This window comes from Mobula birostris, chromosome 25 (genome assembly GCF_030028105.1).
Source record: "Mobula birostris isolate sMobBir1 chromosome 25, sMobBir1.hap1, whole genome shotgun sequence".
Lineage (NCBI taxonomy): Eukaryota > Metazoa > Chordata > Chondrichthyes > Myliobatiformes > Myliobatidae > Mobula > Mobula birostris.
In genome coordinates this window covers 7,421,209-7,627,510 of record NC_092394.1, presented here as the reverse complement: position 1 = coordinate 7,627,510, position 206,302 = coordinate 7,421,209, and the positions used below count along the sequence as shown (strand labels likewise).

General features: G+C 40.9%; 4 protein-coding genes and 1 long non-coding RNA gene across 7 annotated transcripts; 3 read left to right on the top strand and 2 right to left on the bottom strand.

Annotated features, from left to right (window-relative positions):
* Positions 1-5,102: 5,102 nt before the first annotated feature.
* On the bottom strand, positions 5,103-41,026 carry rnft1 (ring finger protein, transmembrane 1). 2 transcript variants are annotated; one of them, XM_072242903.1, is made up of 9 exons: positions 40,909-41,026; positions 37,646-38,133; positions 29,050-29,126; positions 28,717-28,817; positions 26,264-26,417; positions 13,153-13,311; positions 10,850-10,915; positions 7,836-7,937; positions 5,103-7,748 (listed from the first exon to the last, which is right to left on the bottom strand). In XM_072242903.1, the coding sequence occupies exons 1-9, from the start codon at positions 40,932-40,934 to the stop codon at positions 7,614-7,616; spliced, it is 1,308 nt and encodes a 435-aa protein (XP_072099004.1). In that variant the 5' UTR covers positions 40,935-41,026; the 3' UTR covers positions 5,103-7,613. The 2 variants fall into 2 exon arrangements, with proteins under 2 accessions (XP_072099004.1, XP_072099005.1); XM_072242904.1 differs by lacking the exon at positions 40,909-41,026 and adding an exon at positions 40,379-40,889.
* Positions 41,027-41,220: 194 nt separating this feature from the next.
* LOC140187630 (uncharacterized) lies at positions 41,221-111,545 on the top strand. 2 transcript variants are annotated; one of them, XM_072243150.1, is made up of 17 exons: positions 41,221-41,238; positions 44,798-44,954; positions 52,202-52,348; positions 56,269-56,383; positions 59,093-59,205; positions 65,332-65,476; positions 66,684-66,909; positions 71,607-71,727; positions 72,077-72,245; positions 82,638-82,816; positions 87,305-87,421; positions 88,575-88,736; positions 91,672-91,787; positions 98,760-98,802; positions 107,577-107,677; positions 110,406-110,577; positions 111,475-111,545. In XM_072243150.1, the coding sequence occupies exons 2-10, from the start codon at positions 44,832-44,834 to the stop codon at positions 82,700-82,702; spliced, it is 1,224 nt and encodes a 407-aa protein (XP_072099251.1). In that variant the 5' UTR covers positions 41,221-41,238; positions 44,798-44,831; the 3' UTR covers positions 82,703-82,816; positions 87,305-87,421; positions 88,575-88,736; positions 91,672-91,787; positions 98,760-98,802; positions 107,577-107,677; positions 110,406-110,577; positions 111,475-111,545. The 2 variants fall into 2 exon arrangements, with proteins under 2 accessions (XP_072099251.1, XP_072099250.1); XM_072243149.1 differs by lacking the exon at positions 41,221-41,238 and adding an exon at positions 42,486-42,565.
* Positions 87,263-159,213, top strand: LOC140187844 (uncharacterized). The gene is made up of 10 exons (XM_072243639.1): positions 87,263-87,421; positions 88,575-88,736; positions 91,672-91,787; positions 125,010-125,072; positions 128,955-129,105; positions 130,352-130,556; positions 139,462-139,640; positions 141,585-141,750; positions 151,426-151,587; positions 159,130-159,213. Exons 1-9 carry the CDS (start codon positions 87,263-87,265, stop codon positions 151,560-151,562), a joined length of 1,338 nt encoding a protein of 445 aa, XP_072099740.1. The 3' UTR covers positions 151,563-151,587; positions 159,130-159,213.
* LOC140187843 (uncharacterized) lies at positions 152,903-186,259 on the top strand. Its single transcript, XM_072243638.1, has 7 exons — positions 152,903-152,954; positions 159,130-159,293; positions 162,762-162,943; positions 167,837-167,894; positions 174,887-175,039; positions 180,737-180,937; positions 185,066-186,259. Exons 1-7 carry the CDS (start codon positions 152,903-152,905, stop codon positions 185,102-185,104), a joined length of 849 nt encoding a protein of 282 aa, XP_072099739.1. The 3' UTR covers positions 185,105-186,259.
* On the bottom strand, positions 164,685-167,038 carry LOC140187719 (uncharacterized). The gene is made up of 3 exons (XR_011883141.1): positions 166,955-167,038; positions 166,516-166,625; positions 164,685-165,240 (listed from the first exon to the last, which is right to left on the bottom strand). It is a non-coding gene; the product is annotated as an uncharacterized lncRNA (long non-coding RNA).
* Positions 186,260-206,302: the final 20,043 nt, after the last annotated feature.

The following is a 206,302-nucleotide window of genomic DNA, read 5'->3' as shown; positions in this document are numbered from 1 at the left end:
AATAAATGAATTGAACTGGAGCTATTTGGTGCGGTAATCTCTACTGCTCGACCTACAGTGTGCATTATCTATAACCTGGATGAGATCTCACTGCTACTCTAATGAATGGTGCTTGATTGAGGTGACCATTTGGAACTTCCTATAATGTTCAGTTGGAGTTTCAAGCATCTGATTAGATCCATCTTTATTTGCATGGACAATCCTGGGTAGAATAAGTAACAAGGCTCCCTTTGCCCTAGTCCTTCATTCCAACAGGAGCCAAACAGCACAAGTATCTCACCTTAAGACTTGAAAGATGTGTGAATATTCTACATGATCCTGGGTAAAGTTTCCCTCTGAATCCAAGATCAGTATTTTGGCATGGTGCTTTTACTGCGGAGAATTTTGCCTCATTATGTTGAGAGAACTACACCGTTGCCTGAGTAAAAATGGTGTGAAGCTACAATTCCTTTTGTCCTTGCTAATCATCTTGTACTTAATCAGCTTTTATTATTGAAATCAAATCTGGTCAATGAATGAACAGCTGTAAAATCCCATTAAAAGGCAAATTTGAATGAATACTGATGTCTGCTTGGAATTCATGTAATGAGCAAGGGTGATGACATTCACGGGATATGACAATACATATCATTAGTTGAATTCTTTTCATATTTGTACCATTCACAGTGATACGCACGTTAGGAATGCACACCTACAAGTACAAGCAGCGTGAACCGATTTGAAGTACCTAACATTACATGTCTAAGATTTTTTTTGAGATATGGCTCCTGACGAGATCGCACCGCCCATTTATACCCATATGAGCAATTAACCAAGCGGCACATCTTTGAAATATGAGAGGAAATGGGGAGTATATACAAACTCTTCGCAGAGCGCGGCAGAATTGAACCCGGGTCGCTGGCTAGCCGCTCCTCTACCGTGTAAATACGTGCTTTGATCCATTCAGAAGATTTAATTTACCTTGCATGTTTTCTGTCTTTAACTTGGTGTTTAAAGCTGGAGTAGAGATGTGAAGGGAGCTGGTTTTGTGAATGCAAAACCTGTAAATCTGGAAGGACAATAGGAAGTGATACCTCTTTGTTGCCAGTTTGATCTGTGTCATCTAGTCACGGTATGGAGGGACTGATGGAAGGAAAGCATGTCTAATGAACAGTTTGTTGAAGACATCCCTTGGTAGAGACCTCGGAGCAGTAGTGATCTAGTGGAAGCAGCTCAAAGGAAAGACAGCACTCCAGAGGGCATTTAATGCAGACAAGTGTACCTCGGTAGGACCAAACACAGTAGGTCTTACACAGTGAACGGTAGGGCACTGGAGTTCTGTAGAAAGGGGATCTGGAAATACAGGTCCATAATTCATTCAAAGTAGCGGCACAGGGTCGTAAGACTTGGCACATTGGCCTTCATAAATCAAAGTACTGTAATGAGTACAGGAGACGAAATGTTATACTGAAGTTGTATAAGATGGTGAAGCCTAATTTGGAGTATTGTGTGCAGTTTTGGTCAACTACCTACAGGAAAGGTATAAAATTTACAAAGATGTTCCCGTGGCTGGAGGACCTGCTTTATAAGGAAAGATTGAATAGGTTAGGACTTTATTCTTTGGAATATAGGAGAATGAGGGCAGATTTAATTTAAGTATACAACATTATGATAGGGTAAATGCAAGTAGGTTATTTTTTCCACTTAGGCTGGGTGAGACGGGAAGTCATGGCTTAAGAGTGAAAGGAACATAGAAAACCTACAGCACAGTACTGGCCTTTCAGCCCACAAAGATGTGCTAAACATGTCCTTACCTTAGAAATTACCTAGGGTTACCCATAGCCCTCTATTTTTCTGAGCTCCATGTACTGGTCCAGAAGTCTCTTAAAAGACCTTATCGTATCTGCCTTCACCACCATTGCTGGCAGCCCATTCTATGCACTCACCACTCTCTGTGTAAAAAAAAAAACTTATCCCTGACATCTCTGTACCTACTTCCAAGCATTTTAAACCTGTGCCCTCTCGTGCTAGCCATTTCAGCCCTGGGAAAAAGCTTCTGATTATCCACACGATCAATGCCTCTCATCATCTTATATACTTCTATCAGGTCACCTCCTATCCTCTGTCGCTCCAAGGAAAAAAGGCCGAGTTCCCTCAACCTATTCTCATAAGCCATGCTCCCCAATCCAGGCAACATCCTTGTAAATCTCCTCTGCACCCTTGCTTTCCAAATCCTTCCTGTAGTGAGGCGACCAGAACTGAGCACAATACTCCAAGTGGGGTCTGACCAGGGTCCTAAATAGCTGCAACGTTACCTCTCGGCTCATAAGCTCAATCCCATGATTGATGAAGGCCAATGCACCGTATGCCTTTTTAACCACAGAGTTAACCTGCACAACAGCTTTGAGTGTTCTATGGACTCGGACCCCAAGATCCCTCTGATCCTCCACACTGCCAAGAGTCTTGCCATTAATACTATATTCTGCCATCATGTTTGACCTACCAAAATGAACCACCTCACACTGATCTGGGTTGAACTCCATCTGGCACTTAGCCCAGTTTTGCATCCTATTGATGTCCTGCTGTAACCTCTAACAGCTCTGCACACTATCCACAACACTCCCAACCTTTGTGTCATCAGCAAATTTACTAACCCATCCCTCCGCTTCCTCATATAGGTCATTTATAAAAATCATGAAAAGTAGGGGTCCCAGACCAGATCCCTGAGGCACACCACTAGTCACCGACTCCATGCAGAACATGACCCATCTACAACTAATCTTTGTCTTCTGTGGGCGAGCCAGTTCTGGATCCACAAAGCAATGTCCCTTGGATCCCATGCCTCCTTACTTCCTCAATAAGCCTTGCATAGAGTATCTCGTCAAATGCCTTGCTGAAATTCATTTACACTACATCTACTGCTCTACCTTTATCAATGTGTTTAGTCATATGCTCAAAAAATACAATGAGGCTCGTAAGGCACGACCTGCCTTTCACAAAGCTATGCTGACTACTCCTAACAATATTATGCCTCTCCAAATGTTCATAAATCCTGCCTCTCAGGATCTTCTCCATCAACTTACCAGCCACTGAAATAGGACTCACCGGTCTATAATTTCCAGGGCTATCTCTACTCCCTTTCTTGAATAATGGAACAACATCCGCAACCCTCCAATCCTCCGGAACCTCTCCCATCCCCATTGATGATGAAAAGAACATTGCCAGAAGCTCAGTAATCTCCTCCCTGGGATTGCCAAGATCTTTTTCCGTAGTGAATACTGAAGCAAAAGTACTCATTAAGTACCTCTGCTATCTCCTCCGGTTCCATACACACTTTTCCACTGTCACACTTGATTGGTCCTATTCTCTCACATCTTATCCTCTTGCTTTTCACATACTTGTAGAATACCTTGGGGTTTTTCTTAATCCTGTCTGCCAAGGCCTTCTCATGGCCCCTTCTGGCTCTCCTAATTTCTTTCTTGAGCTCCTTTCTGCTAGCCTTATAATCTTCCAGATCTCTATCATTAACTAGTTTTTTGAACTTTTCGTAAGCTCTTCTCTTCTTGACTAGATTTATAACAGCCTTTGTACACCACGGTTCCTGTACCCTACCATCCTTTCCCTGTCTCATCGGAATGAACCTGTGCAGAACTCCACGCAAATATCTCCTGAACATTTGCCATATTTCTTCCGTACATTTCCCTGAGAACATCTGTTCCCAATTTATGCTTCCAAGTTCCTGCCTGATGGCCTCATATTTCCCCTTACTCCAATTAAACATTTTCCTAACTTGTCTGTTCCTATCCATTTCCAATGCTATGGTAAAGCTCTCTCCCACTGAGAGATCTAACACCTGACTAGGTCCATTTCCCAATACCAGATCAAATACAGCCTCTCCTCTTGTAGGCTTATCTATATAGTGTGTCAAGAAACCTTCCTGAATATATCTAACAAACTACACCCCATCTAAACCCCTCACTATAGGGACATGCCAATCGATAGTTGGGTAATTAATAGCTCCCACACCAACCCTGTTATTATTACACCTTTCCAGAATCTGTCTCCCTGTTTGCTCCTCAATGTCCCTGGTGGTCTAAAAAAAAAACCCACCCAGTCCTGTTCCTAACTTACAGCCACAGAGACCCGTAGATAATCCCTCCATGACTTCCTCCTTTTCTGCAGCCATGACACTATCTCTGATTAACAGTGCCAGTCCCCCTAACCTGTTTTGCCTCCCTCCCTGCCCTGAAATGCTAGTGAAACCATTCAAAGGACTGTTGGGTTTGAGCTCAGACCAGTTCTAAAACTTTTCCTTTGGTGAGGCCATTACTTATATTCGAGAATACAGGCCCATTATAAATCACAATAATGCCAGTTTTCCATTATGTTCCTACAAGTCAGTATTTAAGGCAGTACTTTTGGTTCTAAAGATTATGAAAATAAAAATCATTTAACTGCAGCTTCATTCTATGTAAAACTAGGGAATCTACTGACAATAGTTTAATTTTTAAAAACTCAAACTTTTGTGATACTTGCAGTAAGAAGTGGTGGGTTTGAAGGTTATCAAAAAGCATGAGATGTGCCAAGTAGATCTGAAATACACTAATCTGACTGGAGTTTTGAAAGAGAACGTTTAATCTTAAGGTTCTAAAGAATGCCAAGACGAGCCAGAATTGAATTCTGCCAGAATTTGGAGATTTCCTATTCTAATAATAGTGAATTTTCAAAAGGTAATGATTGGTAAAATTTATTTTTAAGAGTTAATTTTCTGCACACTGAACTTTAAATCAATGAGACATTTATTTGTAATCTTTAAAATTAATGCAATTTGCAACTGTATATTGTATCAAATAGTAAAATCATAAACTGGACATGATGGTGTAATTAGAGCTGGTCCTTTCAGATGGATCTGTTCTATTGTACTGAAGCATTGTCACACTTCTCCTAAATAAGTGACTACAAATAATGAAGGGTTTAAGGTTGTATTGTAGGTCGATACCCAAGACAGAACCTCCATGGGTTTACATTTTGATGAACAATTTGTGTTTTCGATTTTAACATCAACTGTAAAATATCAGATAGATGCTTATTAATAACAAGCTGAAGCAAGAAGCATATGAGTGTGGGATAAATCACTTTATTTAGAATTAATCCAGATGGAAGTTGGAAAGAGAGGAGTATTGTACATTTCTTACACCATGTACTTTCCCTAGCAAAGCAAAAAGCACAAATAATAAATGTAAATTCAGAAGAGAAATCGCTTTATATCCAGAATGTCTACATAACCAACATAATTAAAAGTACACATTTTGGGCAAGTGTTTTGATTTAATTTCAGTGAAATTGAAACCTGTCTCCCCCTGAAACGAGCAACTAACTTTTACTGAGAGCAATACTGAGCAATCAATGTTCACAGCTGATTTTGCTCCTCAACAGAATGAAGTACTATTTGATTGTGTAGCTTAAAGCATCCATTTTAATTATGATACTGTCATAAGCATATATCTAAGTGTGAAAACTCAGTAACTCTTAAAATTCTCAGCCTTGCAATGGTCTGCCCATTGCTTCCAAGGATTTTGCAACTGAACACTTGTATAACAATCATATATAACATTATTTTTTTTAAAAATGTCACATTTCCTATTTCTTTTAAATAAAAGTAATCCAGCAACAAGTAGTAATCTGTACTATTCCCTCCTATGTTCTACAGTGTTTATGATCAGTAGAGCTGGTTTAAAGCTGAAAGGGTGAATTCCCTGTTACTGTACATTCTTTGTGACCAACTTGGATAATTGCTTCCTTTGAGAACGATCACATCCTTTGTATAAATGTGGCGATTATAGTACAAGTGAGCTGAATCACAAACTAGTGAAAATTCGCAGATGTTGGAAATCAAAGTAATACACACACAAAATGCTGGAGGAACTCCACAGGCCAGGCAGCATCTATGGAAAAGAGTAAACAATCGCCATTTTGGACCGAGACCCTTCATCAGGTACAAGTGAAAGTTCCTTTTTAAATAAAAACGAAAGCATAAAATGCTTAAAGTAAAATTTAAGAAAGCAAATCAGGAATTTCTATACTTTTAACATAAAATTTTATCTCAGAGTATTGTAAGGCAGCATGGTGTTCAGTTTTTTTTAAAACTGTGAGATTTATTGTGACCTCTTTCCCAGCACCAATCTCAATTTCCCTGAGTGTTACCATTGGACAGGTGAGGTGGGATCAAAATAATCAGCTGGTTAATCCAGTCCAACAGTGCTGGTTTCCAAACTAATAATACTGTTGCCTGCCTGCCTAGCATTGAGTAATGTGCTGCATGGCCAAAAGACATAAAAGAATTTATCTTGGTGGTCTGTAGTGAAACTGTCATAAATGTGGGATCAACTCAGTTGATTGAGGTAAGTGATACTTGATGTTCCCCCTGAAAGAGGAAGTAAAAGAGACAAATTGAATTGTGGAGAAGGCCCAGCCTAGTTAGAAATATGATCTTCACCAATATACATAAATGTATGGGGAAGTTACTGGGGAATACACCATTATCCTAGCATTGCCTTTTGAGTAATTCTCTATTAGTTTAATTTGTTTTAACATCTTCTGAAAGTAGACAGTACATGTCCTTGATACAGACTAAAAACTTTACTTCTAATTAACTAATATAGTACAATATTCCTGAGAGGGATTCAAAGCTAAGTTTTGATTTAAATTAACTCAGTTGAGCTGGACTGTCTTTTTGCTGCCTTATCCTAGTCCTATCCCGAACAAAACGATTGCTGTTATAGACAGATCAAATGATTTTTGATGGTGGGGGAAGGGGATTGTTATCACTTACCTCAGTAATGTCTACCTTGGCAATCTGAGTGTAACACAGCACTGTACCGACATTGAAGATTTGACAGAACTCATTCAGCGTCCATGTACTGCCTCTCTCTAACATGCTAACTTCATTACACTTTTGAAATTCTAGCACTTGCTTTTTGAAGAAGGTTTTAAATACCATCTGGTCTGTCAGTTTATACAACTTTGGCAGCTTTAAGGTAGCAGCCTTTGACTTATGTATCTAACACCAGTTACTACAATAAAAATCACATCAACACACTGTCCAAAGTATCAGCTGTAACCAAATGTAATAGTCTTGGAGGCCAGACTACTGCGTAATTATTGTGCTTAAAATAATGCCCAAGATGGAATTGGTAATTTTATTAAGTTGCTAATTGCACCACCTTAGCAATCCTGTGCCCTTGGATTTCTGATGAGTCTACCACAATTAATTAGGAATTCATCACAAGAAAATGCACCAAAAATGTGTGGGCATAACAAAATTACAAAGAGGAGAAGACTTTGGAATAGATGGACAATGGTTCTCAGGAATTTCTGTGAATTTCAGAAATACTTAAAAATAGCAGCTACAGATAATGCCTGTAGGTAATACTATTTCCGGATTGGTAGGGGTTACGCAATATTAAAGAATACATTTAATATACAAGTTTCAACAATCAAAATATTCCTGTTTACAAAATAAAGCATTTCTTTATTTATCACTTGTTTTTATTACCAAAATCATTTTAACAAAAATCTTCCCAAGAGTTGATAAGTTTTGGTTGCACATACAAGCTGCTGTTGGTCATCAGCAGGTCAGTAAAACTGGAGGTGGGTGGAGGTTGCTCCATTTCGCCAGGGCTGAACATAGTCTAGGATGACAGTCCGGCAGAGGGGGCACGTTTTCTCTTGATTAAACCAGAGGGAAATACACTCCTCGCAGAAAATGTGCTGCAGCATAAAAATAGAGAGAGTTCAAAGGTCTAGGTAATTAATCCCTCAAAATTCAAACTTTTTTTTAAAAAAAAATCCTTTTACCTGACAAACAAGGAGAATTGGCTCTCTAAATTCTGTCTGGCAGATGGGACAAACATCTCCTGCTTCACTGCATTGATGCTTGGTGGCTACAATCCCACAGTGCTTCAACAGAAAAGGTTTTGGTTAATGCATACATGCCTACCTGCCAATTTACCCAAATTAAACAACCATTTAAAATAGTTCAGGAAACAGTTTCAGTGATGTGGCTGGATGTTCTGGCTATTCGCTCACATGGAAGAGTACATTTCTAGGGAACAGACTAAGTGGCCTGCTCTGACAGGCATTGGCATCAGCAACATTACAGCATACCACCCAATTTGCCTAAACCATCCAGTATTTCAGCTAGTCCCAACAACCTGCTCTTTTCTTATTCCATACAAACTTTCAAGTTCCCATCCAATTTCTTCCTGAAAGCAAACAGAACTGCAACTCCACAACTTCATAAAGCGTTACAATTTTTAAAAAAAAAGTTGGTCATGAATCTGGATTGCTGGCCAATCATTTTAAATTTGAATCCAGTGCTGAAAGTTCAGATAATTTGAAAGATCATTGCTGTTCAAAATGTTAGGTCCTAATTTAATTATTTTTCAAGCTCCAAAAAGAACTGTAGATTCTTGTAACTGAAATATTACTGGAACTGTTACTGTAAACCTAACCAAAAGGCTTGTGGGTGGTCAGTTGCTGAGTATATAGAGATCATAAGATCTTCACCCATTAAGGAAATCAGGGTTAGTACAAAGTAGCAGAGGTGTAACAGATCTGTCATCATCTTATTGAGTGGAAACCTAAGCACCACATGGCAAATGGCCAATTTTGTGTTTCTCACTGCGGGCTTTCCATCCATCCTAAAAGTGTGCTGAGTATAACTGAATGCAAGTGTCTTGTTGTGGCCCAACTACTGTTTAAGAAGTTACAATATAACCTTATTATTATTTTTTTTACTCCATGCCGCTGTTTATGATATCCAGCATCCCTTCTGTATTTTATTTCTCAGCTTGCTCAGCTGCCGTCCATAATAATCAACCACGCAGCTCCATTTGGTCCACATTGCCCCTCATTTTTGTGAATGATGAGGTGTAAAAGGCATTAGACTTGACAGAGCAAACATCCTTCTCTGCAATTAAGCTAATAACCAGATCCCAAGATGCTGTTAAGACAGACTTTGAGATTCAGGCAAAATGTGAACATCTCTTCCACAACAAACCTGACTGTTTAGTTTTGTCGGTTCCATGTATAAGCTGAGCTTCTCATCGGCTTTGATAAACACAAGAGATTTTTGTCCTGTAGAATGGTCTCGGCCTGACTGTTCATTCCTCTCCACGGTTGCTGCCTGATCTGTTGAGTTCCTCCAGCATTTTCTGTTTGTTCCTCTGCTTTGATTTATGGCATTTTTAACAAGATGGGTTGCAGTTCTCTAAGTGGCCACAAGATGGCAGCTAGCCAGCACTATAGCAATATCTATAATCACTGCATAACTGGATAAATGTAACATTTCAGTACTCTGAGGCAAGTTGTCATGCCTAGTTTAGTGTTGGTCAGTATACTCTTCATTCTCGTAAAGGTGTCTTTTACCATACCTATTCTTCTTTTGATGTCCATGTTGCACCTGCCATCTGATGTCACCCAACATCCTAAGTAGCAAAAATTCTGTACTTGTTTCATGTCTTCCCTGTTTATTTTCAGCCTGCAGATAGGATTCTCCTTCTTTTTGGATAGCACCATACATTCTGCCTTTTTGCAAATGATAGATAGACCCATTTTTGCACTTTCTTGAACAACTATATCAATTAAGTTTTGTAGTTCTTCCTCCGTACTTGCAATTAACACAGTGTCATCTGCATATCTGAAATTATTGAATTTTTCACTGCCAACTTTGATTCCCAAGATGTCTCTTATTTTTTGTAATATTGTTTCACTGTACGCATTAAATAAATCAGGGGAGAAAACACACCCTTGTCTAACGCCTCTCTTGATTTTCGTAAACTGACTCACTTCTCCATCTATTCTTACAGCAGCAGTTTATTCCCAGTACAGATTCCTGATTAGGCGGAGGTCTTTCAAATCTAGATCTAGAGTTTCCTGTAACATTTCAAATGACTTATTGCGCTTCACTTTATCATATGCTTTTGTGTAGTCGATAAAACAAACAAATCTTTTTGCACTTGAATAGCTCGTTCTGATAGTATCTTTACCATCAATATCGCGTTTCTTGTACCTTTGTCTTTCACAAAACCACATTGTTCTTTACCTATTTCAGCTTGTATCTTACTTTTAGCTCTTGTCGTCAAAATTGTTAGAAGTATCTTGACTCATTAAACTTATGGTCCTATGTAATTCACATTCTATTACTCCAGCTTTCTTAGGAAGAGTGATGAATACTGATTTTTTCATCTCTTCTGGCAAGAATAGGGATGGCAAAAGACACCTTTATGAGGATGAAGAGTATACTGACCAATACTAAACTAGGCATGACAACCTGCCTCGGATACTGAAATGTTACGTTTATCCAGTTATGTTACATGGATCAGAATGTTGGACAATATCTAGTAACATGAGGAAATGAATTGAAGCAGCAAAGATGTGGTTTTTGAGGAGGATGCAAAGAACATCATGGCCAAAACGAATATCTAATGAGGATGTCATGAACAGAGCAAACACAAAAAGAGAAATAATGTATGAGATCATGAAAAGGCAACGTAACTTCATTGGACATGTGATTAGGAAAGAGGAGTTAGAATGCACGGTAATTATGGGAAAGATCGAAGGGAAGAAAGCAAGAGGAAGGCAAAGACAAATGATGATGGAGACAGCAGCCAGAGAACTGGAAATGAATACCAATGAATTGATCCACTTGACCCGAAACAGGAGTGTGTGGGCCATGGGAGTCAAAGCTCAAACTGGACACGGCACCTGATGATGATGATGATGACGATGGTGATGATCGCTGCCCGAAATATAATAAAAGGGATAAGAGCGAGTGTGTTTCCGGTCAGGAAACAATCATATTTACCTACCTGTTTACGGAAAAAACTCTGCAAAGCCTTCCTGAAACTACTCCACCAATTGTAGATTCCAAGGAGCTGCGAATCAAACACAAAGAGGCCAAAAACTATGTTTAAAACTATTTCTTTCCTTCAAATCCCATCTCATCCCAAACTTATATTGGTATATTTCAAGTGGTTCCTGGCAATGGCATTTAGGAGATTGAAGTGGTGGGGAACTGGTTGTTACCTAGTCACAGAATTAGACACACTTTGTGTTGAAAAAGCAAGACAGATGGCAACAAATCTTCCCCTCTGATTAAACTACTCTGCTACTGTGAGAGATCAGTGCAGAGAATGTGTCAAATACACTTCATTCCTGTCAGCAGAACTGTCAGGCCATCATCCTAATTGCTGAACTGCTGAGTCACTGAATCAACACTCAATAGTTTCATTAGAACAAACTACTTTCGCTCTGCTCTGTCAACACCTGGTGACAAACATTTTGATATAGCTATTTGTCTTTAGATTCTTCTATCTTCTTGTTTTTAAAAAAAAACTTTCCCAGAAATTTACACTGTAGATGGATCAGGTAAGTATCAGATTCTGCACTTTACCTACTCTGATAAGCTACTGAGTAGCAGGAATACAGACACCCACTGGGAACGAAAACCAAAGCTATGAGTAACACACACAAAATGCTGGAGGAACTCAGCAGGTCAGGAAGCATCAATAGAGAGGAATAAACAGTTGACATTTCAAGCTGAGACCCTTCATCAGGACTGGAAAGGAATAGAGCAGAAGCCAGAATAAGATGGTGCAGAGACACCCATATCGAGAGATGCAAGATATTGGGGCAACTTCAAGTGGGGGACAGACGGATAAGGAAGTTCACAGGAGGTTTTTATTTAAATTCTCTCAATATTTTCACTGTCTCATTTCTGAATGATAGGCAGATGGATGAAAGCCAAATGGCGGGCTATGTAGGAGGGAAGGGTTAGATTGACCTCAGAGTAGTTAAATGGTCGGTGCAACTTCGTGGGCTGAAGGGTCTGTACTTTGCTGTAATGCTCTACAGAAATTGGGAACTTAGGACAGCAACAGCCGCATAAATGAGGAGGGTCCAGGCAATTGGAAATACAGTAAATTAACAAGGAAGGCCAAAGCAATTAAGCAGGGTGGCAACGTAGTTAATAATAACTGGCGTGCGAGAGGAAAGAGCAGAGATATGGTGGGTATACAGGACTGTAACACTAAACAGCAACAGTGGGGGAAAATGGTAATGAAACAAAATTAAAGGCTCTTCATCCGAATGCAAACATAATTCATAAATAGATAAATAAATGGACATCTGTATATAGGACTAGTGTGGATGGGCCCCTTGGTCAGCAGCAGCCAGCTGGGCCGAAAGGCTGGTATGGAAACACCAAAGGCCTTGAATGGAAAAATCCTACAAGTTAGTGGACACAGCCCAGTCCATCACGGGTAAAGCCCTCCCCACTATTGAGCACATCTACATGAAACACTGTCATATGAAAGCAGTTATCTTCAGGGACCCCCACCACCCTGTTTACACTCCTATTTCTTACGTGCCTTTTCCATTCTTAAATCCACAAATCTGGCATATATCCTCATATTGTAGTCAGTGTTGAAGAACCATTGAACAGTCAAAACTACTAACTCCAAGAAGAGGTGCCTAACCAAGGCACTGTTTGGAAAGGGTAAAAGATGCCAAGGCCACTGAGGGAGAGCAAGCCTGTGTCCTGCCCTATTGTTATCCCTCAACCCTCAACCAACAGAGGAATCTGTAGGAGCTTCCTGCATTCAAACTGGCTGTCACATCTTTAACATTTGAACAGTGGCTACATTTCATTGACTGAAAGCATCTAGAATTAGCAAAGGTCACCATAAAAAGGGCTTCACTGGTATAAGGGAATGTTTAAAATTCTATATTCTATCTGAAAAATTAAAAAGGAGAGTCAATGTCTGACTTTCAGTCAAATAACAGATTAAACTGGTATTTACATTAATCACTATCCAGAATATTTTCATTTTGAAATCTTCTAAATTATATGGTTTTCAAAGATTTATATTCTACATTATAGTATTATATTGCACGACTTGTCCCCTTTTGCACATTGTCTGTCTTTAAGTACATTAATAAATTCTATTTTATTTCTTTATTTTCCTGTAAATGCCTGCAAGAAATGAATCTCAGGGTAGTACATGGTGACACACCTGCGTTGATAATAAACTTACTTTGAACTTTGGAAGATTTACTTTGTAAAAGTTTATCTTCCCTTTACACAAGAAAGTAAGCAAGTATTTCCCCTTACCTTGAGTATGAGGTAGAACGAACTTAGCAGAATACCCAGAGTCCAGATCAGGGAACCATCTATTTCGTTTTTTCCAATCAGATACCAAGACCAAACGGGCATGGGCACCAGGGAGCGGTGAAATTGGTTCACTTCTTCAATTACCATGTACCACTGACCCTTATGGGAGGAAGAATTTAAAAAACAAAATCAAATCCTGATACCATCACAGTCAGCAACACACACACACTGCTACTGGAACTCAGCAAGTCGGGCAGCATCTAAAAAGTCGACGTTTCATGCCGAGACCCTTTATCAGGTCTGAAACGTAAGCTGTTTGTTTCTCTCCACAGATGAAGCCCCAGCCGAGGCAGCATGTTGTGTCCTTGAGCAGGGCACTTAACCACACATTGCTCTGTGACGACACTGGTGCCAAGCTGTATGGGTCCTAATGCCCTTCCCTTGGACAACATTGGTGTCGTGGAGAGGAGAGACTTGCAGCATGGGCAACTTGCCAGTCTTCCATACAACCTTGTCCAGGCCCGCGCCCTGCAGAGTGAAGACCTTCCAGGCGCAGATCCATGGTCCCGCAAGACTAACGGATGCCAAATAGATGATGCCTGGCTTGCGGGGTTCCTCTAATAGTTTGTGTGTTGCTCCAGATTTCCAGCACCTGCAGAATCTCTTGTATTTATGATCTGACACTCTCCCATTGCAGCCTTTCTGTAGTTACTTCTCCGTGTTATGTATTGAGCAGTTTGGAGGACTTTTTAAACTTGTTGCTAAAACAAAGGTAATTAAGAGATGCTAATCCTCACCATTCTAGAGTCTGAAACATACTGCTTCCCAAAGCTGATCAAAAAAACTACAATAAAACAATATGGACACATACGATATTATTTTACAAGATGCTCCAGCACTTGACATTTCATGCAGTTTGCAGTGAACAGTGTTAAATGTTTAAGCACGCGTCGCATCTTGCCCATTACAATATATTTTTATTATGACAAGCTGCAGTAGTCCTTTAAGGCACAGAATATTGTAGGTTGAAATCCACTTGTCACTTACAGAGTATAACTGGGAAGCTTGAAACATTTAATATTGTGCACAGATGAGAGATACTTTATTGTTTATGGTAAGTAAATCATTACTTATTATTACTTAAAACCTACCAAGACAGCTTTATATAGTTTTATTTTGTTTTTAAGCAGCCAATTGTGATATTAGTGACAATAAACGTTTAACAGGAAACTCATTCAATAATTTAGCTGTTAATCGTATTTGGAATGTTACATGGGTCAAGGTTTTCTAACAGTCTCCATCAGTCTTCCTTTGAGTTACCATTTACTCAAGATTTGAGATGTTCCAGTACATTTCTGCAATACATCCCTAAAATCAATCAATAAATACTTTGATTTTACAAAAGGAACTTCCCAGCATTCAATACTGTCATCAGTTGTGGTTAAGTGTGTCAATCACGTCAGGGTTTTCTGAACTCCCATGAGAAAGCTGAGCACGTTATTTACTTTTAGGTAGGTACATCACCAAAGATACTTAGGAAATTTCTAAAGATATAGAGGCAGCTACATTAGGGTCATTTAAGAGACTCTTTGATAGGCACATGGATGAAAGAAAAATGGAGGACAATGTAGGGAGGGCAGATTTAAATTGATCTCAGAGTAGGTTAAAGCATTGACACAACACCTTGAGCCGAAGGACCTGTACAATGCTGTATTGTTCTATGCTTTCTGTTCTACATACAGTAGAGAGCATTCTAACTGGTAATGGAGGCTCCAATTCACAGGATCACAAGAGGCTCAAATTAAAGTTTATAGTCATTCAACCATATACAAGTATACTGCCAAATGAAACAATGTTCCTCTGGTCCAAGGTGCACCACAGTAGACGTAAACTCACACAATGTATAAAGTAATATTACCACAAAAAAAAATATTCCGGACTATGAGATTTAGTATATGGTGCATTACGACACAAGTTAAAAAGTAAACATTCTAACGCACTAACCTGTCATACATGATGGGATCTGGGTGTGGTACAGAAGGTTGTAGACTTACCCAGCTCCACCATGGACATAACCCTCCCAACCACTGAGGGCATTTTCAATTAGGCAGCGTCCATTACCAAAGATAGTCCCCATCTGAGACACAACAGCTAAATGATGTGGTAGCCCAGCAATCATGCAATTGCTTTACAGCACCAGCTGTAAGATCAGGGTTCAATTCCTGACACCCCCTGTGAGGGATTAGTATGTTCTCCTTATAACTGCATGGGTTGCCTCAGTTTCCTGCCACATTCCAAAGATGTATGGTTAGGGTTAGTGAGTTGTGGGCATTCCAAAAAAAAAACACGGCAACACTTACTTTTTCAAGGTATTGAATATATTTCTTATTTTAAGATTAAGTTATTTGTCACATGTATATTGAAACTTTGAAACCTACAGTGAAATGTGTTGTTTCCATCAATTACTAAGATGTCCGAGGAAATGCTGGGGAGAGCCAGCAAGTGTTGCTATGCTTCTGGTGCTAACAAAGCATGCCCACAATTCATTAACTACAGCCCTATCCCGTACATCTTAGGAGCATCCGTAGGAAATCATGCGGTCACGGGGAGAACGTATAAACTCCGTACAGACTGCAGCGGAATTGAACTCTAATCACTGGTGCTGTAAAACTTTGAGCTGACCATAACTAATTGTAATTCACAATAATTTTTAAAGTTTACTGCACTGAACTGCTGCTGCACATAACAAGTTTCACATTATACGTTAGTGATAATAAAACCTGATTCTGATTCAATGGAAGTCATTGAAGTAGACATATAAAGAGACACCATCTGCTGTGAATTTTGTGAACAAATAAACATCAAAGTTTGTGAACATCAAGTTTTCAGGAAAAGGAAAAAAGATTCCAAAGCAGTTCACAAACAATTGTTGCAGCACAAATTTTATGAATAATAATTCATAGCTGGACATGCACACAAAATAATCAAAGCTTATTGAATATAAATTCTTAAATTTCTAATTCCAAAATGTCTTGTGTCTTCATTACAGCACATTTATCAGGAAATCTCACCCTAAACTAGAGCACAACAGTCATCAAGTCTTAGACCTGGTCCCTGTTGACTGTGTTACCCAGTGACTTAGTCCCATCTCCAGCACCCTAAACCTTTTCTATCCATGTACTTATCTAGACAGCTTTTAAATGTTGCTAATGTGCCAATCTCTACCATTGTTTCTGCAGTTTACACACTACCCTTCACATGACGAAGCTGCCCCTGATGCCCCTTTTAAATCTCTCACCTCTAATCTTAAAGCTTTATGCCCTCTCATTTTTAACACCTCTTCCCTTGGAAATGATTATGTGCCTGCACCTTGTCTATACCCTTCTTGAATGTTTATACCTTTTCAAAATCACTCTTCAATCTTCTACATTCCAGGGAATAAAAACCTAATCTGTGCAATTTCTCCTTGTAACTCAGGCCCCTAATCCATGAAATATCCTAGTAATTCTTCTCTGCATTCTTTCTAGTTACTAACATCTTTCCTATAATAGCAGAATTAAAACTGTAGACAATAATCTGAGTGTGGCCTCACCAGCATCTTATATAACTGCACAAATTCTCAACTCCTGTATTCGGTGTCCTGACTGATGATGGCTAGTGTGCCAAATACATTCTTCACCATCCCACCTCCCTGTGACGCTGCTTCCAGCCCGGTCCATCACCTCCCCATCATTGACCACATCTACATAGAGCGCTGTCGCAGGAAAGCAGCATCCAATCTCACAGTCCCCACCATCCAGGCTATCAGCGAGGTGGTACAGGAACCTCAGGACCCACATCAACGATGAACTGTTCCCACAACCTACAGACTCACTTTCAAGGACTCTCATAGTCTCAATATTTATTATTATTATTTTGTTTGTCCTTTTTTTGTTTCTTTGCACTCACTGTGAATACCCCCAAAAACGTATCTTGGGGCTGCATACAGTAACATCTGTACTTTGATATAAATGCACTTTGAACTCCCAAGTCCTTCTGTTCTATAACGCTCCTGAGGGCCCTAACATTCACTGTTTAAGTCGTACCCTGGTTTGATCCCCCAAAATGTCTCACATTTATCTGGATTGAAAGCCATGTAATTTTTCATAACCTTCTACAATGTGAACAGCACCAACTGTTTTAGTATCATCCACAAACTCACTAACCACATCCAAATCAAACAAATAATGTCCCAGCACTGACTCCTGTGGCACACCACTAGACACAAGCCTCCAGCCCGAGAAAAACCCTCAACCATCACCCTCTGCTCCGACTACTGAACCAATTATGAATCAAAACCATTCTAAAACAAAAATTCAGAATGTGGAGCATATCTGTGACAAGTACAAATGTATTGTTTGCACAATAGATCAGCAACCAAGAATAATTCTTTCTTTTCAAATCTTTTTAATATAGATATATATTATATATATAGATCGAAGTAACAACACTTACAATGCCTCAAAAAAAAATCATCTTAAAGATTGAAAACAAAATTTTGTGATAACAAAAAAAAAACCTACTGAGCAGAAAAGTGAGAAAAAAAAGAGAACCCATTAGGTGTACAACCCTGGAGCCATGCGTCATACAAAAAGCTTCTAAAAATAAACATCAAACCGCCAGCAAGAAAAGAAAATATACTAAAAGAATTTACAATTAGATTGTGGAAAAATTATATCAATTATCTCAAATGATAATAACGAGCAAATGAGCCCCATCTTTTCTCAAAATCAAATGAAGGTTCAAAGGTTCGACTTCTAATTTTCTCCAAACTAAGACATAGCATCACTTGAGAGAACCATTGTGACAAAGTGGGAGCTGATGTATCCTTCCACTTCAACAAAATGGCCCTCCTAGCTATCAGTGTAACAAATGCAATAACATGTTGGTCAGACACAGAAATACCATGAATATTTTGAGGAACTGTTCCAAAAAGCACAGTTAATTTATTAGGTTGTAAATTAATTTTAAGTGCTTTAGAAATTGTTGAGAAAACCGACTTCCAGAACTGTTCCAATATAGAACAAGACCAAAACATATGTGTCAGTGTAGCTATCTCAGTTTTACATCTATCACAATGACTATCAACATTAGGAAAGATTTTAGAAAGTCTCTCCTTTGTCAAATGATAACGATGTACAATTTTAAATTGAATCAATGAATGGCTAGCACAAATTGAAGAAGAGTTAACCAACTTCAATATCTGCATCCAATCCTCCGTCATAAAAGTCAAATTAAGTTCCTTTTCCCAATCCTGTTTAATCTTAGACAAAGGACGCTTATCCCATTGTAATAATAAATTATAAATTCTTCCAATAGAACCCTTAATCAAAGGATTCATACTCATAATAGTATCTAACAAGTCAGCCTCCAATATGTAAGGGAAATTACTTAAATATTTTTGTATGAAAGAGAATATTTATCAGTTAATTGTTCAAAGGGCATCAATCTATCTTCTTTAAATAAATCCAAAAAAGAATTAATACCTTTATTTTTCCAAAGTAGAAAAATTGGATCACTCAAAGAAGGATTAAAAAAGTAATTTCGGTAAATTAAACTACAAAGTTTAAATTTTTTAAGATTAAAAGAATTACGAAACTGGAGCCAAATTTGTAAAGAATACTTAATCACAGGATACAAGTTTAAATTAACAACTTTACCTAATTGCATAGGTAAAGGAGCCTCCAATAACGAAGTTAAATAAAACTGTTTTACAACTTTTAGTTCCAGATCTACCCAAATTGGCCGATCACTCTTTATCAACCCAGTATAACCAAAGAGACATATATCGCAGATTAACAGCCCAATAATACATTCTAAAATTAGGCAAAGCAAGACCTCCATCCTTTTTCAATTTTTGTAAATGACATTTACTAATTCTTGGTCTTTTATTATTCCAAATAAAAGATAAAATAATAGAATCAATCCGATCAAAAAACTTCCTAGTCAAAAAAACAGGAATATTCTGAAATAAATATAAAAATTTTGGTAAAATCATCATTTTAACTATATGAATATAATCAACAAGTGAAAATGTAAGTGGACTCCATCTACTAAATAAATACTTCATAGAGTCTACTAATGGAACAAAATTGGCTTTATAAAGATCCTTATATTTTTTAGTAATTACGATACCTAAATATCTAAAAGAGTCTAAAGCTTTAAAAAGGAGTATTATCATATATAGAAACACAATCATTTAAAGGAAATAATTCACTTTTACTAAAATTAATTTTATATCCTGAAAAACCTCCAAACTCATTAAATAATTTTAACAGGGCAGGAATGGATTCGTCAGGGTTAGACATATAAATCAATAAATCATCAGTATAAAGAGAGACCTTATGCATGGTCTCATTCACAAAGATCCCATGGATATTTTTAGCCTCACGAAGAGCAATAGCAAGGGGTTCTAATATTAAATTAAACAACAAAGGACTTAATGGACAGCGTTGCCTTGTCCCCGTGAAAGCTGAAAAAAAGGAGACCTACGATTGTTAGTGACAACAGTAGCAATAGGGGCTTTAAATATCATTTTAATCCAATTATTAAAATTAACACCAAAGCCAAATTTCTCTAAAACATTGAATAAATATTTCCATTCCACTCGGTTGAACGCTTTTTCAGCATCCAAAGATACAACACATTGTGGAATTTTAGAAGAGGATGAATATATAATATTAAGTAGTCTCCGGACATTTGAAAAGGAATAGCGACCCTTTATAAAGCCTGTTTGATCTTTACAAATAATTTTACCCGAAATATTCTCCAACTGATTAGCCATTATCTTTGACAAAATCTTAGCGTCAACATTCAGTAATGAAAGAGGTCTATATGAAGCACAGTCAGTGGGATCTTTATCTTTTTTAAGAATTAAAGAAATAGAGGCCTCTTAAAAAGTAGAGGGTAAGTCACCTTTCACAAAAGAATCCTTAAACATTTCCAACATATACGGAGAAAGCAACTTTCCAAATTTTTTATAAAATTCTACGGGATAGCCACCAAGTCCTGGGGACTTACCAGATTGCATTGAAAAAATAGCTTTATGAATTTCGGCTTCAGTAATTTGAGCATCGAGAATCTTTTGATCCTCAGCTGAGATTTTAGGAAAAACATTCTTTCGTAAAAAAGCATTCAGTTTAGAGGAATCTAACGGACATTGAGATTTATATAGCTCAGCATAAAAGTCTTGAAAAATCTTATTGATTTCCTCATATTCCTGAGCTAAGGTACCATCTTTCCTATGAATTTTCATGATTTGCCTTTTGGCTGCAGCCATCTTTAATTGAGATGCAAGCAGTTTATTATTTTTATCTCCAGACATATAAAATTAGCTCTTTAACTTAAGCAAATAAGCTTCAATGGGATGAGTTAATAACAGGTTATATTGTGATTGAAGTTCCACCCTTTGTTTAAATAAATCAGTATTGGGGGAAATAGCATAAATATTATCTAAATCTTTAACTTGTTTTGAAATTCTATCTAATTCTGCTTTAGTTTGTTTTTTAAGTTTAGCTGAATAAGAAATAATCTGACTGCGTAAAAATGCTTCAAATGCATCACATATAACTAATTTAGGCATACTCCCTATATCATTAAAAAGAAAAAATTCTTTTATCTGGGTTTCAATGAAAGTGACAAAGTCAGAGTTTTGCAATAATGTCTGAGACATGCGCCAAGGTGGGCGGACAAGAATGACATCATCAAATTCAAAAGACAAACTCAGAGGCGCATGATCAGATATAGCAATAGCGTCATATTTGCAGGTTTTAACACTAGGCGAAAAGCGGGAATTGATTATAATATAATCGATCCTCGAATATTTTTTATAAACATGTGAGAAGAAAGAATATTCTCTATTGTCGGGATGAAGATACCTCCACAAATCAATCAACCCAAAATCAATCAAAAAAGAATTAATAAATGACACAGATCGATTTGGAAGTCGCTGATTGGTTGAGCTCTTATCAATCATAGGATTTAAACAGCAATTAAAATCCCCACCCATTATGAGCAAATATTCATTTAAGTCAGGCAGTAAAGCAAATACCTTTTTAAATAAAGGAAAGGATCATCTAAGTTAGGAACATACAAATTAACCAAAACAACTTTCCTATTACAGATTGTTCCTTTAACAATTAAAAATCTACCATTAGAATCTGATTCAATATCCTCTGGAATAAATATATTAGGTTTAATGAAAATAGACACGCCTTTTGTTTTACTCTGAGAGGTAGAAACCATTGCAAACCATTCCACCATCTAAAAAATCTATTTTGACCTCCCGCCCTGATATGTGTCTCTTGAGCAAAAGTTATATCAGGTTGGAATCGGTTAATAACTTTAAAAGTCTTCTTTCGTTTAATAGGATGATTCTAACCATGTACATTCCAACTTATTATATTAATCCGTTTGAACAGCATACTATAATTTCATTCTACTTTATACATGCATAGAGCACATACCAATACAGGATGATCAAAGATGGCGGTGATGAAGAATACAACCAAATAAAAAACACGCATGCTCCGGAACCACCCAATGGGAAAAAACTCCTGACTCTAAACCCACCCACCCACACCCCGAAACCCGAAAGAGGCAAGCGATCTGCGATAGAATTCAAAGCTGCTGACTGCTCCGTCTGTGTTTTCTTTCCCTCCCCCCAGTTAGTAAAAAAGTAGTGACCTTGTGAAAAAGACAAAGTCTCAGCAAAAAAAGGTATTTACATTCCATCAACTAATAAACAAGAAAGAACCAAAATAATATTATCTCTTAGAGAGAAAAACCAGCGCCATGTTTAAGTTTAATATTAATTCCCTAAAAAAGCTTTAAATTCAGTTATAAAATGTTACAATTAAACAGAAAAATATATAAAAAGCCCTATTAGTAGGAAAAACACCAATTAGCTACGAAGTATTAAATTAAATGAACAAATCGCCTTATCTTCTTCCCTCAGTCATAGAATGTCCAGAGATCATTTGTGCAGAGATACTTAAACTGTAAATCTTTCCAAAGGAAAACCAATAATATGCAATAAAGAACAACTCCCCGTGTTCTTTAATTAGTCTCTCGATGAAATATACAAGACACCTTCATAAATCTTCTTTCCAAAATGCGAATAATATACAAATAGCCAAACAGCCTTTCAGATGGATCATTCAATAGCGATGTCGGTGACAGCGGCAGGTAAAGCCTGAACAAAATCCAGTGCAGCTTTTGGATCAAAAAAAGTACCAGGAAGAGAATTAGGAGGGAAAATTTTAAGTTTTCTCGGATACCTCAGAGACGGGAAAAAATTCTTATCATATGCTTGTTTCATTACCAGGGCAAATTTTGATCTTTGTTCCATTATCTCTCTTGGATAATCTTCATAGAAGCAGAGCTCAGATTCCATAAATCTAAAAACTCTGTTTTCTTGCCTGTCGCATTATTTGATCTTTAATTTTAAAGTGATGAAAGCAAACCAGAACAGATCTTGGTTTACTAGAGTCCTTCGATTTCGAGATAAACGCCCTGTGTGCCCTTTCTATAGCAGGCGGCTTTGATAGAATGGTAGGAAATAGTGTGGAAAAGCTTACCAAAGTAAGCCATTAGATCTCCATCTTCAGTTCCTTCCTGCAGCCCAACAATTCTTATATTCCTTCGTTGAGACTTAGTTTCCAGGTCTATAATCTTATTTTGATATCTTTCCAAATGAGTTGTAGCTTCAGACAGCTTTTGCTTAGTTATCTTCAATTCCTCTTCGTGTGAAATAACTTGACACCAGGTCTTTAAGTTTTCCCAGAAATGACTTCATTTCATTACTATTCTTTTCCAGTTGGTCTTTAATTGATCCATTCTGATCCTTAATTGAATTCAGTGTCCGAACGATATCTTCAGCCCACGATGGCATTTCATCAGATCTTTCCTTTTGCACCTTTCCTTTCCCATTACCTTTATCACTAGGTTCAGGTAAATTCTTCCCACTTCTTGTAGACATAGACATATTGACCCCCCTCAAGAATCAACAGATAAAAATTTTAAATTCAAAGCTTAAACTAGGGGGAAAGGAAGAAAACTAAGAGCAGCAGAAAAATACTGCTACTCCATTAGCAGACAGGGCGGTCCCCAATAATAATTAGAGAGATAAAGGAATTCTTAAAATGGACTAAACTTACGGACATGATACTGGAAACATCTTGGTAACAATCATCCATTATAGCAGAGCGTGGCTCTTATGGTTTCTTATTTTTTTTATTTCTGCTATGAACTGAAGGACATAACAGATATTTTATAAACTGTTGTAAACATAGAACAATACAGCACAGACCCTTCGGCCCACGATATTGTGCTGACCTTTTAACCTACCCCAAGATCCCTCCTAAGTTACCCTCCATTTTTCTTTCATTTATGAGCCTATCAGGATCAAATTTAATATCACTGGCATATGTTGTGAAATTTGTCGTCTTTTGGCAACAGTACAATACATAGTAATATGTACTGAAAAATTGAAAGTAAAATAGTTAATTAAATTAGTATAAAAATAAAAATGAAAAAGCAGTGAGGTAGTGTTTTATGGGCTCAATGTCCATTCAGAAAGTTAGCAGAGGGGAAGAAGCTGGTCCTGAATCATTGAGTGTGTGCCTTCACACTTCTGTACCTCCTTCCTGAGGACAGCAATGAGAACAAGGCATGACCTGGGCGATGGGAATCCTTAATGAAGGATGTCACCTTTTCAAGCAGCTAGTACCCATGATTGAGCTGACTAAGTTTACAACTCTGCAACTTATTTTGACTCCCCCCTCCCCATACCACAGTGATGCAGCCCATTAGAATGCTATCCACATTACATCTGTAGAAATTTATGAACCTAAGAGTCTCTTACAAGTCCCTAATGTATTGGCCTCGACTACTACACCTGGCAGGGTGTTCTATGCACTTACCACTCTAAAAAACACTTATTTCTTATTTCTGAGACGCCGCCCCCCACAATAGTCCAATCACCTTAAAATTATGCCCCTTTGTATTAGCCAATTCCATCCTGGGAAAAAAGTTTGTCCGCTTTATCTATACCTGATATTTACATGGTCTTTTTTCTATAAGTTACCTGTATAAAGGTGGAAACATTTAAAAGCCAACTGCTCCCTAAATTGCCACATGCCAGAGGTTGCCAAGCGATTTTCTCACTCTTGCACGATAAGGCTAAACAGTGGAACATAAATATCAGACTCAGCTGTAGCACAAACAGTGTCACAAATAAGCCGACAAAGTCTTTGGGAAACATTGTGGTAGCTGCGGTGTGAACACTTGAGACTTAGCACCAGCTTCTGTCCTATAGCCTCACTTGTGACATAACAATCCAAACAAATTCACATTTGAAGGCTTGCATTGTGAAGTCACTGAGTACCTTTGAGCACAAGTAGAGATCCAGAGAATCAGAATCAGGTTTATTATCACGGACATATGCCGTGAAATTTATTGTTTTGTGGCAGCAGCACATTCCAATACATTAAAAAATTACTATAAGTTACAATAGGACAAAAATGTAGTGCAAAAAGACAGCAAAATAGTGAAATAGCAGTCATTTGCTTATGGACTGTACAGGGATCTGAGGGCATAGGGGAAGAAGCTGGTCTTAAAAAGTTGCGAAACACACACAAAGTGGTGTAGGAACTTAGGAAGCCAGGGAGCATCTAAGGAAAAGAGTGAACAGTCAACATTTCAGGCCGATACCCCCTTCATTAAGGCCTGACGAAGAGTCTTGGCCCAAAGTGTAAACTGTTTACTCTTTTCCCATAGATGCTACCTGGCCTGCTGAGTTCCTCCACCATTTTGTGTGTTGCTTTGATTTTCCAACATCTGCAGATTTTCTTGTACTTGTGTTCCTAAAACATTGAGTGTGGGTCTTCAGGCTCCTGTACCTCATCCTTTATGACAGTAATGAGAAGAGGGCATTTCCTGGATGGCAAGAGCCCCTAATGATGGATGCCAGCTTCCTGAGGGATCACCTTTTGAATACATCCTCAATGGTGGGTAGGCTAGTGCCAGGCTACAATTCACTGTAGTTATGAGGACCAGCCAAAGTTTAGGACTGTTCACCCTAGACTAGTTAAGGTGGTCAAGGGATATTTCATAAGAGGCCATCAATACGATGAAAGATTTTGATTGAATAAGGAGTGAAAACTTATTCCCTGTGACAAGTGGATCAATCACTAGTGGAGTGAGCTTGAATTTCAGTGGTGAATGATCTAGCCAAAGTTTTTTTTTCACTTGACTTTCAGGATAAAATTGTAAAGTTGGCAGAAAGATATAGAAGAAAGTGAATGATCTGATAAGGCCTGTTGGAAGTGAGCCTGAGATGGCAGAGAACAGAGCCAGGAATAAGTCTGATGCAATGCAGTAAACAGCCTATCACCTCCACATCATTCCCTTGCAATCACAGCAGATGTAACCTATCCTGCTACCTGGAAAAATAAAGTTACACAGCACAGAAATAGGACCCTCGTTCTCCTGCATTTATGCTATTCACCATACCTACTTTTAATAATCCCACATCTCCCAATGCTTTGCAATACACACAAGATGCAGAAAGAACTCAGCAGGCCAGGCAGCATCTTATGGAAAAAAGTAAACAGTTGACATTTTGGGTCGAGACCCTTCTTCAGGACTGGAAAGGAAAGGGAGAGGTCAGACAGGAGGATTTAAACTTCTTCAGGGTAGACTTCCCTTGAAGAGACTTCACAGTATAGTAGTAGAATAACAATCACAAGAAAATCTGCAGATACTAGAGATCCAAAGCAACACACACGAAAAGCTGGAGGAACTCAGCAGGCAGCATCTACAGACCTGAATAGATAGTCCACATTCTTAAGGGTTGGAAAGGAAGGGGAGAAGTCCCTATGCTTTGACCGAATACTCCTCCCGATACCTCTTAAACGATGTTACTGTGCCTGCCACCATCACCTCCTCCAACCATCTTTGCATGAAAAATTTAAATGGAAGAATTTAAAACTTACACAGAGAAGTTGCCGACTTTAAAACTGGAATTCTGTTAGGATTCAAACTCTGAACTACCTCAAACTAGTACACCTACCCTCAATTTGAATGACATCAGCGATGAAGGCATTAATAGGACAAGGCACTTGAATCCCATAGAAAGAAACTTCAATATGAAGTCTGCAGTTCCCACGATCCACAATGCATCCCAGAATCCAATAGGATCAACAGAGGGATGAACAAAGATTAAACTGCAAAAGGAAAGAGAAATAAGTTTAAAATTTCTCAAATACCATTCACACCGAACTCAAAGGAATAACTAAAATAGTCAAAAGAATAATTTAGTTGTTTGTAACAGGAATGAATCCAATCAGATCATCAATTCAGTATGTCAAAGTTCTTGCAATCTATTGCCTTTGGGTTGTTCTTCTTTTAAATTAATTAAATATTATATTAGGTTCCCTCTAAGCATGAAGTAGTTATTATCAGCAACCTTGGCTAATATTCTCATAGCTAACCCCCAAGCAATTTTATTTTGATGACACATCTGGTGCCCTGGGACAGTTTTCAATGCTACATACTGTCAGTGTAACTTTATGCAGTACAGCTGTGGTCTTTGCTGCTGTAGCACTGCCACTTCAAGATTTAACGTGTCATGTATTCAGAGATGCTCTTCTGCACATCACTGTTGTAATACGTGATTATTTGGGCTACTGTAGCCTTCCTGTCAGGAACTAGTCTGGCCATTCTCCTCCGACCTCTCTCATTAACAAGGCATCTTCACCCACAGAACTGCCACTCACTGGATTTTTTTTTTGTTTCTCACACTATTCCCAGTGAACTGCAGAGACTACTGTGTGTGAAAATCCCAGATCAGCAGTTTCTGAGGTATTCAAACCACCCTGTCAGGCACCAACAATTATTACACAGGTGAAAGTCAGTTCGATCTCATTTCTTCCCCATTCTGATGTTTGGTCTGAACAACAATGGAAGATGCTTCTGTGCATGGAGTTGCTGGCACATGGTTGGCTGATTAAATATTTGCATGAAGAGCATGTCATATGTGATCTGATAACATATCACACCTAGCCTGAGGGCTGAATGGCCTAGTCCTGTTCCTGTACTCAGAAAGTGATATTATATTTGGCAAAGGTTATGAATAGATATTGTTTAGATATGAATCATAAATTAGTTTCCTTTAATTGAAAGGAACAAAATTCTCTATGTCCCATTCATTAGCATGGTGAAGATCAAAAACCTGTGATTCATCCATTGTGACTGATATCGGTGGGAGGTCACGAACACTGCAGAGCTGCAGTTGAACGGTGTTAATGGATGTGAAATGACATCATCAGCAAAAGTTTGGGTTTGAATCATGACTGTAAGAGCTCATTGATTGGAAATAGGAACAGAAATAACCAGGAGAAGATAGAGCAGTGCTGATCTCTGAATTGTTTGAAACTGTTAGCTAAGTTAGTTACTTAAACCACCCTGTCCGGCAGCAACAATCATTCCATGGTCATATTCATTTGGATCACATTTCTTCCCCGTTCTGATATTTTGTCTGAGCAACCACCAAACCTCTTGACCAGTCTGTGTGCTTTTATATATTCATCTACTACCACATAATTGTCTGATTAGATATTTACATTAACAAGGTGTACACATGTAATAAAGATAGATACTTTAATGATCCCAAAGGAAATTACAGTGTCACAGTAGCATTATTATACATGTCACAGTAGTATATTGAGGAAGTAAGACACATTGGTGAGCTTTCTTGGCCATGACATCTACGTGGTTGGACCAGGAGTGGCTTCTGGTGATGTTTACTTCCAGGAACTTTCAAGCTCTCACCCTGCTCAAGCTCAACACCATTGGTGTAGACAGGAGCATGTGTAACGCCACACCCCCCCACCCCTGCTTCATGAAGTAAATAACCAACTCTTCTGTTTTGCTGACATAGCGGGAAAAGCTGGTATCATGACACCATGTTACTGAGCTCTCCATCTCCTTCTTATACCCCAATTCATCATTATTAGAGTGGTCGGCCCACGATGGTAGTATCATCTGCAAACTTGTACATGGAGTTAGAGCAGGATCTGGCCATGCTGTCATGAGTGTATAGGGAGAAGAGTAGGGGTCTGAGCACTTGGAGCAGCAATGTTTAGAATAATTATGGGGAAGGTGTTGCTGTTGCCTAACACGGAGGTGGCCTGTCCTGGAGCTGGTGGCGTTTTGGTTTGAAGAAGTGGGAAACTTGTCTTGTTCAGTTCTGTTGCTGTTGTTTTTGCTGCTTGTGTTGTGTTGTTGTGTTGAACATTGTGGGCATGCAACGATGGCACCAGAATGTGGTGTGTTGGTTGTTAAAACACATCCTTGGGTGTGTTGGTATTGATGCAAACGACTCATTTCACTGTATGTTTCGATGTGCATGTGATAAATAAATCTGAATCTGAAATGCAAACAAGCAAATTGCTTTGTGTCTGCTACCCCATAAGTGCAAAGACGTCCCCAGCCCCTTTCTTGTTCTCATTTTTATAAACATACCAGTAGAAGAGTGACTGGGACTGGAAAGTGTCGTAGAGGAGAAGGGTAGAGGCTGTTAGAAATCCAAGCAACCAGCCACACTGTAATATAGAGCGGCGCTCCTGAAATAAAACACGCAGAATAGTCACATTCAGTTTGAAGGGGCACAGTTCAAGAATATCATCAGTCACCAATATCTCTGAAATTTGAGTGTATTTACTAGGTAACTCAGAAGGGAATTAGGGATAAATGAATAATGACAACTTATGCAGATTAACTTTGGAATACGTTGATACATTTAGAGGCAAAAGTAAGTTAAAAGGTAGAAACAATTTCAAATATAAAGCAACCTACCTGCAGGAAGACTTGATTTATAATTATCCTGTTTGCATACAGGAAAGTGATCCACAATCCAACACCAACTGCAATACCTAACAGAACAAATAACAGTAAATAAATGAAGTATAATTTTTTTTGTGTTATTTATTTAATTGGGTTCTCTTCATCTATTTTTAGGACTTGTGTGAAGATCTGATCACATTTTAAGTCATATTTATGCAGAAATAGAGAAAAGCAACAGGGTTCACAAACTTTCTAGCACCACTGTATGGAGATGAATGGCCGAAACCCTTCTTCGGGACCCAGTGGCCACTTTATGAGGCACCCCTGTACCTAATAAAGTGGCCACTGAGTGTACGGTAGTGGCTTTCTACTGCTGTAACCCATCCAATTCATGGTTTGACGTGTTGTTCATTCAGAGATGCTCTTTGCACACCACTGTTCCAACATGTGGTTATTTGAGTTCCTGTCAGCCTGAACCTGACTGGCCATTCTCGCTGACCTCTCTCATGAACAAGGCGTTTTCACCTACACAACTCCTACTCACTGTGTCTTTTGTTTTTCGCCCCATTCTCTGTACATTCTAGAGACTGTTGTGTGTGAAAATCCCACGAGATCCTCAGTTTCTGGGATCACTCCGTCTGGCACCAACAACCATTCCACAGTCAAAGTCACTTAGATCACACTTCTTCCCCATTCTGATGTTTGGTCTGAACAACAACTGAATCTCTTGATGACGTCTGCATGCTTTTAAGCACTGTGTTGCTACCACATGATTGGCTGATTAGATATTTGCATTAACAAGCTGGTGTACAGGTACCAAATGAAGTGGCCACCGAGTATACGTATTTATAATAAAGCACTGCCCTGTGTAGCACAGGTGGATATATGCGACACTATTCAAGGCAAATACTTCCAAGTGACCTGTCCAATATTTATTTTTCATATCAACAACCTTAATCAGTCCTGCTGAGTTCCAGCAGCATTTTCTGCCTTTGCTCTGGTCATCAAACTGTTATGTTCATACATAGGGGCCAAAAAAACGTGCTTCTACAACTGAAAGACTCATTAACTACAAGTTAAAATGGTAGCCCCGAGAACATAGCGGTTTTATGCTTAATACAAAAATATATAGAATGCTGTGAGCAGCCAGCCAACTGATATAAATTGCACTTTCTACTAAATACGCCCAGTCCTGGCTGTCAATAACTGATGGTTACAAACAATCAAACTCAAGCAGTTAAAGTCACCAAGCAGGGAGATCCTCAAGGGTGGCTTGGACTTGGATGCCACAACCAGCAGGATTTCACAGCGCCACCCATTTTAATTCGACTTCCCACTCCCATTCCGACATGTCAGCCCATGGCTTCCTCTACCACAACAGTAAGGCCACACTCAGGTAGGAACTACATCTCATATTCTGTCTGGATAGCCTCCCACCTGACGGCATGAACATTGATTTCTCTAGCTTCTGGTAATTTCTCCCCCTCCTCCTTACCTTTCTTTTCTACTTCCCCATTCTGTTTCACACTTACCACTTCTTTCCTCCTCACCTGCCTATCACCTCCTTCTGATGTCTCCCCCCCACCCTTTCCCTTTCTCCCACATCCACCCTTTTCTCCTATCAGATTCCTTCTTCTTTAGTCCTTTACCTTTTCTACCCATCACCTCCCAGCTTCTTACTTCATCCCTTCTCCTTCACCCGGTTTCACCTAGAACCTGCCAGCCCGCACTCCTTCCCCTCTGCCTAACTTCTAAATCCTTTTCCAGTCTCAGCCCGAAATGTCGGCTGTTTATTCCCCTCCATAGCTGCTGCCTGATCTATTGAATTCACCCAGCATTTTGTGTATGGCATTGCACTCGTCAAGTTCGTGATAATACTATACAGAATGAATTCCTGGAGTGCAAATAGGATAGTTTTCTTGACTAATAGACCAGTTCTCTAGCGGTGGGACCAATTAGGGAATAGATCCTCTTAGATTCAGTATTGTCTAATGAGAAGGGATTAATTAGCAGTTGTGTTGTTCAAATCCTCTTGGGAAAGAGCAACCATAATGAGGGAATTCTTCATTTGGACAGAAAGTGACAGCGAGGATTCTGAAATAGATGGCATAGACAGTCACAGTATTTTTCACTGTGTAGCAGGATCTAACACTAGACAATATAGGTTTACGGCGAGGGGAAACATTTAAAGGGATTCTGAGAAGTAAGTTTGTCCCCTACACAACGAGCTGCCAAAAGAAGTGGTACAGGTGCATTCAATTCGAAGTTTTAAAAGACGTTTGGACATGTTCATACAGAGAAAGTGGTTAGGAAGATACAAGCCAAATGAAGGTTAAAAAGGAGCAACTTAGATAGGCGCCTTGGCCAACATGGACACTTCGGGCTAAAGGGCCTACTTCTGTGTTGCATAAGAACCTAAGAACTAGGAGCAGGAGACAACTATCTGACCAATCGAGTCTGCTCTTCCACTCAATAAGATCATGGCTGATCTAGCCATGGACTCAGCTCTACCTACCTGCCTTTTCCCAGTAACCCTTAATTCCCCTGCTAAAGCAAAAAAAAAACCTCTTCAATTGTCTTAAATTTATTTAATAAGGTGGCCCCTACCGCTTCCCTGAGCAGAGAACAACACTTTGACCAGGACTCTGAATATAAGGGTTCTGGTCATGGAGATTGCCGGATACAGCCCAGTCCATCACGAATGAGGCCTCCCCAACATCGAGCACGTTTAAAAGGAAAGCTGCCTAAAGAAAGCAGTGTCCATCACAATGACCCCCACCACCCAGGCCATGCTTTCTTCTCGCTGCCACCATTGGCAAGAAGCCACAGCAACTTCAGGTCCCACAACACCAGGTTCAGGAACAGTTATGACCCTTCAACCATCAGGTTCCTGAACCAGAGTGGATAACTTCACTCGAGGTTACACTTAAGGTTAACCTTCAGGTTGAGTCGGTGATGAAGAAGGCGAATGCAATGCTGGCATTCATTTCTAGAGGAATAGAGTATAGCAGCAAGGATGTGATGTTGAGGCTCTATAAGGTGCTGATGAGACCTCACTTGGAGTACTGTGGGCAGTTTTGGTCTCCTTATTTAAGAAAGGATGTGCTGGTGTTGGAGACGGTACAGAGAAGATTCACGGGAATGAGAGGGTTAACATATGAGGAACGTTTGTCTGCTCTTGGACTGTATTCCTTGGAGTTTAGAAGAATGAGGGGAGACCTCATAGAAACATTTCGAATGTTGAAAGGCATGGACAGACTGGATGTGGCAAAGTTGTTTCCCATGATGGGGGAGTCTAGTACGAGAGGGCATGACTTAAGGATTGAAGGGCGCCCATTCAGAACAGAAACGCCAAGAAATTTTTTTAGCCAGAGAGTGGTGAATCTATGGAATTTGTTGCCACGGGCAGCAGTGGAGGCCAAGTCATTGGGTGTATTTAAGGCAGAGATTGATAGGTATCTGAGTAGCCAGGGCATCAAAGGTTATGGTGAGAAGGCGGGAGAGTGGGACTAAATGGGAGAATGGATCAGCTCATGATAAAATGGTGGAGCAGACTCGATGGGCTGAATGGCCAACTTCTACTCCTTTGTCTTATGGACACTGGACTGATTCTGCAACACGTAGAGTTATTTTCAAGGCCTCTACAACTCACGTTCTCAGTATTTTTACATAGAACATAGAAATCTATAGCAGATTACAGGCCCTTCAGCCCACAATGTTGTGCTGACTATGTAACCTCTAGAAACTGCCTAGAATTTCCCTCCAGCATAGCTCTCTACTTTTCCAAGCTCCATGTACCTACCTAAGAGTCTCTTGAAAGAACCTATTGTATCCGTCTCCACCACCCATCACTTTGTGTGAAAAACTTAACCTCTGACATCCCCCTTGTACCTACTTGTAAGCACCTTAAAACTATGCCCCCTTGTGTTAGCCATTTCAGCCCTGGGAAAAAGCCTCTGGCTATCCACATGATCAGTGCCTCTCATCACTCGCATCAAGTTACACACCTCTGTCAGGTCACCTCGCATCATCCGTCGCTCCAAAGAGAAAAGGCCAAGCTCACTCAACCTATTCTCATAAGGCATGCTCCCCAGTCCAGGCAACATCCTTGTAAATCTTCTCAGAACCCTTTCTATGGTTTCCACATCCTTCCTGTAGTGAGGCAACCAGAACCGAGCACAGTACTCCAAGTGGGGTCTGACCAAGGTCCTATATAGCTGTAACATTACCTCTCAGCTCCTAAACTCAATCTCACGACTGATGAAGGCCAATGAACCATATGCCGTCTTAACCACAGAGTCAACTTGCACAGCAGCTTTGACTGTCCTATGGACTCGGGCCACAAGATCCCTCCAACCCTCCACACTGCCAAGAGTCTTTCCATTAATACTACATTCTGCCATCATATTTGACCTATCAAAATGAAACACCTCACACTTACCTGGGTTGAACGCCATCTGCCACTTCTCAGCCCAGTTTTGCATCCTATTGATGTCCCGCTGTAACCTCTGACAGCCCTCCACACTACCCACAACACCCCCAGCCTTTGTGTCATTAGCAAATTTACTAACCCATCCTTCCAGTTCCTCATCCAGGTCATTTATAAAAATCAGGAAGAGAAGGTGTCCAGAACAGATCCCTGAGGCACACCACTGGTCACCAACCTCCATGCAGAATATGAACCATCTATAACCACTCTTTGCCTTCTGTGGGCAAGCCAGTTCTGGATCTACAAAGCAACGTTCCCTTGGATCCCATGCCTCCTTACTTTCTCAATAAGCCTCGCATGGGGTACCTTATCAAATGCCTTGCTGAAATCCATATACACTATATCTACTGCTCTACCTGCATCAATGTGTTTAGTCACATCCTCAAAAAATTCAATCAGGCTCATAAGACACAACCTCCCTTTGACAAGGCCATGCTGACTACTCCTAATCATATTATGCCTCTCCAAATATTCATAAATCCTGCCTCTTAGGATCTTCTCCATCAATTTACCAACCACTGAAGTAAGATCTCACTGGTCTATAATTTCCAGGGCTATCTCTACTCCCTTTCTTGAATAAGGGAAAAACATCTGCGACCCTCCAATCCTCTGGAACCTCTCCCGTCCCCATTGATGGTGCAAAGATCATTGCCAGTGGCTCAGCAATCTCCTCCCTCGCCTCCCACAGTAGCCTGGGGTACATCTTGTCCGGTCCCGGCAACTTATCCAACTTGATGCTTGATGAATCCTCCAGTTTCATACACACTTTTCCACTGTCACACTTGATAAGACTCACGTCTTATCCTCCTGCTCGTCACATAAGGTTTTCCTTAATCCTGGCCGCCAAGGCCTTCTCATGGCCCCTTCTTCCTTAAGCTCTTTCCTGCTAGCCTTATAAACTTCCAGATCTCTATCATTACCTAGTGTTTTGAACCTTTAGTAAGCTCTTCTTTTCTTCTTGACTAGATTTACAACAGCCTTTGTTCACCACGGTTCCTGTACCCTACCATCCTTTCCCTGTCTCATTGGGACGAATCTATGCAGAGCTCCATGCAAATATTCCCTGAACATTTGCCACATTTCTTCCGTACATTTCCCTGAGAACAACTGTTCCCAATTTATGCTTCCAAGTTCCTGCCTCATATTTCCCCTTACTCCAATTAAACACTTTCATAACTTGTCTGTTTCTATCCCTCTTCAATGCTGTGGTAAAGAAGATGAATTGTGATCACTATCTCCAAATGCTCTCCCACTGAGAGACCTGACACCTGACCAGGTTCATTTTCCAATTCCAGATCAAGTACAGCTTCTCTTCTTGTAGGCTTATCTACATATCGTGTCAAGAAACCTTCCTGAACACAACTAACAAACTCCACCCCATCTAAACCTCTCGCTCTGGGGAGATGCCAATTGATATTTGGGAAATTAAAATCCCCCACCACGACAATCCTGGTATTATTACATTTTTCCAGAATCCATCTCCCTATCTGCTCCTCTATGTCCCTGTTACTATTGGGTGGTCTATAAAAACACCCAATAGAGTTATTGACCCTTTCCTGTTGCTAACTTCCAGCCACAGAGACTCAGTAGACAATCCCTCCATGACATCCACCTTTTCTGCAGTTGTGACACTGACAGTGCCACATCCCCACCTCTTTTGCCTCCCTTCCTGTCTCAGCTGGCACTGGCACTCTAAGTAACCATTCCTGTCCCTGAGCCATCCAAGTCTCTGTAATAGCCACAACATCATAGCTCCAAGTGCTGATCCACGCTCTAAGCTCATCCGCTTTGTTCATAATACTCCTTGCATTAAAATAGACACATCTCAAACCATCAGTGTGAGTGTATCCCTTCTCTATCACCTGCCTATCCTCCCTCTCGCACTGTCTCCAAGCTTTCTCTATTTGTGAGCCAACCGCTCTTCCCCAGTCTGTTCAGTTCTGTTCCCAACCCCCAACAATTCTAGTTTAAACTCTCCCCAAAAGCCCTAGCAAACCTCCCCGCCAGAATATTGGTCCCCCGGGATTCAAGTGCAACCCGTCCTTTTTATACAGGTCACACCTGCCCCAAAAGAGGTCCCAATGACCCAGAAATCTCAATCCCTGCCCCCTGCTCCAAAGGGACAACATTTGCAACCCAATTTCCCCCGGGATCAATAAAGTATGACTATGACTTTGACCCTCCAGTACTTCTTGCATCCCTAGCTCAGCAATCTACTCCCTCGCTTCCCACAAGCTCAGGGTATGTCTCATTCAGTCCTGGCAACTTATCTATCAATACTTTTCAAAAGCTCCATCACCTCCTCTTTCTTAATGTCTCTATACTCCAGCATTTCAGTCTGCTGCAAGTCATCCCCACAATTGCCAAGGTGCTTTTCCCTGGTGAACACTGAAGGAAAGTACTCATTAAGTACCTCCGCTACCTCCTCCAACTCCATGCACACATTTTCACTATCGCACCTGATTGGTCCTTTGTCACACGGCTGATCCTCTTGCTCTTCACATACTTGTAGAATACCTTGGGGTTTTCCTTAATCCTGCTGCCAAGACCTTCTCATGACCCCTTCAAGCTCTCCTAATTTCATTCTTAAGCTCCTTCCTGGAAACCTTGTAATTTTCTAGAACTCCATTAGTTCCTAGACCCTTGAATCTTTCATAAACTTTTCTTTTCTTCTAAACTAGATTTTTCACATCCTTTGTACACCATGGTTCTTTTACCCTACCATCCTTTTCCTGCCTCAATGGAACACCCCTGAACATTTGCTACATTTCTGCTGTGCATTTCCCCGAGAACATCTGCTCCCAATTTCTCCTCCCAAGTTCCTGCCTAATTGCATATTTCCCCCTACCCCAATTAAATGTTTTCCCAAATTGTCTGCTCCTATCCCTCTCCAGCACTATGGTAAAGGAGATAGAGTTGCGATCACTTGTTTGCAACATCTGCCTTCTTCTGCACACCGGTTATATGTCAGCCTTTATGTAGTTTTCCATAAATTCTACTGTTTTTTTCTGTACATGCCTACAAGAAAATGAATCTCACGGAAGTATATGGTGAGATATACCTACTGTGATATTAAATTTACTTTGACTTTGGATACAAATATAGTATGAGGGAAGAGTTGTGCAAGACGGAGTGAGGAATATTCGATTAGCAAATAGCAAAACATTTAAAGCAAGCACGGATGAACTCAAGTGGTTATGCAAGGCTGGCTTGTAACTGAACACTAATAAACTTCTACAGATATACCGTTGAAAATATCTTGACTGGGTGCATCACAATCTGGTATGACAATTTAATGCACAAAACTGCAAAGAGTAGTAGACTCTGCCCAATATATCTCAGCCACACCTCACCTCCTCTAATAGTAATTACAAGAGGTGCTGCCTCAAGAAGGCAAAGATCCCTGCAATCTGGGCCATGCCATCTTCTCGCAGCCACCATTAGGCAGGAGATACTGAAGCATTAAGTCCCACACCACCAGGTTTAAGAACAGCTACTTCCCTTCAACCACTGGTACTAAACTGTAGAGTTTAGTAACACCTTTTCACTGACACTAGAGAGACTGCCAGTGAAATAAGGAGGCACACTCACTGGATGCAGGCAAAGTGAAAACTGACAGGTGTTCAAACTAGAAGGGAGTCACACATCAATACAGGAAGCAGAGTTGGATAATTGGTATTGAAGACATGATGGGATCGGACACTATGTTATTGAATGACATGCAGACTCAAGGAGCCAACTGGCCAACTCCTGCCTCTTAACTTCTTATCCACCACAAACTGTTTACAGTCCTATACTCAGTGACCACTTCATTAAGTACTCTGGATCAGCAGCTGTCCTTTCCCCTCAGAGATGTTGTTCAACCTGCTGTTCCTCCAATGGAACTTTCCTCTGATAGTCTAGAAGGCTCAATTTAATCATTAGTTATAACTGTGGACATAAAAAAATTAATTAAACAAAAACTGAAACCTGTCGGAGTCCCTACAAAAATTACCACCCACCAGAGGAGATATGAGACAATATTTAGAATCTCAGGGCTGCAAAACTTTTTAAAAAATGAATGTTACATTCATTTTTTTCTAAAAAAATAGTTAAGAGCTCATGAAATATTTCTCATACCTAAAGCATGTTGAAAAATCAGTTTGGCACAAATGATGGTAATATATGGGATACTCTTCTGAAGCCAAAGAAGGATGTAGCGAAGTTCTGAGATTGAGCTTGAGCTGGCTTCCCTTTCATCCAGTTCAGATCTCTCTCCCGCAGGCCTCTCCGCCCTAGCATGAGAATGCAGGTCTGAGTGCACATGTGAATGGGAAGTTCTGGCATTCTGGGATCCCGTTCCAAGTCGCCTGCCCAGTTCTTCCGGCGCATCCATCTGAACTTCAACAAATTCCTTGGAAGGATGCGACCCGCTCTCCGGAGTCCCAACAAACAATTCAGGATGCGAAACTGCACTCTCCCCTGCTGTTCCAGTCTGTGGCTGCATGTGGGGTTGGCTGATACCAGTGTGCACAGTGACAAATTCCTTCTGCATCTCAGATCCTACTGACAGGCTGCTCTGGAACCCCGGCCTGTGCAAAGTTTCAAAGTTCTTGCTTGAGCGTCTCCTATAAAATTAAAATCAAGTCACTGATGAAATTAATGCAACAGGAAACTCGACAATTTAACTGGGGAGAGAAAAAGAACTCTGGATATGCTCACAAGATTCTGCAGATGCTAGACAAAAAAGTCATGGCCCAAAACATTGACTTTTTATTCCCCTCCATAGATGCTACCTGACTTTGAGCTCCTCCAGCATTTTGCCTGTGTTACTCTAGATAAGCTACTTCCTTTCATGTCTTTACTGCTGCCTAGAAGGCAGCTACCTGGCATCCTCCCACACTTTCAAACAGTTTCTAGGGAGCACGAATGACACTCCAGGGCATGGCTTCTCCTTTCACAGAGGGGACAAGTCATCTAATTAGTATGTCTGTCACAAGGTTGATACAAAATTAAATGTTGTATTTATTATTGTTATCCATATTCTAGTCAGACCCTAAATGGCAGAGATCTTAGGATCACTGACGTGCAGAGGGGCCTTGTGGTGCGTATCCACAGTGGCATTTAGCATGCTTGCCTTCGTAGGCCAAGGAACTGAGAGTTGGAACACGATGCTGTAGTTGACCAAAAAAAATACGTTAGTTAGACCAGATGGGGAGTATTGTGTATAATTCTGGTTGCCAACCTACAGAAAGGACACGGTAGCAATGGAAAGTACAGAAAAGATTCACTAATTATGTGTTGCCAGGAATAGGGAGCTGTAGTTATAAGGACATTTATTCTCAATGGATTTTGAGAGACTGAACTGTGACATTATAGAAGATTATAAAATAAGGGGCAAGGAGTATAGATAACGGGAGACCTTTTCTCCCAGTGTGCAGGGAATCTGTAGCAGCACCTGTGTGGAAAAAAAGGCCTGGCAATCTACTTCTGTAACTTGCCACAAAAACCCTATGGACAACCACACTATCCGTAGGTTCACCATGATTTGACGACGACTCGACAGCACTCAATAACAGCATAAGGGAATCTAGAATTAGACGGTACAGGTTTAAGGCAAGAAGGAAGGTATTTAAAAGATATCTGAGGGGTAATTCCACACCCCAACCTCCCCCACACAGGGTGGTGAATGTCTGAAAAAACTGCCAGGAGGTGGTAGAAGCAGAGGCAATTACAACACGTAGACAGATAATTAGAAGAAATGGCATAAATGGCCAGGAACCTAATGCAGAAAAATGAGACGACCTGTAGACAGGCAACATGGCTGGTATGAACAAGGTAGGCAAAAAGGGGGCATTTCTGCACTTTACAATTCTATGACTCTCCAATTATAGATGTCCTATCAAAGTAAAACTGTGCCCTCATGTACAATATTAAACCATTTAATTACTTTTAATAAAACCATAAAGCATTTTTATGCTTTGGCTCAAAACAGACAATTTTACCTCACTCAAGTGGAGTAGAAGACCAATAATTATCAAAAATAGATTAAGTGCTTGCTTCAAAATCATTTTGTTACTTATAGACGGAGGGAGCCCGCTATGGTCACTTCAATTTTCTGTGGAACAGTGTTCACCAATCAAACTAGTTCACCAGCTACACAGCATATTGTAGCTGAGTTCCTTTGTTTATTTATTATTTTATTTGGAGATATAGTTCAGAAGGAACCACATCTCCCAGCAATACCCAATTTAAACCTAACCTAATCACAGGACCAATTAACTTACTAACCAGTACGTTTTTGGACTGTGGGAAGAAATCAGAATACCCGGAGAAAACCCATGTATTTCACAGGGAGAACACACAAAATTCTTAGAAGATGCCAGCATTGAACTCAGTACTCTGACGCCCTGAGCTGCAACATTATAAAAACTGGTTTAAAGTGTTAACAGTACAGTGACTGAGGTAATAGATAGTGGGTTGATCAGGTTAACTGTCTGGAGGAAGAAATTTAAGATATATTTTGTTTTAATAGCACTTTCCAAAGGGGAGCATTTAGAAAAGGCAGTTAGCAGGATGGGTAGCTCCATAATGATTTTTCCTGTCTACTTCTTTGTCTTCACAAGTCCTGCAGTGATGGTAAACTCCAGCCAATGATTTTTTTTTCTGCCGACCTGACAGTTCACTGTAGTTTTCGTATATTGTGAGGGTATGCTACTCGAATGATTCTTGGATGAGGCAAATTTCAGGTACACAGTTACAATGGAAAACATAGTCTGGTCCCCCTTGGAGCAAAGGCAGGTGACAGAAGCTGCAACAGGATGTTCAACTTATAACAAGTTTAAATAAGTACATAAAGGCATTTCCACTTACAGATATTGAGCCAGGGCGACGAATTCAAAGAGATCGATAACAGAGTAAAGGTATTTTTGACAGGCCGAGGAACCGAGTATAAGAGATGGGACATCATGCTATAGATGTATACAACAGATTAGACCACGCTTGTAGTAGTGAGTACAGTTCACAGGTGCAGGGAAGGGGAGGAAGAAAATGAATTTTCAAACATATGAAACTGGTTATGATCTGGAGTTCACTGCCTACAGAAACACTGGAAACAAACTGGAAAGTTGCAAAGGCGGTTTTCTTCGGACTTTGAAGGAAAGTGCAAGGCTGTGAAACAGCGTGTGGGGTAGGGCGTGAAAACAAGGCTCACGGCTCTGCTTTTGCAAATTGCGGCCACGGACAGCCAGCCTCTGATATCCAAGTCTTCCGTTAAACATCTTCAACCACCACAACACCTAACCTGGATGATCCCCGAAACATAGCAAACGGAAAAAAAAAGTGTGTGCAAAGTGCCGACCGGTTGCTTCCCCCCCGCCCGAAAGATTTGTCCCCGGTAATACCTGTCATTGTGAGGCCGGAGTTTCATGCTGGAAAGAGCCCAACGCCCACTCCCCGCCTACCTCAGCCCCCAGCAGCCATTTCCTCGGCCACGGTCACAAACCCGTCTCGGAGGAAGTCAAGGGTTAAAGGTTACACCTAAAATCGCAACTATTTAAATGTACGTATTTAAAAAACACAACGAGACTCAGGATAATCAACTCATTTTAATTCCGTGGTGATAATATCGTCCTCTTTATATTTGAACTATTAAAATATTTTACTTTTAATCGAATCTGACGTAATGACGTCTGACGTCGTTTCGTTACTACAGCAACGGGAGCTGCGAGCAGGTAAACGCTGGAAATTTTATTAGATGAAAACACTTCGTTCATACGACTTCCAAAGTCTACTTTCCTGTTGTTTTTTTGGCTTAAGGTGTTAAAGTGCTGGTTTCATCGAGAGACCAGAATTTTAAAAGCTCGCTTGTGCGATCTAATAGGGAAGATTTGTATTTTTGTAGACAATTTAACGTGGTCAGGCTGTCATCAGGTACTTAAACAAGCTGTGAAGTTTTCGCTGAAGTGTGGTCGCGGTTAGAGTTTAGGAAACGCATGAAGAACCGACAAGCAATGTTATAATGAGTAGATAATCTGAGGATTGATGGAATAACATTAGCCCCAGGTCGCCTTTTGGAATCTTGTACACCTGGTAGTATTGATACAGTTTCTGGAGTTGTAATGTAGCTAACCCTCAAACCTGCAATGGAGAGCTATGCTGTATTTTTGTGGTCAGCACTGCGTAATGGAGCTTAAACCCACAACCTTCTTACTTGGAGACATCAGAGCCACTGAACCACAGCTGACAATAATTACAGCAATAAACTGAGAGAGTGTTGTGGTTTCAGAAGTTTCTGATGAAAGAACTACACGCCAGAAAATGGCATAACCTGTCATTTCACTCCTTACAGCCATTGTCTTACTTATTCTTCACAAGCCCTGATTTTCAAATTTTTATTTTTGTATTTAAATGCTTCTCCCCTCATCTTGCCCACTCTCCCTGCTTCTGCAAATTCAACATTCAAGATTGTTTAAAGTCATTTCCAGTTCACAAGTGTAAAAGAGAACAAAATAATTGTTACTCCAGATCCAGTGCAGCACAAGAAAACACAGTACTAACAAAAACACAAATATAAATACTTATATCAGATACCTTACATACGTTGAGCAACACTGGGTCCAGAAATGTGGTGGGGTGGGTTATACTTTATTGTCGCCAAACAATTGATACTAGAACGTACAATCATCACAGCGATATTTGATTTTGCGCTTCCCACTCCCTGGATTACAAATATTAAATATTAAAAATAGTAAAAAATTAGTAAATATTAAAACTTTAAATTATAAATCATAAATAGAAAATAGAAAAATGGAAAGTAAGGTAGTGCAAAAAAAACTGAGCGGCAGGTCCGGATATTTGGAGGGTACGGCCCAGATCCGGGTCAGGATCCGTTCAGCAGGCTTAACACAGTTGGAAAGAAGCTGTTCCCAAATCTGGCTGTATGAGTCTTCAAGCTCCTGAGCCTTCTCCCGGAGGGAAGAGGGACGAAAAGTGTGTTGGCTGGCTGGGTCGTGTCCTTAATTATCCTGGCAACATTGCTCCGACAGCGTGCGGTGTAAAGTGAGTCCAAGGATGGAAGATTGGTTTGTGTGATGTGCTGTGCCGTGTTCACGATCTTCTGCAGCTAGTGGGTTAGTGTGTGGAGGCGTTGATCAGCCTTGCTGCTTTGGGAATGTCACTGTTTTTGAGTCTGATAGTCTGCTGGTTCTAGGTCCCCTAGATCTTTGTGCCCTACCCTGTGTTCCTTTACTGTCATTGGCTGCCATGCCTTCAACTAATTGAGCAATGAACTCTGGAATTCTCTCCTTAAGACTGTCCACTTTGTCCACCTCATTCCAACTGTTCCTTAAAATCAGTAGACCTGTTTTCTTAGAGACAAATGAGACTGCAGATGCCGGAAATCTAGTGCAAACAAGTGTAATAAGTAACCCCAATGGAATCACATGTGAAAGACTGCTTCACATGGAACGTCTATTTAGGACTCTGAACAGTAGTGAGAATAGCACTGTAGGATCAGGTGTGCCTATGTTCTACCACCCTCCCTCCACCCCAACAACAGAGTGCTGCTACTTCTCACCTATCATCCTATGAGCCTATGCATTCAACATATTCTCCACAACCTCCATAATCTCCATGGGATCCCACTGCTAGGCACATATCTCCTTGCCTCCTAAATATGCAAATCTCTCAGCCAGGGTCAATGTCCCCTCTAATTTGTAATGACCGGTGTGCACAAAAATCTTGTGCTGTGCAATTTTTTGCCCAGTGACAGCAACACGTGTGCACTGAATTTTTAAGTAGAAGTAAATCTTCCACTTCATTAAGTCATTCTGCTTTAAATGATCTAGCAGTTCTTTAGCACCTCACGCCCTTTGCTTCTTTGGAACTTGACATATTGAATCAGTAATTTCTTCAATTAAAAACAGTATAACTACGCCAGGTCTAAAATGTACAGACAAATCATCAGAAACTCCATGTTATCAACACTCTCTGAATCAGAAACCAGAAAAGGAAATGTGATTGTGTACGATCATGAAAAATACTTAACATGCCAGTGAGGTAGAAGGTGACAACCTTTTGTGTGCAGTTTAAATTCTTCTGTGCGCTAGTAGCAAAAGATGAGTGCGTGTGCAAATGTGTGCACCTTAGGGGGAACATTGGCCAGGGTTCCTGCAATTTCTTCCCTAGACTCCCAGAGTGTTCTCGGATAAGCCTATGGTCCACCTTCATACCTTTTAAGGCGTCCATCATCTCCTTTAAAGGAATACAGACTATCCTCAAGACCTCCCTATCTATTTCAAAGTCTTCATATTTTTCTCCACAGTAAATCAATGGATAAATCTGAAGTCTCCATCTCTTTTCCCATGGTGTCAATGGAACAGTTTGTAAGTGTGTAACATAATTATGTTATGGCACCAGAAGGAAGAAAACTGTGGCAACTATGGTATACCAGTGACTCTCTGAATGGTCTCACACATAAATACTGTAATAACCAAACAATAAAAGCACATTAAATACCAGATTACTAAGTATTAGATCACTAAGTATCACAATAAATATGCTTAATACTGAAAACAATTATAATATTTAATCACTTATGAATTATTCATCTGAAGTATTATTTTCCTTTTATTCATAAATTGGTGATCCACCAAATTTTGAATTTCCTTAAGGCTGTCATAGCTGAGAGCAGTAGTGGGGATAAGCTCCCACTACCTGTTAAAAGCTCCCACTGGTGTGTGTCTCAAATAGCCTCTGACGACCGAGTCCAGCTCTTGGCCTTCACATGTGGTTTAGCTAATAAACCTGGCGGAACCATTTCTACTGACAGGAACAGGGGTAAAGGCGGGTTACTGGTGCCTTAAAACCAGTTGCTTCGGGTAGATGGCTGGCAGCTCCCCTAGAAGAAGAAAAACTCTGATCTCAAACGTCCACTGCCTTGCGGCTATACCCACTCAAGGGGAGGGCTTCCAAAGTAAACCCGGAGGAAAAATCCGGAACTGGAGTCCCTATGTTGAGTTCAATGCTGACTGGCAACTCCTGTGACACCACTGGTGCCAAACTGTATCGGTCTCTGCCGTCCATTTGAATTCGTTGGCTGCATGGAGGGGAGGGGTCTTCTAAATGGGCAACGGCTTGCTCTCCATATTGTACTGCCCATAGCTAATGTATCACATAGACAGCTGGGACACAACATTCACGGTCAACCCTGACTGACGGAGGGCTCAGTCAGGTGGCCCACCATACAGCATTCCTTAAATCACCGCTAATTTGTTCCTGTTGATATTCCAGTTCATGTCGAAATCTCAGAGGTTGTTGCTGACAGATGAGTACCTCAAGAAGCACTGAGGATCACCTGGGGACTAGCATGAATTACTGTCCTTTCAAGATGGATTGGCTGGACTCCAGCTTCCAGGAAACATTATTCCCTGGTAAACCATGGCACAAGGTGAAGACGTCACAGAATTCTTTTTCAGAATATCATTCTAGTATTTGGAGCTAATTGAAAAAGTTTCTTAGAATTTCAGAATGCATTTTATCATGTAGAATGTAAATGTAATTTAGAGCATTCAGGTCAACATTTTCATATGTTATAACATTAGCACATCTTCACTTTTCAACCTTAAGGCAAATAGTTCACAGGATTGTAACACAAATCTCAGCTAATTACAGGACAATAGCAGGAAGCCCTAAAGAGTGGCTCTTCCGCATGGAGCCCTTTGTGGTGGCTGTGCCCAGCTACAGCAGGTAATGTTACAGCTACATCAGACCCACGTGGAGTACTGTGTTCAGCTCTGGTCACCTCCTTACAGGAAGGAGGTGGATACTATGGAGAGTGCAGAGGAGATTTACAAGGATGTTGCCTGGATTGGAGAGCATGCCTTATGAGAATAGGTTGAGCGAACTTGGCCTTTTCTCCTTGGGGCGACGGAGGATGAGAGGTGACCTGATAGAGGTGTATAAGATGATGAGAGGCATTGATCTTGTGGATAGCCAGAGGCTTTTTCTCAGAGCTGAAATGGCTAATATGAGGGAGCATAGTTTTAAGGAGCTTGCAAGTAGGTACGAGGGGGATGTCAGAGGTATGTTTTTCACATGGAAAGTGGTGGGTGCGTGGAATGCATTGCTAGTGAAGGTGGTAGAGGCCGGTACAATCGGGTCTTTTAAGAGGCTCTTAGATAAGTACATGGAGCTTAGAAAAATAGAGAGCTATGCGGTATAAAATTCTAGGCAGCTTCTAGAGTAGGTTACATCAGGGATCCCCAACCCTTTTTGCACCGCGGACCAGTTTGATATTGACAATATTTTTGCGGACAGGCTGGGGGGCGGTGCTCAAGTAGGGTTGCCAAATTTCTCACTCCCAAATAAGGGACAAAAGTAGCAGTCAAATACGGCACACTTGTGATTACCCCGAGAAAGACTACCATGACCACGAAGCCTTGTGCGGACACCTGTGTGAGCATACGTGACGTGCGCATACGTGACATGTGCATGCGTGTACGTGCTGATTTTTTTCCTATAAATCGGTTTTGGCTTAATTTTCCGGATCCTGTTAAGTGAAACTACACAGTACATACATTATTTCTACCTTACCTTATATAGGCTGTGTATTTATCATATCATTCCTGTTTTTACTATATGTTAGTGTTACTTCAGTTTCAGTTTTCGTTTATTGTCATTTAGAAATGTATGCATTAAAGAATGAAACAACATCCCTCCAGAATGATATCACAAGAAAACACAGGACAAACCAAGACTAAAACTGACAAAACCACATAATTATAACATATAGTTACAACAGTGCAAAGCAATACCGTAATTTGATAAAGAGCAGAACATGGGCACAGTAAAAAAAAGTCTCAAAGTTCCGATAGACTCATCATCTCACGCAGGCGGCAGAAAGGAGAAACTCTCCCTGCCATGAACCTCTAAGCGCCGCCAACTAGCTGACACAGCACCATTGGAAGCACCCGACCGCAGCGGACTCTGAGTCCGTCCGAAAACTTCGAGCCTCTGACCAGCCTCTCCGAGCACCATCCTCTGCCGAGTGCTTTGACCCCGCCCCGGCCGCCAAGCAACAAGCAAAGCCGAGGACTCGGGGCCTTCTCCTCCGGAGATTCTGGACCACACAGTAGCAGCAGCAGCAAAGCAGGCATTTCAGAAGTTTCACTAGATGTTCCTCTGTGCTCTCACGTCCATCTCCATCAAATCAGGACAAATAACAGACATCACCACCGGAGTGGCCGCTGCGAGCTGGTTTTAGGTTTTATGTGTCATTTGATATGATTTGGTAGGTTATTTCCAAGTTCAACAGTGCGTAACAGAGAATGAGGAAAGGTGCAGCTGACTCATATCGTTTCATATCGCCAAATCATATTGTTCCCTCGCGGCCCAGTAGCATATGCTTTGCAGCCCGGTGGTTGGGGACCGCTGGGTTACATGGACGGCACAACATTGTGGGCTGAAGGGCCTATAATGTGCTGTAGATTTCTATGTTTCTATGTCTATGTAAGTTCACAGAAAGATGTGGATTTTTGAATGTGGTTGTTTGCAGCATTAAGTTGAGGACAGTACTTTGCACCAGAGGATATCTTTCACTGTGTGAATGCCTTTCCCGCAGCAGTTGATAGTTGTCTCTGTGTACACCCTGGGAACAGCCCATACAGCACACGGTACCTTGAGATCAACTGTTCAGGACAAGCCTCAACGAATACCCATGCATCTTTTCCCAGACATTCTTAGAAAAGGCCCATTGTCTAAGGAGTTGGACAACTGTCTTGTTTCTAATCTAATTGTCATGAAGGCAGCTTGCAGTGAGGTCAATATGCTCATGATTCACAAAAAAATGTGATGGAAGTGCATGAGTCACCACACACAAAAATGTGATGAAAAGGATATTATCATAGGCTGTTCCCTGGGTTATACACTGAGACAGATATCAACTGCTGCCAGAAAGCCATTAACATAGTGAAAGATAGCCTCTGGTGCAAAGTGTTGTGCTCAACTTAATACAGCACTGCAAACAACTACATTCAAACGTCCACAACTACTGTATGTGTCAAGCGACATGCTAAAGCTGAGTGCAGCTACGTATGCACCATCCTTTTGCTTGTTTTAAATGTTTTGTTGATGAGGCATAATGCTCACTGACTTTGACCATCTGCTTGCAAACCAACCCACGTAATCCATCGTCTTTTCCTGTGGGACCCTGATGACAGACAACAACCTCACTGATAGGTGATTCTTTTATCACCAACCACATCCTTTCTGATGGCAAAGGCCTCTATGCAGCTCACGTGACAGAGGACGAAGGTCCACCTTATCTCTATAGAGCCGTCTGTATTTCCTGAGGAGACTGAGGTCCTTTAACATCTGTCGGACAATGCTGAGGATGTTCTACGAGTCTGTGGTGGCCAGTGCGATCATGTTTGCTGTTGTGTGCTGGGGCAGCAGGCTGAGGGTAGCAGACACCAACAGAATCAACAAACTCATTCGTAAGGCCAGTGATGTTGTGGGGATGGAACTGGACTCTCTGACGGTGGTGTCTGAAAAGAGGATGCTGTCCAAGTTGCATGCCATCTTGGACAATGTCTCCCATCCACTACATAACGGACTGGGTGGGCACAGGAGTGCATTCAGCCAGAGACTCATTCCACCAGAGACTCATTCCACCGAGATGCAACACAGAGCGTCATAGGAAGTCATTCCTGCCTGTGGCCATCAAACTTTACAACTCCTTCCTTGGAGGGTCAGACACCCTGAGCCGATAGGCTGGTCCTAGACTTATTTCCTGGCATAATTTACATATTATTATTTAATTATTTATGGTTTTACTACTATTTAATTACTTATGGTGCAACTGTAAAAAAAACAATTTCCCCTGGGATCAATAAAGTATCGCTATGACTATGACTACTATCTAATTCCATTTTGGATGAAGATGTTTTCTTTTTCCCTCACATTGATTAGAACTGTGGAGCAGATGTTGTGTTTAGCAGTCATACCCACTTATGGATTCCTTTCGCACATCCCATTTCTGAGAATATGTCCGTATATGTGTGCAAAATTCTCTCGAAGGCATTCACCTAGTATAAGATGACGAGAAATGTCAAGGCTTCTGTACTGTATGTAAATAATCATACCCCTAAGAGATCTTTCTGTCTGGTATGGCTCAGGTCTGGTCTAGGTAAATTACCAAGCCAAGAATAGACTGAATTCAATTCAATACAATCTTTGATAGAACATGCAATTGATATTTAACAGTGAAATGGGTCACTATTTTCTGATTTCCTCCCTCTTCCCCCTCCCCATTTTCTGCTTGTAGGTAAGTGGAATGATATTCTTTCTTATGAATTCTGAAATGTCATCTAGAGGTGTAGCATTGTGTAAAATTAGTATTTATTGTCCATCCCGTTTCTCTTGAATTGAATCATCTGCTCATGATATTCATATGGCAGTTAAAAATCAAATCATCGTGCTGATGGTATGGGCTCATACATAAGCTACACTGAGCAATGTCCCTGAAGGACATTCTGGCCTTAGGCAAGAGTTTGTACATTCATGCTCACTACTAATTATACCAGCATTTTATTCAGATTTAACTAAATACTTAAATTTAAGATTTTCAATGCCATTTGGGATTTGAACTCGTAACTGTACATCAATAGTTCAGATTTCTAGATAATAATCTTATAAATTAACTGCAAAATTACTATTCCCTTACTATTTCAAAGATTTCTATAGCATTAAATGAACACCCAACTAAGAATATTATTCATTAAGTAAAGCTTTATGTCCAAGATTATAATCAGTAATCTTAAGTAATCAGTAATTTTGTACAATAGTACTTTGAGAGATTATGTAATATCTGTTGGTTTAACAGAAGTATTCAAAATTTGATAAGGTAAGAAGAAACTGGTGGAAAGGTTGTTAACCAAAGAACAGAGATTTAAAATAATTGGCAAAAGAATAAAAGTGGAGTTTTGTGAAATGCACTATCTGAAAAATGATGTAAATAAATTTAGTAATAACTTTCAAAAGGTCAGGAGTATATATGTATACATTTAAATTTGCTGGTATTTAGATGGGCAGGAGTCTGTAATGCCATGGGGTGAATATGTGAGTTTGAATCTTGAGGTCCCTGATAGAAACTTCAGTCTCCTGCCACCCACCCCCACCTATTTCTATCACTTATTGTGAAACTGGACCCCTTCTGTAAAACTTGGCTGATCATCTTCCTGATCTTAGGATCTTCTCCACAACACTACTAGCCTTATAGTCCTCATGGTAGGGTGGGGATACCATGTCAGCGTTCATTCTTTCTATCACCCATCAAACAATGCCAGATAAGATGAGGACAGGATGAGGTATATGTATGGTCCCATGCCTGAATGAAATTGCCAACACACACTATCCAGTCTCATTTATAAATAAACTTGGATGGGGAAATCACATTTCAGCAGTGTTTGGTCGATAAAAGTCAGTGTCATATCACTTATTTATCAAACCATTTGGGTACACCATATGTCTCAACAATTGCTGCTATCAGAATAGTCCTGTAAGTACTTTCCTCAACCGTTGAAAACAGTAGGATCTCTGCCAGCCTAGAAAGCTCATAGGCTTCATCAAAGCTGGAGACCAACCACAGCTTCAGCCCAGATCACCAGCAGGCTTGCTCACCACGGTGCCTGACTGGCAACTGAAAGTCGGTCTTGGCATGCAATTAAAGTTCCCTGATGTTATCTTATCATCATCCCCGAGACCTGAATTGGTCATTCTGTCAGAAACTTGGAGAACTGACAGTTTCTTGGGAAGGCCGGATTGAGGAGGCGTTTGAGCATAAGAAAGCCAAATACCCTGGAGCTGGTAGAACAGTGCCGGAGACAGGGGTGGAGGGTATGATGCCAGCCTTTAGAGGTGTGCTGTAGAGATTTTGCTGGCTGCTTGCTGAGCAGAACCTACCCTCTCCTTGGCATTACAGAAAAGGGCCATCAGGACCGTCACAGAGGCAGCTGAGCGAGTCTCCAGATGACTACAGATCAGGAGGCGTGACTCATGGACCAGTGCTGCTGGGACATGATCAAGCCTGGCTGGGTCACGTGGGTGAGGGTGTCTGATTTTGAAAGATCTGAAACACCCGATTACTCCACTTTACATCTCTGATGGTGGGTCTCGGTGCATCCTAGGATGTATCTCAGCATCACAGTGAGGTACTAAGTCCACATCCACCATCAACCACTCATCTACACTAAACCCTTATTCATCTCATTTTTATTCTCCCCATTATCTTATCAGTCTCCCCCAAATTCTACCACTCACATGCGCACAAAGGGCAACTTACCTTGATCTTTTAAACTACAACTCTTATATCTTGGGGACGTGGGAGAAATCGGGAGCACCTGGACGAACCATGTGTGGTCACAGGGAAAACTTGCAAAATCCACACAGCATTTGGGTGATGCAGAATTATTTAATAAGGTCAAACATGGACTCGTGTGCATGTTCCTCTAATTTCAGTATCATAGCTTGGCAAAATCGAATTGTCTGACTAGGGAATTGTAGAGATGGGACAAAAATTAAACACATTTCAGTCTTTACAATCACATCAAATTGGTAACTTTATTTTCTATTTGAATATTTTTTTGCATCCTCGACCAAAGTTGATTTCTGGCCTATGATTTCTTGATATACTGAACTAAATTAAAGCATTTGAATGAACACTCAAAACCCTAAACAGTACAGTTTAGCAACACTATGACCACTTTACATTAAAATGGACCTTATGTGTTTTTGTTCTAATTATGTTCTTTCTCGTAAATCTTGTGTATAGTTTGTTGAATTTTTATTTTTCTTGTGAATTCTGCTTATATGATGTTAAGTGTCTGTGATGCTGCTGCAAATTTTTCATTGCACCTGTGGGTCAATGTACTTGTGCGTCTGACAATACACTTGACTTTAACTTTTACTTTAAATTTAAATATCTTGATATAGGTTCTTTACTCTCAACAAGCATCTAGGTTTCTTTGTGTTTTAATATTTTGGTTTCTTCTCATTTGCAAAGACAGTTATTTATTCAAATTCAAGGTTAAATATTGAAAACGTAAGAACAAATAGAAGAGTTTTCAGATGACAGAGCTGACGCCTCACTGCTCTATCAACCCAGATTCAGTGCTTGCCTCAGGTACTGTCCCTGTAGAGTTTGCATGCTGCCCCTGTCACCATATGTTTCCTGGGTTGCTCTGGGTTTCTCCCTCATCCCAACTATGTAAGGGTTGGATAAGTAGCACTGTAAATTACTCTGAAAGTATAGGTAAGTGGTAGAACTTTTTACTGTGCTCATGGACTTCTTCATCAAGTTATGGTATTGTTCCACTGTTGTAACTATATGTTATAATTATGTAGTTTTGTTAGTTTTTTCAGTCTTGGTCTGTCCTATGTTTTGTGATATCACACTGGAGGAAATATTGTATTATTTCTTAATGCATGCATTACTAAATGACAATAAAAGAGGACTGCGTGTCTTCATAATCATAAACTAGGTGAGTTGTTGGAATTGTGGAGAGAATCGATTACAGGGAAAATTTAAAGGGGAATGGGGTTGCTCCGTGAGAGTGGCATGGGCTTTCTATGTTGTAGAACAGTAGATTCTTTGTAAATAAGTTTCATTGCTCATGTATTTTGTCTTCTTTAACTCAGGTTTATGAAAAATTAGATTCTGCCCTTGCTTGTGAAATCAAGAATCAATTGAAGAATCCTGAAAGAAGACAGATAATTCTTCAACTTTTGGGGCATCCTTTTGTACAGAAGCACCTCATCAGCCATCTGGAGCAGTCTGACCCTCTGGTGAGTTCCAGATAGCTTCCATGTGTGCACAGAGGACACCTAACTTTAATTCAACACTGTCTAAATTGTCAAATGGTTTGATTCACATCCACTACTGGTTGAGTAGTAATTACTTCCAAGGAAGCTTGAAGTATTTTTCTGATGGAAACTCTAGTTCATGACCCTCAGTTGCCTGAAACTGAATCAGACCATTTTTGAGTTTGATTTTAATTTTGGCCCAGTGTTGAGCTTTGAACCTCACCTTTGCCATCGCTAATTCCAACTAAAATTAACCGTTGAAATGCTTTCCTCTTTTGTATAGTTATTCCAATGTATCCCTGCCCATCTCCTTTGTTCTAGTTTTGTATGTGCTTGAGATTACTCAAATCTTTATTGCCAGTGTCTTAATGTACAGCATATCCCTTTACCCATCCTTCATGCTTGTTAATGAACATTGCCTTCTGGTTAGATAGATAGATAGATACTTTTTAGATTAGATTAGATTATGAGGACACGCAGTCCTCTTTTATTGTCATTCAGTAATGCATGCATTAAGAAATGATACAATGTTCCTCCAGAATGATATCACAGAAACACAAGACAAACCAAGACTAAAAAAACTGACAAAAATCACATAATTATAACATACAGTTACAACAGTGCAAAGCAATACCATAATTTGATAAGAACAGACCATGGGCATGGTAAAAAAAAAAAAGTCTCAAAGTCTCTCGAAAGTCCCATCATCTCACGCAGATGGTTGAAGGGAGAAACTCTCCCTGCCATGAGCTTCAGCGCTGCAAACTTGTCTATGCAGCACCCTGGAAGCACCCGACCACAGCCGACTCTTGAGTCCGTCCAAAAACTTCGAGCCTCTGACCAGCCCTCCGACACCGAGCACCGAGCACGATCTCTGCCGAGCGCTTCGACCCTGGCCCCGGCAACAGATAATAGGCAAAGCTGAGGATTCGGGGCCTTCCCCTCCGGAGATTTTCGATCGCACAGTAGCAGCGACAGTGAAGCAGGCATTTCAGAAGTTTCTCCAGATGTTCCTCCATGCTTCTCACGTCTGTCTCCATCAAATCAGGATTGTGCACGGCCCCTATTTAACTAATACAATATCATTTCGGAGCAGCCGCGCACGCTGCGTCGCGCCACCATCTTTCTCCTCCCCTTTATTGATCCCAAAGGAAATTACAAGTGTCACAGTAACATTATAAGTGCACAGGTATTCAAATATTAGAAGAGAAGTAAGAAAGATTAAAAATTAAGTTACCTCAAACAGTCTAATAGGAGGGGGTCATCACTTCCCCAGCTAGAGGTTGGCTCATTATAGAGCCTAATGGCCAAGGGTAAGAATAACCTCATATAGCGCTGTTTGGAGCAGCACAGTTGTCGCAGTCTGTTACTGAAAGTGCTCCTTCATTCAACCAAAGTGGCACGCAGAGGGTGAGAAATATTGTCCAGAATTGTCAGGATTTTCCGTAGGATCCTCTGTTATACCAAGGCCTCCACTGTGTCCAGTTTGACTCTTCCAACAGAACCAACCCTTCTTATCAGTTTATTGAGCCTGTTGGCATCACCTGTATTGATGTCATTGCCCCAGCACACCACCACATAGAAGATTATACTGGCGACAACAGACTGGTAGAACATATGAAGGAGAGGCCTGCATTTGCCAAAGGACCTCAGTCTCCTCAGGAAGTAGAGGCAACCCTGGCTTTTCTTGTACACAGCCTCTATGTTGGTGCTTAAGTCTGTCATCCAGGTGCACCCCCAGGTACTTGTAGGTCCTCACCACATGCATGTCCTCACCAACAATAGTAATAGTCTTCCAAAAGTCCATCACTATCTCCTTCGTCTTACTGATATTGGGATGCAGATGATTCAGCCTGCACCATTTGACAAAGTCCTCCATCTGGGCCCTGTATTCATCTTCCCGTTCCCCCCTTTATACACCCAACTATTGCTGAGTCATCAGAGAATTTCTGCAGATGACATGACTCGGTATTGTATCTAGAGTCCAATGTATACAGGGTAAACAGGAAGGGGGCCAATAAAATCCCCTGTGGGGCCCCAGTGCTGCTCATAGCCATGTCTGGCACACAGCTCTGAAGCCGCACAAACTGGTCTGCAGTCAGGTAGTCCATTATCCAGGATACAATGATTTAAGGTTTTTGTATTCTTTTCAGATTCCTCAATAGCAGGGGTTCCCAACCTTTTTTTATGCCATGGACCTCTACCATTAACTGAGAGGTCCATGGACCCCAGGTTGGAACCCTGCTCTATAGTTTCACATTCCATAAAATCTGTCTTCTTACACCTTATCAGTTATAATTACTCTACCATTGGCTGCTTGCTTTCAGATGCATAAATCCTAAGTTTTGGAATTCCCTGTGAAGCGATCTAAATTTTCCTGCTCCAGGTGTCAACAACACCTAGTTTACAGAGTAGGGTTTAGAGTGCCACAGCTGCTGCTGTGTGTATACATCTGATGTAAGCAATCGATGATTGCTTTTTATTTCCCTGGCCTATGTCCACAAGAGTTGTGTAAAGCTCATCAACTGTAGTACTGATCTAGAGAAATCTGTCTGTGAATGTTATGTTGCTAAGAACAAAGTAAAGTAGGTTATTTTGAGTGTAACAAAACATATTCAGTATATCTAACTGAACTATAGTGAGATAGATAGTGTGTGTGAGAGAGATGAACAGAGAGAGAGAGAGAGAGAGTGTTAACATTTCAGGTCGATGACAAGAGGTTACTGAAACATTAATTCTGTTTCTGCTTCCACAGATGCTGCCTGACCTGTTGAATTTTTCCAGCATTTTCAGTTTATACATTTCTGTCATCTGTACTTTTTCTTTACTTTTCCAATATTTCCTTTTATTATTCTTTACCAACTGATAATGATCCAATTTGACAGCAATATTTTTTAAACATTTGGCTGGCTTGGTAAGATTTCAAGCTTGCAGGCACTATTTGTAATCTCTCTGAATTAGCTGGCAGTGGTTAGCATATAATGATTAGTTTTGGCATCTGTCAACACAAGGAAGAATATTAGCTAGACTTCCTTCTTTATTCTGTGGCACCTGCTGAAAAACAGGTGCATCTGAATATTAGGTAGGACAGGGCCAGTCTTAGTTGTTAGTTCCTCATGGTACAATGTTCACAAACTAAATTTGCATTTGAATCAATCACTTAGCTATTGTACTGGACACCAAATCAATGAAACAGCAGATTCATTGTCTTCAGAAGAACTTCATTCCTTGTAAAATGCCTTCCCATGACGTGTTCTTAATTTATACAGTGCTAGATAACAGTAAAACTGTAACTCTTCCTCTTCACAGTTTTGTCAATTTTAATTAAGTATTTAATTTGAGAGTGTGGATAACATGTTTGGTGATGTGTCTTGAAACTGGCAAAAGAATATAACGTAATATTTTGTAGTTAAGAATAATGAAAACTGATGAAGATCCATTAATATTAAAGAGAAAATCTATCGTCTATGTATATAATCTATGTATTTAAGATACAATATATTTATGTTTATTGTGATTTTTTAATTGTTTGTTTTTTTAATCTTATTGATCTTTTCTGTGCTGCGTCAGATCCAGAGTAACAATTATTTTGTTCTCCTTTACGCTTGAGTACTGGAAATGACAATAAACAATCTTGAATCTTGAATCTTGAAAAAAGGAACTGAAGCGTTTAGTAGATGCTTCATACTCATAATGTGCTGCATTAAAAGCAATGTAAAAAAATAAACCAGAGATCACCACATATTACCTGTTGGTATTATCCCACTATAACCTTTTATTCTCAGAAATATGTTATAGAATATAATGCACCAATGCTCTGCAGGTGTGGGTTAGTGGAATTGCTCCACCCCACAAATTAGTACTGTACTGCTCTTTTATCTTTGTGTCTTTCCTTGGAATAGCAGCCACCCAACATTACTGTTGGACACCCTGAACATCTACTTCAGGATACACGAGTGTGGTTACAAGAAATTGTGTTGAAGGCAGCTGAGAAGTGTGGTTGCCAAAGGAGACTGGGTAAGCTTTTGTTTTAAGTATCCTACAATAGTAATTTAGTAACTAATGGAGTTGATTCTGTCGGTAGAATCATCAGACTCTCTATCTGCATTGTTTGACTCATGGAGGGTGAATAAGGCACTTAGTGGGTAAGAAGGACATAATTTTCTTCGCAGAGAGATCAGTTATTGTAGTTAATATAATTGGCGGAGGATCAGAGGGGACATAGTGGTTTGGAGTTAAGCACACTTGGTTTTGGATAGAGTCCCTGTAGAGGAAATCGTCAAAGTGTAACTTCCAGCAGGCAATGACCACCTTTCTGTTCTTGGTAAGTTTTTCTCCATTGTTGATTCATTGTGTTTAGGCTGTAGATGTTCTTGACAAGGTTGCCCGGAATTTGCACGTCTTAGTTATCAGAGAGTTACTGGATCTTGTGTGCTTTATGCATCTTCTACCTGTTCTTTAGATCTCAGGCTTTCTATTCAAGCTGAGCCTTTAAGTGCCGGTAGAACAGTTTGTTTTACCTTCTTTCAAGTGTGGTGAAGTTTCTGATCCAAAAATGTTTCTGACTTATCAGCTCCTGGATCTTCTGGTTATTCTTATCAACTGATCCTTGTAATGAAAACTACTTTTTTCCACATAAATGGCAATATAATTATTAGAAAGCAGTTGGAACAGTAAGTGTTAATGGGATGAGTAGCAGCTGGATGTACATTTAAGGAAAATTTGGAATTGGAATAAATTCATTATGTCCCATATACTGAGATAAGTGAAAAGACTTCTGTTTTTGTGCTTTCCAGGCAGATCGCACCACACATACACTTAGCAGCCATTTTATTATGTACCTCCTATACCTAGTAAAGTGGCCATTGAGTATATGTTCATGGTCTTCTGAGGCTGTAGCCTGTCCACTTCAAGGTGTAATATGCTGTTTATTGAGAGATGCCTTCCTGTTAGCTTGAACCAATTCTCCCCTGACCGCTTTCGTTAAAAAGGTGTTTTTACCCATAGAAATGCTGCTCATTGGATGTCTTTTGTTTTCTGCACCATTCTCTGTAAACTTTAGAGATTGTTGTGCGTGAAAATCCCAGGAGATCAACAGTTTCTGAGACACTCAAACCTCACTATCTGGCACCAACAATCATTCCGCAGTCAAAGTCCCTTGGATCACATTTCTTCCCCATTCTGATGTTTGGTCTGATCAACATTTGAACCTCTTGACCATGAGAGCATGCCTTTATGCATTGAGTTGCTGCCATGTCATTGGTTGATATTTGCACAGTGTACTGAATAAAGAGGCCACTGAGTGTAAGTAACAGGTTTAGATCTAGATCAATGAAGTAAGCTTGTTTGACCTGATAGCTTGTTGTTGCTTTTTCCTCAGAATTATAAACTATTTTCAGGTTTCCAGCCGGGTATAGGTATTGATTATAACCATCTTCATTAGGGACGATGCCTGGGCATGTCTAGTCCAGTGTTATGTCTACCCCATAGTCCGTCCCTCCTGATTGGTTAGTCCTCATCCAATCAGGTTTCCACTCTCCCACCTTGTTTATAATCGAATTCCAGTTCTTACTTAGAGTGTGACCTTCGTCTTTGTTAAAATTCCTTTCCTCTAGTTTTATTTCAATGACTTCCTGTACTAGGCAGTCCCAAAAGCCATTGGCACAGCTCAGTAGTTTTGTGCCGTCAAGGTCAATTCCACGGCCATTGCGAATGCAGTGTTCTGCTACCACCGATTTCTCCGAGTAACCCAAAAGGATACGCCTCCTGTGCTCCTTGATACGGATTTCCACCAAGCATCCCATCTGGCTGATATACACTGCTCCGCGTTCACAGGGAATCCTGTAAGTGCCAGCTGTCCTGAGTCCCTGGTCATCTTTGACCTGCATAAGCTGTGAATTGAGCTTCCTTATGGGTTTGTGGATGGTATTAATCCGATATTTCTTCACGATCCTGGCTATCCTTCCAGAAACTGTGGAAGTATAGGGGAGGCAGGCATTGGCAGTGGGTTCCTCCTCATTGTTAGGTTTCCTGGTTTAACCATCTGCCCTTTTAAGGGCCTGATTGATTTTCTTCACCTTGTAGCCATTCTGTAAGAACGTCATTTATTTCCTCAGGGAGACTATCCAGGTCAGAAATATTTTTTGCATGGTTAATTGAAGTAGAAAGAACCACTCCACATTGTGAGGCATAATGGTGGCTGTTATTGTTGAGGTACAAGTCTGCGTGAGTGGGTTTCCGATAGACGCCATGTCCGAGGCTACCTTCCGGATTCCGTCATTTTAGAATGTCAAGGAACAGGAGGCAACCATTCTTCTCTGTCTCCATCGTAAATTGGATGTTTGGATGTATGCTGTTCAGATGGTCGTGGAACTGTTGGAGAGCCTGGAGTCCATGAGGCCACACACTTCGTCATATACACTAGGAAAGCACTAGATCCTTTTTCCTCAGAATTGTTTGTCTGCTTATAATTTTCAATATGTTAATTAGCAAAGTATATATAATGTGCAGACTTTTAAAATCACGCTCTTAAGCTTGCTGGATTGCCTTGGGTTTATTCTAGTATTTTCAAAGTTTTGTAGTACTATCAGGAATTTGCTTTCAAATCTTGATTTTGTGAGTTATGGTTCACCATTTGCACTCATACCTCTGTTTATAGTTAAGCTTTTTAAAATATTAGAGAGAGAATTGAAATCTGATACTTCATTAATTCTATCTGTAACACAGCTGGTGATTATTCTGACCTATCATCGGAGATGATCAATTTCATTGATGACACCAAAAATCTGATTTTCACGGAAATGGAACAGCTACTGGCAAGACATGAGGCAAAGCAAAATGTAATATGAATTTCTCTTAACATCTTGAGCTTATCTATTATGTAAACTATGAATTTCTCCCTTTCCTGGTGCTTTACTATATTGTGATTCTTGAACACAGGAGCAAAATTCTTCCAGCAGGTAGAGCCAATAAATGAGAAATGCATATTTTTGCTTCTTTTCCCATTGTGTCCAGCGTAGTATTCTTTCCACATAACGCATTTTCCTTATACTTTTCCTTGTGCCTTTGGAAGTTGGATGTAGCTCATTATACAGCATACAACAGTCATTTCTGAAGAGCATGCCAGCCAGTGGGTTTGTCGCAGGAGGTCCCCAGTCAGTTTGCCAACTGTGTGGTAAGGCAAACATTCCTGACAGTGTGCTTTCCCTGTGGAAATGGGCAGAAGTTACAGACAGTATGTTATCCCCACAGGAGTGGGCGGGGATTCCCAAACATGTGTTAGTCTTGTTGGAGTGGGTGGGGGCTCCCACTAGCCATGTTGGGCTGATCAGAGATTCCCTACAGTGTGCAGGCCTTGCGAGGGAGGGATGGAAACATAGAAACATAGAAATTTGGTGCAGGAGTAGGCCATTCGGCCCTTCGAGCCTGCACCGCCATTTATTATGATCATGGCTGATCATCCAACTCAGAACCCTGCACCAGCCTTCCCTCCATACCCCCTGATCCCCATAGCCACAAGGGCCATATCTAACTCCCTCTTACTCGCTCAACTGTTTCCTGTGGCAGAGAATTCCACAGATTCACCACTCTCTGTGTGAAGAAGTTTTTCCTAATCTCGGTCCTAAAAGGCTTCCGCTTTATCCTCAAACTGTGACCCCTCGTTCTGGACTTCCCCAACATCGAGAACAATCTTCCTGCATCTAGCCTGTCCAATTCCTTTAGGATTTTATACGTTTCAATCAGATCCCCCCCTCAATCTTCTAAATTCCAATGAGTACAAGCCCAGTTCATCCAGTCTTTCTTCATATGGAAGTCCTGCCATCCCAGGAATCAATCTGGTGAACCTTCTTTGTACTCCCTCTATGGCAAGGATGTCTTTCCTCAGATTAGGGGACCAAAACTGCACACAATACTCCAGGTGTGGTCTCACCAAGGCCTTGTACAACTGCAGTAGTACCTCCCTGCTCCTGTACTCGAATCCTCTCGCTATAAATGCCAGCATACCATTTGCCTTTTTCACCGCCTGCTGTACCTGCATGCCCACTTTCAATGACTGGTGTATAATGACACCCAGGTCTCGTTGCACCTCCCCTTTTCCTAATCGGCCACCATTCAGATAATAATCTGTTTTCCTATTTTTGCCACCAAAGTGGATAACTTCACATTTATCCACATTAAATTGCATCTGCCATGAATTTGTCCACTCACCCAACCTATCCAAGTCACCTTGCCATGTCCTTGCTCCCCATAATCAATTCACCTGTTTCTGTCTGTAGGGGACCTACATTTGTCTTTACCAGTCTTTTCCTTTTTACATATCTATAAAAGCTTTTACAGTCAGTTTTTATGTTCCCTGCCAGTTTTCTCTCATAATCTTTTTTCCCTTTCCTAATTAAGCCCTTTGTCCTCCTCTGCTGAACTCTGAATTTCTCCCAGTCCTCAGGTGAGCCACTTTTTCTGGCTAATTTGTATGCTTCTTCTTTGGAATTGATACTATCCCTAATTTCTCTTGTCAGCCACGGGTGCACTACCTTCCTTGATTTATTCTTTTGCCAAACTGGGATGAACAATTGTTGTAGTTCATCCATGCAATCTTTAAATGCTTGCCATTGCATATCCACCGTCAATCCTTTAAGTGGCTCAGTCAGCTGAAATTGGGAAAAAATCAATGGCTGGTTATAGTTGTGGTTTCTTCTTTGTGTAGGCAATTGTCTAATTTTAAAATTCAAGACAGTAAATCTTTAAATATAAAGCAATTAGCATAAAATATTATTTAACAAACATTTTTAGATGTTTCTAGTTGATATTAATATTATTAATTGGCTTCCCTTTTCCCTTCAGTATCATGATGGTAAGCTGCCTTTGACATTACATTTAAAAAATCTATTTGCATGATAAATACATCTTCATTTTCATTTTTCTGAAAACCGGGATAAAACTCTGGTTAGACTACATTTGTTTTCGGTTCTGGTCATCTCACTGGCGGAAGGATGTACAAGCACTAGCGAGGGTGCAGATGAGATTTACCAGGATGTTGCTTGGATTAGAGAGCACGTCTTATGTGGAAAGCCTGAGCAAGAAAGAGTGAAGGAGGATGAGGGGGTGACCTGATAGAGGTGTATAAGATTATAAGAGGCACAGATAGAGTGTGCCTTTATCCCAGGATGATACTGCCTAAAGTTTAGAGAAGATATCAGAGGTGAGTTTTTACAGAGAGAGAGAGAAGTATACAGTGGATTCCAGTTAATTGGGACACATTGGGACAGGTACATTTTGATCCAATTAAGCGGCTGCCTTAATTAGCCAAAGTTATCACAGAAATAGTTAAAAAGGTATAAAAACGACAAAATACCAGTTAACTGAGTAACAAATTATGTATTTATATAAAATACAGAAACACTCTCAATACTCCTACAGTACTGTAACACTGTGTATTAGTTCCTAATAGTTATCGATGGAAGAATTCATCATGTGTATGTTGTGTGTTCTTTAGATTAAGTGTAAATGAACAAAATCAACGCTGACAGTGCAGATAATGCCATGTCTTCATACAATGCTTTCGATGATTGCATCCTCCAAATCTTCATTTTCATTGTAACATTCAAGATGATTGTTGATACCTTCAAATTTTTCGTAGTTTTTAACTTGTTGAACTAATGAAATCAATTCATTTTCACTCCTGGCTGTTTCTGGCATCTCCAAGTCTGAATGTTTGAAACCACAGTAATTCAAACAGTTCTGAATTGTCTTACTGCTTATTTTTTGCTAACTCTCTGTGTAAAAACAAATCACTGTTTTTGAATACAAACTCACGCAACTGATGCTACTTAAAAACTGTTCACTCAAGCACGGTGTAATGTTGCAAGTTAGGAACTGTTTGGCAACAGTCTTCTGTCCCAATTAAGCGGAATAGTGTCCCAAATAAACGGTCAATCCCAGCTATTTTCTTGATTAGTTTTTGTTCTTTCAGAATTGTCCCAAATAAGTGGCTGTCTGATTAACTGATGGCCTAATTAACTGGATTCCACTGTACTTTACTAGAAAATTTACAGTGTATCTTCCATTCAGTTCTCTATCTCATTCACCTAAAATGCTCCCCCTGAAGAGGTTGAGGCTGCCTCTGTAGATGGACAATGGAATACAGCCTCTTTTGAAACTTCATTCATCGACATTCTTAACTCTACTATGTCTGTTTAGATGAATGGGGATTAAGTTACTTTGGATCTTTCTGAGATTTGTAAATCACAGTTTTAACATCTAAAGCCTGGCTTAGCTCGATCCATCAGCCCTTCTTTCCAAAATCACCACCAATAGTTATTCTATCATGCTACATAATGACTTTTAATAAAGTAACTGAAAAGAGTAAAATGTTACCACCTCAAAATGTGGCTTGTGTATATCAAAGCACAATCCATTGTGATATGAAATATCTAGACATTTCATTTCTGGAGAATGAATATTTTCCTTCTTGAATTCAGATGTTAAGCAGTTAGTTTCAGAAGCATCACTTTTTTTTGTAATTTATTTTTTATTGAAGTCCATCATCAAACATTTCCATAAGATGTATTTCAGATACTGTACATATATATATTTGTCACAAATCTCCACATAATATTTATCTGAGGTATACACTTCTAGGAAGGAGAGGAAAGAAAGAACAATCGAACGAAGAAAACTGTACAAAGTAGTCTCACAAGTCAATGAATATGTTGTAAAAAACGGATCACAGCAGCATCACTTTTTAATGAAAAAGATAACATTAATGACTTGGGTTGAAGCGCCCTTCTCATTAACTTGTTAACATGAATAAACATTCAAGCAGTACACATCGTATTTATTGTAGTGGTAGAAAGGTGCTGAAAGTCATTCAAGCAATCCAAATTTATGTTGATTTAAAAATGAAATCTACTCAGACCCATCTCAATCATAAAATTGCCCAATTACTTAAATGAGTGTGGTGATGTTTCTTATAAATCTCAATCTAACTTTTTCAGAGTTTGAATACTTTGTTAATCCTTTAATTTGCACAAAATCTATGATGTGTTAGGTGATATTTCTAAGCTTCCAATCCAGAGTAGGTGATATGTTTGCTTGAAGAGCTTTTGTTAAGTTGTTTAAGAAATTTAAGTTGAATGGACATAACAGCAATGGTTACAAGCCATACTCTGCTTAGGTCTCAATCAGCTTCAAGCCTGGAAAGTGACAGAAAGATTGAGGTGGGTCTAAGTTGATTTCATTTTTATATCGGGTGGCATGCTAGTATAGCAGTTACTTTACAATACCAGCTGTAAGATCAGGATTAGCTCCTGCTGCTGTCCATAAGGAATTTTTATATTCTCCCCATGACCACTTGGTTTCCTCCCACATTCTAACGACGTCGGGTTAGGGTTAGTAAGTTGTTGGGGCGAGGGGGGGGGTAACATGGCGACACATGATTGGACTGTGTTGTTGTTGACATAAAACATGGGTCTCGGCCTGAAATGTCGACCGTACCTCTTCCTAGAGATGCTGCCTGGCCTGCTGCGTTCACCAGAAACTTTGATGTGTGTTGCAAAGCATTTCACAGTATGTTTCAATATACCTATCACAAAATAAAGCTAATCTCTAATCTCTTTTGAAACCTTTCAAAGTATCATCAAATGGTTGCAGGATGGAAGAAGGCTACTGGTTCTCTGTAAGAGCAGATCAACCAGTCCCACTGCCACGTTCTGCATGCACAACTTTCCAGCATTTTGTGTATGATCCTTGGATTTCTAGCATCTACAGATTTTCTTTTGTTTGTGATTGCATATCCTATGAAACTTCCATTTGAATACCTTGATTGAGTCCCATAGATGCTGCCTGACTTGCTGTTTTTCCAGCATTTTGTGTGCATTGCTTGAGATCTCCAGCATCTGAAGAACCTCTTATGTTAATGATTGAATCTGTTTCCATTGCTTCAGCTTGCGATGTATTCCAAATTCTAATCACCCACTGCATAAATAAGTGTTTTTCCTTGTGTCTCTTCTGAATCTTTTATAAGAAGTTCTTGTCCTTTGTTGTTGATCACTTTGCCAATGAGAACAATTTCTCTTTATGTGCACAGTCTAGATCCTTCATGATTTTAGATCCCCTATATAGCTTGTTCACTCAGATGAGAAGAACCTAGGTTTTCTTGAATGTCCACAACCCCCATTCTCCTCTGAGCCCTCAGGACATTCCAAAGTTCGTTTCAATCAGTTGTGTACAGGAGGTACAGGAGCCTAAGGTCCCATACCACCAGGTTCAGGAACAGTTATCACCCTTCAACCATCAGGCTCCTGAACCAGCATGGATAACCTCACTCACCTCAACAATGAACTGATTTCATAACCTAAGGCCTCACTTTCAAGGACTCTACAAATCATGTTCTCAGTAATATCTGTTTATTTATTTATTTACTACTATTATTATCAGCAACACACAGAAAATGCTGGAGGAACTCAACAGGTCATGCAGCATCTATGGAAAAGAGTAAACAGTTGACGTTTTGGGTTGAGGCCCTTCATCAGGACTGAAAGGGAAGGGGAAGGATGCCTGAATTAAAAGTGGGGAGGAGAGGGAGGATAGTTGGAAGGTGATAGGTGAAGCCTGGTGGGTGGGAAAGATCAAGGGCTGGAGAAGAAAGGATCTGACAGGAGAGGAGAGTGGACAATGGGAGGCCGTGGATTGACATGGAATGGAAATGGGAATTAAACTGTTTGGCCACCAAGAAGTCCTGCTTGTGGCAGATGGTGCGGATGTGTTTCTCAGAACTATGAACCAAAGACTTCATAGCAACTGCTCAACATGGAATGTCATCGGCCTCAATAGTGACAGATTATAACCCAGTTGTAAGTGCTGCACAGAGATGGGATAAGGTCACATTACATTTCACTATCTCTATCAAATGGATGCTGCACTAGCTTACTTTCTTTGTCATAGCTTCTCTTTGTTTATTCCTACAGGATTATGATTCTGATTTGGCACAGAAATCGGTTACAGAACAGTATCTGTGGGCAGAATTGGCTGGAAGACGCCCAAAGTCAGTTGAGAGTAAAGATCTGCACCTGACAATGCGGAGAGGATCTGAATTTCAATTAAATTCAAATGGTATTACACAAACAGCAGTAATAGTCCTTAGCCATAACTCATGGTTAACCATAAATAATGGGTGTTGAGAGAAGCCAACCATAATTACGAACAAGTGATTTTCAGAATTCAGTAGAGTGAAACAGATTAGAACTGCCCATTGTTTGCATTTGTCTCATTCACATGAGTGGCTTCTTTGTTCAATACCCCGTTCAAGGAAGCTAGGATATCACACAGTATTTGAGGGTTTGTCTCATTGCCTATTCTTGACTCTCATAAGGTGTTGGCAGTGGTGTATACCGCCAACCCAAAATTGGTAGATTAATTTTCTACCCTGGCATGTTATGAATTTAATATATCAGCCCACTTTTGAACAAGCACTAAAAGGTAATTCCGACTTTGCTGAATTATATGAAGCATCCAACTAGTTTACCGGTATCTTATTTTTTGCCCGTTGACTATCAATGGATAGGATTCTGCCCATGATTTGGGAATGGTGTTTTTGTAGAATTGATATTTTTGTAGAATTAGCTAATTCATGTACTTTATGGAGTTTTAGTTTGAATATCATTATCAACAACAAATATTCTTTAACCTAACTTGGTCAGTTATGTACTTGAGTGAAAGTACTTAAAAAACAAGAGAAACCAATAGACAAATTTAGAATTGCCCTCAAATTGATACACATTGGTCAAATGATAAAGAATACAAAAGTCAACCACACAGAAAGTAATATTTCTAGGAACTGTTAACAAAATATTAGTTTACAAAATATCTCAAACTCACTTTCCACTTTTCTGAATATACCTCAGTATGATAAGATGGTAACTTGACCTTGCAATCTATCTTGCTGTGACCCTGCACCTCATTGTCTACCAGCACTGTACTTTCTATAACACTAAGATTTTATTCAGCGCTCTGCTATTGTCTTACCAGTACACTGTTGTAATGAATTGATCTGTATGAATGGTATGCAAGACAAATTTTTCACTGTACAGGTACCTCAATACATTTGGCAATAATGAACCAATTAACAAATGTACCTTGAAAGCCATTTCTTCTGCACCATTGAGTTATCTTAGAGGTGTACAATCTTTAATATTTAAACCACCACATACAGATTCTGCTTCTTACTTGATTAAGTATATTTTAACCACATAATTATATATTACAGAGTCATACTCAGTGAAAAATTTTCTTGAGGGTAATATCTTAAGTGGTTCTGCAGGTGACAACAACCTGAAGCCCAAGTTGAATCCTCTACCGCTAAACTGCGTGCAGAGTGAGGCACTTGGAAGCTCCGTCTGTGCCATCCTCGAGTCAGATCGGCAACAGATGCTTGCCATTTGTGAACGGCTGAAAGGAAGGTTGCTTCCATCGACACTCAGAAGTTTCACTTGGTTGGATAAGCTACTGAAAATGAATGAAAACTACCAGACCAGAGTCTCCGTAGAGTAAGAATAATACATTTGTCATCCCATTTTATTATTTTAAGTAGATGGTTTTAAATGTAGGTTATGTTGTCCAGGAATTATTTATTGATCTTAGCCTTGAATGTTTCTTTAATATTCTTTTCTCCCTATTGATCAATGTAAAGCTAGCATTTATTGTATAACCCTAATGGTGGTGAGACACATTTTAGAAGCAATTCCTATTTCCCTCAGTAAATGGTGGTGAGACACATTTTAGAAGCATTTCCTACTTCCTTCAGTAAATGGTGGTGAGACACATTTTAGAAGCATTTCCTACTTCCTTCAGTAAATGGTGGTGAGGCATATTTTAGAAGCACAGCAATCCTTCTGGTTGAGGTACTCACATTCTACTCAATATAACGTTTGAGCATCTAGAAATTTCCAGAGTTAAAACCCTTTGTTCAAAGTTCAAATTTCAAAGTACATTTATTAACAAGTACGTCTACCGTATGCAAACACGAGAAAATTTGCAGATTCCAGAATTCCAAAGCAACACACACAAAATGCTGGAGGAACTCAGCAGGCCAGGCAGCATCTATGGAAAAGAGTAAGCAGTTGACGTTTCAGGCCAAGACCCTTCATCAGGTCCTAGCCTGCTAAGTTACTCCAGCATTTTGTATGTGTTGTCTTCCATACAGTATACAACCTTGAGATTCATCTTTAGCAGAGAAATTTCCTTAAATTTCTTCTTGAATAGCTTGCTCTTTAAACATGGTCAGAGAACAAAAGTCAAATAATCAAATGGGTAGGTCAAATATGTCAAGATGCCTTTCCTCACAGAAAAATATGTCAACAGCAAATAAAATGAATAAACTAACAGGGCAATCAAATCTTCAGTGTATTTAGGAAACAACTCAATAATGAATTAAAGGAAAACTGAGCATCATGATGAACTGAGTTAATTCAATTGTTAATTCAATTAATTCATTGTTAATTATCCTTTGAGAAAGCTGTAAAATGTGTAAGGATCAGAGAATCTAAACACAGTAATATAACCACTGCAGTGCAATACAGGTGTGAAGCCTCTCAAGCAGTTTATAAACCTAGGTAATAAACAGAAAATGCTGGAGGAACTCAGCAGGCCAGGCAGCATCTATGGAAAAGAGTAAACAGTCTACGTTTTGGGCCGAGACCCTTCATTAGGGTCCTGTTTACTCTTTTCCAGAGATGCTGCCTGGCCTGCTGCGTTCCTCCAGCATTTTGTGTGTATAAATTTGATTTCCAGCATTTGCAGATTTTCTCTGAGTCCCAATATCATTCCTCGAGTTTTAAAAACCAACAGAAGGCAACTAAAAAACTACAAGGAGAGAAGAGATGAAATATGAATGTAAGCTGGTCAATAATATAAAAGAGGATATCAAAAGTTTTTTTTCAGATATATTAAGAGTAAAAGAGAGACGACAGTCAATATTGGACCACTGGAAAAAGACACTGGAGAGGTAGTAATGAGGAACAGAGAAGTGGCGGATGAACTTAATAAATATTTTGTGTCAGTCTTCAATATGGAAGACACTAGCAGTATGTCAGATATTTGATAGTGTCAGGGGCAGAAGTGAATGTAGTTGTTCTTAGTAAGGACAAGGTGCTTGGAAAGCTGAAAAGTGATGGATAAGTCAGTTGGACCAGTTGGACTACACCCAATCTTCTGAAAGAGGTAGCTGAAGAGATTATAGATGCATTAGTAATCATCTTTCAAGAATTATTAGATTCTGGAATAGTTATGAAGGACTGGAAAATTGCAAATGTCATTCCACTCTTTAAGAAGGAAGGGGTGCAGAAGAAAGTAAGTTTCACCAGTTAGCTTGACCTCAGTGGTTGGGAAGATGTTGGAGTCTATTATTAAGGATGTGGTTTCAGGGTACTTGGAGGCACATGATAAAGTAGGCCAAAGTCAGCATTGTTTTTCTTAAGGGGAAATCTTGCCTGACATATTTGTTGAAGTTCTTTGAGGAAACAACAGGCAGGATAGACAAAGGAGAGTCAGTCGATGTTGTTTATTTGGATTTTCAGAAGGCCTTTGACAGGTTACCGCACATGAGGCTGCTTAACAAGTTAAGTATTACAGAAAATATACTTGCATGGATAGAGGATTGGCTGACTGGCAGGAGGCAGAAAGTGGGATTAAGGGAGGATTAATCTGGTTGGGTGGCAGGATGGAAATACATCACTACTAAAGGAGGTATAAGGCACTCCCTCCCTCTGCTAGTCTGCAGGCCATCCTTGGGCAAGGTGTAACACCTGCTTAGCAACCCCCCCCCCCCACCCTGATCAGAGTCACATGAACCCATGGGAGTAGGTGGTGGGTTTTCGTATGAGCAGCTGGGGCATATCACAAGCCCTGGTTATTTGACCACTGACACCAGGCAGACAATCTCCGAAGAGTATTGTTAATGCTGGTGTCACCTGTCTTGTAAAGGCACTGCCCAGAAGAAGGCATTCACAAACCACTTCTGTGGAAAATTTGCCAAGGCCAATCATGAATGATAAACTTGACTGGCTGCCAGAGACTTTTGGTGTTCCACAGGGGTCGGTATTGGGACCACTTTTTTTCACTTTCTTTGTCAATGGTTTGGATGAAGGATTTGAAGGTTTTGTGGCCAAGCTTCCAGATGATACAAAGTAGGATCAACAGGCAGGTAGAGGTGATGAAGCAGGGAGCCTGCAGAAGGGCTTAGACAGATTGGGAGAATCGGAAAAGAACTGGCATTTGGAGTATAGTGTAGGGAAGTGTATGGTCATGCACTTTGGTAGAAGAACAAAAGCATAGACTATTTTCTAAATGGAAAGAACATTCAAAGATCTGTGTATGCAAATGGACTTTGGAGTCCTTGTGCAAGATTCCCTCAAGGTTCATTTGCAGGTGGTAAGAAAGGCAAATGCAATGTTTGCATACACTTTGAGAGAACTAGAATATAAGAGCAACAATGTAATGGTAAGGCATTATAAGACATTGGTCAGACCGCACTTGGACTATTGTGGGCAGTTCTGGGCCCCTTATTTAAGAAAAGAAGTGCTAGTATTGGAGAGGCTCCAGAGGAGGTTCACAAGAATGCAGACATCCCACCTCTCCCGGAAGTTCCGGGAGTCTCCCGCATACGAATAGTGGCTCCCTGATGCCTGCAAATTATATACAATATCACGGAAATCTACTTTTTTGAGAGCGAGCGGGCGAGAGAAAGCAAAAGAGCGAGAGAGAAAGCAAGCAAGAGTGTGAGAGAGAAAGCAAGCGAGAGAGAGAAAGCAAGAGAGAGGGAGAAAGCAAGAGAGAGCGCAAGAGAGAAAGCAAGCGAGAGGGAGAAAGCAAGCGAGAGCACGCGAGAAAGAAAGCAAGCGAGAGCGCGAGCAACCACGAGAGAGAGAGCACGCGAGCGAGAGAGAGAGAGAGAGAGCGAGCGTGCCATGGCAGAGTGTTCCAAAAAAAAAAGAAAATATAAAACGTACGTCACACCAGACTACACTAAAGTGTACCCCTGCCTAATAGGGGTCAAAAATAATGACAGTGTTGCTCGCTGCACTGTTTGCAACAGTGACTTTTCTATTGCCCATGGTGGGTTAAGACTGTAAAAGACATGTTAAGGTGAGTTTAACAGGTGTCATTTGTTCATTAGCATAGCTAACGTTATTTAAACTAGCTGGCTGGCTGCTAAGGAGCTACTCTATTGCAGACATCCCACCTCTCCCGGAAGTTCCGGGAGTCTCCCACAAATTGATGGTGCTACCTCCCTGAAATGAGTTTTTGCAGGGTGGGATGTCTGAGAATGATTCCAGGAATGAAAGGGTTAACATATAAGGAGCATTTGATGGCTCTGGGCCTGTACTCACTGGAGCTTAGAAGGTGGACGGGAGATCTCATTGAAACCTATTGAATATAGAATGGCCTAGAGTGGATGTGAAGAGGATGTTTCCTATGGTGGTTGAGTCTAGGACCAGAGGGCACAGCCTCAGAATAGAGGGATGCCCATTTAGAACAGAGATGAAGAGGAATTTCTTTAGCCAGGGGGTGGTGAATCTGTGGAATTCATTGCCATGGAGGCATGTTGTTGAGTATATTTAAAGCGGAGGTTGATAGGTCCTTGATGAGTCAGGGCATCAAAGGTTGTGAGGAGAAGGCAGAATAATGGGGTTGAGAGGCATAATAAATCAGCCGTGATGGAATGCAGAACAGACTTGATGGGCCACATGGCCTAATTCTGCTTTTATGCCTTATGTCTTATGGAATAGATATTATTTTTAAAAGATTAAAATATTCTTAGGATGACAAACAAAATTCATCCTCCAGTCACTATTTCTAAATCACATTATAGAATCACAGTGTGGTTACAGCAGGGAAGGCCATTCAGCCTGTCAGTTCCATGCCTGCTTTAAGCAAGAGCTGTTATGATAAACACACTACCCTGCAGTTTCTTCATTGCCTTGCAGCTTTGATTCATTTTAAACTCTTAGCCAATTCAGTTGGTTACTGTTATGTAGATATTTGTAGGGGTTTGCTGTGCACAGAATAGCTGCCCTACTATCAATGTCTGTATTTCAAAGCTCCTGTGATGTAAGATGCTTTAAATAATCTTGAAAGCTGACATGGGAATATATACATTTTAAGAAGACTTTGTATTCTGTATTTCCTCATTTTTTAAATGTTTCTTTTCCCATGAACGCATGTGCTTTTCCTCTTCTTTCAAAAGTGTTGAGAAAAGTCTCAGGGAGAAATTTGGATGGGTACTTCAACGCAGAGTAGCTGAGCTGAAACTGAGAAGTGCAACACGATCTCCTATTTCAGGACTAGTGGAAAATGCTGTCGTTGAGGTGAGACTTACATTTTATTTTTAATTCTGCATCGATCCTTCTTACTAAAATGGAAGTCTCCCTCTATAATCAGATGTAAGAGATACTAAATGAAAAATATGTTGGATCAGATTCAATTCATTTCCTTTTGAGTATGCTGCATGCTACTATCAGTTCACATTATTAGACACAATTAGTATCTCATACATTACTGAATTCAAGGACAATGAAATACTTATTTTCCTGAACTTAATTATATTTTGGACTTCATTATAATTAAGTGCAAACAGCCTGATAGAAATGTCTGAAAAATGATTTCAACTAGCTGATTATCATTAACGGTTCATGTGGACATTTCCCATTGAGACAGAAATTTGAGAAGACACCCTGCATGCAGCCCTTTGCCACAAATGAGCGGATGCTTTTGGAAGCTAGCAAGGCACTCAATGTCCTGTATGTTTATGATGGAACATTCCAACCGTACCTAATATACTGGCTCTTTCCTCTTCAAGTTGCTTTTAAACATTCATCATCTAAGTGTGAGTAACTAAGAAGTTGCAATATAAAAGAACTTTTAAAAATTAAATTAGCGAAACTCTGAGTTGATTAAATATAATGTGTAATTTGCTCAAACATATCAAATGGCTTCAGCTTGACTCCTGTTAGTACTGAGCTCAGCTCTATGTTGTAGAAAGTACACTGGAATTGGTCTTAGGACCTGGTCAAACAACACCATTATTGATTGCTTTGCAATAGCATCAACTTTCTTATGTAATGACTTTCACATAACATGATCTGCATTACTGTATGGAGGAGATTCTAAATTAGATAACCCAAATTTTGATGAAAGGAGTAGATTTTAAAAAGTCTTAAGATGCAAAAGGAAGATGGAAAGAAGGCAAGGCTTAAGGAAATAATTCCTGACCCAGGGTTTCAGATTCAGATTAATTTAATTATCACACATACGTTGAAAATATACAGTGAAATATTTCGTTTGCTTTAACAACCAGCACAACCTAAGGACGTGCTCGGGCAGCCTGCAAGTGTGGCCACATATCCTGGTACCATCAAAACATGCCCACGATGTTCAACAGAACAGTAGCAAAACAAGCCACATTCTTCCCTCCCATCCACTGCCCTACCTACACCGATCCAGGCCTCCAGCCTCCATCGGACCCACAGACTCATAGATATCAGCCTACTGTTTCCCTACTGGACTCACAGACTTGACTACTGATGAGAAAGCACTTAAATTTGGAGATGCTCAGAAGGCCAGAATTGTCCATATATATCTTACATAGAGTGCTATAGGTTGGTAGGAGATTATAGATAGATATTGTATCTGCTGGAAGGTGCCCATATTGTCAAAATCAAATCTAATTATGATGTCTCTCATGATCTATGCTTATCTGAATATTCCCTTTGCAATACTTAGGCTATACTTATTTGAATAAACATGTGAATAGGAGGAGTTTAACAGGATATGAGACAAACATGAGCAATATATTACCATCGCTCAATGGTTCAGCAAACCTATGAAGAATGATTACTTCAGGGAAGCAGGAATCAGATGTAAGAGGAAGAGGTGAAAAATCATGAAAAAAATGTCATCAATGTGTAACTTTTGTTTTCTGCCTACATTAGAAATGACAGAATAGCAAATTGAATTCCAGCAGGAGGAAGATTAGGAGTGTAGAATCATAGAGTAATAAACAGGCCATTTGGCCCATTTTCTCCATGCCTATCATGATGTCCACCAAGCTACTCCCATTTATCCACATTTATTTCGTATCCCTATGAGTCCCTTCAATCTATGTACTTATTCAAATAAGTTCAGCTCGAGTATTGCAAAGGGATCATGTTCAGAGAAGCATAGATCATGAGCGATGACAATAAGAGAGATCAAAATAAGAAAAGGTATAACAGAAAGGAAGATTTGGAAGCCAAAGGCAAGAAATTTAATTACCTTATTTAAAACGTAATTTTATGTACATGTATTATATATTGCAATATAATAACTATATTATAAACTATATAATGTATTACATGTTATATGGTATTTATTGTATTAATATATATATTATGACACGTAAAGTTATGTTTCTTAACCAACACACTCAAAGTTCTGGAGGAACTCTCTTAAGTCAGGCAGCATCTATGGAGGTGAATAAACAGATGATGTTTTGGGCTGAAACCTCTCAATAGGACTGGAAAGGAAGGGGGGAAAGAGCCAGAAAAAGGTGGTATGAAAGAGCCTCGTCAGATATTGTAACAAAATGCTTTAGCTTTACTCTATACTGTACATAAAAAGCAACATTTAGGAAAAAGATTCAACAATGGAAGAAATAGGTTGGCACTCCGTTACAGGGTTGAGGGAGAGCTGGAATTTCAAAGGAGCTTATTTTCAGGTGGATTGTTAGCCAATAATTGAGGTGCTGTGTTTTTTTTCTTGGTGCTGTGTTTTTTCTCTCTTGGGTGGATTTAAGAAATCTTTGAAGAACAGGGCAACACTCCTTCTTGATATTTGTCCTTAACTTAAGCCTGCCTAAATGGATTATCATTTCACTTTCATTCTTCTTTGACTCTAGTTTCTGCTTCTCTTCCCAACCCTTCATCAGTGAGCATATTCAAAATTCTAAACTCCACAAGACCATATGACTATAAGATATAGGAGCAGAATTAGGCCATTTGGCCCATCAATTCTGCTCCGCCATTTCCTCCTGGCTGATCCAATTTTTCTCTCAGCCTCAATCTCTTGCCTTCTCCCTTATTCCTAGAGGTTCCCAAGGGAGGAGGGAGGAGAAGATGGCGGCACGATGCAGCGCACGCGGCTGTTCTGAATGATATTGTATGTGTTAACTAGGGGCCGTTCACAATCCTGATTTTGATGGAGACAGCCGTGAGAAGCACGGAGGAACACCTGGAGAAACTTCTGAAATGCCTGCTTCGCTGCCACTGCTACTGTGTGATCAAGAATCTCCAGAGGGGAAGGCCCCAAATCCTCGGCTTTGCCTATTGCCTGTTGCCGGGGCCAGGGTCGAAGCGCTGGGCAGAGATGGTGCTCAGTGCTCGGTGTCGGAGAGCTGGTTGAAGGCTTGGAGTTTTCAGACAGACTCGGAGCGGACTGTGGTCGGATGCTTCCAGGATGCTGCATCGGCAAGTTTACGACACTGGAGGTTCACCGTCTGCGTGAGATGATGGGAGTTTCGAGAGACTTTGAGACTTTTTACCGTGCCCATGGTCTGTTCTTTATCATTAGTCACTGGCAGCCAAACGGAAAAGGCTTCCTTTATTCCCAATCTTTGCCTGCTACCAATCAGCCCCTGCTTTATCCATGCAAGAATCTTTCCTGTAATACCATGGACTGGTAGCTTTTTAAGCAGCCTCAAGTGTGGCACTTTGTCAAAGGCCTTCTGAAAATCCAAGTACACAACATCAACCAATTCTCCTTTGTCTATTCTGCTTGTTATTTCTTCAAAGAATTCCAACAAATTTGTCAGGCAAGATTTTCTCTTGAGGAAACCATGCTGATTATGGCCTATTTTATCATGTGCCTCCAAGTACCCTAACACCTCATCCTTAATAATCGACTCCAACATCGTCCCAACCACTGAGATCAGACTAACTGGCCTATAGTTTCCTTTCTTCTGCCTCTCTCTCTTCTTGAAGAGTGGAGTGACATTTGCAATTTTCCAGTCTTACGGAACCATTTCAGAATCTAGTGATTTTTGAAAGCACGTTACTAATGCATTCTCGATCTCTTTAGCCTTCTCTTTCAGAACCTTGGGTGTATAGCATATTGTCCAGGTGACTTATCTACCTTCAGAACTTCAGTTACCCAAGAAGCTTCTCTTGAGTTATGGTAACCACACACTTCATGACCCCTGACACCTGGAACTTTCACCATACTGCTTCTGTGGTAGTGAAGACTGACCCAAATACTTATTCAGTTCACCTACCTTTTTGTTGTCCCCTATTACTCAGTGAGTTTCTATCTCCTGTTCTCCTCCTCAGCACAGGACATCAATTTTCAGAGCCTCACTAACTCTAATCATCTCAGGTAAAAGGAAGAAACTTGTTTTCAATATCCTGACAACAGGAATTCTGCAGATGCTGGAAATTCAAGCAACACACATCAAAGTTGCTGGTGAACGCAGCAGGCCAGGCAGCATCGCTAATTAGAGGTACAGTCGACGTTTCAGGTTGAGACCCTTCGTCAGGACTTCGAAGTCCTGACGAAGGGTCTCGGCCTGAAACATCAACTGTACCTCTTCCTAGAGATGCTGCCTGGCCTGCTGCGTTCACCAGCAACTTTGATGTGTGTTGCTTTCAATATCCTGAGTCCTTTTCAGAATATCCCAAGCGACTTTACAGCTAAAGAAACTTAAGGGGTCTCTGTTTCCATGCTCCATTTGTAGAACCCATATTCATGGGCTGCTCTTAAATCTAGGGATCTCTATTCATGCCCACCTCCAAAATGCTTGGTGTGCTGCTCTTAAAGCAAAAAAGCTTCTAGTCATGTGTTGTTCTTAATAGAATTGAGCCCCCACGCCCCCGACTATAAAGATGAGTGCAGAAACAGAGTATTTAAGAGGTTCCCTAGGTTTAAGAGGAGCAGGTGAATTTGAAGATTTGAAGATGCTGGAGTTTGAGAGTAGTTTGAGAAAGACAACATGTTGAGTTTGAAAGGAACACAGAAACAGAAGTCTCTTCAGTTTGGGAGGACCATTGGAATAGAGACTCATTGAGTTTCTTTAAGCTAATAAAGCTATTTGGGATAACCTTTTTATACTTCATACTTTATTGTCGCCAAACAATTGGTACTAGAACGTACAATCATCACAGCGATATTTGATTCTGCGCTTCACACTCCCTGGATTACAAATACTAAATACTAAAGATATTAAAAATAGTTAAAATTAGTAAATATTAAAAATTTAAATTATAAATCATAAATAGAAAATAGAAAAATGGGAAGTAAGGAAGTGCAAAAAAACTGAGAGGCAGGTCCGGATATTTGGAGGGTACGGCCCAGATCTGGGTCAGGATTCGTTCAGCAGTCTTATCACAGCTGGAAGGAAGCTGTTCCCAAATCTGGCCATACGAGTCTTCAAGCTGCTGAACCTTCTCTTGGAGGGAACAGGGACGAAAAGTCTGTTGGCTGCGTGGGTCGTGTCCTTGATTATCCTGGCAGCACCGCTCCGACAGCGTGCGGTGTAAAGTGAGTCCAAGAACGGAAGATTGGTTTGTGTGATGTGCTGTGCCGTGTTCACGATCTTCTGCAGCTTCTTCCGGTCTTGGACAGGACAACTTCCATACCAGGTTGTGATGCACCCTAGAAGAATGCTTTCTACAGTGCATCTATAAAAATTAGTGAGGGTTTTAGGGGACAGGCCAAATTTCTTTAGTTTTCTCAGGAAGTAAAGACGCTGGTGGGCCTTCTTGGCAGTGGACTCTGCTTGGTTGGACCAAGTCAGGTCATTTGCGATATTGACCCCGAGGAACTTAAAGCTTTTGACCTGTTCCACTTGCGCACCACCGATGTAAATTGGGTCGTGCAGTCCGCTGCTCCTTCTGAAGTCAACAACCAATTCCTTCGTTTTGCTGACGTTGAGGGATAGGTTATTGTCTTGAAAAGGATCGAGATACAGTACAAATACAAGTTACAAACACAATAGTTTCTGTAGATGCTGGAAATCCCGAGCAATACATATAAAATGTTGGATGAACTCAGCAGATAAGACAATATCTTTGGAAATGAATAAACAGTTGATGTTTTGAGCCAAGACCCTTTGTCAGCACAGGAAAGGAAGGGGGAAGTCATCAGAATAAAACGGTGGGGAAAGGAAAAGGAGGACAAGCTAGAAGGTGATGGGTGAAGACAGGTGGGTGGGAAAGGTAAAGGGCTGAAGAAGAAGGAACATGATAGGAAAATAGAGCGATCCATGAGAGAAATGGAAGAAGGAGCAGCTCCAGGGGAAGGCAATAGGTAGGGGAGGAGAGGAGAGGAGATAAGAGGTCAGAGTCGGGATTAGAAGTAAAGGGAAAGGAAAGGGAAAAAATACCGCAAGCAAAAATCAATGTACATGCCATCAGGTTGGAGCCTAACTAGATGGAATAAGAGGAGGCCATGGACCGACATGTTGCTACGGAAATGGGAATCAAAATTAAAATGTTTGGCCACCAGGAAATTCTGCTTTTGGCAGACGGGTGGAGTGGAGGAGCTCAATAAAGCAGTCCCCTAATTTATGTATGGTCTCACTAATGTAGAGGAGGCCGCATCAGGAGCACCGGATATAATAAATACAGTATCCCCAACAGATTTGTAGGTGAAGTGTTGCCTCTATTGGAAGTATTATTTTGGGCTCTGAATGGAGGTAAGGGAGAAAATGAATGGGCAAATGCAGCACTTCTGTAGCTTGCAGGGTTATGTGCCAGGAGGGAGATTAGTGGGGAGAGACAAATGGACAAGGGAAACACAGAGAGAGCGATCCTTGAAGAAAGCAGAGGGTGGGGGGAGGGAGGTAAGTGGTTAACAGATGTGGTGGGGATGAAGGAACTGAGAAAAGGGAATAGTATTTTTACAGGAGTCAGGGTGGGAAGAGGTATTGTCAAGATAGTTGTGGGAATCAGTAGGTTTGTAAAAGGTGTTGGTAGACATTTTCCAGAAATGGAGTCAGAGAGCTTAAGAAACGGGTGAGAGGTGTCAGAAATGGACCAAGTGAATTTAAGGGCAGGGTGGAAGTTGGAGATAAAGTTGATAAATACAAGTACCTTCCTTTTACTTGAGGTTTGTGGTACTATACGTGGATAGAAGGGGTTTGTATGGATATGAGACAAATATGGACAAATGGGAGTAGATTGGTGGACACCATGGTTGGTGTGGAAGAATTGGGCTGAGGGACGGGTTTCCATGCTGTATTACTTCATGCTTCTATGATTCCAAACCTTCCTCCTACATATTGTGCTAGATTTCAGATTGCTACATGTAGGCAAAAAACAAATTTAGAAGATCCGTGACATTGTTTTCATGATTTGTCACCTCTTCCTCTAAAGTCTGATAGTCAGATTCTGTTCATTTGTTTGTTACCTGCCGTGTCATATGATGTGGGCGATCATGGTCTTTCCATGACCATGATTGTTTTTGGGAATTTTTTTCTACAGAAGTGGTTTGTTTCTTCTGGGCAGTGTCTTTATAAGATGGCTGACCCCAGCCATTATCTATACTCTTCAGAGATTGTCTGCCTGGCGTCAGTGGTCGCACAACCAGGATTTGTGATATGCACCGGCTGCTCATACGACCATCCGCCACCTGCTCCCATGGCTACACATGACCCTGATCGGGGGGGCTAAGCAGGTGCCACACTTTGCCCAAGGATGACCTGCAGGCTAACAGAGGGAAGGAGGGCTTTAGACCTCCTTTGATGGAGATGTATCTCCACATCACTACCCATGAGATTCTGTATATTGTGTTAATCTGTTGAGAATATAGAGGAGGGAATGAGTAAATTGAGTTGAGGTACTGTATATGTGGTATAAGATCTGATTGTAGCCGGAGGACTGAATAGCATACTCCTGTTCCTGTACTCAGGAAGTGAAATTATATTTGGATCCATCAAAGATTGTGAATAGATATTGTTTAGATATGAATCATAAATTAGTTTGCTTTAATAGAAAGGAACAAAATTCTCTATGTCCCATTCATTAGCATGGTGAAGACCAAAAAACCTGTGATTCATCCATTGTGACTGATATCGGTGGGAGGTCACGAACACTGCAGAGCTGCAGTTGAACGGTGTTAATGGATGTGAAATGACATCATCAGCAAAAGTTTGGGTTTGAATCATGACTGTAAGAGCTCATTGATTGGAAATAGGAACAGAATTAACTAGGAGAGGACTGAGCAGTGCTGATCTCTTAAATTGTTTGAAACAGTTAGCCAATGAACCACTAGCTCCAGCACAGATAAAATGATGTGACAAGATTGGATGGCAATGAACATAGCCTTGGTCGAAAATGATAGGCATTTTGATGATCTGGATGTACACAGCTTTAATGTTCTAACCCTGAAGGTTTTAAAGATAACCAAGTCAAGGACTGATGATTCACCAAAGTGTTCAAAAATAGAGTATGACAAATTGGAGTCCTATCATAAGTAATTTGATATATTTTTCTAGATGTTAGTAATGCATGCTCCAGAAGAAACTACATGCTGTCCATACATATGACTTGTTTTGTACAAACCAGGGCACTACTCGTGACTATTTCATCTGCAAAATGGCATTTCAAAGGCATTATTCCTACCTATTTAATTTCCAAATCTGTATAGCTACTTTTTTCATGTCATGAATCAGTTGTGTCCACCTTGTGGGGGAGCATCACTGTTTAACAAAGCAGGAACAAATCAGACAAATCAAAATGTAATGGTTGGTCAGTAACTAGCATTGATTTTAAAAACATATCAGTCGATGTTTCCTCTGGCTGCATTGTCTAGAACAATGGGTCACATTCTCAAAAGAGGCAAAGCTGAGTAAGATAAACAGTTTCATAGACACAAAAAAGTCTGCAGATGCTGGAAATCCAAAGCAACACAGGATCCTGAATCAGGGTCTTAACCCAAAATGTTAATTGTTTATTTATTTCCGTAGATGCTGCCTGATTTGCTGAATTTCTCCAGCATTTTATGTGTGTTGCTTAAGACAGACAATTTCATACTTTGCTTGGAAAAGCTGGGAAAATAAAATTGGATGTTGTCTATCCGCATGCTTGTTTTCCTTGAGGCATTTTCCTTAGAAGCTAACAAAATCTCTCTCGTCCGAGTCCATCTCTCCTTGCAGCGTCAGACTGGATCTTTGGAACAGAAACCCCAACTTCGGCCTCCTGCTCAGGGAAGAGTGGCAGAGAATACCCAAATTGGCATTTGAAAGGGGGACGTCCTGTGCTCCGAATGCTGTAAAGTGTTGTGTAGGACCTCTACCCACATCAAGTGGTTGCAACACTCAGCTGGTTTTTCAGAGGCCAGGCACTTTAGGGTTCATTCCAAATCTTGGTTCACCTGCTCTGTCTAGCTGTTGGGCTACAGGTGAAACCCAGAGGAAAGCGTTGCTGTTGCCCCAATCAGCTTATAGAATACCCTCCAAAAACATTACGTGAATCACAGACCACGATCCAACACAATGTCCACCAGAAAACCATGGATCCTCAAGATCTGGTGCAGGACAATTTTGGTCATCTGCACTGCAGATGGTAGTCTGTCCAAGGCAATGAATTTGCAGGCTTTCAAAACATAATCTACATTTACCATGATAATGATCATCCCCTTGGAAGGAGGCAGGCCTGTGACAAAGTCCATGGAGATGTGCGCCCATGCTCTTTGTGGAACAGGCTGAGGGTGAAGGAGCCCTTGAGATTGGGTGCAGGGTTCCTTGTTCTAGGTGCACACCGCCCATGCCTGCATATATTGACAGACCTCCCTCACCATTCTAGGCCAGCAATATCTTCTCTTAATGAACTCGAAGATCCTGGAAATCCCTGGGTAAGAGGTCATTCTCGATGCATTTCTCCATTGAAGAACCTGAGACCGGACAGAACTGGGAACGAACAGTTGACCTGGAGGGCCATTCTGAGGGATCTCCCCTTGTGCCTAGGTCTTCTGAACAAGTGTGTCGATTCCCCACTGAATTGGCACTATCACCTTGGGGCAAAATGGTGGTAGGCTGCTCCTCTCATTTGGGTTCGTCAAACTGATGGGACAAGGCATCTGGCTGTTCTACGGGTCTGTGGTGGCCAGTGCGATCATGTTTGCTGTTGTGTGCTGGGGCAGCAGGCTGAGGGTAGCAGACACCAACAGAATCAACAAACTCATTCGTAAGGCCAGTGATGTTGTGGGGATGGAACTGGACTCTCTGATGGTGGTGTCTGAAAAGAGGATGCTGTCCAAGTTCCATGCCATCTTGGACAATGTCTCCCATCCACTACATAATGGACTGGTTGGGCACAGGAGTACATTCAGCCAGAGACTCATTCCACCGAGATGCAACACAGAGCATCATAGGAAGTCATTCCTGCCTGTGGCCATCAAACTTTACAACTCCTCCCTTGGAGGGTCAGACAGCCTGAGCCAATAGGCTGGTCCTGGACTTATTTCCTGGCATAATTTACATATTACTATTTAATTATTTATGGTTTTATTACTATTTAATTATTTATGGTGCAACTGTAACAAAAACCAATTTCCCCTGGGATCAATAAAGTATCACTATGACTATGACTATTCTGGTTCTTAGATCCTTGTCGATAGGTAAGGATGAAATTAAAACAGTTAAAGAGAAAAGACCACCTGGCCTGCCTGGAATTCAGTCTCTTGGCCTCCTGAATATAAGTCAGGATCTTGTGGTCTGCCCATACGATAAAGGGGCTGTTGGCTCCCTCAAGCTAGCATTCATCCAGAGCCAACTTGACTGTGAGCAGCTCTCTATTTCCAATGTCGTAGTTCACCTATGCCAAGGTTAGCCACCCAGAAAAGAACACACTCTGATGTCCTATACATCTATTCCAGCCCTGTAGCATTTGAGATACTAATGTTCTTCTGGCATTTTGGTCATACACAGATTTAATCACAACTGCACAATGGTCTCAAAGCACTGAAATTCCCTCAGAAAGCTCTCCACCTCTAGACGTCATTTGTCCTATTGTGACCTATGTGATGTAGTTTGATAATGTCCTTTTTCTTTACAAATGGTATATAATTAGAAATAGAATATTGTGACAGGGAGAAGAGTAAGCATAGAAGGAATAAGAAAGAAAAGGTAATAAATGCCCTAAGCCAGTAGAAACAATTTAGAAGCAAGGAAAATTTATTATGTAGAATGAGCTTGGAAGACACCTACAAATCTACCCAGTCACACACATTTCCTTTTCTTGTTCAACAGCTGAACATCCATATGAGCTAGCCATGTATCTGCATCTGCTCATTCATAATCTATTGCCAACGTAGCCTGAAATTTTTGGAATGGCAGAAAGAGTGATGATTCGTCTAGAAAATGAAGACCCAGAACTCTTTGCTCACCTTCATTCTTCATTCACCAAAAATGCCTTGCTTGATTCCATGGTAAGAATTAATTGACAGTGAAGACCTGAATATTAGAGAAAGGCATTATAACTGTGTACAAACAGAGGAATGAGGTGGGACCAAACCATTTAGTTCATGGACGGATGGTTTCTGCCACTGTCTGTAAGGAGTTTGTATGTTCTCTCCATGACCGCATGGGTTTCCTCCGGGTGCTCTGGTTTCCTCCCAATGCCCTAGTTGGTAGGTTAATTGGTCATTGTAAATTGTTCTGTGATTAGGCTGGGGTTAAGTCAGGGTCGTTGGCTTTTGCGGCTCAAAGGGTTGGAAGGGCCTAGTCTGCACTTTATCGCTATAAATAAATAAAATAAAATAAAAATCATAATATTGGGTAGCATTTATCCATGCTAAGTGGCTTCCTAAAGGCATGACACATTTTGGAGACACTTTCCTGATGTCATGGATTCTTGATTACCTGACTGGCGAACCACGGTACGTGTGCTTGCAACACTGTGTGTCCGACAGAATGATCAGCAGCACTGGGGCTCCACAGGGGACTGTCTTGTTTCCCTTTCTCTTCACCATTTACAACTCGGACTTCAACTACTGCACAGAGTCTTGTCATCCTCAGAAGTTTTTGGATGACTCTGCCATAGTTGGATGCATCAGCAAGGGAGATGAGGCTGAGTACAGGGCTACAGTAGGAAACTTTGTCACATGGTGTGAGCACAATTATCTGCAGCTTAATGTGAAAAAGACTAAGGAGCTGGTGGTAGACCTGAGGAGGGCTAAGGCACCAGTGACTCCTGTTTCCATTCAGGGGGTCAGTGTGGACATGGTGGAGGATTACAAATACCTGGGGATACGAATTGACAATAAACTGGACTGGTCAAAGAACACTGAGGCTGTCTACAAGAAGGGTCAGAGCCGTCTCTATTTCCTGAGGAGACTGAGGTCCTTTAACATCTGTCGGACGATGCTGAGGATGTTCTACGAGTCTGTGGTGGCCAGTGCGATCATGTTTGCTGTTGTGTGCTGGGGCAGCAGGCTGAGGGTAGCAAACACCAACAGAATCAACAAACTCATTCGTAAGGCCAGTGATGTTGTGGGGATGGAACTGGACTCTCTGACGGTGGTGTCTAAAAAGAGGATGCTGTCCAAGTTGCATGCCATCTTGGACAATGTCTCCCATCCACTACATAATGGACTGGTTGGGCACAGGAGTACATTCAGCCAGAGACTCATTCCACCGAGATGCAACACTGAGCATCATAGGAAGTCATTCCTGCCTGTGGCCATCAAACTTTACAACTCCTCCCTTGGAGGGTCAGACACCCTGAGCCAATAGGCTGGTCCTGGACTTATTTCCTGGCATAATTCACATATTACTATTTAATTATTTATGGTTTTATTACTATTTAATTGTTTATGGTGCAACTGTAATGAAAACCAATTTCCCTCGGGATCAATAAAGTATGACTATGACTATGACTATGAGTCTGCTATGACCACTGGGGAGTGCAGATATTCCCAGAACCAGTCATAGCTCAGGGATATTGGAAGTAAGGTAAATATCAACATAGCTACAGAGCTGTGGAGGTGAGGGGCTACTCAAAGTCCAGGAGGACCTTCTAATTATGTAGAAATGGACTTTGTAGTTTTAACGGCCACAGATTAGGAAAGAGTTGGCATTTCAGGGTGCAGGGTGTAAGATTAAATCAGGTCTTGAAAGCAAAAGGCCAAGAATGGGGGCCAGAATCAGAACCAGTTTTATTATCACTGGTATGTCATGAGGTTTTTAGATGTGGATTTTATGGCAGCAATGCAGTGCAAGACATTAAAATACTATAAGTTACAAAAGTAAAATAAACGTATAGTGCAAAAGAGGAATAGTGAGGTAGTGTTCATGGACCATTCAGAAATCTGATGGCAGAGAGGACGAAGCTGTTGCTAAAACATAAAAACATAGAAACATAGAAAAACTACAGCACAATACAGGCCCTTCGGCCCACAATGCTGTGCTGAACATGTACTTACTTTAGAAATTATCTAGGGTCACCCATAGCCCTCTATTTTTGTAAGCTCCATGTACCTATCCAAGAGTCTCTTAAAAGACTGTATCATATCTGCCTCCACCACCATTGCTGGCAGCCTATTGCATGCATTCACCATTCTCTGCATAAAAAACTTACCCCTGACATCTCCTCTGTACCTACTTCCAAGCACCTTAAAACTGTGCCCTCTCATGATAGCCATTTCAGCCCTGGGAAAAAGCCTCTGACTATCCACATGATCAATGCCTCTCATCATCTTATTCACCTGTATCAGTTCACCTCTCATCCTCCATCACTCCAAGGAGAAAAGGCCAAGTTCACTCAACCTATTCTCATAAGGCACGCTCTCCAATCCAGGCAACATCCTTGTAAATCTCCTGCGCACCCTTTCTATAGTTTCCACATCCTTCCTGCAATGAGGTGACCAGAACTGAGCACAGTACTCCAAGAGGGGTCTGACCAGGGTCCCTTATAGCTGTAACATTACCTCTCGGCTCTTAAACTCAATCCCACGGTTGATGAAGGCCAATGCACTGTATGCCTTCTTAACTAATAGCTAAACCAAAACATTGAGTGTGTGTCTTCAGGCTCCTGTCCTATATCCCTGATGGGAGAGGTAACAAGACTAGGGTATGTCTTGGATGGTGAGGGTCCTTTTGGATGCTGCCTTCTTGAGACACTTGTTTTGAAAACTTCCTCGATGGTGGGGAGCATTGTGCCCGTGATGAACAGAGTGATGATGGTGAATCTGGTGTGAAGTGGTTGGAAGTTGGGGTTTAGCAGATCAGCAGTATGAAAACAACTTCGCTGGATGGAACCAAAGATAGATTTCAGTGTATCCTGCTGAAGGCATACTCAATTGTGAAAACAAATCTGAAGCTCTCCAAATTAGGGTTGCTGATTCCGCCTATACTATTGCTAATGTTGTTCATGGAACTGGAATTAGAATTGGTTTATTATTGACACGTACCAAGATAAAGGGAAAAGTGTAGTTTTGCTGTTATCCATGCAAGGCATAAGTACATTGAGGTAGTACAAGGGAAATGCAGAAGATAGTGTTACAGTGACATATATAAGGACTGGAGGTATTGAGAATACAGTTAGACAATAAGATACAAGGGCCACGACAAGGCATATTGTGAGGTCAAGAGTTCACCTTTACCATACATGAGGTCCATTCAAGGTTCTTGTAATAACAGGGTAGAAGCTATCCTTGAGTCTGCTAGTGTGTGTTTCCAAGCTTTTATATCTCCTGCCCAATGGAAATAGATAGAAGAGAGAATATCCAGAGTGGGAAGTGTCTTTGATTTATTCCGGTTGTTTTTTTTGAAGTTGCAAGAAGCTCAGACAGAACCCGTGGAGGGGAGGCTGGTTTTCATAATAGACTGGGGTGTGTCCACAACTCCCTGCAGTTTTTTGTAGTCTTGAGCAGACCGTTGTCATACCTAGCTTTGAAGCATCTGGATAGGATGCTTTTTATAATGCTCTATAAACAGGAACATGCTGCTGAATTTCCTTAGCCATTTGAGGAAGTTGAGGTGTTGGTGTGCTTTCTACGTGATTGCATCAGGATAAGCTATTGATGAAATGGAAGTGCTGATGTGCTTGACTGATCCGGACAAACTTTTGATGAAGTTAAGGTTTTGGTGTGCTTCCTACGGATTGGATCAGGACAAGCAATTGGTGAAGTTGAGACACTGGTGAGCTTCCTGTGTGACTGGATCAGGACAAGCTATTGATGATGTTTACACAGCTGGCTTAATTTCTATCAGTCTAATAAATCTGTATCTTCAAAATGCTTATTACATTTCAAAATATTTCTTTTTCTTTTTCAATATTTTAATTAATTAATTACTTGCATAGAGGAATACAAAATACATTATGATATTATGGAATCAGAAACAAGATTGAATTGCCCCATAACTACGTATAGTAAATTAACCATAATATTGCAAAGGTATATTTTATTCTAATTACATTTCAAAATATTTCAAGTTACCAGAACACATAAATCAGAAAAAGTCACCAAATAATCAAGTAAATTTTGCACAACTGTGCTTGCAGGGAATGAAGCCTTATCAGAAAACACAGAAAATTTGAAAACTAAGATCTGTGGTCATTCCAATTATCCAACTGTTAACTGGTGAGACTTCAGCAGGGCATGCTGTCGTCTGTATTTGTAAGCATTCACTGAGCTGCATACTGTACAAGGAATATAAACTTCCAGATCACCTTCCTTACCTGTGCAAGAGTAGGCAATTAAAACAGAAAATATTGGAAACACTTAACATCAAAATCAGCTAACTTTTCAGCAGTGGGACCCTTTGTCAGAACTTAACACTGAGCCTTCATTGCTGACATTTCATCAGGAACTTATTTTAGGAAGTAAAGTTCTAAGCTACTGCATTCCACACTATCCATTCTAAAGTTAATGATGTCTTCAATTCTCTTTTGGTATCCTGAATTTCTTCCGGAGCAATTTGTCCGGGAAAAGATACAAACTCAGAAGTTCAACAACTCTGAAGATTGGCATCACAACAGCAAAGAGTGTTTGGAAAACCCAATTATACTCCTCAGGAAATGGACGGGAGAGGTAAGAGCAATGAAGAAAATTGCATAATATTCAATAGGCTCTGAGAAATCTTTTATTCTTTTGTTTTCTCTCTTCAAGGGGTACATGATGGATAGTTTAACAAGTACTTTGCACTCTTTAGGTATCTTACAACAATAAATGCCTTTCAGAGATAGATGGATAGACAGGTACTTTATTGATCCCAAAGGAAATTGCAGTGTCACAGTAGCATTACGAGTGCACAGATATTCAAATATTAGAAGAGAAGTAAGAAAGAATAAAAGTAAGTTACCTTAAAAATAAGATATACAAGATTTTCAAGTCAAAGATTACAAGATCACTTCCCTGGCTATAGGTTGACTCATTATAGAGTCTGATGGCTGAGGGTAAGAATGACCTCATATAGAGCTCTTCGGAGCAGCGCAGTTGTCTTAGTCTATTACCGAAAGTGCTCCTCTGTTCAGCCAATGTGGGTGAGAAACATTGTCCAGAATTGCCAGGATTTTTTGGAGGGTCCCTTGTTCTACCATAAGCTGCACTATGTCCAGTTTGACTCCTATAACAGAACCAGCCTTTCTAATCAGTTTATTGAGCCTGTTGGCATCACCCGTGTTGATGCCATTGTCCCAGCACACCACTGCATAGAAATTGTCCTGTTAACAACAGACTGGTAGAACATGTGAAGGAGAGGCCTTCATACTCTGGCCCTTCTTGTACACAAACTCTATGCTGGTGCTCCACTCAAGTTCTCAAGGATCAACCGAACCACTGAGCCATTTCACTACAAGTAGCATCACAGGTCTTTCACAACAGCCTCAAACTATATGCACATTACTTGGGAATGCCGTAACAAACATGAATCACTGCATTTAAAATCCCTTTCCTTCCTGTGAACATTGAGACTGATTGAGAACGGTGTTGTTCTGCCGAGCGTTGTGAACATGCCAAATTGGCGCTGGAATGTGTGGCGACACACAGCCCCCTCAAGCTTGTCTTGGTTGTTAATGCAAAAATATATTTCACTGTGTGTTTTGATGTACATGTGACAAATAAATTAGAATCCGAAACTGAATTTGAATTGTATTGCTGAAACAAGCACAGGTATCACACCAAATTAATTTACACCATCTATTGAGCTACATAACTTCTTTGTGCAATTGTTTGTGTCTCATAGGGTTTTGTGGGCATTTTGGATCTGCCAGCTGTGCTGCTGACCTGGGACCAGCTCTTTATGCAAGACTGGAAAGCTCAGGTGATGGAGGATTTCTGCCTGACAATCCTCCTGTTATTGAGGGAGCCTTTAATGGAGGTTAATGATCAACACAGTCTGAAATGGGTGAGAGCGAAATATAGTTTGTACTACCAACACCTTTCATGATTTACAGTAATTGGAGATGATTCCAAAAAGGAATCCGAATTCACAGATGAAGGTTGCCGCTCAGCACTGTAAAACCTTTCTGAACTGTTGCCAAAGCAGAATGTTTAAAATAAAAACAAAAATAAAACTAAAAATACTCAGCAGAGCAGGAGGCAGCTTTCTAAAAATTTAATAGCATTGAGAAACATGAATTTTTGAACCTAACAAAAAAAAACTAAAAACTCAGAATTTATCTCTGTAATAAAAAATTAAGACAATCTAGAACCATCTACTTTAACTGAAAAGAGTGGGGTTTAAGCAATCTAAGCACCAGTCTGATTTGGAAAGGTCAGGTAAGAGTCGAAATGTAGGGTGGGATGGGGTCCAGGCCCAGAGCATATCGCTGCCACACGGCCTGGGTCTTACAGCAAGGAATGACCCAATGTTTGGACGATTTAAATGCGGGGCTAGATAGATTGAAAAGGCAGGGTGCCGGGGCCAGAGGCAAGGGCTGGTTTTGCTCACTGCTCCATGATGTTTACTCTGCTCTACATTGCATTGAGGCTGAAGTTGTGGCCCGCTTTGGCTGCTCCAGACTCGGTGCCTGCAGGTTCCACCACATTTACTCCACTATGCCATGAACTGAGGCTGTGGCTGCGGCTTGCTCTGGTCTTCGTGTCTGAGGACTCACTTTCATTCTAAATGTTATTTGCTTGCTTTTATTGTTTGAATAATTTGTTTCTTTCTCTCTCTACACATTGGGTGTTTGATGGTTTTTTATGGGTTCTTTTGGGTTTCTTTGTTTTGTGGCTGCCTGTAAGGAGATGAATCTCAAAGTTGTAAAATGTATACGTACTTTGATAATACATGTACGTTGAACTTTGAAAAAAGCTGCAGATACTGTTACTCTGCAATAAAAACAGAAATTGCTGGAAATATTCAGCAGGTCAAGCAGCATCAGTGAAGCAAGAAGCTGAGTCAGCATTTCAGGTTGATGACATTATGCATCTTTATATTATTAATTTTTTTAAAACAGAGCCACCTCCTTTTACCTAGTTCTTTGGTACAGGAATTATCACTAGTGCACCTTGCATTTGGGGTGGAGATACAAAGGCAGCAAACCCAAATGAGCTTGTTCTTTTTATGTCTTTGAAGTAACATTACTTTCTGTTATGTATGGGAGCATTTATTATTTCATTAGAAATACAGACTGACAGAAATGATCAACTTTTGTTTTTGATGATGCTTTATTACGAGGTAAATGAGAAACATCAATATTGGTTGTCATTGTCTCAACTGGTAGTACTCTCAGATATAACCAGATTTAATGGTTACTTGGACTAGTGAAGACCCAAGATGTTTCCATGCAACCTTACGCCTTGGAGAATTTATGGAGAATTTAACAAAATATTTCAAGGGACTGTGCCTAATCAATAACTTCCATATGGAGATCAACATAAGAGCTATTGTGCATGTTTGTGTTTGAACAACAAAATTATCGGAGTGAGAGATGACATTTAGATTATGAACATCAGCATGGACACTTCAGGCTCAGTACTTTCTTCTTATTTTGCAGTATTTGGTACTTACTGTGGAATGGCATACTATTTATATACCCAACTTGTAAATGGTAAATGGTACCAGTTGAAGGTGGCTAATTGTCAGAAATGAGGGGATCCACTTCAAAATGATGTGAGATAGAAAGTATTGCATCCCGTTAGTCCACTGGGGAAGTTGGAGGCCCAGTGTCTACGAGTCCGTGAGCCCAATGGAAGCTGGAGGCCGGAGGACCAGAGGCAGCTTGTGCTGTTTTCGGAGGACTGGCTCTTCTATGTGTGAGGGGTGGGTGTAAGGGATGTGAGGGGCTTGTTTTGCTGCTGTTGTTTTGTTGCTTTTGTTGGGTTGTTGTTTTTGTTGCTTGTATTGATCTGCCGGACATGGTGGGCGTGCAGTGTTGGCACTGGAACATGTGGTGACACTTGCGGGCTGCCCCCAGCAATCCTTACATTGTGTTGGTTGTTAATACAAATGTTTCAATGTACACGTGATAAATAAATCTGTTTTGCTTTAGGTTTGTCAAGAGAGAACCTTTGAGCAGCTACATTATCCACCTGCACTGACACAGATAGACAAGATGGTATTTGGCATGCTTGGCTTCATTGGTCAGAGCATTGAGTACAAGGTTGAGATGTCATGTTACACCAGTATATGATGTCAGTGTGACCATACCTGTAGTATTGCGTGCAGGCCTGATCACCTAGCTATAGATAAAATGTCATTAAGCTGGAAAGGGTGCAGAACAGATTCTCAAGGATATTGCCTGGACTGGAGGACATAAGTTATAAAGAAAGACTAGATAGGCTGTGGCTCTTTTTTCCCAGTAGTTGGGGGAGATGGAAGAGCAGCCCAAGGAGTTGCAAAGGTGATACTGTCTTTAAAATGCTGAAAGGAGAGGGAAGGGAAGGACAAGGGGTACCTAATAGAGGTATTATGAAATCCTGAGGGTTGTAGATTATATAAATGATCACAGCCTTTACCCAGGGTAGGGGAGCCTACAACTGGAGAGGACAGATTTATAAAGGTGACCTGAGGGTAATGTTTTCACCCAGAGGGTGGCAGGTATTTGGAGAAAGCTACCAGAGGATATAGTGCAGGCAGTATAGTCACAATGTGCAAAAGACATTTGGACAAATAAATGGAGAGAAAAGGCACAGACAGATATGAACCAAACAAAGATGGATTGTTCAGACAGGCAACTTGGTTGGTATGGAGAGGTTAGGCCAAAGGGCCTGTTTCTATGCTATTTAACTTTATGAGTTGAGAGTCAAAGGTCATAACAAGCAAATGTTCAAAAAGGAGGAGGGTCTTAGTCTCCAAGTCAATCATTATGCACTTACTATATCTTTTTCCAAAGGTTTTCTTTTCTTATGCCAACCACCTGTACACAGTGGATATTCAAAGATCTTGGATCCATTTACAACAAGGTGGCCTACCATCTGATATTCCTGAGTTGAACCAACTTAAATTAAGGTATGGATTTTCTGGTATTTGTTTGGATAATGGCTAACCAGAATCATTTTTGTTAGAGATTTCTTGCCTCAAGACCAGCCCTGAGTCACTGAATCAAATTTGTGGTCTTACATTGAAATTGGTGGTGTTGCACACACTGCCTCATTAATCTTACCTCAGAACTTCAGTCTCCACATGGTGAAAAACGATGTCAATACAAATAATTACTCAAACAATTCATAAGCCCCGTACAAAATTTTTGGTTTCATTTGGAGTGTATGGGCAGAAATTGGAGATAAAGATAAGATACTTGATATTATAAATCTGAACCTGCTTTTAATTCCCATTGGCCCAGGGAAGTTTTTTTTTTGCCCCTAAGATATCTTCATTTCATCCTGAACTGTGGCTTCCCCTTTACCATAGTTGAAAGATCCCTCAGTTACATCTAATCTAATTCCTGCAACTCTGCTCTCACTTCTCTAATGCTAGCCAAAGTTAAGGATAGAGTTCTCCTGATCCAGATCTAACCCCTGCAGTCAATGGATCATCCTTTGGGATTTCCACTACCTTCAATGAAATTCACCACTAGACATATTTTCCCCTTCCCTCTCCTTTCAGCATTTCAAAGAGATTATTCCCTTCTCAACTCCCTCGGCTGCTTTTTCATCTCCACCAACTACTTCACTCTTCATGGCACTTTCCCATCCAAAGTTCAAACTTCAAAGTAAACCTTATTATTAAAGTATGTATATGTTATCATATACTACCTTGAGATTTTTGCAGGTATTTACAAGAAAATAAAGAAATAAATAATTTACAAAAAAAAACTATACATAAACAAATACTGGCAAACAACCAAATGTGCAAAAGAAAACAAATATTGCAAATAAATAAGAATCCAATTGCAAAGGATCAACACAACACTTCTCAACATTCAGGGACCCAAAAGTAGCAATTCACCATTTTACCATGCAAATGACCATACCTGTAGTATTGCGTGCAGGCCTGATCACCATGCAAAGTAGCAAATACTAATTACTTCAGTATTCGTCGACCATTCCCTGACCTTAACTGTTCTCCACATTTGAGATTCTCCCACTGTTGGAAATATTGAAGTTAATACATCAGGTGACTGGAAATCATCCATCTACAACATTCTCTCTCTCTCCATTATCATGACATGACATTTCAATTTTATTTAGAGATGAGCACAGTAACAGGTTGTCTTGGTCCAATGAGCCTGTGCCACCCAATTACACCCACGTAACCAATTAACTATTAACCAAATAACCCAAATGTATTTGGAATGTGGGAAGAAACTGGAGCACCAGGAGGAAACCCATGCAGTCATGGGGAGAACATACAAACTATCTACAAACAGCAGTGGAATTAAACCCGGCTTACTAGTGCTGGAATAGCCTTACACTAACCAGTACAGTATGTTATTGTTTCTTTCCTTGTATTCTCATTCCCCCTAATTGCACTCATTTCACAGTTTCCACATTCTCTTGTTTACATTCTTACTGCCTAACTTCATTAATTCATTAACTTATTATCTGCATCAGTAATTTACTCCAGTGCAACTCAGGCCCCATCATTATCAGAAATATTTCCATTGTTCTATCTATCCCTTCCACCACCATCTCTGCAATTTAAAACTAAATTGTTTTCTCTGATTCCTAGTATTGATGAATAGAAGCTGGCAAACAATCAATGGAAAAGGATGCAGTGCTTTCCCAGCGTATGACGCATAAACTCTTCTCAGGTTTCCGTCCAGGTACAGGCATCAATTTTAACTGATGAAGATGGCAGAGTTTGTCATCGCAATGTTGATTAAATCGATACCTGTACCCACTGGAAGCCCAATGAAACATTAACTCCATAGTTCTTTCAATAGTCACTGCTTGACTTGCAGAGCGTTTCCTACAATTTTTGCTTTTACAAGAAATCTCCTTTGGTTGAATGTTGTGAATGTTTATAACAAAATCACACAGAATTTTTCTTTAACTTCCCATACAAAGGAAATTATAGCTCAAATGGTGATCACCACTGGATGAAGTTAGAATAATTCTGTCACAAACTTATGTCAAAGGGGCAATGTTACAATAGTTATGGGGGATTTCAATATGCAGGTAGATTGGGAAAATCAGGTTGGTGCTGGATCCCAAGAGGGGGAAATGTCTAGGATGCCTATGAAATGTCGTTTCAGAGCAGCTTGTGGTTGAGCCCACTACAGGATCAGCTATTCTGGACTGGGTGTTGTGCAATGAGCCAGAATTGATTAGAGAGCTTAAGTTAAAGGAACCCTTGGGGCCCAGTGATCGTAATATGATAGAATTCACTCTGAAATTTGAGAAGCAGAGGCTAAAGTCAGGTGTAGCATCATTGGAGTAAAGGTAAATGCAGAGGCATGAAAGAGGAGCTGGCCAAAATTGATTGGAAAGGAACACTAGCAGGGGTGATGGCAGAGCAGCAATGGCTGGAATTTCTGGGAGTAACTTGGAAGGCACAGGATATATACATCCCAAAGAAGAAGAATATTCTAAAGGCAAGATGACACAACCATGGCTGACGAGAAGTCAAAGCTACCATAAAAGCCAAAGAGGGGGCTTATAATAGAGTAAAAATCAATGGGAAGTTAGAGGATTGGGAAGTTTTTAAAAACCAACAGAAGGCAACTAAAAATGTCATAATGGAGGAAAAGACGGAAAACGAAGTTAAGCTAGCCAATAATGTTAAGGAGGATACCATAAGTTTCTTCAGAGATATAAAGTGTAAAAGAGAGGCAAGAGTAGATATCAGACCACTGGAAAGTAATGCTAGAGAGGTAGTAATGAGGAAAAGGAAATGACAGATGAACTGAGTAAGTATTTTACATCAGTCTTCACTGAGGAAGACACTAGCAGTATGCCGGAAATTGGAGAGTATCAGGGGGCAGAAGTGTGTGAAGTTGCCCTTACTATGGAGAAGATGCTTGGGAAACTGAAAGGTCTGAAGGTAGATAAGTCGCCTGGACCATTTTTGAAAGAGATGGCTAAAGAGATTGTGGGGCACTAGTAATGACTTTTCAAGAATTAATAGATTCTGGCATGGTTATGGAGGACTGGAAGATTGCAAATGTAACTCCACTCTTTAAGGAGGGAGAGAGGCAAAAGAAAGGAAGTTATTGACCAGTTAGCCTGAGCTCAGTGATTGGGAAGATGTTGGTGTCGATTCTTAAGGATGTGGCTTTGGGATACTTTGAGGCACATGATAAAATAGGCCATAGTCAGCATGGTTTCTTTAAGGGAAAATCTTGCCTGACAAATTTGTTGAAATTCTTTGAAGAAATAACATGCAGGATAGACAAAGGAGAATTGGGGGATGTTGGATTTTCAGGAGCTCTTTGACAAGATGCTACACATGAGGGTACTTAACAAGTTAAGAACCCATAGTATTACAGGAAAGATACAATCATGGATAGAGCATTGGCTGATTAGCAGGATGCAAAGAGTGGGAATAAAGTGAGCCTTTTCTAGCTGGCTGACAGTGTCTAGTAGTTTTCCACAGGGGTCTATGTTGGGACTGCTTCTTTTTACGTTATATATTAATGATTTGGATGGGGGAATTGATGGCTTTGTAGCTAAATTTGTGAATGATACAGAGATAGGTGGCGGGGCAGATAGTTTTTTGGAAGCAAAGAGGCTATAGAAGAACATTAGGAGAGTGGACAAAGAAGTGGCAGATGAAATACAGCATTGGGAAATGTATGGTCATGCAGTTTGGTAGAAGAAATAAAAGTGTTGACTATTTTCTAAATGGAGAGAAAATTCAAAACTCAGAGGTGCAAAGGGACTTAGGAGTCCTCATGCAGAATTCCCTGAAGGTTAATTTGCAGGTTGAGTTGATGGTGCCCTAAAGGTTAATTTGCAGGTTGAGTCAGTGGTGAGGAAGGCAAATGCAAATTCATTTCAAAGAGACTATAATATAAAAGCAAGGATGCTTTATAAAGCACTGGTGAAGCCTCACTTAGAGTATTGTGAATAGTTTTTGGCCCCTTATCTAAGAAAAGATGTGCTGACATTGGAGAGCGTTGATAGGAGGTTTATGAAAATGATTCTGGGATTGAAAGGCTTGTCATATCAGAAGCGTTTGGTAGCTCTGGACTGCTGTTCACTAGAATTAAGAAGAATGGGGGGTGACCTTATTGAAACCTATCAATTGTCAAAAGGCCTCGATAGAGTGAATGTGGGGAGGTGTTTTCTATGGTGGGGAAGTCTAATATCAGAGGACACAGCCTCAGAATAGAAGGGTGTCCTTTTAGAACGGAGATAGGGAGGATGTTCTTCAGCTAGAGAGTGATGAACCTGTTGAATTCGTTGCCATAGGCGGCTGTGGAGTCCAAGTATTTGGGTATATTTAAGGTAGAGGTTGATAGATTATTGATTAGTCAGGCATGAAGAGATATGGGGAGAAGACAATAGATTGGGTCTGAGAGGGAAAATGGATCAGCCATGATGAAATGGCATAGCAGACTAAATGGGTCAAATGGCCTAATTCTGCTTCTATGTCTTATGATCTTATGGTCTTATAATTATCTACTTTCATTGTGGAAATTAATTGGCTGCTTATACTCAAGATGGCAATATTATCCTCAAGATAACAAAATATGACCTTGACTAAACAAGTTGATTAAAAACGACTCACATTCAAAAATTAATCAGCTTGGCTTCTTGCTTTTGATGTAGCAAGGGAGTTGTTGCAGCACCAGACTGGATATGTCAAGAGACCAATCGTGGGAATATGGGAGGAGTATATTTGAAGATGGCAGGTTATATGATTAAAATCAACAGTAATTCACCTAATCAGTGTAACGTCAGGTTGTACCCAGTTGACCCTAAAGGGAATAAGTTGATCTTCTGTTCTGTTGATGTTAATGCCTTTAGAAAGACACACTATGTTAGGATTCATTCAGGAAAGTGTACAGTGAAATTGCAGGCGCAAACACGAGGAATTCTGACTGAGTTGATAGGGATAATGTTCACTCCCAGTCTTCCACTTGAACTTGGAAGGTGCCATTATCAGTGCTTTGATTACCAGCGATTATTTCCGCAGTATGCAAGCACAGCTGTTGCTTTTTTAAAGTATTAAAATTAATAATAATGCTCTACTCTGAATTACCAACTGCTATGGTAATAATGGAGTTCGGTGCCCTGAGGCATGATGAAAGCAAGTACTTACACCTGGTAAGTGGTAAGCACTTGCCGTTCACTCATGTTTATAATTCCTCTTTCCTCACTATCTACTGATTCAGAACTTGATGAACAACAATGGAACAATTGGTCCTTGCTGGAGATTTGTTCCTCAGAGTCCCTTAAGTACTTTACAAGTATCGTCATTCCGCACATGAGAGCCAGCATAGTAAGTTTTGTGAGTCTTATTTGTTGTGAGTGGCTTTGCAAATGTTCATTAACCATCCAAAGGATGTTTTTAACCTTCCTCCTGCTCAGATGAGAAAACCTGCAAGATATTGCTGCTCTCCTGAGTGTGTGCCTTTAGACTCCTCCCCAATGATAACAATGAGAAGAGACATGTCTAGGATGGTTAGGGTCCCTAATGATGGATGCTGCCTTCGCGAGGCGTTGCCTTTTGAGGATGGCCTCGAAGGTGGGGAGGTAGTGCCCATGATGGAGTTGGTTCAGCCTCCAACCCTCTGCAGGAGTTTCTCCTCCATGAACACTACCTCACTATTTTGCTTGCTTTTTGCACTACATTTTTAAAAAATATATTCCTTATTGTAACTTATAGAATTTTTTAAGTGTTGCACTGTACTGCTTCTGCAAAGCAACAGATTTCTCATTGATAATAAACCTGATTCTGAGAACCAGATTACAGAAAAAGCATATATATTTCTCTTTTTCACATTACTTGTGAGCCAAAAAGTGCTGAAATACTCCTTCAGATCCCAACAGGGGAATTAGGTGTCACATACACTGAGCTTCCTTCCCTGACCCCCTTCTCTGCCCTCCCTCGTAAACCAGTTCCTTCCCTTCCATGAAACACCTCAGGCCCTGCTAGCCACACACCCACAAATTAGCTAAATGCTGCTGAACTTCCAGTTGCCCAAAGACCCATTCTTACCCTCCAAATTCCCAGCCAATGGCATGTATGTGAAGCCTAGAAGATCACATTGCCCGCACTCCATTGATAAAGATAGAACAGTGATGGGGTGGAATGGTATTCAGCATTTGTTGTGTTCCCTGTCAGCCCAAAACTCACTCCAAGATAAATTTGGTGTTTTCCAAACATTGTGTTTCTAGCATGGAGCCTAGATAATGATCAATAACATTGCCCATATGTGATATTTTATCTCTTTCTACTCTAGTCCAGCTGGCTGGTGGTGTAGTGGCATCAGCGCTGGACTTCGAAGCGAAGGCTCCGGAGTTTGAATCCAGCCAGCTCCCTTGCACACTTTCCATCTGTGTTGGGTTGAGCGTCGAGCTAGCAACTCGGTCTCGTAAAAATAAGAAAGCCTGCTAAAAAAACACCGTCATGACGGTGCCCCGATGACTCCACTCAGAGTTAAGGGCTTTCTTCTTCTACTCTAGTCCAGAGACACTAACAACAACTAGATTTTCTGGTTTGCATAGTTTAGTTCCATGCTGAGCTTTGAAATAACTTTTAATGTCCAGGAACATGATAATTTCTTTCCATGGTAGAGACTAAATAGAGCTGATGCCTTTTCATTCGTGTAATCCTGCAATATCGAGTTTGAAAGTGTGTCATACCATACAGATCCCCTTTCAGAGATTGGCACTTTAATTAGTTTTCAGGTTTACTTTGAATTTTCACTGTTTGAAATATATCCTCATGCTCCTTAATCTTTGAACACATGCAATTTCTTAACATTGACAGATTTAATAATCAATCAAACTCTTATAACTTTATTTAAAGAGATATGGCCCTTTTTGATGGTGAATTTTAAATACAGTTATTGATCTATTTACCCCACAGAAATCTGTATGACCAAACCCAAAGAAGAAAAGAGCTTTGACAGGTATAGTCACAGATTGTTGGAGTAATATGGAAATGGTATGGAATGTATTATTTATAATTTTTTTTAAGGCACAGTGGCAATTCTCTTTTGAAAAGTCACTTCCTAAAAGCTGACATCTCCCTCATTCAATATATAGTATTTAAAGACTAGGTGAACAGACTTAGACTTTCCCAGCATTTTTGTGCCATTTTTCAAGGAGGTGTAATAGCATGGGTGGATAGGATCCTCTTGTTGTTTACTTCACTTCCACTTCCATGTGAAGCCACTTGCTTGACTCTAAAAATGTATAAAAGTTACAACGCACACAGAATGCTGGAGGAACTCGTCAGGTCGGGCAGCATCTGTGGAGGGAGGTAAACAGCAACTACAGAATCTCATGTGTCTATAAAATTTAGAGGCCTGGAAGAACCATCTGGTTCCTGTGTCCTATATAATTTGATGCCTACTTACCCTACTCATCCATGCGTAATGAGAAAGAGGGGCATTAGACCCCTCTGTGTTGGATATTGTTGGGAGGGATGACTTACCTGGGACAAGCTGCAGTAGCCGGATCTCTGGCACTGAGTCTGGCTCTGCAGTGCAGAAGGGAGGGGGGAGAAAGAGGAGAGCGGTAGTGATAGGGGACTCGATAGAGGTGCAGATAGGAGGTTCTGTGGTCGTGACAGAGAATCCAGGATGGTTTGTTGCCTCCCGGGTGCCAGGGTCAAGGATGTCTTTGACTGATTGCATGACATTCTGAAGTGGGAGGGTGATCAGCCAGATGTCATGATGCACATCGGTACCAATGACATAGCAAGGAAGAATGAGGAGGTCCTGGAGAGTGAGTATAGAGAACTTGGTAGGAAGTTGAAAAGCAGGACCTCGAGGGTGGTAATCTCAGGATTGCTACCTGTGCTACGTGCCAGTGAGGGTAGGAATAGGATGCTCTGGAGGATGAACAAGTGGCTGAGGAACTGGTGTAGGGGGCAGGGTTTCAGATTTCAGGATAATTGGGACCTCTTCTGGGGCAGGTGGGACCTGTACAAGAGAGACGGGTTACACTTGAACTACAGGGGGACCAATATCCTTTCAGGGAGGTTTGTTAATACTATTGGGGAGGCTTTAAACTGGATTTGCAGGGGGATGGGAACCAGAGTGCCAGAGCTGACAGTGTGGCTGGGGTGAAAATAAATGATGTTAAAAGTTCAAGCAAATCCGCTAATAGAAAGGTTGTGAGTGGTGGTAAAAATCTTCTGAGGTGTATATATTTCAATGCTAGGAGTATTGTGGGGAAGGCGGATGAGTTGAGGGTGTGGATTGACACATGGAATTATGACGTTATAGCAATTAGTGGAACTTGGCTACAGGAGGGGCAGGACTGGCAGCTAAATATTCCAGGGTTCCGATGTTTCAGATGTGATCGAGGCAGAGGAATGAAAGGTGGGGGAGTAGCATTGCTTGTTAGGGAAAATATTACAGCAGTGCTCAGGCCAGACAGATTAGAGGGCTTGTCTATTGAGTCCTTATGGGTGGAGCTGAGAAACAGGAAAGGTATGGCCACATTAGTGGGATTATATTACAGACCACCCAATAGTCAACGAGAATTGGAAGAGCAAATCTGCAGAGAGATAGCAGGCAACTGCAGGAAACATAAAGTTGTGGTGGTAGGGGATTTTAATTTTCCATATATTGATTGGGTCTCCCATACTGTTAGGGGTCTAGATGGTTTAGAGTTTGTAAAATGTGTTCAGGAAAGTTTTCTAAATCAATATATAGAGGGACCAACTAGAGGGGATGCAATATTGGATCTCCTGTTAGGAAACGAGTTAGGACAAGTGACAGGAGTCTGTGTAGGGGAGCACTTTGGTTCCAGTGTCATAACACCATTAGTTTCAACTTGATCATGGACAAGGATGGATCTGGTCCTAGGGTTGAGGTTCTTAACTGGAAGAAGGCCAAATTTGAAGAAATGAGAAAGGATCTAAAAAGCGTGGATTGGGACAGGTTGTTCTCTGGCAAAGATGTGATCGGTAGGTGGGAAGCCTTCAAAGGAGAAACTTTGAGAGTGCAGAATTTGTATGTTCCTGTCAGGATTAAAGGCAAAGTGAATAGGAATAAGGAACCTTGGTTTTCAAGGGATATTGCAACTCTGATAAAGAAGAAGAGGGAGTTGTATGACATGTATAGGAAGCAGGGAGTAAATAAGGTGCTTGAGGAGTATAAGAAGTGCAAGAAAATACTTAAGAAAGAAATCAGGAGGGCTAAAAGAAGACATGAGGTTGCCTTGGCAGTCAAAGTGAAGGATAATCCAAAGAGCTTTTACGAGTATATTAAGAGCAAAAGGATCGTAAGGGATAAAATTGGTCCTCTTGAAGATCAGAGTGGTTGGCTATGTGCGGAAACAAAGGAAATGGGGGAGATCTTAAATAGGTTTTTTGTGTCTGTATTTACTAAGGAAACTGGCATGAAGTCTATGGAATTAAGGGAAACAAGTAGTGAGATCATGGAAACTGTACAGATCGAAAAGGAAGAGGTCCTTGCTGTCTTGAGGAAAATTAAAGTGGATAAATCCCCGGGACCTGACAGAGTGTTCCCTCGGACCTTGAAGGAGACTAGTGTTGAAATTGCGGGGGCCCTGGCAGAAATATTTAAAATGTCGCTGTCTACAGGTGAGATGCCGGGGGATTGAAGAGTGGCTCATGTTGTTCCGTTGTTTAAAAAGGGATTGAAAAGTAATCCGGGAAATTATAGGCCAGTAAGTTTAACGTCGGTAGTAGGTAAGTTATTGGAGGGAGTACTAAGAGACAGAATCTACAAGCAGTTGGATAGACAGGGACTTATTAGGGAGAGTCAACATGGCTTTGTGCGTGGTAGGTCATGTTTGACCAATTTATTGGAGTTTTTCGAGGAGGTTACCAGGAAAGTGGATGAAGGGAAGGCAGTGGATATTGTCTACATGGACTTCAGTAAGGCCTTTGACAAGGTCCTGCATGGGAGGTTAGTTAGGAAAATTCAGTGGCTAGGTATACATGGAGAGGTGGTAAATTGGATTAGACATTGGCTCAATGGAAGAAGCCAAAGAGTGGTAGTAGAGAATTGCTTCTCCGAGTGGAGGCCTGTGACTAGTGGTGTGCCGCAGGGATCAGTGCTGGGTCCATTGTTATTTGTCATCTATATCAATGATCTGGATGATAATGTGGTTAATTACTTCAGTAAATTTGCTGATGATACAAAGATTGGAGGTGTAGTAGACAGTGAGGAAGGTTTTCAGAGCCTGCAGAGGGACTTGGGCCAGCTGGAAAAATGGGCTGAAAAATGGCAGATGGAGTTTAATACAGACAAGTGTGAGGTATTGCATGTTGGAAGGACAAACCAAGATAGAACATACAGGGTTAATGGTAAGGCACTGAGGAGTGCAGTGGAACAGAGGGATCTGGGAATACAGATACAAAATTCCCTAAAAGTGTCGTCACAGGTAGATAGGGTCGTAAAGAGAGCTTTTGGTACATTGGCCTTTATTAATCAAAGTATTGAGTATAAGAGCTGGAGTGTTATGATGAGGTTGTATAAGACATTGGTGAGGCCGAATCTGGAGTATTGTGTTCAGTTTTGGTCACCAAATTACAGGAAGGATATAAATAAGGTTGAAAGAGTGCAGAGAAGGTTTACAAGGATGTTGCCGGGACTTGAGAAACTCAGTTACAGAGAAAGGTTGAATAGGTTAGGATTTTATTCCCTGGAGCGTAGAAGAATGAGGGGAGATTTGATAGAGGTATATAAAATTATGATGGGTATTTATAGAGTGAATGCAAGCAGGCTTTTTCCACTGGGGCAAGGGGAGAAAAAAACCAGAGGACATAGGTTAAGGGTGAGGGGGGAAAAATTTAAAGGGAACATTGGGGGGGGGGCTTCTTCACACAGAGAGTGGTGGGAGTATGGAATGAACTGCCAGACGAGGTGGTAAATGCGGGTTCTTTTTTAACATTTAAGAATAAATTGGACAGATACATGGATGGGAGGTGTATGGAGGGATATGGTCCGTGTGCAGGTCAGTGGGACTAGGCAGAAAATGGTTCGGCACAGCCAAGAAGGGCCAAAAGGCCTGTTTCTGTGCTGTAGTTTCTATGGTTCTGTGGTTCTATGTTTCTATGGTAGACCAGAAAAAATCTGCAGCCAATAAGAAAAGGATTCTCTAGAGACGGACTCTGAATTCTTTTAGAGTCATAGGGCAGAGAGCATTATTCTACAGAAACATGCCTTTTGGCCCATCTAGTCTGTGCTGAGCAGTTGTGTTGCATAGTCCCATAGTTCCCCATGCCCATCCCACCCATGTACCTATCTAAACTTATAAGAGTCATAGGTGATTAAAATCATTCTAGGTGATCATACGGTAATGAAGTTATCTGTAAGAACAATATCTGTATCCCAATCAAGAACTGGTTCTCATGAATTCTATGGCAGCACCCATGACAGTGGCTGTCATTGTACTCCCGAGGCTCACTACTCTCTTGAGAACAGAAACCAAAGGTAATATTTAACCTATTGCAGATAAGAATAAGGAAGTCAACTACTTAGGGCTGTCATAAGCAACTTTTTGACTGAAAACACTAAGGATCTTTGAAATTATGTACTCCAGACAAATACAATAGACAATAGACAATAGGTGCCGGAGTAGGCCATTCGGCCCTTCGAGTCAGCACCGCCGTTCACTGTGATCATGGCTGATCATCCACTATCAGTATCCGGTTCCTGCCTTATCCCCATAACCTTTGATTCCACTATCTTTAAGAGTTCTATCCATCTCTTTCTTGAAAGCATCCAGAGACTTGGCCTCCATGGCCTTCTGGGGCAGAGCATTCCATATATCCACCACTCTCTGGGTGAAAAAGTTTTTCCTCAACTCCGTTCTAAATGGCTTACCCCTTATTCTTAAACTGTGGCCTCTGGTTCTGGACTCACCCATCAGCGGGAACATGCTTCCTGCCTTCAGCGTGTCCAATCCCTTAATAATCTTATATGTTTCAATAAGATCCCCTCTCAGCCTTCTAAATTCCAGAGTATAGAAGCCCAGTCGCTCCAATCTTTCGACATATGACAGTCCCGCCATCCTGGGAATTAACCTTGTGAACTTACACTGCACTCCTTCAATAGCAAGAATGTCCTTCCTCAAATTTGGAGACCAAAACTGCACACAGTACTCCAGGTGTGGTCTCACCTGGGCCCTGTACAGCTGCAGAAGGACCTCTTTGCTCTTATACTCAATTCCCCTTGTTATGAAGGCCAGCATGCCATTAGCTTTCTTCACTGCCTGCAGTACTTGCATGCTTGCTTTCAGTGACTGATGTACAAGAACACCTAGATCTCGTTGTACTTCCCTTTTCCTAACTTGACTCCATTTAGATAATAATCTGCCTTCCTGTTCTTACCACCAAAGTGGATAAACTCACATTTATCCACATTAAACTGCATCTGCCCACTCATCCAGTCTGTCCAAGTCACCCTGCAATGTCATTACATCCTCCTCACATTTCACACTGCCACCCAGCTTTGTGTCATCGGCAAATTTGCTAATGTTACTTTTAATTCCCTCATCTAAATCATTAATATATATTGTAAACAGCAGCGGTCCCAGCACTGAACCCTGCGGTACCCCACTGGTCACCGCCTGCCATTCCGAAAGGGACCCGTTAATCGCTACTCTTCGTTTTCTGTCAGCCAACCAATTTTCAATCCATGTCAGTACTCTGCCCCCAATACCACGTGCCCTAATTTTGCCCACTAATCTCCTATGTGGGACTTTATCAAAGGCTTTCTGAAAGTCCAGGTACACTACATCCGCTGGCTCTCCCTTGTCCACTTTCATAGTTACATCCTCAAAAAATTCCAGAAGATTAGTCAAGCACGATTTCCCCTTCGTAAATCCATGCTGACTCGGACCAGTCCTGTTACTGCTATCCAGATGTGTCGTAATTTCATCTTTTATAATTGACTCCAGCATCTTTCCCACCACCAACTTCAGGCTAATCGGTCTATAATTCCCTGTTTTCTCTCTTCCTCCCTTCTTGAAGAGAGGGACAACGTTAGCCACCTTCCAATCCACAGGATCTGATCCTGAATCTATAGAACATTGGAAAATGATTACCAATGCATCCACGATTTCTAAAGCCACCTCCTTAAGTACCCTGGGATGTAGACCAACAGGTCCCGGGGACTTATCAGCCTTCAGACCCAACAGCCTATCCAATACCATTTCCTGCCTAATATAAATTTCCTTCAGTTCATCCATTACCCTAGGTCCTTTGGCCACTATTATATCTGGGAGATTGTTTGTGTCTTCCCTAGTGAAGATCCAAAGTACCTGTTCAACTCATCTGCCATTTCCTTGTTCCCCATAATAAATTCACCCGCTTCTGTCTTCAAGGGCCCAAATTTTGGTCTTAACTTTTTTTTTCCTTTTCACATACCTATAGAAGCTTTTACTATCCTCCTATATATTCTTGGCTAGTTTACCTTCGTACCTCATTCTTTCTCCACGTATTGCCTTTTTAGTTACCTTCTGTTGCTCTTTAAAAGTTACCCAATCCTCTGGCTTCCCACTCATCTTTGCTATGTTATACTTCTCTTTTATTTTTATACTGTTCATTACTTCCCTTGTCAGCCACGGCCTCCCCTTACTCCCCTTAGGATCTTTCTTCCTCTTTGGAATGAACTGATCCTGCACCTTCCGCATTATTCCCAGAAACACTTGCCATTGCTGTTCCAATGTCATCCCTGCGACCACTCAGAGTCATAGAGTTTTACAAATAGTAACAAGCCCAACTTGTCAATGCCTTCCTGAGCTTGTTTCATTTGCCCACATTTGGCCTATATCCCTCTAAATCTTCCTTATCTATAAATTTGTTCAAATGTCTTTTAAATGTGATGTACCTGCCTCTACCACTTTCTCTGGCAGCTTTTTCCCACATATCCACCACTATATGTGTGATAAACCTGCCTTTCAGGTCCCCTTTCTATCTTAGGCCAGAAGGCCATTGGACATTGGAGCAGAATTAGCCATTCGGTCCATTGAGTCTATCCTGCCATTTGATTTTGGCTGATTTATTTTCCCTCTCGGCCCCATTCTCTTGTCTTCTCCCCATAACCTTTGACACCTTTACTAATTAAGAATCTATCAACCTCCACTTTAAATATACCTAGTAACTTGTCCTCCACTGCTGTCGGCGGCAATGAATTCCACAGATTACCTTCTTCTGGCTAAAGAAATTTCTACTCATCGCAATTCTAAAGGGATGTCCGTTTATTTTGAAGCTGTGTTCTCTAGTCCTAGACTCTCCCTCCGATGAAAACATGTCCTTCACATCCACTCTATCTATCCTCTCTTCATAAACCTATCCCATCCAGCTGTAGACTCCTCTACCCTGGGAAAAAGACTGTGACCAGTGACCTTATAATTTGCATACCTCTTTAAGGTCAACCTAAAGCTTCCTTCAGTCCAGGGAAAATAGTTCTATCCTCTGCAGTCTCCTTCTGTAAACTTCAAGCCCTTCCCCCGCCCCCAGTCTTGTCAACATCCATGTGAATCTTTTACTTCACCCTCTTTAGCTTAATCACATCCTTCCAATAGTATGGCAGCACACAATATTCCAAACTCAGTCTCACCAACATCCTATATAGCTGTAACATAATGTCCTAACTCTTGTACTCAGTGCCCCATCCAATGGAGGTAAGCATGCCTTTTTCACCAATTTACCCAGCTATGCCACCACTTTTTGGAATTGTACTTGTATATAGACACAAGAAATTCTGCAGATGCTTAAACCTAAAGCAATCGTGGGTGAACAAGAGGATATGCACAGAATGCTGGAGGAACTCAGCAGCTCAGGCAACATCCATGGAAATGAGCAAACATTCGATGTTTCGACCCAAGGCCCTTCTTGGAGTACTTGTGTGTAGTTGACCTGTACCCTAGTTTCTCTGTTCTACAAGACTTGTATTTAATGAGTATTTTTAAGACTGAGATTCGCTAAGAACAAGATCCAGGTGAATCTGAGATAGAGAAACATGGATTTGAGAGGGAAGGTCTTTTATGAATATACGGTATAAGCAGGCTCAAAGCGTTAATCCTGCTCCTTTTTCACATATTCTTACAGTCTTAGATGATTTGAACATGCTCATGCTACACACCAATCTGTTAAATATCCTTACACCAACGGGTCTGGGATTAGCAGATCATTAGATTGGAGACCTTGTGGGGCCGGCTGGTGGCACAATGACATCGGCGCGAACCCGGGAGCAGAGGTTCCCAGGTTCGAAACCAGTCAGGTCCGCTCCCAAGTACGCTTTCCATCCGTGCTGGGTTGAGTGTCAAGATTGCAACTCGACCTCGTAAAATAAAGGGAAAAATATTGTGAAAATGTCTGTGTGAAGGAGTGGCGCGCCACACAGTCTCGCTCTCGCTCTGCGCCTTGTAAAAGCCATGAAAAAATACATGATCACAGACATATGCACACACACGCAGACGCTCACGCACAGACTCGCACACATGCAGGCACACGGCAAAAAAAAAGATTGGAGACCTTGTGAACATGAGCTTCTGTCCTAGCATTCTAAGAGGATTTGCTTTAGGTTACACAATTAATTTTCCAAAATTTTATAAGTGGCATTGTTATTTTGTATTGGCCATCTCTTAATATTTTATCTTTTGTCCACATTTTAGTGGTATTAACTACTGTTTTTATTGAAATTACTTCAAATTTGAAGGAATTATTAGCTCATTTACTATTATTTGTACTTAGGTACCAATGACCCTGATACTAAAGACATATTGGGTGAGATCCGACCTATTGGAGTAAAGAATATATCCGTGAAACTATATTTACTGAAATCCAAATCAGAGGTAAATAATTCATTTGGATAATATGATGATATTGCATACTGTACTGTATTGGGGTACCCCGGTAATGTAGTGGTTAGCACAATGCTACTACAGCTTGGGCATCGGAGTTCAGAGTTCAATCCCAACGTCCTCCGTAAGAATTCTCTGTACGTCCTCGCTGTGGAACACTTGAGTTTTCTCTGGGGCCTCTGGTTCCCCCCCCCGCCCCTACCATCCAAAGACATACGAGTTAGGTTCATTGGTCATTGTACTGTAAAATTGTCCCATGATTAGGTTAGGATTAAATCAGAGTTGTCAGGGGTTGCTGGGTGTTGTGGCTCAAAGGGCAGGAAGGGACTACCCTGCACTGTATCTCAAATAAATAAATAAAATGTTCTGATGATGGGTCAGACGGGAAAAGTATATATTTATGACTTGCTACAGTTGTGACTGAATTGAGTCTCTGAAATTGTTAGGTATAGAGGTCTTTATTCATCATGACAAGCAGGCATTCTCTTGGAAACCTTCTCAGTCTAGTCTCACCAGATTCAAAGCACATCAAGTTTTTATACTCTCGGGGGAAAAAGATAACAGAAGGTGATTCAATACGACTTCAGTAGCTGCAATGATATTGTCTACTTTGATATCTTGAGTCTGACAAATGGTTCCTTTGAATGACATACTTTAAATGGGCTCCCACTGAAACTGATAAGATGCTTCACGACGTTGAAACAGATTTGCAGGGACAAAGTAACTCACATGGATATGCTGCTGAGGACAATGAACCCAGGCACCCAAAATTAGGGCTGTGACAGCTGACACTCTGCACAAATACCCAACTATTGATAGACAGAACAAATCTGCCTATTGCTGTATTTGATATAGTAAGTAACAAAATAACTTAGCTGATGTTTGATGCCTAGTTTGATAACAACCAATTAATATAGCCCCATTGTCTTATGTTTGGCTGATGCATAGGAGAGTGTCTTCTAGTCAATCAGTTTACAACCCTTATCTCTTGATTAGCCTTCTGCTGTGGGCTACTGCTCTGTTTGTTTACAAGCTTTCCTTTTAATATCAAATTGATTACTGCTTGCAATTTACATTAGAATGTTTTGTTTCATGACAGGTTCTCATAAGAATGAATGCAAGCTATCTCCACATACAGGGCAGCATGGTAGTACAGCTATTAGTGTAACGCTTTACAGTACCTGTGGCTGCAGTCGAGGTTTAATTCCCACTGCTGTCTGTTAGGAGTTTGTACATTCTCCCCATGTCTGTGTGGGTTATCTCTGGATGTTCCTGTTTCCTCCCATATTTTAAACACATAAGGGTTAGGGTTAGTGGGTTGTAGGCATGCTTTGTTGCCGCCAGAAGCATGGTGACACTTTCGGGCTGACCCCAGCACATCCTCAGACTATGTTGCTCGTTGACGCAAATGACACATTTCACTGTGTGCTTCAATGTACATGTGACAAATAAAGCTATTCTTTAATTCCATCACTCCTGAATCCTTAATAGCCGTGTTTTCGTATTGTCGTGTATCTGGAGGGGTGAGTACTCCATTTGAAAAGTTGGAACTTGGCGATAATTGGAGCTAAATTCATAAAATATTAATAAACAGATCATTGAAAGTAAGAAAAGGACAATAGGTGCTGGACATACGACAAAAAAATGGAAATTGCAGAAATTACTCTGCAGGTCAGGCAGCATTTCTAGAAAGAGAAACAGAGTTAACAAACTCTTTATCGAAACCTGTGAATCATCAACCTGAAATATTAATTCTGTTTTTCCTTTCATAGATGCTGTGTTCATCGCTGAATGTTTTTGGAATTTCTAGGAAGAGGTGCAGTCGACGTTTCATGCCGAGACCCTTCGTCGGGACTAACTGAAGGAAGAGTGAGTAAGGGATTTGAAAGTGGGAGGGGGAGGGGGAGATCCAAAATGATAGGAGAAGACAGGAGGGGGAGGAATGGAGCCACCCCTCCCCCTCCAACGTTCAAATCCCTTACTCACTCTTCCTTCAGTTAGTCCTGACGAAGGGTCTCGGCCTGAAACGTCGACTGCACCTCTTCCTAGAGATGCTGCCTGGCCTGCTGCGTTCACCAGCAACTTTTATGTGTGTTGCTTGAATTTCCAGCATCTGCAGAATTCCTGTCGTTTGCGTTTTTGGAATTTGTTGTTTTTATATTAGTATTGATTAACCAGTTTTTTAGTTTTCCATTTCAATGCATTCCTCTTTTCTAGCTTGGTATTTTTACTGTTTGCTTCTGTATTTGTGAAAGTGCATGAAACATAAAAAAATGTAGTGGAGAAGGAAACGGTGATTGAGTAATATGTGGATACTTCAATCATCCAGTACTCCAGAAAATCCTAAAGTTAGAGCTATCTTTCTAAGTTTGTATTACCTGTGTGAAGTTTTGTACATTGGACATCTGTGTTGTTAAGTCAGTGTGAGCTAGCCACAACTTCCCATTTATTTTAAATAATCACATTTCTACACTTTTTTAATCTGCCTAGTTATTGAGCAAGGTTACACTGAGAGATATACAAAGTTGAAGTAGTAATTGGCTATCTGTCTCTTCAAGCTTGCACCACCATTTAACATCATGGTTGACCTTGGCCTCAAGTGCAATTTCCCATTCCTGCAAATTCAGCAGTCTTGCATCGATGCTTTATTAATGCTAAATATTCTCATGTGCAGAATACCATAGACGGCTTCTTACTCTGTATCTCTGCTTTTTCTCAGGAGTGGTTAAAGGATTTTAATCCACTTGCTGTAAAGTTAACTGTTTCTGTATTCTATGGAAACTCGAAATTGTGCTCAAAATTGGCTATATCTAAGCCAATCCTTTTGAAATTGACTGAAGAAGGAACATCCAGTGAGGCAGCAATGACCAAAGTAACTCTCAAGTTTGATGGTATGGATAAGATATGAATGTTTCTCTGGTGATATGGAAAAAACATATTACTTATTGAAAACTTGATGTATCACTTTCAACATTTCTCACATATCCTTAACTTTTCAACTTGGAAAAAGTTGAAAGTACATCTCCTGAATATGTTTAGTCTGGAATGTTTAGGCGCGATTCTGATTTGGAAGCATTTAGTCATAATTTTGCAGATGGTGAAGTCCAAAAGTTAATTAGAATTCCCTAATTTTTACCATTTGATACATAATTATACTCTTTTGAGTCATTTACAATATGTGGCCCTTTGACTGATGCAGAGAACAACACTAATGCAACTATTTTAGAAAATGCTTTATTATCCTAACTTTCTATTTAAATGATCCTTTGTAATATTACATCAAATTATCTGTGAGATTCATATGGCACAAGAACTCTGGACAATGACTACATTACAAATTGTGAAAAGCTTAGGAAAGTATCTGACAAGTTGGATAGGTGAATTAATCTTATTTTGTCTTTTCATTGGATTGTGTCTGCATCTTAGTTTGATCCTGCGTCATAATTCGATAACCACAGATACCATTGCTTAACAAAATCTATCAAACTCAGTATTGTAGTTTGCATTTGATTGCCAACATTTATCTCCTCTTGTTTGGAAGAGAATTGCTGATTGCCTTTATCTTTTGTGTGAAACAGTATATTCTACATTATCTTGAATGGCCTAACTCTAATTTTAATGTTAAACACCTCTGTTCATGATAAGGCCACTCTATAAATAGAAGTATTTACTTAATTATTTATTCAAATCAAAATTTAAAAGGTGAATTTAAAACTGATTGTTAGCACAATAATTTTTTTAATTTCTGCTTAACTACCAGCTAAATGTTGTTGAAATTCTTCTTTCAGATATATTTGAGTTTGAGTCACTCATTCTATCTAAGCTCAAAGTCACAAATTCAACTGGCCAACCATATGTCTTTATCAAACTGCTGTATTGTCCCACTATGGAAGGTGTGTATATTAAAAAGAACCAATTTTTGAAAATAAATATATTGTTTTGATTCACTTAAGTTGTTGTAGAAACTATGCATCGTATGTTAAATAATCAAGTTCTGAAAAATATCAAACACTACATTATCTAAAAGAAATATTATAAGATAGTCATGCTTTTTTCTAACTTGGAAACTTTCAAACATCTTCAAATTTGCAAACTTATCTTACCTAGTCAAACAAAAATTACATTCTGCTGTTCTCATTAACAGAAATGGATCTACGAAGGGACAGCACAGCTTAAACACACTTAACTCTGAACAGTAGAATATTATGTTGTACATTATAAAATATAAAGTTTATATTCTTTCACTTAGCTTGAGCATTATCATTGGTGATTTTCTGATCTTTTGATATAAGTTCTATTTTCCAATTGGTATTCAAAAGATCATGAATAAACCAAATTTTTTAAAAGCATATACCCTGTATATATATTCTTATTCTCTTTGCTAGCCTGATGTGACAACTTAACTGTGTGTTTGGAATGATAATTATATTTAATCTAAAAATCTCATGGTTAACTTTGAACTCTTGATGGTGTGTAAATAGATTACTTCCCAAATCATTGCTCATAACTATCAAAGTGTATCATCTCTGTCAAATAATTTGTCGAAAATGTGTCACATAAAAAACCATGCTGTAGGCAAGGCTTTACATGCATGATATTAAGAACCAGACTACCTTGGCAGATCAATAGGCTGCTGTTCCAACAGTGTTTTGGAATTTCACCTCTTAATTATTACCACAGCCCTTTCTCCCACTTAGGAACCTGCTCACCATTTTATTTGGCCTTTTTATCAAGTTTTTCCACCATGCACTTTCTTTCTCGTGCTTGGTGGAAAAACATGGCTTCTACAGAATCACAAGTTTGTTGTCATGTCTGCTACTGGTTCTGAAAGACCTCTTTGAATTCTTTGTGGTGTCAAGCATTGATTTACTTGGCAACATGAAGACAAGGAAATGCATTAAAACCTGACTCCCATGGCCAACTCTTATAAAAACAGAAGTGGGAACGTGAATTGACCATATGCCCACCGAGCTTGCTTGACCATTCAACATTTTGGCTGTCCTACTTCAGATACCCTTTTCCATCTCATACCCAAATTCCTCGATCCATTTAGTCTGAACATCTATCATTTCAGCTTAATATGTTTCTACTCAGGGACCGAGACCATGTAGCACTTTTCTGTAGAAAACTCTATAGATTCACTTCCACTTTCCCATTCAAATGTACAGCTATGTTTTAATGTCCATTCCTTGCCTCTGTTATTCTGCATGAGATATAATTATGTTTTGAGTAAAGAGGTTCTTCCAAATGCCTGGTTTAAATTTATTTTTCATTTAAAAATAACTCTTTTCTTTTAAATAATATCTATATCCTTAACTTCTGTGTTCTTTTGTAATGTAATATCTTTATAATTTAGGCTTGTTTGATTCTCTGCACAAGCTCTAATTAGTGAATATCCACCGTGGCAAACAAAACTGAACATAATGTTCCAAATGTAGTTCAATTTCCACATCCTGTATCTTACAATGAAACCTCCTTAGGGAGTACCATATTGATTTTATATGTGAGTTTTACAACAGTGGTTGCACATCAAATTACATGCAAAGCACAATGGAATGTTCTGAGGTCATGAAAGCTACTATATAAATGTACGTCCTTGAGGGAGTGTCTATTGAAGTACAATACAATTACATAGAAATTAGAACCCTTTTGCATCACTATTTTACTTTGTCCTTTGCTTGAGAAGACTTTAATTTGATATTTACATTTCTTGAGTTAAAGGCCAATCCTTGAAATAGTGCTGATCAGTGAGGGTGTGCATCAACCAAAGCTAGAAAATCTGATACTTGTGCTGAAATACTTTAAAAATATCACTTTCTATGTGTAAATGAATGTAAGTCTGATCTAATTTTAATTTTGCAATTACCTCTTGTGCATTATCTTGTTCATTTATTAAAATACTCAAAATAAAATTATAACCTATAGATTTTGGAACAATACCCATGGGCTGGATTAAGAAAGACCTATTTCATCAAGAAACCACAGTATCTGGGTTTGTATGGGTACCTCAACCACAATTTCTGGACATTATACTGCATCCAGGAAAACTCCCTGACAACATTATTGATGAAGCTCCATCTTACTGCAATTCAGGTAATCAAATAAAACAAAAGAAAACATAACTCAAACTAAGTATTTAATGATCAAAATAAACTAATACCTCTTTAAATTGTTTTTATGTATTAAACAAATAAAAATCCTATTAATTCCAGACCCCATGCCCTGTTACTGTCAAACTGGACAAGAATTTACAATGTGCCAAGACAATTCATGCTAGCCGGTGGTGTAGAGGCAACAGCACCAGACTTTGAGGCAAATAGTCCCAAGTTCAAATCTGGCCGGCTCCTTGCACACTTCCCATCCATGTTGAATGCTACAGAAATAGAAAAAATGCCGCCCGAAAGCAGGAGGCATGAAAATGAACAAGAAGATGATTCGTGATGAGTTCTGGGTAGTCTGGTAGGAGACCAATTGAAGAACTACCATGAAACAAGATAATTAGCAAACTTGACTGGACCTCTCTGAGTCTTGTATGGAGGGGAGTGGTTCCATCTGCCACAAAACTAATGAATGATGGGAACAAGGATGAGGATTTCATATCCTGGTGGCTCTCATTTCCTTGGCCTCAAAAGGGCTCTAGCAACACTCTCTTAGTATAATAAAGGTTTATTGTGAGATTCTAGAAAACACAGGTCACTTCTCACACCTCAGGAGCCATCCCTTAGTAAAACGCAAAACTTAACGATAAAATGCACCATCAAACTCAATGTGCCAGCTGAACTTTTGATTAAGGAAAAAAATGTTTTCAAAAGACTTCAGACCTGGTACAAAATTCATAGTCATTGGGGTAACAACAGTTCCTGTCCTCCTATGATGTTTTTACCCTTGAACTACCAACAACAGGAACCTCAAGGCATTTGAATGATATCACCAATGCTATCTCCCCTAAGTCCTCCAAATCACATGAACGGATAAGTAAACCAATATCAGTGTCCTTTTGCAGGCCAACATGTCCAATATTTAGACCTGGTTACACTTGGATATTGTTTGGATGTCCAACAAATTACCCCACTAAACTATCACCTGTTCCAAGTTTTGTTATCAGGTAGCCACGTTGAATGAACTGAAGCATTGTTCCTTGGTAACATAAATTGGGCTCTTGACCTCACAATCTACCTCGTTGTGATCTCGCACTTTATTGTTTACAAGGACTGCTATTTCTTTGTAGCTGTTACACTTTATTCTGCATTATGTTATTTTACCTTGTTCTACCTCAGTGCACTGTGTAAGGATCTGATCTGTATGCAAGGCAAGCTTTTTTACTGTATCTCAGTACTGGTGACATTAATAAACCAATTCCAATTTCAAAAGGGTAGAAATGGGTTCTAGCTGAAATCATAGCTAAATTCAGGACTAAATTAATAGACTGAAGGCAGAGAGGGGGTGAGAATATTTTTTTAAATTGCAAGACATCCTCTACCATAAAAGACCAACTCATGTTCCAGCTTGCATAACTTTATAACTTTTGAGGTGTGGGGGGAGGGCTAACCTGGATTTACAGATCTCAACTTACATTGCCAAGGGTCTGCTTTTAGAGCCACCTGCTTGACCTGAAATCTATAACAGTTTTGTACCAGGTATGATCCCGGCAGACGTTCCGGATTATGCTGTTGTAGCTTTCTAATTATATCAGGACATATTTCATATTGTAACAGTAGCTTGGAACTCAGTGATAATCAAACCATCTGAAAATAGCTGCTACAGATAAAGTGGCCACTGAGTGTATTTCTGTATGTTCATGGTCTTACACTGCTACAAACCATCCACTTCAAGGTTCGAAGTGTTGTGTGTGCAGAGATGCTCTTCTGCACATCACTTTTGTAACAAAGTTCAAAGTAAAATTTATTATCAGAGTACATACATGTCACCATATACAACCCTGTGGTTATTTGAGTTACTGTCACTTTCCTTGAATCAGTCTGGCCATTCTCCTCTGACCTCTTTCATTAACAAGGTGTTTTCAACCACAGAACTCCTGCTCACTGGATCTTTTTGTTTTGTTTTTTGCACCATTCTCTATAAACTCTAGAGACTGTTGTGTATGGAAACCCCAGGAGATCAGCAGATTCTGAGATATTCGAACTCCCCGTCTGGCACCAACAATCATTATACAAAGTCACTTACATTACATTTCTTCCTCACTTTGATGTTTGATCTAATCAACATTTGAACCTCTTGAGCATGTCTACATGCTTTTATGCAATGAGTTGCTGCCAGATGATTGGCTGATTAGATATTTGCATTAATGAGCAGGTGTACAGGTGTACCTAATGAAGTGGCCACTGGGTATATTTCTAGCCCAGTGCCTTTAGTGAGATACATTGCCCAAAACTGAATGCAGAATGGGATCTTGCCATATAACTGAAACATCCTTTATTAGCTTTCAAATTCCAATCACTCTGAGATAAAGTCCAACATTCCATTAACCTTTCTGATTGTATATTGTGCATGTGGGTTTCATTTAGGTGATTTTTTTATGTACTTAGAGATTTAAATTTCTTTGCTGTTCCACAGGACCTAATCTCCTTCCATAAATAAAATATTCTGAAATGACCTTCTCTGCTCCAAAATGCATGACATTACATTTCCCCAGGCCAAGCTCCATTTGCTATAGATTGGCCCACTCATTTAGACTGCCTGAGTCTTTACTGTCACCTTCTACCCAGATAACATCTGCAGAATAGAATGTATTCTAAATTGTTTCATCTCATTTATTAACCTGTAGCACGAAAAGCAAAGGCCCCAGTATAGATCCATCAAAATCAGAACACTGAAAGTTCTAGAGAACTCAACAGGTCAGGCAGGATCTATGGAGGGAAACAAACAGTCGATATTTCAGGCTGAGACCTTCATCGGGACTGGAAAAGGAGAGGGCAGAAGCCACAAGACTATAAAGGCTTTCATTCCCCTCATAAATGCAGCCTAACCTGCTGAGTTCCTCCAGCATATTCTGTGTGTTACTCAAGATACCCAGCATCTGGAGAATCTCTTGCATTTAGAATCAGAATATGTTCCTTTTATCTTTGCTCTTTGTTTCCAGCCTTAGAATCAATGACCAGCCCATGTCATGGCCTTATGTTTTCAATGTTTTTGGTTTAAGTGGGAAGTGGGGTGGGGATGAAGCACACCAAATATTGGAAGAATTTGATTTCATCTCATCATATATCTGATATTTCGACAGAACTCATCCAGCAAGGGTCTAGGATCACACTAACTGTTTATGATCCATTCCTGGAAACGCAGAGGCATCAAGACCAGCAAGTAGAAGGAAACAAGTAAATTGCAAATATTTTTATTACTAAACTTTAAATGTTACCTGTTTTACCTTATCTCAGGGCGGTGCTACAGTATTGAGTGAGAACAGTATCACCGAGTCAAGTTTTAGGGTTCATTATTGACTATAGCTGCAGAGCAGCAAGTGGAACAATTGAATTTTGAAACATTCTTCAAATTCAGAAGTGAACTCCACAGCCAATACTGTTATATAACCTGCCATTGTGACATGTGCACAGCAATCATTTAATGGTTTCTCCTATAATTCTTCGCTTTCTGCAGAGGAAAGACCAAGCCACTACTCCCCTCAGCACTATTCCCGAAATGACGAATGAAGTGCAGATTGTGCTAGTGATTAAGCAGCACATTAAATTGTTTCAGATCATGAGCGGTTGTGGGGGAAATGGCAAAAAAAACTGCAAGCTGTCAAAAGTGAAACTTTTCTCCTGGGCACTGGTCCAAATTAGAGAGCCGATGGGAAAATTGGGGCGTTTGTTGGAACAACTTAGATTGTGCACAGCTAGCCACACAATTGGCAAGTGCACAAATATGTAATTCTAACCGTGACTTCAAACAGTACTGGTGTGAAGAGCTGAGAGCCTCCTAGTCTCCATCAGGAATGGTGAGATATTCTAATGAAAGGACAATAACCTCAAATGTTAACTCTCCCACTCCATCGATATTACCAGTTCTGCTGAATATTTCCAGTATTTCCTGCTTTTACTTCAAGGTGATATACTATGGCAGCCCTTTAAATTGAGTTGCTGATTAAAAGTAACATGTCAGTGCAAAGGGAAACTGTCTGGGGAATTTATCCAGTCTGGCAAACATCATGGGATTTATTTCAGAATGTTGCCCATAACAAATCACTTCCCCTGAATGAAGACTTGCAGTCATTTAAAAATATATTTCATATATATGTTAATCCAACAGGAATGATAAAATTCCCAATCCAGACTTTAATTAGTGAGATCGTTTCCCACCAGAAGACTGCATCTGTCATTACTTCTGCTGTTCCTGTCATTTTATTGTTCCCTTGCTGGATGGCATGACAGCAAATGTTCACCAGCTAAGTGTGCAAAATATGACTATAAATTCATACCTGTTTATCAACTTGGCTGGCTGCCTAACTTAAAAGATCGTGTCAATTAAGGCACTCACTTGAAATCACATTTCATATTGCTAGTGCAATAAGAGTGCTGTCAATTAGACATCAGAGACCTGTGGCTCATTAACTCTGCAGGGACAATAACTCTGAAGCATTTCCTCACCTGGGGTGATGTGTTGAATTGGCAGAGCTAAGCCCAGATCTCAAACCTTCCTGTCAGGATGTATTTTTAACTAATTCTAACATACAGACCTATACAGAACCCTCTACTGAAGATGAATACATTTTGTATTTTGAAAATCTGAGAAGTACCTATAAAATCAATTAATATGTCGCAGTCACAAGTGAATTCACAAACTTGTGAATGCTGGGGGAGGGACAAGAGATTTAAAGTCTTGAGATATAATTTTGAATTACTTTAGACAAGACACTGAAGATAATTTTAAAATGTGGTAACTTTAGTTATATTGTTATCATTATCATTAATACAAAAATAGAATTGTGATTCAAGTGTTTGTCCAATTAATAGATAGTCATTAATCATCTATTCAGTAGGGGGAAGGAACTGAGAAGGAAGACAGTCTGTCCATTGGGAGCTTATGATAAATTGAGGCTTGGGGGACTGCAGATATTGGAATCTGGAGCAACAAGGGCTGAGGATGGACAGGTCATTGTGGTAATGGGAAGAGGAATTCAATTCAATTCAATTCCCCTTCCTATTCTCACACTGCCCTTGCCTTCTTTACTGCTAGGATGGGCCCCAACACAAACTGGAGGAACAACGCCTCATATTCTGCCTGAGCACTCTGCAAAGCCAGTAGCCTTGTCCCTTCCCACTTCTTCTGATCCTCTTCCAGTCCTCCGTTTTTGAACCCTTTGCACCCAGCTCCCTTTACTCAGTTCCATTGCTCCTCCCTCCAGGTTCAGTCCTCTTACTGAACGCGCATGCAGTTCACTTACAGGTCCCCCTCTCTGCTGCCCCTCCCACTTTTTAACCTGTTTCTGATTCCAGCTGCCATTTTCCTCTCCTCTAATGGTTCTCTTTATCACTTTCAATACTTATGAGGTTTCAGCACTGGTAACCTTTTGTGTTCCTGCTTATCTCCCTCCAGTAACTCTCTCCAATCTTCACACACCCTTCCTCCCATCTTGCCCCACTTGCCTCTACATGTTCATTCTCATTCTCTCTCTCTCTGTCTCCCTCCTTCCCTCTATCTATCTATCATTCACCTACCACTGTCTCCTAATTTCTCCATGCTTCTCTCCTCTACCTGGCACAACCTGCCTGTTACCTCACATCCCTCCTCAGTCCACAAATAACCTTGCACTCCTTTTTCATCACCCCCCTCCCCTCTTTTATTTGATTTAGAGATACAACAGAGTATCAGGCCCTTCTGACCCAATGAACCCGCAACACCCAGTTACACCCATCTGACAGATTAATCTACTAGGTCTCTGGAACATAGGAGGAAAGCGGATCACTCGGAGGAGTATGCAAATGCCTTACAGACAGCACTGGAACAGAACTGTGTTGCTCCCAAATGCTGGCCGCCTCGCCTCTCCACTCTCAGTCTCAACCTGAACCACCGATGATTCCTTCCCTGCCATAGATCAGAAACAGAATCAGGTTTATTATCACCAGCATGTGACACGAAATTTGTTAACTTAGCAGCAGCAGTTCAATGCAATACATAATCTAGCAGAGAAAAAAATAAAAATAATAATAATAAATAAACAATTATGTATATCGAATAGATTTTTTAAAAGTGCAAAAACAGAAATACTGTATTTTTTTTAAAGAGCGAGGTAGTGTCCAAAGATTCAATGTCCATTTAGGAATCAGGTGGCAGAGGGGAAGAAGTTACATAGAAACATACATAGAAAATAGGTGCAGGAGTAGGCCATTCGGCCCTTCGAGCCTGCACCGCCATTTATTATGATCATGGCTGATATCCAACTCAGAACCCCGCCCCAGCCTTCCCTCCATACCCCCTGACCCCCGTAGCCACAAGGGCCATATCTAACTCCCTCTTAAATATAGCCAATGAACTGACCTCAACTGTTTCCTGTGGCAGAGAATTCCACAGATTCACCACTCTCTGTGTGAAGAAGCTTTTCCCTAATCTCGGTCCTAAAAGGCTTCCCCTCTATCCTCAAACTGTGGACCCTCGTTCTGGACTTCCCCAACATCGGGAACAATCTTCCTGCATCTAGCCTGTCCAATCCCTTTAGGATCTTATACGTTTCAATCAGATCCCCCCTCAATCTTCTAAATTCCAACGAGTACAAGCCCAGTTCATCCAATCTTTCTTCATATGAAAGTCCTGCCATCCCAGGAATCAATCTGGTGAACCTTCTTTGTACTCCCTCTATGGCAAGTATGTCTTTCCTCAGATTAGAGGACCAAAACTGCACACAATACTCCAGGTGTGGTCTCACCAAGGCCTTGTACAACTGCAGTAGTACCTCCCTGCTCCTGTACTCGAATCCTCTTGCTATAAATGCCAGCATACCATTCGCCTTTTTCACCGCCTGCTGTACCTGCATGCCCACTTTCAATGACTGGTGTATAATGACACCCAGGTCTCGTTGCACCTCCCCTTTTCCTAATCGGCCACCATTCAGATAATAATCTGTTTTCCTATTTTTGCCACCAAAGTGGATAACTTCACATTTATCCACATTAAATTGCATCTGCCATGAATTTGTCCACTCACCCAACCTATCCAAGTCACCCTGCATCCTCTTAGCATCCTCCTCACAGCTAACACTGCCACCCAGCTTCGTGTCATCCGCAAACTTGGAGATGCTGCATTTAATTCCCTCATCCAAGTCATTAATATATATTGTAAACAACTGAGGTCCCAGCACTGAGCCTTGCGGTACCCCACTAGTCACCGCCTGCCATTCTGAAAAGGTCCCGTTTATTCCCACTCTTTGCTTCCTGTCTGCTAACCAACTCTCCACCCACACCAATACCTTACCCGCAATACCGTGTGCTTTAAGTTTGCACACTAATCTCCTGTGTGGGACCTTGTCAAAAGCCTTCTGAAAATCCAAATATACCACATCCACTGGTTCTCCCCTATCCACTCTACTAGTTACATCCTCAAAAAATTCTATGAGATTCGTCAGACATGATTTTCCTTTCACAAATCCATGCTGACTTTGTCCGATCATTTCACCGCTTTCCAAATGTGCTGTTATCACATCCTTGATAACTGACTCCAGCAGTTTCCCCACCACCGACGTTAGGCTAACCGGTCTATAATTCCCCGGTTTCTCTCTCCCTCCTTTTTTAAAAAGTGGAGTTACATTAGCCACCCTCCAATCCTCAGGAACTAGTCCAGAATCTAACGAGTTTTGAAAAATATCACTAATGCATCCACTATTTCTTGGGCTACTTCCTTAAGCACCCTGGGATGCAGACCATCTGGCCCTGGGGATTTATCTGCCTTCAATCCCTTCAATTTACCTAACACCACTTCCCTACTAACATGTATTTCGCTCAGTTCCTCCATCTCACTGGACCCTCTGTCCCCTACTATTTCTGGAAGATTATTTATGTCCTCCTTAGTGAAGACAGAACCAAAGTAATTATTCAATTGGTCTGCCATGTCCTTGCTCCCCATAATCAATTCACCTGTTTCTGTCTGTAGGGGACCTACATTTGTCTTTACCAGTCTTTTCCTTTTCACATATCTATAAAAGCTTTAACAGTCCGTTTTTATGTTTTCTGCCAGTTTTCTCTCATAATCTTTTTTCCCCTTCCTAATTAAGCCCTTTGTCCTTCTCTGCTGAACTCTGAATTTCTCCCAGTCCTCAGGTGATCCACTTTCTCTGGCTAATTTGTATGCTTCTTCTTTGGAATTGATACTATCCCTAATTTCTCTTGTCAGCCACGGGTGCACTACCTTCCTTAATTTATTCTTTTGCCAAACTGGGATGAACAATTGTTGTAGTTCATCCATGCAACCTTTAAATGCTTGCCATTGCATATCCACCGTCAATCCTTTAAGTGTCATTTGCCAGTCTATCTTAGCTAATTCACGTCTCATACCTTCAAAGTTACCCCTCTTTAAGTTCAGAACCTTTGTTTCTGAATTAACTATGTCACTCTCCATCTTAATGAAGAATTCCACCATATTATGGTCACTCTTACCCAAGGGGCCTCTCACGACAAGATCGCTAATTAACCCTTCCTCATTGCTCAAAACCCAGTCCAGAATAGCCTGCTCTCTAGTTGGTTCCTCGACATGTTGGTTCAAAAAACCATCCCTCATACATTCCAAGAAATCCTCTTCCTCAGCACCTTTACCAATTTGGTTCACCCAATCTACATGTAGATTGAAGTCACCTTATAACTGCTGTTCCTTTATTGCACACATTTCTAATTTCCTGTTTAATACCATCTCCGACCTCACTAGTACTGTTAGGTGGCCTGTACACAACTCCCACCAGCGTCTTCTGCCCCTTAGTGTTACGCAGCTCTACCCATATCGATTCCACATCTTCCTGGCTTATGTCCTTCCTTTCTATTGCGTTAATCTCTTCTTTAACCAGCAACGCCACCCCACCTCCCCTTCCTTCATGTCTATCCCTCCTGAATATTGAATATCCCTGAACGTTGAGCTCCCATCCCTGGTCACCCTGGAGCCATGTCTCTGTGATCCCAACTATATCATAATCATTAATAACAATCTGCACTTTCAATTCATCCACCTTATTACGAATGCTCCTTGCATTGACACACAAAGCCTTCAGGTGCTCTTTTACAACTCTCTTAGTCCTTTTACAATTATGCTGTAAAGTGGCCCTCTTTAATGCTTGCCCTGGATTTGTCGGCCTGCCACTTTTACTTTTCTCCATAGTACTTTTTGTTTCTACCCTCACTTTACACCCCTCTGTCTCTCTGCACTGGTTCCCATCCCCCTGTAGTGAACTAACCTCCTCACGCCTAGCCTCTTTAATTTGATTCCCACCCCCCAACCATTCTAGTTTAAAGTCACCACAGTAGCCCCCGCTAATCTCCCTGCCAGGATATTGGTCCCCCTAGGATTCAGGTGCAACCCGTCCTTTTTGTACAGGTCACGCCTGCACCAAAAGAGGTCCCAATGATCCAAAAACTTGAATCTCTGCCCCCTGCTCCAATCCCTCAGCCACGCATTTATCCTCCACCTCATCGCATTCCTACTCTCACTGTCGCGTGGCACAGGCAGTAATCCCGAGATTACTACCTTTGCGATCCTTTTTCTCAACTCCCTTCCTAGCTCCCTATATTCTCCTTTCAGGACCTCATCCCTTTTCCTACCTATGTCATTGGTACCTATATGTACCACGACCTCTGGCTCCTCGCCCTCCCACTTCAGAATATCTTGTTCCTGAATCGCTGAGTGTGTGCCTTCAGGCTTCTGTACCTCCTACCTGATGGTACCAGTGAGAAAAGGGCATGCCCTGGGTGCTGGAGGCCCTTAATAATGGACGATGCCTTTCTGAGACACTGCTCACTGAAGATGTCCTGGGTACTTTGTAGACTAGTGCCCAAGATGGAGCTGACTAGATTTACAACCTTCTGCAGCTTCTTTTGGTCCTGTGCAGAAGCCTCTCCATACCAGACAGTGATGCATCCTGTCAGAATGCTCTCCATGGCAAAACTATAGAAGTTTTTGAGTGTATTTGTTGACATGCCAAATCTTTTCAAACTCCTAAAAAAGTATAGCCGCTGTTTTGCCTTCTTTATTACTGCATCGATATGTTGGGACCAGGTTAGATCCTCAGAGATCTTGACACCCAGGAACTTGAAGCTGCTCACTCTCTCCACTTCTGATCCCTCTATGAGGATCGGTATGTGTTCCTTCGTCTTACCCTTCCTGAAGTCCACAATCAGCTCCTTCATCTTACTGACATTGAGTGCCAGGTTGTTACTGCGGCACCACTCCACTAGTTGGCATCTCACTCCTGTACGCTCTCTCGTCACCATGAGATTCTACCAACAATGGTTGTATTGTTAGCAAATTTATAGATGGTATTTGAGCTATGCCTAACCACACAATCATGTGTATATAGAGAGTAGAGCAGTGGGCTGAGCACACACCCCTGAGGTGTGCCAGTGTTGATCATCAGCGAGGAGGATGTGTTATCACCAATCCACAAAGGTTGTGGTCTTCTGGTTAGGAAGTCGAGGATCCAATTGCAGAGGGAGGTACAGAGGCCCAGGTTCTGAATTTCTCAATCAGGATTGTGGGAATGATGGTATTAAATGCTGAGCTATAGTCGATGAACGGCATCCTGACGTAGGTGTTTGTGTTGTCCAGGTGGTCTAAAGCCATACAGAGAGCCATTGAGATTGCATCTGCCATGGACCTATTGTGATGATAGGCAAATTGCAATGGGTCCTGGTCCTTGCTGAGGCAGGAGTTCAGTCTAATCATGACCAACCTCTCAAAGCATTTCATCACTGCTGACCAGCAGACTGATTGTTCCTTATTATAAATTCATTGGTTTTCTGTTTCCAAGCTGGGGAGTCTATCTCATAGAGCCTTACAGTATGGGTAAAGGCCTTTCAGATCAACCAGTCCATACTAACCATAATACCCATCAAAAGTCATCCTTCAAGCTGGAATCTGGAATAAGGTTTTCAGAGCTCTGCCGCCGTAGTTCTCTGCTTCAAAGGAACATACCTAATTAATCTTTCTAAATAATAAAAAGAAAGAGCTTGCATTGACATCAGGACATCTCAAAGATTCCACAGACAGCGAATGTAAAAAATAAGTTCTCTGGTACTGTCCCCTCTTACAATCATTATAGCAACATTTTTGTAAGAATAGTTTGACACTATTTTGGCAAATTTTATTCTGAACTTTGGTGGTTTTGTTTCGACAGTGACTCTTTGCACTACAACAAGGAGGAGGAGGAGCGTGGGAGATTTGAAAAGGGATCATTAAGGTAAGCAACAGGAATTCTGCAGATGCTGGAAATTCAAGCAACACACATCAAAGTTGCTGGTGAACGCAGCAGGCCAGGCAGCATCTTTACGAAGAGGTGCTGTCGACATTTCAGGCCGAGACCCTTCGTCAGGACTAACTGAAGGAAGAGTGAGTAAGAGATTTGAAAGTTGGAGGGGGAGGGGGAGATCCAAAATGATAGGAGAAGACAGGAGGGGGAGGGATGGAGCCAAGAGCTGGACAGGTGATTGGCAAAAGGGATATGAGAGGATCATGGGACAGGAGGTCCGGGAAGAAAGACAAGGCGGGAGGGGGGAACCAGAGGATGGGCAAGGGGTATATTCAGAGGGACAGAGGGAGAAAAAGGAGAGTGAGAGAAAGAATGTGTGTATAAAAATAAGTAACGGATGGGGTACGAGGGGGAGGTGGGGCATTAGCGGAAGTTAGAGAAGTCGATGTTCATGCCATCAGGTTGGCGGCTACCCAGATGGAATATAAGGTGTTGTTCCTCCAAACTGAGTGTGGCTTCATCTTTACAGTAGAGGAGGCCGTGGATAGACATGTCAGAATGGGAATGGGACATGGAATTAAAATGTGTGGCCACTGGGAGATCCTGCTTTCTCTGGCGGACAGAGCGTAGGTGTTCAGCAAAGTAGTCTCCCAGTCTGCGTCGGGTCTCGTCAATATATAGAAGGCCACATCGGGAGCACCGGACGCAGTATATCACCTGTCCAGCTCTTGGTTCCATCCCTCCCCCTCCTGTCTTCTCCTATCATTTTGGATCTCCCCCTCCCCCTCCCACTTTCAAATCTCTTACAAGCTCTTCCTTCAGTTAGTCCTGATGAAGGGTCTTGGCCTGAAACGTCGACTGCACCTCTTCCTAGAGATGCTGCCTGGCCTGCTGCGTTCACCAGCAACTTTGATGTGTGTTGTTCATTAAGGTAAGATTTTCTTGGTTTCAGTAGAGACTGTGTGAAGCTGTAACAAGCAGGAGTACGGAAGGGACCATTAAGGCAAAGCTCCCAGAAGCTAATGAAAGGAAGTTGGGCTGTAGCATAGTGAAGGTTTTGGCTGCGCCCATGTCTGCAAAGTAAGTGCTGTTGTTTGTTTTGAATCTTTGGCTCATGAGGTTCCTACGAAGATGCTGAGCAGAGGTAGAGGTAAGGGCCGATGAGGTCACTTAACTTTATTGTTCACATTTATTCTGGCTTCTTCTCCCTTCCTTTCCAGTCCTGAAGGGTCTTGGCCCAAAATGTTGACTGTTTATTCCTCCCCATAGATGTTGCCTGATTTACTGAGTTCCTCCAGCATTTTGTGTGTATTGCTTAGAATTTACAGCATCTGCGGAATCTCTTGTGCTTGTTATTCACACTTAGTATAGTTGGGCCAATGAGCTTCTTGTGCAGGACGTAGTAAGCTAGAGAAACTTCCAGTGTCCCTAATGACCACATACACCTGTAGGAAGTGCAGCTCCCAGCTGGCCACCTCAAGAAAATAGATCTGGGCACACTTAAGATAATTCGGGATGTTAAGAATATCATAGATGAGAATTTTAGTGAGGTGGTCACATCTAAGGTGCAGCAAATCATAAACATAAGAGGTTCTGCGGATGCTGGAAATACATACAAAATTTACGGTGCAGGCTGTCGGTGGATGCGGGGTGACCACCAGGAAAGGCAAAGGTAGTGAGAGGATAATGTGCCCCTTATATCCATTCCATTTAGCAACAATACAGCTATTTGGATACTCCTGGGGGGGGAGGGGGTGGAACTAACTTTCAAACAAGGTAGCAGCAGCAACCTCGTCAGCTGTACTGTGCCCAGGTCTGAGGCCAGCATGGAAGGGCAAGGTCAAACAGAGAGGTAGAGATAGGGTACTCAGTAGTTGGTGCCACAGATGTCTGTAGCCACAAGCGAAATGACTTAATAGTGTATTCCCAGGTGCCAGGTCAAGACTGTCTCCAAGCAGTTGCAGAGCACTTTCAAGGAGGACGGTGAGCAGGTTGTTGTGCATATTGGTACAAACGGCATGGAGATGAGGTCCTGCAGAGTGAACGGAGTTAAGAGAGAGGTTATAAAGTAGGCCATCAAGGGTAATTGATGTCTGGATTTTTTCCCTTGCGGGACAAATGTGGATTGCTCCCAGTGCAGCAGAGGAGTGAGGCCAGAGATAAGAAGAAAGACCAGATGAATGCATTGTTAAGGAGTTGGTGCAAGAGGCAAGGAATTCAGTTCTTAGGTCATTAGGATTTCTTCTGAGGCAGAGGTAACTTATATGAGGACAGGATGCACCTGAACTGGAGGGGGAACCAATAACCTAGTTAGGAGATTTACTAATGCTACTCAGGAGGATTTAAACTAGATTGATGGGGGGAGTGTTGTGGGAGGGATCCTGAGCAGTGTTGAAGCAGATGTGGAATTGGAGGGAAATACTGCAGTCAAAGACAGCAAGATTCGTAAATGGCAAAGACAGAGGAAAAACCTCTGGTTTTACTGCATTTATTTCAATGCTAGAGGCTCAACAGGTAAGGTGGACAAACTGAGGGTGTGGATTGGCTTTGTGGATTGGCTTTGAGGACTGGGATAATACAGCCATATCAGAAACATGACTGAGAGAAGGGCAAGACTGGCAGCTCAGTGTTCCAGGATACAGATGCTACAGGAGTGACAGATAAGGGAGGAGGGGGAGAAGGATATTCTTGGGGGATCATCCAAGATTCATGATACAAGGTTATCTGTACATCGAAACATACAATGAAATGCATTGTTTCCACTCACAACCAACACACCCTAGGGTGTGCTGGGGGCAGCATGCAAGTGTCGCCCATGCATTCCCGTGCCAGCATAGCATGCCCACAATGTTTGTGTCGCCCATGCATTCCCATGCCAGCATAGCATGCCCACAATGTTTGTGTCGCCCATGCATTCCCATGCCAGCATAGCATGCCCACAATGTTTGTGTCGCCCATGCATTCCCATGCCAGCATAGCATGCCCACAATGTTTGTGTCGCCCATGCATTCCCATGCCAGCATAGCATGCCCACAATGTTTGTGTCGCCCATGCATTCCCATGCCAGCATAGCATGCCCACAATGTTTGGCAAAAACGACACAGAACACAACAAACAACAACATTAAAAACAGTCCAGAGAGGCTAAGTAGGTAGAACTTAGAAACAAGAAGGGGACGATCATTCTGATAGGACTGTATCATATGCCCTCCAAATCTTTAGGTTGTGTTGGTTTCACTGCACGTTTCAATGTACAAGTGATAAATAAGTTAATCTGAATCTGAATAGTCATTGGGAGTTAGAGGACGAAATGTGCTGGATAATCACAGATTGTTGTAAGAATAATAAGAGTAGTGTTACTAGGAGATCTTAACTTCCTAAAAATGGGAAAAGTGTAGAAAAGATACACAAGGATGTTGCCCAGACCTGAGAGACTGAATTCTAAGGAGAGGTTGGACAGGCTAGGACTACGTTCCTTGGAGCTTAGTAAACTGAGGGGTGACCTCATAGAGGTGTGTAAAATCACGAGAGGTATAGATAGCGTGAATACACATAGTCTTTTTCCCAGGGAAAGGAAACCAAAAGCTAAAGGACAAAGCTTATAGGTGATATGGAAGATAGGGCAAATTCTTCATACAGGGGTGGTGTGTATATGGAAAGAGACGCCAGAGAAAGCAGTTGAGGCAGGTATAATAACGACATCTAAGAGACATTTGGATAAGTATATGGAAAGGATAGGTTTTATGGGATACGGGACAAATGTAGAAAAGTGTGACTAGTTTAGGTGGGCACCTTGGTTGGCATGGATGAATTGGGCTGAAAGGCCCATTTCCATGCTGGATTAGTCTATGACTCTATGGTTTGATTTTGCCAGATCTTCGTCCTCTGATGACCACATTCTAACCGTACCATGGGTTGCCCATAATCCGTCTGTGGCGTTACCAGATCCAGCTAGGGTAAATGAGCCTTTTGATCTGTATATTGATGCAATACGTTATATTCCAGACAATGCAACCATCACCAAGGTAAGAAATGAAGTACATGTGGTGACAACTTGTGTCATGGGGAAGGAACTAATTTTTTAAAAAATTTTCTTCTTTAGTGGGTGAAGGGTACAACCATTACAACATATACCAATTTTTTTACACAAAAAACCTTCACTCTAAAGGTGGTACAAGTCTGGTGTGAATATTATTTTGTGACTATATGTGTTATCTTAACATGTATGTACTATGTGTGACTGTATGTATTGTGTTTTACAATGGAATGCTGTTTGAATGACAATTAAACATGAACTTGAACGAGCTGCCAATGGAAGTGGAGGATGTGAGTTCAATTGCCACATTTAAGAGATGTTTGCATAGGTACGAGGGGTAATTGATAGGTTCGTGGCCTAAGGTAGAAGGAGTCAATTTTAGAAAACCTAGCACATTTATTTTTCAACTTCGGCCCCTCCTACATGTACACACTTAGTCCAGCGGTCGTGGAGCATACGGATCCCTTCTTTGTAGAAGTGGTCCACAGCAGGGGTGATTGATAAGTTCGTGGCCTAAGGTAGAAGGAGATGAGTTATACAGCTCTCATTACATGCACGTGCAGTTCAACTCTGAGTGAAAATGCAGAAAGTTTGAAGTTAATAACTCATCTTCTTCTACCTTAGGCCACGAACTTATCAATCACCCCTGCTGTGGGCTACTTTCTGGAAGTCCAAGACGCCGACTTCTACAAAGATGGGATCCGTATGCTCCACGACCGCTGGACTAAGTGTGTAAATGTAGGAAAAATAAATGTGCTAGGTTTTCTAAATTTGACTGCTCCTACCTTAGGCCACAAACCTATCAATCACCCCTCGTATATGAACAAGAGAAAATCTGCAGGTAAGTACATGGATGGGAGGGATATGGAGGGTTATGCTCCAGTCACAGGTCAATGGGACTAGGCAGAGTAACAGTTTGGCACAGATTAGATGGGCTGAAGGGCCTGTTTCTGTGATGTAGCACTCTATGATTCTATGAGCAAATCATTCTGATGTTTAGTCTCCTTTGCATCCAAGCAATGTCTATTAATAATTTGGATCACTGATGGGCAGCTTGCTATTTTGAGAGCGGAGCTGGAAACGTGGCGGACCATACACAGGCCTGATGGAAGGGAATAAGGGGCGGTATAGGACTAACTGCAAAAACAATAAAAAGTATTATTGAAATGTAAGGATGAGCAGCAAGTAGCAATTTTACTCAACTCCTTTTTTCTATTCTTCCTAATATATTAAAGGTGACTGGACGGCTAATACATTCCGGCAGGGATGATATTCCTGACGTTTTGGCTTTTCCAGTAATCACCAGCCGAGCAAGGTGCCCAGAGTTCCGCTACCGTATGACTGTAAACGTGAAAGGCAAAGCGACTCTAGATCCCAATGCACTTGTTTTACTTAGAGTGAACACAGTTGATTCTGACACTGGCAAACTGTCTGTTATAGGTAAGTAACTATTATCTGAGTGAATCAAACATAGGAATTTTTTTAAATGAAGCATGATGATGTAATAAAGTGTTCAATTTCCTATGGTCATATCAAACTCATCTCTGGGATCTTGGTGTGGCAATGCACTTTGGGATATCAAATACTAACAGAACATATACCATAAATTGCAGGGACTTCTGGGGTATTGATGTGCAAAGTAACCTTGGGGTGCAAGTTCACAGCTCCCTGAAAATGCTGACACATGTGGATAAAGTAGTGAAGAAAGCTGAGATATCGAGTATACAATTTAGGATGTCATGTTGCAGCTGTACAAATCATTCAGTAGGCTGGACTTGGAGTATTGTTAGTGCAAGAAATTCACCAGGATATTGCCTGGATTGGAAGACTTTAGTTATGGGGAAAGATTCTCTGAAACACTGGGCGATTTCACAGAGGCTCATAATTAGAGTTTCTTCTCCTAGCAGGCAGGGGTATCTAGTTACAGAGAGCATAGCACACCAGATTTAAGGTGAGAGGAGAAAAATATAAAGAATATCCAAAAGGCAAGGTTTCAAGTGGATATATGGAATGAGCCACCAGAGAAAGTGATGGAGGCAGATGTAGTTATAATGTTTAATATTCATTTGGACAATTCTTGAGTAGGAAGAGATTTGAGGGATACAGGCCTAATGTGGGCAAATACAATTGGTGTATACAAGCATTCAAGCCCAATTTATATAACCATATAACCATATAACAATTACAGCACGGAAACAGGCTATCTCTCAGTGCCGTACAACTCTAATATTCCGTATCAACAGATAATTACTTATTAAGGAATATGTTAACATCAAGAATTTTGTTTGCCCATCTAATGAATTAGTGCAATAGCATGAGTGACAATAAGCTTCGATAAATAAGGCAAATAAATAAATTTCTAAAGTTCTGTTATTAAGAATCAGATCCAAGACCACAATTACGACAGATACAGTCTCCAAAATGCCAAGCAATTGAATTCTAAAATACAAAGATTAAAGAGGTCCCAGTTAAAACTATAATTATTCCTTAATCATAGATTTTTTTGTTTTAGGGGATTAGGATTGTCACATGAACATTGAAACATACAGTGAAATATGTTGTTTTTTGCATCAACAACCAACGCAGTCCGAGGATGTGCAAGGGCCAGCCTACAAGTGTCATCATGCTTCCGGTGCTAACATAGCATGCCACAACTTATAACCCTAACCCCTACACCTTTTGGAATGTTGGAGGAAACTGGAGCATCTAAAGGAAACCCACTCAGTCATGGGGAGAACATACAAACACCTAACAGACAGTAGTGAGAATTCAGTCCCAATCTTACAGCTGGCATTACACTGACCACTACACTGCTGTGCTGCCTGTACCAGGAAAGAACACTTAGAAGAACAAGAAAGAAACTAGGAAGGGTTGTTTAAGTTCCTAGTTTAATCTGCATGTTTTTCAATTATTATTTAATTGGTGAACTACAATTGTTCAGTCAGTGAATCTCGTCCTCTCAACCATTTACATCCCGGCTAAGTATTGAGTATCCCCAGAGCCAAGGATATTGAAATTCCAGACACAGAGAACATCTCTGGCTCCAGTGAGGACCACTTTTCAGCAGCCAATTGATCCCAGACTTGACCTACTTTCTATTTGTTTATTTTCATCATAGTTATGGCCAGAAATTCTAAGGATCTTCGGGCTCCAAACCAGCCAATGTTGAAATTGTAAAAGAAAACAGGAAGTATGATGGAAAGAGCAAACATCCTTCTTTTTCTTTCTAGATGGTTATGTTAGTTTTCTGATGTATTTTCTGACCTAACAGAGGAAAGTCCCAGTGGTCGGGTCTCTGGCACCGAGTCTGCCTTCTCTGACTCAGAGGAGAAGGGGAAGAGGAGGCACGGTTTGGTTATGGGGGATACATTAGTTAGGGGAATGGACAGGAGGTTCTGTGGGCAAGAATGAGATTGCCTCCCGCATGCCGGGGTCCAAGATATCTTGGATCGAGTCTTAAGCATTGTTAATTGGGAGGGTGAGCAGCCAGAAGTCGTGGTCCATGTAGGTACCAATGACATGGTTAGAATGAGTGACGAGGGTCTGCATAGGAAGTTCAGGGAGTTAGGTGCTAAGTTAAAGAGCAGGGCCAACATGGTTGTGAGTTCAGAATTGCTACCCATGCCACATGCTAGTGAATCTAGAACTTGGAAGATTATACAGTTTAATACGTGGCTAAGGAGTTGGTGGAGGAGGGAGGGCATAAGATTTTTTGATCATTAGGCTCTTTTCCAGGGAAGGTGGGACCAGTACAGAAGAGACGGTTTGCATCTAAACTAAAGGGAGACTAATGTCCTAGTGGGAAGGTGTGTTAATGCTTCACAGTGGAATTTAAATTAGAGTTTGTAGGGGATGGGAACCAGAGTGCCAGAACAGTTAGTGGAGAGGTTGTGGAGGCAGATGTTAGTAAGACCTCAGATGAAGTTAGGAATCAAAAGGCTGAGCATGGTGAATACAGGATTGAATGCACCTCTGTGAATACACGCAGTATAGGGAATAAGGTGGATGAACTTGCAGCACAGTTGCAGATTGGCAGATATATGTTGTAGGCATCGCTGAATCATGGCTGAAAGATTATAGCTGGGAGCTTAATGTCCAAGGATACACATTGTATCGAAAGGATAGGCAGGAAGGCAGAGGGGACGGCATTGCTCTGTTGGTAAGAAATTAAATCAAATCATTTGATAGAGGTAACATAGGGTCGGAAGGTGTTGAATCATTATGCATAGAGCTAAGGAACTGCAAGGGTAAAAAGACCCTGAATGGAGTTGTATACAGACCCCCAAACGGTAGTAATGATGTGGCCTTCAAATTACAATAGGAGATAGAAAATGCATGCCAAAAAGGCGATGTTACAATAGTCATGGAGGACTTCAATATACAAGTAGAAGGAAAATCAGGTTGGTGCTGGGTTCCAGGAGGGGGTATTTCTCGCAAGCCTACAAGATGGCTTTTTAGAGCAGCTCGTGGTTGAGCCCATTAAAGGATCAGCTGTTCTGGATTGGGACGTTGTGCAATGAACCAGAATTGATTAGTGAGCTTAAGGTAAAAAAACTCTTAGCTTCAAGTCAAGTCAAGTCAAGATTATCATCATTTCAACCATAAGCTGCTGGTACAGTACACAGTAAAAACGAAACAACACAAAACTACATTACACTATATGAGACAGCACAAAGCTACACTAGACTACGTAAAACAACATAATAACTGCACTAGACCATAGACCTGCACAGGACTACATAAAGTGCACAAAACAGTGCAGGGCAGTACAATAATTAATAAACAAGACAATAGGCACAGTAGAGGACAAATTACAATATTATAATAAATGATGTAGATGTCAGTCTAGACTCTGAGTATTGAGGAGTCTGATGGCTTGGGGGAAGAAACTGTTGCACAATTTGGTCATGAGAGCCCGAATGCTTCGGTACCTTTTGCCAGATGGCAGGAGGGAGAAGAGATTGTGTGAGGGGTGCGTGGGGTCCTTCACAATGCTGTTAGATTTGTGGGTGCAGCATGTGGTGTAAATGTCTGTAATAGTGGAAGAGAGACCCCGATGATCTTCTCAGCTGACCTCACCATCCGCTGCAGGGTCTTGTGATCCGAGACGGTGCAATTCCTGAACCAGGCAGTGATGCAGTTGCTCAGGATGCTCTCGATACATCCTCTGTAGAATATAGTGAGGATGGGGGGGGTGGGAGGTGGACTTTTCTCAGCCTTCGCAGAAAGTAGAGACGCTGCTGGGCTTTCTTGTCTATGGAGCTTGTGTTGAGGGACCAGGTGAGATTCTCCAACAGGTGAACACCAAGAAATTTGGTGCTCCTAACGATCTGTACAGAGGAGTCGTCAATGTTCAGTGGAGAGTGGTCGCTCCGTACTCTCCTGAAGTCAACAACCATCTCTTTTGTTTTGTTCACATTCAGAGACAGGTTGTTGGCTCTGCACCAGTCCGTTAGCCGCTGCACATCCTCTCTGTATGCTGACTCATCGTTCTTGCTGATGAGACCCACCACGGTCGTGTCATCGGCGAACTTGATGATGTGGTTCGAGCTGTGTGTTGCAGCACAGTCATGGGTCAGCAGAGTGAACAGCAGTGGACTGAGCACACAGCCCTGGGGGACCCCTGTGCTGAGTGTGATGGTGTTGGAGACGCTGCTCCCAATCCGGACTGACTGAGGTCTCCCAGTCAGGAAGTCTAGGATCCAGTTGCAGAGGGAGGTGTTCAGGCCCAGCAGTTTCAGCTTTCCAATCAGGTGCTAAGGAATGATTGTGTTGAATGCTGAACTGAAGTCTATGAACAGCATTCAAACGTAGGTGCCTTTTTTGTCCAGGTGGGTGAGGACCAGGTGGAGGGTGGTGGCGATGGCGTCGTCTGTTGAGCGATTGGGACGATACTGGAACTGCAGGGGGTCCAGTGAGGGGGGCAGTAGGGTAAAGCACCCTTAGGGAAAGTGATCATAATATAATCGAATTCACCCTGAAATTTGAGACGAAGCTAAGGTCAGATATATCAGTATTACAGTGGAGTAAAGGGAATTACAGAGGCTTGAGGGAGGAGTTGACCAGAATTGATTGGAAAACTACACTGGCAGGGGTGATGGCAGACTAGCAAAGGCTGGGATTTCTGGAAGCAATTTGGAAAGTATGGGATATATACATCCCAAAGAGGAAGATGTATTCTAAAGGAAAGATGACACAACTATGGCAAACAAAAGAAGTCAAAGCCAACATAAAAACCAAAGAGGCGGACATATAATAGAGCAAAAATTAGTGGGCAGTTAGAGGATTGGGAAGCTATTAAAAATGAACAGAAGGCAACTAAAAAAGTCATTAAGAAGGTAAAGATGGAATAAGAAAGAAGATTGGCCAATAATATCAAAGAAGATGCTAAAAGTTTCTTTAGATACATAAAGTGTAAAAGAGAGGTGAGAGTGGATATCAGACCGCTGGGAAATAATGCTGGAGAGTTAGTAATGGAGGACAAGGATATGTCAGACAAACTGAAGGTGTATTTTGCATCAGTCTTCACAGTGGAAGACACCAGCAGTAAGGTGGAAGTTCCAGGTGTCATGAAGTGCATGAAGCTACCATAGCTAGAGAGAAGGTTCTTAGGAAACTGAAAGGTCTGAAGATAGATAAGTTACCTGGACCAGATAGTGTACACCCCAGAGTTCTGAAAGAGGTGGCTGATGAGATTGTGGAGGCATTAGTAATGATCTTTCAAGAATCACTGGATTCTAGAATGGTTCCAGAAGACTGGAAAATTGCAAATATCACTTCTCTCTTCAAGAAGGGAGAGAGGTAGAAGAAAGGAAACTATAGGCCAGTTAGTCTGACATCAGCAGTTTGGAAGATGTTGGAGTAAATTATTAAAGATGAGGCTTCAAGAAACTTAGAGGCACATGATAAAATAGGCCGTAGTCAACATGGTTTCCTCAAGGGAAAACCTTGCCTGACAAATTTGTTGGAATTCTTTGAAGAAATAACAAGCAGGATAGACAAAGGAGAATTGGTTGATGTTGTGTACCTGGATTTTCAGAAAGCCTTTGACAAGGTTTCACACATGAGGCACTTAATGTGTTATGAGCCCATGGTATTACAGGAAAGATTCTAGCATGGATAAAGCAGGATCCGATTGGCAGGAAGCAAAGAGTGGGAATAAAGGGAACTTTTCTGGCTAGCTGCCGGTGACTAGTGGCGTTCCACAGGGGTCTGGTTGGGACCAATTCTTTTTACATTATATGTCAATGATTTGGATGATGAAATTAATGGTTTTGTTGTGAAGTTTGCAGATGATATGAAGATAGGTGGAGGGACAGGTAGTTTTGAGGAAGTAGAGAGGCTACAGAAGGACTTAGACAGATTGGGAGAATGGGCAAACAAATGGCAGATGGAATATAATGTTGGGAAATATGTGGTCATGCTCTTTGACAGAAGAAATGAAAAGGTTGACTGTTTTCTAAATGGAGAGAAAATACAAAAATTTGAGATGCAACAGGTCTTCGGAGTCCTTGTGCAAGATTCCCTAAAGGTTAATTTCCAGGATGAGTCTGTGGTAAGGAAGGCAAATGCAATGTTAGCATTCATTTCAAGAGGATTTGAATATAAAAGCAAGGATGTAATGTTGAGACTTTATAAAGCACTGGTGAGGCCTCACTTGGAGTATTGTGAGCTGTTTTGGGCCCTTTATCTTAGAAAGGATCTGCTGAAACTGGAGAGAGTTCAAAGGAGGTTTATGAAACTGCTTCCAGGATTGAATGGCTTGCCATATGAAGAGCATTTGATGGGCCTGAGCCTGTATTCACTGGAATTCAGAAGAATGAGGGGTGACCTCACTGAAAGCTATGGAATGGTGAAAGGCCTTGATAGAGTGGATGTGGAGAGGATGTTTCCTATGTTGGGAGAGTCTTAAGACCAGAGGACACAGCCTCAGAATAGAGGGGCATCCTTTTAGAATGGAGATGAGGAGGATTTTCTTTAGCCAGAGTAGTGAATCTGTGGAATTCTTTGCTACAGGCAGCTGTGGAGGCCAAGTCTTTATGTATATTTAAGGCAGAGGTTGATAGATTCTTGATTGGTCAGGGCATGAAGGGAAATGGGAAGAAGGCAGGAGATTGGGGCTGAGTGGAAAATTGGATCGGCCATGATGAAACAGTGGAGCAGACGTAACAGGCCAAATGGCCTAATTCTGTTCCTATATCTTATGGTCTTATGGTATATACTATACAACTTTGAGATTCATCTCCTTATAGGCAGGCACAAAACAAAAAAATCCAATAGAACCCATTAAAAATGAAGACCATCAAGCAACCAATATGCAGAAAAAAACAAATTGTGCAAATAATAAAAGTAAGATTTCCAGCGACTGCAGAATCTCTTGTGTTTATGCTCCTTCCTTTCCAGTCCTAATGAAGGGTCTCAGCCTGAAACGTCAACTGTTATTCTTTTCCATAGATGTGCCTGACCTGCTGATTTCCTCCAGCAGTCTGTATGTGTTATTCTGAATATACTTAAACTGTGTAAAAGTCTGAGAGGTGACCATTCGTTCTAAACATAACCACCACTGTAACCTTGCAGCTCTTTGTACTGAGAGTGAGGGTGGTCTTCTCATGTAAACTGAAAAAAAAAATTGTTTCTAAGCTTCTGCTAAATACCATTAGCTAAAGCTATTTGAACTACTGCATGAAAATCCTATTCCTTAATAAAGCTGTTAAATATTGGTAGATAAAATTACAAGAGATAGATGAATGCTTAGTTGCTGCTCTATGTTGTGTGGTAACTACTTATCAATAGATGTCAGATCTTTCCTGCATCATAGTATTTTCTCCTGGTACCTATTAAATATGAACATTGTATTACAGCTACAATATTCAGTGCTACATGGCAACATGACTCAGTTTCATGTCATGTTTACTCATAGGAAATGTTACCAAACTCAGCTGTTGCTATACTGGAATGACAATGTTGTGAAGAATTGTTTGGAACAGGCTAAGTGCTTCATCGTAAAAGAGAGACAGAGGAAGAGTAGTGGAGAGAGACAGAGACTTGAAAACAGACACAAGGAGAAAATCGTATGCAGTGATGAGAGGCACCAAGAATCACTCCTTCTCTGCAGCTGCGAATGGTTTCATACCAAGTGGTATTGCCTCAGTCCAAAGAGAGATCGGCCAGTTTTCTTGACTGAGTAGTGCATGGTACAAGGGCTATAAAAAGGAATAAAACAATTTTAAAATGTCTTCTTCTTAGGCATTTCTTTGGAAACAATGGTGACTTGCTTCTGCTCCAGTTCTCTAGGTTCTGAGGTGATTAATGATGTGGCTTCAACAGACTCTTCTACAGGTGGGAGAGATGTTGCTTGATGGTGTTAGCCACTGGATAGTTAGGGATGTTGAGCACTCCTTCCAGTGTTGGTGCACCATTGTAGAGACTTCGTGCTCAGTACATGCCCAACTGCTGGTTCTCCATTTTGAGTAGTCACAAGATAAGAACTTCCGTGAGTTAAAGAAGACTATAACAGTGTTCTTCAAGTGTTTGCTCTGTCTTCCTCATGGAGCTCAGAGTCTTTGTTTTGGGAGTCAAATGTCAGGCATGCTGTTATTAGTACAAGAACAAAGATTCTTGCTACAATTTCTAGAGCACTGAGTGCAGTTTAGATCTTCTGGATCTCCTTTTCCAAGGAAAGATATGCTATCTAGAAAAGGATTGCAGCAAAGATTAACCATATTGACACTTGGAAAGTGAGACATTGGTGTAAGGAGAGTTTAGATCAACTCAATTCAAAGCAATGAAAGGAGATTGTATTGAAACTTGTGGATTTCTCACTGAGCTGGACTAAAAGCACTTGACTGGGATTTCAGGATGATGAAGGGTCTTGGCCCAAAACATCGATCGGTTATTCCTCTCCATAGATGCTGTCTGACCTTCTGAGTTCCTCCAACGTTTTGTGTGTGTTACTCTGGATTTCCAGCATCTGCAGAAACTCTTGTATTCACAATTTTATGACATAGGGTAAGCTGTTTAGGATGGAGATTAGAAATTTCTTCACTTAAAGGAGGACAACCCTGTAGAGTTTGCAATCATAAAGTGCTGTAGAGTCATTGAATATGTTTAAAGAGATACATTTCTGGGCACTAAAGGTATCAATGGCAATGGGAAAATGCAGGAATGTGGTATTGAGACAGAAATCAGCCAAGAATAATTCTGCTTCTGCTCCTGTGTTGCTGTTTCTGTGTAACTATGAGGGAAATACAGCACTTATAAACTGATTATTGGCACTCTAGGATTACTGTGTCTAATATTGACATATTCCCTGTTTATACAACTGTTTATCTGTTTGATCTTCTAGGGAATACTGTGGTTTCCTTGTTCAATAAACATGGAGGTTTAAATGTTGGAGGATTCCAGCTCAAACTGAGAAGAGGGATGCCATCAAAAGGTCAGACTCTTCTCACTGCATCATCTCTAAATCATCATCCTATGATTCCCTGCTGCAGTTTATTAATCCGACTTTTACCACACACCCAGGTAATTTAGCTCAATTATCTCAGTTCAGTATTTATATAGCTCTTGTGATGATGTACTGCTTGTTTTAATATGAAGTGGTTATATGAGGAATAAATGGAGCCTGTCCTATGACATCTATTGGAAAGTGCTTTCAGAACAATGAATTATTTTGAAATGCAGCTGCTATAATTGGCGGGGTGCACATAGTGTCCATTCTGCATATCACAAGAACTGCTAAGATGGAATATGATCTAAATTGGATAAAGTTGACTGAGCACAGGATATAAACTTGGTTGTTAAAAGTTCTTGATCCTTACTGCAATACAGTGGATTCTGATTAATTGGGAAACATCAGGACCACTACATTTTGGCCCAAATAAGTGGCTGCCCCACTTAGCCAAAGATTCATGGAAATAGTTTAAAAGATATAAAAAAGACAAACTACTGTTTAACTGAGTAAAAAGTTATATATTTAAATGAAATACAAAACAAATTAGAACACCATCAATACTACTACAGTACTATAAAACTGTGTATTAGTTCCTAATGGTTATCGATGGAGAACTAAATTCATTGTACGCTGCTGTGTTCTTTTGATTAACTGTAAATGAGCAAAATCAGCTTAGGTGCCTAATGCAGATAATGGACTACCTTCATACAATCCTTTTGACAATTGCATACTCCAAATCTTCATTTTCATTGTAACATTCAAGATGATTGTCAATTCCTTTAAACACTTCAGAATTCCTAACTTGTTGATGTAGTGAAATCATTTCATTATCACTCCCGGCTGTTTCAGGGTTCTCCAAACCTGTATGCTTGAAACTACAGTGAGCGAAACAGTTCAGGATCATCTTACCAACTATCAGTAACAAAAATCATTCCTTTTTGAACACAAACACATGTAACTGATGCTACTTTAAAACCATTCGCTCTAAGCAGAGCGTAGTGTCTAACAGCCGCACAAGTGCATTTGATTGACACTAGTTAGACACTATTTGGCAACAGTCTCCTGCCCCAATTAAGCAGCATAGTGTCACAAATAAATGAAGGGAATCACAGCTATTTTCTCAATGAGTTTTTGTTCTTCAAGAGTAGTCTCAAATAAGTGGGTGCCCTAGTTAACCGGAATCTACTGCACTTCTGATGTAAATGGAGCAGCACAGTAGCGTAGCAGTTATCTAACACTGCAGAGCACCGACCTTTATATGGCCTTCTCCTGTCTTGATGAAGGATCTCAACCTGAAACATCAGCTGTTTATTCCTCTCCAGAGGTGCTGCCTGGTCTGCTCAGTTCATCCAGCATTTAGTGTGTGTTGCTATGGATTTCCAGCATCTGTAGAATCTCTTGTGTTTACGTACAGGCTATGACCCTCCATTTTTCTTTCATCCATGTGCCTATCTAGGAGCCTCTGAAATGTACCTAATGGCTTCTACCACCACCTTGGCAGTGCATTCCATTCCCTGTGTAAACAATCTAGCCTTGACATTTCCCATAAACTTTTCTCCACTCACTTTTAAAAGATTGAAATTAGAATTTGTGAGATGACTCCCTTTATTGTCCCCTAACTCAAACAGAGCTGATCATGAGTGCTTTGGTATCATATTGACTGGAAAATCTGAATGGGTGGAATTCTGTCTCCTGTACCTTGTGGCTGAATCTGACTTCGATGTATCATGGGAAGCTTTTGCTGAGGCAGGGATTTACTTGTATTTCTAGTCTATTCTTTCAAGGAGTGATCCATTCTACCATCACAAGGGCTTAACTTTTCTATTCTTTGGTTAAAGGTGCCGGAAATAGGGATGACTGGAATAAAACTGCTCATCATTTTGAACTTGATTTCTTATTTTAATTATGAAGCTTTCCATATGACTCCTCATGAAAAATGAGTGGGCTAAAGCTCTAGTGAATATCCAATAATGATAGCCCAGCTCCAAATTGTCCATGCTTTTCTCTTTGTTCAGGATCCTGTGCCCCCTCCAGGCTATTTGAGTGGATTTTACTTCACAGAGGATGCAGAACCAAATAAATCTGAGCTGGAAATCATTTCATCCTTCCAACAGGACAAAGAATTCACAGTCTCCGTGGGTGACACAGCAGCAAGCCTAATGAGCAAGGAGCAGACTGAAGGTAATGATTCACTCTCTAGGGAGGATTCCTATTTGTTGATGAGTTAGGCATGACTATGATTGAGGTGAAGAAAGATTTGCATTTGAATAGCAACTTTCTTGACCCAAAGGTGTGCTGTGATTTTACAACCAATAAAGCACCTTGAAATATAAAATCTTGGGCAGAGAATTTGTACACAGCAATGTGTTAATAACCAGATTATGTACTTTTGCATGCTGGTTGAAGGATAACTATTAGCTCTGACACTAGAAAGAAGTAACTCCTGTTTTTGATTCAGGTGAAACCATGGGACTTTTCAGATCCACCAAAGCCCTTGGTTTAAGGACTTACCCAAAAGGGCACATTGAACAACACAGTATTCCTTCAGCATTGCACTGATTTTAGATTAGACTTTAGCCATCAAACCTCAACATTGGTACTTCTGTCCAGAGTATTCCAGTCAGAGATAAGGATCTGGCTGCTAAGACAGGGCTGAGAGAGGATGGAAGGAAGAAAGGGAATGTGTTTCTGGTCCTGAAAATGAAGGACTGAATCCTGTTCAAAGTTCTCTTGTACTTTATCCAAATGTTTGCCATTCATGCCCAAGTCCCTCTGGTGAATGTCAGCAGGCTCTTGTTGCGTGACCTCACAGCTGTATCCCATCCCTGTATTTATAGACAATAGACAATAGGTGCAGGAGTAGGCCATTCGGCCTTCGAGCCAGCACCGTCACTCACTGTGATCATGGCTGATCATCCACTATCAGTATCCAGTTCCTGCCTTATCCCCATAATCTTTGATTCCGTTATCTTTAAGAGCTCTATCCATCTCTTTCTTGAAAGCATCCAGAGACTTGGCCTCCACAGCCTTCTGGGGCAGAGCATTCCATATATCCACCACTCTCTGAGTGAAAAAGTTTCTCCTCAACTCCTTTCTAAATGGCCTACCCCTTATTCTTAAACTGTGGCCTCTGGTTCTGGACTCACCCATCAACGGGAACATGCTTCCTGCCTCCAGTGTGTCCAATCCCTTAATAATCTTATATGTTTCAATAAGATCCCCTCCCAGCCTTCTAAATTCCAGAGTATACAAGCCCAGTCGCTCCAATCTTTCAACATATAACAGTCCCACCAACCCGGGAATTAACCTTGTGAACCTACGCTGCACTCCCTTAATAGCAAGAATGTCCTTCCTGTATTTCTGGGATAGATGATCCAATAGCAGTGAGAACTCTGATTTTCTTCTGTCTAATCCAGCACCATCAACATGCTAATTGCCTCTATATTATTTATTTTGTTCCTTTCGCCAATATTTATATAGCTAATAAATAAAATGTCAAAAGAATGTGAAAGTAAAAATTAATACGTCAGTGACTTTTCTCCTGGAGTTCCGGGCACAAGGGTAATGTTCAATTTCTGGAGGGTCAAGGGTAATCATGAAGGCTGGCAAATTTTAGCATGGAATGAGTTTCACATCTGTGACTTACCTGGTCTGCATGATTCAATTATTCACTGAGCCACTTGGATAAGCAGACTGAGCTGCTTGCCAAGCAAATACACAGACAAATATTACCTACGTACCCTGTCTCCTTCCTATCACTTTATCTGGCAACATGACTAGAGTCGGGAATACTCTGCACAAACCATCTCACTTCATGGAAGCACTTATTGGATCCTTGTGCTACTGTTGGGTTTAAGTGCAGAAACTATGCAACCATTGTGCAATATATGCAATGTACAATATGTAGATGAAAGGCTGTAAACAAAAGTCAATATTGTTTGGTGCAGAAGATATACTGTAAACCACTCCAAAACAAATCTACAGAGAAATAATCAAAATAATTAACTAAAAAAGGCTTAAAATCTTTTTACATGTTATTACTACTACAAGGAAACAGACTACTCAATACAACCAGTATTATTTGTTTAATATCAATAGTGAGGCAGGCTGTCCACCACACAAAACCATGCTGACTATTCTAATCAACCCCTGGCCTTTCCACATGTAGAGAAATCTTATTCCTTAGGACTTCCTCCGATATGCCTATACTGATGGAAAGCTTGTTTTTCCTGCTGTACTCCTTAAATAGAGTCACAGAGCACTACAGCATGGAAACAAAACCTTCAGCCCAGCTAGTCCATACCAGACTGTATTCTGCCTCGTCCCATCAACCTGCACCTGGACCATACCCCTCCCATTTACGTACTTATCCAAATTTCTCTTGAATCTTGCAATTGAATCCAAATCCACCACTTCCACTGGCAGTAGTCCTGATGAAGGGTCTCGGCCTGAAACGTCGACTGTACCTCTTCCCATAGTTGCTGCCTGGTCTGCTGCGTTCACCAGCAACTTTTATGTGTGTTACTTCCACTGGCAACTTGTTCCACACTCGCACCGCCCTTTGAGTGAAAATGTTCCCCTTTTTACCTTTAACCTATGACCTCTAGTTCTAGTCTCACCAACCTCAGTGGAAAAAGCCTGCTTGCATTTACCCTATCTTTACTCCTCATAATTTTGTATACCTCTGTCAAATCTCCTCTCATTCTCCTGCGCTCCAGGATAAAAAGCCATAACATTCCAGAAAAATGTTCCAGGAACAACTATAGTTATCCTGCATTCTTCTGACATCCCACCTGTTGGAGCCCCAGACCTGCACTCCTTTGCTTCCCTCAGCAACCTCGAGTAAATTTTGTCTAGCCCTAGGATTTATCAAGCGCTCCACTTTTTAAATCCTGACTTGATCGAGATTATTAACACATCCTTCCTGAACTCACCAACTTTCATATCCTTCCTCTTGTGAATACAGATGGAAAATATTGACTTAGAGACTTATCCATATCCCTAGCTATATACATAAGCTACCCCTTTGGTCTTTAAGGAGTAAACATAAAAGAGATTCTGCGGAACCTGGAAATCCAGAATAACAAACACAAAGTGCTTCACAGGTTAGTACTTCCCTTAGTGAAGAAATTTCTAATCTTCATCCTAAATGGCTTACCCCATGCCATGCTGTTGTGAGCACAAGAGATTTTGAAGATGCTGAAAATCTAGAGTAACACACACAAAATGCTGGAGGAACTCAGCAGTCGAAGTTTCAGGCTGAGGCCCTGACTCCTTTCACTGGCTCCTGATATACGTACTTATTCTTGCGATTCTCTTTTACTTGTCAAGGGTATTTTGTGGCCCTTATTTCCCTCCTAATTTCTTTTTTTAAATTCTCTCCTGTGCATTGTAATTTCCTTTAGAGACTCCCTGAATCCCAGTTGCTTATACTAGACATACGTTTCTGTTTATTTCCTGATCTTACCTTTGCCATCTTTGTCTTTCACCCTGACCTGAACATGATGGCTCTGAACTCTTACCAACTTTAAAAGATTCCCATTTGTCAGCTCACAAATATCTGCTCCCAATCCACTTTCATCAGATCATCTCTTATGTCATTGAAATAAGCCTTCCCTCAGCTGATGATCTTAACTTGAGGACCCGCGTTATCCTTCTCATAAATACCAGAAATGTGGTCACTGTTCACAAAATGCTCTCCCAATAACCAGCTCCTGTTTCTTTTCCTAAGATAAGGTCAACTGCTGTCTTGCCTCTGATAGGTCCCTGAGTTTTGTCTTGAAGGGAGTTAGTAAGTTCTGCCTCTCACACAGAGATAATCCCAGTCAGTATCGGGCAAGTCAAAATCCCCCAGTACTATAGCACTATTGCTTTAACACATTTCTGCAATTTGCTTTTTATTTATTGCTCTCATTCCTGCTGACTGTAATTGGGAGGCTTATAACATAACCCCAGCAAAGTAATCAACCCTTTCTTATGTCTAGTTTATACCCATTTGGCCTTATTGAATAATCCCCCCAAGATTCTAAGTCCTGACATTTTACTCCCTAGTTAGTGATGCGAATCCTCCCTCCTCTTAATCATTCTCTTGTGCTATGTCTGAAACTCTGGTAGACTACAGCATTAAACTAAGAGTCATATCTTTCCCTCAGCCATGTTTCTGTTACATCATAACTGCAAGTGCTGATCCAAGCTCGAAGTTCATCTGATTTACCTTTGAATCTCCTTGTAGTAAAGTGACTGCTGTTGATTGTGCTAGTCCTTCCATGTCCCCAACCTGTCTCAGTTTGCTCGCTCCGCTGAACTTGCTTGATTTTTCTTCTACAGTTTTCGCCCAGCTGCATTGCTGGTGTGTTTCCGAACCCCTGCCAAATTAGGTTAAACCCTCCTGAACAGAGTGAGCAAGCCTCCCATCTAAGGAAATTAGTCACCCTCCAGTTTAGGTGCAACCTGTTATTCTTGTACGAGTCTCACTTACCCCAGAAGTGATCCCAGAGATCTAAGAATAAAAGTGCGTATCATTTTACAATCTAAATTAACCCTTGCATTTACAGTCCTGCACCTTCACAAATTTCTGTACAATTTTCTTAAAAAAGTAAAATATCACAGGCCCCTTGAGCCTTTTTTGGCATTTAACAACTCCACTTGCCTACCAATCTCTACTTCCATTCCTTACTTTGTAATTCCAATGTACATTGATCTCAGTCTTGAATGTAATCAATGACTGAACATCCACAGCCAGATGGAATAGAGAATTTCAAAGATTCACCCTGCCTTCTTTGAAGAAGTCAGCCCAGAGCTCAGCCAGTCACTCAGAGATTGTGGCCCACAGTTCTCGCATCTCCAGCCAAAGGAAGAAACTGCCAAGCTCTTTCAGAATCCCATAAATTTAATCTCTGAAGGGAAAGTTTTGAATAGTTTCTTCCTGTGCCTCACTTTCCTTCCTACCAAGATGGAAGAACATCTGCCTAAGCTGGCGTGCTTTGGCTGCTTATATGATGCTATGTGCTTGTGATGCAGCTACAAATAAGGTTTTTAATCGCATCTGTGCATATGACAGTAACCTGGACTTTTGACTTTGGCCAGGTGTTCCCTTTTAAATTAGAAAATAATATTCAACTCTGCTGTCTTTCCCTAGCCAAATAATGAAGTGATTGAAAAGATTTCTATTTTCATTTCCAGTGTGTGATTAAATTAATTGATTTGAGCCAGGCCAGTCATTGTGATTCTGCTGTGGATATAAATATCTTACATTATGTATTGGACGCCTGACTGTCGTCTCATAACCCTTGCTGGAAGTACACACCAGCTGGAGACAAATTTCACTGCATCTGCAATGCCACAAGAGTTGTGGGTGTTCACATCCCAAACTCCCAATGTTGAGCAATCATGAGTTATGTATCGGGGAGTTGCATTACACCTATTCAGGAATCCAGAGAAATTTCAACCAAAAATGTCTTCCTGTTTTAAGCATAAGAGGTTCTGCAGATGCTGGCTATCTTAAGCAACACACATAAAATGCTGTCGGAACTTAGCAGGACACACAGTATCAATGGAGTGGGATAAGCAGTCAACGTTTCAGGCCATGACCCTTCACCAGTCCTGATGAATGGTCTTGGCCTGAAACATTGACTGTTTATTCCCTTCCATAGATACTGCCAGACCTGCTTAGTTCCTCAAGCATTTTGTGTGTGTTGCTTATTTTAAGATCAGTTTCAGTACATTTTGAATTGGATTTAATTTCATGGACACATACTGTAGTTATCCTAATCAAATTATCACTTTATCCATTTGTCATATTACCCATGTGATAAATGCTACACTTCATTTCCCTTTACTAAAAGGGCAGTGGGATTCCATTAGCCAATTCATGACCAGCCAGTCTAAAGATTCAGGTTCATTTATTTATCACATGTACATCAAAACATACAGTGACATGCGTTGTTTGCATGAATAAACAACACAGCCTAAGGATAAGCAGCGGGCAGTCTGCAGGTCTTGCCACACATTCCAGGGCCAGCATTACTTGCCCACAGTGTTCAACAGAACTACACAAGCAACAACAACAACACAACAACAGCAAAAGGAGCCCCTTTCCTCCCACCCATCCACCCACTCATTCACAGGATTGTACATTTTGACATACGATAACCCAGTAAATAATTCTCCACCATTTGCAAAAAAAAACTTTTACTATCCGTAAATTCACTTGAAAATGTACTTTCTACATACCGTATAAAATGGTGCAGAGTATTGGAGTTGTCAAGAAGTATTCAGACAATCAATGCTGTGCACTGACCTCTAGTGGAGTGGCTTAAGGAGCTGTAGTGTAATATTCCTGTTCTCGATGCCAGCAAGACAAGTATTTTCCTTTTGGAGAATTGTTGTTTGGAAATGTCGACATTGTTGCATGTTGTGCTTCCATGATTGAACAAGATGGAAAAGAGGATGCACACCTGCAGATTGATGCATCAATTAGTTAATGGACGCATGCTTTTAGACCATCTTCCATAAGACATGGGAGTAGAATTAGGCCCTTTAGCCCATTGAGTGTTCTTTGCCATTCCATCATAGCTAACTTATTATCCCTCCCAACCCCATTCTCCTGCCTTCTTCCTGTAACCTTTCACACCTTACTAATCAGGAACCTATGTCCACTCTATCTAGGCCAGGGGTTCCCAACCTTTAATCCTTATCGTTAACCGAAGGGTCTGTGGACTTCAGGTTGGGAACCCCTGATCTGAGGTCTTTCAATACTGGATAAGTTCCAATGAGAACCCCCTCATTCTTCTAAACTCTAGCAAGTACAGGCCAAGAGCCATCAAACGCTCCTCATACGTTAACACTTCCTTTCCTGGGATAAGTTTTGTGAACCTCCTGTAGACCCTCTCCCATGTCAGCACAACCATTTTTAGGTAAGGGGTCCAAAACAGCTCACAATATCCCTCGTTGCTTTTATTAAACAATTAATAATAGGCAATAATATCACAACAATCAGGAACAATAGCTTTGATTTGTTGTGTCTTTTAACAGAGTAAAACATCCCAAAGAGAAATAAAAATTGAGGGGCTGAAGTTTGGGCTGCAGCCAACAAGAGCACATAGATAAGCGCAGGAAAACTCAGACTGCATGGGGCTGGTTACATAGCAAGATTAAGATTGGAATGCCAGGATAATAAATAGGGATGCGGAGAGAGCTGGAAGTCCTCAGTAGGTCAGCTATCCCACGATGCATTGTGAGTGAGGTGCATTGGAACATTATGAGGAAATGCAAGGCCCTACACAAGTACAGGGAGAAGAATAGAGGAACAAGGCTAACTAGATTGGAAACAAGCAGTCACCACTGACTTGAGGGTGTGAATGCCCTGCACCCCTCCCTACTTTTGGCATGGTTCATTGTGAAAGCCTGTTGAGTGAAATGCTTGAGGCAAAATTCCACTTCAGAATAATTCAGCAAAAATGCATGAATACAAAATTGAAAATTTCACCTTCTTTTGTCTGGGTCCAACAAGCTACTGCACTATGTTTAGAATTCATTGTTTACATTTTCTTGCAATCCCAGCAAATTACACCTTTATTTTGTTTTGCATTCTAATCCTCATTAATTGTTAGAAGATCGAGTTAGGAGGAAGTTAGGCTTGAGAACACAAATGAAATGAGACTGCTAACTAGAAGAGCCAAGTCCACTCTGTCCAGTTAATCCATGACTGTATGATTTGAGTGAGTTAGATGTGAAGTACTAAAATGAAAGTCCAGAATGCTTTCTTCCACACAAACGTTTGAAATAAGATGCCAGACAAAATAGTAGACACATAACGATGAGCTGCTTTGTTTGATGACAAATGCCTTAGGTTTCTTTGGAAAAACTACCTGGATGGTCTGAATGCCTTCCCTGATTTGTACTTGGTGATTCAGGGTGAGCAGAGTTGGAGAACATAATAATTATCATCAACTAGCTGCTTTCACACAATCCTACTACATATCAGGAGGTTGTTCAGGTCATCATGGCTGTATCAGTTGCCTCTGCCAAATTAGTTACACTCCCCTGATATTTTTTTCCCTTCATTTGTGAACTAACTTTACTTTTACAAATATAAATTCCATTCCATTTTGGAAGTTATTGCTGAATTTGCATCCACTACTTTGGATAGGCACTGTGTACAGATCAAAGCAAATTGTTGCTTCAAATAGATCCCCCTTGGTCCACATGCTGCCCCATCCCCCAACCCTTTTTTGCTATTTCTAGTTAATGTGGATATCAATTTTCCTGCTAGGGCAATAGGCTTTTATTACATTGGTCCATGTTGTAGCTCTACTCAGAATGTTAATTCATTTTTTTCAATTGTTTTGATGATGGGGTTTGGGGTTAAATCTCCAAATAATTTATACTAGCACTTGACTTGAGACTATTGAACTATGTCATAAATTGTAAATAGCAGGTTAAAGAGATTTATTATTCATCACCTTGGGTCAACTTTGAACCAGAGCCCAGGCATGTAAGGATTTTATGTTAGCTCAGTCCTCAAAGATATATATTTTAAACTCATGACTGAACTCAGTTCTGGGAGGTACAGTAAGTTTCAGTACGAGTTTTGAGCTGCTACACTGGACCTGACCTTTGAATTGAGCCTGTCAATGATTTAAAGAACTTGCAGAACAGTCACCAGGGAGCCACATGACAATTATTTTCAGCTACTTTTATTTAACTTGTGTGTGATTCAATTATATCAAAGTATCAGTGCAGCTGTAGCTTTGGTATTGTAAAGATGTGGTCACAAGGTTTGTTTTACCACAAGGTGAAATAACAACTTGCATTTATTTCATTCTAGTGGACGAACTAAATATTCCTGGCTAATTAACATAAAGAAAAAATCTGTATAAACACTTAGCAATATTTGAGGTTTGGGAATGCTGACCAGATCAAAAATAGTGTTGAGAGGCTTTCAGAATCAGGTATAATCTACTGGAATATGTCGTGAAATTTGTTGTTTGTATAATTGTTGAGAGATATGAAGGACTAGCATTAAATTCCACAGAGAAATGATATAGAGGAAGTCAAATGAAGGACTAGGGCCTAGTTTCCTTAGTGCTGGGACATATAGGAGGCCAACGTGTAGGAATGAAATGCTGCAATATGAAGAAGTTGAGTGTTGTAGGTGAGTGAGCAATTGTCGAAAAGAATGAAGATTTAAATTTATTTTGGTTACTGAATAAATATGGATCATAATTTTTTCATTTACTGCATACCTACTTCCAATGTGTTTGTAGTATTTCAATTCAATTCAAATTTAATTGTCATTCAACCATACATGAATACCTATGAATACAGCCAAATCAGACAGCGTTACTCAAGGTGCAAAACACAGCACCAACAGTCACACAGCACAAACCACACATAGCATGAACAAGATAGCAAGCACATAAAGCTATCAATAAGATACAGCCACGCAATAAAAAAGTCCAGACTCAAGCCATCATTGCAGAAATTTGCAGTTGACCACAAAAGAGCTTGACTTCTACCATGCAAACACTGGGGGGAGGACAACATCGACTCCACCGGAACACCGCACCAGCTCTGATATCTCTCTCCTGGTGCCCGTAAAAAGGCAACACCATAGCTTGAGGAGTCTTCAAGGCTTCAAACCCTGTTCTCCTTTGCATCCGTCGGACACTCTGGAGCCCAGACAATTTATGGCTACCAGCATCGTTGCATTCCATTGCGCTTTACTCTTGCAGCATATCTTACCAAATCCTTACCATGGTGATGCAGGCATCTTGGAGGTTTGATCTGAATGTCTTTTGCATAAACCATTAGTACAAATATATGTGCACATTATGTTGGTTTTTGTCTTCATAGTTCTCTGTGAACAGTGGAAAGCCTGGTATGAGGAAAGACTAGATGAGAGGAAGCACCTTCCACCTCAGCAGCCACCAGAGCACCTCAGTATAATCCACATGGTTCGGTATCGGCAAAGAGCTGGATTACGCATCTGAATTTCCCAGGTTCATGGATTGAAACGTTAGTAAATTATTCTGTACTTCAGAATCACAATATGAATGTCTTACAAGGCTGAACTTTTACATAGAATGTAGAACATATAACATTACAACACAGTACAGGCCCTTTAGCCCACAATCTTGTGCTGATCTCTAAACATGTGTTTACTTGTTGAAAGCATTAGGTGAAGGAATAAAGCCCAAAGTCAGAGGGGAAACAAGAGACTCCAGATACTGGAACCTGGGGTAAAAATAAACTGCTGGAGGACTTAGCAAGTCAAGGAGCATTCACCAGGGCAGGCGGAGGGGAAGATTCGGATCGAGATCCTCCATCAGCATTGAGCGGGAGGAGAGAAAAGCTAGCCTCTGTAAAGAGGAGAGAGGGAGAGAGAAGTAAAATGGGGGCTGCTAGTGATAGGTGATGTGAGGGATGATGGGCAGATGGGGGCAGGTGGCAGAAGGGGGTGACATGGAGTAGAGAGGCAGAGGCAACTGGAAGCAAAGGGCAGGTGGAACCAAGTAAAGTTCAATTTATTATCACAGTACATATAGGTCACTATATACAACCCGGAGATTAGTCTTCTTGCAGGCACTCACAGTAGATACAAAGAAACACCATAGAATCAATGAAAAACCGCACACGACAAAGACGGACAAACAACCAATGTGAAAAAGACAACAGTGCAAATACAAAAATAAATAAATAAATAAATAAATAAATAAATAAATAAGCGATAAATATTGAGAACAAGAGTGGTTGTGGGAACAGTTCAGTGTTGGGATGAGTGAAGTTATCCCATCTGGTTCAAGACCCTGATGGTTGGCGGGTGGTAACTGTTCCTGAACCAGGTGACGTGGGTCCTGAGTCTCCTGTATGCCCTTCCTGATGGCAGCAGCAAGAAGAAAGCATAGGCTAGATGGTGGGGGTGGGGGGGTGGGGGTCCTTGATGATGGATGCTGCTTTCCTGTGACATCGCTCCTTGTAGATGTGCTTAATGGTGGGGGCGGCTTTACCCGTGACGGACTGGGCCGTATCGACTACTTTTCATAGGCTTTTCCATTTAAGGGCATTGGTGTATCCATACCAGGCCATGATGTTACTAGTCAGTATACCCTCCACCACACATCTATAGAAGCTTGTCAAAGCTTTAGATAGCATGCTGAATCTCGGCAAACTTCTAAAAAAGCAGAGGTGCTGCATGCTTTATTTGTAATGACACTTACATACTGGATCCAGGACATTCCTTTGAAATGGTAGTGCTGAAGAATTTAAAGTTGCTGACCCTCTCCACCTCTGATCCCCTGATGAGGATTTTGTTCATAGACCTCCAGTGAAAATGGGTGTTGCCAGTCTGTATACAAAAGGGAATAAAAATGGGAGGATTGAAGGTGAATCAGGAAGAGAGAGAGAGAGAGAGAGAGTGTAAAAACCTGAAATTGGAAAATTTAATGGTCATACCATTGAGGTGTAGATGTCCCAGAATGAATATGAGGCATTGTTCTTTTAGTTTGTGTTAGGTTCCATCCTGGAGAAGGCCAAGGATGCATAGGTCAGTATGGGAATGGAAATGGAAATGGCAGGCCACTGTAGCATTAGGACAAGAACTGTTAGGATAGGAAACAGCTTCTTCCACTGGGCCGTAGGACTACTAATCTCCCTGCCACCACGTATGAATCTCATCAACGGTCTCATCACATATGAAGCACCAGTATAACTTTTTAACATTTATTGTAGGAATTATATCTTTGTCTATCCTATTCAGTAGCAATTGAATTTATACAGTGCATAAAAAACAGTAAAACAACGCAAGGTGTTTTAAAGCAGTATTAGCCTGTAACATCTGACCTCAGTCTTTATAAGGTTTGTTCGGCAAAAGTGACAGATCTTCCTTAATATTCACGAATTCCTTAAAGGAATTTAAGGAATATCTGAAAGTTAGGGAGAGGAGAGCTGGGTTGGGGAGGGGAAGGGAGGGGAAATATCAGAAAGAGAGGTTTAGGGAAGAAATTCTGAAACTTGTGGTCTGGAGACCTAAAGGTTTAACCATCAGTGTTGGAAATGCCAACTGGAATTCTAAACACAGTGGTCTTCACTAGCAACCTATTTCCCAGGCAGTTTCCAGATATTGACAAAATATTGATAAAACAGTGGATTTCAATTAATTGGAACACATTGGACCAGTACATTTTTTTTTACCCAATTAAGCGGCTGCCCCAATTAGCAGAAGTTACATAGAAATGGTTAAAAAATGTATAAAAAAAGACAAACTACAGTTTAACTGAGTAACAAATTATGTATTTAAATTAAATACAGAACAAATTAGAACACTAATGAACTTACTACAGTAATAAAAATCTGTCATTCCTACTAGTTATCAATGGAGGAATTTATTCAGTGTATGCTGTCATGTTTTGATTGATTGTAAATGAACAAAATGAACACAGACACCTACTGCAGATAATGGAATGCTTTCATATACTTTCAACAATGAATCCACCAAATAATCATTTTCATTGTAACATTCAAGATGATTGTTGATTTGATATCTTCAAGTTCTTCACAATGCCTAATTTGCTGAAGTAGTGAAATCGTTTCATTTTCACTCCTGGCAGTTTCTGGCAACTCCAAGCCTAAATGCTTGAAACCACAGTAAGCAAAAAAATTGTGAATTGTTTTACTGTTCATTTCTCACCAACTATCAGGGATAAAAAATCACTTTTATTAACACAATACATGCAACTGACAGTATTTAAAAACTGTTTGCTCTCAGCACGGTGTAGTTTAATGTCCACGCAAGTGTACATTACTGACGCTAGTTAAAATCTTTGGCAGCAGTCTCCTACCCCAATTAAGCGACACAGTGTGCCAAATAAGTGAAGGGGATCCCAGCTACTTTCTCAATTAGTTTTCATTTCAGAATTATCTCAGATAAGTGGCTGCCCGATTAACCAATGGCCCAATTGACCAGAATCAACTGTTCTTCTACCTAACAGAGAAGACAGGCTAGTTTTGTGACTGCAGTGAGATTCACAGCCAGAAAGTGAGCATTTCTTTTAATGTCTCTATTTAGATAAGGTGTAAGCATGTCAGCAGTCTTTGCAGTTAGTGCTGCAGCTACACATCTTCAATGACCCGGGTTCAGTCCTGACCTCCAGTGCCGTCTCTATAGGTCCTCGCTGGATTATGGTAGAGCCCTGTTCCTGAGAACTGTTCATGAGCCAAACAGTTGATAAATGTGGCTACACGCAAGATTCCCACATGATCGAAGAGCAGCCACCAGCTGAATCCCCACATGGCTGAAAATCTCTGCAGCCTTGCAGCAGCCAGGAAGTCCACCCTGCCACTCTCCCAAAAGCTCATTTATATACAGGCTGTGCATTCTAACCTAGGGAGGGACTGTGTGGAATTTCATGTAATGATGCAAGATTCCTCAGTGCTTTGGTTTTCTTCCACATCCCAAAAGTATGCTACTGTGTTAATTGGATAGTATAAATTATCCATAGTTAAGACAAGGAAGTTAGTGGGCTTTTGAGGGCAAATAAGCCTTAGGGCTACAGGGAATTAGGAAGAGAGGGAATGGCACTTCTCTGCATAACTTGAGGAGCCAAACACTGTTGTTCTGTGGCGCAGTGCTGAAGAATAAAAGGATTTACTGGTGTATTGTTGGTTTAGAGCTAGAATCACAGTCTATTTAGGTATGCATTGCAAAATGTATTGTACAAATCACAATGTACAAAAACAACAGAAACATTTATTTACTACTACGTCGACTCAGGCCTAGGGGGCCGGCATTGGGCACGATGACGGACTCTCCACTTCTCCCTCTCCCTCATCAGTTCATCTACATTAGCCGTACCGCTGTCTTCTAGGAGCGTGTTGACCATAGTCTTGGGAGGGCACCCAGGGTTCATCCTCCCGTGCTTGGGCTCCCATATGATGACTAGGCTGGCAGGTAGCTCGGGGTGGTGTAGACAGTGCCCCGCTAGTTGCAGTCTTCTCTCCTCGATTTTAGTGGTGAGCATCGGTAGGTTGTTATAGAGCTCGACGTTCGTCATGTGCTGTTGCCAACGCACATCAAGAGCCATCCGGAGCATTTGTGTATAGCAACCATCTAGAGACTTTCGCATCGTCTTGGTGAGTGTCCACGTCTCGCATCCGTACATGAGAATGGACTCTATGACTACTATGAAAATCCTCTTTTTAAGCTGTTATGTAAACAGCAACAATGAATATCAATCGAGACAGGTTATATAAAAATAACCAAACATTTATTAAACACGGATAAACAATAAGGTAAAAAAAAACGAACAAAAACTTTAACCGGAAGTTAACTGATTAGCAGCTGTTCAACGAATGAACGCCCAGCTCTGGTTCTTAAAGCGTTAAATGCGAAAACAGTTCTTAAAACGATAAAGTCAAATATAGTTCTTAAAGCGATAAATTCGGAAGTCCAACAGGTTTATACGTTCAATTGGGGAGACACTTCTCTGGAGAAGGATTTCTTCACAGATTCAACTTTCCTGCTGGTTCTGTCCACAGAAACCACGTGGAAGTAAATAAACAGTTTAAAACAACTGACCTTAAATTCTTTTAGAGAGAGAGAGCAAACCGTTGCATGAACTCTTTTCTCTTTTGGCAAGAGTTATCTCCGATGCAGGTTGCTACTCCAATGAAGACTCAATAAGGTCGATCCTTTATTAAACTGCCAAACGATGCCGACTCCTCTCGATCCCTCGATCCTGCACTTCGATAAATTCTTCACTCTCCCTTCTAATGTTGGAATTGAGTAAATCAACGCATCTAGCCAAAAATTTCCAGTCCAATAATATGGTATTCCTGCAACAGAACACACACCCATTTTAAAAATGAAACTGCGTCACAAAAACAAACACGCAACAGAAACGGAGATACCTGGAAATCTACAAACTAAAAAACCCTATTGCGTCATCTGGGTCGACCCTTATATAGTCATGATGCACATGTCATCACGTGACCTCACATCGGCGGGAAAATCACATCAGGTGACCTCCAAAAGACCATTACATCATTATCACAGGAAAAAAACAGATCTCCTTGAGCATGTAACAAAGCCCTCTGGTTAGGTTCAACTTCCAGATTTCCTTCATGTCGTTCATAGCCCTCCACACCAGCGCCTTCCGTATCTTTATGTCCTTCTCCGAACTCATCTTTGAAATAACTCCTTTAAATTAGCCTGTAAATTTCAAGGTACGTTGGATAACATAAGGACCATAAGAAACTGAAGAAGGAGTAAGCCATTCAGCCTTTTATTACTGTTCTCCCATTTAATAAGATCATACCTAACCATTTATCTCAGCTCCACTTTTCTGCACTTATCTCATTCTCCTTGATTCTTTTAATATCTAAGGATCTATCCACCTCTATCTTCAACATATTCAATAATCACAGGTAGATAGGGTCGTAAAGAGAGCTTTTGGTACATCGGCCTTTATTAATCAAAGTGTTGAGTATAACAGCTGGAATGTTATGGTGAGGTTTTACAAGGCGTTGGTGAGGCCGAATCTGGAGCTTGTGTTCAGTTTTGGTCACCAAATTAGAGGAAGGATATTAATAAGGTTGAAAGAGTGCAGAGAAGGTTTACAAGGATGTTGCCGGGACTTGAGAAACTCAGTTACAGAGAAAGGTTGAATAGGTTAAGACTTTATTCCCTGGAGCGTAGAAGAATGAGGGGAGATTTGATAGAGGTATATAAAATTATGATCGGTATAGATAGAGTGAATGCAAGCAGGCTTTTTCCACTGAGGCAAGGGGAGGAAAAAACCAGAGGACATGGGTTAAGGGTGAAGGGGGAAAAGTTTAAAGGGAATATTAGGGGGGGCTTCTTCACACACAGAGACTGGTGGGAGTGTGGAATGAGCTGCCAGACAAGGTGGTAAATGCGGGTTCTTTTTTAACATTTAAGAATAAATTGGACAGATACATGGATGGGAGGTGTATGGAGGGATATGGTCTGTGTGCAGGTCAGTGGGACTAGGCAGAAAATGGTTCGGCACAGCCAAGAAGGGCCAAAGGGCCTGTTTCTGTGCTGTAGTTTCTATGGTTTCTATGGTTTCTAATTGCATCTCAACAGCCCTTTTGAGTAGAGAATTCCAAAGAATCACTGTGAATGAATGTGTGAAGAAATCTTGGTTGCAAGTTTAACCTGAATTGTCGACCCTGCGTTTTAAGACCATGGCCTCTGGTTCTAGATATTCCAGCCCATGGAATAATTTGTTCCAAATCCACCATGTAAAGTTATAGAATATAGAACATAGAATAGTACAGCACAGTACAGGCCCTTCGGCCCACAATGTTGTACCAACCCTCAAACCCTGCCTCCCATATAAGTCCCCACCTTAAATTCCTCCATATACCTGTCTAGTAGTCTCTTAAACTTCACGAGTGTATCTGCCTCCACCACTGACTCAGGCAGTGCATTCCACGCACCAACCACTCTCTGAGTAAAAAACCTTCCTCTAATATCCCTCTTGAACTTCCCACCCCTTACCTTAAAGCCATGTCCTCTTGTATTGAGCAGTGGTGCCCTGGGGAAGAGGCGCTGGCTGTCCACTCTATCTATTCCTCTTAATATCTTGTACACCTCTATCATGTCTCCTCTCATCCTCCTTCTCTCCAAAGAGTAAAGCCCTAGCTCCCTTAATCTCTGATCATAATGCATACTCTCTAAACCAGGCAGCATCCTGGTAAATCTCCTCTGTACCCTTTCCAATGCTTCCACATCCTTCCTATAGTGAGGTGACCAGAACTGGACACAGTACTCCAAGTTATGTTGAAATAAACTTCCATTCCTTTACACTCATGGGAGTGTTGGTGCAGTGAGCTTAATCCATCTTCATACAATAAACCCATTATCCCTGGATAAACCTGGTGAACTTCACTGCACTCCTTTTATCACAACTACTTCCTTCTTTCTAACAACATAGCATTGTGGGTGTGCTACGTTAGCACCGGAATGTGTGCCAACATTTGCAAGCTGCCCCAGCACATCCTTTGCTGCGTTGGTTGTGAACACAAATGATCCATTTCAGTCTATGTTTCGACGTACATGTGATAAATAAGTATGTAGATGGGACCCTGGTTTGTAAGTTCAAAAACATTTGAGGTGAGAGATGATGGCATATTTGAGGGAGGGGACGACAGTTCCTGAGGAATGAAACTATTAGTATCAGCTAACATGGAGGCCAGAAAGGGCATTTGGATAGTCAGCAGTTTGGAAGGAAAGGGTTCTAGAAACAGGAGATGGGTCTCGAGGATGCAGAATTTGGAAAGGTGATTGGAGGAGACATTTTATGGTGAATTCCTGACAGTTTTAGCAAAACTAGGAATGGCCAATAAATGCTTGAGTCTTATCTAAGCTCAACAGCTCAAAACAAACGTAACTACTTAGATGCTCATTAATTAATATCATAGTTAATGACAGAAAGGCTTGTATTACATGCTTGTATTATAGAAGATGTGAATTAACAAATCAGTTTTAATATTATTCAATACAGTGTTTTGTGAACATTTTTTTTTCTTGTACAGGAGATGGCTTTTATGTGAATGCTTTTGCCAGAATCCTGAAAGGAGGCAGTGCATTGCATTTACCTGAGATAGCAGAATTCAGTGGTAAAGATGAGAAATTCTTGACCCGTAAACATGACTTTGCCAGCTTTCAGAGATCACCTCGCTGGGTAGATACATCTCAAGTAAGTAACTGGAAATATGAATAGAATATTTTTTTTTCTATTTTGTAAATTTCTTACATGTATGCAATGTATTTTTAGATGGTCAAAATGTTGGCAAAAAGTTTTAGAATAGTGAATTGTTTTGGAGTGCAGATAAACAACATGTTCTTCTGTTGTTGAGTCTCTGATGGTCCAAAGGCACACTCTTATGGATGTTTAGGCTTTTTTTTTCAGATTTGATGCTGCACCAATTGCTGTCAGCTTGACTTGTAGTATTCTAAAGTCAAAAGGTTGTAGAATAAAGTGCACCATGGAATTTGAGTACGTATTCCAAACTAAGAGTCTTTGAGTATTGCAGTGTAAGTGATGTATCTTCTGGATGCTACATAAAGGAAATCCCATGGCACCATTCAGAGCAGAAGAGATGTTTTTTGTAGTGTCCAGGATAACATTCATACCTCAACAATACAGCCAAAACTAGATTAACTGCTCATTGATCTCGCCGACGCGAACAATATTGGCTGTCACTTTTGCTTTCAAAAATTGTATGTAGAAGCACTCCGTTGTAGTTTTTTCAGATCAGTATTAAATGTATGTTCCCAGTATGTGAAAAAGAAGTAGCATACCCAGTTACCCAGCATCACCAGTGAGTTGATCAATTCAGCAATAAGCATTTCAAGATTTCGTTTTGCATTAAACCTTCTTCAAAGGGAACAGAGTGGAATCGTGTGCAAGTCAGCACGCCCAGTTTTTGATCTTCTGCTCATTAAATTGGATAGCTGAACAATCCTGAATATTAATTAATTTCCTGATTGATCTGAGGCTCTTCAGAAGTCAAGTCAAATCAAGTCACTTTTTATTGTCATTTTGACCATAATTGCTGGTGCAGTACACAGTAAAAATGAGATGTAAAACTTGGTGATTATAGCTGTTTATTGGGTGTTACAAAACAACGAACAAACAAAGAAAAGTGACAAAGAAAAAGAAGTTGTGGTTGTCCCATGCTCAGACTAGTGATAAAGAAAGTTCCAGTGATAACACATAACCCACACCCATGTGGCCACTTTATTAGGTACACCTCTACACCTGTTCGTTAATGCAAATATCTAATCAGCCAATGATGTGGCAGCAACTCAATGCATAAAAGCATACAGACGTGGTCAACCGGTTCAGTTGTTGTTCAGACCAAACATCAGAATGGGGGAAGAAATGTGATCTAAGTGATCTTGACTATAAAAGAATTGTTGGTGCCACATGAGGTGGTTTGAGTATCCCAGAAATTGTTGATCTCTTAGGATTCTCACGCACAACATTCTCTAGAGCTTACAAAGAATGCTATTGACAATAAACTGGACTGGTCAAAGAACACTGAGGCTGTCTACAAGAAGGGTCAGAGCCATCTCTATTTCCTGAGGAGACTGAGGTCCTTTAACATCTGTTGGATGATGCTGAGGATGTTCTACAAGTCTGTGGTGGCCAGTGCTATCATGTTTGCTGTTGTGTGCTGGGGCAGCAGGCTGAGGGTAGCAGACACCAACAGAATCAACAAACTCATTCGTAAGGCCAGTGATGTTGTGGGGATGGAACTGGACTCTCTGACGGTGGTGTCTGAAAAGAGGATGCTGTCCAAGTTTCATGCCATCTTGGACAGTCTCTCCCATCCACTACATAATGTACTGGTTGGGCACAGGAGTACATTCAGCCAGAGACTCATTCCACCAAGATGCAACACAGAGCGTCATAGGAAGTCATTCCTGCCTGTAGCCATCAAACTTTACAACTCCTCCCTTGGAGGGTCAGACACCCTGAGCCAATAGGCTGGTCCTGGACTTATTTCCTGGCATAATTTACAAATTACTATTTAATTATTTATGGTCCTATCACTATTTAATTATTTAAGGTGCAACTGTAACGAAAACCAATTTCCCTCGGGATCAATAAAGTATGACTATGACTATGACTAAATAAAAAAACATCCAGTGAGTGGCAGTTCTGCGGGAAGAAATGCCGTGTTAATGAGAGACGTCAGAGGAGATGGCCAGACAGATTCAAGCTGACAGGAAGGTGATAGTAACTCATATAACCATGTGTTACAACAGTGGAGTACCGAAGAGCACCTCTGAATGCACCACATGTCAAACATGAAGTGGGTGGCTACAGCAGCAGAAGACTATGAACATACAATCAGTGGCCACTTCATAAGGTACAGAAGATACCTAATAAAGTGACCATGGGGTGTATAAAATGGCTAGGTTCAAGCTGTGTGACAGTTGCTGCAGAAAAACTGAGAAGCTTCAAAAAAAAGATACAGTATCAGCTACACTACAATTACTGGAAGATTTACTGAACAATTACACCTGTAAATACAAGCTAGCGTAGGAAAGTTAAAATACTAGAAAAAAAACACAATTCTACTTCTTAGTCCATTATCCCATTTGTTCAATTCACATTCTGAGTCTGACAAGATGTCTTCTCACTCGTTTTGTCTGTTTGAAATCTTCTAAACCTTTCATTCTCGCATGCATCCTGTTACAGCTGATTGGACTAGCTTTCTTACTTTTTTAACTTACGTTATTTGTAATTTTTTTTCACGGTGACATGTTGAAGCTGCACCCTCTCTAACATGCTGGTGGAGAGAGTTTTATTTGGGTTTTTAGCGCTGGAAATAGTTATATTCGGACACGTCTCATTAGTGGGGCAGCAGTATGGTGGCATTGTGTATTCCAGGGACCAGCTGATTGCGCTTATGCCGGCTGGTTTAGCGAGCAGAGTGGCAGACACCCCAGCTGAAATCTGGAGGAAAACATACAGAGGATGCAGAGGGGGATCAAAAAGGCAAGGAAAAAGGACCGGGTCGAGACAACAGAGACTTATGGAGAAGAGGAGTTATAAGCCATGTCTTCCCTCTCTCATTATGGGCAATGTGAGATTGCTGGGTAATAAAATGGATGAGTTGACGGCGCTAGCCGGGAGTCAGAGAACATTTCGGGAGAGCAGTGTTATGTGTTTTACTGAAACGTGGACATACCCGACCAAAACGTTTCCATAGAGGCCTTCCAGACCGTCCGGGCTGACCAGAAGTGCACTGAGAGCGGTAAGCGTAAAGGAGTTGGGTGCTTGCTGTTCTGGTTAACAACAGATGGTGCAATCCTGGTCATATTACGATCGAGGAACGTGTTTGTAGACCGGATATTGAACTTTTTGCTGTTGGACTCTGGCCATATTCCACCGAGATGCAACACTGGGCGTCTTGGGAGGTTGTGGCCATCGAACTTTGCAGCTCCTCCCGTGGAGGGTCAGACACTCTGAGCCAATAGGCTGGTCCTGGACATATTTTCATCTGGCATAGTTTGCATTTTGTTGTTTGATTGTTTGTAGTTTTGTATTGCTATATTTATGCTCTATTCTTGGTTGGTGCAGCTGTAACGAAACCCAATTTCCTTCGGGATCAATAAAGTATATCTATCTATCTATCTATCTATTCTTCAGGTGTTACATCCAAATTGTGATATCCACAGTGTGTTGCTCGTCCAGATATTCAGCATCAATGTTGTGTACACTCCCGACCGTAGTGGTCAGGAACCAGGCCAGGTCACATCACGCTCAGGAGTCGAGCCAGATCCAAATGATCTGCTACAGCTTGGGTGGTCAGCAATCCCTCTTTTTGATGGGTGAGTACATTGTCTCTTTCGCCATTCATCCCAACAAGCCAGACATGTCACTGAAATTTTAAAGAAGCCGTGACCTTGATGGTTTGTAACTAAGAAATTCTGTTTCCAAACTTGGCAAGATGGGTGAGTCAGATTCTTCTGATACGGTTCCATAATATTGTGGAGCAGTCATTGTAAGAAGTGCAAATTTATTTTTACTCTTTTAAAAATTACAATGAATCCTTGAAAATATTACAGGGCTTGTCTCATTTTTGCCACAAAGTTTATGGACATTTTAGTTCATATCCATATTTCTAGTTTTATGTTTCTGTAATTCTTTATTCTTTGTAATTGTTGAATGTGTTTTTGTTGCATGTCTCACCAACACACCACAGCAAATTCCTAATACATGTGAATGTATATGGTGAATAAAGTTGACCCTTGATCCTGATTCATGTTTTGAATAACTTTCTCCTTTCTTTCTCAAAAATATTGCTTCTTGTTGAGATATGATGCAACAAATGCTAAAAAATAGCCTCTTACCCTAGCAAAAATGAGAAGAGAAAATGTTGGAAAAACTCAGCATCTTTGGACAAAAAGTTAACATTTCAGGTCCCAGCATTTTCATCAGAACCAGAGAGAAGTTAGAAATAAGACAGGTGGTGAATCTGTGGAATTTATTGCCACAGAGAGCTATATAGGCCAGATCACTGGGTGTATTTAAAACAGATCTTAATGAGTTCTTAGAGACATACAAAACTGTAAATGCTGGAATCTGGAGTAACGAACAAACTGCTGGAAAAACTCAGTGGGTCAAGCAGTGTCTGTGGGAAGGCAGAAACTGCTGAAGTTTCAGGTCGTAGCAGTTTCGACCCAAAACATCAATATTTCCTTTCCTCCCACATACGCTGCTTGAGCTTCTAAGTTCTTCCAGCAGGTCAATTAATGGTTCCTGATTGGTAAATGATTTCAGGGTTACCGAGAATAGGTGGGAGAATGGAGTTGAGAAAAGAATAAAAAATAACCATGACTGGAATGGCAGAGCAGAAAAGATGGGCCAAATGACCTAATTTTGCTTCTGTATCTTATGTTCATATGATCTCAGTTTCAAGTTGCAGAGAGAAAAAGGGACAGAGAGGTCAGAGGACAGATTCTGTGATAGGGTGAGGGGTGGGGGAGGGTGAGGAGAAGGGTGATCCGTAAACTGAAATAGTTGAATACAATGTGTTCATTTCAGATTTATTCTCTGATTCTAATAATTTCAGGTACTATTTCTCTCCTATTTGGCTATCATTCTCTAGCCTTTACCATCTCTTAAAAGCATCACCAATTTTGACATTTAAGCTCCTTGCCCTTCACCCTATTGGTGACCGTTCCTTTTCTCTCCACTCCCTCACACTTTCTCTCCAACAGAAAACTTACTTCATTCTGACTTCTCATCATTTAGTGAAAGTTATTTCACCTGAAATACTAACTCTTTTTCTCTTTCCACAGTTGGAGCCTGGTCTGCTGAATATTTACAGCCTTTTCTTTTTAGATTTTGAACATCTGCCATCTTTTTTTGCTTTTAGAAGGATGATTGAAAGGGGAGTTCTTTAAAATTTAGTTTGAATTTGTTCTTATCTGGTGCCTGCACACATCTGTCTCCAATGGGGTTATTGATTAGCAACTGAGATCAGGAACTCAGATGACTAGTTTTCCTCCTTTCTTGTGGCAATAAGACTAACTTAGATTTAGATTATGAGAACACTCAGTCCTCTTTTATTGTTATTTAGAAATGCATACATGCATTAAGAAATGATACAATGTTTCTCTGGAGTGATATCACAGAAAACAAGACAGACCAAAGACTAACACTGACAAAACCATATAATTGGAACATATAGTTACAGCAGTGCAAAGCAATACCATAATTTGATGAAGAACAGACCATGGGCACGGTAAAAAAAAAGTCTCAAAGTCCCAAGTCAATCGACTCCCGAGTCCCCATAGCAGGCAGCAAAAGGGAGAAACTCCCATAAACCTCCAGGCACCGTCAACTTGCTAATACCTTGGAAGCAGCCGACCACAGCCGACACTGAGTCCATCCATCCGAAAACTCCGAGCTTCCGATACAGCCTCCCAAGCGCCATCCTCTGCCTTCGACCTCTCCCCGGCCGCTGAAACACACAAAGCTGAGGATTTCGCGGCCTTCGGCTCCAGAGATTCCGGTTACCACACAGTAGCAGCAGTAGCGAAGCAGTCATTTCAGAAGTTTTCCAGATGTTCTGCTGTGCACTCACGTCTGTCTCCATCGAATCGGGATTGTGCACGGTCCCCTACTTGACAGATAACAGACATCATCACCGAAGTGGCCGCGTGCAAGTATTAAACTTGCTGTTGGTGCCACAAACTGTCTGGATTGGTTAGTTAGCACCTTTGCAACTAGTAATTAGCAGGAGTTGGCTTCTTGATTCCAAAGTCCTATTGTCAGTTGAAGGTCATCTCGCGACAGTTAAAATAGTGAGCCTCTTGAAATAGGCAGAGAACCTGCAAAGGCCTCACCCTAACACAGGCCCCTCTGTCATAATGGCCTCCTGGTATGGTGTCCACTGTCCCCACTTCCACCAGTAACTTGTAAAACTAAGGGATACGACTGTAAGACACAGCACCAGAATTAGTCCACTTGGCCCATCAAATCTACACTGCCATTCCACCATGGCTGATTTATTATCCCTCTCCACTCCATTCTCTTGTCTTCTCCCTGTAACCTTACAAATCAAGAGCCTATCCACTTCCACTTTAAATATGCCCAATGATTTGACCTCCACAGCTGTCTGTTGCAAAGAATTTCGCAGATTCACTACCCTCTGGCGAAAGAAGTTCCTCATCTTTAAAGATATCTAGATCTTAAAGGGCCTGAGTTCCCCAACAATTGAAATGTATGGGGGTCAAGTGAAAAGGGTAAGGAGGGCTCTGCCAGGCCCTTGTTCTGCATTGGAGAAATTTAGAGTTTTTATCAATGCTTCCAGGAATACATCATCACCTTCCCCATCTGAGAATATAAAATTACTTCATTTGTCTCTGCAATAATCTAAAATAAAATAAAGGGGGTGGCATGGTAGCATAGTGGTTATCGTAACGCTAATATAGTGCCTGTGGTCACTGATCGGGGTTCAATTCCTGCCGCTGTCTGTAAGGAGTTTGCACATTCTCCCCGTGACCGTACGGGTTTCCTCTGGATGCTCCGGTTTCCTCCCACAGTCCAACAATGTATGGTTAGGGTTAGTGAGTTGTGGGCATGTTATGTTGTTTCCAGAAGCGTGGTGACCTCCCCAACACAATCTTCGCTGATCTGATTTGACACAAACGACACAAACTTGTGACAATTACAGCTAATCTTTAAGATCTTTAAAAATGTTTAAAATAAAGAACCTTATTGTCTATGGAATCTTTCACAACAGCAGAATGCTCCAATTTTTAAAGTGTAGTCACTACTGTAATGTAGAAAACATGATAGACACAACAAAGTTGAACAGATAATGACTTAATGATCTGCTTTTTCAAATGTTGATTGCTGGATAATTATTCACAAGGACCCAGGGAGAACTCACCTACTCTTCATTGTGATAGTTCAATGGGATATTCTGTGTCTACTTGAGGAGAAGATAAGGGCGCTGATTTAGTTTTTCATCGAAGAGACGAGACACAAAAAATGACGGACCTGAGAAAGATAAGAAACGAGTTTTCGTCTTGCACCGACCTTTGTGCATGAGAACATTCATACAGCTGCATAAACAATGCTTGGCAGGAAACAGGAAAGTACTGAGTTTGAGGCTAGCAATGGTGCACGTGCAGTTCCTGTCTCCAGTACCGCAGAATGCCCTGGACTAACCCAGTTATGTCGGCTAAACTGTTATGCAACATACACAAAATACAGGAAGAGCTCAGCAAGTCAGGCAGCATCTACAGAGGGAAATATACTATATAATGTATACATATATGCAAAGGTGCTCAAAAAAGGCCAGCAATGTCGTGAAGAACCCCACCTACCTTGCTTATGGACCATTTAACACACGACCCTCAGGGAAGAAGCAACACAGCATCCACACCAGCACCACCAGACTCAAAAACAGTTACTTTCCCCAAAATGTCAGGCTGATCAACATCTCCGCCCACTAACCCACCCCACCACCACTATATCCACATCAATCACTCTTCTCCACAGCTCTCAGCACACTTCATACCCCAATGAACTCCCATGTTACTTGTGTTTTTATGCTTATTGTGTTTTTTTTTGCACTGCATCAGATATGAAGTAACAATCATTTTGCTTTCCTTTGTACAGTCAACATGTTGGGCTCAGACCCTTCATCAGGACTGGAAAGGAAGAGGGAAGAAACTAGAATAAGAAGGTGGGGGAGGGGAAGGAGTACAAGCTGGCAGGTGGCAGGTGAGGGGGAAGGGAGGTGGGTGGGGGAGAAGGGATTACATGATAAACTGGGAGATGATGGGTGGAAGAGGTAAAGGGTTAAAGAAGAGGAAATCTAATAGGAGAGGACACGGAAGAAAGGGAAGGAAGAGGGGATGCAGAAGGAGGTGATGAGCAGGTGAGGAGAAGAGAAGATGTGAGAGGGGAACCAGAACGGGGAATGGAAAGAGAAGGGGAGGAATGGAGAAACTACCAGAATTTAAAGAAATTGATGTTCATGCCATTTGGTTGGAGACTCCTCAGGTGGAATATGAGGTGTCATTCCTCCAACTTAAGTGTAGTCTCATCATGGTAATGGAGGAGGCCATGGACGGACATGTCAGAATAGGAATGGGAAGTCAAATTGCAATGGGTGGCCACCGAGAAATCTTGCCTTTTACAGTGGACAGAGCAAAGATGCCTGACATAACTAAACTGTTACGTTTTTCTCTCTCACCTTCCAGCCCTTATGTGAAGACAGGAGTTCACAATGCTCCACTTTTTCAAGGCTCTCCACATGCTGTAAGTAATTAGGAAGCTTGAAATCTTTATCTAGATTTTTTTTTACAGAGAGAGTGCTAGGTGTCTGGATGAAGTGATGGAAACAGATATATTAACAACATTTAAGATTCATTTAGAGAGAAACATGAACAGGCAGAAAATGGAAGGATGTAGATCATGTATGATACATGCACATAGGATTAGTTTAAATCAGCACCGTGGTTGGCATGTGTATCATGGTCTAAAAGGCATGTTCCTATTCTGTGCTATGTTCCAAACATTTTAAGCGTGCTTGCTCTTATATGTCTATGCTACTATATGGTATTTTTTTGTCATTTGGAGGAATATTTTTGGAGTCAGCAATGTTATAATCTCCTTTTATTAACAAAAAAGAGAGGCATGGTAGCATAGCAGTGAGCTTAGTGCTATTACAGCACCGGCTGTAAGATTGGGATTCAATTCCCAGCAGAGTCTGTAAGAAGTTTGTACATTCTCCACATAACCGTATTGGCACCGGAAACGTGATGACACTTGCAGGCTGCCCAACACAACACTTACTGATCCAATTTGATGGAAACAATGCATGTTGCTGTATATTTTGATGTACAGGTGACAAATAAATCTAATCTTTATCTTTATATTTTATTAACATATCATCTCCCTGATGTTGTCACATACTTGTCACACATTAGTTCTTACCTGCTTCAGCATGTACTAATAATTCTTATTAGCATGCCTGCCCCAGAAGGCTGTGGAGGCCAAGTCTCTGGATGCTTTCAAAAAAGAGACAGATAGAGCTCTTAAAGATAGCGGAATCAAAGGTTATGGGGATAAGGCAGGGACTGGATACTGATTGTGGATGATCAGCCATGATCACAGTGAATGGCGGTGCTGACTTGAAGGGCCAAATGGCCTACTCCTGCACCTATTGTCTATTGTCTATTGTCTATAATAAGAAATAATCAGCACAACAGAATTAGAATCAGGTTTAATGTCACCAGCATACTTTGTGAAATTTGTTGTTATGTGGCAGCAGTACAATGCTATACATAATAACAAAAAAATTGTAAAATACAGTAAGAAGTATATATATATTTTAAAAGGTTAAATTAAATAAATAGTGCAAAAAGAGAGAGAAAAAGGACTGAGGTAGTGTTTTGGACCAAGAGCTCAGCCCAAAACTTCTACTGTTTACTCTTTCCCATATATGCTGCCTGGCCTGCTGAGTTCCTTCAGCATTATGTGTGTGTTGCTTTGGATTTCCGGCATCCATCTGCAGATTTTCTTGTTTTAATAAGGTAGTGTTCATGGGTTCAATGTCCATTCAGAAATCTGATGGCAGAGGGCAAGGAGCTATTCCTGAATCATTGAGTGTGGGTCTTCAGGCTCCTGTAGCTCCTCCTTGACGTTAGCAATGAGAAGAAGGCACGTCCTGGATGATGGGGGGGGGGGGGGTCCTTAATGATGGACTCTGCCTTTTTGAGGCTTTTGCTCCTTGAAGATGTTAATTTAATTAACTCTTGCTTCCTGGATATACCTATTTGTTTTCAAATTGAGCAGCATTGCTGATGGATTTATCATGAAAGCTACACAGTTCAGGAATATCCACATCTATAAGTAACTTCAATCAAATTTAAATGGCAAAGGATATGATCCAAATGACCATCACAACCCCACATGTATGAAGAAAGAAATGGTTCAAAATTCTGAAGGGAGGCTGCATGATTTGGAATCTAGAACAATAAACAAAACTCAGAATTGTTCAGTCATCATTCATTAATCTTCCAGTTTAAGGTGGCATTACTGAAGATAAATAGATAGATAAAACACAAAACAGACATTAAAATGTGCAACGGTTTGTGTGAACTGAAAAAACGTGACCTACAGTTAGGCTGCTTATCTTGCTATCTACTATTCCAAACAAGATGATTGTGTAATTCCTCTGTTAATTATCACATTAATTAACTGGTAATGTATCTATTCGCAATCTTTGTATTTCGTAATTTAATCTATTAACTAGCCTATGCTGGAAAAACAAATGTATCGTAACATTGTCCTGGATAAACCATTCTCCTTTCATCAGGACAACTTACAGCAGCTGAATTCGTGAGTAGTTTAGACACTCTGTGATGGCAATCTCTAGTCTTCCCCAGTTGACAACTCACCTGGAATGAAAATCATTTTATCCAGCACTTCCACTGGGATTATGGCCCATTGGAATGGTTTATAATTTGGATTTAATTTTGGAATATCTACTCTGCTGATAAATCAGAATCAGGTATAATATCACTGCATCTGTCATGAAATTAGTTATTTTGCAGCAGTAGTATGTTAAAACTATAAATTACTATAACAAAATACGAATTAAATTAGATATGTAGTGCAAAAAGAGAACAAAAAAAATGAAATAGTGTACATGGATGCATTGTCCATTCACAAATCTGATGGTGGAGGAGAAGAAGCTGTTTCTAAAATGTTGAGTATGTGTCTTCTGACTCCTGTACCTCCTCCATGATGGTAGCAGTAACAAGAGCACATGTCTGGGTGATGGGGGTCCTTAATGATAGATGCTGCCTTTTTTGAGATGTTGCTTTTTGCAGATGCCCTTGGTGCTGGGGAGGCCAGTACCCATGATGGAGCTGGTTGAGTTTACAACATTCTGCAGCTTTTTGTGACTCTGTGCAGTGGCCCCTCCATACCAGATGGTGATGTAACCAGTTATAATATTCTCCAAAGTACATCTGTAGAAATTTGCTGGAGTCTCTGGAGACATACAAACTAATGCAATACTGCCACAGTCGTACCTTCTTTTTAATTGCATCAAAATGTTGAGCTGGGAGATGTTGACACCTAGAAGCTTGAAACTGCTCATCCTTTCCACTGCTGATCCCTGGATGAGGACTGGTGTCTGTTTTCTCAGCTTCTCTTTCCTGTAGTCCACAATCAATTTCTTGGTTTTATTGATGTTGAGTGCAAGTTTGTTGTTACGACACCACATATCTAGCTGATCTATCTCACTCCTGTACACCTCCAATAATAGTTGTGTCACTGGAAAATTTATAGGTGGTGTTTGAGCTCTGCCTAACCAAACAGTCGTGGGTAAAGAGAGTAGAGCAGTGGGTAAGCATACATCCATGAGGTGCTGTGGTGTTGACGTTACTTCCAATCCGCACTGGCTGTGGTCTCCTGATTTTAAATCCAGGGGCCGGTACAGAGACCCAGGTTGTTGATTAGTATTGAGGTATGATCATGCTGAATATGAAGTTGTCATCAACAAACAGCAGCCTGACATAGGTATTGCTATGCCCAGCTGAGTGGTGAGCCAGTGAGAATGCATCTGCTGTAGACCGGTTGTGGCAGTAGGCAAATTGTGGCAGGTCCTGGTTCTTGTTCAGGCGTAAGCCTAGTGAAAACGGAGGAAGGAAAGCCCTTCGTAACCACTAGATACTTCAAAGTAAACTAGAGTCTGGCCCCACCATGACTATTCCTGACCTAACCTGAGCCCATTTAATTGTAAACTTAAAATTGCACCACTAAACTCAGGTGCAGAGACACCAAATGCCCAGTAAACGCTGTCAATTTAACCCATGCAATCCCAAGAACAGATGCCAGGTAATGATGTTTAAAAATATCATTACCCTCAGAATTACATGCCTCTCATTATCCTGGTTCATGGGAAAAACACAAGCCGGGCTTGGTCAACTCTGGCTGGGTCACCTCGGGGAGTGTGTCTAATGATTAAAGACCCAAAACACTCAACGATCCAAAGATGCATTACTGATGATATGTCCCAGTGCACACCTGGTTCGTTGAACCAAGTGGTGTCGGACCACGATAATGAAAGGCACGGGCCAGATTCACCTGCCTTCACCACACGAGCCCATCCACCACAGCACCTCATACCTCAGCACTCAAAACTCCGCAGCCTTACCTCTCCCAGTCACACATATACATCCACCAGCCCAACACTCAAACCTAATCCTAAAGTTAAAAAAAGAGGGCACACACCCCCACAAACCGTAGGCACACCTCGATTAACCCTGGCCAAACCCAATGACCTGTGTCAGGAGGGGTAAGATCCAAGAAAGGCAAGTGTTGGGCCTGGTTAATGAAGGCGTGGGCCAGATCAAAGTGGCAGGGTTGCGTGAACCTGAACCTCAAATGAGGAGATCAAAAAGCACAAGAGGGCTGATTTGCCCACTGCCTGCATACTCTCAACCTAACCTTACAGTGACACGCTCTTCATTCTCCTGGTCCATGAAACGCCAATTAAAAAAGCCAAGATACCCAAAAGGCGAGAGAGAACCAGTAAGTTAAACCCAAGCTGGGTCCACAGAAAACAAGTCCAAACAAGTCAAGCTGCCCATCCCTCACACACTCACTCATTATAGTATGACTCACAGGAAATAACCTGTTGTACAAGGACAGAGGCAGCAGGCTCATGGGAACATCACCCCAGGAGGTTACTCTCCCTAGTCACCATCCTGACTTGAAAGTATATCGCTATCCCTTCAATGTAAGTCCTGGAGCTCCCAACTGATGATATTGTCAAACAAAACAGGGGCCCTGTGAGTTTAGTGGCAATCGGAGAGACAGAAGCACTGCCCTCACCTTAAGGAGAGTCTCCAAGGACCAAAACCAAAAGACATTCTTTTCTTTGAGTTCTTAGAGATTCTTCTTAAAATAGATTCTATTCAGTGCTCATTTATTGTAACACATGATTTAAATAGACTATTTGCTGAATAAATACACTGCAGTACATCTTGTCCCACCTCCTACATATAAACTCAAAGAGTGATATCAGCACTTGTCTTAAATATTCATGTTCACCAAGTAACCACGTTCAGCACTTCAGAACATTTAATAGGAACATAAGTGGACTAAACCCCTTACCAGGTCTGCCCTGCCACCTTTACTAAGCATTTGCAATGAATTCAATTGCATAATGTTGTTTTTCTTTCTTGAGTAATTTCCAGGCTACTTTTGAGTCACTCTGGAAATTTTGGTGGCTTCTTCTCGGCATGAGTCATGCTAGTGTCCTTACTGTCTGCTCCAGCATCCATAGGGTGACACGATTTGAAAGGCCGCACTGTGTCAGCAACTTTGAACTGAGAGTGGCTGTCAATGGGTACTACAGGGATAAAATTTATCAGTCTTTGTCTGTGTGTGTGTAGCTTTTCACTGATTTTAATTTAAAAAGATAATTATTGAGGTACGATGCAGAGTAGGCCCTTCAAACCATGCTGCCCAGCAATCCCCCAATTTAATCCTAGCCTAATCACGAGACAATTAACAATAACCAATTAACCTATCATCCGGTACGTCTTTGGACTGTGGGAGGAAACCAGAGCACCCAGAGGAAACCAACATGGTCACGGGGAGAATTTACAAGCTCCTTACAGGCAGTGGCAGTGGCAGTAATTGAATCTGGGTCAAGCGATGTGCTACTGTACCATCCTTACTGTAAATGCCTGCAAGAAAATTAATCTCAAGGTGGTATATGATGACATATATATGTACTTAGATAATAAATTTACTTTGAACTTTGAATGTGCTTTGCCCAGTGCACTATTGGATTGCTTGTCATGTTAAGCCAATGAACTTGAGCTCTCCTCCACCATACCTAATCCATTCTATCTCCTCGGCCCTGCCCCCTCTGCAGCAACTTCCCATCATCTAATTTCCAATCTCTTTCTCCTATGCAGCCCCCATTCCCCCACCCTATTAATCCGCAGTCAATATCAGTCTTCCCTTCTTGAGCCACACCACCATGCCAAAGGTCCACCCAGTCCATAGCAGAATCCCAATCAAAATGGACAACTGGACAGAATATTCTTACTATTAAAAATGGGTAATAAACAATTTGTTGTTTGCATGAGCCAAGATCCTGCCAAGAGGAATTAGGGTGAACTGCCAGCTCATCTGCATTGGTAATATTGCCTGAGGATGGAACAGCAGGACTGAAATTTAGGCACCACTCCAAGTTACCCTCAGGTCTACAGCACAAGGTAGAATGCCAATCATTCTCTAATGGAACACACCTATCCACAGGGTGTAGAGTGGGATGTGTTGGTTTGCAGAGGAACCTAACTACTGATGCACTCATCTGCCGTTTACTGAGCGCCAGATTTGAGTGCACTTTCATTTCTAGGCCTCTTCCTTAAATACTTGTTCAAGATTCAAAGTAAATTTATGTCACCATATACACTCTGAGATTCATTTTCTTGCAGGCATACCCAATAAATCCATAATAGAATAATAACCATAAAAGGATCAATGAAAGACCTCACAGGGCCGGCTGGTGGCGCAATGACATCAGTGCCGGACCCGGGAACGGAGGTCGCTGGGTTCGAAACCAGTCGGGTCCGCTCCCGAGTATGTTTTCCATCCGTGCCGGGTTGAGTGTCGAGATTGCAACTCGACCGCGTAAAATAAAAGCGAAAAATTGTGAAAATGTCTGTGTGAGGAGTGGCGCACCACACAGTCTCTCTCTCGCTGCGCGCCTTGTAAAAGCCATGAAAAAGACATCATCGCGGACAGATGCACACACACGCACAGACGCGCACGCATGCACACGCAGACGCCCAAAGACTGGCACGCACACAGGCACATGCCAAAAAAAAAAGAAAGACTGCACCAACTTGGGTATTTAACCAGTGTGTAAAAGACAACAAATTATACAAATACAAAAATAAAGAAATACAATTACAAAAAGAAGACGGTTAACCCCTTTTTATTAATCCAACATAGAACATAGAAATTTACAGCACATTACAGGCCCTTCGGCCCACAATGTTGTGCCAACTCTAGAAACTGCCTAGAATTTCCCTACCACATAGCCCTCTATTTTTCTAAGCTCCATATACCTCAGAGTCTCTTAAAAGACCCACCACTCTCTGTGTGCAAAAAAGAGTACCTAACTAAATGTACCTAACTTGAGCAAAATAATTATTTTAATTGCAACAGCAAGACTAATGCCAAGAATATGTGTTTGTTTTTTTTTGCCTCTTTAGAATTTTCTGGATTATGTGATTTCACATTCTGTGAAATCTGCTATGGATGAGTTCCTGCACAAAAAATGGTTAAAACTCACGAAAGAATACAGCAGTATTACAATAGAAGTGTGGGACGGACATTACTTTGATGATGAACACATTGATTTACCGGTGAGTTTAAAGCTTAGAAATGTTCACTACCGTATCTCTGTCCTTCAGAGAGTGCACTTTCTGAGCTACTGTCCTGCAACTATTTTGCTCTTCATTGTGCAGGCTGGCAGCATTCAAAGAGCCCGATATTCCACCCATGCTTAGGATAGTCCTGACATTTTGGCTACAATGCATGACTGCTGTTTGCATTTTAACTCAACAGTTTACAATTGCTGTCTGTGTTGCAATAGCTGTAAACTGTAATTTACAATGATTTTGTCACAGTGGAGCTAACAAAGATGCTACCATGATGGGTTGTTTGAATACAGGAATACTCAGTTCCAGGTACAGGAAGGGGGAATTAGGAACAAAGTCCCACTGGATCACTTATCTGCCCTGATGTTTCTGAACTTTCCTAAAAGCAACTAAAACTGAGAACAGGAGGAAAAGATTAAGAGACTTGTGGGCTGCCCCCAGCACGTCCTTAGGTTGTGTTGGTTGTTAATGCAAATGATGCATTTCACTGTATGACTAGATATACATATGATAAGTAAATGAATCTGAAGCAGATCTGGAAGAGTCAGGAGCGGACGTCCCTGCAATCCCACCTCAATCACTCTGTACACTCATCGGATGCCAGACAGAGAGGCACCGGTGAACAGAGAAAATGGTCTCTACTTCTGCAGGGACCCTGGGAACAACCTAGGAGTCAAAAGGCTAAATAAATTACTTCTCCCAAGTCCTATTCCTCCCTATGCCGAGAAACTAACTCTGACAGCTCTTTGTCAAGGGTTGGATCTCTTCCAAGCAGATGCTTATGATATCCAGTAGGTACCTTTTGGAAACAGTGTAGGTAGTGAAACTGATTCTGGCAGAAAGCCCCTCATTGGGCCTTCTTAGGAGAAAATTTCCCTTTATATCCACATTGTTGTGTTTATTAGCCAGCATAGAGGATTTTAATGGGAAGGTAGATATACATGAGGGACAAATGAATTAAGGCAAATGCTGTAGGGATAAGATGACGAGCCTCTGCTTTTGCACTGCAGACTCTAAGTAATGTTTGAAAATGAAAAATAATTTGCATTAATTTAACATTATTAACATTCTCATGATGCCCCAAAGGTAATGAATTACTTTTTTATAGTGCAATAATTTTTATTATGTTGGTAAATGCAATAGTTACTTTGCATAAAAGAAAAATCCCGTTAACAAGAATCGACGTGAACAACCCAGTTCATCTACTTCGGCAATAGAATAGCGCGTTTACATTGATGACATTCTTAATCATGCCATTTGAGAGTAACTGCAAGTTAATCTCAAATGACGTGATGAAGAATATCATCCACCTTTTCATGGAATACACCTTTGCACAGGATGTGGAGAGAAGCGTATTAGTTTCTGACTTGGTTCATCTCTAGTGGCTCAATAACATATGATTCAAAGTTCAAAGTAAATTTATTATCGAAGTACACATACGTCACCCTGAGAATCATTTTCTAACAGACATTCACAGTAGATACAAAGGAATACAAGGAATCAATGAAATACTACACAAATAAATTCTATGCTTTATTGACTATCTCTCTGCCCTACAATGAGACAGGTAACATTTGCAGCCAGATTACTTTAGGTTAACGAGGCCTTGTGATCCATCTGTAAACTGCTGATTTTCCAGAAAATGGGACTGTCCATGATCAAATGTTACCAATTAGCTCAATCTAAGATGCAAGAATATACCCTCTTAAGCAAGATGACTCCTGCACAAGGGAACCATGGAAAGATGTTACCATATAAAACCACTGTCTATAATCCTTTGGAATACTAGTAAGATTCTTGTCTGCTTTTTGTAAGAAAGCATATGTACATTATACAGTAGATTCTGCTCAATTGGACTATCTGTTGATCAGGACAGCTGCTTATTTTGGACAAAAAGAAAAAAAACAAATTGCCAGGATTCCCTTTGTTTATTTGGGATTCTATTGCCACTTAATTGGGGCAGGAGACTTTCTGAACAGATTCTAACTAGCGTCATTCACGCACACTTATGAGGGCTTTAGACATGACACCATGCTTAGAGCTGGCGTCAGTTGTGTGTATTGTGTTTTAAAAGCAGTGATTTTGTCACTGATAGCTGGTGAGAAACAAGCAGTAAGACAATTTAGACGGTAATGCATCTCCCCCATTTCACGCACATCTGCTCTCACTCCATCCTCCCGTCACCCCACTAGGAATAGGGTTCCCCTTGTCCTCACCTACTACCCCATCAGCCACTGGGTCCAACATATTCTCCGTAATTTCCGCCACCTCTAATGGGATCCCACCACTAAGCACATCTTTCCCTCCCCACCTCTCTGCTTTCCGCAGGGATCGCTCCCTACACGACTCCCTTGTCCATTCGTCTCCCCTATCCCTCCCCACTGATCTCCCTCCTGGCACTTATCCTTGTAAGCGGAACAAGTGCTACACATGCCCTTACACTTCCTCCCTTACCATCATTCAGGGCCCCACACAGTCCTTCCAGGTGAGGCGACACTTCACCTGTGAGTCGGCTGGGGTGATATACTGCGTCCGGTGCTTCCGATGTGGCCTTCTATATATTGGCGAGACCCGACGCAGACTGGGAGATTGTTTCGCTGAACACCTACGCTCTGTCCGCCAGAGAAAGCAGGATCTCCCAGTGGCCACACATTTTAATTCCACGTCCCATTCCCATTCTGATATGTCTATCCACGGCCTCCTCTACTGTCAAGATGAAGCCACACTCAGGTTGGAGGAACAACACCTTATATTCCATCTGGGTAGCCTCCAACCTGATGGCATGAATATTGACTTCTCAAACTTCTGCTAATGCCCCACCTCCCCCTCATAACCCATCCGTTATTTATTTATATACACACATTCTTTCTCTCTCCCTCCTGTTTCTCCCTCTGTCCGTCTCACTATACCCCTTGCCCATCCTCTGGGTTTCCCCCTGCCCTTGTCTTTCTCTCCGGACCTCCTGTCCCACGATCCTCTCATATCCCTTTTGCCAATCAACTGTCCAGCTCTTGGCTCCATCCCTCCTCCTCCTATCATTTTGGATCTCCCCCTCCCCCTCCCACTTTCAAATCTCTTACTAGCTCCTCTTTCAGTTAGTCCTGACGAAGGGTCTCGGCTCGAAACGGCGACTGTACCCCTTCCTAGAGATGCTGCCTGGCCTGCTGCGTTCACCAGCAACTTTGATGTGTGTTGCTTGAGACAACTTAGAACTTAGAATTGCCTCAATTGATCACTATGGTTTCAAGTATTTAGGTTTGGAGATGCCATAAGCAGCCGGGAATGAAAATGAAATGATTTCACTACATCAATAAGTTAGGAACTGTAAAGAATTTGAAGGTATCAACAATCATCCGGAATGTTACAATGAAAATGTAGATTTGGAGGATGCAATCATTATCTACAGTACAAGTCTGTGCTGATTTTGTACATTGCATACAGTAGATGAATTCCTCCATCAATAACTATTTGGAACTAATACACAATTTTATAGTACTGTGGTACTATTGGTAGTGTTCTAATTTGACATAAGATGGAGGAGCAGAATTAGCCCATTTGGTCCATTGAGTCTGTATTTCATTTAAATACATAATTTGTTACTCAGTTAAGTAATTTTTAATTGTGTAAAAAAGGCAAACATCTATAATAACAGCAAAGGACTGGAAAGTTATATTGATGTAAATATTCTCCTTTCATCTTTAAGACATAAATTTAAATCAGTTTTGTGCTGCCTACAGATTCCTAAAATAAATATATCTATGTACAGTAGTAGAAATCCAATTGCTAATTAATGTGACGTTACGGCGTAAGTTTTGGTATGTTGAGGCAATTATTTTATTCCAAAAAAGAACAGTAAATATGATTTTTGGTATCACTGTTTGAAGAATTGTTATAACAATTGTATTTACTAAAATGCATATACTGCATTGTCAAAATCTTTCGCAAGAATGGCCCATTTTGTTCTCATCATTCTTACTGATTCACTTAATAGATTAATTTTAAGTATGATTAAGGCTTCTGATTTTTAATTTTAAAATACCACCATATGCTCTGTGATTTCTTAAGTAATAAGCACAAGAAAAATTTATCTTCTTTAATTCCGAAATTTCCTTCCATCTGCACATCACTTACACTTTCATTGCTCTGTCAATAAAACGTAAGGGAATTGAAGGCATAGTAATGGAAGGACTAGAAGCAGTAGTTGATCTCATGAGCTCTCAAGAAGATCATGGAGTTATTGCATTGTTAAAATAGAACAGAACTTTATTGTCATTGCTCAAGACAATGAGATGCCTTGGCGGGGGGAATCTGTAATGCGGGACGTACGGGGCTGTATGTGAGTTCAAAGAAGACATACCCTCCCTGCTTTGTGTAGTTTTCAGTGATCTCTTGTATCTGTGTACATGGGAGTCCCCAGTCTGGGTTAAATTAACAGGGAATGTGTCATCCTATTCTCAATGATTTAATTTCATAGATCCAGTCAGTAATCTTACACCAGTTATTAGGCTTAGACCATTTGTGAAGTAGGTTTATTTTACAGGTCTAGTTATTTAGGCTTAGTTTTGACCATTCAGGGAGCAGGTTCTGTTTTTAGGCCAAGTTCTTAGGCATCATTTAGACATTTTGGGGAGTAGCTTTGTAATGTTTCAATTCTTTTCCTCTTTGCTCTTTTTCTTTGAAGGTTTGACTCGTTCATGTTAGCTTCCAGGCCCGAGATCTCCAAAGACGGGATAGTGAAGTCTGTGCCTACTGCTAGTTGACCTACCTATCCTATGTCCAATTGACCTATCCTATGCGCCTTTGCCTCTGGTCTCTTGGAAAGCCTGAAGGATTACAAGCAGTGAGTTCTAGATCGTAACTCTCTGTGGGTGAGGGAGGGAGGAGAAGTTTTTGCTCACATCCCTATTTTGTCTTTACTTAAGTCATAAATTATGTTTTCTCTCAAGATCTTTACACAATCTCTCTGTTTATCCCTTTAAAATTGTGGCTGATTCTGTGCATTATGTCTTTTTCCTTTCCGACCACCCTCATCCCCTGGTTCCCTTGGTAATCTTGAATATAATGAATGTTAAACATACTCAATCATTAAGCATAACCTTCTTGAGTTAAAGAATTTCAAATATTTATTGCTGGCTGAGTAAATAAATTTATCTTCAACTCTGTCCTCAGTTGCTAATTTCTTATCCTGAGGAATATATTTTAAATAAATAGGAAATAGTTGTGAAAAAATAGCACATGGAGCGAAAGAAGCAAATCTCATTCATGGCAACACACAAAATGATGGAGGAACTCAGCAAGTTGGGCAGCATCTATGGAGGAGAATAAACAGTCTGCATTTCAGGCCAAGATCCTTCATCAGGACAACACTCATGGTTGAAGGGTGTGTTTTATAAGGTTGAAGGGAGTTGTGTGGGTCAATGACATTAAAGCAATTTTGTTAGGGACGGAGGAGTTAATGGAAATGTATGAAGAATAGATATGTAGGAGAGTGGAATAAGATATGAGCTGCAGGAAATTGAAGGAGTTGGATCTCATGAATATTCAAACCTTGTAGCAGGGTGTTTTTAAGAAATTGTGACTGCATTGATGATCATAGACTAATGTCAATGTTTGCAACTGAAAATGTCAAGTCGCTGTGTACCTGCTGTCTAATTCCTCTGCTTTTTATTTCATCTGCATCAGGTTATTAATGATCTTCTCACAGTGGATAAAACTAATAAATTTCTAAAAGTGCAATCTAACAAGAAAGGAAAAGATATGACCCAGCTTGTCTTGCAGAGCTTGGATCAGAGAATCCAGAAAGCTGGAATAAATCACCCAGAATACAATCGCGAGGAACAGTTCTTTGAAGAAGCTATGGCAGAGACGTTCTGCAGGCTCGTGGTCTGTATAGCCAAATACTGTGCATGAAATCTATGAGTAACAGTGGGTTTTGCAGTAATGAGCTCTGCTACTGAACTGTCTCTTTACTACAATATTATGTTGACATGATTAATGGGAAAATTCCTTTACTGTGAATAGCTTCTCATGCACCAATTAGTTCTTAATTATAATTAAATCCATATTGAAGGGCTTAGCTTGAAGAACTGTAGCTGTACAATAAACCTACTCTTGTTTCCACAACAGTACCAAAATATTGTAACTACTAACCAGCACAAGTGGTTACAAGAGCTTGGTTTCAATGCTTAAGAGAAGTCTGGATAGGTACATGGTTAGTAGGGGTATGGAGGGCTGTGGTGCCAGTGTAGGTCGATAAGAGCAGGCAGTTTAAATAGTTTTGCCGTGGACCAGATGGGCCAAAGGGCCTGTGGGTGTGCTGTACTTTTCTATGACTGTGACTAATTTTTTTAATCTCTAATAATTTAAAGATTAACAACAATGATTTCTTTTTAAAAATCTACTATGTGCGTCCCAGTTTCCCTCTCTGAAGGTCAGCACAGCATCTTGGGCTGAAGGGCCTGTACAGTGCTGTAATGTTCTGTGTTCAAGGTTCTATGAATCTGGCCCCATCCTGTCCACAGTTGGGAAGATGACCCGGGCCAGTCATCTCGTAGCAGAGATTACGAGAAGGTGCAGTGGCAGCCCAGGGTGTCAGCTCTGCTTCTTTTTCCCTCTGGATGAAGCTGACATGACAACATAGTGTGTTCCAACTCCAGACCAGCATCCCACTGAACGTCAGCTCTCAGAACGTCATCTGTCAATTCTTGTCAACTGTTGGCGCCAAAATATTTCTGTCTCCTACAAGAACTGGGGCATCCAGACATGACATTTCAGCACACTAAAATGCATTTTTTCCCAATCACCCCACTTCAGTACAGCATCTGTCAACACTGAGAAAATCTCTGCCTAGAGAACATTCAAAGCTGTCTTCTATTATAAAAAATCTTACAAGCTTTCAATTTAAATTGAATAAAAATATTCCACATATTTTACTGTAATGGTTCAAATTTCAAATTAATTTATGCATCAAAAATACAGAAAGATTTAAAGGGACGTTAATGGAGAACTGATTTGCATAAACCTATCCCTCTTATTCATATTTCAGAGTTTGTTTAACTAGCAGCTAAAGAAGATGTTTTAAGATATATTTCACCCTCAGCCTCACACCAAAATCCTACTAAACTTGAAGTTTGGGTAAACTGTGAGGAAATGACTTATTATAGTTGAGTGAATTTGCAAAGTAAATATTGATTACAGCATTTAAGAGAAGTTTGGAATAATACATGGATGGAGTATGTTGGCTATGCTCCAGGTGCAGTTCGATGGGACAATCAGTTTGGAACTAGACGGGCCAAAGGCACTTTTTCTGTGCTGCAGTACTCTATAACTCTAAAGTACTCTTTGTTTTTAAAGATGTCAATTCTCTACGCTCAATGATATTCGACTCCACCAACCACATGCGGTTGGATAATTTATGTTCCTGTAATCAATGTGTAACCTATTATGGGTCTCCAGGGGTGATGTAAGTGATCCAACATCTATAAGACCAGACTTTTTATAAAACTGCAAACATATCTGCTGTAACTATCTAGTCTATGGCTTACAAAGATTATCACTATTCAGATGTTACTTCGATCCATAACATAGTAGATGATACTTGGGTTACTTCCCATTTTGCTGCCATGTTATTTTCTGTAAGACAGAATGACTACTATAACAATCCCAGTAGTCATAGAATAGAATTAGATAAATACAACAAACAAATCCTTCAGTCCCTGAATTCACACCAAGCATCAAATACCCATCTACATTCAATTACAATATTCATTCCGTTTTATCCTTTGCACATTCCCAAATCACAGCCTCATGAATTTCCGTGAAAGAAATCCTGTTGAAGTGTGCAAATTTTTTACTCATAACCCATTCCTGTCTCAATTTGTTGGGTTGAGGGATCAACAGTTTATGTCCAACACCTATTCTCTTTCAGTGAGTCACATCTGACAAAATTGTGCATTATTACTTTATTTAGAGATACAGCACAGTAGCAGGCCTTACACTGCCCAATGTAACCAATTAACTGAATAACCCACATGTCTAATCAACAACCTTCAAAAGCTGGGCCCCTTTACTTCCCTCTGCAACTGGATCCTTAACTTCCTGTCTGAGAGACCACAGTCTGTGCAGATGTTCTCTCACTGGCAATCAACATTGTAACACCTCAAGGATGTGTGCTTAGCCCACTTCTCTACACCCACAACTGTATGGCTGGGCACAACTAAAACAACCATCTATAAAGTTGCCAATGGCACAACTATTGTTGGCAGAATTTCAGATGACAAGGAGGAGGTGTACAGGAGTGAGATAGATCAGCTGATCGAGTGGTGTCATTACAAGAACCTTGCACTCAATGTCAGTAAGACCAAGGAATTAAGTAAAGACTTCAGGAAGGGGAAATTGAAGAAACACGCACCAGTTCTCATTAAGGGATCAGAAGTGGAAAACAATGCGTGGGTGAGCAATTTCCAAAGAGTGAGCAAGTTCTTGGGTGTCAACATTTCTGAGGATCTATCCTGGACACAACGTATTGGTGCAATTACAAAGAAGGCACAACATCAGCTATGTTTCATTAGTTTGAGGAGAATTGATTTGTCACCAAAGACACTTGCAAATTTCTACAGAATACAATGGAGAGCATTCTAACCGGTTACATCTCAATTTGGTATGGAGGGGCCACTACACAGTGTCAGAAAAAGCTGCAGAAAGTTGTAAACTCAGCCCGCTCCTTTGTGGGCACCAGCCTCCCCAGCATCAAGTATAACTTCAAAAGGCAGCATCCATCATTAAAGACCCCCATCACCCAGGACATGCCCTCTTGTCACTGCTACCATCAAGAAGGAGGTACAGGAGCCTGAATACACACACTCAATGTTTCAGCAACAGCTTCTTCACCTATGCCATCAGGTTTCTGAATGGACAACGAACCCATGAACATTACCTCAGTATTTCTTTCCACTACCTATTTAATTTAATTTTCTTTTATACGTACACTTATTATCATGTATCGCAATGTGCTGCTGCTGCAAAACAACCAATTTCACGACATATCCCAGTGATATTAAACCTGATTCTGATGGTTTTGGAATGTGGGAGGAAACCAGAGCACTTGGAGGAAACCCACATGGTCACGGGGAGGACATACAAACTCCTTACAGACAGCAGCGGGAATTGAACCTGGCTTGCTGGCACTAATAGAGTTGTGATAACTGCTCCACTACAGTGCTGCTCCCTGTTGTGTCTGATCATTAGAGTTTGTCCAGTTTCACTGAGCAACAAAATGAAAGTGTCATAAAATCTTGATTACTAACCCCAATCAAAAGCTCCCTCCAAAATAATTCTCACAATTATTCATTAATTCTAAGCTCCTCTTCCTTTAGATCACCATCTGTACTGATATCTGTGCCTGAGTCAAACATCCACATGGCTTGTTGCATTCAATCTTTAAAATGTTGACCCTCATTGGGCTTTGATTATACCTTCCCCCACTAGTACACCTATTGAAAACACACCAATTTTAGATATTCAATGGCCATTCAGTCTCTTGAATCTATTCTACCATTCACTTCTGATCCATCTAGTTGATTTTATAGTTCTGCAAGAGGGAATTGTATAAATATCTGGTACAGAAAGTTTGCAAGCCTATGGAGAATAGGCTAGTGGGTGGGACTGTTTTAATAGAAAGCCAACATGCTGAAGGACCTCCTGTGTTGGAGCTTTTCTATGATTCCAAATATTCAGTGCAAAATAACTTGTTGATCTTAGGAATTCACTTTCCAAGCCACTTGAGCTTGTTGTAGGCATTGCTAGCATTCCCCTGGAACCGAATGCTTTTAGGTTTCACTCCCTTGATTGACTACATTACAGCAATAACTACATTTCAAAGCTGCTTTACTGAGTGTAAAAACCTTTATAAATGCAACTCATTCTTTCTTTTTGATATGATGGATGTCTCTGTTATGAAGTTCACAGATGTATTCAATAAGTTGTAATTTTCTTTCTCATCTTCTAAAACAGGAGTCAGCACTAATGACGACAGGATATGGACCTCTCTGAACGATAGCCAGATGGAGTACGGTTTCTGCAGTTGTAAATGCACCACATGTAAATTTAATGACTTGAAAAGGATTTGTAACCTTCATGTAAATGATTCTTCTATTATACTGTAACTAGGAAATTTTACCTGCAATGTTTTTGTTTTAAGAGGCCGTGATGTTTCTGCACCAGTTTTTATTATTACTTGACAAAAGTTTTACTGAGAATATGACATGCCAAACAAGCAGGTACTTGCTTGGAAAAGCAAAATACTGCAAATACTGGATATCTGAATTAAAAGAGAAAATGCGGAAGTACTCAGCAGTGGAAGCAGCTAAAATGGAGAGAAATGTAGAATTAATGTGTCAGATTCATGGTCTTTCATGAAAACTCAACAGGTGACCTGCTGCTTACTTGGAGGCAATGACCATTGATTTAAATGGGACGATTTTAACGCAGTGCGCTATCAGCAAGGCAGAGTTCATGGTTACACTGCGGCAACACGTCTGAAAGAGGTCAAGTTAACCCCATCAAGCTTCTGAAGAAATCAAGATCAGACTGGGACAGGAAGATAGGACATTGCAAGAAATTTCTTTTATTACTTTCTCTGTCAAAACCCTGTTACTTTCCCAAAGGATTGTCAAGATACAGGAATTTACAGATGATGAAATGGTGCATTCTCAACACCAAGCTTGCATATCAACTATTAGTGGACATTCTGTTGAAATGATTTGGAAAGGAAATCAGGGAGCTTCACTGACAGATGTGCCTTCCATCCCACATACTTTTTAATTATTCACTACACAAGTAATTCAGTACATATGGGTGTCAATGCAACAGCATCTCCCTGCAATAGTGGTAAGTGGGTGAAGCTTGAAAACAACAGACAAGCTTAGCAGAGGCCAAGCTGGACTAGAGAAATGGTGAGAGAATACGACTGCTCCATTGTCATTTCTTTTTACTATCATGTAACTATCAGGCAGGAGGTAAACTCTTGCAAAATAATTCTCTGAGGCTCTTTTAAAAACAAAAAAGATGAAAGTACCATTCTTAATCTTCATATAACCCTGCGCATGTAAGTTGTTTATTTTCTATTTCCCTCATTGTGTTAAGTCTGAGGCTCAGTAATTTGTCTTCAAATTGCCGTCTGTGTGAGATGAATGTATGCTTTATGGACTGGGGGAGTTAAAAGCTTAGACTCGGTAGAGGGTCACCAATGATAAACCTTACTGGAGGCAAAATAGAAAAATAAAAAAAAAGGTCAAGGACAGAGTAAAATGCTCTCATCTACCCTCTGGAACCTGTCTCCATGGCATTCTATTGCTTAGCTCAACATCCAGCTGTATTCTGAATGACTCTAATATTCTGGCTGATGGAAGTTATTTCAGAAACTTATCACCCAAGGTCCTTTGAGTATGTGTGCTATATTTACTTTTCTCTAGTTTGTATGTATTACTGTCCTTCTACTCTCCTGCCCGTGTGACTTACCTTATCTAAACCATTTAATATTTTAGTTACTGAAATGAGATAGCTCCTTAAATCTTTCACTGCAGGGATCTTTTTTTTTTGGAAACTTTCTTCATGTGTTACATGCCTTGTGCTCAAAAGCTTTTCTTTGTTCCTCCTGAGTCTGAACATCCCTTTAGTGAGAAGAATTATGCACAGTGTTACACATGTAATCTAACTAATGCATTAGACAGTTGTAGCATAAACTCTTAAACTCATTCCCAGAACATATTCCTGCTGTGATAAAGTTTACACCCAAATTATAGTTGATTTATTTTAAATTTAGTCCACAATGTTCCTTTGTGCAAAACCAAAGATGCTGTGGTTGGTTACTAAAAATATAGATATGCAAGAAAATAGAAAAATAGAATGGAAATTGAACGGAGAAAATGCTTGTGTTGGAATATAAAATCCAAGCACATTTGATTGCTGCTGGTCATAAACACAAGAGATTCTGTGGATACTGGAAAGGCAACACACACAAAATTCTGGAGGAACTCAGCAGGTCAGGCAGAGGAATAAACAGTCGACATTTCAGTCTGAGACCCTTCATCGAGACTCTGTCCTGATGATGGGTCTCAGCTGGAAACATCAACTGTTTATTCTTCTCCATAGATGCTGCCTGACCTGCTGGGTCCCTTCAGCATTTTGTGTGCTTTGATTGCTTTTGGTCGTCTTCTCTGTATTATGAAGCTTTTTTTTTCCTTGGTGCTGTAACTATTTAAGCCTTTTGCTATCTAACTCATAATAAGGGACTTACACCCTCATCATTCCCTTGGTCCTGCGTAACCTAGCGTTAAAGAGTCTGGAAAACTGCTAAGAGATCTTCTCCAATGTCCCCTTTGTCAAGAGGTGCACAATAGTGCATTAAAGCATGTCAACATCTGGTTTTCCTTCTCTTGCAGTCTGAAGCTATACGACAATCAGGCAAACACATGTAAACCCAAGCAGGTGAACAGTAGGAGCCACAGCAGCTCTGTGGTTAGCGTGACACTATTACAGCTCAGGGTGTCAGAGTTTGGAGTTCAATTCCAACAGCATCTGTAAGGAGTTTGTACGTCCTCCCCATGAATATGTAGGTTTTCTCCAGGTGCTCCAGTTTCCTCCTATATTCCAAAGCCATCCTGGTTAGTAGATTAATTGGTCTTTGTAAATCGTACTGTGATTAAGCTAGGATAAAATAGGTAAGTTGCTGAACGGTGCAGCTCGTTGGGCGGAAGGTCTTGTTCTGCGCTGTATCTCCAAATAAAAAAAATTAATTAATTTCCTGCTGTTTTGAGAAGATGTCAAACACTGGGGATGGTATTATCACCCTGTCCTTAAAAGGAATTTCATGCCTTTTGAAATGTGAGACGTTGATAATCAGTGGGCTAAGGTTAAAGAGAGAGCAAACTCATAAATGATTTGGTTTTCATTAAAGAAGGAAGACTCGGTGCTGAACTGCTAATGAAGGTACCAGAGATGTAGCACATTCTGAACACACAATTTAGAGGGTACTAGTTTTTTGCTGTTTTCTGGCTCTCTACCCCTTAGCTCTTAACTAAGTTGATTATTTTCAGGTTTTAGTTTTCAGGTATGATTATGATCGCAAGCCTAAGATAATGAATGTAAAATCTGCCTTTAAATTACTTTAGCAGTTAATCCATCCTATGTTTCTGCAGAAATTCCCATTGATCCAATGGTAAGTCGTAAAGCCAAGTCAAAATTAAACCTTGTTTTAGACTTTAAGCAGTATGTAATATTGTTAGACAATAGGTGAACAAGTGGATACACACAAAATGCTGGAGCAACTCAGCAGGTCAGGCAGCATCCATGGAAAGCAACAAACAGTCATAGGTGCTGCCTGACCTGCTGAGTTCATCCAGCATCTTGTATGTGTTGCTCTGGCTCTTGTGTTTATGAACAAGTGGATATATAGTTTACATAGATATGTCAGAATTAGAATCAAGTTTATTACCACTGACATATATCGTGAACGAAATTTGTTGTTATGCAGCAGTGGTACAGTGCAATACATAAAAAATAACTGCAAGTTACAATGAGAATTATTTAAAAATAAAAGTATTGCAAAACAAGAGCAAAATAGTGAAGTAGTGTTCATATGTTTATGGACAGTTCAGAAATCTGATGGTGGAAGGGAAGAAGCTATTCCTAGAGTGTGTGTCTTCAGGCTCCTGTACCTCCTCTCTGATTGTGCTAATGAGAAGAGGGCATGTTCCAGATTATGACAATTATTAATGATGGATGCTGCCTTCTTGAGCCATCGCCCTTTGAAGATGTCCTTGCTGGTGGGGAGGCTAGTGCCCATGATGGAACTGCCTGAGTTTACAACCCTGTGCAGGTTTTTTGATTCTGTACATTGATCCCTCCATACCAGACAGTGATGCAACCAGTCAGAATGCTCCCTGCAGTACATCTATAGAAATTGCTACACTCTTTGGTGACATACCAAATCTGCACAAACTCCAAATAAAATATAACTGCTGACATTATATTACAATATACACAATATTTCTAATGAAATCTTGGCAAAAACATTAAATCTTTGTTTTTGTCATTGATATTAAAGCGAGTCAGTGGCTGAATATTCTGTCATGGAGAGTGTTTTTGATTTCCTGAAGGCTCTCCACAACTGACAAGGCATAATACAAGGGTGATGGAAACTCTCCACTTGCCTGAATGAGTGCAGTCATAACATGCAAGAACCTTGACAAGCACCCAAATCAAATCTGTCTACTTGAGTGACACATAACTCTAAGTGTTCACCTTCTCCTCCACAGTGACTGCAGGGTGTACCATCTGTGGGATGTGTTGTATCAGTCCAATAACTCAGCAGTTGTAGGATGACTGAAGGTTCACAATTCATTACACTTATATGATTTGCTATTAAAACCTCTTGCTTTTAAGTGAATTATGTGCCTTTGAGAGCAACCATCGTCCATGGGAATGCCATCTCTTCCGGAGTTGTCAGCCCTTCGTTGTTCGTCTTCTAACTGTTCAAGAAAATATCTCGTCACCATGTAGTCAAGGGCAGCTAGAGCTGGGTAATGTATGTTCACCTTTATATACACGATAATTATACTTCCTGTGAGAGTTAAGTGGTCTAATCTCTATCTTTGAAAATAACACAATGATTTAAACAGCTTAATTTGCTCAAATTTCTCCCTGTTGCAGGACTTCCTGGGATTCGAGTAACAACTTGCGTAATTTAAAAGGAGCTGCCAATCACAAAGGCCATAAGCAAACTCGCCTGGATATAACCAAACAGAACCTCAGCATTTGTTTCCTGTTATGTTTAGGAAAAATAATTTTGACAACAAGTGGTTATAAGTGGAGTTTGAGGCCTGCTGTTGTGTCCTGTGGTCGATATCGAGGGATCGAGACTGGAGGGTTGAATCAGAAGTCTGGAAGTCAAGGCCCATTGGCCGGAGCCCCAGGTCTGCAAGTCCACTGGAGTAGTTGAAGGCCAAATGTCTGTGTGTCAGGCTCCAAATCTGAGTCCACTGGAGGCCAAAGAAGATGGCCTGTCTTTGGGGTCAGAGTACTGTGTATGTGTGTGGGTGGGAAGGAAGAACGGAGCTTGTTTTTCTGTTGTTGTTTTATTGTTTGTTGTGTTCAGTGTTGTTCTGCCAAACTTTGTGAGCATGCTTCGTTGGTACCCGAATGTGTGGCGACATTTGCGGGCTGCCCCCAGCACAGCCTCTGGTGTGGTTGTTGTTAATGCAAACAACACATTTCAGGTGTACACATGATAAGTAATCTTGAACCTTAAAGGACTGTCACCAAATCAAATGTGGTCAACAAATGCTGTATTGTCAAAAGGGGCATAAGTTTAACAAGTGTTGGATAGAGTACGATTTGAATAGATGTTTTCCCATTTAAAAGAAGTATGAAATAGACCGTTGAATAAAATAGTTACAGTTGTGTCAATTAACACTATTAAAAAGAGGATTTATGTTGGAAATTATATAAATATTTGTAGCTTTAATTAGCTGCCTTGAAGGATGTTGTAATTTTTGAACTGATGGAAGTTATGATTCTGAGGTAGGCTGTGTCTCTGGTGAAGTGAACTATGTTATACACTCCAGCATCTTGTTCAAGATACCTTCAAGTCACAGGGAACATTTCTACAGGAAATCAAAAGAATAGAATTTATGATAAAATATGTTATATTTGGTATAAGATGGGACTCATAGAATCATAGAAAGGTACAGCACAGAAACAGGCCCTTCAGCCCATCTAGTCCATCTTGAACCGTTTAAACTGCCTTCTCCCATCGACCTGTACCGGGACCTTAGCCCTCCAAACCCCTATTATCCATGTGCCTATCCAAACTTCTCTCAAACATTGATATCGAACTCACATGCACCACTTGCGCTGGCAGCTTGTTCCACACTCTCACCACCATCTGAGTGAAGAAGTTTCTCCTCATGTTCTTCTTAAACTTTTCACCTTTCCCCCTTCCCTCATAGTCTCACCCAAACTCAGTGGAAAAAGCCTGCTTGCATTTACTGTATCAATATCCCTCATACTTCTGTATACCTCTAACCTCCTCTATTAATCTTCTCAAATCTCCTCTATCAACCTCCTATGTTCCAAGGAATAAATTCCTAACCTATGCAATCTTTCTATATGATTCAGGTCTTCCAGATCTGGTGACATTCTTGTAAATAATGTTGAAAGAGTGCAGAGAAAATTTACATCTTTCCTGAAAGTAAGTGACCAAAACTGCACATAATACTCCAAATTAGGCTTCATCAATATTTTATACAACTTTAACAGTAGAGTAGTCTTAGCAAATTGATTTGCACTTTATAATTTTAGGTTTACTTGTGACCTTCTCAATTTGACTTCTTCCTTGAGTTAGTTCCCATTGAGAACTGTTCATAGACTACCAGTATAATTGAGTATACATGCAGTAAAACTCCAATAATCCCACACTATAAGGGCACTGGTGATGCTAAAATAAAAACAGAAGATGCTGGAAATACTCAGCAAGTCAGATTGTATCTATGGGAAGAGCGACAGAGCTACAGTTGAGGTTGAAGACTCCATCAGAAATGAGAAGGAGACAAAAACAGATTATAAAGCTGCAGATCAAAAATATAATAGATTCTGCGAATTCTGGAAGTAGAGTAACACACGCAACATGCTGGAGGAAGTCAGCAGGTCAAACAGTATCAATGTTGGAATAAAGGGTCAATGTTTCATTCCAAGACCCTTCCTCAGGACTGGAAAGGAAGGGGGAAGAAGCTGGAATAAGAAGGTGGGTGGGGGGCAGAAGAAGAAATACAAGCTGGAAGGTTACAGGTGAGGGGGGAAGGTAGGTGGGTGAGTGGGGATGGGATGATGAAGTGAGAATAAAGCTGCAGAGAGGATTGGGGAAGGGGTTGTCTCCGACAGGATAAAACCAGGGTAAGATATAAGCAAGATTGTTGGTCAATAGTGAATGGGAACAGTTAGAGGGTCAGAACATAGACAAAAGAATGCAGGGTTTGCAAAGTGCAGATTAGAAGGACATGTCTGGGAGGTCAGGCTGGGGATGTCCTCCAGTCCAGGAGGATAAAGTGGGGTCGGCGGGGGAGGGGGGCACAAGTTGTGGATATCTAACTTCCAATGTAGCAGAGAAATCAAGTGTTATTGTTTTACCTTGTAGTACCTCAAATAACCTTGTTTATACCTTATCCCTGGTTTTACCCTTTTAGAGACATCCCTCCATCCCAAACCCTCCCTGCTACCTTATAAGCTGCTTTTCTCTCCTTCCCAGTTCTAAGTATCTTTGACTTGAAACATCAGCTCTGTTTCTCTTTCCACAGATACAGGCAGATCTACTAAGTATTTTCAACATTTTCTGTTTTTATTTTACACATTTAATTCATTTTCATTGGGAATTCATCAGGAAGGAAGTACAGGAGCCTTAAGTCCCACAACTACGGTGTAGTATCAGTTACCCTACAACCATCAGGCTCCCAAACCAACGTGGATAACTTCACTCACCACAACCCTGAACTGATTCCACAAACTGCGCATTCATTTTCAGGGACTCTACAACTCATGTTCTCAGGATAACTTGTTTAGTTTTTTTCTGTATTTGCACAGATTGCCTCTCTTTGCACATGGTTTGCTTATCAGTCTTTCTGTGTGTGTAATTTTTCATTGATTCTATTTTATTTCTTTGTTCTACTGTAAATGCCTGTAAGAAAATAAATGTCATAGTAGTATATGATGACGTATACAGATATTGACAGTAAATTTACTTTTCAAACTTAACTTACTGTAGATGCTACGCAGTAATATATAATAAGTTCTTCCAGTTGACCTGGTGAATTTAAAGGCACTGCAGGAAATGGGACCCCAGGGGGTTTAAAAGGAAACAGAACCCCGATGAGTTTAAAAAGAGCATGGAAAGTATCAACTGGTGAGTCAGATGCTGAACCATTGAGACCTGAATAATCTGAGAAGGGATTATCAGAGTTTTAGAATAATCTTTAAGAGAGAAACCATTCTGCTGCAAAACAAGAAATTTCATGATATATGTGAATGACCATAACACCATAAGAACTGAAGACATAGGAACAGAATTAGGCCACTCGGCCTATCAAGGCTCCATGGTTTATTTATTATCCCTCTCAATCCCATTCTCCTGCCTTCTCTCTAACTTTTAACACCCTTACAAATCAAGAGCCTATCAACCTCTGCTTTAAATATACCCTATGACTTGGCCTCCACAGCTGCCTGCAGCAATGAATTCCACAGGTCCATCACCCTCTGGCTAAAGAAATTCTTCTTCATCTCTGTTTTAAAGAGACATCCTTGTATTCTGAGGCTCTGCCCTTTGGTTTCAGACTCCTCCACAATAGGAAACATTCTCTCTACGTCCACTCTATCATGGCCTTTTAATAAACTTGATTTCGGATTCTAATTAGAAAGAAGAGACTCTTATCCCATCGGTGTGGTCTGATGTCAAGATCATAGAAGAGAAAAGCTTTTGTCTCATCTAATGTAACCCTTTGTGCAAAACTGGCTGTAGTTGAAGCTGAATTAGAAATCAAAACTTTAAAATAACTGCTTTGACTTTGAAAGTGCTGCCCCACTAAAACTGTTAAGTTATCAATGGCTCTCTGCATAGAAGTAGATGTTACCTTGTGCCATTTTCTTATTTCAAAATCAACATACCCTCTATTTTTTTTACAGCTGCACGGAGCAACCATTGCTCTGGGCTGGAGATTTTTACATGGCCCGAAAACTGTGTGGCACTTTAAATTTTTTTTTTGTAATATGCATGCACCAAATGTTTAGAATGAGAATTGAAAAATCACATATTTTTTTAATTAATTGAAGGGTATAATGCAACAAAGAAAATATTTCACATTTCATAAATTTTCTCTATCTGAATCCAACTCCAGCAATGTGGCAACAAAGGCTATGTGCACAGGAACATTTCAGTTACTGCGTGGCCATGCACCCACACAGCTTAGAGGGAACAGTGTTTTAGATTCAAGATTGTTCAGTGTCGTTTCCAGTACACAAGTGTAAAGGAGAACAAAATAATTGTTACTCTGGATCTGATGCAGCACAAAATAAAACACAATAAGATAAGGAACACAATAAACGTAAATACGTAGGATAGCTTATATACATAGATTGATTGTATGTCCGTAAAGTGAGACTAGGTGCAGGAGTGTCTGTACGTAAAGTGACTCTGACAGGAAATGGTAAAGTAGTGGTAGTTGGGGGTGTAGGGGTGTGAGTTAGTGGTTGGAGGTGTTGATCAGCCTTAATGTTTGGGGAAAGTAACTTTTTAAATCTGGTGGTCCTGGCCTGGTTGCTACATAGATTTCTCCCTAATGAGAGTGGGACAAACAGTCCATCAGCAGGCTGATTACGAAATCCGATTTTCTCTAAGACATGGGACAGTCCTTGACAAGTGAAAATATCAGCATTCAAATAAACTGGAATGACATGTTATGTAGTGAAGGTATTTGCCTTGGATTAAGGAGGTATTTTGTTTTGCAGATTCATGTCACAACCTTGTTTTGAGGATTTATTGTTTTTTTTAAACCTGTCCATTATCACTCTAACAACATGAATAAAAGTAAACTATCAACATATTTAAAAGGGCATCAAAATAATGGGGAGAAGGTGGGAGAATGGGGTTGAGAGGGATAATAATTCAGCCATGATCAAATAGCAGAGCAGACTCGATGAACTGAATGGCCTAATTCTGCTCCGACACACAGTGGCCACTTTATTGGGTACAGCTGTACACCTCATTAGTATAAATATCTAATCAGCCAATCATGTGGCAGCAACTCAATGTATAAAACCATGCAGACATGGTCAAGAAGCTCAAACCAAACATCAGAAAGAGGGAGAAATGTGATCTTAGTGACTTTGACCATGGATTAATTGTTGGTGCCAGACAGGGTGGTTTGAGTATCTTAGAAACTGCTGACCTCCTGGGATTTTCACACCTTGTTAATGGGAGAGGTTAGAGGAAAATGGCCAGGCAGGCTCTAGCTGACAGGAAGATGACAGTAACTCAAGTAACCACACGTTGCAGCATTGGTGACCAAAAAAGCAACTATGAACGCACAACGTGTCAAACTTCAAAGTGCATGGGCTACAGCAGCAGAAACCACAAACATACACTCAGTGGCCACTTTATTAGGTACCTCCTGTGCTTAATAAAGTTGTCACTGAGTGTAAATTTTATGGTCTTCTGGTCAAACCTTTTCTTTCCAATAAATAAGTTGCAGTGAAACACTTTGAAATTCAATACACTCAAATGCTTTATTATTAAAACCTTATCACTTTTAAAATAGTTTTGTGGTGTGGCCTTTGGCCATTGATATTTGCATTTGATTTTTTGAATAACCAATTAAATAACAGTGCTCAGGCATAATGTAATTTTCCAAAAACAAAATAATAAGCAAAACTTTGGAGGAACTTGGAGCTGGAGATCTATGAGAAAGTCAGTGTGCAGAAAGACTTGGGATACATCAAGTTGTTAGTGGAGCCTCCAACATCTCCTTCTTTGTTTAAGCGATCATTTTCATCTGATTGTGCATTGTCAATTTCCTTGGGGTCATTTTTTCCCGTTTAAAACAGCACAAAGTGGATTAATTTTGTCGTACAGATGTAACATTTCTAATCAATCTGCTACAGATTTGAAAAGGAGTGTATGGGGTGTCTAGGAAGAAGTAACACCTCTGGTGATGGGGCTTGTCGTGTCCATTCTGGGGCAGCTCATTCATCTTTGGTTTCCCCCCCCCACCCCCCAACCCAGACACCTGTGGTTCTGAGTAGCTGTTTACATGCAGGCAGGCTAAACCAGGTAGCCAGTGGGCCTCATACCCCGGTGATCCCCCCGGCAAGCGAAATCGGCTCCAGTGGATCTGGCGGATGAGATCAACCATGAGGTCCAACGGCCAGGAAGGTGGTTCTGCAACACTTTGTGGTGAGCAAAGGGCATGCCAAGGCACGGAACAAGTCATGGTCATCCACTCCAACCGAGGAAGACCCAGTTGTGATGACTACTCACACCACTGGACCAGAATTTCCGAGCTGGAGAGACTGGAACTGCGCCAGTACAAAGGCTTTTCCTCTTTAAAAATTCTCCCACACGGGTTTCCTGTCATCGTCAAATACGATGGACAACCGCTACAATTCTGAAATTTGAAAACAGAACAATGGGTCAGCTAGAATGTATATAAAGGGAAACACAGTTAACATTTCAGGCCAACAACCTTTTACCAGAAATGGGATAAGTTAGAGATAATTCAGGTTTTAGATGTAAAGAAAGGGGAATGGCAAAGAGAGCACTAAGGGAAACCTGTGATAGGGCTGAGGGTAGGAGGAGAGGTTAATGCCAGATGATGGACTATTGCCTGTCATGGTACAGCATAGCAATGAGTGCAATCACGTTAAAACACCAGCCATCACCAATCAGAGTTCAGTTCCTGCTGCTGCCTGTAAGGGATTTGTGCGTTCTTCCGTAACCATGTGGCTTCCTCCAGCTGTTCCCGTTTCCTCCCATGTCAGGGTTAGGGCTAGTAAGTTATGGGCGTGTTACGTTGGTGCCAGAAGCATAACGACAGCTGCACATCCCCTGACGCATTTTAGACCATAAGACGTAGGAGCGGAATTAGACCATTCATCCATCAAGTCTACTCCACCATTGCATCATGGCTGATTTATTATCCCTCTCAACCCCATTCTCCTGCCTTCTCTCTGAACTTTTGATACCCTATCTAATCAAGAACCTAGTCTACTGTATGTTTTGATGTACCTGTGACAAATAAAGCTAATCGTTATCTCGCTTTATAACGAGAAAGGGTTACGGTTACGGCTCCCACAACCTGCCTGGGCTGCAGGAGTGCTGCACTGATTGCCTCCATTGCTCACGGTTGTGGGAAAGCGCCTGGGTTGTGGCAGAGCTCTCGCCGGAACAACATTGTCTGCGAAAGAGGGTATTAAAGGCATTGGTGAATAATAAAGAAGGCATAAATAAAGGGGGGCAAATAATTATCTGAAATTACCGGCAGAGATAAAAATGTGAGTGTGAAAATCTGAAATACAAAGTCTAAGATTGCTAATTAAACAAAATTTTAATCATTTGAAACAGAAAACTATTTTGCCTTCATACTTAAAATGCTGTAAATGGCAGTGTGATGGCTTAAGGTGAGGTCTTCAGTCCTTTCCTAGTTTAACCTACCATTAGAACAAGAAAGAAAGTAAAGGAATTGAGACAAGCATGAGATGTAATCCTGTGGATCATTAATAATGTGGCTGACAATTATGCTGTCTGCTGCTGCTCATTTAAACAGCCCCAGGCAATTTTGCTGGTATGTTAACTATTGAGATTGTTGTATAAGAGTTAACTCCAGCTTTATTTTTAAAGGGACACAACCAATAAACTGCAAGCAACACACATAAAAGTTGCTGGTGAATGCAGCAGGCCAGGCAGCATCTCTAGGAAGAGGTGCAGTCGACATTTCGGGCCCAGACCCTTCGTCAGGACTGCAAATTGTGAATGGTTTAAGAAAATATGAAATGTAAATGTAAAGTAAAATAACTCTGCCACGGACAATCCCAACCCAGCTGCAAAAAAAGGAGGGTTGGGCATGGGGCTCGCAAACTCATCCCGTAAAAACCTACAGCTACAGAAGCTCCAAAGACCTCATCCCTGGGAGAAGAAGGACCTTCAAAGATGGGCTGCACCTGGGGACAACTTGAAGGACTGGCCCAGGATGGAGGACTCTAGTGATCTGCGCTTGGTGGCCTACACCCCAGTAGCAGTGATAGGCTTAAATAAATAAAGTAAAATAATATCCTTGGTGGAAGCAGTAATGACGCATTCCAGTCCTCCTGGCCCTCAGATTCCTGGCCAAGCGCTTAATTAGCAGCTTAATTAGACCATTTGCTCCGCAATTCCACAGAAAGATTTTTGGTGCCAGTCAAGTCTATGCCAAAATTTACCTGTCTGGATGAAGAGTCCTAACCTGAAATGTCAACTGCTATTCCCTTCATTGATACTGCCTGACCCACCAAACTTTGAGCAGTGTCAATGGGAGGAAAGAAATTGTCAATGTTTCAGGCCAAAACTCTGCATCAACCATAAGTCAGAGTGTGCAACGGCACAGAAACAGGCCCCTCAGCCCATGCTGGACTGTTATTTTGTCCAGTTCCATCGCCCTGTACCTGAATCATACTCCCCCCCCCCCACCCCCATCCATATACTTATCCAAACTTCTCCTAACTGTTCCAGCCAAGCCCACGTCCACCACTTCCACTGGCAGCTCTTTCCACACTCTCACCGTCCTTCTGGTCGTATTCCAAAGAGTTGGTATATGTTGTAATGCGATCATGTTTGCTGTTGTGTGCTGGGGCAGCAGGCTGAGGGTAGCAGACACCAACAGAATCAACAAACTCATTCGTAAGGCCAGTGATGTTGTGGGGATGGAACTGGACTCTCTGACGGTGGTGTCTGAAAAGAGGATGCTGTCCAAGTTGCATGCCATCTTGGACAATGTCTCCCATCCACTACATAATGTACTGGGTGGACACAGGAGTACATTCAGCCAGACTCATTCCACCGAGATGCAACACAGAGCGTCATAGGAAGTCATTCCTGCCTGTGGCCATCAAACTTTACAACTCCTCCCTTGGAGGGTCAGACACCCTGAGCCAATAGGCTGGTCCTGGACTTATTTCCTGGCATAATTTACATATTACTATTTAACTATTTATGGTTTTATTACTATTTAATTATTTATGGTGCAACTGTAACGAAAGCCGATTTCCCCCGAGATCAATAAAGTATGACTATGACTATGACTAATGGTCGTACCCTTCACCCACTAAAGAAGAAAATTAAAATAGTGTAGTTGTAAGTGGATCTGACTTGCCCGTTACACAAATTGTCACCACGTGACCTTCATTCCTTACCCAGGTGATGGTTACATTGTCTGGAATATAACATATTCTATCAACATACAGGAGAGAAGGGATCATTTTATCCTAGCTGGATCTGGCATTTCCAATAGCTGAATTATAGGCAGCCCATGTTCCTCCAGGAACTTGTTTTATGTTCCAGGTTCCAGCATCTGCAGTTCCTTGTGCCTCCTCTGCCAACACTTTACCCTCCTCTTCTATCTGAAGGTAGACTGGATTACAATGCATTTGAAAAGTACTTTGAAACACATCTTTGAACACATTGAAATTGGTAAATTGGTTTATTATTGTCACACACAGTGAAAAGCTTTGTTCTGCATGCCATCCATACAAGTCATTTCATCATATTGGTGCATTAAGGTACAATAATAATGGAATGCAGGGTGACGTGTTACAGGGGGAATGCAATGCAGGCAGACAATAATGAACAAAGTAGATTGTGAGGTCAAGAATCCATTTTATTATACAAGGGGAACATTCAATCATCTTATAACAATGGGATAGAAGCAGCTCTTGAGCCTGGTGGTATGTGCTTTCAGGCTTTTTGCGTCACACACAAAATGCTGGAGGAAATCAGCAGGTCAGGCAGCATCCATATAAATGAATGAACAATCGACAGTTTGGGCCGAGACCCTTCTTCAGGACTGGAAAGGAAGGGGGAAGATGCCAAAACAAAAAAAAAAGGTGGGGGGAAACGGGAAGAGGGATAGCTGGAAGGTGATGGTCTAAACCAGGTGTGTGGGAACGGTAAAGAGCTGGAGAGGAAGGAATCTGATAGGAGAGGAGAGTGGAACATAGGAGAAAAGAGAGAAGGAGGTAATAGGCAGGTGAGAAGAGAATAGGACAGAGTTGGAATAGAAGAAGAGGGGAGGGGAGTGATGCACTATCAATAACTCCAAAAGACTGGAGGTAGAGTAAATACTTTAAGGCTTTTATTAGCAGTAAAATGTGACCTCCACCGTGCTGAGTATTTGCCCCTGGACTGAGAGGAGGAGCAATGGCACAATCGCCTTTATTCAGGGGTCTGTGGGAGGAGCCACAGGGGCAGTCAGCAGAGGGGCGTGTCCAGACAGGTAACCCAGTTACAACATATATATATGGTTTACCACAGGGAGGGAAATATCTTAGTATCTTCTGCGCAATGGGAGGGCAGAGAAGAGAGAATGTCTGGGGTGGGTGGGTTGTTTGACTATGCTGTTCCTTTACCAAAGCACTGAGAAGCGTAGACAGTGTCTGGGGGGAGACCTGTTTTCATGATGTGCTGAGCTTTGTTTACAATTCTGCCCTGTTTTTACTTCGTTGTCTTAGGCAGAGCAGTTGCTATACCAAGCAGTGTTGTATCTGGAAAGGATGTTTTCTACGCTAGATCTATAATAAAATTAGTGAGGCACTTTGACAAAGCTTTTGAATTTTGAGAACTACAGACCAGTGGGTCCTGTCCACCATGTTATAAAGATCACCAAGGGAAACTGAGTGTTTGCGAATAATTTAATCTGCTTGCAGTTGGAATGTTGAAGAGAAGATTAGATTAGATTAGATTAGATTATGAGGACACACAGTCCTCTTTTATTGTCATTTAGTAATGCATGCATTAAGAAATGATACAATATTCCTCCGGTGTGATATCACAAAAACACAGGAGGCAAGATGAGGCAAGAAAGGAGATTTACATGTAACAAATCGAAGGGAAGAAAGCAAAATGAGTCCTGCAAAACAACATATTTCACAACATACAGTACTGTGCAAAAGTTTTAGGCAGCCTAGCGTGTGTGTGTGTGTGTGTGTGTGTGTGTGTGTGTGTGTGTGTGTGTGTGTGTGTGTGCGCGCGTCTGAGACATTGGCACAGTACTGTAATACAGTGATATTAAATCTGATTCCGATTCTTATCTTCTAATCTTCTCATTCAAATCTTGAGCCATTCTGAAATTTCCTCTTGCTTGTAAATATCTTGGTCATGTACCATGTCTGAAGTGGATGTATGGAGACCATTCTGTGTGAAATCAGTGCTCGAGTGCCAGAGCTATACTCAATGTTGACTGGATCAGCTCACACAGTTGTAGCCAGAGACCTGACTTTTAAATTGGTGTGTCTGATTTCTAAGGACCACATGATTCAGGTTTTCAATATTTCCCCTCAATGTTGATTTGAAGAAAGATGTTACACAATTGCTGTGGGGCATTAGGACCCTGAGGAGTGGATAAATCTTTGTGACTTTCAAAAAGTCACAAGTGTTTTTGATTAAGCAAATGGGTTCCAATATTTTCTAAATGCTTTACAAAGACTTTCGGGAGGAATATGAAGGGATGTGATAACAGTGTATGTTTCTGGTTTTACAACTAATGATTAAAAAGTGTATGAGAATCGTGAATTGCCTTTGGTTGAATTGGTGCTGGGAGCCTGGAGGGGTGAGGCAAAAGTTTGTAGGAGAGGAAGGAGGGAAAGAGCTTTGCAAAGGGAATTGTTAGCTTAATCACTGAAGTGGTTGATAGAGGTGCAGGATATGTCAAGGAAATCACTGAAGTGGGATGGACTAAGACTTGAATGTGAAATGTTTATCTAAAACTGTTGGTCTATGAACTGCAGGATTGGATGTTAGTGTAGATTAACAAGTACAGAATATCAGAGTGCCAAGTTGTGTTTCAAATAGATGTAGTGTAGTGAAAGAAAAAAATAGAGTAAGCTTGACAGGAAGGAAAGACCTTTGTTTTCCCTTTTTATACAAACCTGATATTCTGAACTGATAAGCAGTTTTGAACTGACTTTGTTGATTTAGATTTTTCTGAAGTGGATTGCAGATGCTTTGTTCTATTGTGTTCACCAGGTGGTTTAGGCTGAACTCTACAGTGAACTGAATGACTTCTCTGTGTAAGTGGGTTTCAACCTTCTTTATATGTGCTTTGTTTTTATCGGTGGATGAAAGGAAGCCATGTATGACCCATTTTAGATGCTATTCCAGGTGATGAGTCAGTGCAAAATATATGAAAGTGTTGTCTGTACATTACTGGTTTAGTCATTTAATGTAAGTATTACAGAGAATTTGAAGAAAAGTAGCATGATTTGCCATCGTGCTATTTTTGGTACCTTTTGTTTATAATGGATGAGTTTTAAAAATGCAGGCAATATTTTACATTAAAGTTATACTCATAATTGGATCATGTTAAAATGAAAAAAGACAGCAGTGCATCTGAATATAAGTAGATAGAATTCCATGGTTTTAAAATACCTTTTAAAAACTGAAGAGCAGTATTATTTTAAATACTCGTGTGTTTTCCAAGATGGTTAACTTTCCAAAATGTTTCTTCAAAATGCAGTATTTGAATAATTGTTGGTGTCAGTGATTTGAATACTTTGGGTAAGTGGGTGTTCTCACTCAGTTACTTCAATGTGCAATTCTTGAATTGTTTTGCTTATCTGAGTAACATGTTCAGAAAGTGCTCCTGATCTCTGAATAGCATAATGGGATATATCTGGGGGAGATGGGGGATGGTGGTAAAAGTTTAAATTATTTATGTTTTCTCCATTATTTCCATTCTGTGTATCATAAGCTTCTGTATAAAAACTATACTTTTATTATAGTTATTTCGACTCTCCAGTGTTGTGCTCTGTAGACAGCCATGGAAACAGTCTTTTCAGCCCAACTTGTCCATACCAACCATGGTGCCCACAAAGTGGGTCTAATCTGCTTGCATTTGACCCAAATCCCTCGAAACCAGAGGTTCCCATCCTTTTTTATGCCATAGACCAATACCGTTAAGCAAGATGGACCCCAGGTTGGGAACTCCTGATTTTTATAATCATCATCATCACCTGCCGTGTCATATGACAAAGGTGATCATGGTCTTTCCATGACCACGATTGTTCTTGGTTAATTTTTCTGCAGAAGTGGTTTGCCATTGCCGCCTTCTGGGCAGTGTCTTTACAAGACAGGTGATCCCAGCCATTATCAATACTCTTCAGAGATTGTCTGCCTGGTGTCAGTGGTCGCACAACCAGGATTTGTGATGTGCACCGGCTGCTCATACGACCATCCACCACCTGCTCCCATGGCTTCATGTGACCCTGATCGGGTGGCTAATCGGGTGCTACACCTTGTCCAAGGGTGACCTGCAGGCTAGCGGAGGGAAGGAGTGCCCTACACCTCCTGTGGTAGAGATGGATCTCCACCCTGCTCTAAACCTATCCTATCCTTGCACTTATTTAAATATCTTTTAATAGTTATTATTGTTGCACCTACTTCAACCACTTCTGGCAGCTCATGTCATAAACGCACCATCCTCTGCATGAAGAAGTTGCCCTGTGGGACCCTCTTCACCTCTCATCTTAAACTTATGCCCTCTAGTTTTTAGTTTGCCTTCCTTCAGATAAAGACTGTGCATTCACTGTAACTATAGACCAAGATGTGATATTTCTATAAGGTCACCACTCAGTCAGTATATAAAGTCCTAGCCTGCCCATCTTCTCATTGTAACTCAGTCCCTCAAGTCTTGGCCACATCCTCCTAAATCTTCTCTGTATCCTTTGCAGTTTCATGATGTCTTTCCTATAACACACCCACAACTGTGTGCAAAACTCAGTGTGGTTTCACTAACATTTTGTACAACTGCAATATAATATTCCAGCTACTGTACTGAACGTCCGAACAGATAAAGGCCAGAGGGCCAAATGGCATCTTCACCATCCTCTCTACCTACTGTGTGCAGCTTTCAGTGAACTATGTACTTCATACTCCTAGTCCTTCCTGCTCTATAACACCTTACAGAGTAGGACCATTCATTGTACAACCTTTCCCTGGTTTGACTTCCTAAAATGCAACACTTCACACTTAGTTGAATTTAAAAACCATTTGCCAGTCTTTGGCCAACTTATTCAGCTGATCAAGATCCCCCTGCAGTTTTTAATAACCTTCACTGTTTATGATACCATCTATTATAATATCATCTGCAAATGTACTAACCCTACCTTGTACATTCACATTCAGATAGTTTATATAAATAGCAAACAACAAAGTTCATGGCATTGACTCCAGAGACATACAACCAGTCCCAGACCTCCAGTCTGAGGCTACGTCCACATTACGCTGGATAATTTTGAAAACACCGGTTTCAAGTAAAAATGATAGGCGTCCACACTAAGCATTTTTCAAAATATCTCCGTCCACATTAGACGGATATTTGGGCGAATCTTCTCCTACTTGGCACGTGCAGGACACACAGAAAACAAGCGAAGAGGAAACGGTATACTTGGTGCGCGTTTGTCCAGTTACAGAGTAGAAAAACTTAAAAGGAATTGCTCTTGGCTCTCGCGCAGGAGGACTTAAAACTTAAAAAAAAACAAATACTGGAGCGTATGGAGGCAACCGACAGGGAGTTCACGGACAGTATGACCCGGCTGACGACGAACATTGAAAAACTGACTAACTCTGTTACATTAATAAAGCACCTTGTTAAATGTATAAAACATGTCTGCATCAGTGTTATCTTGTATTTCCATACAATGTTACATTAGGCTGTTACACATCTATTGTCAGAGAAGTACTTGCATAAATAGGTAAACCACCTTCATACAAGCAAGGACAGAAAACAGGGCAAAGTGAGTATACTTATTTATTCAGTAAGCTATGGGTCAAAGTATTTGGTGAGTACATTTCTAACTCTTCTGGCTTCAGGCTTGTTGCCGTCTGTTCTGAAATGGTTAGGTTCTGCGAAGCGCAGAATCAAATATCGCTGTGATGATTGTATGCTCTAGTATCAATTGTTTGGCGACAATAAAGTAGTAGTAGTAATAATAATAATAAGAAAACACTGAAATGCCACGCTGCTGTCATTTGTTCCGGCACGTCATGACAGCGGTTTTAAAAAGCTCCGGTTACCCCGTACACACTGCAACGGATATTAGGTGTTTTCCGATTTATTCACTCTGGAGACCGTTTCTGAAAATCTCCGTTTTCGGGGGCTGAAAACGCTGTTTTAGTATAGACAGAGGGTCAAAACGAAGAGAAAGAGCTTCGTTTTCAAAATTATCCGGCATAGTGTGGACGTAGCCTGAGTGACAACTTTTGATCATCACTCTCTTGTTTTATTCACTGAGCCAATATGAATCCAATTAGCTATCCTCCATGAGTCTGAACATGGCAGACTATCCTGCATTGTACGCTCTTGTCAAAGGCCTTGCTAAAATCCACGTAGACAGTATTCACTTCCCTACCTTCCTCTCTCTGCTTGGTTACCTCTTTGGAAAAACTCTGGAAGATTTTCCATGCACGATTTTCCAAGTACAAAGCCCTGTTGACTCTGCCTATACAGAACTGCCTCCTGTAACTTTGTCCACCACCAATGTGAGACCCATTGGCCTGTGATTCCCTGGCCTTGCTGCCCTTGGATGACAGTGTAGCATTAGCCACCCTCCAGTCTCTGGAATTCTGCCTGTGTCTCAAGATGCAGCAAATATCTCTGCAAAGGCCAACACATTTTTTTTTCCCTAGCTTCCCACAAGTTCTTCTGAGGATGCACTTAGTCAGGCCCTGGCAATTTATCCATCTTAATGCACTTTAAGTGCCAGCAGTACCTTCTCCCTAATAATCTGAGAGCCGTTTAAGATATCATCGGGTGGCAGCCTTGCCATTTCTTAAACATTTTGTCTGTTTTTTATGAGGCCGAATTGCTGGCTTGATGCTCGACCCAGCACGGATGGGAAGTGTGCAAGGAGCCAGCTGGATTCGAACCCTGGGCCGCTCACCTTGAGGTCCGGTGCTGATGCGACTACGCCACCGGCCAGCATGTAGGGTAATATCTAACCCTAAACCTGTTGGTGTGGGACCCAAGGCTCCCGTCCATCCTTCTTGATGGTAGTAACGAGAAGAAAGTATGGCCTGGGTAGAGGGGGTCTTTGATTGTTGCTGCTTTCTTGTGGCAGCACTCGAGGTACATGTACTCAATCAATACATCGCAATAATTAGAGACATTACAATAAGAACAGCCCAAGAAAGTGATCATTTCCTTTGTGTTTCTCATTTCTACATATGTGGCCTCACTGGATGACTTCCCTCCCCATCCCCAGGTTACCCTCTCTAAGCACTGTTGTTATAGTCTCCCCCCTCTCTTACCTCTGCCTCTGTGGTGCCTGTAGCATCCGGGACCTGGAACACCACCATTCCTGCTCCTCTCTCAGCCATGCTTTTGTTACGGCCATCACATCCCAGCACCCAGAACGAATCTATGACCTAAATACTTCCGCCTTACCTGCTAAGCCTCTCACACT

Bases quoted from the DNA above. Each gene is read 5' to 3' on its own strand.
- rnft1 (XM_072242903.1), bottom strand. From the start codon at position 40,934: ATGAAACTCCGGCCTCACAATGACAG. The intron at 28,818-29,049 runs GTAGGTTGCTTT...GTTTTATTTCAG, and splicing joins TAAATCAAGTCTTCCTGCAG to GAGCGCCGCTCTATATTACA. The intron at 7,938-10,849 runs GTAGGTAAATAT...TTTCTGTTGAAG, and splicing joins AGAGTTTTTTCCGTAAACAG to CACTGTGGGATTGTAGCCAC.
- LOC140187630 (XM_072243150.1), top strand. From the start codon at position 44,832: ATGAGTACCTCAAGAAGCACTGAGGATCACCTGGGGACTAGCATGAAT. The intron at 44,955-52,201 runs GTGAAGACGTCA...TCTTTAACTCAG, and splicing joins CTGGTAAACCATGGCACAAG to GTTTATGAAAAATTAGATTC. The intron at 72,246-82,637 runs GTGAGTAACTAA...CTTGTTCAACAG, and splicing joins TAAACATTCATCATCTAAGT to CTGAACATCCATATGAGCTA.
- LOC140187844 (XM_072243639.1), top strand. From the start codon at position 87,263: ATGTCTTCAATTCTCTTTTGGTATCCTGAATTTCTTCCGGAGCAATTT. The intron at 88,737-91,671 runs GTGAGAGCGAAA...CTTTTTCCAAAG, and splicing joins ATCAACACAGTCTGAAATGG to GTTTTCTTTTCTTATGCCAA. The intron at 129,106-130,351 runs GTAAGAAATGAA...AATATATTAAAG, and splicing joins ACAATGCAACCATCACCAAG to GTGACTGGACGGCTAATACA.
- LOC140187843 (XM_072243638.1), top strand. From the start codon at position 152,903: ATGGGTGTTGCCAGTCTGTATACAAAAGGGAATAAAAATGGGAGGATT. The intron at 162,944-167,836 runs GTGAGTACATTG...CTCACCTTCCAG, and splicing joins GCAATCCCTCTTTTTGATGG to CCCTTATGTGAAGACAGGAG. The intron at 167,895-174,886 runs GTAAGTAATTAG...TTGCCTCTTTAG, and splicing joins TTCAAGGCTCTCCACATGCT to AATTTTCTGGATTATGTGAT.